This window comes from Siphateles boraxobius, unplaced genomic scaffold, assembly GCF_051911475.1.
Source record: "Siphateles boraxobius isolate OS27281-9 unplaced genomic scaffold, OSU_SipBor_1 33, whole genome shotgun sequence".
Lineage (NCBI taxonomy): Eukaryota > Metazoa > Chordata > Actinopteri > Cypriniformes > Leuciscidae > Siphateles > Siphateles boraxobius.
Genome location: NW_027508953.1, coordinates 6,677,162 through 6,921,198, shown reverse-complemented (window position 1 = coordinate 6,921,198; position 244,037 = coordinate 6,677,162). Strand labels below are relative to the sequence as shown.

Here is a 244,037-nt window from a genome sequence, read left to right as displayed (position 1 = left end):
CATGTGTACGCGAGCGACCGCATGAGGAGGTGGGAGGGGAGAGAATGACAGAGAGGGAACGATAGATAGAAAAGCGAGGCTAAGGGGTTCACAGGAGGGAGGGAAGAAGGAGGAGTGAGCCATAGCCGAGAGTTCAGGGGAGGGGGCCGGAATACATTTTCTTGTCCTCCGCTCTCGTCTCCTGGCGTTCGATTTTCTTTCATTTGTTCTTGTGTGTTCTTTTTTTTTTCCAATCTCACCTTCTTGGTTCCAGGGCAAATATCTGTGCCTATAAAAGAAGGGGATATTCCCGTCTGTGCTTTCCCGTTCCGCTCTCCGTTTCACTGTCTTCCAGGTCATTTTCTCCACATGCACTTGAACTCCAAATCCTGTCTGCCGGCCCCTCCCCCCGACCTCTGTGACTCGCTCTCCTTCGCTCCTTCTGATGGAGGCCTGAAATAGTGCTCGCAGGCTGTAAGTGAGAGTGAGAGCGAGGGGAGGACGAGGGGGATAGAAAGGGAGAGAGACGTGGGGGGAAGGGGAGAAGGTTTACACGAACAAACTCTGTGCCTAGATTGAGTGTGTGCGTGTGTGTCAGGCGGAGAGAAAATGAGAGGAAAGAAACCCTGTGCACATACATGTGTTCAGAGATTTGGTTCTCAGAAATTACAGTGAACTGCACAAAACATTAATTCTTGGAAACAGTTTTAAACAGGGGCATCTATTGTCTTTGAGGGGCCATGGCTCACTTGATACCCTAGGCGAGATACGATATGAGCCAAAAAAAAAATCTCTTTTTAACTACTTAGTAACTCTTTACATATGTGCTAAACTTCTTCTAATTTCTAAATGAACTGAAACTGAACGTGATCATCATGGATTTTCGTAGTATGGAAAAGACATGAGATTTCTAGAATAGCCTAATTCCACAGGATAAAGTCATATAAGTTTTGAAAAAGAGTAGATGATTGTCAGTTTAAAGCAAATTAACTTATTGGACTTTACCACATTTAGACATATTAATGGGAGGTTATGTCATTAGCCCTATTCGGACAGGATTAACTTTACAAGGGTAGATAGAGTGTACTTTTACCACAGGACGTCTGTAATAATAATGGTTATTAATAACAATTCGCACAGGATAAGATATCTCAGTAAAACTAGCTTAAGTGGGAGGGGTAACTCGATTTGCGCATCTCCGTCACCCTCCTGTTATCATGTGAGTATTACGTTGCTTCCTGAAATCACGTGCGCAAACACATATAACCTATATTTTATTTATATATATAAAACAGTTATGTCTGGTCGAACGATGTATTAATTAACTCACACTTACATAACGCTAAAAGATGTTTTGTGCCTCTAACAAGTGCTTTCGATCTTATTTCTGATCTGAATGGTATGTGGAAAACACTTGAGTTTTGCCACAAACTTGTCCCAGCGTTCAGAACACAACTGAATGCTTTTTCAAGTGCCTCCATACTTGAAAAAACGCAGAAAACTATTTTTAAACACGAAATGACGAAATATTTACGTACATATTTACATAGGGTCTATTCGGACGGGATTAGTATTACCTGAGGTAATTTTTCCAGACCTTTTTACTAGTAGGGCTGTCACTTTTTATTCGATATTCGAATATGCATTCGAACATGACGTGAAATATCCGTATTCGAACTATAAATAAACTATTCGGTTTTTAAAGTGCCATGTTTAGCGCATTTTTTACAGTCTATGATTAGACCGTTTTTTGTTTTTTTATTATTGTTTGCCATCTCATCCAGGAGCGGTCGCTCTAAACGTATTGTAGCCTAAAGCTTAGTTCACACTACATGATTTTAAAACGTCAGGCTGAACTGTGCGGCTCACACTACATGACTGTCACGAATCTGGTCCATGCACTTCCGGTCAATCACCACCAGAGGTCACCAAATCACAGCATGGACTCTTGCACTTCACTACAATCCCCATCATTCATTGCATTGACGACTCACACAGCTGATTCCACTAATCACGCTCACACCTGAGAACTATCACACACTATCTCACACTCTTCATAAGCCTTGGACTTTCTCTCCCTGATGCCGAGTATTGTATTGCGTTTAGCGCTCCCCTAGTGTTAGCTACTCTACTGAGCCCATCCAGTGTTCATTGCCTTGCCTGTTTCCCTGTGTTCTGATTCTAGCCTGTGTTTCCTGGATTTACCCCTAGCCTAGCCCTTTGGACTCTGTTAGCGCCTTGTTTGGATTTTGCTGATTACCTGGATTATCTCTCTTTGCCTTGCCCCTGTTGGATGTTGTTTGCCGATCGTTGACCCCCGCTTTCCCTAAGGATAACTCTGTGTCATGCCTCTGCAATTCCTGTTTGCTGTTTGTTGACCTTGCCTGTATACGACCATGTTTTGGAATAAAGCCCTGCAAATGGATCCGCACGTCTCTCGTCTTGTTCGCCGCGTCACAGAATACTCGGCCCTACAAGGATCCAGCTGCTTTTCCTGTGGAGATTGGCCAGGTATGGGCACAGCACGAATGTTATTAAGACTCAAGCAGGGCTCGCGATCGCTCGAGGAGTATATACAAGAGTATTTGGATCTCGCCTATTCTTCTGATCTGCCGGATTGTGTGCTCATTGATTTCTTTTGTGAGGGCATTAATCAACCGCTCAGATCACGTTTAGTCTGTGAGGGTCCCTATTCATCTCTCAGTCAGTTTATGGATTATGCCTTGGTGTCTGTTGGTTCAGCTTTCACTGTGGGTGTCGCAGAGGAATGCGACTCCGCACTCACTCATATAATGTCGACCGTACCAGAGCACGCTCACAAGGTGGCGGACACAACAACATCCCGTTCCGTCATAGCTACCAATCATGAGTCAAGCCAAGCCACCGTTGATCGTCATGAGTCAGGCCAAGTCACCGTTGATCGTCATTAGTCAAGCCAAGTCACCGTTGATCGTCATGAGTCAAGCCAAGTCACCGTTGATCGTCATGAGTCAAGCCAAGTCACCGTTGTTCGTCATGAGTCAAGCCAAGTCACCGTTGTTCGTCATGAGTCAAGCCAAGTCACCGTTGATAGTCATGAGTCAAGCCAAGTCACCGTTGATGGTCAGGAGTCAAGCCAAGTCACCGTTGATCGTCACGAGTCAAGCCAAGTCACAGTTAATCATCACAAGTCAAGTCATGTCTCAACTGATCGTCACAAGTCCCTTCACATCTCAGCGGATTTTCCAGAGTCTCGTCAGGGCACCGCTGACCACACAAAGTCTTCTCACGTCCTGTCTGCCAAACCCAGAGATTCAAGGTCAGTCCTTCGATTTCCTAGTCTGGTTTCCAGTGTGAGGGATGCCCAGCTGGGGTCTGCACGCGCAGCTGGTATCCCCAAACCTATTCGCTTTCATCCTTCTGTTCCTGCACTAATTACCCTGTCAGAAACGCTTCCCATGATGGGGATCGCTCTATGTTGCATTTGGGCTGCATATACCACCTCAGAACTGCCCCAGGTGATGGCACCCGCTGCAGTTTCTCTAGAGGTGGCGGCACGCGCTGCAGAACCTCCCGAAGCAGCAGTGCTCGCTTCCGCCCCTTGTATGGTGGTAGCGCCCAGCAATGTCCTCTCAGCCTGTCATGTCACGGTCAAGGGAACCGTAGAGGAGAACTGTACCTGTCATGTTAATGAACTTTACCTGATTCTTAATGCTACCACTGTAGAACCTCCAGAGGTGGCGGCGTCTGCTGCAGAACCTTCGGAGGTGTCAGAGGTAACCGTTGATGAATTCCTGTCCTATCCTGTCACGGCTCTGGAAGCCGTCTGTAAATCCTCGTCTTGCCCTGTTACCAATCCAGAGACTCCTCATGTCATGGCCACCGAACCAGGGACTGTACATGTCGTGCCCACCGCACAAAGCCCAGAGGCTTCACCGCTGGTCCCGTCCAGCCCAGAGGCTTCACCGCTGGTCCCGTCCAGCCCAGAGGCTTCACCGCTGGTCCCGTCCAGCCCAGCGGCTTCACCGCTGGTCCCGTCCAGCCCAGAGCAGGGTCCGAAATTAACTTTTTGGCTCACCTGCCACGGGGACTGGTAGATGAAAAAATCCACCAGCCAAGCATATTTTTTACCGGCCAAAATAATAAACAGCCTTTTTGTGTCACATATACATTCATTTCAGTACATTTAATTGAGATAAGTATTATGTTGAATGAATAAGAGTACATAGAAGTCAAATCAGAGCAACAAATATAAGACATGGAAGATGTGAGCATGGAACTAGTGCTCATAACAGTACATTTGAAGGTTTTGTAAAACTATCAGATACTTTACCGAAAGTAAACATAAAATTATGTTTTAAAATTATATATATACACACACACACACATTTAGCTTTTTTGTTTGTTTGCTGCATGGTAAAAAAAACCCAGTATATATACCCTGTATTTGTTAAATCATGGGGTGCGTCGACACGCGCAACCACACGCGCCTAAAGACATATTTCGCTGAGCAAGCACAATGAAGCAAGGCAAGCGAAAAGAAGTAGCTACTGTGTGGGACCATTTTTACAGAAAGGGCAACGAAGTTACTTGCAAAATATGCTACGTGGTATTAAAATAGCAGTAGGCCTAGTGCAAGTACAATGCAATATCACTGGCGAAGCAAACATCCACAAGCAAACGAAAGGCGCTTTCCGAAATTGGCCACTCTAGCGAGACGTCATCTCTGTATTCCCGGGACATCTGTGCCATCGGAGATCCAGACTCACCCCACATCATGTAGACATATTACTTTTTTAAGTAAAAACTAGACAAGCTGTGGATTGAGGTAGGCTTGCTATTTTTATTTGACGAAAAAACGTAGTCTGATGAAAAAAAGGGTTTTTTTCAAAGCTTCAAACTGATTCAGTGTTTTCTTTTTGTCATCTTAATTTGTTAATTCTTTAAGTTAAAATAATATATTTAGTGTTGGTCTATTTTGGGTGTGGAGAAGGTTCACACACGCTTCTTGAGGCACACACACACAAGGTCTCTCGCTCTCTGCAGTGCGCGCGCTACACGGTTTGGATCACAGTATGAGCGCGCTCTTTCTTTCTCGCTCGCTCTAGATTCCTGGAGATTTGAACTAATTTGCGGGCATCAGGCAGCCGCTATCAATATGCGGGAGACTCCCGAAACTTCCGCAAGACTTTGGGTGTCTGGAACATCCACCCGCCAGTGTGGCGGATAGCCTTTTGAGATTTACTCGCCAAACGGAAAATCTACCCGCATTTGGCGCTTGGCGGGTGCTAATTTCGGACCCTGGCCCAGAGGCTTCAACGCTGGTCCCGTCCAGCCCAGAGCCTTCACCGCTGGTCCTGTCCAGCCCTGAACCTTCACCGTTGGTCCCGTCCAGTCCAGAACCTTCACCGCTGGTCCCGTCCAGTCCAGAGCCAGAGACAGTTCACGTCACGTCTGCCGAGCCAGAGACTGCTCACGTTATGTCTTCCTGTCCAGTTCCAATCCATGCCGAACTATCATTGTGTTCTGAACTAGCCAAGGTGGCTGATTTTGAACTATCTGTCCTGCCTGATTCCATCAAGGAATCTAAACTGGAGTTATCTGTCTGTCCTAGTACTGCTGTTGAGTCTGAATATAAACTATCTGTCAGTTCTGATTTAAGCATTGTATTTGTCGAACCATGTGTTTGTCCCATTTCAATCTTTGAACCTGTCTCGTGCCCCACTAGTTCAGTCACGACCCCAGAAACCTTACCCGAGCTCTCTTTGGGCTCTAGTAGCCCTGTCACAGCCCAAAGACCTGCCGTTGAACTCTTAACCCTTTCTGTCATGAACTCAGAAACCATGAATGCACTCTATGTCTGTCCTGTTCCTACCACAGAGTCTGATTTTGGAATGTCTGTCAGTCTAGTTACAGTCAATAAGCATGCTCATGAACTGTTGGCCAGCTCAATTGTCAACAGGGAAAGTACTGACAAACTTGTGTTCCCTGCCTTGGTCCTTGGGACCATAGATACTCTGTCGGTTTTGTGTGTTTCTGTGTTCCCTAGGTCCCAGTTCTTGTCATGGTCCTCAGTCTCTTCTGCACAGCCTGCTCCGCCCTGGGTTCCTGTCCCAACTGCACGGCCTGCTCCGCCCTGGTCGACTGCACGGCCTGCTCCGCCCTGGTCGACTGCACGGCCTGCTCCGCCCTGGTCGACTGCACGGCCTGCTCCGCCCTGGTCGACTGCACGGCCTGCTCCGCCCTGGTCGACTGCACGGCCTCCTCCGCCCTGGTCGACTGCACGGCCTCCTCCGCCCTGGTCGACTGCACGGCCTGCTCCGTCCTGGTCGACTGCACGGCCTGCTCCGCCCTGGTCGACTCTACGGCCTGCTCCGCCCTGGTTGACTGCACAACCTGCTCCACCCTGGGTTCCTGAACCGACTGCACGGCCGGCTCCACCCTGGTCACCTGCACAGCCTGCTCCACCCTTGGTTCCTGAACCGACTGCACGGCCGGCTCCGCCCTGGTCGACTGCACGGCCGGCTCCGCCCTGGTCGACTGCACAGCCTGCTCCGCCCTGGTCGACTGCACAGCCTGCTCCGCCCTGGTCGACTGCACAGCCTGCTCCGCCCTGGTCGCCTGCACAGGCTGCTCCGCCGTGGTGGTGCTCTGCTCTGCCGTGGAGGCCTTTTGTTTCGTCTGCTCTACTGTGGTGGTATTCTGCTCCTGTCTGGGGGTCTTCTGCTTTGCCGCAGAGATCTTTGTCTCCGTCCCGACCCCTGTTCCGCCTCTGCTCCATCGCCATCGTGGATTGTGGAAGAGCGTCTGGAAGCCGCTCCTTGGAGGGGGGCTATGTCACGAATCTGGTCCATGCACTTCCGGTCAATCACCACCAGAGGTCACCAAATCACAGCATGGACTCTTGCACTTCACTACAATCCCCATCATTCATTGCATTGACGACTCACACAGCTGATTCCACTAATCACGCTCACACCTGAGGACTATCACACACTATCTCACACTCTTCATAAGCCTTGGACTTTCTCTCCCTGATGCCGAGTATTGTATTGCGTTTAGCGCTCCCCTAGTGTTAGCTACTCTACTGAGCCCATCCAGTGTTCATTGCCTTGCCTGTTTCCCTGTGTTCTGATTCTAGCCTGTGTTTCCTGGATTTACCCCTAGCCTAGCCCTTTGGACTCTGTTAGCGCCTTGTTTGGATTTTGCTGGTTACCTGGATTATCTCTCTTTGCCTTGCCCCTGTTGGATGTTGTTTGCCGATCGTCGACCCACGCTTTCCCTAAGGATAACTCTGTGTCATGCCTCTGCAATTCCTGTTTGCTGTTTGTTGACCTTGCCTGTATACGACCATGTTTTGGAATAAAGCCCTGCAAATGGATCCGCACGTCTCTCGTCTTGTTCGCCGCGTCACAATGACTTGGTCTCTGAGAAATCAGGAGTGTTCAAGTTGTTGAGCTGTTCACACCACACGACACAGCGTGATTGATCCGCAACAGGAGGTAACGCACTACACGAGTTGACAACATCTCTGTCACCCAACGATTCTATCTTGTCTACAAATCTATCTGTCTAATGTCTATATTGACTCGAAACAGCATGCGCGCCAATACACAGCGAAGAACAACACAACACGCGAATATGGACGTCAGACAGAAACTAGTACTGCAAACTGTTTGCGCGATGATTTGTTCTGATAAAAAACGCAAAAAAAGAAAAAATAAGAGAGTAAGGGCGAAAGAGTGGATCTGCATACGCGAAGAGCAGGTCTGTGCTACAGAGAGAGTTGGAGGTGAGTACAGCATGTTTATATCGGAGATGTAGCTGCATGTTTATGTTTAGCTGACGGCAAAAATCACGTATTTACCCAGTCCCCTCAACTCATGCCTTGCTGTGATTGGCTGTTGCTCATGACATCATTGAGATTGAGTCGTGTGACAGCTCTGGATATCTAGCATGCTAGATATTTTTCTAGGCTCGGCGACGCATCTGCGAGGCGTCTGCGAGGGTCTTTGATGTGTTGTTGGCTCTTTCATACTAAAAGATTGGCGAGCGTTCATCGCCCACTAATCCCCCGCGATTTGCACACGATAACACCCTGACCTGTCGGCGAGCTAAACGATTTGCAAATCGGGCTTAAAATCATGTAGTGTGAACCAAGGTTAAGCCCATGACCAAATCAAGCGAATAATAGCCTCCCTGTTTTGAAAATGGAAGATAACACACAGAACGACGGCCCGAGCGGAGAATTACGACCTCAACTCATCTAAAAAGTCGAGTCTGGAAATATTTTGGGTTCTACAGCTACACCGTATACCACTTCTCTCAACATTGACGGGCAAATCTGTGTGTGCCAGGCACGTGTGCGCGCACTGAGCGCGTGTTCTCCACCGCGGGGAACATCGCCAATAAAAAGAGAGCCGCACTTGACCCAGATCAAGTTGATAAATTGGTGTTTCTAGCAAACAATATTAAGAAATGAATTGAAATAAGAAATGAGGCTAGGCTATAGGCCTTACTCCTGCTGTTTAAGCAGTCACGTTATTGTTTGTGCCGTGCTGTTCCGATGCAGTTTTTTTCCATGTAGCTTAGTGGCACTTTATATAGATTAAATTGATAACCTGCTGTTTAAAACATTAAGTCAAAAAAAATGTTTTCAGACAGGCCTGAGTCCTGTTTATGACTGTCAGACTGTTAATAAATGTGTGATTGAATCTCCGTTACGGTATATTTTTTTTTGGGGGGGGGGGGGGGTCTCGTAGAAATTTGAATATATTCGAATACATTACTTGATATTCAATAACCGTTCGAATTTGATTTTTCTCAAAAGTGACAGCCCTAAGTTTTTACTGAAGGTAAAAATCACCATAATCTTTACTGACATTGTCCGCAATGATTACTGAGATGGAACATTCGGACGGGACTAAAATCACAGAGAGGCTCTGGTAATTATTACTTTACCCCACCTCTCCATGTTAAAGTCCCGTCCGAATAGGGTTATAGAATTGTAGACAACTAGTATTTTAGCCTGCGATAACCCATATATATATATATATATAAAAAAAAATTATTTTTTTTATAGATGCCTCATTTACGGCTGTTTCTATGGGTCGCTATACATAATCCATCCACCATATTGTAGCGGTCAAAGCCAGTCCATGAACTTTCAATAGCAAGTTGACTGAGTGTCTGCAACCATAGTTTGACGCATATATGAATATGTATATCTGCAATAAACTTCAGCAGATGATTTTGTGTCTGGAGCAGTCGAATCTATGAAGATGTTCATGCAAGTAATTATTAAGTAGTCTTTTTTCTGTAAGTTGAAAATCTGGTGAGTCTAAAATAAATACAGTGAAATCAGTAGTAGTATATTTTGGGTGCTGCAACAACACAACTACTTTAAGTGTTGGATATTAAGTTTTTGGAATGAAAATAGTGATTTCACATTAGGCAAAGTAACCACAAAACAGTTTAGTGAAATTAAAAATACAATGTCACAAGAGAGTCCATCTATGAGACATCAAATATTGATTCAAAAAGACAAACCATCTTGGGTATTAAAATACATATAAAAGAAAACACACTTTCACTTAATAATATATGCTAGTATAATGGGTCAGAGAAATTTTTGTTGGGAACTACAAATTTACAAAGTTAAATAATAAAAACTTGCATTTTGAAAATGATCTTATTAGGGCTACCTGTAGAAATATAAATATCAAAATTTCAAGACACAGTGACTCACTCATAAATTGGCTGTGTTCACAGAGGAGCAGAAATCGGTTGTCAGTCCTGTATTTGAGTCCTTAACAGTTAGGTTCACACACAGTCCAGTAATTTACAGTAGTGACGACTGTCGTGTATCATGTTTGAGCAAAGACACAACCGCATTCTATGACTGAATTCACACACCTGTACATTTTCAGAACTCACAACTGCATTCTCAGAAAAAAACTCTTTGTAAAATGTTACCATTTCATATATATATATCCAAACAGTCATACTTAGATGACCATCTTTAATATACACAAAAGTCACTGCATTGAATTTAGATAGGCTTATGTAGCCTATACCCAGCAAAAACATTTAGGTTGTGGCAACATCTGTGGCACGTTGCATTTCTACTATGGGAACGTCGCTGTCTATGTGCACAACATTATAACAACGTATAATTGTAAGAGTAGACGCGACAGGGTTGTCGTTGCGTGACATTCAGAAACTGCAAGACGACGTTCTGACAAAACAAAATGTACGCTAGATATAGATATCCCCCATTTAGCATGTTATTTTTTGTGGTTAATTTTTTATTAGCCAGATGTTAGATAATGATATACTTTTTAAATATTGTTTATCCTAATTATCATTTAATGTGCCTAACGGTAAATTCATTATAATCAACACCTGCAAGTGTACACTTTGAAGAGTAAAATTACATAAGGTTAAGTTACGTTAATTCAACTTTATTTAAACCAAATATGTTAATCAAATTGCACTTCCAAAAGTCATACATTTGTGGGGAAAACAGAAAAAAACTAAATAAACGAATATACAATTTTCTTTTAAGTAGAATAAATAAAACATAAAAAGCAAGGCAGATTTAATGAACAAAACCGGGTTCTGTTTATGGCAGACATGAGAGCATAGTCGAAAGCCGGAGATAAAGGTCAGTAGCCAGAATCATTCCAGAAAACAACAACAAATCCAGAAGAGCAAAGAAAGAATGAGACTAAATAGCAGAGAAATCAAAGGAAAAAATCCACAGGTGTACGAGCGGTTACAAACATTTTTTTCTCTCTGTGCGTTTCCAAAAAAAGAAAAAGAAAAACTTAACGTGCAACAAGTGACGTTACACGCTCTAACTGTCTGTTCAATGAGTGCTGAAATGTCAATTAGGCTACTCATCATTAAAGTAATTCTGGCTTCATTGTGGCTAATAACTTTTGCCATAAAGTTAAAATATTTGTCATACCTGACCAGAAGATGTTCAACACCTTTACTAACGGTAAGGATTAAAGGATATCTGAATACCAAAATATACCTAACGTTAACATAGCCTACACTAGTATTGTAATTTACACAAGATCGCAAACTCCATGAATTATCAGCTAACGTTATTCTGTCCCTTCAGTTAGACAGAACAAATAAATGTTGAATTTGACAAGGAAGTTGTAAGTTGTGTTTGAATCAATACTTATCTTATTTAGCTGAGGTAAATTAAACGCAATTCTCTCGTATCCTTGCTCGATGAAGAATGAAACAACAATGAGCCCAACGGTCGCTTGAAATTTGAAAGGCTGGCTCGCGCTTCAGGGCAGTGACGAGCACATGTCGTCCAGTGGTTGTCCAGACGGTTCAATGTCAACATTGTGACAACGCCATAACAACCTTCACCGTATAGCAATAGAAACATAGAAATAATACATGTCTATGTATAGCAACCCTTCGGCCATGTTGTTAAAACGTTAAGGTTGGGTATGTTGTAGTAGGCCCTACCAACGTTCTGTGTTTGCCCTTTATTTGCTTCTATTTTAGAACACTTAATGATTATCTAATCAAAATAACAAATATGTTACAGTGACGATAAAAAAAGAACTGACATCGGATGCATTTCTGATTTGTTTCTGTTAGCTGCATGAACATATCAATTTGCTTTCTCAGGTCAACTTTGCTTGCAAAAGAATGCATAAAATTGCAAACAGATGGTACAAATCGTGACATTAAACATTTGGGTCGGACTTGCCTGTATTTTTCACATAGTTTTAACCGTTTGAGGTAATAGCGTCCTCTCAGCATCGATGGCAGTGATATTTTTATTTCGCCTCTTGGCCGCTCTCGTAATCGTTTGATTGAATGATTCAAAGTCTCGCTCATAAACACAGTAACTTGTCGCCACCTACAGTTAAAGAAAGGGTCAGCACAACTGAAGCACAGATTGACCCAAAATGTCAATAATTAACCAACTGCAGAACCACATGTCCTCACTGCAGTCTGCACCACAATGACGTAGGCCTACTGCATTAAATCCAATAGTGGACACTTGACTTTTTCCCAAAACAGATTACGGTTCGGGTGTTGCCAGGTTTAAGGGTTAGAATTTGTTGTAGTGCTATGTAGGCAATCAGCACTGTCACTGATATCAGTAATAAAATCTTTAGAACAATGCTGCAGGGAAGAGTTTTTGCACTGAACTGTTTTGGGAGAAAAAAAATCCAGATGAGCAAGTGGGACAAGTGAGAAGATAAAAACAGATACAAAAAATCTGACTCGCTAATTAGCTCAGTAACCATTATAATATCAAGACAATTGTGTTTTTAACAATGTAAATGAATACAATTTCTTAAGGTCTCATATTTTATAAAGGCCACAGTGGATACTAATTGAAGTCTAGAGCAGCATAATGTTTAAAGGCCTGATAAGCCAGTAAGAAAATGTTAGTGAGATAACAACCCTGCATTAACACCACTGTGCTGTGCCCTTCAATAAGACACTCAACCTCAAGCTGCTCCAGGGGAATCATCCCTGCAATTAGTGTACTCTAATTCACCATAGATGAAATAGGACTGCTAAATCTCGCTTAAGTCCTGTTGTGTTTAAACTGCAGTAATGTGTGTAATCCTTTTCATTATTGGTGCTTGCTAAGGCTAATATTGTTATTTCGCATATACTTAACTCCTCCTACCTTCTTTGATGTGTGCATTTTGGCCTCTAAATGATCAACAAACATGATAAATATTAATCTATAAATGCCGTATGTGGTCTGATTGACAATTTATACTTTTTTTAGTACATAAAATAACTTTATAGTATAATTCTAAAAATATCTACCTTATGGTAATCGCCTTTTTGCTGTGAAATCTGGAATGCTTTTTTATAAAGTAAATGTAAGAATAACTTTTATTGTAAATTGCAAGTATTAAATACGATAGAACGGGCTTTTGAGGAGCATTTATTTGTACATGTCTCAATCATCACTGGATTGCATTGTATGTTTTGAATGAAAACTACAGAGCTTAAATCATAGAAGTAAGCATTTAAATATCATCTTGCTATATTATAGAGTCAAAAATATATTTATTTTATGCAATTAGCCTGCTATACTGTTAAGAAGATATCGTTGATTTGCATTACAATCTATCACATTTCATCATATTTTTTTGGCCCTCTAAATAACAAATTCACCACATTGCATATTTTTGGTCAGTTTAATTCTGAATAAAACTGGTGTTTTTTCATCCTCGAGTATGAGCTCTATTATATTCTTCTATTTGAGCCTTAAAAGCCTGATTTTTCAAATATGATACAAATCATTAAACACATATGCACACTTTTTATATTTTGTAAAAAGGTTTAATAAACTGTTCCAATAAACTATTATTTCATGTATCAGGTTTTACAGGGTTAAGATGAAAACCAATCCCCTAATCGTAGGTATTACACCTTTGGTACTTAACTAGTACTGCACTGGTTGTGGTACTGACATACCACAATTCATGTGGGAACATTTTTAAACAAAGACATTATTTACATTTTTATTATATTTAAAATGTTAAATATTTTATTATTTCGGATATGCTTTTTTTCTGAATCAGGCAAGTAAACAACCACCTAACAATATACAATGCAAAATATCTAGCATAATAAACCACCTTAGCAAGCAAACCCTAGTAACACCCTGGCAACCATCAACAACACACTAAGGTTATCCCAAAGTTACCGTAGACAGCCGAATCCGGTCCATATCCATATCCAGACCAGTTGGTAGACACGTACCTAGAGATGACCACAACAGATCCAAAATAATATCAATCCTCAATCTGACTTGTGATGTTTGTTCGTCTGGCCTGAGAGGGCTGGGCTCCTGAAGGTTTTTTTTATATTTTTTATCACCTTTGGCTTGCTTAGTTGCAGGGGACACTCAATATTCAGCAATTTTATTGATTTGACTGCACTGAAACTATCGGATGAGAACTGAACTGAGCTGCCTTATAGCTGAATTGAACTCAGTTCATAATTGATTAACTTTACAGTTATTAAACTGAACTGAATCAGTGCTGAAATGACTTAAGCTGAACAATGACACTATTGTCCTTTTAGAGCTGCTTTACAGCAGAACTGAATTCTTTTGCCATTATTTAATTCATTATAGAATTTCATTTAGCATTATTTTGATATTTATTACTGTAAAACTGCTTTGAAACACTCTGTTTTGTATGAAGCTGTATATACACTCACCTAAAGGATTATTAGGAACACCTGTTCAATTTCTAACTTAATTTTCTAATTAATGCAATTATCTAATCAACCAATCACATGGCAGTTGCTTCAATGCATTTAGGGGTGTGGTCCTGGTCAAGACAATCTCCTGAACTCCAAACTGAATGTCAGAATGGGAAAGAAAGGTGATTTAAGCAATTTCGAGCGTGGCATGGTTGTTGGTGCCAGACAGGCCGGTCTGAGTATTTCACAATCTGCTCAGTTACTGGGATTTTTCACGCACAACCATTTCTAGGGTTTACAAAGAATGATGTGAAAGGGAAAAACATCCAGTATGCGGCAGTCCTGTGGGCGAAAATGCCTTGTTGATGCTAGAGGTCAGAGGAGAATGGGCCGACTGATTCAAGCTGATAGAAGAGCAACTTTGACTGAAATAACCACTCGTTACAACCGAGGTATGCAGCAAAGCATTTCTGAAGCCACAACACGCACAACCTTGAGGCGGATGGGCTACAACAGCAGAAGACCCCACGGGGTACCACTCATCTCCACTACAAATAGGAAAAAGAGGCTACAATTTGCAAAAGCTCACCAAAATTGGACTGTTGAAAAATGTTGCCTGGTCTGATGAGTCTCGATTTCTGTTGAGACATTCAGATGGTAGAGTCAGAATTTGGCGTAAACAGAATGAGAACATGGATCCATCATGCCTTGTTACCACTGTGCAGGCTGGTGGTGTTGGTGTAATGGTGTGGGGGATGTTTTCTTGGCACACTTTAGGCCCCTTAGTGCCAATTGGGCATCGTTCAAATGCCACGGCCTACCTGAGCATTGTTTCTGACCATGTCCATTCCTTTATGGCCACCATGTACCCATCCTCTGATGGCTACTTCCAGCAGGATAATGCACCATGTCACAAAGCTTGAATCATTTCGAATTGGTTTCTTGAACATGACAATGAGTTCACTGTACTAAAATGGCCCCCACAGTCACCAGATCTCAACCCAATAGAGCATCTTTGGGATGTGGTGGAATGGGAGCTTCGTGCCCTGGATGTGCATCCCACAAATCTCCATCAACTGCAAGATGCTATCCTATCAATATGGGCCAACATTTCTAAAGAATGCTTTCAGCACCTTGTTGAATCAATGCCACATAGAATTAAGGCAGTTCTAAAGGCGAAAAAAAAATCCCGACACAAACTTCGAGACCTCTACGCCTTACTAGGTCTGTCTCGCAGGCACTCATTCCAGTTCCACAGTACAAAAATAACTATGGTCAGAAATCGTTTTTCTATACTTACACTAAAATCTGGAATGACACTCCTTATCATATTCGAATATTATCGTCCTTCACTTATTTCAAAAAGTCATATAAACAGTTTCTTCTTAGTAGTCAAACTTGTACACACTGACTGCTCATGTACAGTTTTTTGGCTTGTTTTTTTTTTTTTTTTTTTATTATTTAATGTCTTGTTTGTATCTACCTAATCAATTACAATGTCTTGTATACATGTTCTGAATTTCTGTGTATTGTTTTTCTGTTGCTGCAGAACAGGAACCTGCTGTAAACCAGTTTTTAAACTGAGCCAGGCCCGTTTTTACTGTAACTATACTGTTGCTGTTGAATTTTCCTGTATAATAAATGAAATGAAATGAAATGAAAGGGGGACAAACACAGTATTAGTATGGCGTTCCTAATAATCCTTTAGGTAAGTGTAAATAGTAATGCTTACTGAATTTTCATTGGCTTAGGCCTTGTGACGATCAAACCAGTAACCTTTTAACTTGTTCATTAAGTATTAAACACCACAACATAATATAGCAACAAAGCTATCATTGACAATAACAATATATTATAAATTCGACAAAAGTACTGTATTCAAACTCTTTTGGTTCCTCCACCAGCAGCCAGGTTCACACATGCATCACCCTAATGCTGATAAAGCTTTATTTTATTCATTTCAAAATGCCTGTACATCTATCTTTTGATGCCTTAATGCTTTTTTTCTCGCCATTTTTACTTCCCCCTTGGTCTCCAAACAAATCAGTCACTGTGACAGCACTGCAAACAGAGGTGAGCTGATGCAATAGAAAGACCCTGCTCCAGATTGAATGCTTCTGCTGCTTAAACACTTCAAGTGTCTGTAATTATACTCAGAAATACAGCCACACAGATCTAAAGCCGACATCAAAATATGACATTATTATAAATAGTATCCTCTAACTACAGAAGATAAGGTCGGATGGTATCATTTTTTATTTGCGTCTATATTGGCGGTAAAAGAAAGTGGTTCTGGTTGATGTCCACATTATAGTGCAGGTTGTGGAAGCAGATTGTCAGCGTCCTCTGCTGGTTGATGGAGGCTTATGAAATAAGATGAAGGTGAAATGAAGTAGCTGAATGCCCCCACCATTTATATAAGCAAAATTTATATATGTCAATGTCAATATATATGTATGTATGTATGTGTATATATATATATATATATATATATATATATATATATATATATATATATATATATATATATATATGATTTGTCTAGGAAATGACACCAAAGACAATAATTTAAAAAAATCTGGTTAGCAAACAGACAGTATATTATCTGAACTATATAATACACCAGTCATAAATCGGTTAAAATCTTGTCAGCACATTTGAGAAACAGCATCAGATGCATCCTCACCATGAAAGAAAATCTCTCAAGTCAGAGTTCATCAGGGCCGATTTCAGCAAAATGACAGAAAGCATCAGAAAACTCCTGTATAGGTTTATTAAAGGGTGGGGAAGAGTGTCTCCACTCTCTAGCATTCCAGTCAACAACTACAGGTATTGAGCACTGGCAAAAATACTAGAAATAGAAGAGGGAAAGTTACTAGGATTAATCATAGGACACGGGATGGCAGAAGCATTTAGAACATAATTTACTTCTTGCCTTGTGAGAGATTAATCAGACAGCAGAAAAACCAGAGTATTAACCAGGACAGTATTTGTGGCAGAAAAAGCCTTCAGCATCAATTTGCCAAGAGTTCTGCAATTGCAAAATGGAAAAGTTAGCCATTTAAATTTTAAGATTTTATGGTATTTTATAGTATATTTTTGTAACTGTTTTTGGAATTAAATATTTCAGAACTTTTTAAATGAAGCATAAGTTCTTACTCAGTGGAAGCACTGATCCTTTCCTCCAGACCATCGACCATTTTTACATATTTGTCGAAGACAATTTGTGTGACACTATTAAAGACTCTTTATTACCGTGAAGAAAACAGAAAAAGTGTTATTTAGTTAATTATCAGCATAATTGTAATAGTAATATAATACAATTTTCAGACATGTGTAGCAGACATGTGACATTTCTTACTTTTGTGCTTCATCAAGCTTCTGTTGAGTTATTTCTCCACTGTCAGTTAATTCTTTAATGAAAATGCTCTTTACTTCATTCCATTGCCTATTTAAAAAAATCATAACTTGCTGCACTGTCATAACGTGCTGTCTGGAAATGTCAGGATTTTCTTTCAGGTTGTTTGAGCACAAAAATATTTCTGTTTCGCTTTACCTTGCTGATTCCTTAAGTCCATAATTATTATTATTTCTGTTGATCTCGATGAGAACTCTGTCCCAGATGTCAAAGCACGTTGCTTTTATTTTGCTGTTGCGAATAAAAAGAAAGTGGTTGGGATCCGTTTAATGCTTACACTTCATTTCAAGGGTCCACCTTAGACCAGAATTAGTTGATAGGTAGTTGTAAAGTTACTTGTAGTTAGTAGAATAGTTAATTAACCCTTAAACCCATACATCAATTGCTTTAAGTGACCCGGGACTACCCTCACTGCCCTCTCCTCCTCATTCATTTTTTAAAGTTGAACCTTTTTAGTATTCCTCAATCAATTCATAATAAACAATATAAAATAAAATAAACTATAAAGTTATAAAATAATGCCTTTTTTTCTCATTCATTTTTTGTAGAAATTGTATTAGATCACTAACGGCCCGAGGTGTGGAACAACAGTGTAAGTATATTTTTCTGCACAACAATAATTGAATCTTTAATGACTGAATAAGTGCAATTCACCTTTATTCCACAAGCTGACAATGTCTGATACACAATGATAAACTGACGTTTCACTTATAGTTACCGCAGGCAAAAAACAAAAGAATAGGAAGTATCATCAGCAAAACTTGAAATTGCTCAGTGATTTAATGCAGAGCAAGTACTGAACGCAATCAAATATTAGTGTCACTGTCACTTGATGGTGTATCTGGTGAAGAAGCTGTCAGCAATCAAAATATTGATTTTGTGTCATGATTCTGCCATCATGTCTTTTGATTTCTCTGGTCTTGTGGCAGAATCATGACAGACCCATGTTTTGTGTACAAGCACATGGCCTTTTGCTTGGGCCATGTGCTTGTGTTGTCTCATTACATAACCCCGCCCCCAGGTTATCCTCGTCTTGTCATTATTGTCTAGTCAGTTTCACCTGTCCTCGTCATTAGTGTTCCCTATTTAATCCCCTTGTGTTTGCTGTCCTGGGTTGGTTCATTGTGTCAAACAATGTGTGTATCATTCTCCGTGCTTATCTTACCTGTGTGTACTTTGTGGAAGGTCGTGTCGTTGTGAACATTTTATTAGTAGTATTGTTTGTTTTTTGTATAGTCATAGTCTAGTCTTGTCAGTCTAAGTTTCCCTGCCCTGTCCGTATTTTGCCCCCTCGTGTGTTTAGTTTCCCTTTGAGGAGTATCTGGTAGCCGCTCCTTAAGGTGGGGGTTCTGTCATGATTCTGCCATCATGTCTTTTGATTTCTCTGGTCTTGTGGCAGAATCATGACAGACCCATGTTTTGTGTACAAGAACATGGCCTTTTGCTTGGGCCATGTGCTTGTGTTGTCTCGTTACGTAACCCCGCCCCCTTGTTATCCTCATCTTGTCATTATAGTCTAGTCAGTTTCACCTGTCCTTGTCATTAGTGTTCCCTATTTAATCCCCTTGTGTTTGCTGCCCTGGGTCGGTTCATTGTGTCAAACAATGTGTGTATCATTCTCTGTGCTTATCTTACCTGTGAGTACTTTGTGGAAGGTCGTGTCGTTGTGAACATTTTATTAGTAGTATTGTTTGTTTTCGTATAGTCTAGTCTTGTCAGTCAAAGTTTCCCTGCCCTGTCCGTATTTTGCCCCCTCGTGGGTTTTGTTTTCTTGTTTGTTACCAATAAACCTTGTGTTCATCGCACTCTGTCTGCATTTGGGTTCATCTCCTGCATCCACATAACAGAATGAACCGACCAAAACCGAACCCTGCAGACCGTTTGCCCGTCCCTGCCAAGCGTTATCCGGACCCCCTTAAAGAAGTCTGGTTGTCTTCTCCCCTCAACAAGAGGAGTGTCACCCTTCCATACTCACCCGAGGGTGAGTGGATCTTGTCGAACTTCTCTCGTCTGTATGACCACTTCTCCCGGGAGGAGTCCGAGGCGGCATCCTCGAGGTCTTCACCTTCTGCCCGCCTACCTATCATTCCCGAGGGTCGAATGATAGGCGTCGCGACGCTTGGGGACCCGGCTGGTTCGCCCCTGACTCCAGAGTTGTCTTCCACACTCGCTGACCTCCGTGGGAAACGAGGGAGACGGGTTTCTTGGGATTCCCCAACAGAGTCATCGTCATCTGACCTCACCCAACCAGAAGTGGCCTTCCCTGTTCCCGTTTCGTCTTCCGTTGAGCCCGGCCAGCCGATCGCGAGCCCTGCTGTGACCATTGCCCCGCAGCCAAAGAGAAAGAGGAAAAAGAAGGGAGCTTCCCGTTTTCCATCGCCATCTTCTCCTGAGTCTGCTGCCACGAGTGCTGTTAATGAAGCTGCAACTGTAAGCGCTGTTCCTGAATCTGCAGCCGCGACCGTTGTTCCTGAGGATGCAACAGTAAGCGCTGTTCAAGAGTCGGCAGCTGTGACCGCTGTTCCTGAGGCGGAATCTGTGATCGCTTGTCCTGAATCTGCTGCTGGAAGCGCGATTCCTGAGCCTGCGGATCTGATGCAGTGAAGCCTGCCGTGAGAGCCGCGGCCGATCGAGCGGCCGATGCAGTTTTGCAGTCTGTTTCGTCTCAACATGAAATGCCTGTCATCATAGCTGCCAGGACACTGTCTGATTATTTGTCGTGTCTAGTCAAGATCCTCGAAGTCCCTGTCCGTCCTGTCTTGCCCTCAGTCCCCGAGCCTGCCGCAGAGAGCGCTGCACCCGAGCCTGCCACCGAGAGCACCGCACCCGAGCCTGCCGCCGAGAGCGCTGCAGTTTCAGAGCCTATGGCGGTCACCGAATCGGAGTTCTGGAGCGTTGATTCTGGGTCTACCTCTGGGAGCTCTGTTCTTGTTCCCGCCCCCCTACCGCCTGATAATCCCCTTGTCTCCGTTCCACTACCTGCTGCGGCAGTCCCCGCTGTCTCCGGTCACCTGTTTGTTTCCCCTGTCTCCTCTGTCATGTCTCATCCCCGGACTGTTTCCCCGTTCGTCCCTGTCGCCACTAGTCCCCGTACTGTTTCCCCTGTCGCCACTAGTCCCCGGACTATTCCCCCTGTCACCACGAAACCCCGGACTGTTTTGCCCAAGTCTCGTCCTCGTGTGTCTCCCTCCAAGCCTGCCCGGATTCTTCGTCCCCCGCCCTCATCCCGTGGACCTAAGACCCCCAGCACACCCATCCACCCTGGACCAACCCCCATGAACTCTGTTATTCCTCCACCTCCCCTGCCATGTTTGATGTTTCTTTTGTTCCATCCCAACCCTGTTATTATTTTTTCTTGTATGCCTTTATTAGTGTTTTCCATGTTTTGTTGGTTTTTTTCCATGTCACGGCCTGTCTTGTCTTGTGTTTAGTTTCCCTTTGAGGAGCGTCTGGTAGCCGCTCCTTAGGTGGGGGTTCTGTCATGATTCTGCCATCATGTCTTTTGATTTCTCTGGTCTTGTGGCAAAATCATGACAGACCCATGTTTTGTGTACAAGCACATGGCCTTTTGCTTGGGCCATGTGCTTGTGTTGTCTCGTTACGTAACCCCGCCCCCTTGTTATCCTCGTCTTGTCATTAGTGTTCCCTATTTTATCCCCTTGTGTTTGCTGTCCTTTGTCTGTTCATTGTGTCAAACAATGTGTATATCATTCTCCGTGCTTATCTTACCTGTGAGTACTTTGTGGAAGGTCGTGTCATTGTGAACATTTTATTAGTAGTATAGTTTGTTTTCGTACAGTCATAGTCTAGTCTTGTCAGTCTAAGTTTCCCTGTTCTGTCTGTATTTTGCCCCCTCGTGGGTTTTATTTTCTTGTTTGTTACCAATAAACCTTGTGTTCATCGCACTCTGTCTGCATTTGGGTTCACCTCCTGTATCCACATAACATTTTGAAGATGTTTTGAATGATAGTTTTGAGAACATGTTTGAGATTGTGAATATAAGCCAGATGCAGAATGTACTGGGAGCTCTGACGAAGACCGTGATGAGAAAACATCTGTTCAAACTGAACCCTTCCAAGCTCAAAAAGGTAACAAAATATGATTTATTTTATTCCTCTATAATTGTTACTCTAAAATCAGGAGAGTTTTATATTATCACATCAGGTAGAGATCCATCAGTGTTAGATATAGATCCTTAACGCTAAAGACCCAAATATGTTATAATGTTTGTGAAACATTCATGCTTTTAAGGGTTAACAGAATGTCTAAAGTGGACCATCGAAATGTGTTATCAAACAAATTCTTCATAAATTGTTTGGAGAAACCGACTATACAGTTACATGTATATAATTACAAATATCAGGACTTTACGTATATCTTACCGTAAATGTTGCAGTGGGTTCTCACTTTCCACATCTGATGTTATTTGTTTTTTCTTGTTTATGGAAATATGCAAAATTTCATTACTTATAATATTCCATAATTCATTAAGCATACCCCTGGAACAAGACAGAAGGGGGAATTATTGTATTTATTTATGATCAAATGATAATGATGAATCAGAAGAAGCCAGACAGCAACATAGTGTGTCGGCCCGGATCCGGCAGTGTGGAATCCATGTATACCAGATGTGGGGCGTATCTGGGCCGACAATATGTTGCTGTCTGGGATATATTCATAAGTTTAGTTTATCTCTACATTATTGTCTTTGTACAGGTGAAATTGATTGAACAGTTCAAACAAGTGCGTTCTTACTTCAAATTGTACAAGATGTCCTCGCCTACTACTTCAGTGAGTGTGTCATCAGTGCCGATAAAAAAATCATTGCCTTCAGACATTCCAAGGCCACTTTCAGACAATCTTTCAAAAATCGGAAGAGGATATACTGTCGCCATCTTCATAATGGCCCTGTGTAATAAAAGAACAGACTGAATAGGCATACATAAATGCATCTATATAATCAAAGAATGTTCGAACAGACTAATAAACTGTAATGCAACACATTCATAACCACACAATAAGCGTAACAGCATTATGAATGATTCATGGATTTTTGTCCATGCATATTTAGTTGAATCATGCCGTCTGTGGTCTCAGTTAGTTATTAGTCATTCATTCACGGTCATTTATTATGTACAGTGTGCATTGAATGAAACGTACTGTCGTACTCACCAATTGGATTGATTGAATCTGTCATCTCCAAAAATCCCATTACCAAATCGATCATATTCAAGGGCAGCATTGTCAAAAAGATCACTAAAACGCTCATCTGCCCAGCTGGATAAAGAGGAGGAGTTAGTCATAGGTATTACAACAGCAGTCACAAAAACATTGCCATTGCTCTGATACAGTTCTCATGCTATATACACAGAGAGAAAAGCTCATAACCCAAATTCCCCTCCTGAAATCTTGAGAACTCTCATGTGTTTTTCAATAGCAGGCAGCAAACAGCTGTATAAGGCAGCAAACAGCTGTATAATGGTATTACAACTGAATTGAAATAACAAAAATTATAAATGTGATATTGTCTTACGTCCAGACTTGATGCCCTGTCGCTGGGTTAGTAATCATGTGATATTTTTCAGTGTCTTTCAACATGTTTAACTCCTTCCATTTTCTGCAACACAAACGACTCAAAACTCGGTTTATTAAACAATTTCGTTTGTATATTTATCATTTCACATTTTGCTTTATTTAAGACTACCACCCGTATCAAATATACTAATATGATGATAATCTTACCGTACAGCAGCTAAATACTTGTTATGGAATGGCTGGCTCTCAGATATTCCAAAAGTTTATCCCAGTAAAATGCAAGAACTCCAGAGGCAGTTCTATGAAACACACAGTCCGTGAATTACTGAATAACTATTATTAAAAAACATATAGCTTAACAGCTGAACATTTTCAAAGATGAATACGAGAAAATGAGAGATGTAAATAAATAATTTTCTATCTAAATAAAACACACACAAAGATGTTGGGTTTCCATGTTTTATTGGGACTTCATATTCATAATAACATACAGTAGTAAATACAAAATTACAATCCTTGTTGGGAAATTTTACCCCCATAACATAGGATATACCTATCAGTAATATCATCATCACCACACACACACACACACACACACAGTCTTGCTGTATGCCCTTACCTTAATGTTATCAGAAACTCATCCTTCTCTGTCTGTCACTCTAAGGTGGAAATTTCCATGGCCTTCTCTTTGACCAGATGTATAGCCATTTGTGCTCTAAAAAGTATTACTGAGTATTAAATGATGACCTACAAAAATCTATATTTGTCATCTGAGTGTATTTGTATGTTTTACTCTACAGGAAAAAGGCATGAAAGAAACAACTTAAATGCCAGAAGTATCACTGATTTTGTATGCTTTGACCCATCAATGCATGACAAAACACGTCTTAGTCATCAAAAAGTTGATTGATGTCTATTTTCCCAACTTCCGAAGCAACTTTTAGGATTTCAACCACATGAGGCTGCGCCGTCCTGTTAAAACAAAGAAAACAATGTCCTGTCAACATGAAAAATAACCTGTTGGTAACGCTTTACAATAAGGTCTGATTAGTTAACGTTAGTTAACAATGAGCAATTCCTTACAGTATTTATTAATCTGTCAACAATAGTTAATAACACAATTGTTCATTGTTAGTACATGTCCATTAAATATTAAAAGATACAACTTTTGAAATTAATAATGTATTAGAAAATGTTCCACGTTAGTAAAAAAAAAATGTGTACATTTAAAGTTCAGGTGAAGACATTTCAATATAGAATGTTTTTAAAACACAACACAAATATAATTTATAATTACATCTCACTTTAATTTAGCATGTTTTTAAGATATTTATGTCATATACACTGTATATTATTTTATTGTTTTACAAGCTTGAGGTCATACTTCTTGGACAGAAGGTAGCGTGACTCCACATATCTGCATTATACAAAACTGAGCTATGATTGCGTTATCAATGGTTGAAAATAAATCTTGAGAAGGTTGATCTACATGTTGAGGTGGTGGATTTGAACTGTTCAATGGATGCATTTTATACTAGCTATTTCAAATCAAATATTTTCAATCATCTTTCAGGCAAACCCCCCCCCCCCCCCCCCCCCAAAAAATGCTTACTTCCAGAGGTCCACCATTGTGTCGTTTTTGATGATCCCTTTAAACATGCCAAATTCTCTGTAGAAGAAGAGTCATCAGTCTTTTGTGACATGAGACCAGTCAAATAATCAATATTTTTCAATAAATTAATCAGCTGAATGGCCTGACATACCCAATCTCATAAGGAAATTCTCTCGACAGGCGAAACATACCGTCTACATAAAGATCACCCAGTCTTTGAAAAATGCTGTTAAACACACACATAAGCAAATAAACTGATGTTATCATTTGAAATAGTTCAGAAGTAGAAAATATAACAAGAGTTCCTTAAATCTATCATGTTCAGCCTTAGCAATCAGTATTTCAATGTTCAAGATCACTATATAATTATAAAGTACAAAACTTATTGTATCAAGTGGATAAAGTTCTACTTACACCAGCGCCACAATGAAATCGTCATGTCCTTTAACTCTTTCCTTAGCACTGATCCTCTTGATCAGCTTCTTCACTGAAATCCACAAGTCTTGCATGTCAGTGCTTTACAACACAGGAAACAAGGGTTGCGTTAGGAGGGACTGAATTTACACTCCAGGCTCAGAGAAAAATCTGTAAAAACATGGTCCAATTATAGTGTTAATGTGAAGATATATTCTGTATTAAATTTTTCACAAGCGGTTTTCTGGTGTTTTAAATTACGTTTAAATTGCAACATTGTGTTGTTTTAGTGTTGAAGAAAATATCCGTAAACTTTTTTTATTCTTACATATTTAACTGTATATCATCCCATTATTTTAGTTTTATTAATATTTAAAATTTTAATATTTGTTTTATTTTTAGTAATTTCGAGATTTGCTTCTGTCATTTTATTAGTTTATTTAAAAAAATGTAGGCTTCATTTTTTTTAATCTCTTTTTAGTTTCATCTATTTATAGTTAATTATTTTAGTGCAGCGGTGCAAATAAGTGCAATTAGCAATAGATGATAATTACACTGTAAGTATATCAACAAAAATAATTTTCTTTACAATAAGTGCAAATAGCAATACATGTTAAATGCTATTTATACTAAGTTTTATTTTTTGTTTATTATTTAAATATTGCTATAGGGGTACATTTTTTAATTCATTTTATTTTTTATTTATTTCTGGTTAATAATTTTAGTGCTTTAACTTTACAAACATTGCAACATTTCAAATTTTTCTCATATGTATAAATTAGTTTATTCCAACTTTATTTCAAATAACAGAAATGTTTCAATAGTTTTATTTTTAGTTAACAACAATAATAACTGTATCTTACATTTCTGGTTTTTACCCTGTTTTGTTGATCTCATTTCTTTCCACAACCACCTCTGCTGCCGTCTTTAAATTGTCCAAGTATTTCAAAAACCCTTCAGCTCCCATTGTGAAAAGTTTGTCTGCCATTTCATAGTCTTCATCTGTTAGGCTCACACTCTCCACACCTGTATAAGATATCAAATCAGAATCAACTAAATTATAATAAGCAATAGTAACATTCAATGACTGGATATGACCGCAGTACATGTTTAAAAAAAAACATTGAGAGATTAAGATTATCACTCTTTTAAGAGAGCTGCTGTGTCTAATAAGAGATCAAATACCACCGGATTACAACAAATTAAAAAATATAAAAAAAGAAACATTAGCTTACCTTTAGAGAGAAGTTAGAGAGAACAGTTAAGATTAAGATGGCCAGTGACTTATTCATATTGCTTCTTTCTCAGAACAAAAAACTAAGAATCCGATCACAACATGTCCACTGTGGAATGTCCGTTAACGCCAAGAGTCAAAACTGAACTTTATCTCCATTGATATGAACTTTCATCTGTGCAAACATCAACTTCATTGCAATCATGGGAATCGGTTCAATGTAAACTCTTCTTAAGGTCACAGTAGCAGACAGGGCATGTTAAAATGCCTCTTTTCATTTGAGTGTTTAACATCAGGTTTGGGTCAGGTTGATATTTTGTTAACTTTATTTCGATACTCCACTTTAGACACTCTAAATAAGTAACTCTGCAACTACATGTCAACTACCAGACATTAGAGTATTAGTAGACTGTCTGCAAAACCCCAACAGACATTCTACTGACTATATATAACTTTGCAAGTACATGTCAACTTATTCTACCAACCCAAACAGTTTACTAATACTCTAATGAGAGAAATAAAAGTTACTCATAGTTATAGAATGTATAAAGTGAAGAATTGAAATAAAGTGTAACAATATAGTAAATAGTAAACTGTATGAATATTTTACAGTAAATGTCAGATTGCAAGGGCTTATGCATTTTTTGCGCAAGAAATGCAACCTGTCAATATTAAATTAAATGTAAGCCATGAGTTCATGCACTTTGCCAATAATGAAAGTCCATGGTTTTGTGTGCTTCTCAATTATCTTCAGTCAACACCAGTTTTTAGGGTCAGTAAAAGGCAGCCAATCAGGATGCTCTTTCTCTTTTCCACTAGTGTTAATGTTGTTTATTTGTACATACTGATGTAAGACTGGAGAAACTGGAAGAACTGGAAGAGAGGGCTACTCTCTGAGAAAACAAAGGAAATAAACATTTGAACTCTCTTGCTATATTACCATTCCCATTCGAGACACGATGACACTTGAGTTGATCACCTCCTAATTTACACATCATTCCCTTCACCCATCCCTACCTGAATTCACCCAAATATCCATATATGGTTTAATATGAACAATTATCATATAGTATTATACATGTTTGGTATCATTTGAAATGTCTCAGTGCGACTGGTACAAAGGTCTCATTCCCACAGAATTAAAAACCCAAAAGGTAAAACGGTGGAGAGCTTCGAGATATCTTGTTAACTGCTTGTTAACTGCCATGTAAATCAACTTCTGTCCCCAGTAAGTCTGGGATGGTGATTAATGCAAATTCCCACCGTGAACTCATGGTTACATTTGAAAAGAGGTTTCTGCCTTGGTCTGAGTATTTAGGGAGATTCTGAAGACGACTTTGTGATCGATTTGTAACTCAAATTAGTCTGCATCATGTATTTTTTAAATAAAAAATGATCTAACCTAAATGATGCGGAGTGCCTGCATCATACACTCCACATCATGTATTTTATAATGTCAGATAACCAATTATCTAACCTAAATTCGAGGCCGTGATAAAATGGAGTCGGATATAAAATGGAGTCAGATAGAAGCTTAAATGGAATTAAATTACTTTGCCACGCTGAGAGACAGTAACGCACAGAGACCTTCACCCGTTCCATTGGGCCGATCCAGACGGGCTTACACTGATAAAATAGAACTGCTTATCTTGCATAATTTTCAAGATCAATTTGTGTTAAATTTACATAAAATGATGTCACATAAAAGTAATTTTGATGTGGTCAGTGTAACTAAAAAAGTATTCACCAATATATGCCAGTATAAAATCAATTTTGTAGTTTTGTTATTGTTGCCATTTCATACTGCAGGGACACATTTTTAATGAGTATTTATGATTTTGATTTAATTTGCACTTGTGTATCGGAGACCAGCTAGTATAATAAGTGCACTGTATCAAATTATTCATTTAAATGTTAGTACATGGTAGTTAAAGACACTTAATATTAAGTGGGACAGTTACACTGTGTGTATTTACTTTAAGTGAAAATGAACACATGAAAATAGATCCAGATGTTGTTGATTAATGTGTTCAGATGCTGGAAGATGTATAACAAATCTAAGTAAACAGTTTTTATCATGTAAAAACAAAATAAATCCTTTTTTTACTCTGTATTTAATTATGGAATTTTTTATTTTATTTTATTTTATTTCAATTACAGCCTGTTAAGTACTGTTAATAATACATTGCTTGTTTAATCCTACTTATTGACAGCAGCTGCAATCATGTGAAAGAATAAAAAAGGGTAATTGTGAGATGACTTTTCATCTCACAATTCTGACTTTTCTTTTTTCAATTTCAGGATATAAATTCAGAATTGTTGGACATATACATGCAATTGCGAGAAAATGTCAGAATAGTGAGCTGACTTTTATTCTTGGGGACTTTTATTCTCTCGAGTTCATATCTCACAATTCTGACTTTATTTATTAGAAATTTGAGTTAATATCTTGTAAATTCTGATTTTATAACTCACAATTGTGAGTTTAAGCTATATATCACAATTCGGACTTGCAATTCTGGGGGGAAAAAAGTCAGAATTGTGAGATTAAAAGTTGCAATTACCTTTTCTTTTTTCCTTTTTCTTTCTGTGGTGGAAACAAGCCTCTATACAATCCTGACATTTTATTCATAGAGAGATTTTACTCCACTAGCATATCCCAGACTTCATGAATCTTTATGTTTGTGCGATGCATTGACCTCTCGAAGGCACTGTGGGGGGAAAAAAATTGTGAAGATTGAATAAAAATGTATATTTATCTATATGGCTTCTGTTCAAATGCAAATATGGTATGAAAATTATAAATCTTACGTAGCAGTTGGATCAATAATTTCATCAAAGCCATCAACCAGATCAGTATACTGCTTCAGTTTCTCTAAGATCCGATGAATGGCTTGAACAAAGTTCCTTTATGATTAAAAAAAAAACTAGTCACATAAACTGATTTCAAAAAGATCAAACAAAGCTGAAATCATTCAATCAAAAAGGGGAGTGAAGAGATTACATGTCTCAACATATTTAGAGCAAAGTATTCATAAAGAAATAATTGTTCCTAAAATAACACTTGATCTGTCTTGTTCCTCTTACTTTGGTGCTTCTTCAAGCTGCTTTCGGGTAAATGCTTCACTTTTCAACAGTTCATTAATGACGACGCTCATCACTTGATTCCATTCACTGTAAAATATAAATTATACCATTTCTGATTGATTATTTGATTGCAAAAATCATACGCAAGAACATGCTAAATTTCCAACAAAGTGTCTCAGAATTAGGCGATGTTTTAACCAGATTTCCAACCTCCCCATACTGGACATATGAAGAATAAAAAGGATAAAAGTAACATTTCTTACTTCACTGATTGCTGGAGTTCAGTCTTATCAAAGCTGAAGAAATTTTCAATCCAGAGAAAATCGTTCCAAATTTTGAGGAACACTGTCCTAATTACGCTATAGCAAACAAAAGAAGATTATGAAGAGGAATATATTATATATGCATTACATACAGAGCACGAAGCATTAGTCTTCTAGATTAATAAGATCATACAACTTGTCTTTACTGAAAGGTGATCATATAACAAGATAATTTATTCACTGTTTGATTGTTGTTGTTTTTTACTTTCTCTTACCGCAAAGGCAGTAGTAGTTGATTATCTTCGCTCTTGGCTTTCTCATGTTTAATAACTCGATTAAGCAGATACAAAGTGTCCCTAATGCTGCCATACAAAAACGCCTGTCTGCAAGACAGAGAAAAACAAATAAAAACAATGTCTTACTATTTTAAGATTTACATATTAATTCAATAATATATAATTAAACATGAGCCATGCTTAATGTTCCTTACCTGAAAGTGGATCCCCTTCAAGAATAAGGGTTATGTGATTTACTTTGTGCAGAAACCTGTTGATCTCAGTAATCCCAAAGCCGACTTCAGAAAGTTTTCCATAAACAGGAAGAGAGTATACAACAGCGCTTTTGCCAGTAGCCCTGAACAAAATGGAGGGATCATCTTTGTTTTACCTTTGATGAGTCATTATTATCGACTAAATTCTCACAGAAGTTTATGAAGTATATCTACATGTTTACGTGTCATTAATAACTGAAACAACAGATGAACAACTTTTGAATCACAAACTGTTATTTCCTTAAGCTACTCACAAATCAAATCAAAAGTATCAGATACATGGTTACATATTCATTAATCACAAATCATGTTTAATTTCATGCAGTATAGATGTCCACTTGCCAGTTAGACTGATTGAATCTGTCCAAACCAAGAGCTTCATTTCCACGACTGTAATATTCCAGGGCCAAGGCATCAAAGAATTTATCAAAATGAAGTTTAGTCCAACTAGAAAAGAAAATTGGAATCAGTTACAGTAAAAAGACAAAGACAAATAAAAATTCCAGCCCTTGATTCTGATTGGTGGAGAACACATTCGATGCACATTCGAGTGTACACGTGACCTCATTAATGTTTAAATACATTTTTTTTATGGACTAACCGTTTTATAAAATCAAGAACTGTAAACCACTGTTGACTTATTTACAACAGCGACATCTTTTTAATGGGAATGAAAGCGGGGCTGTGAGGGATAGACATTCATCTCTTCAGTGGGTTGTACTGTTATTTAATGTGTTTTTGGATTGTTCTGCTGATGAAAAACTCTGCAAAAATATCTTTCCAAGAAATTTCAGTAGATGAGAAAAACTCTAGATAACATGAGCACTGGAAAATTATAAGTGATCTGGGAGCTTTATACAGCGGATGCCATTGATAACACAGTAAGCCAATCCCTTACAGCCTCGCTTTCATACCTGTCATGGTGCTGCTCTGAATAAGGTCTATTGCTTTATTTAACAACATTCAACAGAAGCCCTGAATCACATGTATCGAACTGTCCTGTAGAGCGTATCTTCAACCAGCTCCAGAACACATGGCTGGATTAGCTTGATTCGCTGGTTCAGGTGTGCTTAATTAAGGTTGGAGCAAAACCCCAATTAAATACAAAGGACCGTGGCACTCCAGGACGGATAAATGGACATGGTAATGGTTTAAAAAATATATTTAAATCCTTTTGTGTTCGCTTGCAAAACTTTTGCTTCTCTCTCAACAGTATTGCATTCCTCCAAAAAAAAAACTTGACTTTCACTCACAAAACTTTGGCATCCCCCCAGAGAAACTTTGCGTTCACTCGTAAAACTTTTGTGATGGAAGGTGGGAGGAAAAACTATATTTCTCGGGGGAACACAATAGAAGGATCATGATAGTTTTAATGATAATTATGAAATAGTTTTAGTTGCCTGAAAGGATGAGAAATGCCAAGGTATAACTATTAATTATGTAGTGGTTTAAATGACATTTGTAATATTCAACATGTCTTCCTTACTTCAAAAGACCATGCCTTGTATCCGGGTCTAAAAGCACATGATACTTTTCACTTGTGTTTCTCAACTCAATCAGCTCTGCCCATTGCCTGTAACATACAAAATTCAGGCATTTTTTTAATGCTCATTTTACTTTATATTTATCAACCTGTCAATCAGTAGCATAGTCTTACTTCATAATCCAAGTATTGCGCATGGAACGACGGCTTTGCAGTGTGTTTCAAAACTTCATCCCAGTAAAAAACAATCAGTCCAGATGCGGTTCTAGGAAACACAGAAGACAATTTTTTTTATTTAAAGATGTCATTAAGTAAAATATTGAAGTTTGGAATTAATATTAACAAAGGTTCTTACCTTAATGATGTAAGGAAATCATTCTTCTCTTTTTGCCTTTCCAAAACTGAAATTTCAAAGGCTTTCTTTCTAATCTGATCCATAACTATCTGCACTCCTCGGAAGAGACAACAAGTGGTTAAAATTACACTTTATGAAATGTAATAATTTTTTGTCATGGGCTTATGTATGCATTTTAGCCCAACACTTAATTTTGGAGGACAATAATATAAAATGCATTTTATTGCATCATTAATCCATAGTTGCTATTTGCTTTAACAGCATGGCTTTAAAACAGCTCTTACTCCTCATGAAGTTGGTTAAAATCTATTTTTCCGATGTCCAAAACAGTATCCACCCCAGCTTCGAGCATGTTCACCAGCCGGGATCTCAACCACCCTTTTAAATCAGTCAAAATACAGAATGTCACCTTTTAATATGCTATACTTAAAAACTATAAGTAAAATTACTTTGTAGTACAATGCATGTTTTACTAACACCGTGTCTACACTAGATGTGAACGGTGCAATGCGAAGCGCCAAACGATAATAGAAACCATTAAAATCAGTGATGTTGTCTACACTCAGCACAGCGTGACAGAACAAATTCCCAACAGTAAACTGATGCCTCGTTCAATTTATGACATACTCCATCCACCCACGATATTTCTAATAGGAATGACAAATGGATTTGTAACGGTAACTTTTTCGAGATGCGACACGTCAACGGTTGTGTCCGGTGTTGACACGGTGTAATCATCACAGAATCTCATGGAGCCCCTAAAAAGACATGGTGATGGGAAAAAATTTGAGATGGGAGAAAAAAATATATGTCAATGCTTTAGCGTTCCCTGGTGTAAGCCTGTTTATTGGTCCAATGAGGGTTTCCAATAATACAGGTGAAGGTCTCTGCGTGTTACTGTCTTTTCTCGCGGCAAAGTATTTTTGGTTAAATGCAATACATTTTCTCATATGTATTTTCTCGTTATTTCATCTGACTCCATAAATGAAAAAGGTTTAAATGATATCGGTGTATCATTAAATGTGAGTGAATGTTTTACTATTCTTTTAACTCTTGAATGAAAATAATGTCAATTAGAATAATCAAATATCACAATTTAATATGTCAGGTAAATGTATCATTACAATTTCATAATCAATTCAAAGATAGTCAATGCAAAACATCAAATGCTCTAGAACAAAGAGGAAAAATGTTTACCCGACAAAGACATACATGAATGCTGAGTCTCGGCGTCCCTCAGCATTCACGAGCTGATCTGAGATACAGAAAAGGCCCCGAGCTCTCGCTACGTTTCATTATATACCCAGACCTCATTTCAGATCTAAATATCATCCACAGTGGAAATTTACCTGTAAATCACCATTTGCTAGCAGTGGAAAATTAGCATTCAATCAAATGGTCAGAAGGTGTTAACTCAAAGACACACCCTCCAGCGTGGAAGATATTTCTAAACTTCTTAAGAACTTTATTACCTTTTGTTTTACTTCTTTGGTAATTAGACATTTGTACTAGTCGCACCGAGACATTTAAAATAATATCAAACATGTATAAAACTCTATGATAATCATTCACATTAAACCATTTAGATTCTTGTGTGAGTTTGGGAGATCTCTGCCAGGATGAAGAATGGGGGAAAGAAATGTAGATTAGGATGAGGGAGGTGAGATCTTCGTCTCAATAGTGCATGAGGGGGAGTTCCAATGTTAACTTCCTTTGTTTTCTCAGAGAGTGGCCCTCTCTTAAAGTCCTTCCAGTTTTTCCAGTCTTACACTGGCAAAACTTTTGCGTTTCCTGAGAAACTTACTGTTCGCTCACAAAACCTTAGTGTTCCCTCGCGAAGTTTTGCGTTTCCTGAGAAACTTAGCGTTCACTCGCAAAACCTTTGCGTTCCCTCGAGAAACTTTTGCGTTCTCCCATAAGAAATGTTGCTTACACTCGCAAAAAGTTTGCGTTCCCCTGAGAAACTCAGTATTCGCTCGCAACACTTTTGAGTTTCCCAAAGAAACTTGCTTTCACTCGCAAAACCGCCGAATTCCCTCGCAAAACCTTTGCGTTCCCTTCGAGAAACTTTTGCGTTCTCCCATAAGAAACTTTGCGTTCCCTCACAAAGGTTTTGCTTCCCCCCCCCGAGAAACTCAGTATTTGCTCGCAAAACCTTTGCATTCCCTTGAAAAACTTTTGCGTTCCCCCAAAAATGTGTTGCTTTTGCTCGTAAAACCTTTGTGTTCCCTCTCAAAAGTTTTGCGTTCCCCCGAGAAACTCAGTATTTGCTCACAAAATCTTTGCGTTCCCTCAAAAGTTTTGCGTTCCCCCGAGAAACTCCGTATTCGCTCGCATAACCTTTGCATTCCCTCGCAAAACTTTTGCGTTCCCCCAAGAAACTTTGCTTTCGCTTGCAAAACTGTTGCATTCCCTCGCAAAAGCTTTGCGTTGCCCCGAGAAACGTTGTGTTCCTTCAAGACACGTTGCTTTCGCTCGCAAAACCTCTGGAAGAGAACGCAAAAGCATTGACATTATTTTTCCTCCCATCTCATAGGTTTTCCTTCACCATGTCCCTTTAGAGGCTCCGTAGAATCTGCGCATAGCTTATTGCTGATAATATTTTAAATACAACATTAAACAAGTTTAAATTAAATTATAGAGAGGTCCTACGCCTTGGCCAGAAGGTAACTGAAGAACTCCATGGGTTTACTGTAGATTGGAGGGGCTCCTGGAAATAGTATGACTACACTTCTCTGTAATAAACAAGTCAGATGAATAAATTAAGTTATGAGCAAAACAAAAGGTACATGGTGTGGATGGTGGATTTGTAAGGCCAGTGCACAATCACATCTTGGATAAGCACTTTGACAAAGGAACACTGGATCTTGTGTTCTCCACTCTCAAAGAACACATGCTTACTTCCAGATCTCCACCATCGTCTCGTTTTTAAAGCTCTGGCGGTAGATGTTTAAATACCTGTAGAGCACATTCATAGGTATTATATTGGGATTCCGAGAACTTGTCAGAAGTAAACGAGATCCTTTAGTGTTTTAAGAATGTGTAAATATGATAAAGCTCTTACGGAAAGAACATTTTGTCAACAATCTCCTTGATCGATGCCGCAAATGTACCAGCAGCCATGAACTGAAAAAATCTCCTGTAAAATAAAGAACAGGTAATATAAATATTTTTTTTAAATCACTAAAAATCAAAATAAGACAAATTTGTTCTTTATCTAATAATTGTGACCAGTTCTAACTATAACCATGAGGTTCTAGAAATCCGTCTATCTCATTATAATTGTTCTAAGTGAATAGCAGAGTAAGTCCACACCACAACTATAACAATAGCGGAAGCAGAGGAAAGATATTGGTCTAAATTATTCTTATTTTGTCTTCTGGAATCAGGGTTTAAACAACAATTAATATTCAGGGACATTATCGATTTAACTGCCCTGACACTATCGGTGGAGAACAAAATTTGAACTGAATTGAGCTGGATAATGACACTAATTGAGCTAAATAATGAAACCATTGTCTTCCATAGAGATGATTATAGCTGAATTTAAATGGTTTCATATATGATGAACTTTGCAACATTGACACTGTTATTGAATTGTCTTGAGGAGAACAATAACACTAATTTCTGAAGATCTGCTTTACAGCTGAAATTTAATTGGTTTCATAATTGATTAACTTTACGTTAACGCTCTTATTTTCCTGTTTATTAAAAGTAAAGGTGCTTTGAGACGATATTTAAAGTGCTGTATATAAATAAATGTGTCTTAAATAAATGTGAGACAAGTAAATATCTTCTGAAGCTTCTTAAGTGCAGTACTAAACAAAACAAATAAAGATCTTTAAACAAAACACAAACAGTTCACACCAATCATTCTGTTCAAAAGTTTACACCCCTGTTTTGCCTTTTTGAACATCAATGAACGCTTGCACCTTTTGTAATAGTTAAGTATGAGTCCTCAGTGTGAAAAGATGGATCCCAAAATCATACAGTTACTGTTGGAAGGGGTTCAAGAAGGTGCAGGACCTTTTCTGTACAACAGTTTCACTGCTCAGGACAAAGAACTCATTAACATCTATCATAAAACATCCAGGTAACGACACAGTATTATGAATCATGCTAACTTTTCAACTGGTTCATTTGAGATTTATATTCATGACTTGTGCTTAGAATAAACATAACATTACTATCATTGCACAGTATTTGAGACTGTTGGACCGACTTACTGTGTTAATATATCTGACTTATCCTGGCTCCCGCTAGCACTCTCTGTATTTTTCATTGGTTTTGCAAACTCTCTTAACGATTTCACCAATCTTTGGACAGTGATCCTGTTAAAATAGAAAAAGTTTATGATCAGGAAGCTGTTGAACCTACATATCAGTAGCAGACACTTTAAGGTACATTATCCACTGCTCGTCTCACCTAGATTTCCTGAACTGATCATCTCTCACTATTTTCTCGGTAACGTTTCTGACTTTGTCCAGGAAGTCTAAAAAGCCTACAGTCCCAGAGTTGAGGATTTGTTCTCTTAAATCACGATGTGATAGATTAGCACTCTGCACACCTTCAAAACAAAGACAGAATCATTAAAAAAAACTACAAGAAGAATTACTATCACAAAAGACAATGTCAACAATTTTCAATATGTCCAGAACATTATTGTTAGAGCTATCACAGGAATGCTGCTTTTGTCTATTAAAGTTTAAAGGTTGATTTTAATTCTTCAACCACAATAAGAGGGAAAACAACGTACCGTAGCAGCAGAGAAATGCAGTTAAACTTACAACAGCCAAAACCTTAATCATGTTTCCGTCTTATGCTGAAAGAGAGAAAAATAGAGTTAAGTAGGCTACTAAACATGCCAGAAAAGAATGAAAACCAATGGATGTGTACTTTTTACTGAATATTATTGACGACATAAGAGACAGACACTTATGTTTTGATCTGTGAGTCTGTGCACACTAAAATATCCTTTACTGTCTGAATCTTGGCTTACATGGGTCATTACATGACCAACCATCCACAGCAGAGCAAATGTGTGTACTTGTCAGCTCCAAGCAAGGCAAAAGGGTAGATGGGTAGCAAAATGGGTCTAAACAAACATTTAACTCTTAATATTTGAGTTAAGAATACCATCTTACTGTTGGTGTTATTTCAGGTTAAATTTCCAAATTGGAAAAAAAAAAATTGTACCTTGGATTAGTTTAGCAGGGACAAAATTGTTTTATTCAGTGGTATTTTAGAATCACTGACATACTATAATAGCTTTTTTTAATATTTTGAATTTGTATTTGGTTGTGTTTATGTCATTATTAGTAAGCACACTGACGAAGGCAAAGAGCCGAAACGTTTGTTAACTTTATCTCCTGTTTATAATAAAGGTTTTTTAGAGTGCAGACCTTTTTTGCATTTTTGGATTGATACATAGGTGTCAGCACCTAATTAGCTGGGAGAGCGCGGTGAGCCACCGTGAGCGTGTTGATTGGATTATTAGTAAAAAAAAAAAAATGTCTGTAGTTTTATATTTAAAAATTGTAGTTTATTTGTTCATTGTTTTAATTATTGTAGTACTTCAACTAAACAAAAATATGAATCGTCTTGGCAACCAGCTGACTTTTTTTAGTTTTTTTATGGTTTTAGTTATAGTTAATAATGAATCTGGTTGTGCCATCTGTTATATTATTAGTAGAAATAAACTGAACCATGGGAAAATGTTATAAAAAATTGCATTTCAAAATTGAAATATAAAATCAGATTGAATGATTCTGGTCAATTATCATACAGGTTTATGCTGAATGATAAATAATTGAAATGTAAATGTAATTAAATGAAATTACTATTATCTATATATATTAAATAACTATTAAATTATTATAATGAATTCTAATAAATATTTCAACTTTATAATAAATGTAATACTTTTTGACTTTCCCCCCCAAATTTAAAATGACCTTGCCCACTAATCCACCATTACTAAATAATAAATCTTATAAATGTTCTGATGAAAGTCAAAATAAATGGTTAATAAATCCAAATTAACTATTTGCAAGATTTTTAATGGGTCAAATCAAGTTAAAGTTAAAGGCAGAACGGAAGCCATTTTTTATTTAGTATAACATTCTGTAATACAGTAAACAGGATCAATTTAGTTTTCATGCCAACTTAAAATATTTAGAACAAAAAAAAATTCAAGAATGTACTTTGTTCAAATATCTTTGTATCTTTATTACATACAGAACATCATAAATAAAAAAAAGTGCGTAGAAAAATTTAACAGATTTAGAAATTCTTGTATACAACTATACACAAAGTTTCACTTTGAGTTGGATCACGTTCAGTGATGGAATCAAGCCTCAGTCTTCATTTTTAATAAGCACACTTCAATTCTGTACAAAAGCATGAGGGAAGAGGGATCCGGGAATTCCCTGGAAAAACAAACAAATTAAACAAACAACCCCTACAGTCACGTTGCATAAAATCAAAGCTATATGGGGATTATCCCAGCATAATTTTTACTATTGTTTGCACACTAACTTCACTAGCTGTCACTGGTTTACTGAGCTACTGAGGTAGTCAAACAAAATGGACATGAGAGTCGGCCTAAACGTGCTGCATGAGGAAAGGAACAAACGCATGGCTATTAGAAGCAAGTCGACTGTTTCAAGCTAAACCCGCCATTCATGAGTATGGGTTTGTATATTTCTATTTCATGTGCATGTTTTGATCAGGATGGGAGTTTTTTGAACATTTAACACTGCACAAGTAATCCTAATATGGAGAATATTACAATAGACCCCTCCAAAGTATAAAAGCACATAAAAACAGTGGGTTCTTAAAATCTATTTGTCAAAAAATTGGGCTTTGAGTGAAGTCTTATTTAGAAAGGTAATCTGTACATGACCCAGAATGCTGCAAAACTGTCTGTACATGCATTCAGAGCAAAGGTACTCGATCTTAAATTAACGTGGCAGGCAAGGGAATTTGTTTAGTTAGAATGTTGTTTTTAAAAGCATGTTCTAAGTGATGCATTCATTAGCACCCATGTAAAAAAAAACCACACTGTGAAATATACAAATGTAAATGTTCTGGAAGCATACAGGCTTCTGTTTATAAACTATGTTGCGTGGCAAGATTGTTCATAGTTCACCAAAATGTACATCTGTTCAGGAGAATATGTACAGTGCCAACATTTCTGATGGGGGAAAAATAGAGCAAAGATTATTAAGGTGCTATTGAGGACGACCCATCACAGGAACTCCTCCGATTCAGTAGCAAAAATAATCACACCCTTTGAAACTTCAGGGTATCTTCCACTATGAAAACCTCTGTACATTAGTTCTGACAGCTAAAGGATTCTTCCAGAAAAGATCTACTGTATTACCAGTGGCAAGATTTGAAAGGTATGCTGGGGAAAAGTAGCATAAGGACAGGTGAAGTAGTTAAGTAAAGGGTATTCGTTTGAGGTCACAATTTTTAATTGTTAAATCAAAGCAATCATCTGGCTCATCCAGTCCAGGACTTTCCAGGTTGTCGAATGTTAGGGTAGGAAATATAGCTCATACGAGGTAACAAATCAAGACGTGAGTGGTGGTCTAAAAACGCTACACACCTGGCCAATCAATATCAATATGGTGTATCCTTCATCTCCATACCCTCAAGCACCTGTAATGAGTGTCTTCCTTCAAAAATAGCCACCCATACCAAAATATCCCCTCCCAAACCTCCTATTTCCACCCATGTGCCAGAGTAAACCACGGTGACTTTAGTTCAGGTAGCGTCGGCAGCGCCGGGCCCCGCAATTACAGTGCAATTTGTTGTTTGCATCTTCAATGGGGAACTTGTAGTCATAGGTGAGCTCCTCTCCACGGTAAATCTTCCGCAGGGCGAAAATAACGATGTGCTTCTGACTCTCCACGTTGATGACTCTCGAATAACAGTTAGGGTCACAGGAGTGATTGATAAACCGCGCCGCGTTTCCATGCATGGTGGCATCCACCACATCGAAGTCGTCAATGCGAAACATGTAGCAGCCGATACCCTTTGAAGAGACAGAGGGAGGAAATAGACGTTAGAGGGTTAGGAAAGAAACAATTATATGAGATAAGCCTGGAGAAAACTGCAAAAGGATAAATTGATATTTTAAATCACATGTACCTTGCCATCATAGTATTTCTCCCTTTTGTCTGTGAGAACTGAGCGGATGACATTCCCAGCATACTCGATCACCATCTCCCCAGCCTCAATGTTCCTCTTGCAGAAAAGACCACGACCATGTATATCAGATCTATCATGGAGACAAGGAAATGTGGTTACTTTTCATCTAGTGTTAATTACGTTAACAAAATCTATGATGTTCATCGACGTCCTTTTTTCCATGACTAAAACGAGACGACACCAACGCCATTAAACAATAACTGTGAATATATTAACATGCAATATTGTTGACGAAAAGAGACGACACTAAAATGTAGTAAAGCCCCCAATTAGAGCCTTTCTCTTAAAAGGGTACATTTTCTACCTGGTGTTTTCCTTAATCTTCTCAATCTGGCAACCAAGCACACAATAATCTTTCTACACTGAGAATAAAGTGCGATCTTTGTTGAAATATTGTGCTTAAATGAAAAAAAAATCTCAAATGACCACAATCACTGTGATTATAATTTTGAGCAAAATAACCAGGATTATCAATTTAATGACGAAATTGTGACAAAGTTTTCATTGACTACACTTATGTGTCAAGACATTTAGTCGACTAAAACTTGGCAAAACAAAAACAGGACAAGGTTGACTTAATATGATAAAAAAATGTACATTTGACACAGGACTAAGACTAAAAGATTAAATTAAAAAACAGCTGACAAAATGAACACCATTTTCATCTTTAGAGATTGTTATGGGATTGGTTATTAGAAATTTTATGCAGCTAATTTTTGTCCTGTATCACTCTGGAAGGAATTACCTGTAAACTCCCACAGCTTCTTTGGAGGTTCTTTCCAAGTGTCTGAACCTCATAGCCACTGGCAACTCCGTACTAGTGGCTCTTCTAAAGGGAATTTGAAATGCCTGAATGAATACGTTATATATATACACTCTTGAGATTTATACATGCATACACACACACACTACCCTTCAAAAGTTTGGGTCAGAACGATTTTTGTTTAAGTTTCTGAAAAAAGTCTCTTATGAAGTAAAAAGTGTATTATATTCACGTTACTGTTCACATTCACATGTTTTATTCACATGTTGCTGAGTGTCTAACCTGCTGGATTTGAGCATAACATCATCCTCTTCATCATCACATGGCCTAGACTCAGGAAGCTGGCGATGTTGCGACGCCAGGAAATTAAACATATCAAAGGTAGATTTTCTGGAGAGTGAAAAAGGTAATTTTTGATTTCCAAACTTGAAAACTAACAAATCAAGTAACTCAGTCAATATGTGACAAAGGCTACATGAGTTCAGATAGTCTTTACTGATACTTACCGCACATAGACCTCTGCGCGGGCACAGCCACTGGGGTTGATAGGAAGCACCTCTTCTGGTACTTCATGCTGGTGGAAACGGAAACAGTGTTTCTGGCAGAGGGAAGCACCCTGCAACTGCTCCAGCAGGAAAAGCACAGCATCGTGGAGGACACCCAAAACCCTAGCACCGCTGACCCTGCTGATGGGCAACTGCTCCAGTCGACAGCCTATCCGTGCCTCCTGGACACCATCCATTACTGCCTTCCACGCCACTGAAGAAACACAGCGGAGGAAACTTAGTATAATGTGCCCAAGTATTATAGGAAGAAACCCAATTGCTTTTATTTTTCATGGTACCAGTACAAGATTTCTCGAAACTGACCATCCATGCTGTCGGCTTCTACGCTAAAACCATCCTCACTGGTAATTTGGAAACGCAAGTGGGGCTGATACAGACTGGCACATTTATCCTGCTTGCCAGGTGATGGGGAGTCTTCATCTGAACTCCAACCTGAAACAATTACAGATGCAGTAAACTTTTCATTGAAACTATTCATCGAATTAGTGTGACCAACTACAACAAATGTGTCTAAGGTCAAAGCCATATTTCATATTAACCTGCATAAGGGGCCCAGTCAGAAGAATCACTATGTTTTGAGCTCATACTTTGAGATTTACCACCATCTCGGGTGTCATTTTCCTGCGCCGCAGTGGGCTCCAAATTATTTGGAGTAATTCTAAAAAGAAGAAAAAGAAAATATTGTGATATTCTCTGGTAAAACATGACTAAATGTGATTTTAAATTCTCATTACTGACCTCTCTAGTTCAGCAACCTTGGATTCATCAATCTTCTGCTGGTCAAGAGACCCAGCATCAGGTTCGTCAAAGTCGAGCACATCCTTTACACTAGGGGCCTTTATTCTAACCCGATTTGATCTAAAAATTTGAAAATTAACGATTATTATTACATGATGAAAATAATTAACAAGAACATCCAGTTGAGATGTTCAATATGACATTTTTATCTGTCTTGATGAATTAAGATTTGGTTTATTATCAGGTCCACTGGTTTTTGTTCATGATTAGTCACTTTTGTGCATTGATAGATGTTATTCAGTGTAATGCATGTCTATGCAGAAAAACAGAAAATCTAACTTTCACAGTATTTACTATAACCTTTTATGGCACAAAAGGATAGCGTTACATCTGATGGACTGTTTACATGCTAAAAAACAGGAATTCCCCCTTCCAGATGATGGGTCTCTAAAATAATCTAAACCTAGACCAACGATTAGATCATCCTGACAGATTTGACTAAATATTCGTCCCTACCTGCTGTGGTCATCCAGGGAACAAGGATCTACTTGATCCAAGAAGTCAGTCCTGCATCTTTTCACACCAATTCGATCAGTTAATGAAGACACTCTCTTGATCTTGACTGGAGGTCTGGAGTGGGACAAGATGTTGGGTTGAGTTCGAAGACGACACACAGTAGATGATTCCTTCGATTCAGGAGAAAGGCGTTTATCAAGGTGGAGCTGAGAAGGGTTTGTGCCGATGGGACTTGCCATTTCGCGGTGACTTGCCATTGCTTTGTCGATTATGGCCTGGGCCATTTCCTTCCGCCCACCTTCAGAAATCAAGTCAGCTCTTTCTATCGTTGGACTGATACCGTGCAACTGGCTTCCAGGATAACTCTGAGGAATCCTCCTGATAAGCACCTGGGTTGACGGTGTTGCTCGATTGCTGCTGCTGCTATATGATATGATACGCGTTGGTGTGGTTTTGCCCAGACTAGTGTGAAGCTGCGGCACTGGTATCACCGTAACCTTAGGGACGGGTCGCTGGAGAACATTACTACTGTGGATTATCTTCGCAATCTGGCTGATTTGGGTATACGAGGGGGAATTAGCACTAGGTACTTGGTAGGTATTAGTCTGTGGGTTTTTCACTAGAATCTGTCCAGCACGGTTGACCAGAAGAACCTGAGGTGTAGAGGGTGTACCGGGCAAACACTGGAGCAGAGACTGTCCAGTCACTTGTTTTGGGGTGGCAATGCGTATGGCTATCGCACGACCCTTTGTGGATTCCTTCGGCAGAGCTCCGAAACCATTTATTACAGACGGTGCAGGAGTAAGCAGAGTTCCTTGCTGTGCAATGGAAAAGGTGGGAGAAGATGAGACAACACTGACGGGCATGGAGAGTGGCAGAGAGGTGGCAGTAGGTATGGCCATCTGGAGAGTTTTTGGTTGGGATCCAGGTTGTATAGTCACATAACGTCTTTTTGTCTGCATAGGTGGTGCAACAACATGAATTTTTCTAGTACCACTCATTGGCATGGCTGCTGCCAGATTCTCAACAGGCAACAAACCTCTCATTAAAACAGATTCATCCTTGTTTATTGGTAAGGAATCACTTGCCGCCTCAAGACGAGCAGCATTTTCTGTCAAGTCCAAAACTCTGCCGTCAACAGCGGATATAAAATTCCCACTGGCGTCGTCCAAGAACACCTCTTGCGAGCTCTCTGTTGATTCATTCTCCATCAAGACTACTTCTTGGCTCATCACAAGATCACCACCTTTGTAAATGATGGGGGTTGTTGCTTTCAATCCTTCTGTGAAGGGTGCTTCCTGTTGGTTGGATATGTCAGCGCTACGGTCAACAAGCGACTTTCCGCTCTCTTGTAAAGGACTTATTTCTTTTTTTTCACAAACCTGGTGAATGTTTTGAGTCTCTGGTTGAGCATTCTGATCAACAGAATCTGCTGTATGTGGATTTGCAATCGATTTTTGTGTGCAAACTAGCTGCCCGTCGCCAAGGGTTCTGCCCTTGTTTGGACTAGTGAGTTTTAATGGCTCAGTATCCTGACTACAAAAACTACTCCCTACTTCCTGAGTATCATCATCTGTGTTGGCTTCACCTGTATCGCTCTCCGAATCATTGTCAGCTCCATCCAGCTGCGAGATGGACCCTGAGTTAGAAAGGACAGCAAGACCTGCCTGCGTAGAGTCTTTGGCAGGCTCACGAACCACAACTGTGCGAGAGAAATTCAGATAATGGTCAGCAACATCATCATCTGTTTCCATCTGCATCTCTGAAGTCACAGGAGATGACAGATCATTCCTGCCCGTGATGTATTTGCAGGCTCCATCTTCCACATCTGCCTCACTACCTTGAGGGTCACAATCCAGAGCCACATTTTCATTGAGCAAAGCCTCATCAAATTCAAGCTTTGCGTTCAATACTGAGGCCAAAGCCACATCTGTGTCTGGATCAAAGTGCGCAGAAAGCAGTTCTTGATCCGACTTGTCAGATGTGGTGAGAATTCTGTGGCTTGGCGCACCTGCAGCCTCCTCTGGCTCTGACAAGGCAAAGAACTCCTGATCCACCTCGTCAGTTTTATGTGTTGTAGTTGTGAAAGGCTGTTGAAGTCGTGAGGAGTGGCGGACAGATGAAGGTGCAATCGAAGAGGGACTTTGGAGAGCTGCTTGTGGTGGAGAGGGTCCTGAGGTCATGCTAGATGGAGATAATGAAGGCCTCCCTCTTCGTCGAGGTGAAGTGGTGCTCATGAGGTTCTCGGTTGCACCAAGTGGTGAGACAGGGGGGCTGAATGAAAGTGACCTAGGGTGAATCGAGCTCCCTGATCGCAGAGCCATTGGGCCCGAAAGTACCACAGGGGGAGGAGAGGCATTTCGGCTACGTGTGGAAAGTCTCCTTGTTGCACGCCGTGTCTCATCAAGGTCACTGATGGTCAAAATGTGATGGGATGTGGAAACAGCATTTCCTGAGATGTTAATAGAACAACAGAAGATAAAGAGAAAATCAATCACTGCTCTTTAGTAGATTTAGAAGGATTAATCTATATTTATACAGTGTGAAGACTATGCAGGGTTGTTTACATTTGATAACTTTGTTGATAAAGACTTTGTTACATTTTTTTCTCAGTTATTATTTATTTCACAGGAATGCGTTATTTGTTAAGCTCTAAGGTGTTCCTTAACACCTCTAAAGGTGATGATACACAGGGCAACTTTTTGAGCAATGTTGCTTGGCAATCTTGCCGAGCGATTGTTGCTTGGGCACTTTCCCATTGAAAATGGGCAATAAAATTTCTATCTGTATAATTTAGATCGGTCGTGGGCCCTGTCTCTCATCTGGTTGTCCGTTGACGGCCACATTGCGCAGCAACATCGCCCAAAAAGTTGCCCTGTATATCATCACCTTAAGAGAGGGAATGGAATATGTTGCACATGTCGCATGCCACTAAATCACTGTCAGTTCATACTTTGTCATCTCTTAAATTTGAATTAGAGCTGCACGATTATCACAAAAATCATAATTGCCGATTATTCCCTTGAAATTGTAATTGCGATTATTAATTACGATTATCACAATTTACATTGAATATATATAGGCGTATTATAATACGTTTACACAAAAATTGTTAACACACACACAAGTAGGCTACTGTCCCCATTTACTTAACATACACATCAATTGTAAGAATGACTAGTAAAGACTACTAATAGATAAAAATTAGGACTATGCTAAAGCAATTAAATAGCAGTCCCAAACTAGTTTTTGTTAAAACAATGTTGATATGAGCCACCACAGTCATTTAAAAATATAAAAAATAAAACAAAGTGAAAATAAAGTGGCATTTTGGAGTTATGGAAATGACAGTTACCATGGTGAATACACAATACTAACAAGAACTGTTAATGAAACAGCTCCTGGTGAATAGAATGAAAATCATACCTGCATGCAAATCCTTCTTAGCTAACACGTGATTTATTGGTATTTTACTTTTATTTCGTGAGTTACTAATTTACATTGTAACGACGTTGCATGATCGTAGTTTCTTTTGCACTTTATACAGTGAAGCGATACACAGCACACGCCGTTGCATTTGCGCGTGCAATTGAAGAGTGCGATACGAGCACAGTATAACGGGACAGGACAGTAAAGTCCGTTTTTCTGAGGTGAAAGTCTTTTTATTTCAGCGTACACTTACGTCACTGCCTGGTATGTCATATTGTGCTGGGTTTTCTGAAGTAGTCGTGATTCGCCTCTCATAACATACTTAAGCTCTAAACACACACGCAGAGTGGATTTTCTTTTGTAATCGCGGCTTTGAACAATTATCTAATCATGGCATCCGTAATCGTAATCGCGGTTAGAAATTCTATTAATAGTGCAGCCCTAATTTGAATACTTATAATTTATAATCATTCGATTCACATGGATTTGTGATGGGTATGGAATGACATGAGGGTGAGTAAATGACAGATTTTTCTTTCTTTTTTTCATCATATTGAAATTTGATGTAACTTGATTTATTTGTATAATAAATGAATGGAGAACTTAAAAAATGATGGAAGAATCTTACCTGGGGAAGGTAATGGTCTGGACATTCCTCCTGCTGGTCTCCTATTGTGTGGATACCCAGGAGTCTTGCCTGCGACCCCTGAGTCCTGTTTAGACTTGGAGGGGGTATTGGGAGGAAGCTCAGGTGAAAAAGACTCGCTGTCTGTGCCATCCTCATCTACGAGATAGAAATGTGATTTTGAAAAATTAACACAAAGTACAAAGATTTTACACCATCCTGGCCAAAAACTGTACAGGCTATAAATTAAATGCTTAAATGTAAAAAACAACAACAATATGCATGTAGATAGATATACTTAAACACACACCATTGTGAACTTTTGGGCTGTGTACAATAGTGTGATTTTCTCCCTGGTCCACCAAGAAACAAGGAGTTTTGCACCGTGTTGAAGGTCGCACCTCTGTCACTTTACAAGTGTACCGACATCGCCTGCGAGGGTCAACAGTGCTCCAATACCATCTAGAACATCTGAGACCAGATCAAATTATGAGTACAGATTACTATGGAAAAATATCATCAAGCTGGAACAACTATTGCCTCTTAAAATAAACATTCATAGAGGGCTGAATGTGCAATCTGAACCTGATACTAGTTAACTGTTAACAATCAAAGTTCTGCTAAACTCTTTAATGTTTTTTTAATACCTTTTTGGACAATAATTGTACTACAAAAGGAATTATGTGACTAATGCTTTGATAACTGATCATCACCCGTATCAAATGAAAAGAATAATCATATGAAAGATTGAAAGTGATTTTAAACTTTGTTACTTACTGGTAACCAACTGGATACAATTTTCCAGAATTTGCAGACAGCTCCGTCAGAACACCGAGTTTTTGAATGTGTAGAGACCCTGCAAGGGTACATCATGAAAAATGTTGAATTCTCTCTTATTTTTAAACACCAAAAAAAAGGACCCGCTTACTCACCAATCATCACATTTACAGACTCTGGCTCTAATCCTGTTAGAAACTTCCTACGCAGACTGATTCCATCAAAATCAACATAGACCCTTCTGAGAACTTCAAACCCATTGCCTTGTTCAATCTACAAAAAGAAAAGCTTGTTTACATTCTTCTCACTACAATTATACAGTAACTGTAAAACATTAACAGTTTTGCTAAACATGCAAACCTTGTTGTCTATGAGATCACGGTGTTTGTAACAGTAGACTTTCTTATCACACTGGAAGACACAGTTGCTGGCACGAGCACACATGAAGTGGTAGTTACTCTGACACGAGGTGAGACAACAACCCACAGTCGCCCCTGTTTGGCCACAACTTTCACAGCGCTGGAAAAAAAAGGTACATTTAATAATATTTCCATTTTTTTCTACATATACACTATTCTTTATCAGTTGATGCTTACCATGAAGCGACCCCTGGCGACGGCACTGTGAACATGCAGCAAAGCCCCTTTGACGTCCTGCACTTCTGCCGACCACATGCAGCAGTTCACATGAGCCCATTCATTCTGTCCAATATTCAGCAGCCTACCAGCATCCTACACATATAATACAACTCAACTTAGTCCAACAGAATACTCATCCCAGAACACAGAACTGCTCAAGGTTTCACCTACATTCGGTTTGGCATCTCCATGTTGCTGACAGAGGGAGCACTGTCTTTCATCCATGAAAGACTGAGAGTTCACATCCTGCGGATCTGACGTTCATGGACAAAAATTAACAAAACAAGATACAAACAAGATTAAAGCATGCGCCATAAAGATAAAAACAATGTGCTTACCTTGAGATTTTGAGTGAGAGTTTTCTGGGTTCTGCTCTTTGAGCCATTGTGCATAACTGTGTTCATTGCTGGGGGGAATTACAGCTTCAGGAAGCATACCACTATGAAACAAAAGGGGCAAAATGAACCTTCACTTAAAAACATCACCAATAGAAAAACCTGAATACATGCAGCAGAGTGGTTCTCAACCAAGGGGGCCTCAAGAAGACTTAAAAGAAGATAAAACAAGCATGAAAATGAGCTAAAACAACTAAAAATTAAGACTTTTCTTATTATTCGGTAAGGGCTGTAATCAACCAAAGAAAAAATATTGGTCAAGTGAAGTCCTGTAATTTCGACTAAAAATCGACCTCGGTTTGGGGGGGAGAGATTAAAAATCGTTAGATTAATTAGCTGCACAGTACTTGGTATCCTTGTCCACCTAAAGTAATTAGAAATAAACATAAAAAACTAGTAGGCTATTTTCAGTATATTAAATCGTTTACCTAATTATTTGATTTCTATGATTTCCGAAAATAGTACTGTCAACTAGTGATATCAGCAACATAATTTAGACAATTGTTTAGACAATCATATGTTATATAATAACTGACAGACACTATCATTTCAGCCACTCTGTACATGTCCTCGCACAGAGCGAGGCTGTTTGGTTTTGGTTGTTTTAAGTCAAAAAGGTTGAGATCCACTGATTCCTAATTTAATTACACTCAAAGTTTTATACTGACTTTAAGGAATATGAATCATTAATAGATCTGTAGATAGTGCATAAAAGTGCTGTAGCAAATATACAAGCTTAACATTTCGGTTTGCAAACCCAACAGAACAACTGTCTTATAAACTCAGACTTGTAAACACATTTTTGTTGGTTACAATCAGAATGATGACTCATAGTTATTTTCGATGGTAATCGACAGTCTACAGTGCAACAAGTTGTTTAACCCGGAATACTTTATTGCTTTAAAAATAAGAAAAATTTGGTTCATACCGTGGAAATTCTTGCATATGAGAGTTCCATGTTCTGGGGTCCTGACTGTTAAACCAGCTAAATACTTGTTCTACTAGCTGCAAAGACAGAACAAAGACAAAATATGCACCAAAATGAACTACAGTCTGCAAATATCACTCATAAAATACCCATTGCTTTAAAATGTCCAATAACAGCTGAACTGAACACCAGCAGCTATTGTAGACCTACAGAAAGAAAAAAAATATTACCTTTATGTAATACAACTTGGCTTGGCTTGTGGGCCTTTGCTCCACTGGAAGATATTCTTCTTTTCTCAGCCTTTCCACTAACACCATCACCACATCCTCATGAAATGCTTTCTGAAAGGACAGAGTAAACAACATTTAGTTATTGTTTTATACCCATTTAACTGACACCAAATCTCTAAACTGATTTCCAACTTAAATATATTGATAGACTGACTAATTCAATGGTTCTTCTGCAAATGCATAGGAAAGACTTAGATTGAACATAAATTATACATATTGGATTATTAAGGATATAGAAAGTTAGTTACCACACAATTCTTCTTGAAAAACCCATTTATGTTGTCAACTTGTTTCACATGTATAAAAGATCTCACCAGTGAAGTGTACAGGTCATTCTCCAGCTTCTTCTCTATAGGATGTAAACAACAGCCTGACTGTTTCTTTACAACCTCAAAATCTGGACAGGCCTCACACTGTTCAGATACACACATAAAACACATTTGTTTCACCTTGACACTACAGAAGGGTGAACAGATAAATCATTCAAACGAAATTTTAAAGGGGACATTTTCTCACTACATACTCCACAGACCACTGAAAACCTCACCTGCGCACATACAAGGAGATGACACATGTTCGGAGAGCTCCTCAATCCATCCATGATCTTCTCTAGACCGTTCCTCAAAACAACCTGGACGACATCCTGCCAGCCACTGCGGAATTTCTTACTGCAGGGAGCACAGGAAAACACCAGGCTCTTCCCCCGCAGACGACAAAGGATCTCATGCAGATCATCTGAAGATGAAAAAGACAGGAAGGAAATACAGGACAGAGTGTACTGTGTGTAGGATCAGCAAGGCATTGAAAATGGATCTTACCTGTGAGCCCCTCACATTTGGGATGGACCCAGTGCGCACATCGGGCACACTGCATCATGCTGCTGTCAAACTCATGTTCCTCAAAGCACTTCAGACACACAGTGCAGAAGTTCCCTGAGAAATTACAATGCAAAATTCTTAGACATAAATCACACAAAACCATGAGTTAAACAAACTTTACATTTTAATATAAACAATTCGCAATAATAATATTAATGTTATTATTATTAAATTAACTGAATGAATATAATTAAATGAAAATAACCAATACAATCACATTTAAAGGTGCAGAAACTTTAGTATAGTTTGCTGAAAGGATGACTTGGCAAAAAAAAATACAGGGATGGAGGGATTAGATCTAATATTCATCCCTATATAGTCTGAATCTTCATACTGAACTATAATCTGAAAAGACTTTTGCATTGTCAAACCTTTGCTATGGAGTTTGCTACAGTCAGGGCAGAGGTCCAGCTCACTGTTCCAGGACAAGTCTGAGGACTTCCCAGGAGTCACACCGCAGCTCTTACACCTGATACACAGCATACAAATCTGCAAAGAAACAAAGAAAACTTTATCACTGTATGAATAATTAAAACGCAATGTCTGACAAACTAGGCGGAAATTAGAATGATGATTTTAGGACATTACCCTATGGCAGGGAGATAACTCACCCAAGAGGTGTTCATTTGTACAGATTTGGGATATGTGGGTCCTAAACAGGATGGATGGTAGCAGTACATGCATCTCTTGCACTGCAAAACTGGCTAAATGAGGAAGAACAGAATTTGATTTGTTGTGAAATATATGTACTTGCATGGCTCCTTTAATGTACGTTTACAATATTTTTCTCTTCTGCAATGTGAAAACTGTAGGTCTGATTAATTAGAAAAGTAATAACACACCTCCCTGACTATTCTTTATTAGTACAAAATGAAAAGCGTAATGCACCTTTGCTTGCTTGCTCTTGCGGCCACAAACATGGCAGAACTTGCAGCGTCTGCAACACCAGTTCTCCTTGTTCTCCTCCTTTGGGCAGTCGTCTGATGACAGGCAGAAACGGTGAAAAGGCTCACAGCACATCTGACAGTAGATCATCTGGTAAAAAGATCAATTAAACTCAAAATTAGATTTTAAAGGGCCATCTTTATTCTTCTGCAAATAATGAAATTTTGCTGTAGTACTGAGTTATGATAGAATATGAGGAATATGGATGATGATTCTATGGTATTTAGTGATGTATTGAGAGCTGGATCTTACATCATGTTGGCCTTTGCTGGCACAAAGCAGACACACAGACTGGGGCATGATGGGAACTGAAGTGAGAATACTTAATCCTCCCATCAACCACACATTCTGGATGTTACAGTCTTCCTGCATAAATTAACATTAAAATGTTGTTAATAAATTAAAGAGGCAGGAGAATAAAAACATTTGAGATCCACTTTTGGGAATTAAAAACAGCCTTAAAAACAGATCACCTAACAGCTTTTTAAATTTTTTTTATCAAATAAAAGAAGTGGGTAAAAGGGGTTATTGTCACAAAAACCATCAAGAACATTTCAGGCTCTAAGTCCACGTGATCCAGAAGTTGCAACCGACTTTAGTGTTGACGCATTTCCAAGTGAAACGGAATATTAAATAGAGGCGGGGTTTCACTTTAGCGCACCTACTCTCCATCCCTCGCTCAAAGCAGACTGACGGTTGGAGGGGAGTTCAACCCAAGCCGTCAAACTGACGTCATCAGAGAAGGAACGCCATTTTTTTCTGATTTTGATTAAAGATTACCACGACAAACATTTTTTCCTGTGTATTATCTTGCACAAATGAATTGTTCACCACACGACTAGTAAATGTGCGCCAATAAAAGCAAATAGGGTCAATTTTAATTTCATGATGACTTTAAATATCACCCCAAAACAAATTTAAATTAATTAATAAAATTAATTTAAATTTGACATAATTTACCAATATTTTAAATAAACTTATTCACCATTAGTTTTTTTTTACATAATTTAAAACATTTAAAAAGTACATACAACAAAAACAGATTTAATATATATTTTTTTCTATCCCGGTGGCGACTTCAACCTGAATGCATAGTGACTCATGGGGACCTCAATTTAGGTCCCCGTGAGGAAACAAGCTTATAAATCATACAGAGTGTGCGTTTTTTTTTTGTTTTCATGTAAAAATGCAGCAAGTTTTCTGTGATGGTAGGTTTAGGGGTAGGGTTAGTGTAAGGGAATAGAATATACAGTTTGTACAGAGAATAAAAACCATTACATCTATGGAGAGTCCCCACAAAGATAGCGAACCAGACATGAGTGTGTGTTTATAAAAGTTTGTTTAAAACTTTTATTATTTTTTTGTTTTATTTTTGGTGTTTTGAATGAACAATCTATTTTTTTAATCAATATTCATCTAAAACACTCCCCAAAAAACAGAGCTTTTGGTTTCATAGAAAACTCATAGAAATCTCAGCTCTGACCTTGAAGTCCACGCGAATCTTGTTCATCGTCCGCTGTGACAACTTGCCTCTCTGGGTGCAGCCATTGGCCAGTGGAGTCAGGACACTAGAAGGCGTGTGCTCCGCCGAACTCTGAGAATGAGTAAGAGAGGAGCAATGAAAAAAAGCTTGCTCCTCTTCCACCACCTCGCACATCACTTTCTGAGACTTTGTGGTGTCCGGGACTGCTACGCCCAACAAGGCCGCTTGCACAACACTGGCCGGTAGCCTTTCCAGCCGCAATAGCGGCTTGCGCTCAGGCTTGAGGGAGGGACTTCCTGTGGGGGTGAAGGGATGGTGGGGTGGTGCTCGAGGGTCCGATGATGATGATGATGATGAAGATGGTTCAAGTGGCTTCTGTATAAATGTCAAAAACACCAAGAGAATTGGGGGAATACGAGGGGACCAGTGTTATAGTAGATACAAGCCGGAAAAAGAATCGGGGAAGAGGACTGTCGCCAAACAGAGCATGAGAGGAAACAGAGGAAAGTACCCATTTCCATCACCATCAGATGTAGATGTTTAGAACAAAGGCAAGAGTACTACTAGTCAAACAGTGTCCTAGCCAGACAGAACATTATAAATGGTTATGATTATTTTGAGTTGAGATGAGGCAACCACAAAAAGCAATGTGCAACAAGACATTTATGTCACACGTTTGGGTTTTAATTTATCTCGCTGAGAAGGCGAGGACAGAAAAATTACTTGATGGCAGAATCTTGTCATGTAACACCTGGTTAGGACACACTGTTATGCTGTAGCTGCAGAGAGACGGGAAGAATTCATTCAAGAAAAGGGCAAGACCAGTTTTATTTTAAGGAGAGAAAGCCATTAGATAATTCCCGAATGCATTAAATTAGACAGAGGATAACAGGTGATTCAGGAATTGGATTGAGCTATAAGTGGTAGAACAAATTAAGGCTACACAAATAATCTAAACAAAACCAAAATCGCAATATGGCTAAGTGTGATTATGCAATGGCAAGGGCTGTGCTTTAATTAAATAAATATTTGTGTGGTTCAGTAAATTTTGCTTCACACAAACACATCTCCGCATAAGAGTTTGGGTCACTTATAATGTGCATTTGGTAATGCAATGTCCCAACCAATAAAATTAAATCTAGATGCACCTAAATGTTTTTTTAACCAAGATAGTTTAACATTAGAAAATGAAAAAATTAAGTTAAAATTAAAAATGTAAAAAATTTAACAATTTTAAAGTAAAATTATTATTATTGTTTTTTTTAAATACTTAATTTGTTTTATTTTAAAAAGAAATATAACCATATAAGTTAATATTTTCATTAAGTAGAAGAAATAATAATATTAGTTATTATTATTATTATTTTATAATTATATTGACATAAAAATCAAATTTTTGGCCAACTTGTGCAGCCCTGCAAACAGCCACAACAAGCTTGGAGCATGTTGACAATGAAAATAAAAAAAAGGATTCCCATAAAATTGTGTAGCCCTATACCAAAATATATCTTCCAGGGCTGTGTTTCTCAAAAGCATTGTGAGCCAAGTCTATTGTAGAGTCCATTGGTGGCAGTGGTTTTACGATCTACTTAGGCCTACAATGCTTTTGGGAAACTAACCCCAGGTTGATTAATTATACATTGTGGGATCATCAAAATGACAATGAGTTACTGTACCTTATCAATTCTGCGTTGGGCCCAAAATGCTCTGTAAAGCCCTTGCCTTTTCTGCTTTGTTGCTTCTTCTGGAGCAGTTACAGAGGTAGCCATGTCTAGAAAGAAGTTCAAAGTATTGGTTAAGTCTCAGGGACACTGGTTTCACAGAATTTCATTTTGGGCGGGTCCCATCTTAAAATGAAGGGGCTGCAATACATATAGGCTAGGGATGATAGCATAAACAACAGATCATTAAGATTCATACATTGTCATATCACGCACATGCAACGCTTCTGTGAAAGGAGAAAAATAGAAATACATACACGCATATGTAAAAGGAATAAATATAAACAAAATATATTTAATTTAAATACAGATTAACGAAAGAAAAAACTGCAACAGAAGTAGCCTATATGCGGAGTTTCGATTCATTTTTGTGACACGCACAGCTTCACGGAAAGGAAACCGAGATGGCAGACAGCGCACCCTGTTTTTCTTTATTTTACAAAAGCACAATGTTTTGTTTTTATTGTGAGTGTACAGTACAGTTTCGAATTATGTCTTACTCTTATCTGTATGACCATAACGGACTGAGTATTTTAAGGTTTATTCGCTGTTATAATGAGACAAAATCATTTGGCATTGTGTAGATTTGTGTCGTGGAAGTCTCACTACTACAGTCCAGTGATGAAATATGCATGTCCTGGAAATGGGAAGCCTCAGGCAGAGATGTATAGTGACGAAGTAGAACTACTTCACTACTGTGCTTAAGTACTAAAAGGTATCTGTACTCTACTAGAGTATTATTTTTTTCTCCTACTTCCACTTTTACTTCAGTACATATTTTCGATGAGTTTAATACTTTTACTCTGATACATTTTTTTTTGTGCTGCATCGTTACTCGTTACAATTATAAAAATGTTACGAATCATTACAAACCCAAATAATCACTGCCAGAGCAGTAGCTTTGATAAAGCTTGGTCATCATTGAGCGAATCAAGCGATCAAGAAGACCGCATATGGAAGTAAAATAATGCCAAATGTTTTTGAAACAAAAAGCCTCTTGAATTGTACTACTTGAAAAAAATATGCATTGCATTAACCCTGCTTGTATTTTAATCCATTGTATTTTTAGGGTTTGCATTTTAATGGGCTGAAATTCAGCATGGTTTAATATTTAAGCTGAGAATATTTAAATTCAAAACATTTCAAACACATTTTCATTAATAAAATTTCAATAATCCATATTCACCTTTCATATTTCACTTCCAAAATATTCAAACTGATTAAAAATACACATTTAATATTCAACAGGTCCATTTTTATTTCACTTTGCAAATTCACTTCCACAAATTCAGTGGTTCAAATTCGACAGTAAATTCAATGTTGACATCCAAGAACTGCAGGAAAAGCAGTAGATTACCGACCATAATCTCCATCTGCTGTTAGTCGACCTCACCAGCAGGGGGTGCAAGCGCGTGTTGTTGAAGAAGACCGAGCAACAGTTAGAGGAAGCCATTCATTCATAAAAACTAATTTACAACTATGTAAGTGTACCCCCCCCATCCCCCCCATCCCCCGCTTGCTTTGAGGAATGATCATAGCGCAAATTTGAACTATATCGATATATGCGATATGGTCTAACACCATATCACATTTAAGAATATCGATATTTTTTTATATCGATGCTACGTTACTGATCTTAAGACAAACAAAGAGCTGTTCCTGCGTATATTGGCGGAAGGGTTGACATGAAAATCATACCACTGGATTGAGTCTTTTGGGTCCCGCTGGCCTTTGTCTTCTCTGAGCTGACACTCTGTGTCTCTGTGTCAGAGTCGTCATACCCCAGCAGTTTTCTGTAGGACCGAGGAGTGACCTGTCGTCTGGGTTGCCTCCTGGTGGGGCTGAACTGGGCTTGTCCTCCTCCATCATCTCCCCCTTCCTCCTCGTTTTCTTCTTCGCTGCTGTTCATGCCAGAGGCCGCTGATGGCCGCCGCCGCCGCCGCTTCATCTGGACTGCGCCAAAGAGAGGTGGTCAAATAAAATGATCAAATCTGTACGAATAACCAACAGGCCAAGGCTGAGTTTCCCAAAAAGTCCATTGCCATTGCCACCAATGGTCTCTACGATGAACCCAGCTCACAAATCTTTTGGGAAACACAGCCCAGAGCTTTAATCCCAAATTTGTCTGCTAAAGTTGTAGGGTACCAGTATTTTTAACTGTAATATTTGAAACGCATACTTTTTATTCATTATTATTATATTTGCATTGGCAAGTGGCAATTGACTGTAAATACCAGGTCATTAAAAGGATTTTAATTTAAAAGAGGCAAGTAGTGTACCTTTGTTAAATCGTCTCGTTTTGTTCTGCTCAATCAGCGAACACTTCTTTAAGCTGTTGAAAAATTACAAAAACAAGTCCACAAATAGGATCAAAAAAGAAGAAATGTATGATATAACTTCTTTAAACCCTGGGAAAGGTTTGCCGCCATGTAATACCTTGTAATTAACACTATTTGGACACTTACACACAGCTCTGCCGTTTCTTGTTGGGTCCTCCAAATTTGGGCTTGTCCAGACAGAACACGCACCTCCCGCAGTCCTCCAGCCGATTGCAGCCCTTGCAGCGCAAGCAGCGCTTTAGCCGATAGCCAAAAGCAGTGCTTTCATACTTGCGTCTAAATGTCGGCTTTGGCTCAACAGATTCTTCACTCTCTGGTTCTGAGTGAGATGCAACATCTTGAAGAGCCAGAAGGGGCCGGAGCAAAAGGGAGACAGAGGCAAAAGAAAGCATCTAACATAAGAATAAGGGCATTTTGGGAATGTCAAGGTTTGGTTTTCTAAGAAACGAAAGGAACACCATCTAGATATAATGGTGAACTGCCGCCACAAGTAGGCATTACAATTATTTCAGACATTGCAATGATGAAGCACTTTAGATTGCAATCACATTTTAGCATTCAAATACGAGCATTTCAAACAAATAAAGAAATACCATAATGCAAATTTTTGTGTTTCTATATTTATGTTGTTGTTTTTTTGTGCAGAAGTGCATTATGTGAGTTTTTCAAATGACCTCAGGCCATCTCATGTGGTGTTTTGAATACAATCCACGACTCAGTTTGCATATGTTGTGCATTATGAATGCAACACACTCTAGGATCATTTTATTTTCACATTCACGTAATTACAAAACTTCTAGCCATTACATGTTCCCATATGAGAATGAGGATGGGAATATTCAGCTAAACAGAGCTAAAATAGAGTTTAATGCAAAATTACACTATTATTACTACACGTAATTATACTAAATTAAATTAATAAAAATAATAATAAACATTCTAATATCCTGGTGGGCTGGGTTTCAAAAATAATAGTGTAAATGTAAAGTAGTTCAAATAGAGAGACACTTTTAGGAATTATACATTAAATCTAAAATAAATATTTTTTTTTATATTTTAGAATATTTATTATAGAATACCTATATTTACATTTCCTTATTATATTAATCATATTTAAAATCATTCTACATTATATACAACTTGTTTACAAAGCCTTAAAGGAAATCATACATTTTATGCATGCAAGCCCACAAATTACGAGCTAAACTTGTATTACAATTACACTGCAACTAATATGACATAATACACAATTTACAGGCCAAAAGAGCCCATTTATCTCCATGATATTAGCAAATGTCACTTATAACGGATGTGGACAGAATGAGCAAAGGAGAGGTGTGTACCCTCTTCGGCAGGTGAAGCAGTGATCCCCTCTCTCTCATGCAGAGGAAGGGCGCTGAGCCTGGGAATGTCATCTGGAACCATGGCACGTGGCTGTCCCAGTGCAACCGCTGCTGCTCGACACACATGCTTTATCCGTGGACCCCCGATCACTTGCTCCTACAGAGTTAAAAAAGCACAGCGTTAAACTCACAATCCGATGAAAAATCTGCAAAGCAATATTTTTCAGTGAAACATACTTGTGGAGCCCCCTCTGGGTTAGCTGGGACTACTCTCTTGCCCCTCTTTCTTCCTCTCTGCTTGCCTGTGGCTGATCCATCTCTTACTCTCACAGAGCCAGACAGAAGCTGCAGAGCATAAACATCACTGTTTGTATAATTACACAGATTTAAAAGATATTACAGACTTGTATGTTGTTTTATCAAAATATAATTTGCCACTCAAAAACTTTGTTCACACTAAGGTCTCCAAAGGTGACAAAAAATATTAATACTCTACCGTTCAAAAGTTTTGGGTGTAAGTTTTTAGATTTTTTTTAAGAAATCTCTTTTGGTCACCAAGGCTGCATTTACAGTAAAATATAGTAGAAACAGCATTGTTGTGAAATAGTACAATTTAAAATAACTTTTAATACAATTTTAATACATTTTAAAATGTTACTTATTCCTGTTATTCCAGCTATGTTTCTATCTGCCTATTTTTAGGCATATTGCATTTAAAAAGGCTGGATGGAAATACCAATATGCGTATAAATTCTAAAAACATATGTGCTCAATTGAGGCGGACACATTTATCCAATAAGACGACAAGCGAATAAAAGCGCACATTTACATAGCGTCACATAATCCTTTAAAAATCATTTTAATGCTGATTAGGTGCTCATTTCTTATTATTATCAATGTTGAAAACAATTTTGCTGCTTAATATTTGTAGGAAAACAAATTCAGGATTCTTTGATAAATAGAGCATTAATAGATTAATAGTACCATTAATAGAAATAGAAATCTCTTGTAACATTAAAAATGTCTTTACGGTCACTTTATCAATTTAATGTGTCTGAAAAAAAGTATACATTTCTTTAGAAAAAAAGAAAGAAAATTTTCCCAAACTTTTGAACGATACAGTGAACCTCCAAATGATTCTTCGTAATTGAACACATTGCGTTTACTCAGCTTATGAATAGTCAGAACTTGTCAGACACAGTGCCTTATAAAAATGCAACATAGTACTGTTTGCTGTCATTAAATGGTTAAACATTCTGACCTGAGCTGATTTGAGCTGTTTCTGCTGGTCGATTTTAATCAGTTGGACTCTGGCTCTCTTCAGCAGGTGGAACATCCTCTTATTGGCACCCGAAAGACTCATTCTATGGGTGTTAACACCATGCTCCAACATCATCTGGGTATTTTGTGCACTCATTTCAGTGGTTCCCTCAAGGTTAGAAGTCTCTACTGAAGGAATAAAGGAATTTGCCTCAAGGTTAATGGGAGAACAAAAGAACAGACCAACACACTTGGAAAGGTGGAAAAACCAATCATTTTCATTAATTTTATTAGCATTACAAAAGTGGGTGTCGAATAAGGTTTATTAATACAAATAAGGTTTATTATTCTTATTATGTGTTTATGTGTATGTGTATTATGTGTATTATGTGTTATTCTTAATAATACTTGACAGCAAAAACCCTACCGTTCTCCTTAGCAGGTACTTCTTCCAAAGGTGTCTGATCCGAATGTTCCCCAACACGTATAGCTACTTTTGGCACCACTCCTGGAGAATACATGTCCTGCAATTTGAGATCAGACTTCCTTTCCTGAACATCATGGGTCTCTCCCGCAGCACCTTCCTCTGCTAGCCTTGAGCTCGAACTGGCAATCCGCTGCATCTTTCGTTTTGCCAGACATGCTGTGAGCTTCTTCAACTTCCAGTATATCTTATACTGGTCCATGGATTTGCCGGGTCTCCCACCCCTCCCACGAGGACCACCAGAAAGCCTTGAGGAACTCAAAACAGGCTTAACTCCTTGAGATTGTCCCTTTTCTGAAACACTTTTTTCATCAGTGTTTGGGATCAGCGGTTCTTGTGCGGTCTTCAGTCTGCTTCCAGAATTGAGGGTTTGGAGATCTATATTCGGTTTGCCGAAATCCATTGGGATTTCAGAAAGAGCTGGTTTCTTTGGGGAACCTCGTTCTGGGAGAGCAGACATGCGCTCATCATCCATGAACCTCTTTGGGATCTTGATGACGCGGGAAGAACGAGCGCTAACAACTGGTCTGGCGGAGTGTTTAGCTTGTACAGCTTGGACTCCAGATTTGGACCTCTCCATCTCTCCAAGTGGCTGTTCATGTTCCTGTCCCTCCACCCGTTGCAGCACATGTGTAGAGCCTGTATCTGCGCAAACAAGTCGCTGTCTCTTTCTAGGCATGCTAGAGGTCTGCCCTCGACTGTCAGGTACTTGGCGGGGCACTTCCTTTTGCAGTAAAGTTCGACGGCCAAATATACTCTTTCGTCGCCTTACAAAAGGCTTATTTTTGGAAGAACTTAATGAACTGTCACTTAAAGATGCTCCAGCACCTCCGCCAAGGGATTCAAGAGGCTCCTCATCTCCTTCTGTCCTTCTGCCCCTTCTCTGTTTGCCCATTGGTTTTGAGGAAACAGCACCTGCCTGATCAATACCAGCAATTCTTTTTGTCCTGTTCCTGTGGGTTTTAGCATATTCTGCTGAAGCTCTTTGGCCTTTGGTGTCTTTTACTCTGGAGGCTCGCTCTTTACCTTTAACCAGTGTTAAAGTCCACACTAATTTGTCCTGCCTTCTCCTGCTTTGTGCTGCACTGGAACCACGTCTTTGTGACCTTCCAGTGATTTCCTCCTCTTCACACACGCCATTTTCATCATTTTCAGTCTGCAAGGAGGCCAATGGTGCCTCTCTCTGGTTTCTGAGTACCCTGCCATTTCTCTTACTTGAGCTGCCCTGTTTCAGATGTCCATCTTCATTCACAGATGGCCTTTTTGCTTGTGTCGTTTCTTTTTTGGTCCTCTTTTTGGCTGCTATTTTGATTACCAATTTGGGCCTCACAGATTTTTGGTCAGTTCTGGATAACCTTCTGCCTTTCAAGTTAGGTTTGTCCAATAATGTTGATTTTATATCTAATGCAAGAAAAATATTTAACATTTTATCATACATTAAAAAAAAATAGAAATACAGGCACAATTTCAATATTAACATTATACACCTTTTGTCTAGAAAGTATTTTATTGAATAAGTATTTATTATTTAATTATATTTTAAATAAACACACTAAAATAAAATGCTAGAAAAAACTATTGAATGTATGAAAAAATTTAAATTCAAGATACTTAAAAATGAGCATAGGTAATCCAAATGTAAAAATATGTAGAAATGAATGCACATTTAAATACAAATAAAATATATATTTTTTAAATCACTTATAACTGATTAGACGTGCCGATACACCGCAATACGATATATCAAGATATTGAATGTGCACAGTATGGTTATCATGAGCACTTTAAGATACCATGAAAAAGTATTTATTACTAATTATTCTGATTTTTAGAATGGATTCTAAGAATACTTTACCATCAACTGGTTAAAATTTACAACACTGCCTTATGCTGCATCAAAGAGGCATGTGCACTCTGATGTAAACAATCGAGCCGCTACACCGGTAAAAAACGCAGCTGCGCTACTTTCAGTTATTTAAAGTTTTTAAACAAACATTTAGATTATTTATTTTTCGCAATGGTGTTCATCACAGCACCAAAAACTTAAATAAGACTTAACAGGCTATTTATTTTCAAAAAACAACATTTGTACTGGACTACAACATGCCCTAGATATTGATTAAAAATGTTCTGATGCTGTATTATTGACAGGTAACACTTTACAATAAGGTTCTATTAGTTAATTCATTGGTTAATATGAACTAACAATAAAAAAAAATCTTCTAAAGCATTTATTAAACCTGTTATCCACCTTATTCCTGACGACCTTACTGCGTTTTGAATAATGGGTGGCACTTCCGGTTTGGGAAACTTCCATTCAAAAAGGCTGAAACGAATCATTTCAAATCATAAGGTTGTTCTACAAATAAAGCTGATCCGTCAGTTTGACTGGATGAGCTTTCAATTTTCCTTCATGATTTATTTTCAGACATCATGAGAATAACGTTATACTTGTTATTTTAACGTGACATGTTATAACAAGAACATCTAAGGCAAGAGCTCTTTTCAGTCACTGCTTTCTTTTCCTCATGATTATTTTGTTTTCCCTTTGCAATCCGCAGTAAAAGTTTGAAAAACGACAACATATATAGGCTACTACACATTTGTGGTCTGTTCTCACGAATTTAATTTATGATATATTCCATTAATAATTCCCTGGAATGCATGAAGAATCTCTCGTTATTCTCCTCAGATCCTCACGTCTCTTTCCAGGTTTGTTTTCACAGGTAAATGCAATTTATAATCTGTCAAAATGACGGAAATTACTTTGAAATAGTAGGCTATCACGCAATGCTGACGTTAATGAACATTTTTGATTAAGGCAGCATAAGTTACATACATATATATATATATATATATATCAGCCTTCTACAGTGATATTTAACCAAAGACTCACGCTTATGGGGTTATTTGGTCTGTTGAAAGTACCTTGTTGATGCTTTTACACTTTTAAATTTCCTTTTAATGTTCGATTGTTGAAGGGTGAGTAGATTAATGTCATCTCGTTGTCACACTTTTTTAACCCATTGCGTTCATAGAGCGAGCCTTTCACTGATTGTTTACAGCATAACGGAAGTTACACCCATAATTCGCGCAAAGAGTCATGGGGCGCAGGAATACTGTGGATAGTATGACAAAGCCTTTTTTTTTTTTGCAAATTATTTCAATATCGTTTGATATGAAAATTTGATATGATCACACAGGAAGTTACAGGCTTAAATAATACATCCTCTAAATATTCACATCCTATTCTCTTAAAGAGACACCATGTTAAGTACCAAATACATAGCTCAGAAAATTTACATAGGAAACAATATATAAACACACTTTTCTGTAGTAGATAAATATAAAATCTAGCACGTGCAAAAGCGAAGCCCAAACTAATGTTAGAGTTAACATCATCAAATTGCTTAGACATAAAAAACAGCTGAAACACTCACTGGATGAACCTTGACCTGAACGCAAGGACGACTGACCGTCCACTTTAAAGCCTGTGAAGTCTCCTTCCTGAGAAAGAAAGATGGATAAAATATCAACACAAAACTACATGTAGTTTTATATTTTTAATCATTTAGCATCAAATTCATTTAAAATATTAGGCTATCTGTAGGAATAGACAATTTAGCACTACAGAATCCCTGATGGATTGATAACAGTGTTATACATAACAAATATTCAACAAACAACAGTTTCCATGAAAACTAAGGCCAGGCTTCAAACAGAACAATCATTTTTTCAATGCTTAACATGGGATAGGCTACCTGCTCCATCACTTTAATATAGTGAGCAGTGAGAAATGCTGACACAGAAGAGAACTCATCACAATACTGAAATAGGTTATAGTTAGGTTAATAAATATGACAGAGTCTGAAAGCTGAGACTTTGTTTCATATCAAAAGTAACAAAGCACAAAGCTTATTGCGATTTATTAGATGAGAGGTACGTTACAAAGTTTTATTTCTTCATCAACCGAATACAGTGAAATGAACTATGCTGGTCAGTCAGAAATGATCATGGACAGTGATACTAATAAACGTCAGTATCTTATTTCTAAAACCAGGACTATTCAGAAACACACAGAGCAGTAGGTGCTATTCTCAGTCAGGAATCATAACAAAAATAGGCATCATTCCTGTAAAATTGTTTACATTTATTCACAAGATGTTAATAAGCTATTCTTTCCAATAAGATTTCTAATAAGAAATATAATACGAATTAAAATAAAAAACACTAAACAACTCCTTTCTAGACCAAAAATGTACCAATAATTACAATAGATTTAACCACGGCAGCCAAGTGCAACTAACAGAGCATCAACTTCACATAAGTGGTAACAAGATCATTCATCAGGCTACATCAGAAAACTTGATGTAAAGGAAAAGGAAGGATATTTCCATAAAACTTATATGCATACACAAAATAAAATCTTTAAATTGTCAATCTAACCTAATTATACATTTCGAATACATTAGGGGAATATGTCTACAGAGAGAAACATTGATGCATGTAGGCTAAGCCTCCCTTGACATAAACCATTCAATGATACAAATACTCATGAGTCATAAGGATTCAGACTGAAGAAATCAAATTAAGTTTTTCTTATCCCCATAAAGTGCAACTGTCCTCTCATGATGACCGACTGATTTCAGATACCTCAGAATTTCAAAGCACAGAATCGGATTGCATCAGTCTACAATGTGTGATATGAAAGCTCAACATGAGTTCTCTATCTGTACTGGCTCAGCTTTGAATCAGACTGCATTATGGGAAGTTCTGAAAAAGTCCCCATAATTAAAGGGATACTCCACCAGTTTTTCTTATTAAACTATGTTATTCCCTTAACTAAGACGAGTTGATACATACCTCTCTCGTCTCATTTCGTGCACTATATCGCTCTGTATTGCCGCAAAACTATGTTAGCACTTAGCTTAGCCCATGCACTAAACATGGGCCAAGCAGAGAAGCGACCAAACACTTCCACGTTTTCCCTATGTAAACACAGTTACTCGAGTAGTGTAACTTGACCTGGGCTGGTGACACAAAATAAACCGTTGCGCTTTTCTAAGCGTTTACAATTGATGACTATATTGTATGGCGGAATACCATAACAAGTGCTTTTGAGCACTTCGACTTGGCGCAATAATATCTTCACTCGTGAAAAGTCCTCTTACCGGCTCCCGCTTCCTCTCCCTCTGACATTTCCGTCAATACAACGAGAGGAAGCGGGAGCCGGTAAGAGGACTTTTCACGAGTGAAGATATTATTGCGCCAAGTCGAAGTGCTCAAAAGCACTTGTTATGGTATTCCGCCATACAATATAGTCATCAATTGTAAACGCTTAGAAAAGCGCAACGGTTTATTTTGTGTCACCAGCCCAGGTCAAGTTACACTACTCGAGTAACTGTGTTTACATAGGGAAAACGTGGAAGTGTTTGGTCGCTTCTCTGCTTGGCCCATATTTAATGCATGGGCTAAGCTAAGTGCTAACATAGTTTTGCGGCAATACAGAGCGATATAGTGCACGAAATGAGACGAGAGAGGTATGTATCAAATCGTCTTAGTTAAGGGAATAACATAGTTTAATAAGAAAAACTGGTGGAGTATCCCTTTAAAGGAAAACCCAGTAAGGCTGGTGCTCATTACCATAAAACTAAATGTTGATAAGGGACTGAAACATTGACTGTGTTTACATGCGCACCATTAAATTGTTTAAATGTGATTATTTAATCAGAGTAAGGTCTTAATCACAGTAAGATGTTTACATGACACGAGCAGAGCTCTTCACTCCAGTTTACAAGCAATTTTCATTATTCGGATTATTCGCTAATAAGTATGGTTACACCACACTCAGATAGGCATACAGTATGCATGTTACTGGCCATTGTTTTAATCTACTCACATCAAGTTCCAAATAATTTTTTATGGACGTACTGGATATTACGCCTCTGTCATCTGCTCTCGGTGTCTGAGGTACAGACACCCGGTATTAAACGGGCCCGAAAGCTAAATTATGAAAGACCTCAGTATCGATAAGCTCTGACGTTTCCGGTTCCACTGTCAGCACAACAGAAATTAAGAAAATACACATACTATTTATTATTGCAATATAGACGTTGTCTGCACGAAAGCACCCTGTAGTTTCACTCCAAATCTAAAAAATTGTGGATTACTCAGTAAATATATTCATCAATGACATTTAATATTTTGGCTTTCACCACTATTTCGTTTTTCAGAAAAAAAAAACATTAAAGTCCTAAGCCTGCAAGGTACCAACACAAACACACAGAAAAATATTGTCTAATGTCCGTTAGCGATAAAATCCCAGAAAATATTGAGATTGACTTTTTTGTCAATATCACACACCCATAGTTAAAAGTTAAATTGATTTCGACGTCTTGCTTCATACATGCATGAATCAGCGTTAAGCGTATTCATTTAATGAACTCACGTAATGACTCACACATAGTTAGATACAGTCCCTTGTTACAATGTAACTGCACTGACTGACAGCCAGCAATTATTTTCCGTTTTAGTCAAGCTCTTTAATAAGCCGAAGCATCCTAAAATGTATAGTTTTGCCCAAGCTCTGTTTTTAAAGACCTATTAAAATTGTAAAATTAATATTTGTTGTGCTTTTTTGGGGGATTCTCAATTAAAACAAAAATGACAACATTACTATAAATAATATAACCTAGGCAACATCTGTGGTATTACTTTATTTGAAAGAAAAAAAGTTATCAATGATCTTACATATCAAGCTTGAATGATCAGGATCGGTATTGGCCGATCATGATAAGAAATCAGTAGTATCCCTAAAAGAAATACAGCGACTATAATAAACATAACCTAAGAACAACTAAAGTCAAATTAGAGATCTCTCAATCATCATGGTATTACATTGTAATAAAAACTGGAGAGCTTTGATCATAAAACGATTTAAATATCACCTTACTAATATATTATTATTAAGGGAAACAAAAATGACAACTAACATTTATGCATTTTTGTAGTAGTGTGCTATACCGTAATAAAAACAAATCCTTGATTTACATTACAACAAGCCATCAGATTATTATCTTTTCTGTATATTAATTACAAAATCTGCACCGATTAAACTATTTTGTTCAGTTTGGGCCTCTGAACAAAAGTGTTGTTTTTTTTCTCCTCGAGTGAACGACCCATATTTTATTCTATCTAGCTCATACTACTAATACTTCATAAGTTTTAAATATTTTGTCTAAAGTTAATACAAATGGTTTAATTAATAAAAATCATTTTTATGACTATTGTTTCATATGCCTGGCTTTGCAGGATTAATCAAACCAACTTGGTCAAATTAAAATTGGATATAGAAAACTGAAATAAAGCTGCTCTAATTTTACTTAGGAAATTTTACAGAATGAAAATGAACTTGCACTGCACTTTTAACACGTAGTGTCTGATTAACAAGATTACTATGATATGAAGCAATGGTAACACTTAACAATAAGGTTCATCAGTTACCATTAGTTAATGCATTAACTAACATAAACTAACAATGAGAAATACATTTGTTGCAGCAATTATTAATCTTTGTTAATGTTAGGTCATAAAATACAGCTGTTCATTTTCAGTTCACAGTGCATTAACTAGTGTTAACAAATCAACCTTTGATTTTAATAGTGTATTAGTAAATGTTATAATATTTACTAAGATTAACTAAGATTAATAAATGCTGAAGATAAGTAATGTACATTCTTAGTTCATGTAACTAATTAACCTTATTGTAAAGTGTTACCGAAGCAATTCACTTGTTTGTAAACAATGCTATCTGACGTTCTTGTACAAATGGATCTGGGATTTTAATTTTTTTTTACAAACATGCAATACTATATTTACTCATCCAATGGCGATTCCTGACAGAATACATAATTAGTTACGTTACTGTACCTTATTTCTGAAGCACATCACGCCTACTTAAACAGAAATAACGTTAACCAATATGAACTATTAGACGAACAGGCCCGTCAGCAGCACTGACATTAAGTCTTAAAGCTGATAACTGTACACAAACTCCCTCATAACTAATTAGCGGACACCACACATTCACTGACCCGCACACAATCCCCGTAGTCACGGCAACAAAGTCAACCACAGTGAAACACCCGCCATGCAAGCTCCACAGCCCGGCAAAAGACAATCATATGACGGGCGTCCCTTTAAATACTTTTCATCTCTGTAATCTGTAAAACTCACGACTGTGCAACTGTAATCAGGTGGATGCATTTATGCAGGAACTGACATCAGCCACTCAGCGACATGCTGATGATGCACTTGCTGTGAATTATTAGCACGGTATTACTAGGCGAATCGCTCACCTCATCGCTCCCGCTCGTGCAGAATCCCGCCTCGCGCTGGAGCCTGTGTTTCTCCGCCAGCCCGAGCAAACACGACAGTGACGGATCCTCTCTCAGCGTAGCTCCAACGTCGACGGGCCTCGGCCCTTTTCTGTCTTCATCCCTCACCCGACCGATATGAGAGCGTTTCTCCGTCCTCAAAAGGCTCCGAGACGTCCATGGCCGACCTGGGAAACGGCAGCGAACGGTGGCGGAGGTGTTTATGGTTGCTACTACAGCCGAGGCTGGTAATCCGCCTCCTGCTGCCGCCATTTTTACATACCACAACAACAACTACGGCGCTTGAGCTCTCGAGAGGAACAAGATGGAAAGGCGCGAGATAGCGGAGGAAACGAACGGCATTATGGGAGATGAAGTTTTTCTCTTTTTTTGTTTTTGTTTGGCAGTTTGCCATTGAATATGAAGCGTCATTTTGTAAACACTTTATAAATAATGTATATTCCACAGTTTAATCATGTAAAGCATTTGATTGAACCTTTAGACAAAATATTAAAAAGTCAATGCCTAAATAATATTTTGCGTGTGTGTTTTATGTTTATATCATATTTGATACATCAGACCTTCATGGTACATACAGTAGGCTACTGTATACTGAGAGTATGGAGCTCACACTCAAGGAGGGAAAAAAACCGGAACTTTATTCAGAAGCCTAAACTGAGCAAATGCAATATGTAATTTGGTGCAGTTACTGTTATTTATATGGTCAAAAATGCTGATACCTTGTGATGTAAATCCATCAGATCCTATAACAATAGCAAGACTACTTACAAAAAAAATGCATATCAGTCTTCGCCCTGTATGTACCAATAACATATCTTGCTAAGATGATATAGCTTATAAATAGTAGATTGTGCAACAGGTTTTGCAGCAAAGTCGATCATTTAGACTTTTAGAGCCCTTAGAATTTAAAGTATCAAATATGAGCCAGTAGGCTTTATAGAGTTAATGGTTTTTTAGTTTGTTTAGTTGTTCTTTGACTAATTGCGTGATGTTGTTATTGAATTCTAGTCTCTGAAGTCATTTAATTTTCTTGTTTTTGGAACCCCATTATTATTTGTGAATGTGAATAATTTAAAGCCTAAGGAAATATTTTGTCATTTGCCCTAGCAGAACTTTTTTGGGTTTGGGAAAAGTAAAATATGAACAATATTTAATAAAAAAATACACACAAATAGGGCCTACACCAATTTTAAAAAAATGAGCCAACTCTCTCCCCATCGGTCTCTCTCTCTCTCTCTCTCTCTCTCTCTCTCTCTCTCTCTCTCTCTCTCTCTCTCTCTCTCTCTCTCTCTCTCTCTCTCTCTCTCTCTCGGCCTTTCCCCTTAGGGGTCGCCACAGCGTAAACATCCGCAGTTATCCCAACTTGATCTTCTTACCAATCACTATTTCAACAAAAGCACATTTTTTCCCTCAAATAAATACATACATAAATAAATAAAAGTCATCAAAGTCATCGGGGGGCAGGGGGGGCCAGTTCCCCTGTGACAACAAGCTTGGCCCCCCTTATGGGCCCCCCTAAATGTGGAGTTTGAAATAATTTTTACAAAACTGTTTTTTGCTATCGTTTTATGCGTATTATTTTTTATTACTCTATCTTTGTGGATTTGCTTGTTCACGTGACAATTCGCATCACATTCGCGGGAATCGCGGCAGAATAACGTCTGTCTCCTGCACGCGAGAGGAGAGAAGAAGAAGAAAGCTGGTAATTGTCAGTTCAGTTGTAAGTTCATTCTTTATGTGCGTATGGGTATGCGATGTCTTTTGTCTATTATGATATTGTAAGCATTGTTTTAACTATGTACGAGGCACTGTGAGCTGACATCGCGTTTGTCTATCCTTTCACTGTTGTGTGCAGTTCATCACTGCCTCTCCCTTATTAAGACATTGATTTGCCGCCGCCTACCTGCGGTTTTAGTTTTATATTTAAAGTACCCTTAAATTAAAACGTTAAAATTAGAAATAAATTCATATTTAAATATTGATTTAAAAAAAAAATCTCATAGCTTTATTTATGCAATTATAAATTGTATCTAAAGAAGTTCATTTTGAGTCCTGCTCATTTTAAGGTGTAAATCAATGCGCGTGTCACCTCTGTACTGCAAAGATGGATTTTTATGAATTAATTAATTTGACTGGTAACAGTGGTACTGTATAATTAAGTATTATTGTATAAATAAGTATAATTACTTTATAATTTCTTCAGGTCTTAAAAAGCCTTACATTTTAAAAAGTGTGTAGGAACCCTCTAAACAGTTACACATAGTTACCTAGCAAGTCAGTTATTTTCAGTAAATTAATTAATAAGCTTCTTGGTCCCCATTGCTTTTGCTCTAGTTCTCAGCAAAATGAAGAGAAAGAAGGACATCATGTCAATTACAGTTACTGTGACTAATACTGAATATGTAATGCAAATGTAAAAATATAATGGAAATGCATATACATTGTTGAATGATTATAAACATGGTATTTTGCCTGTTAATGCCTGCAGTGCAGTGCAGAAAATGATATGACAACAATAAGGTCTAAATGTAACTGGCCCCTCTAACAGTACAACTGGCCCCAGCTTGGCCCCCCCAGTTGAAATGGGCTAGAACCGCCAATGGTGAGGGTGATATATGACCCGTGGAGAAATATGATTCTGTGAGAGCAAGGTTTGATTTGAAGAAAATATTAAAATAGCTTTATCGATTGCTCCTGTCTGCCTTGCTGCTGGTCTTCGTCTGTAAGCTCTGTATTGTTTTTTGTTTGAATCTCTATTTACTATCATTCCTTGCTGTTCTTATATGCTAAATGTAATGTATTCATCAACATAAATATTGTCTAATATTGCCTATCACGTTAATCTGACATCACTGGTTTTTATCTATATTTGTCGCTAGGGAGCAAATGTCCATAGACCCCCATGTTAAAATGTCTGTTTTCACAGCATAAATTCATGTTTTTACAGGTTGGTCCCATGGACTTTTATTGTATTTTTCGATAGGTTCCGAGTGCCTGACAACTGTGAGGGGGGTGAATTTTTTTCTAACTCGTTAGTTTAGATCGTATTTAGATATAACATTTTTGACAAATAAGGGCATGGTTAACTTTGATTGACAGCGTGATTGACAGCTGATAGCGGGCTGCGCCGAGTGGAATTCCTGAAATTTGACGTCTCGGCCATGATCTGACACAACACATCAGACCAACTCTGTATGATTTCTGAAAAGATATTCCGAGATGGCGCCGCCGATACCCCCATAAACGGCCTCAAAACCGCCCTTCTTCAGAAAGTCTATGGGTGACGTCACAGACGCTTTGTCCATATTTTTTACAGTCTATAGTCAGGACCTACTCATGGTCGTAATCATACTCTAGATTTAATATTATCGCATGGAATCAATGTTGATGCTGTTGAAATTCAACAGCAGAGCGATGACATCTCAGATCATTATCTAGTCTCGTGTATACTTCATTTTGCAAAGGCTGCAAAGTCGACTCCATGTTACAAATATGTTAGACCTATCACTTCTGCCACTAAAGATCGCTTTATTAATAGTATTCCAGATCAGTTTCATCTCCTCAGCATCCCAGATAGCTTAGAAGAACTCGATATTGCGACAGAAACTTTTGACTCCCTCTTTTCCAGCACTTTAGACACAGTTGCTCCGTTGCGCTAAAAAAAAATAGTCCAACGCTGTGGTACAACAAGCACACTCAGGCCCTTAAGAGAACAGACAGAAAAATGGAGCGTTTCATTTCATTCAAAGTTTTTTGCATTTCATGGAAAGAGAGCACGATTGCATACAGAGAGGCCTTAAAAGCTGCTAGATCTGCTTATTTTTCAACCTTATTAGAAAAAAATAAACAAAACCCTAGGTATTTAATTGAAACAGTGGCTAAATTAACGAAAAATAAAGCTTCAACCCCAGACGTTTAAGCAGCCGAGTAGTAATAACTTTATGAACTTCTTTACTTACAAGATTGATAATTTCAGGGAGAAAATTGTAACTATGCAGCCATCTACTACAGTTTCCAGGCAGTGCATTGTAGTCTCCCTGAGGAAAATTTTGATTAATTCATTGCTATAGGTGAGGAAAAATTTTCTAAACTCGTTAATCATCTGAATCGACAACATGTATGTTAGACCCTATAATGACAAAGCTATTGAAAGAGATGCTTCCAGAGGTCATAGATCCTCTTCTTAATATAGCTAATTAATCTTTTTCATTAGGATACGTTCCAAAAAATTTTAGGATGGCTATGATTAAACAGCTTGTAAAAAAAATTTAACTTGATCCTACAGAATTAGTCAATTACAAGGCTGATCTCGAATCTACCTTTTCTCATACAAGATACAAGAAAAGGCAGTATCCTCACAACTATGTTCCTTTTTAGAAAGAAATGGTATCTGCGAGGATTTTCAGTCAGGATTTAGACTGTACCATAGTACAGAGATAGCTCTCATCAGTCTCACAAATGATTTGCTCTTATCATTCGATCGTGGTTGTATCTCTCTATTCATTCGGTTCACATGACGTCTCTGTAGCTCTGTGCCGCCATCTTGACGACCGACGGTCTCAGTAATGCCTGCAATATGTTGTGCAGTTGGCTGAAACAACAGCCAAAAGAGGAACCCCGAACTGGTATTTTATTCTATACCCAAAGAAAAGGATAGAAGAATTCTCTCATATTGTATCAATTTCTTATATTGTATCATATCTCATCTTTCTGTGCGCACACAACCGAACCGAAGCGTGCAGCCATAGAGCCCTACAGCGCGCGAGTAATGAATTAAGCTCTGTTTCGTGTCTGAATGGACAAATACATACAACATTATGTTTAAATGTCCGTTTTGGAGAGTATTCACGTAAAATATGTCGGTTATGTCTTAAACAGAGTTTTCATCCAGTCTCTTTGGTAGAGAGAGAGAGAGAGAGAGAGAGAGAGAGAGAGAGAGAGAGAGAGAGAGAGAGAGAGAGAGAGAGAGAGACGAGGAGAACAATGCATGCAAATGGAAATTATCGCGGCACTGTGCTGGAAAATTATTTCTCCTGACAATACCAGTTAAAATACAGCAGATGAGTTGACGTTATCCTCTCTTTATTGCACTGGATATATCGTCGTACAATCTTCCTGGTATAACTGCCACCTTTTTCCTTGACCGGGTTTCTCTTCCAGTAGTATTGTGTGGTAAAAGGAACCGAATGGCACCTCGCAAGGTGGTGGTGCATCAATCTTTTGTGTGGAAGGTCTTAAAACCACCATCATTTGTTTTGACAGAGAAGGACCAGAAAGTAGGAGGGGCAAAGGCAAGGTCGAAACTGACTGGGTTTCAGCTGGAGCAGGTTGTAGTGGTGAGACTTTTTCTTGAGTTGTGTTGTTAGGGGGGTAACAGTTTATGACCCCCGGGATCAGATATGATGAAAGAATACCAGGAGTCGAGAAGTTCAATCAAAGAATCAAAAATTTACTTAAGAATAGTTTGCAGTAAAATTGGCAGAGCCAGCGGCAAAGTCTCACGAGGAGATCGAAAGCCAACTCGTACCTTACACAAAATCTTACATCAATTATACAATTTTGCAAGGGAATGCATTACATCATTCTACTTCTGATTGGCTAAAATAACATAAAGTCACAACATATAGATAGGTATAGGGCCTATCAACATTTATCAACGCAGTTGCCGTCCAAGCCCGAGATTTACATCCGAAGTGACCTCGCAGATGTACGTGAGGCTTCTTCGAGTCTGCCTGGTGTTCATCCCTGGGTTCAAAACCTGGGTAGAAGGTCAAACGCTCACACAAAACACTAACGAATGACACCTCTCTTCTTGGCAAAAGAGAGCCGGAGCAAAACATTATCAGGCCAGTCAACCAAAGCAGAGTGATAAAATATTCACTCCTCAGGAAGAGGAGAGTGTGAAGATATTATACATCTTTTCCCTAGAGAAATAACAAGAGAAAATCACATTCCTACTATTCAGGTAGCATTATATATGACTTGAAACCTTATAATTAGTCATAGAGAGGCAACAAGCAAAACAGTATACATCTGGAACATATGCTTAAGCATTCCCCCTGCCCACTCATAAGAGTCTCACAAGATAAGCTTAACCTCAAAGGACCTTCATCCTACTGAGCTGGTTCAGATGCTGGTGGAACGATTCAACAGAGGTGGAACCTCTGACACATTTGTAGGTTGGCAGAATGTGGTCTCCCACCACGATTGTTCCAGTCTGCTCGTAGAGTTGTACACCAATAGGATCCACTATACACGGCACATGTTTCTTCTGCAAATCCCATATGTTAGCCAATCTATTGGAACTAAAGAGCGGCACTACCGACGAATCCCATCCCGACTCGCCATCATAGAGCTGAATGAGCGTTGTGATGCGTTCTTCGATGTCCCTTGCATCGCCTACAGTGGAGGGCCATCTTGCTTCTGCTGAGGTGATGCATTAGTTCATCATCAGAAGGCTGCAGTATATCGAATTTGAACACGGTACGTTTGGCCTCCTTCAGCTGCTTCAGGTCCTCCTCATCCCATTGGAAAATACAATGGCTTAGGCGGTCCATGAAAGTGGCGCATATCTGATCCCATGACTTCAGAGATATCCAACCTGACCTCCATGTCCTTCCACTCTTTGAACGTTGTCCATTGAAAGTTGGACTCGCAGCAGTCTCTGTTGGCGTACAAAATCTCAGGAGGAGCCACAGCAGCTTCCTTGTACCTATGTATGACACCTGAGATCATCGCTTCAAGAACGGAGTCTTTGTTTTCTGCTTTGTTAAGCACCGACATAATAACCTGCCCTTGTTCGTTGGTGACACTGGTCGCCAAAGTTCCTGAGAAACTTCTTGGTGGAACTCATCTTTAGCACGCGGCGAAACTGTGAGGTTATGCTGGTCTTTATCTCATTCATTCGGTGAAGTACATCCAGAGCAAACACTTGCCTCTACTAACAGTGTTTAGGAAGAGGAAGCATGGCAGGTGGACTTTGAAACATCACAGGATGGGTAAAGCCTTTGCAATCTGTCAGATACTGTAGAGTCTTTTGCAGCCATATCTCAGTGTGATGTTCCTCAAGTTTCTTCTGGATTTGGCTGAGGCTGAGGCTGAGGCGAACGACCATCATGTCGCATGCCACCTGTGATGCAAGAATGCAAGGGTACTGAACTCTGTCCAATTTCAAGTTGTGACACTACATCGTAAGTAACTCCAGCTAATCACTTCCCGCTTGCATTTCCCACAAACCAGACACTCGGATGCCATGAAGTATGACCTTTCTATGTCACTACCTGTCTGAGCTCCTTCTCGCAATCTGAACGTGGACAGCTATGCTCGACGTTCCACAGTTTTTGTGGCATCCAGAGAAACAATACATGACCAAAGTAGCGTCCCATCTCAGGCTCCTCGGTTAAGGTAAGAGGCAGAGGCGAGAAGGGCGGGTACCACCACAACCTATCTATCCTAGCATAGACCATTTCTGGCTGCTTTTCTGGAGACCACCTAAACAGGGCCTTTGGCATTCAAGTGTGATTGGCAGGGGGCAAAGTGCGAATCCAGCCCAGAGAAAGACAAATTATTTTACCTGAAACAATAAATGAGAATAACTATAGGCAAATTCAGTTGGAAGTGAGCATCCCAATGCTTTTCTCACTCCATAGGGTAGAGCTCTTGAGGGGAAGCCTTTGGAGGGAGGAAGGCACATGTGTCACTATGAAGCCTTTTGGAACCCAGATGGCAAAAGGAGAAATAAAAGACAACATTAATTATTCTATACATAAGTTAAAGGGATAGTTCACCCAAAAATGAAAATTCTGTCATTAATATCTGACCCTCATGTCGTTCCAGACCCCGTAAGACTTTCGTTCATCTTCGGAACACAAATAAGGATTTTTTTAAATGAAATCTGCATTAAATATACAAGATATTTGTGAGAAAATATTCTACAAGTGTGCAACTCCCATTGGATGGATTCACGTAACTTACTGATTTGTGGATGAGCAAAATTTCTCAGTGACTTCACATTTTTAACGCAGGTGTGTAAATGCGTTTTGCACCACATTCACTGCAGCAAAAATGTGAGCGTACTAGTTTCTTAATTTGTGATTTGTAGAATAGGATTTGTCCACCTGCAATGAAGAATTTGAGAAGGTCTAACTGTTGTGTTTGTGGAAGAGAAAAAAGTCTAACTTACAAGTTTGCAACTCTTAAAACATTTCTCTCTGTGACTTCAAATTTACTGATACACATGTGTGGCTATTCTCTACAACTACAAATTTCACTGTTGTTCAGGCGTTCAGTTGATTTGCACCAAAAATACCTTCATAGACCTGAAGCAGCACGGACAGAACAAAAAAGCAAAGTTTGTGGGAAAAGTTTAACTAATAAATTATTTTTTAAATTTGAACCGTATCATACTTCATTCATATACATATATATACATATATATATATATATATATATATATATATATATATATAGGCCTACCCTAACCCGACCATAATTTACAGCTGCAGGATTGAGCAACTGCGTTTGGAAACTCACTGAACTGAGGCTACTTCAAAACTTCAACTACAGGCATGTCCATAAAAACAATCCCAGTAACTCAGTTAGTACTGAGAAACAGATTATTTTACCTTTGACAACGCGACAAAAAGGCACAAATGTAAAATCGAGGATGTCCAAAAGCTGAAGAGTTTCTCTGATAGATCAACGTTAAAACACGAGGTTGGTTCGAGAACAAACCATTGATTGGCTGATTCTTGGTTGGTATAATTATAAAAGTTTTGTGATTGGTTCATAAATTCTATTTGTGGTAGTTGACTACAACTAAGAAAATAAAGGAAAAATCAGAAAATCCCAGTGAGTCACGGAAAACGTATTTATTTTTAAATTAATTAAATGTTCTATAGTGAATGTACATTTTTCTGATTATGCTGTGTATTGAGACTCAAAATTGACATCTTTTGGAGCCTTTTTAAAGTCTATTAATTTCATGAATTTCAATGAAAATCCTCCATTGCAATCTTACTAAAATTGTTTTTAAAATTCTAATTAAAAACAATCTGTAGTATTTCTGAACTTGAAAAGTCATACAAATGTATTAGTAAAAAAAGGGTGGGAACACTATATATGGAGCAAGACTATATAAAGAATGATTACATTATTATTACAATGGGATTAAACAGTGAGAAAACTGATCTTTATGTTTCCTTTCCCCATTTATTTTTTCTGAATACCAAGAAGCACTAAGACTTAATCTCTGTTCATGACCAATCCAAAATACACTCCAAAAACAGTTTTAAGTTTTAGGCTCTTTATTTCCACGAATAAGTGTTTATACAGTGCAAGATTTTCTTATCAAGAAAACAGCCTTAACCACATAATAGGATTTAACATAATTTCATCAACCATAACCATTTACTCAGTATTGAGTGATGTTTTCTGCTCAAACAGTTTCCACTCTATAATGTGTCATAAGTCATCCAAAATCACGAGTATGCTGTTGAGTCCATCACCATAATGGGATAAGCTCTGCTAAAACTATTTAAAGATTTTCATTCAATCCCACTGATATATGTAAAATGGATGCCAGCAGTTCACACATCAGTGAGCGATAGAAAATTTAGGTTTTGCTTAAATAAGTGATGGGATGAGTGAAAACGGACACAGATATGGGGCCTTCAAGCGCGCGCCTGCTGTTTCTGTTTGAAGTCTGCGATTCTGTTCTCCATTATAGGGCGGAAGTGACGGATCAATCCCTAAAAACAACAAAATATAAATAAACAGATTAATCATGGAGATATATTTTAAAATTATTTATATATTTACATCAAATAAAAAAACAAAACAAAAATAAAATACTCTGCCTTTACCTGAACTGGCCATGCGGCTCCATCTCCCAAAGCACAGATGGTGTGGCCCTCAATCTGCTTGCTGATCTCCCAGATCATGTCAATCTCTGCTGTCTTTGCATCGCCTTTCACAAAGCGCCACATCATCTTATTCATCCAGTCCACTCCTGAGAGGCACAGAAAAGAAAGACTTGTAAATATTCACTGTAATAAAACGTATTGTACAGGTAAAAAAATAATAATAATTAGATCATACCCTCTCTGCAAGGGGTGCACTGCCCACAGCTCTCATGCTTGTAGAATTCAATCAAGCGGGCAATAGCTCGTATAACATCAGTCTGTGGAGGGGCAAAACTTTAATTATAAAAAGTAGACATGCACCAATACTAAATTCCACTGCCAATACGGAAATGACATCTGCCAATGCTGATAGTTTGATGGTAATGTCTAGAGCTTTTGTGCTGTATGATTTAAATTTTCTTAGACTGCTGCTGAATGCTTAAGCTACTGTATAGACAGTACAATGACAGATCATTAAAAGAATAAGGTATCAAGCCTATTGTGTTTCACTAATTTAGAAATACTCCCATCGTAAAAAAATGCTAATAGGAATTTGCAGGGAAGAAAAGAGGAGAAAATAAAGATTCAAATTGGTCCGTGTCCACAGAAACAAAACCATGTGTGTTTTTTAACAAATGGACTCACTGATTTATCCATGACAATAAGGGCTGCTGTGCCGAGACCGGTCTGAGCCTGAACGAGCGCATCAAAATCCATGAGAACGGTGTCGCACACATTACGTGGGATTAGTGGCGTGGAAGAACCACCAGGAATAACGCACAGGAGATTATCCCAACCACCCCGGACGCCACCTGCAGGGATCGTATGAATTATGGATCAATAATCCTCAGGAGCGGATATGATTCGACAATGAACAAAAATGTCTATGTACAGATAGTATGAGGTATACCTGCATGCCTTTCAATGAGCTCTTTCAGGGGAATGGACATCTCTTCTTCCACCGTGCATGGATTGTTGACATGGCCCGAAATGTTGAAGAGCTTTGTGCCAGAGTTTCTCTCTCGGCCGAAACTCAGAAACCACGTGCCGCCACGACGGCAGATGGTCGGTGCCACAGCTACGGTCTCAACGTTGGCAACGGTTGTTGGACAGCCAAACACGCCTGCAACAAGAACATGTTACATTTATAACTGCTCATATAGCATGACATTTCTCTGAGGTCATGTAGATAAAAAAATAAATGATAGCAATATTCGACTTACCCACATCAGCAGGGAAAGGGGGTTTCAGACGAGGTTTTCCCTGCTTTCCCTCGATGGACTCAATCAGAGCCGTCTCCTCTCCGCAGATGTACGCTCCCGCACCGCGCATCACAAACACGTCAAAGTCAAAACCTGAGCCGCACGAGTTCCTGCCAATCAGCCCTGCTGCATAAGCCTCATTAATGGCCACCTGAAACCACACACAAATACACGAGGTTAATACATCACTTCCCTCAACTACCGTGTAGTGCATTTTATCACATTTACTGAAATGAACCACTTTGCACGGGAAATTTGACTGACATTTCATTTTGATAACGTCTGACAACGCTAACAACAATAATAAGCAAAAAAAAACAGCACATAAAGATATTAAGTAGTAATCTACATTTTTAAATACATCTTTTTGTTTATCAATTCTATTCTTAACTGAACTTAAAGTAGATTTAATATTAATGTTATATTTATCAACTAATTTATTAAATCAAAATATATAGTGTAATATTATTAATATACACTACCTTTCAAAAGTTTGGGGAGGGTAAGATTTGTTTTATATTTTTTCCGATATTTTTGCGTAATATTTAAACGAAACCTCTTAGGTTGCATTTATATGATCTAAATAAAGTAAAAACAGAAATACTGAGAAATATTATTACAACAAGTAATTTATTCCTGTGATGAAAAGCTGAATTTTCTTCAGTGTCACTTGATCCTTCAGAAACCATTAGAATATGCTGATTTGCTGTTCAAGAAATATTTCTTATTAATAATATTGATTTTTTTTTCAGGATTCTTTGATGAATTATAGAAAGTTTTTTTTATTTTAAAAACAGCATTTATTTGAAATATAAATCTTTTGTAACATTATAAATGTCTTTACTGTCACTTTTGACCAGTTTAATACATCCTTGCTGTGTTTCTTTAAATTGATTTCTTAAAATATTTTATTGACCCCAAACTTTAGTAGTGTAGTGCAATATAAAATCATAATATTAGTATTTATTTACTAATTTCAGTACTACATCTTGGATTTATTTCACCATTTTTATCAATAACATGCAATGTTTGTCTTAGGTTTTGGCCATTTGAAACAGAAGTGTGACTATGATGCCTTAAAATGCTGCCTGCTTAGGGAGCTCATTTTTTGGAACTGAGCTTAGCAATAAAGAGTTTTTTCCCCCCTTTGTCTCTTTAAAAAATGAGCGATATTACACAGATATATACACGAGGATACACAGATATTTGTTTTTCACCTGCAGGTTGGACGACTCATTGTAGAACTCTCCACGGATGTAGATGTATGCAGCACGTGCTCCCATGGCTCGGCCAGCAACCAGACAGCCCTCTATCAGCTTATGGGGATCATTACGCATGATCTCTCTGTCCTTACAGGTACCGGGCTCTCCTTCATCAGCATTCACCACCAGATATTTAGGCCTGAGCGGAAAAAGAGAATGACCTGATTTGATCCAAATAACAAAAGCTAGATGTGGATCCATCCGCAGCAACCCCTGACTCGATCTTAGTTGTTGAGACGTAATCCCACCTGCCATCACTGGGCTTGTTCATGAAGCTCCACTTCATCCCTGTTGGGAAGCCGGCACCTCCTCGGCCTCGCAGCCCTGAGACCTTAATCTCATTCAGGATCCAGTCCACTCCTTTATCCAGAATCTCCTTGGTCTTGTACCAGTCACCTCTCTTCTGGGCACCTTTCAGCCTGAGAAACATGGGGACCACATACACTGACAATAATATAATAATAATAATAATACTTTATATTATGCACTATACTTTAAATGTATATACACACTGTGTATTATACACACAATACCAGTCAAACGATTTTTAGAACTTTTTTTAAAATTAAAATAAATGTAAAAACAAAAGTCTCTAAGGCTGCTATTTTTTAATCAAAAATACAGCAATAACTATTATTGTTACATTAATTTCATATATTATTATATATATTCCTGTGATGGCAAAACAGATTTTTTTTAATTGATAATAAAAAACACCCTTATTAATAATTGAGCAACAATAATTGAACACCAAATCAGCATATCAGAATGATTTCTGAAGGGTCATGTGACACTGAAGACTGGAATTTATAGTGGAATCTTATTTTAAATTGTTAGACCATTTCACAATATTACTGCTTTTACTGTATTTTTTTAACAAATAAATGCATCATTGTTGAGCAGAAGAGACTGTGTGTGTGTGTGTGTACGTGTGTGTGTATATATATATATATATATATATATATATATATATATAATTGTTATTATTATTTCCTTTTTTAGTTGACCGAAAAAAGTAACAAGACATAAGACCCAACGTACAGTACTTAGTTTTCTCATACATTGAGAGGATGTGGAACCCCTTTAAACCATTTGTCTTGAATGTGTACTATTTTTTATTAAGTTCTGTAATTGTTGTTAAAATTTGTTAAATTGCAATAAAAACACACGCTATGGAAACGTACTATAAAAAAAATAGTCCTCTTGATACTCACAGCTGTCACAGCAAAAACTAAAATAATGGCTATAATGAATACTAAAATGAGAAAATACCCATTTTATTTATATATATATATATTCATAAGTTTTTACCTCCAGTCATGTCGTCCATACAGGTTAGTGAATATTCTGTCCTGGTCAGCTAGAGGTCCAAATTTGGTCTTCTTTGGTGTTTCCTGGGTGACACACACTGGTTATAGCCCATTTTCATTGATCATCAGTTATACACACAGTAGATTTGCTGTATACAAATAGTCACCTGTTGAGCTGTGCTGTTGTACCGCACCAGTGTCATGGAGTTTGGGGGAGGCGGAGAGGTAGTGGTGGTCGCGGCTACAGAAGTGCGAGATGCACCAGCAGCTGCAACCACGACCGGGGCACGTGAAGCCCCAGTGGTCAGCACTCGGCTAAGAACGGGACAGCCGAGACAGGACAACATCCTTTTCTGAAAGAGATTGATGAAAAAACAATGAGAATGGGAGGTTCCCTCATAACGTAGTGGAACTCGGTTTATACTAAATATTATATAATATTATAAAATGGTTTTCATAATTGAAATAAAGCTGATATAAAATATAAATATTAGATGAAAAACTTAAACTTATTAAAACTTACATGACGTGAATGATTTGAAGTACTAAAATTAAATAAAAATAAAGATAAATAAAAAATAAATAAATATAAAAAATATAAAAAATAATCACAATAACAAAAGCACAAACCAAAATTAAAAGAAAAAAACGAAAATATAAAAATAAAAGCTCAATTAAATAATAATAAATACTTTATGTATTTATACATTATTCACATATATGTATAGTTATATTGTCAATAAAAGGATTTCCATTGCTATGCTTGCATAAGTTTTTAGTGTTGCATTACATAATTACAAAAATATTTGACAACAAGCACTAAACACCCCGAAATAATAATAGCATATATAAAAGTTATTCACAACTCAAACTTTAGATGTTCAACACTATAACATAATTCATATATGAACTAAAAATATCAGACAAATTTAATGAAAGGGACAGTTACTCAAGACAACTAGTTCAGCAGCGGCCACAAACACACATTTAGATCAAAGACAACCACCAAAATGATACATTAGTGCATAAACACACAAGTCAAACTCATTTAGACATGGTACAGTAAGTTAACTTATTGGAAATATACTCGTCCCGCAATGACCTCCATATTTACGCTCATGACATTTAAGGGGCTACGGCAGTGCATAACATTTACGTTCCGATTTATTTACGTTACAGAAAGTATATGGGTCGAGGATTTATTAACATCAATTTTTAGGAACAAAATTTCTAACCCTCAATCAGTAAACAGATGATTCAAGCGAAAGAGCAGAACCGCTGCTTACCTTCGTGATCTCCCTGGATCAGCGTTATGAAATTTAGACAGAGCGGAAGAAATACGGCGACCGACCCGGATGTAATAACGGCTTCGGCGTGTTATGTGTGGAGGCGCTGTTACGTATATGTTTACATATCTTACACAGGGTTACACAACACACTGTTTTAGAGACATTAGTAAGAACAAGATAGATATCATTATTCCAAGTATCAAGGTAATTTAAATCAGGAATTTTGAGATAATCGTGAGAGAAAAATAAGTATAATCTTATTCCATTCTTATAAAATATGTTCTCATTTTATTGCAAAATGCATTGGTTCCACCTGTTGGGTCAATTTACTATCTAAAATGTAGGCTGTTTATGTAAAGATAAAAAAAACTGAGTTTCTATTTGCTATTTAATTTAATTGATATATAAAAGGCAAGCAGTCTCCAGTATAACTGTGATGTGCAAATGAATATCATACAAATTCGCATTACATTACAGTCATTGCAATTACTATACACTGATCACTGGTTCAAGTATATCTGGTCCTACATGAGCACAGATGAGGGAGTTTCTGCACGGCCCCTGTGTCTTTCTGGTGTGCTGTGCCTTTGCATGTCTCGTGGGCTCCCTCAGGACCAGATAAATCAACAGTCATTCACTGTAGTTCCCAGTGGGTCTGGTGATCCTTTCTGTGCAGCAAGCCTGTCATTGAGATAGATATATGATCTTGAATACTAATGCTCAGTTGCCTACTACTTATGGAAGACCAGGAGTGCCACTTAAAAATAAAATGAAGATTCAATATATCAATTTAATAATTCAAACATAAAAATGTATATAAATAAATCATTTTTAAATGCACAAATTAATAGACATTTTTAAAGTTGTTTATTTAATTCGTGTTTTTAAATGCATTGCAATAAAACCATAAAACAATAAATAAATAAAAACATTTTAAATGTATAAATAAATAGACACATTTAACTACTCATACTAAAAATGATAATACTTATATTTAATCCTAGTTTGTCATAATGTTTTGTTACCCGGATATTTAATCTCAAAATTGCATTCTAATGAGGCTGGCGCTGTCGACGTGTTTTGGTCGATCGGGTCACAATTGGACGACGCTAAATACAGGTGTAAATAGGGTCTAAAACTTTTGAGCTTGTCCCCTTTCGAGCACTTCCAGATGTAACGTTAGTTAAAAACACATTCGACCAGGGGCCTGTACCATGATGGTAGTTGAACAAACTCAGGGTTACAGGATTAGTTTTGAGTTGACAAAACCAAACCAATCCAACCAGGCTTTGTTGGTACCATGATACTGATCATCAACTTTCTCTGTCAACTCAGGCTTTGATCCTGAGTTTAGGAGTTTAAGTGTGACATCAGTAGCGAACAGCCAATCACATGTTGAGAAAGAGTGAAACTGAGATTAATTTCTCGCGAGAGAAGCAACGCAATTCACTTATTAAATAAAAGTATTAAAATATTAAGAATTTAAACAAATTTACACAGCAAGAAGAAAATAGCTATCTATGAAAGAGGACAACTAAAAGAAAAAGTCTCGCTACTGTATATCAGTGCAAGTAAAAGTTGTGAAGTTATTTTATACAGCTGATAAAGGTATAGAGAGAATTGAACATTTAAGCTCACATGTAGTCATTTTATAGCTTCATCTATTGATGCTAAAGCGAATTTATATTACCTTTATATATGTATTCATTTAAACTGCGTAATAATAATTAACTGAAATTGTACATGTGTGATTAAGGGTGTAATAATTACATAAATAATATCTAAATCATACAAATTTATTATTCTAAATATGCATCACTAAAAACCAGACAATTTTGTCTTTAAAAATCATTTGCTATGTAGTGACCTTTAATTTGGAGTAGAAACAGGTGGAGTGACTTTATCGCATCAGTCATGTGACACTTTGCTCACAGCTGATTGGTCCAAGTTCGGTTTGCAACCTCTTACCTGGAACATAACCTGCCCCGGACCAGGTTAGCCGTGGAGCGTAAGTTACTATGGCGATGAACACTGCTAAAAGCCAAACCACTTTCATGGTCCCTAAAACCCAGGGTTGACGCAAACTAAACTGAAACATAGCTGGCTAGCCACCTAAACCGGCTTCATGGTATAGGCCCCAGCTTGCTTTCGTAATGTAAACACTCGTGGTCTAATGTGTTCGAACAGCCACAAAAGAATGCCTACTCTCCATCTCCTGGTAGATACCACACATTTGTGCTGTACATGTTTGCCTACACACACACACACACAAATAAATACTGTATAAATGGATGACATATTTGTTACAATAAAATATGACAGCTTTAAGACAACAATATAATAACAAAGAGAAGTCGTACTTACAAATTGGAAACTCGGAATTCAGATGAGGTGTAAAGTTGGAAGGGGCGTGTCTATAGACAAGTGACACTTAAAGGCATAGTTCACCTAAAACTGAAAATTATGTCATTTACTCACCCTCAAGTTGTTCCAAACCTGTATGAATTTCTTTCTTCTCCTGAACTCAAGGGAAGATATTTTGAAGAATGTCGTAATGTCGAAAGTCAATGTTCAAAATATCTTCTTTTGTGTTCAGCAGAAAAAAGAAATTAATACAGGTTTGAAACAACTTGAGGGTGCATGAGTAAACGATGACAGAATTTTCATTTTTAACTGAACTTTAAAAGCTGCCTTTTAACATTAAAAAAATCTTACTGACTCCAAACTTTTGAACGGTAGTGTATGAAAGTTTTTTGCATTAAAAAAAATCAGATAGCCTACTAACAAAAAATAGATGACAAAATATCAAACCAAGTGTCATATATTTTAAAAGTAATGATCTACACATTTTGTTGCATTTGTGTAAACTTGAGGGAAACTGATGACACTTGGTTTGATATTGTATTATCTATGCAATGAAATCATTTTTACAATTTAAAAATCAAAACAATTTTAACTGTGGCTTATTTGTCCAAATCACTTTAGTAGACAACCTTTGTTGTATCATTTCACCCCGAGTATTAATTGCACAAACATTAAGTGTAGTTTTATTTAGTTTGAAAGCAATTAAATGAAGGAAACTAATACCTTGAAAATATTAAACCAGGCAGATGACATGACACATATATTCTACCAAACTGTATGCAGACTCATATACAGAGTAACTGTCGTTTACAGCTCATATTATGATGTCCTTTAATGTGAATTTTAGTAAAAAGTGATGTAAAAATCTTTATTGTAACAATCTTCACTGCATCTCACTATTAGTGTATTGTTGCAATCAAAATAAATTCCCACAATTGTTCCCAAAAACAATCTCTATAGCGACATGGAAACATCAAATTAACTTGTATACTCAAAATCACAATTGTTTTTCCATAATACTCATCATTCATCTCTATAATATCAAACATTACGTGGGACAAAATATATATTTTTATTTACAACCACAGAGAAGAGTAGAAATGTTACAAACATAATATTTAATTTAAAATTAATATTTGCTCCTGGGTAAAAAATTTCCTCAAAAGCACATCTCAAGGACTCATCAGGCCAAACGGAAATGAGTTTAATCAGCGATTATGTGACTAATATTGTTTAATACTTTAATATGACGCTAAGAAGACAGTGGACAGGATGTCCCAGCTTATAGCCAAGTCTTTCAGATGACATCTTTTGTTACAGTCCATGATTCTTAAGTGCTCAATGTTGATCCGGAATGCAGATAGAATTCATTTTAATCTGAGTTAATATTGTATTGTTGAACATCTAATCGAAAAAAAAATATTTTCAACTTTGTTTTGATTAGTTTAACTTGATACATGGGGTCACTGTGATTTTGCCAAGATAGACATGTTCCTGGATCAACACCATTTGTTGATCCTGGAACAACATTCCTGTCTGAAAATGTAATCCTAACCCTATCCCTAACCTAAACGTTAACTCTTTCTATAACTTATCCCTAAAATCATAGAGAAATTATAGGTGATTAACACTGATGTAGAAGCAAAAACCCTGATATTTGGAATGTTGATCCAGGAACATGTTGTATTTGGTGAAATCACGCTCACTGAAACCAATGTCAAAGACAACAAGATTAAGGAGTAAAACATATACTGAGTAAACATATGCAAAACCACCTTGGAGATGTTTTGCAAAATACAAATTTTACATGGAGCAATTCCCTGACTAAAGGCTACTATTACTTGAAACTACACTCTCAGAAGAAAAGGTTCTCTACAGAACCTAACAAGGGTTATGTCGGGCACTTCATAAATAGAACCTTTTTGGGGTTCCCATTATTTTATGGATTTTGTTTTAGTTCATTCATTTTTACATTACATTTTTATTTTGATAAAATTTGATGAATTAAACAGCTTGTAAACATACTTCATTACAAGAAAATGTGAAATAACCCATTAAATATGAAAGTATTATGCAATCATTTAAGACTTTTCTCCTTATACTGAACATTTTTGGTATAAAGTGCTCTTTAAAATTGAGTCAGGATCCCTAGGGTTTTATATAAGGACACTTTTTTCTAAGAGTGTAAAAAATAAATAAACTGTTGTAATGTTAGATTATGTTTTATGCTATGCTCATTTCATTGTATTGTTAATTCAATCGTAGTATAATATATTGTTGCATATTGATTTGTTATCACATTGATCAAGGTCCCTGCTAAACTAATCGTTTCTGACTGAAATTAATTACATAGATCCAGTATATCAATAGTCAGCTAAACATTATCAGAATTACAGGACTGATATTGCTCATTTTTACATTGCTATACATTGCATTGTCAAAGTAGGAATAGGAAATAACTATTTTAAGGAATAAATCACACGTCTCTGCAACTGTGCATTGTCATTAATGTCAATCATGTGGACACTGTAACACTTTCCTCCATGTTTTTTTCTACATTCATCCATCTTCAGTGAGTCTTCGGTCAGTCAAAATTCATCAAGAGAGAGTTCACGCAAAGAATCCGTCAGTCCCCAACATTCTCCATGCTCTTTTGTGAACACAAAATGCGGTTTCCCTCACGGTCCAGTCGGTCCACTGCCACGCTCTCAAACGCCCTCCTCATTAATGGGTTCTCCTCTAAAACCTCATTAAAGCTGTCCACACTGAGCGAGTAAAGTCTGCAGTATGTTTCGGCTCTGACACTGGCTGTACGACGGCCACGGGTCAGTAGACATATCTCTAAAAAAGAAGAGGAACAGAACAAATTTAGATTTAGCTTTATAATAGCATATTGCGCTATTATCTGACTAAGGAACTGAACAAAATTATAAACACTTTTGTTTTTGCCCCCATTTTTCACAAGCTAAACTCAAAGATTTTTTCTACGTACACAAAAGGCCTATTTCTCTATATTGTTCACAAATCTGTGTTAGTGAGCACTTCTCCTTTGCCGAGATAATCCATCCACCTCACATGTGTGGCATATCAAGATGCTGATTAGACAGCATGATTATTGCACAGGTGTGCCTTAGGCTGGCCACAATAAAAGGCCACTCTAAAATGTGCAGTTTTATCACACAGCACAGTGCCACAGATGTCGCAAGTTTTGAGGGAGCCTGCAACTGGCATGCTGACTAAAGGAATGTCCACCAGAGCTGTTGCCTGTGAATCTGCCTCATAACCGCAGACCACATGTAACCACACCAGCCCAGGACCTCCACATCCAGCATCTTCACCTCCAAGATCGTCTGAGACCAGCCACCCGGACAGCTGCTGCAACAATCGGTTTGCATAACCAAAGAATTTCTGCACAAACTGTCAGAAACCGTCTCAGGGAAGCTCATCTGCATGCTTGTCGTCCTCATCGGGGTCTCGACCTGACTGCAGTTCGTAGTCGTAACCGTCTTGAGTGGGCAAATGCTCACATTCAATGGGGTCTGGTACTTTGGAGAGGTGTTCTCTTCACGGATGAATCCCGGTTTTCGCTATACAGGGCAGATGGCAGAAAGCGTGTATGGCGTCGTGTGGATGAGCGGTGAACAGTATTTGAGAGAAAAAGCCCTTTTGTGTCCATAGAAAGTCCTAGCTCTTTGAGTTCAGCTCATGAAAAATGGAGGCAAAAACAAAAGTGTTGCGTTTATAATTTTGTTCAGTGTATATAGCATGGTCTGTCTGAATACTCGATTCTGATTTGCTGGAAGGTGTGCAATAAAACCAAACTCAGTTCCAAGTTAGTTGAATCACCGTATTAATGTGCTGTTTTCATTGAAGTGCACACACACATATGTCACTCACACACAGAGAGCAGATCGCACTGCACACACAGAGAAGCATTCAGGAGCACAAATAGCTTTGATACAAAATAGCTTCGCTACTGAATCGCTACATTATATTTCTCAGCAAGGGGGGGCATACATTGCATTTTTTGTCATAATTCAGGTCATAGTTTTGTTGTTAATGGAGAGAGAGGTGGTGAACAGACGCAGGCATGCATCTATCTCACTCTCTTTCTCAATTATTAAAGCGGCACTATGCAGTTTTTTTAGCTTAACTGGACAGCTTCGGAGTTATGGGAATGGTTATATGACTCTTTTCGGGCTGATTGGTGGCCGTCTCCATGAACGTCTCATAAGCCGGCATATAAGAAGCAGAGAGCTAGGGAAGCATTGTCGGAGGAACAGAGAAAGAGGAAACGGCAGACTGACCGATGCAAGGAGTCAGACACGAGTAAACATCGGACCTGCGTTTCCAGAATGGCAAAAAAAACCGAAGAAAGCGCGGTCGGAAGAGTCTAGAAAAAGGAAACGAGAATCGGACAGCGCGAGGAACTGAACAAGAGTCCAACTCGCTCAGGCTTTCACTGTTAAAGTTGATTCCTGTGATTATCATGAGAACAGTTGTCAATATCTCACATAATCATCAGGACATAAATAAGCCTACACGTTGTAAATAGTGTAAATGAGCGCAATTTGAAAACTATAATGATAAATTGCAATAATCATGTCTAACAACATCATAACGGACATTGTTATGAAATAATGCAATGTACATGTAACTTTATTAATAATGTAATCTGGCATTTAGGCTCAGGTAAGCCTAACGCGGTAGGCTACTTTATTATTATAAAGTGCAGAGGTCGTGAGTGCAGATACGCTCTGCGTGAGTGGTATTTACGACAGTAAAGTTAAATACAAGTACTCTACAGCGACTCTAGCGGTCACTGTTTGACAAAAGCGGAAATCCTGCATAGTGCCGCTTTAATTCAAATAAATGCTATAATTCATTCATTCAAATAAATGTAATCTTACGCACTACTTTATCTCTGTGTCAGATTCAAAGCCGGCAGAGTGATAGATCTAATGAACCGTAACTGACGAAAATAACCATCAGTTTTACCCGCGGCTTCTGGTAAAATATTGCACTGCAAACATCAATAACAGCTTTAAGTTGTCAATGCTGGCAAATGACCATGGTATAAGCGGGATAATCCACGGCTAGCAGTGCATTAAATGATTTGAATGCACTTCGTGGAGGCAATCGTTTAATGCACAGCTTGCCGTGGATTATCCCTTACATATCCATATACTGTATATATATATATATATGTATATATATATTTTTTTTACAATACAATACATACTAATATATACTATATAGCAAATCTGAACTGCCTGATTTTTTTTTATTTTGTCTCAAAATGTAACTATATTGTCGTACAGCTCCATATATAAAGTTGAATATATAAGCATGTCCAGCTTTATCTGCATACATATAGTATATATCAAATCTCAACTTCTTGAATTCTTACATTTTCACAAAGCGTAAACTATATTATAGGCCATCTAATCTATGGAAGTCAAAATTGTGAGTTATAAAATCAGAATTGTAAGTAATTAAGTCGAATTGCGAGATATATTGTAAACTCGCAATTACCTTATTTATTAATTTTTCCATAGCAGAAAACTGCTATCTGTTTAATGTGTTTAATGTGATTATAAGGCATGAAGATATTGAGATATTGTAAACATTAACATCATGATTCTCTGTAAAGCATTGCTTTGAAACAATGTGTATTGTGAAACAAATAATGTACGCTAAACAAATACATTTTACTTGACTTAAAAGCATCTAAGGAAAAATCAAACTCACCACCAAAGTAGCAGCCATCATTCAGTTTCTTCTCTTTATTGTCATGAGTGATTACACTGACACAGCCATGCTGGATGAAGTACATTTTCCGACCGAGCGTCCCTTCACGGATGACCATATCGCCCGGCTGAAAGACCTCGAAGCGTAACTTAGTGAGGAGCACTGTGACAAAGTGAGGATCTGCATTTGCGAACAGTGGCATGTTAGCTACCAGCCCACGGCAGTTAAAGTTCACTATCTCCTGCAGGTAGAACACACAATACAAGATGGATTAGGCATATAATCCATCCCAATTAACACATATCAGCACATAAGCAGTACATGGATTTGTCCTATTTAATTGACACATGCTAGGAGATGATAAAAGGGATTATGTTTGAGAAACAAAATAGACAATAATGGGAGATAATGTGACATTTCAAAGTGAAACAGGACATTCAGCTCGCAACCATTATTACATTAAGCAACATGATTTTTTCTATTATAATTTTGGTAAGATTTTAGAAAGGCTACCCAATATATATATACAGTGTATATATATATATATATATATTTTTTTTATATATATATATTTTTTTTAAAACTGACTTAAATTATATTTTTCTAAGGCCACTGTATGTAGTTTTTCTGTATGTCTAGTTGCAGTTGGTTCTAAATTTTAACATAAATTTAGAACTAATCTCAGTGATAAATCATCATTTGCATATGAAAATATGCGTATGAAAAACATAAGCACGTAAACACCGTTAATGAATGAGACACAATGTCTAAATAGTTACATTGGCTATTAGTAAACAATAGCCCACACAGCCTTGGAGATGTCAACCAAAAAGGAAAAAAGAAAAAGCATAAGAAAAACCTCTTTTAGCGGGTCACTGAGTTCTCCGAGGATATTTTCCTCATCAAACATCTTGCCCTGGAAGCGGTGCTCATAATAATCATGGATCCTCTGCCTCATGTCAGCTGGGAGCTTGTGGAAGGACATGTACTGTTCCACCTGCTTATACTGTAGCAAACCAGACAACCAAATTGTAAAAAAAAAAAGTTTGTCTCAAAAATGTTTTTAAATAATTACTGAGCAACTACTACCTTCTCTTGATACTGACGATGGGAAGCATCTAAGGACTGGACCAGGTTGGTGGCATTGCCCAAGAACATGGCGTAGCAGGTGGCGCCAATAATCATGCTGATCATCGTGAGCCAGACGTCAGTTGGTCCATCAGGAGCCTGAGCACCATACCCAATACACAGCATGTGGCTCATGGACATAAAAAGGGCATAAGAGTATTGGACGTCCCAAGTGGAATTCTGACAGAGAAAGATATATTCATAGTACGTAAATTTGAAGCAAAATTTTCTGTTCACACAGTTGTGGTTCGATTAAAATGAACGAAGTGTGTGAACGCTGGTTGCACCAAACAAGCGGATGGACACCTTTTCAGTGGGTCTCGATAGCTTCCAAATGAACTCCGAATTCTTTTGACTGAAATGTAAACGCATCACGGACCAAAGACATCTTGTCATAGGAGCTACGTTGCCTTTTACAGTTCGGTACTTGGAGCAGATCTTCATTTGTGGGTAAACAATGGAATTGTTGGCACTATTTTGTACACTTTATTTGTGATTTGGTAAAAATACCAGCATACAGTAGTGGCCAAAAGTGATGTCCAGGTATGGGATCTTTGTTTTTAATGACCCTACATGTTGAATTACACCATCAAAATATGAGGAAAATATTTTATATTTTTAAAATATTTTAAATATTGGGGAAGAACAAAACTATGGAAACAAAATTTAAAAAAGTAATTGTGACTTTTTGACTCACAATTCTGACTTTTTTTCTTGCCATTGCATGTTTACATCTTACAATTCAGAGTTGTGATTGCGAGTTATAAAGTCAGAATTGTGTGATATAAACTAGCAATTACCTTTATTTTTTATTCAGTGGTGGAAACAAGCTTCCATGCAAAAAATCTGACAAAATTATTTGGAAAAAAAGGCAAACTACAGTTACAGGTTTTATTTTACTATAAAAAATAAAAAAAGCTCACAGGGAAAAGCATGCATTAACTTCAACATAATCAAGTATTAATATTTCATTGATTCTCTCTTGTTTTTGCTTGTGTTCATAATTTCTTTGTTTGACAGCTTGGCCAAAAATTATGTTGGTACAATATGGCATGTGTCATTGAGTTATCACACACAAAAAAATACTGATTCCTAGAACAACTATGTAATATGGTTACAAAATCACAAATTTTTTATAATATTTGGAAGAAAAAAAATGTATATTTGAATAAAGAGTGATGTCAATTTTCCTATGCCGGACATCACTTTTGGCCACTACTGTATATACGCACATACAGAGAGTTCATTTAGCCATTTTGTTTTGGATCTTCAGTAATTCCATCGCAAAATATACGTGGCATTAAAGCTGTTTTATTTTGTATCTTTAGGTTCCATCTTAAAAATGACAGTATGAATGCTTAGCGAACCAGAACTAAATGCATCATTTTCCTTTTTGGTTCGGACCGAAAGAACTGAACTACAAGTGTGAAAACACCCTTAACTCTTTAGGACTTTAGGGAGTGGATGTGCATTTTCTGAATTTCCTAACAAACTAGCACAATTCTCCAACAACCTCAAACATACCTAAACCTAAAACCTAAAACAACCTCATACCACCATGTTGTTTTTGGAGACCCAGCAGTTTGCAGGGAAGTCTTGCAACATGGGCACCATGAACTGCATGCAGCCGTCCCAGTGACACAGCAGCAGCATCATTCCAATCAGATTCACTATGCGAACCACTGCGCTTGCAAGGTCATAGGTCATATGGAAGATCTGTATTAAAAAAACAAAAACAAAGGGTGAGAGATAGTACAAGTGAGTTCAAGTTGGTCACACAAATTTGCCCAAAAAGCTGCTTGGTTTAAAAAAGTGACTTTTGTGTGATCTGTGCTTCATACATCGCTTGACTACAGACCTTTACTCCTAATTATTTCCATGCTATGGCTGATAAATGGCAGGTTTTAATATAAATAATAAAGCACTAAAGACAAAAATCAAGTAGAAACACGCCGGAAACTTAAGCGGAATTTTTATCATTACAACATTATGATATACAGTTAAAAAACGGGTATTAATCTTGAGATAATACATTTAGCAGTTATTAAATTATTAAACAAAAGTGTTATTAAACTATTGGCAAGAATTCAGAAAGGCTACATTACCTACCTTTTTGCCATGTCAATTTATTTAATTTGTATACATTTTATAAACTTTTCTCTCTATATATATATATATATATATATATACTGTATACTTAAAAAACAGACTTCAATTATTTGTTTCTAATGCCACTGGAAGCATTTGATTTTTTCTGTATTCGGTTTTTCGTGACTTCTGTATGAAAACGCAGGTTTTAAGCATACATTACGTAGTCCGCCTTGTTGATTTCAACCAAAATGAAAAGCCATTTCTGAAATGGAGCAAGTTATTACATAAAAGATGATCATCTGACCAAAACTATTTCTTTCTTTTCCATCCTTGTCTTGATTTCCTCTATCTGTTTCTCTTCCTGCTCCTTCACTCACCTCTTCCCACTGATGAATGTAACGTATTAATCTGGACAAGCGCAACAATCTGAGCAGGCTGAGGATCTTGGTGAAGCGGACGATACGCAGTGCCCTGGCGGTGCGGTACACCTCTGCTGACTCAAGCCGGGACTCTATATCCACGATCAGGAAGATGTAGTCCACCGGAATAGAGGAGATGAAGTCTATCGTAAACCAGCCTCGCAGGTAACGGCGACTGATCACTTGCGGGTCCAGGATGATTTGGGAGTTTTCTTCTTCCATAATGCCGGTACGAAAGTTGAAGATGAGGTCAGCCAGGAAGAGGGTGTCAGAGGCCACGTTGAAGGTGATCCACGGTAGCGTGTTCTGATCCTCAAAGAAGGTGATACCCCATGGAAGAATGATGAGGTTGCCCATCATCAGGCAAAGCATAACCAAGTCCCAATAGAACCTGTGTGTGAAGATGCATGATGTAAGGAACAAAGGATGGATTCTGCCTGGAGTATGTATATTAAAATGCATAACTACGACCAAATGTGATTCAAATTAAAGGATGCACTAATAAAACAACAATTGATAAGCTGACAATTTTTTGTAAAAACTCATACACAGCCAATATTAAAAGTCTGCAATATTTTATCTAAATAAATTGAAAAATGAAACACTAAAAACTAAAATGAGTGTTACTAAATGATTAGTGCTTTTAGAGATTGACTTAAATGAGCATTAGATGACAGTAATGGTAATCTAAATGTAAAAATAGGGGAAAAGAGCAAACAATTAAGTATCTTTTATCATTATGAATATCATTTTACCATAATAACTAAATATTTAATATCAGTCACTGTCAGACTATATATATATATATATATAGTCTGACTGATATTAAATATTTAATTATTAATTAATTAATATATATATTTATGAGTAATATATCATACATTCCTAATCTAAACGCTAATAATTGTGCTTTTTTTGTAAGAACTTTGAAGCCTTTTAGCAGCTAATTTTGCCTCTAAACTGAACAAATCTGGGTTTCTAAAATTATATCAAAAAATAAAGTGGAGACAAATTCAGAGCAGTATATCCCTGTGGTTTAGAGGTCTAGGCTGGAAACCTGAAGGTTACTAGAGCGGTCCTTCAGGGTGCTATACGGTGACTGTCTCTGTAACTTAATAATAAGACGCCGTCCTATAGCGACGTCCCATGTTTCGTGGAAAAAAATTCAACCAGCCCCAGACATTTGCAGATAAATAAAAGATTATTTTCTAAGAAACAAATATGTGACTCTGTAAAGCACACCTGGTAATCTATTATGGACAAAAAGTTTAAAATTACAAGTACTTTTAAAAGTTTTATATCCAAGCGCAGGAAGAGACGCAACCGGGTCATGTACCAATGTAACTCCCTATCACTTTCATTTCCATCTTTTCTTTTCTACCTTTCTCTTCTTTCTATCCCCATCTATATCTCTTCTCCTCTGTATATGTCTTTTATTTTTTTATTTACTTTTATTATTATTATTTTTTACAATAGATAATAAATGATAGCAATTTGCTACTTTACAGTACTACACATTGTGGATGGGGAGATATACAATGTATATGTATGTATGTATATATAGGTGTGTGTGTGTGCGTGTGCGTGCGTGCGTGTGTGTGTGCTTGTGTGTGTGTGTGTGTGTGTGTGTGTGTGTAGAGATATGTATGTTCATCCATATTGCTTTCTGTTTTATGTTGTTTATATGTTAATTTATATATTTGCTCATAAGTTTCCTCTCGTATTATGCATTCTTTTCTTGTTTGTCGTCAACAAGCTTATTTGTCTGATACATGCTTTTTCAATATCTATATGTGTCTATATTTGTTTTTTGCTGTTGTTTTCTTTATGTACTTATCTGTATTGCATTGTTTGCTTAATAAAAAAAGAAATAAAAATAAAATAAAATAAAATGACAAGTACAAAATAACCCATTCATTCGAATAAGTATCTACACACTTAGATAAAATGTTCAGTGGGGTTTTACCTAGAACCCTGGGGTTCTTGACTCAGTTTTAAAGAATGATTAATGCCAAAAAGATTCTATATACGGAGAAATGTCTTAAATGATTGCATAATACTTTCAGTTTTAACAGGTTATTTCAATTATTCTAGGGATAAAGTATGTATACGAGCTGTTTAACTCATTAAATGTCATAAAAATTAAAAATGAATTGAAACTAAATTGATTTGATTTGAATTGAAGGGAACCCCTAAATAGTTCTATACATGCCTAACAGAGCCCTTCTAGGTTCTATATAGAACCTTTACTTCTAAGAGTGAAGTTCCTCTCCATGTTAATTACTAAAGAGGTAAAGGAGAGTTGTGAACATACTGTACAGTGACTGTTTAAACTGGATATGCAGTCTTTTGCGCACTACCGTACATATGCTCAGTGGTTTGAAGTTTCCACATGTGGTCATATTTTCCAAAGCACCGTCAGTCACCTGGAATGAGCGGGTACTTGAAAACTGTTTTTAAAAGTTAAATATATTTTTATATCTTATGGTTGTCAACTGTCATTTTGGTTTTTTTATCAGGATCAGACAACTCTGATGATGAAAACTATTGACATGAGCTATGGGTTTGCACTAAAAACATAGCACTAAAAGGAACAGCAGATTTGATCAAAAGGCATCCAGTATATGACATTTCGGTAACACTTTACAATAAGATTTCATTAGTTAACATGAGTTAATGTATTAACTAACATGAGCTAACAATGAACAAAACATTTGTTACAGTATTACTATTTATTATTTTTTGTTAATGTTAGTTTAAAAAATACAGCTGTTCGTTGTTTGTTCAAGTTAGTTCAAAGTGCATTAACTAATGTTAACAAATACAACTTTTGATTTTAATAATGTATTAGTACATGTTGAAATTAACATTCATTTAGATTAATAAATGCTGTAGAATTATTGTTCATTCTTAATTAAGTTTAACTAAAGTAGTTACATAATGTTATGAAACCTTATTGCAAAGTGTTACGAATATGTCTTGTGTAAAATGAGGAAGGGGAAATAAAACATGACAAATCTGCTAAACAAAAAAATTAATTGAATGAGTATAATTTTAGTCATCCAATTTACTATTAAATTCTATTATACTATATATATATATAAATATCAATACTGCCTCAACCTGAAAAACCCAAAACAAAAAGTCTTGTAGTTTTGTAGGTGATTCAAGTTGTGATACTTATGACCTTTTAACCTTTAACATTTTTTAAAATTTTTACCATGTTTAAGTGTCCCAGTTTAAAAAATGAATGTTGAATGTTATCAGTAAGTATGGAGTTGAAGTAATTAACAACAATGTTAACAGTAACTGGGCCAGAATGCATTAAAAATGCATTTGATCTATGTTGATAAAACAGGAGTAATTCAAGGGTTTGTTTTACTGTAGCTAAAAGGAATATCTTGGCACATTAAACAAATTAAAGTAAAAAAAAACAGTAATGTAACTGGTGATTCTAGTGTATCATTAAATTGTATTAATGATTCAAAATGTTGGTTTTGATCTCCTACTTGCGCACCCAAAATTTCCGCTTTGGACTGTGTATGAAACAGGAGTGGAGATTGAGTTCCTATTACCGATCATGTCTTGCTTTTTGAAAACACAATCCGTTTATCCTTTGACATCTTGCTGCTTTCTCTGCGTACGTGTTTCAGACAAAGAACATTAACCTGACACTGTAACCGAGTGGGACCTTCCAGGCCATCCTTAAACGATGATAGCATTTCTGGCTAATGGTAACTCTATAAGAGAAAGCACTGTATCTGACCTGTGTAGCATTGTGCTTTACTGTGGTGATTGAAATGTATGTGCTTTTAGGACCTGATTTGTGGCATAAGTGCTTGTTAACATTGTATGATTATTGATAGCAATGAAAGTTAAGTTGAGTTGTTAGGTGTTTTCTCACATCACAGCCATTCACTATAGTTATAGACCAATGAGCCAAAAAAAAAAAAAAGACCACCTGCCTAATGTACTGTTGGTCCACCTCGTGCTGCCAAACAATCGTCCACCCGTTGAGGCATGGACTCTACAACAGCCATGAAGGAGTCCTGTGGTTTCTAGTCCCAAGACATTAGCAGCAGATCCTTTAAGTCCTGCGAGGTGGAGTGAAATTATTGGCCCAGCACATCCCACGTGCTGCTCAGTTTGATTGAGATCTGGGGATTTTGGAGGCCAGTACAACACCATGAACTCTTCATTCTGTTCCTCAAACCTGTCCTGAACAATGTGTGGCAGAGTGCTTTATCACGCTAAAAGAGCAGGGTGTTCTACGAGGGAACACCATTGTCATGAAGGCATGTACCTGGTCTGCAACAATGTTTAGGTAGGTGGCACGTGTCAAATTGACGTGCACATGTATGGCCGGACCCAGGGTTTCCCAGCAATTCATTGCCGAGAGCATCACACTCCCTCCACCGCCTTGTCGTCTTCCCGCAGTGCATCCTTGTGCTATCACTTCCCCAGGTAAACATTGCACACGTACACGGCTTTCCATATTATGGACCAGGCAACCTTCTTCCACTGCTCCAAGTTCCAGGTCCAACAGTGCCCTGTTGGTGGACAGGGGTCATCATATGCACGGTGTTGTGGCACATTTCTCCCATAACAATCATTAAAATTTCTGCGTGACTTGTGCCACCGTAGACCATCTGTTGGCTCAGACCAGACGGCATAGACTTCGTTGCCCTCCTGCATCAATTGACCCTTCGCAAAGACCCGCCCCCCTTAGTTACTGTCGCTATGTCCGACAAGCTACGTCGCTCTCACGCACACACCATGTTCTCACGCAGTGAAAAATACATCGCGGATCAGAGAGGAGACTGACAATACGCTGACAGACAGGACAGACCAGGTTACTTTTCGGTTACTTTTGATATTAAACATATTAAACAAAGTCTTACCTTTCAAATTTGGTCATTTTTAAAAAGAAGTTTAAACAATAAATACGGTTTTGTGGCTCTTTAATGTGACGTGACAGATCGCTGTAGAGCCTCAGTTAAAGCTGCTCGTGAACCGATCATCTCTTCCTTCTAGTTATTTATAGCATCAAATAAACATGAATGAACATAAGAAGGAATGTTGTTTAACCGCGTAAAGGCGTCAGTATATTCAGTTTTTCAAGTTCAAATCCTCCCATGTTAATCTACTAACTCTCCTGACTGCTTTGTCGGACAAAATGTCGGATGGCGAAGTATGATTGGTCAGATCACCTGTCAATCAAGCTCCCTGCGAAGGGTCAATTAGGCTTGGGCGCCCAACACCCTTTCACCGGATTGTGGTTTGTCCCTCCTCGTTGGTAAATTCACACCACTGTTGTCCAGAAGCGACCCACAAGCCTTGCCATTTCAGAGGAACTCTGACCCAGTCGCCTTGCCATAACAATCTTGCCCTTGCTAAAGTCACTCAGATCTTTATTCTTGTCCATTTCTCCTGCATCCAACACGTTGATTATGAGAACTGATTGTTTGTTTACCATCTAATCTACCCAGACCTTAATATGTGGTCTTGTTAAGAGATGATCAAGGATATCCGCTTCACCTGTAAGTGGTCATAATGTTTTGGCTCATCAGTGTATATTAACCATGCTAATGAAAATAAATTGTATGATTTTTTTTTTTACACTATCTAAAGAAAATGTGAGTGGTGTTTGGTTTTGAAAAAGTTATTCAGATGGTGCTAGGGTGGTTGCCAGAGCTCACTGTCTGCTTGCTCTGTTCTGAGTTTTTGACCAAGTCAAAAAAGTCCACCCTCAACTGTACCAGTAACAATAACTAGTTTATACCAGTTTATATTAACTAAAGATTTCATGCACTGTATTAAGTTCCGAAACATTCAGTGCAAATCATTCTTTATTCTTAAGGCCTGTTCACACCAAGAACGATACTACATAAGCTTCCACCCAACCGGGCGCTATCGTTCTAGGCTGCGTTTCTCAAAAGCATTGTGAATTAAGTTGATTCAAGATACCATTGGTGGCAATGGTTCTACGATCTACTTAAGCCTACGATGCTTTTGGGAAACGCAGCCCTGTTTATTCTAAGCACGCAGAATGGATTCTGATTGGCTGTAAATTATTTCATCATCGGCTGGAGAAAAAACCTTCTGCAAGTAATTCCAACTATATAATTTCTCTGTGTCATCATTATAGTTGTGGTGTGGACTCTGCAATTCTTTAATATTTAAAAAAAAAATTAGAACTATATCTTTATTGTTATTGTTATAGGCCTATATTGTCCTTGGTGCAAAAATATTCACAATTATGTGGTTCATCTCGTTTTCTATGAGAAATGTACATGGAGAATTATTGTTATCATTAACAAAAACTCAAAATATAATAAAAAACATTAACGTTAACTGAAATAAAATAAAAAATCCATAAAAATATATATTATATCAGCTGGTAGCCAAGAAAGCATTTCTACTTTTCACTTGTTTTAAATTGAACTAAAATGGCTAAAACTAAAATAAATATTACTAAAACCTAAATATAAATATTTTAAAAAAACAAATAAAGCACAAATAAAAACACAATACAATTAAAATTTGACTTAAATCAAAATGAAAACAGAAAGTATATTAAAAAAAAATGATTCCAAATATAAATTAGTACTATAATATTATATTAATGATACTAAAATAACACTTTTATTTTAAAACTGAACAAAACTTGAACAAAACTGACTATATCTGTACTCAGAATGAAAAAACACTCATGAAATACCTTAAATGCCACAAACCTCAACAGTTGGTACATGAAAATTGACACGCGATTATTTTAACTACAGGAACAAGCTTACACTGACATCACATGATAAAAAGCAACAAAAAGTAACAGCAAAATCAACAGCAGCTGTAAAATAAAACTAGCAAAATTACTCAAGCCCCAGTGAATGCTGGGGAGAGAACAAACGGGTCAGAACCACTAGGCAATTTTTAAGAGTAAGCATATTTGAACTGGGGAAAAAATGACTTGTTTTAAAGTCAAACCAACATCTTTTTTTAAAAATTGGAAAAGATTTGTCTTGAGAATATTAAGTGAACTTAAGCTACTAAAATCAAGAAAACTTAGCCATTTACTTAATCTAAGAACCATTTCACAGTCACAACAACACCCACTTGTTTGACGTTCTGCCAAGTCATATTTTCCCTTTCCCCTGCGTCACTCACCTGAAGTCACTATATGGATGTATAATCCACACCCCAAACGCCTTGATCCTTTCTTGCTCGGCAGCGACACCCTTTGCACTCCCAAACATCCGCAGCGAGAACTTGTTGACCCCTGGCTGCAGTATGCCTCTGAACTGTCTCTGGAGAAATGTGGATTGGTCATCGAAGACCCTTTCCTCTGATTCGGATGGAAGAGGGGCTTCCGAAGGCCCCGTTGACTCTGCCATGGCTTTGTCGGAGCGAGGTGGAGTGGATGGGGTCACGGTGGTCGTTGCTGTCGTGCCATCTAACCCTGCAGTCACCTCAAGGGACTTTGAGGAGGGACTGGCCCCCGAGTCTGTCTGTTCTTGTTGGTAGTTCGCAATGGACAGCAGTCTTCTGCTCACATCCTCTCCTCCTCGCAATAAAGTCCTTGAAGAGGAACGCAAGCTGGTTAGGGAGAAGGCACCTCTGGAGCGGAGCTTCGAGTCACCATTTGAAGCCGGAGGCTGTCCGTGTTCACCATCCATAATTCAGATCTGATCTTAATGCAGGTTCAGGTTGATGACTAATTTGGCAGATAAATCGAGCAGAATCTCAAGAACAGAATGAAGACATCACACTTTCCCAAATACAGAATCCTTTTGTACTTTCAAAGCATGTAAGGTTTACTTACAAAACAAAACAAGTTTTCAATATGAAAAGGTCTAGATGTGATTTTAACACTTCTAAATACTCATACTCATAATGCAAAATCATCTTAATTAAAAGTGTTTGTTGTTTCTCAATTAATATATGTTTAGACAAAGCAATAATCAACTAGCACTTTCAAACATTACTGTATTTACTGCAAGTTTACCAGTATACAATCGGACTCTCGCGTGATCCAAAAACTTCCAAGGGGAATCCAGACGTTCCTCACTGCGTAATGCATCCGCCCTTGGAAAGCTCTTCTGGGAATAAGTGCAATTATTGTCAATATTATTCCCCTGTATCAACTTTCCATACATATAACATCTCGCTCGCTGGCGAAACCTCCTCAGAATGAACGCGCGGGTTGTCTTGTCATCAAATCACGCGTTACTTCTTACATAAAGAACGGGATGAAACCCGCAGATGTTTGAGTATATAATCGGCTTCTTGATACCAGGCGCGGTCTTTATCTCCCTCTCTGCTGACACCTGCGTGTTATCTGTTCAACAAGCTGTCTGGGTGAACAGGTAGGGGACAGAGCGTCACTCCTCAGCGGCCCAGCCGGGGAGGAAATAGGCGGGGCCAACCTGTGCTAGAGGACACGGAATACGCTGGAGGCTCACAGATGTATTAACCTGAGGCTGATGGTAACTTTAGAAATACATTCTTGTGTGCAGAAATGTACTGTATTTTTAAGGGATAAACTAATTTAAAGGGTTAGTTCACCCAAAAAAATTACATTTCTGTCATTATTTCTCACCCTCTTGTCGTTTTAGATGAAATCCGAGAGCTTTCTGACTCTCCATGTGACTACAGTGGTTCAACCTTCATGTTATGAAGCGACGAGGATACTTTTTGTGCACGCTTTTTTTTTTACTTTACTCAACAATTTCTTCTCTTTTATGTCAGTCTCCGACATTGTTCAGGTGAGTATCTCGACGCATGCGTGTGGTGCTGATGCAGGAGTCGGTGTGGTGAAGAGAAGAATCCCACTGTAGCCTACTGCAACTCATCTCTTCAACACACCGGCCTGGCGTTCTGACATACCCAGAAGCGCTCCACTGTGTTTACAAAGTGAACAACGTCGTTGACTGACATGAAAGAGAAGAAATTGTTGAATAAAGTCGTTATTTTTGTTTTTGCGCATACAAAGTATTCTCATCGCTTCATGACATTAAGGTTGAACCACTGTAGTCACACAGACTAGACGATGTCTTTACTAAATTTCTGGGCTTTGGAAGTCGTCTTGCTTAGCTATGGAGGGGTCAGAAAGCTCGGATTTCATTAAAAATATCTTCTTTTGTATCTGAAGATGAACAAAAGGTCTTACGGGTTTGGAACGACATGAGGGGGAGTTGCCTATGACATAAATTTCATTTTTGGGTGAACTATCCCTTTAAGATGTAGTATGTTTGTATTTGTTTATTTGTTAATTCATTATTTAAAACATTATATATATATATATATATATATATATATATATTTTTTTTTTTTTTTTTAAGTTTTCATCAGCAGTAAATAACTTTATTTATTTAAAATATATGATAATTTTTGTGTAATTTTTATAGCCTATATTTATTTAAGATACAGTTAAAAAAATGTTAAAGTTAAAAAGTGGTTTTGTTTGTGGGTTTCAAACCCACCTAAATTAGAACAATTTTGTGAATTTTATCCTCCAAACTGTATTTTAATATCAAAATATATATATATTTTTAAATTACAGAAGCAATATATTCAGACAAGTAGGTATTTTACCATGAATGCCATCACATTTTATTGGGGTAACTTGTCATGTGGTAACTTTCTAAATCATTTAATTGGTCTTTTTAGCCCAAACAATGGTTGGATATTTTTGCATGTCACCTTTTCCATTCTTGAAATTTCATTGATTTTATTTACCGTTTAAGTTTTGTTGAAGTTTCATTGATTGTTTTAGGCTAGTGTTTGAATTTGGCTGAAACCCATATAGCCTTTATATTTAAAATAATATTTCATATTTCAAATCAGTGTGAAACTGCAGCAGATTTCCATGTGACAACTTACCCCATACTGTGTTACAGCATATATGGGTTACACAAAAGGTGAATTTATGGACTGTTGCATTGTATTATGCCTCCAGGGTGAAAAACAATGGAAATATATGTGCTTAGTAACTGACATGTTCTTGCACAATGTCATGCAGTGGCTTATTGCTCACATCAGTCCTTCAGTAAAGTCAGTGTCTCCTATGGTATCATGTTTCGACTACTGTCAATCCTGTAAAGTGCAGAGTATCGTGTTCCTGAGCCCAAGCTTAAGTGAAATGCTTTACCTTTGGCGAGCAAGAGGAGGACGAAGAAAATAATTAAAGACAGACCTTTGCTGTACAGTCTTTCAACAAACAGGTGGGGAACATGGCCAAATGAGCTGGATCCAGTCCTTCAAAGCTCTGTGCGTACTGGGATAATGTTGTGCTGTAGCTACTTATTACATTTTCTTGCGTAAATATAACACCATTTTGTTCCTTGTGTTCACACGCGTGAACTGAAAATGTTGCAAAATCCAGGTAAATTTGATCAAATGATGAACAAATGTGGATCATCTTTATTGTAAAAATGTAAGTAAAGAAACATAATCTGTCATAAACCGGTTTAGTTGTTTAGAAACAAAATGAGTTCAGTTGTTTTGAAATTACTGTATGACTGAAGTTTAGCATTGAGAAGGACTAGAAAAATGGATAAAATACATGAGTGCACATACATGAGTCTGAGACCACCAGTGAAAATTAATCAGATTTACAAATTAATTTTTTTCCCCGATTTTATTAAGTGACTTAAAGTTAAGAATGTTTAAAATATATTAGGTATCATTTTATCCTTTTTTTCTTTCTTTAAAAAAAAAGACTAATAGGCCTAAAGTGTTTATTATAACCTATTTAGATTTTTATATTATATTTTTGTATCTTTAGTTAGTTTTTAAATCCTGATTTTCAATGAGGTTTCATCATGACCTATAATAATCATGATATATTATAATCAGATTATATTCCTGGAATGCAGCATCTGGTCATAATTCACCTCAAATAGCCTATTTGAATTGTTATTATTCCCAGCATTTTCCAGTAGGCTACATTCTTCTTAATAACCAGGAATAAACTGGATAAGGATAGTAAGATGTAACACCATCAAGAGTCATTTGAAATGTTTTTCTTCTCTGTCTTCACATGACTTTACATGGATCTGCACTCGATGATGTTTGTGCTCCATTCATGCTGAGACTGAGCCCTTGGAAGGCACCAAAAAGAGAGTTGTCATTTTTGGTGGCGGTCTTGCTTTTTAGGTTTGCCCTCTGAACCGGTGCCTGAAAAATATACATATACTAAAGGTAAGCCACTATATCCCGCTATTCCGGCAAATATATGTTTAAAGTGGCGGCAGACATAACAATACCTTTGTGAAGCGGTGTGGATTTCTGTGATGTGTCCTCATTGCGGCTCTTTCTGCGTTCTTCTGCGCAAACTTGACTTGCCTTAATTTCCTGTTTAAACAGAATATAAACAATTAAATTGTAAAGCTATTGGAATTTTAAGTGTCTAATAATCGTATAGGCTTATTTTTGTACCTTTCCCTGTGCAGTTCTGCCTGGTAAGTCCTTAACCAGGACGAGTCATGTGTAGTCTGACCGTAGCAGCAGGGGGCGCTCTTCCGGCGCACGCTCTTGCCTTTCCGGCTAAATCCATCCTGGCTCCCGGTAAAGCAGCTGGTCAGCTGTCGGAGAGGAGCACCCAGAGACTTCTTCACCACGGCGTCCATCTCTTCTTAAGCGTGGTAATGAACGTGAATATCTTTGAGTCTTTATCAAACTCGGTGATATCGAAGTTCAAGAGTTAAAATTACGGATATTTCAGTAAGGAAGTGTATTCCAGATATTCCAGTTTCATATGACCCAGTCTAATGAATAAATGAAAGTACAGGCTGGATTAACACCTAGAAAAAAATCACATAGACCAGTCAGTTTTATAGAAAACAACACTACAAAATTACAACAACACCAGCACTAGAAATATTTCTAAAATGTTTGCATTTTTTGATTGCCTTTATTTATATAAACATTAATACATTAAAATGTATTTACATAGGCTAGAAAACAGGAATTTTATATTCACAATATTTTAAATCAGCTTTTGGTGACCAAAACAAAACATTTACATATAGGCTACATGTAATAATGACTTATTGTACTATTTACAATACACAAATATGAATTTTATTCAAAATCCTTCCTTAGGTCAAATGCATGGAATTTATAAACGAACAATGTAATAAATAATAGCAATTACTGTATTTTAATTTTGGTGATCATTGGAGACTTCTTTTAAAAACAAAAAAATCTTTGAACATTTACATATACATGTAATAATCACTCATTCTACTATATTTACAATACACAAATATGCATTTTATTCAAAATCCTTCTTTAGGTCAAATGCACAGAATTTATAAATGAACAATCTAATAAATAATAGCCTAAAAATAATAAATTAAAATTCTACAATAAACTCTTAAATTCTTCTTGTAGAACATAATGACAAAAAAAAAACATTTAGCAAAAAGGTCCAACATACCTAATGTCCGGTGAAACTCTTCAGATGCACATCATTTGATGTCCAAACTCATCTGCGTAGCTTTTCTTGTTAAGCTACATGTTTTTAAACCCAGCTCCCTCCCTGCATTTCTCCCCAGCTAATTCTCAAATGACGTAATTGTTTATAATCACATTAGTGATGGCAGGAGTATCACAGCCACGTGAGAGAGAAGAAACCACTAATATTTTGCTGCTAATATCAGTTCGGCTCATATGTGTAAGCATCAATATAGTGAAGCTGACCAACTATTGTTTTATATAAACTTACAGAAAAAAGATACCTGTTATATGATGTTTACTTATCTTAAAAGATTAAGGGTAAGATCCTTCCCTTCAACAGATTGGAAGGTAGGAGGGAAAACAGATCGAGGAGGTATACAGACCACAAACATGTGAATGAAGCCAGTGTTGAAAGAATGATGTGACGAAAAGCCATTTTTAACATCAACAGCTGATATACTATCCAGCCTCAAACAACCTGTTTCTAGATCAGTCACAATTTGACACTACATTAAAGTAATTCTTCAGTAATTCAAAATGATTCATGCTTCTCATTATATTATATTATATTATATTATATTATATTATATTATATTATATTATATTATATTATATTATATTATATTATATTATATTATATTATATTATGTTATAATGTTTACCTATTAAGTACAACATTATTGTTGCTGATCATAGGTGGAATTGCTAAGTTCACTTTTTTGCACACTCTTAAACAGATACTGTATTACGGCTGAATTTTAGGTACATTATAGTCTGTTTCTCATTTGACAATAGGTCTGAAATCACTATATCACTCTTATCAGATTATGTCTGCTAGAGTGGTGCGTTCTAAATAAAGCTTGTTGGCTGGTCAGAGAAAAGGTGTTTGTAAAAGAGCTTTCCTGTGATTGTCTACACAATTAGCTGTGATCTTTAAATCTTTTGGCAATGAATGAGGAAAGGCCAAGGAGGGCTAAAGAAAAACATTCTCTGAAATACTCAATTTATATCAATTATGTCTGTGCACTTGACCCTTTTTTCATGCTCTACTTTTGCATATACAGTATATTTTTAGAATCAGTGACATTGTTACATTATTGCAATGATGACTTTCCATTTAGTTTAAAACGCTGGAGCTGACTTTAGCAAAAACTGTTTCAAAGGCACACTAATCAGGTTGAACCTCTCTTGATTTACATCTTAGAATTGGTTTTATGATAGTATTAATTGCCTAAAAACATTGGATGGCATGTGTCCAGAATACACTGTTCGGTGTTTTTTTTTCCCTAGGGTTCTTGACTTAACCAATTACAGTTGTTATAAAAATTATTCAAGCCCCATTGCAAATCAGGTTTGTTGACAAATTTACAGACTTTTAGCTGTTTGCATTGGATAAATCAAAAAAACGTAATTGAAATAGCTCAACAAAACAAATTTCAATTTGGGTTTGCCCAAACTCAACTGAAAAGGTAAAAGAATGGTCCAGAAAGTTAAGAGAAGATATCATCGCCCTTCACAAACAAGGAACAGGATACAAAAAGATAGAGAAGGCACTAAATGTTCCTAGAGAAACCGTTGGAAGCATAGTTCACAAGTTCAAAGTTAAAGACACAGTAGTTACACTACCTGGATGGGGCTATCCACGGCTATCAAAAAACTAAGCAATCAATGGCTGCAACCAGATTTCTGAGAAGGCAGGTTCAGAAAAACCCTCGAGTCACTGCAAAAGAACTGCAGCAAGACTTGGATGCAACAGACACTAAGGTTTCAGCTTGCACAGTAAGACGCGGACTAAACACATGCAGTTTCCATGCAGAACTCCAAGACGCACACCACTACTGACCCAAAAGCACAGGAAAAGTTGTCTCCTATTCTGTTCTGTGGAGCGATGAAAGGAAACTTTTCGGCCCTGTGGATCAGCAGTAATGACAACATCAGCAGAATCAAGCAAATGCTGAAAAGAACACTCTGCCTACAGTTAAGCATGGTGGGGCTCAGGGATGCTCTGGGGCTGCTTTGGATCCTCTGGCACTGGAAACCTGTAGCGTGTGGAAGGCAAGATGGATTTATTGTAGTATCAGGAAATCCGATGACAATTAACCTGGCAAATCTCCGCTCTCTAACAAATAAAACAGACAAACTATTACTCCTCACCTGCACAAACAATGACTTTTCAAACTCGGCTGCTCTTTGCTTCACAGAAACATGGATGAACGGTGCCATTCAGGACAGTGCGCTACATCTAACGGGTTTAAAGCTGTTCAGAGCGGATCGTGTCGCTGAGTTATCCAGGAAAACGAGAGGCGGTGGATTATGTTTTTATATCAACGAAGGCTGGTGTTCAGATGTGACAGTATTAAAGAAGATGTGCTGCCCTAATTTGGAAGCTCTCTTCATTAACTGTAAGCCTTTTTGTTCACCGCGGGAATTTTCCTCGTTTATTCTGGTGAGTGTGTAGGCTACATCCCTCCTGGCGCGTACGTAAGCGTGGCATTTCAACAGCTGGCTGATCAGATCTCACACACAGAGCAAAGTTACCTGGTCTCTTTCACTATCATTCTCTGTGATTTTAACAAAGCTAATCTCACACGCAAACTGCCTAAATTCAGACAGCACATCACCTGCCCCACCAGGGACAATAATATACTGGACCATTTCTACACTGCTATAAAGGATGCATACTAATCTGTCCCCAGAGCAGCTTTGGGACTCTCTGATAACTATCTTCTTCCTGCGTACAAGTAGAAACATAAATCTGCTAAGCCTGTAGTAAAAACTTTAAAGAGATGGACCAGCGAAACAGAGCGGGTTTTACAAGCCTGTTTCGACTGGACTGATTGGAGTGTTTTTGAGGCTGCAGCCACTGATCTGAATGAGCTGACTGACACTGTAACATCCTATATCAGCTTCTGTGAGGACATGTGTGTTCCCACCAGGACTTATTTAACATATAACAATGATAAGCCGTGGTTGACTTCACTGCAAAATTCAAACAGCTTCGCCAGGCCAAAGAGGATGCCTACAGGAGTGGGGACAAAACCTTGTACAAACAGACCAAAAACACACTGACAAAGGAGATCAGAGTAGCTAAGAGGAGCTGCTCTGAAAAGCTGAAAAAACAATTTTCAGGTAACGACCCTGCATCAGTGTGGAAGGGCCTGAAAGCCATCACCCGCTACAAGACACCATCCCCCAACACTGTGGAGAATCTTCGACTGGCCGACGATCTGAATGTATTTTACTGCAGATTTGAAAAGCCTGGTCTCACACCCCACACCTGCTCTGACCGTCTCTCCACACAACCATCAACACCCCCTACTCCCTCCCTCTCCCTACTGCTTCTCAGCCTGCACTTCAGATCTGTGAGGAGGATGTCCGACAGGTCTTCAGGAAACAGGAGACCAGAAAAGCCAAAGGCCCAGACGGAGTCTCTCCAGTCTGTCTCAAAGCCTGTGCTGTCCAGCTGTCATCTATCTTCACACTGATCTTCAACAGACCACTGGAGCTGTGTGTAGTCCCCTCCTACTAGTCAAACCCTCCACCATCATCCCTGTACCCAAGAAACATAAAATCACTAGACTAAATAACTACAGACCTGTTGCTTTGACGTCTGTGGTCATGAAGTCATTTGAGAGACAGGTGCTGGCACACCTGAAGGACATCACTGGACCCTTGCTGGACCCCCTGCAGTTTGATTATCGAGCAAACAGGTCTGTGGATGATGCAGTCAACATGGGACTGCACTACATCCTCCAACATCTGGACAAACCAGGGACTTATGCAAGGATCCTGTTTGTGGACTTCAGCTCAAATTTCAACACCATTATCCCGAATACCCTCCTGAAAAAACTGACCCAGCTGTCTGTACCCACCTCCATCTGTCAGTGGATTATCAACTTCCTGACAGACAGGCAGTAGCTAGTGAGGCTGGGAAAACTCGCATCTCGGCCCCTCACCATCAGCATTGGCGTGCCCCAGGGGTCCGTCCTCTCCCCATTGCTCTTCTCCCTCTACACAAATGACTGCACCTACAAAGACTCCTGTGTCAAGCTCCTGCAGTTTGCAGACGAAACCACTGTCATCGGACTCATCCAGGATGGTGACGAGTCTGCTTACAGACTGGAGGTTGAGCAGCTGGCTGTCTGGTGCAGTCATAACAACTTGGAGCTTAACACACTCAAAACAATAGAGATGATCGTCGACTTCAGGAGAAAACCCCCAGCACTCCCCCCACTCGCCATCATGAACAGCACTGTGGAAGCATAGGAGTCATTCAGGTTCCTGGGCACCACCATCTCTCAGGACCTGAAGTGGGACAACACATTGACTCCATTGTCAAAAAGGCGCAGAGGTTGTACTTCCTTCGTCAACTAAAAAAGTCCAAACTGCCACAGGCACAGATGACTCAGTTTTATTCAGCTGTTATTGAGTCGGTTCTCTGCACTTCTGTAACTGTCTGGTTTGGGTCAGCCAGCCAATCAGATATAAGAAGACTGCAACGGACTGTTAGGACAGCTGAAAAGATAATTGGTGTTCACCTGCCCAACCTTCAGGACTTGTACAATGCCAGAGTGAAGAAACGGGCAGGTAACATCATCACAGACCCCTCTCATCCATGCCACAACCTGTTTGCACTTCTGCCGTCAGGCAAACGTTACAGATCGCTGTGCAATAGAACATCTAGGCACAAAAACAGTTTTCCCCCCATGCTATCGCCGGCTTAAATAGCTAACTCAGAATTGACCACCTGTTTTTATAATTCATTCTCAGTACTTGAGAGAGAAGCAATATTTAGAGATTGTAAATACATATAAAATTTGTATTTATTTATAGAGATGTAAATACAGTACATAATGCACAAATCTGTGCATGTCTTCTGTTTCAGATGTATACCACATTATTATTATTACTATTATTGTTTATTTAATTTATTTATGTTTTTTCCTTAGTCTCATTTAAATGTCTGTTCTCATGTCATATATGGATGTATAAATGTATGTATGCATTTAGCAAGAGCTCCTGTAAAAACCACAACAAATTCCTTGCGTATTTGCGCACTCTTGGTGAATAAAGCTCATTCTGATTCTGATTTTGTTTCTGAAAAACGCCAAGCCATCAGTGAGGAAGCTGAAGCTTGGGCGTAAAATCCCCAGTGTTGAATGAATTCTCCTGGTGTACATATAGATCCACGTGGATCTATATGTACACCAGGAGAGTTCATTTAACACTGGGGATTTTGCTTGGACCTTCCAACAGGACAATGATCCCAAGCTACCTCAAATTCCACCAAGGCTTGGTTGCAGAAGAAGTCCCGAAAGATTCTACAGTGGCCATCATAGTCACCTGACTTAAACCCCATAGAATACATCTGGTGGGATTAGAAGGCGGCGGTTGCAGCACGCAAACCCAAGAATATTACTGAACTGGAGGCCATTGCTCATGAGGAATGGGTTAAGATTCCTCAGAAACGCTGCCAGAAGCTTGTGTCTGGTTATACATCTTGTTTGCAGCAGGTCATAACAGCAAAAGGGTGCTCTACTAAGTACTGAAAATGCTTGCCATGAAGGGGTTGAATAATTTTGATACTGCAGAAATCATTAAAAGTTGCATTTTTAGTTGAATTTGGGGAAACCACTTGACATATTTGTGTTGAGCCATTTCAATTACTTTTAACTTATTGATTGTCTTTTTTGACAAATGTTGCCAATAAACCTGATTTTCAATCAGGGTTGAATAATTTTTATTACAACTGGATGCCAAAAAGGTTCTTTAAAATTAAGAGAAATGTCCTAAATGATAGCATTATACTACTTTCATGTTTAACAGGTTATTTCAATTGTTTACAAGCTGTTTAATTCATAAAATTGAAATTCTGTATATGAATGGCTTGGCTGAACCGTTGTAAGGTTCTATATAGAACCTTCTCTTGTACGCGTGTAGAACTACTAACTCAATTTAGTTGAACAAAGATGCAAAATTGGAAGAGTGAAGGCTCTATTTAAGGAATTAAAAGATGTGTTTCACTGCTAAATGACTAGGCAGGTAAAATATTACATATTCCAAATATTATTCTCAAAAATAAGAGGCATTCTGGAATATATGTTAGTCTTACAAGTTAAAAGAGTTAAATGTATGCCTCATATCCATTGTTAAAAAAATTGTTTAAGACTTAAAACTCAGAAAGCTTCAAAGATTTCTGAGAAATGTGATTATTAAAAACCACAGAGGGCTGTAGATTCCATGTTTCCTGTCTTTCCTGAGCTGTAACGCCAAAGGATGATTATAGCAGAAGACCGTACATAAAACAGTATTTCTTATAGCATTAAACTAATTAAAGCACTGCACTTATGCCCAATTAAGTGCCAAACATTTAATTCATATCAGCATAGAACATCATATGCACACATACATTCAATATAGAAAATGACTTGACAAGAACTTGATTGTAAAAACATTTTGCCTGGAGACCTCACTGTGAAAACATTCACAGCAAGCAAACATACAGGCTCTTTATTCTAGTCACAACATGTTTATTTGTATTTACACATTTATACAGTCAAATCCATACAAACACACAAAAGGAGACATCCGGTTAGCTAAATAAATACTGTAAACGTGTTGAGGGACACAAATCACCAGAACACTGCAGCTCTGTTACTTGGTTTGAATTTAAGTGAATACAAACAGTGTCGCGATGCATTTGCGATTATCAGCTAAGGGCTAAAATGCACAAAACGTATTAGCCCGATAAATAATCATATTGTAACAGTGATGCTTGTTTTGTCAGTTATTTTCTGAAATGGAGTGTTACATTAATGCTTTTCCCCCCCCATCAAACAACTTTCCCTCCACTTATGACTGTCATTAGCCACAATTGGCTGGAAGAACTGAACTTGGGAGGGTAGATTCAATCAACAACTCTCTGAAAGTCCAACATGTACAAGCATGTCAGTTGACTGGGAACTTCTAGATGCGCCAAGTTCCTCACATTCTCCTGCTGGAGCTGTTCTCACATTATGGGAAGATGATTGAGAAATCATATGCTGTGCAACGGCTTCATTCCTCTTGCACTATAAAACTTATATCAACGTCAGTTCAGCTCCATGTTAACTCTCTTGGTATGAGAGTCCTCGAGTTTCTTTTTGGCATAAGACAGTGACGTTGGTTGAAGATGAATATTGTCACCGACTGATGTCGCGGTTTCCCTCCCAGCTCTTTCCGGCATTCTGGTCAGCGCTGTTGACGGTGCTCTGAAAGAAAGGATGCCTCAGGGCTGCAGCGAGAGAAAGACGCTTCGTCGGCTCATACTCCAGCATGGCCTCGATCAGATCGAACAGCTGGTGATGCTCTTCAGCTTCAGATAGAACATATCTCTGAGAGGGAGAAAGAGGAAGGGAGGATGAAGATGATTGTAAGTACATTAACATATGACCACCCATATTTACATAAACATTCAAAAATAAATGTATCCACTATATTCATTTTGCATGCACAAAATATGAAGCCTATAAAACAGTGTTGCTTACCCGTAAAGGTTTGCAGTTTTCTCTGACGTATCTTCCCGCTGAAGAGTTCTCGTCCCAGTCCAGGCGCCCACGATAGAAGTATTTCTGTTTCCTGTACGGTGAAGAAATGATAATTTCACTTGCACAACCTGCTGCGCATACAAGCATGAGTGACATGGAAACTATTCAAAGACTTAAGAAAATCCCAGTTAAGAGTGTTAAAAACTTACCTAGTCTTACGAATCATACGGGAAGGAACAGGGCCCAAAATTCTCTCCATCATGGCTAAATGCTCCCGGTTATCATGAGTCTGAGAGTCAGATTTAAAAAAACGTTTTTTTTATTAATAAAATTAGAATTGATGAACATTACTTGGTTGATGATAAACATTAGACACTTTAGCAACATGTTTTTGCCGAGTTTTTACAAAGCAGGTCAACATATGTTCCTATACAGTGAGCTGTGTGTGCATGGGAAAGAGAGAGCATTAGTGAGCACATCTGAGGTCAAAGGGTAAACAGCAGGTGTTTGGCTACAGTGTGCGTGCATGGACACCTGTGACCCTTTGGTCAGATTCTACCTGATCTTAAGCTGCTTAATGAAGACATACAAAAACAAGAGTGGCTGTGTAGACCTGCTGTCGAAAAGTAGCGGAGATAGACTTTGTACCTGGAAGAGAGTAAAGCCGAGGTAGTACTCGAAGAGGATACAGCCTATACTCCACACGTCACACGGCTGACTCCAGCCTAATTCTGCAAGGCAAAACAATTTGGTACACTATTTTTAGCAATAGTCAACTAGTGATGACATCATGTTACTGCATCATAACCTTGCAGGACAATGTACAGTATCAGTCAGAAGCATGTGTGCAAATCGTTTAGGTCAGTGGTTCTCAAACAAGGGGCCTCATTAAACTTTTAAGGGGGCCTCAAGATTACTTAAAATTATTTAACAATTGCCACAAGCATCAAATTCAAAGCACTGGCTCCGCACCCCAATACCTAAACTCACTACTTCAGACTTCTGTCTGAAGAGACTTCCTAATACATTTAAAAATCTTACAAACCCCAAACCTTTGAACAGTAGTGCACGTATAAATAACAGTACCCGTTTACTCTTTAATATTAACAGCAAAGCAACGTGCAGGATATTTCATAACAGATTAAGGTTGGGTATCAGCTTTCATGGCAACCAATCTTAGGTTGGACGATTCCCTGCAGTCCGCTGAATGAAGTCACTGACTAATTAAATCCCTTTTGGTGGAAAAGAAGCTAATCTGCTGTTGCTGCAGCGATTAACCCATTCTAGTCCTGTGCCTTCACTGGTCTCGCTCAAGTTCAAATTCAGGATAATGTGTACTGCTTAAAATACATGCTGTTTGGTCAGTCATAAACGAGGCATGATTGTCCTTACCTAGAATAACTTCAGGTGCTCTGTAATGCCTGGTAGAAACGATGGTGCTGTGGTGCTCGTGGTCAAATGTAGCGCTGCCGAAATCCACCACCCTCACTGCTGTGCTCTTCACAGTACGCTCGTCTCGCTTCTGCCTCAGAGAGAAGAGGGTTAATTAATATGCATTTCCTTTAATGGCCCACTAATGGGGTTTTCAATAGCTGACGCTGATATGTTAACATACACACAAAAAATATTGGTTAGGTTAAAAGCGAATGACAAACTCTTCATTACCTTCTCCACATTGTATGTGATTGTGAAGTCCGAGTTGACAAAGAGAATGTTCTCTGGTTTCAGATCTGTGTGGGTCAGTTTGTTTTCATGCAAATCTGCAGAGGAGGAGAAACAGAGCACAATACTATGAACTGCAGAACTGGCCATTTAATTCAAGGCAAATGGAGTCCAACCATAGTTTGTGAAAAACCACTGATCCTAACTTGAATGTCTACTTACATTTGACAGCCAAGCAGACCTGGAAAGCCATATCACGCACTTGGCTGATGGAGTATGGCAGGTAATTGTTTTCTTTGAGAAAATCAAAAGTACTGAGAGCCAAGAGCTCAAAACTGATACACATATGGCCATGATAGTCGAACCAGTCAAACATCTGCACACACAAACTAAGGAATTGAGAAAGAGAAAAGTAGACAGGTTAAAAAGTGTAATTTTGTAAGCGAGTGATCCAAATTGTCTTTGGTCTATTTTAAGATGAATTTGCACAGATACTTCATACACAATTCCTCAAATTGTGCAAATTTTGTAAAGATTCTCTTGTCAACTCACTTCTTATTCTCAGGATCCTTTTCATTGATTCTTTCCAGGACGTTGATCTCCAGCCGGGCGGCCTCTTTGTATTTTTCCACATTTTTGATGATTTTCAGAGCAACATGTGCTCCACCCCTTAACCAAGCAAAAGAGCATTAGTTTAAACATTGCAAAGTTCTCTTATCTTATCTGTCAGATAGCTCTCTAACTGCATACATGTTTTCAACCCTGCAATCAAAGGAATTAACTATATTGATGGGTCTATCCACGTTAGTAAGCACAGCCATTTTAACCTTGAATGTGCAAGGCTTCCGGTGTCAGCCGCACGAAAACAGTCCGTTATGCTGCTTGATACTGCAAACTGGTATTCATATTATTTCAACTGATCATAATCAAATGGTTTGTAGAGCAAATAGTTTTACCATTTACTGCACTTTATTATTCCTAATCTGAAGTCACAAGAAATAGCTTACTTCTGCATTGAAAAATAAGATGGATAATATTTAGATTTCTTGTCTGTTGTAGGGAGCAAACCAGAATAACTGATAAATTGCACAAACGCTGATTATAGATCAACACAAGCCATAGACCACTGGTGAGAGCTGGGGTGGTCCTTATTTCGCTGAATATGTCAGGGTTCCTTTATATTGTCCAATTTTAAAAATGTCATACTTTTCTAGACTCAAATTTCCAAGACCATATTTACCATAAATGGTTCAAACGGCATTATTTTCAGCTTTATATTTGGTATATAGTAGCAAAGTCCTTTTAGGCAAGTCATGCCACTCGGCCGCCATCTTGGCAACGCCTCCGGGCAGCTATTTCGGACTAACAAGACCAGGCTCCTATCTAAATGAATGGGCAGAGAGTCAGAACTGCACATTCACTGGTCACCGGGACATAAAAACTGCATGTATAGAAACAGCAGTAAAATATGATAAAGATCGCTGAAAAAGTTTGATGACTTTGCCCCAAAATAAGGTTTAAAACGCCTTTTTCCCCACAGGTTATACTTTACTACGCATGTGCAAGGGTTCTCTCCCTCTCTGACGTGCGCGCGCTACACGGTTTGAAGCACAGTATGGGTGCTTCTCAATATCCCTCCTCGTCTCCTCGCTCCTCTGTCCTCCATCCTATGACCCGGAAACCAATCAAGCACAGCCATCTTGAAGGATATCTCAATTCTCTAATTGCACCGCGAGGAGTCGAGGAACGAGGAGTGAGGAGGCTTTCAGAGGAGTCATGAGCGAGGATACACAGGTGTATCCTATGCGGAACTGTTCCATTGACTAAACGTGACGCACGTATACATTCTCCTCCCCCTTCACATCGGTCACAATCTTTTTAAATTATAGTTTACCTATGCAGTTTATATAAACCACACATCTCACATATTTCAACAGGGTATCTTGCTTTATTATTATTCATTATGAATTTCTTAAATAAACAAACTTCAACAACATAAGGGCAGATGCTTTGAGCGCTGCTGATGACGCTGTGAAGTGACGCTCGAATGATCAAGTATTCCAATGTATAAAAAAAGCTTTCATTCGACGCCTCCATCTCCATTTTCTTTCCTTGCGTCCTTCCCTCACAACCTACAGGGGGAGTAGCTGAGGCGCTAGGAAAGGAAGCGAGGAAAGGAAACGAGGATGCACAAATAAGAAATGAGAAGCACCCTATGTGTGAGCTCTCGCTCGCTCGCTATAGATTCTGGGAGATTTGAACTAATTTGCATGCATCAGGGAGCCGCTATAAATATGCGGTAGACACTTGGGATGTCTGATATTTACACAACGCACACATACACTGCATATCAAATCTGCCGCCTTTTCAAACAGTAACGTATTTTCCACTGTCGCAAACCTCAACTGTGCGCATGCGTCAGTGGAACCAGACGATAGGCTTAAATGTTTCCTGGCTTGACTGTTAAAGGCAGACGATTGGCTTTCCAGTGGGAGGGGCGGGACATGTTCATACAACCGCCATCTTTGGCGTTACGGGTTTTCCCTATATAGTTGTATTGAGGATTGAGTAAGTGGCATGTCTCTATAAATAGTCTCAGATAGTAGTCATCTGTAAATATTTTGACTTTCTCAGGGATTTTTTCATTGATTTTTTCTAAGTGGCAAAATACAGAGCACCTAAAATAATAAAAATATACAGACTTTTGCAATTGCATGCACACAAGAAATGTTTTTTTGTGCCCTTGAGAAACTATTCACATGCGCACTGAAAATTTGTGTGCTTACACAATACAATTTCTAATTTTATATATACTATAAGCTATTTCCTTTCTGCGTCACTGCCATCTTACTATGAAAAAAATAAGAGCATGGATGCACATGAATTACTTGATCTATTTGCTCAAAATTTGACTTTCCTTAGGGTAGTGACTCTAATAATCAAGGCCTAATGTCCAATTTAAGGCATTCTCTGTGGCGGCGGAGAAACCATGACGTAAAATGGGCTGATGGCACAATATGGCTGTGCGCATTGTCCTATTTGCCAAGTTCAAGGGTCTATAAAATATAGTACTATAATTTTTTTTTTAAAGTGTTCAAAAAATCCATATTTCAAGGCCTTAGGTCTGCTTTAACGCATACTCTGTGGCGGCCGAGAAACCACAAAGCGAAATGGGCTGATGGCACAATAGGTGGCTCAGTGTGCATTGTCCTATCACACTTATAACCTGCATTTTTATTCAGTCGTGTTTGAACTTCACTAAAGAATCACTAAACATCTGCCATAATAAAAAAATTCTCATTAAATAATTCTTAATTTTCTATCATGGAAAACTAAAAGGGGCAAATGTCTGGAAATGCCCATATTCTTTCTTCAAAATGCCTTTCTATTTTTCCGTACTTTTCCAAAACGGCATATAGGAACCAAGATGTTTTCTTACAGGACGCATAAACCTATAAGCCCTTGGCTTTTCTTACTGTCTGGAATAATCACACAGTGCATTTTTACCTACCAGAGCAGATATTTTTCAGCCCAACAACTAGACAGACAAAGAAACACATTTTGTTTGAAGTTCACACTATGTTGGTTTTGCAATATAGCAGCTGATTGGTCGCCAAGCGACGAGGCTCACCTGCGATGATCAATACATTGCATCACCCTCCCGAAGGTGCCCTCGCCCAAAGTGCTGACAATCTCATCTAAGAGACAAATAGAGGGAAAAAAACGTAGAGAAAAGGGGAGGGGGAGATGTAAAGAGCTTAATTAGACAGCGCATTTAAAGAGAAAATCCTAAACAAGATTCCTAGAATCACATTTTTAATCTTAACTGTGACTATCTATTCAGGTTAACCAAAAAAAATACGGCAAGCATCACTACGCACACTCTCGATGAAAGTAATAAAGCATGTTTTTTCAACAACAAAAATAGTCTGCATTTGTTTAAAAAAGAAAAAACGCAAAGAAACAGACTTTGCGTAGGTCCGACGCAGAAGGACCCCTAATAAATAGATACGTTTAACTGAGGGATTTTAAAACAACGGTACTGCTTTAAGCTAATTCGAAAACTAAAACGACTATTTACTATAAAAAAATAACATGCATACTAATACCTATGGAAATAGTGCATGTCACAGCAATCAAATCTTTAAATCGAAATGATTGACAGCATACGATGTAGGGGTAAGTGTGAATCTTGATGTAGCCAAATGCTTCAACAAGACCAGAATAATATGGGACTAGGAAAAAAAAAAGAAGCTAAATCTGGGAACCTGGCAGTCAAGAATTAAAAAGGATCATAATACTTCTACACAGCAATACAAACACCCCATCCCCACTGAAAAGAATAAAAAAAGGAGATACTAAAGACATGTTCGACATGCCTTCCCCCTTGCCTGTTCTGGCAAAAGGGGAGAACATTCTATGACAGCATCATCATCACCACCAATCATGTTCATGATCATGACTTCCTGCCCTCCCCTGTGTGTGTGCTGGTACTGATAGGGAGAAAGGTTACGATATAGGAGTAGAGGAGTAGTAGTAGTGGCAGTGTGTACATCTCTCTTGCAGGACGTCGCCACTCCGACAGATCAGGTGACCCTCCTCGTCGTCCCTCACACACAGTGCCCGTGTCCCGCTGTCACTCCGCTGCTTCGGCCCCGGCCAGGGTCACAGGTCAGAGATCACGCCACAACCGCAGAGGGAAGAGGGGAGGTGGGCGGAGCGGGGAGAGTGGAGGGGGGCAGCCGTAGCCACGGCGACGAAGATGAGCAGTGTTGCAGTTGTTGTAGGTAGGTTTGGTGGTCATGGGGCGAATCGTATGACACCACGTGAGGAGATATATATAACGATAGGGATATAGTGCAAGGGATCAAGTCAAAGATAACATTTTACCCCTCCCTTCTTGCTTGCTTTCAAACTCCCCCTCATCCCTCTGCCTAGCAACCCTGACAAAAAGTCACAAAAAAGCAACCTACATCAACATTTACTCATAGAAGAGCACATGAGTGAAGGCATTGCTAATTCACAACATGACAAAAGAGACAGGTTGCTCGACTGGGAGACTGGAAATAAAATTAAAAAGAGCTGAAGTTATGGAGCAACTTTATATGTTTCATAAAAAACAGTGTGAGTTATATAGGCGTGTAGATAGAGCAAGATAAAGAATGGATGAGATTTATGAGATATTACAGAGGCTTTCCCAACAAACACATTTACTACTTAATGTTTACATTAATGACTACTGTATTGAGTCTCACTATAATGTTACAGTTGGGCCAATTCGATTATAAACACTGAAAGCCAAGACTTAGGCTATCACTATTAAAAAGACAAAATGTCAACAAAAAGAACATAAAACAAAAGAGTTCATACTTACCAAATCCTGGGGCTGTGGAAAAGAAAAGCATTATGGAGAAAGAGAGACAGGAGCGTGTAGAGGTAGAGGTAGAGAGAGAAGAAGGGATTTGGGGGTGGGAAAGAGCAGGCTCGGGTATTGAAGTACTCACCGAGGAGGATGGGCTATAGGACCTGGTTCTACGCCGCCTTCGTTTGTGCTTACGCCTGCTGCCTTTCCTCCGGTACGAGTCCTCGCGGTCCCGATCACGGCCCCGTCGGTAGTCGTAGCTGGGCGAGGTGTCGCGGGAGAAGTAGTTGCTCGGCGTCCCGTGTTCCCTGTCCCGTTCCCGGCTGTGGTCCAGGCGCCGATGGCTCTCGCCGTAGTGTCTGTCGTATGGCCTGCGGTCTGAAGAACGGTTGTCGTAGCTGGGAAGAAGACGAGCGCGTTATACCATACAATCACTAACAGAAATAATGATTCTTATAAAGTTAGAATCTCTTACTTCCTGGTATTGAATAAATATTCATTAAAATATTATAATAAAACATTAAAGCTGACACTCCAAATATCATTAAAGGTTTAAACATTTAAGTGCCCCTATTTTTTGAAAATTGCCTTTGATGCAGTGTGTAATATAGCTGTTTGTGAAGGTAAAAGATCTGCAAAGCTTTAAAGATCAGTGCATGACAAATGAAGTTTTTGTCTTCTAAAAGAAAGAATCGATTCTGAACTGCTGAAGCAAGTGAGTCGTCAGCAATTCCAGTCTTCCTGTTACATACCAATGTAACACATTTGTGCAGATGTTTATTATGCATTATAACAAGAAAATAACAACATATTTGCAGCAATGTATAGATAGGCTAACCAACTAGCTAAAGTTATTTTAATTCCCATTTCTTTTGTAGCGTGACGACAAGGCAGTCAATTATTAATCATCTCTATTAACTAAAATCTGTGCGGTAAATACCAAAGATACCATATAGCTACATTTTACCATGGTACTGAGATCCTATATGCGTGATTTTAACTGGCCATCATGATCTAAATGTACGCTACTATGGAGGACCAATGGTTATTTTTAATAAAACTCAAAAGTCAGAATATTTAAATTTTACCATATAAAAATGAGGTTGTTACAATTTCTACAGATGTTACTGTTTTTGTTAATGAGCATAAATTTACATTAGCATCCCAACTCAAGCTATCACTACCGTCAACTCAAGCTACTGTCAAATATGCATTTCTCAGAGACAAAACATGTAATATTAATATTGCAGCCTGCACTGCAAACTGTGCTGAAGATATGTGCCATCAAAGTCAGGCAACACAAACCGGGTTTCATGATTTGAAACAATATCACCTATTAAAACCCCTGAACACCTATTTTTTCTATTGAGAAATGTGTTTTGTTGACGAAAAAAGACTGGAAAAGTGTAAAGAATTCAAAAACATTTGTTTGTGATGTTCTGACAATAAAAAGTAGTTTAAAACCACACTAAACAGCCTGGTCACGAAAGTGCAGACTTGAAGGAAGACCGCGAGTGTATAGGGTGCCATTTCAGACAGAGTCTATATATTGACATTTATAAAAGGAAATATTAAATATTACTATTATTATATATTTCACAGAATTTATTTTGTTGCAATTTCAGTACTACACAACGATCAGACCTCCTGGATCGGGCATAGCCGGCCTCCTGCCTGTGTCCTCTCCCTCTCCTCTCACGGTCACTGCTGGAGGAGAATGTCGGTGAGCGTCGATGACGAGGTTTTCTCCCTCGCTCTCGGTCTCTGTCCCGATAACGATCTTGGTAGCTGCTGTGGCTGGCCCTCTCCGAGGACGGGTACCGTCTGGAGTGCGGCATCTGCTCAAGATATAACATAACATTTATTAAGATAAAAAAGAAAGTAAAATGTAAGTGCTTTACTAATCTTGTGATTTTGGGAGTCAACTGACAAGTCAAATGACTGTCCATATGTTGGCAGTTTAGAGAGGCTAGTCTAGAATTGGTGTTAAAACATTTAGAGAACAGACAAACAATTATTTTAAAACATTAAGGCGGCTGATTTAAATTTTAATTGATAAAACATTGCCACATTATTTTCTTTTATATGGTTGTTGACACACATGTTGATACTGTCATACAGTAATGAACACTAACGACCAATAAGGTCTGCATTGAAAACACAAAAATATATACATTTAAATATTGTACATCAAGGATAACATACAGGGCTGGGTTTTTTTTATATTTATCCTAGTATTTTGCATAAAACCTATTATGGAAAAAATCACATGAGGCTTTAGAAAATTAATTAAGCAAAGAAATAATAATTAAATTAATTTTTTTCGAGGGAATTTATAATCTGGAAAAAAGTAAACTGACATTTGAATACATTCTTAGAGAAATTCGTCGAGAGTTATTCGAGCCAATGTCTATATTTAGCAGAGAAGCCGCAGACCAAGGTTTAACAAACAACATATAAGGAAAATACGCATTTACTCGAAATAAACTATATTATAAGGATAAATGTGATCAGAAGTGTATAATGCATGATAACAATAAAAACGACATATTTGCACCAACGTATAACGTTAGATAGGCTAACCAACTAGCTAAAGTTATTTTAATTCCCATTTCTTTTGTAGCGTAACGGTAAGGAAGACAATTAATAATTGTCTCTAATGTTAAACTAAAATTCGTGCGGTAAGGTCGATACATGACATGGTGTTGTAACTTTTGAAAACGGAAGATAAATATTGTTGTTGTTTTTTCTAGCCGACTAGCAGCTAGCTTCTTTGGCTTCTTTACGCGTCGACGGCCATTTTGAGATCTTCTTATCTTCAACTAACCATTTCTCAAATACTCGTTCTTGTTCTTTTCGGCTGAGATAGGGGCAAAAAGTGGCAGCCAGTAATATTATGTTTTGTACTCACCGTTTTAGCAGCCAACCCTGTGCGTTTATCCCAAAGAAAATCCGTGTTGACGCTTCGGATAAATTTTCTCACTCAAGACCAAATAAACATTGTAGAAAAAAAACCTACTTCCGGTCCCTCCTCCAAAAGCTTCTTGTTTATATACAAATTGTCTCTGTTTATACCACGCGCGCGGGCCATTTGCACATTCAATATGAGCATAGCGCTATTTGTTCCCTAATTATAACCCCCCAAAAATGTGCCATGTTACCCAAAGTTTATTTACCCAAACATAGTTACTACAATAGCCACTAGTGTCTTCACAAAAAAAATATATGTATTTATATACAGAAGGAATCTACGGTACGAGTAAAGCAGTAGTTAACTTTTTTTTTAATAAAAATAGCGAGTTATCTTAAAGGTTTACCGATAGATTTACTTTATACTTGCTCATTTTAATGGTATTGTTCATATTCAGCTTTATTTTCCAAAGCATACTTGCATATTTGACTGAAAAAAAAAACATACAAGACAAATTTACAATTAAAGTAGTTTTTGATACTTGCAAATTTTATTTACACACAAATACATGACTATTCACATTTTTTGAAGTTAAAAACAATAAAAAAACAAACAAAGCACACTTTAATATATTGTATTACACTTTTCATATTCAATGGGTCACATTTATGGAATACTTTTCCGGAACAGTGACACACCTACATTTCTGACATGTTAATGAAAGTCAACAACACAATGAAAGCTTTAGTGTTTTATGTTGAAAGGGGCGGATCAGAGCAGTCTTCCAGTGCACCGCAGTGAGCCACAGCAGCAGAGCAGAACCTTCCCCTCCACACTGCCCACCTCATAGTTATAATCCCACGTCAACTCCGTACCTGCCTTGATGCGCCTGATAAAGACAGAAGAAAGGAAAAAACGCATACAAACACATTCAGAATCTTGTCTACAAGGCCATTAAAATACAGCTAAGGGACTGTTCACACAGAATGCGTTTTACCATTCCACTGCTTTACTTTTTCCTAGTTTACGGATGCGTTGCGCACGAGCCTTGCGTCTTTTGCAGCGTCTCACACAGAATGCATTTTTCCACTCCACTGTGCAACGTTTTCATTGGTTTTTTTTTATCTCAACATTTTGCAACGTGACAGCGTTTGTTTGTTTGTTAACTTTATTGTCCTTTTTCAGGAAATTTGTCTTGGGCTCAAAGCTACATTAATACACCACATACATACAGCAAATGGATGCGTTAATACACAGTATACATATAACAAATGCACACACAGAAACTAAAGACCTACATTACTGCATCTTGCTATTTAACATGTTAATTGATAGAGGAATAAAGGATTTTTTATAACGGTTACTCTTACACAATGGTACTTTGAGTGTTCTAAAAACACATCTGAAGACCTTGCGTTTTTTATGTTCCACTTCCATGCGTCTTGTGTTTTTAACTGCAAAAATGCACTCTGTGTGACAGAGTCCTTCACGGGTCCTGTTTGGTAAACCCAGAGTACTTAACAGAACAGAATACATGAACAGAACAGAACAGCCGAACCATTATCCGAAAGCAGCAGCACTAATTTAATTATTTACCCGACCCATATTAAATAAAGACTGCGACCCGAACCTGCATTAAATCTAATACATCAGATGGACAAATTATTTATTTGCTCATGTAACAAGAAATAATGTGAGTGAGTGTGTGTGTGTTTGTGAACCAACATTATGCTTTCTCAGTTGATGCATTTATGAAAAAAGACATTCAGCATCCATGTGCATCCATCATGTAAACAAAACAAAACAAAACAAAACTTATGCCTACATCATGTGAACAATCTGCCCATTCAGGCTATTTTCAACAAATGTGCATAAATCACACCATTGGCTATAGTTGGCGATAATTTGTCTGTCCATTTTGAGTGCGATATGTGTCAAAATCAATCAAAACCCACAGCCAGTCAGAACAGCGTGTGGGTGGGCTCTCGCGGCAAGTGCACCAGAGAGTAATCTTGATTGCACTCGCAAGAGAATGGATAAGTATGCTACATAATCAAATTCACAAATATTTCACCAAAACATTATTAAAGGTGTATTGTGTAATATTTCTGAGGATCTATTGACAGAAATGCTTTCTGTGGTGTATAAAGACCTTGCATAAAGAACCGTTATGTTTTTATAACTTTAGAATGAGACATTTATATCTCCATAAGCACGGGCGCCCCCTTCTATGGAGGTCGACATATTGTGTCGTCATGTTTCTACCGTAGCCGGCAGCGAACAAACAGCCCTACAGAGCGCGTTTCGTCACTACCTTGAAAAAGTTTTCAGTGGTGTATAAAGACTTTACTTAATTAACTGTTATATTTGTATTACCTTAGAACGAGCAGTTTCTATCTACATACACCGCGGGTCCCCTTACATTAAAATGCGCAGACATGTTTCTACGGTGGACCCTAAACGGACAAACGCGTTTCGTTACTATGTTACTCTTCCTGCAAGGAAGCAAGCTTAGTTCAGTGAATAAAACAGACACAATGAAGAACAAGTAACAATAATATTCGCAAATAACATATAGTTTTACTGAATAATTAAGTAAACATAATTGCTTAATTTATCCTTGTAAAGAAACCTCATTGCTGAACTGGCTACTCTCTGCTGTCTCAGACGATGACATATTTTCCTGTTGGCCACCGTAACTTTTGTTGGTTGCAATTCGTAACCTCACCACTAGATGCCGCTAAAAATGACATACTGCACCTTTAAAAATACATAGGCTACTGAATTACTAAAACATTCTTTGTCAAAGAATACACTTGTTTGTTCACATTTTAACATTTGTTTAATTTCGAGATCTGAGGTGAATTATGCACTGTTGCTTTTACAGCTACAAAGCTGGGCTTTGAGTACTAAATGATATTCAAAGTCAGATTACACGCTTTTAACATTAAATAAAGCACATAAACAGTACCTGAGATTATCATTGCCCCACTTTGTGTTTTTTGTTCCAGCTGCGATTTCTAAAATAGAATCGTCCAGCTGGTTAGGACAAAAACTCTGATTAACATGGAAAAGATACCTTTTATCGCGTCGCGTGTAGTTAGGTGACAGTGTTAGAGGTCTCCATAAAATAAAAGAACATATAGCCAAATATGAGCTATTACTGTCATTTCTTATCAGAATATTTTCGAGGATTCACTCTGCATCTAAATGCGGTCGTTTCTCCTGAAACTGAAAGATAAAACTTTTATTCAAATTGCGAATAGATTTTATACAGAAAGCAACCAAAGATGACAGGAACTCTTAATGACTGAAGCTGTCAATCACGCAAACGCTGTACTCAATTGCTGCAAATCGCATTTTAATTAGAAACCTTTGTTGTTCTTCAGACTACAGAGCGTGAAAACAAATAAGCACGGGACAGTTTGAAAGCAGCTGCCTATCAGAGGGCACCAAATTGTGTCGAAACAGTTTTGGCTATAGGACCCACAGTCTGCCCGTGCCAACACCACAAATGACAACGTAAATATTCCACCGGTTACATCGAATATTAGCGGTTCACCTATCCGTCCCCGCGTGCAGGACTCTGTTCCCTGACACGGCATTCTAAAAACACAACACTCAAGTCAAAAGTTGAACATTTAAAAAAATGCATCTCTAGACATGCTAGGTGGACGTTACATGTTCTGTGTGAACCAGCCCTGAGGGACCAATCCACTGCACTGCTTTTCCATGCAAGCATGCACTAGACGGATGTGTTTGACTCTTTGAAGTTAAAAGATCAAGTTTAAAAAAGAAAACGAGCCTCTTTTTCAGTTCACTGACCTGCGTCTTACGTTTTTAACTGCAAAAACATCCATCTAGCGTTTTTGAAATTGAAAATTTGTGCAGTTGAATAGAAAACACACACTGTGTGAATGGCCCCTAAGAATTTAGTTAATTTATGACCATGAATTAGGAAACACTAATGAAATCCATAGTCAGAGTTCCCAATCAAAATCTGTGTAAAAATCACTCATTTTGAAGTATATCAACACAATTCAATAAATAATCATGCTATAAAAAAACTGACTTGCTGGCAAAGAATCCCACCCATGGGAACCGGAGGTCATGAGTATCCACGAAGACGTTCTGGACAAACAAATTTGGACTGCAGCTATGCTGTTGAGAAAGGCAGGATTAACGGTAAAACAAAAATCTGAAAGTGCATAATTTTTTTACAAATTCGTACTATTGTTGGCACATTTACAATGACAAAAGGTTCAGGTTTAGCTTACATTGATGTAGCGGCCGAGGTTTCCCTCTTGTCTCGCGTCAATAATGTAACAGGTCTCCTCGCCATTGAACAGTCTGCGGGTGTTGTTTGCAGACAGAGCTGTCTTCGTTTTCTCCTTTTGTGTGTCAGTGGTTTCTAATGGTTTCACTCTTCTCTGGGAGGACTTTATGGCAAAGCAACGCTTTGGACCTGAGGTCTCTTGACCTAGAAACACAAATTATAGACTCAGCAAATTCAATGAAACGCTAATTTTTCATCAAAGCATAAAATGATGAAAAATGATACTGACCGTCCTCTCTTATTTGTTTGGTCACTTTCTTCTGAGCATCTTTAGATGCTTCATGTGGCTTATGGGATAGTAGTGTCGCGCCTAATGACTCACAGACTGAACAGGTAGAAAGGACAGACCAAGAAAAACATCAGACAAGTTTGCTACATAATAGAGGTTACATAAAAAAAAGTTGCTAGATTTCAACCTATACACCTTATTGTCCATGGCTGCATCCTAATTTGCATGCTATGCATCCAAAACTGGATTTAGGATTAGTCTGTTTTATATCAAAGATAAAGCAACTACACAAGCATTTAAATGTTGTCGAACATAAAGTAATCATAAAAGTATAGGGGAAAATCCAAGGGAATACATGAGCTTATAAAATGTACAACTTGAATGCAACTTGAATTGGAGAAAAGTATCTGTCGAATGCATAAATGAAAATTATATGTAAGTTTTAAAGGGTTAGTTCACCCAAAAATGAAAATTAAGTCATTAATTACTCATCCCCATGTTGTACCAACCCCGTAAGACCTTCGTTCATCTTCGGAACACAAATTAAGATATTTTTGATTAAATCTGAGAGGTGGATCACTGCTACATAGGCTGCCTAAGGGAATGAAACTTGACGGCCCAGAAAGTCATTAAAGAACATGTTTAAATATTCCATGTGCCTACAGTGGCTCAACTATAAGTGTATCAAGCGATTCCTTGTGGGCCTGAGACGAGAGTTCAAGAGATTTCCACGACGCATGCGCGAGAACTGAACAAGAAGTATTAGAAGAAGAACGTCCTCTTCTCAGTTATCGCGCATGCGTCGTGGAAATCTCTTGAACTCTCGTCTCAGGCCCACAAGGAATCGCTTGATACACTTATAGTTGAGCCACTGTAGGCACATGGAATATTTAAACATGTTCTTTAATGACTTTCTGGGCCGTCAAGTTTCATTCCCTTAGGCAGCCTATGTAGCAGTGATCCACCTCTCAGATTTAATCAAAAATATCTTCATTTGTTCAAGTTATACAAAATGGGATTATTAAAGTCACGATTTTCTCTCCATCTAACTAGGATTATTATTGTTAACTAAACCAATATATTATTGAAATAATATAAAATGAAACAAAAATATTAGATGAAAAACATAACCTAAACGAAAATTAGAAAACTTTAGGTAAAAAAATAAGATAACTAACTAAAAAGTTCAAGCACTAAAATGTATTAAACAGGAAATAAATAAAACTAAAAAGTAACTAAAATACTTAAAATATAAATCAAACCTAAATTGGCAAAAAAAATTGCTAAACATTTAAATGAAAACTGAACCTATAAAAATAAAGGCTAATTTAAAATATTAATAAAAACAAAAACATAATATAATTATAATAAACGAAGCAATTCCAATAGGGTCTTCTCACCATCGGTGCTCGGGCCCTAAATAACACTCACATCACACTGCATCTTACCTTCCATGTCCTCTTGATCTGTGACCAGCTCCATAGGTTCTTCTCTTTCTATGAAAAAGATGAAAACATTCTCAGTTACACATACAAGTAAAACGACACACATCTGCTAGGTTATATGGTGAATATTTACACACAACACACCTTCGCTACTGCTAGAGTCTTCTTGGTAGAGAGTATTTTTCCACAACGGCCCTGTTTTCATGGTTATGGTCTTCTTGTTGCTTTCGACCTCTGTGTCCGAGCAGTACGCCTCGCTCTCATAACCCTCTTTCAGTTTCTCCACCCCCTCAATGAAGTCAAGGTTGGCCAAATAGTCATTGCCAGACACTGTCTCATCTTCATTCACTTTGTCTTCGTTCACTATTTTACCTATGAGGTGATAGAAGGAGGTGGTAAGGAAGTGATTGTTTGGATCTAAAAGGTTTTCGGTACAAGTGCATGATTGGTTACCAGTGAAAACGCAGACGAATGTGCCCTTGGCCACATCATCTCTGCAGCGGATGCCCCATCCCTTGTGCTGTGTCATGAAGAGCTCCAGCCGCAGCTGCAGACCGTGCTGAACCAGCCTGTTGCTGCACATTCTCGGGTCACAGCGGCACAGAGGGTTACACTCGTACACCCTACAGAGATGGAATGAGAGTTAGAGAAGAGTGAGGGTGTTTGAAAACATAAATGTAATGTCATTTTCAGTGTTGGATTGTCATGCATTACATATAAACAGGAGTTACGTAATCAGACAACTTTTTTCAAGTGATGAGTAAAGTAGCCCATTACCTTTTACCATTTACTTTTTTCAAATAAGCAATACAAGTTACGTTGTTTTCCCATGTGTTGACTGACACCTCTGTTCCCATGTTGAGAGAAATCGGGAATAAACGCAGAGGTTTTTTTGTGTGCTGTGTGAACATGAGGTTATTGTGGTTCTAGACTAAATGTGAGCAGGCATTTACTCGTACAAAAACAGATTCACTATTCCTCAAAATGAATAAAAACAGTGAAATGCAAACTCAGAATATTACACTAACCTACAATAATTAAATATGTTAACACTAATATATTTAATGTACTATTATCCAATGTCTTTGCTGGTGACCTTTGATGATTAAACCATACTAAAAGACTTAAGATAAACATCACATCTGTTTAATTTCTTTGTTTTTATTGTAGGCTTAGTATTGAACTTCTACTGCGACCTATTCTTCTGCAATCCAGCAGAAGGCGTATTCATTTCACTTTTGGTGTGAAAGATTATACATTTTGTTTATTTATTATTAAAAATCAAATAGGCAAGTCTAAAAAGTAACAAAAATAACGTAACTTTCCATTAAATGTAACTACGTAACATGTTTAATTACTTTTTTTAGGGAGCCATAAAAATATTAGGCAGCACAACTTTCCAACATAATACTTCTTGAGCAGCAAATCAGCATATTAGAATAATTTCTGAAGGATCATGTGACACTGAAGACTGGAAAAATGATGCTGAAAATTCAGCTTTGCCATCACAGGAAAAAGTACATTGCATTTTATAATATATTATTAAAATAGAAAACCGTTACTTTAAATTGTAATAATATTGCACAATAGTGACCCTGGATCACAAAACCAGTCTTAAGTAGCACGGGTATATTTGTGGGAATAGCCAACAATACATTGTATGTGTCAAAATTATAAATATTTATTTTATGCCAAAAATCATTAGGATATTAAGTAAAGATCATGTTCCATGAAGATATTTTGTAAATTTCCTACCGTAAATGTATAAAACATTTATTTTTGTGAGTGAATGCAGCACAATCGTGAACATAAACGGAAAACTTTAAAGGCGATTTTCTCAATGTTTCGATTTTTTTGCACCCTCAGATTCCAGATTTCCAAATATTGTATCTCGGCCAAATATTGTCCTATCCTAACAAACCATACATCAATGGAAAGCTTATTTATTCAGCTTTCATGTGATGTTATGCACTGATCTGGAGCAGATCATGATTATGTTTTTTTTTTTTTTCAATAAAATGGACACCGTAACAATGATGCAATACATCTGATTTTAGTGAGGCAGTTCCGTTGTAATCAAACAAGAATCAGACAGAGGTTGTGTCTTACCCTGTTGGCAAGCTTGTTGGCAACCTCTTATGTGTGTATCCAGCACTAACATCTACTGGACCGCCACTGCATAAGGACGTGGCCCCAATGGTCAGCTGGTGGCATGCACACTTTGACCTGTCACACATACAAATAAAATGTGTTTAATAATATCATCCATAGATTAAAATTCAAGCCAATTTATGTAGTCAAGTACCTGTCCCGACAGCCGTCTGTGCAGTCACAGCCGATCAAGAAGTCCAAGCTTGTATTGACGGAAACACCTGGAGCTGGAATTCTGTCTTTTGTGTAAGTGACATTAGGAGCAAGAGTATTGTCCACTTCATTAATACAGGGCACCGGCAACACCTCCCTACCCACTGAGATGTCCGGCAGGTAGAGGTGAGGCTGGCCGGTTGATGTGGAAGGGGGTCGGGCGCGATTCACAAGCACAAATGGGTCCATACAGAACATTTCCAGGAAGAGGAAGTCACAACGCGTTTCAATCAAGTATTCTTGCACTTCCTGCATGTCACACAGGCTCCGCCCACACGGAGAACGATAGAAAATGTGGAAAAACAACTAAAGAGAGCAAAGAGACATTACGATAATAAAATCAATGCGCAGCTGCTATACAGAGAAACAGCTCCTTTCAAAAGTTTGGGGTCAGTAAGATTTTTAAAATAATTAATACTTTTATTAAACAAGGATGCATTAAATTGATCAAACGAGATAGTAAAGTCATTTATAATGTTACAAAACATTTCTAATTCAAATTTTTAAACTTTTTAACTCTTTTTGAACTTTCTATTCATTAAAGAATTCTGGGAAAAGTATCATGGTTTTCACAAAATATCAAGCAGCACAACTTTTCCAACATTGATTATTATTTTTCATGAAAATGTTTCTTGAGCCGCAAATCAGAATGATTTCTGAAGGATCGTGTTACACTAAAGACTTGAGTAATGGCTGCTGAAAATTATTGTATTTTAAAATTATATTTTAAAATATTTTACAATAGAAAACAGTTATTTTGAGTTAAAAAAGTATTTCACAATATTCCTATATATATATATATATATTTTTTTTTTTTCCTTTTATTTTTTTTTTTAATACAGCCTTGCTCAACATAAGACACTTCTTTCAAAAGCATTAAAACAATCTTACCGGCCCAAACTTATGAATGGTAGCATACATTCAATGTAGTTGAATGATTTTATAGAATGCCAAATGGATCAACTTCCTCAAACACCACCCACCTTTCCATCGATGCGCCTCCGAGCAGTCATTCGCCGAAACTTAAAAAGCAATGGGATGAGAAGCGGATTTTGACCATGATGCATGTCGACCTGAGATGGTCTTACCCCATCCAGACATGCTGGACAACAGCGATGATACAAGTACATGGACTTGTACTGGTCTTGCTCTGAGACGTACTCCCCTTCCTCAGAAAGATACTCTTCTTCCTCATCAGGGGCGGGTCGTTTTGCACTTCTGGAAATGTAGTGTGAGGTGGTTGGTGGTTAGTATTCCATACCATCCCATATTTAACTAGTACAAGCCCATTACTCACCTTAAATGTGAGGTACTGATTGCCATAGCAGATTTCGCTGTTCGCATACTACCCTTCGACACACCGACAGCTTGTAAGATGGGCGAGAGCCTTGACAACTTCTGGAGGATGACCTTCGGCTGGAAAGCTGCCGACATGATATTTTGAGGGGAGATAGATGGTATTTTGGTGACTGTGGTATCAGATTGTCGGGTCACGCGTGCGGGAGTGTCAGTTGCTGAGGTAACAGTCGTTGAAGTAACTGTCGGTGAAGCCTCTTTTGTCGAGGAGGACGTTTTGTTGTGCTGAGGCACGGCATTTCCTGCTAAACAAGAAACAGAATTGGAGATAAATACTAATACAATAAAATAATACATAATAAAAATGTATAAAGTAAACCATTTTCGCAAAAGAATACAACTATAAAGAATCAGAACAATATGTAGATATCTTTTCTGGGCTGGCATGATAAAATGTATATGTAAACAAATGTTTGAAAATAAAATATTAAGTCTAAGTATTTATGTATTTGATGTCACCATATTGTAGACAAAAATCAGAATGGCTGTCTTAAAATAGTTAAAACGTTCTGAGACAAATGAGTGTCAGAAACAAAGTTGAGCAGCGCTACTTTGTGTACAGGGGTAACCACTGTATTTGCTTTTCTCCATAAGCTTCACCTACTGACAGAGTGAATCTGTATTTTCAGCCAGCCTGTCTGTCGTTCGTGTTCAGACCAAAGCAAAACCGGACCAAGTTTTTATACGCCATACTCTATTGTAAAATTGAACCGGTTGTTGGAAAAGAAAATCGAACTCAGATTATAATGTATGTAGAATTAGTCACTGTTTTTTTTTAAGTGCCCAAGATAACAATACCATGCACGATAATTATTGCAATATATACTATATTGCTGAATGCACAGGTCTAGTCGTAAATGTGCATCCAAGAGACAGGAAAAGTGAAAGAATACCAAACACAAAAAAGCTACCGGGTTTATCAGGTTGTTGAGTTTTCTGTTGAGGTGATTGTTGTGTTCTCTGTGGAATGGTTTGTTGTGGTTTGTCTTTAGCAAGACGGTTCTTGATATTTACAATGTGCTCCAACTTGTCTGAGCCTTTATAAATCCACTCTTTTTGCTTGTCTTTCTGAAAAAATAACAACAACAACACATTTATCAGCATCAAAATCCAGCATAAAAGGTCAGAATCTCCTTAAATCTGTCTCTGGGGCTTGTCAAGTGAGTTTAGAATATAAAATATGCAGTAACATTCTCATGAAGTACCCACTGACTTTCATGTACCTTTATATAAGGGCACTAAATTATAAGATTCAAGTGAAAGGTTAGAATCATGTTCACAGAATAAAACTAGTAGACCACAATGGACTCAGTTTCACCTTGTAGCAGATCTGGATCAGGCTGCCATCCAACTGAAGTACCGTGCAGGCCTCAAACTTGCCATTTCGCACCGCCTTGGTGTCTTGCCCTATGCGAAGCACCACAGCAATGGGGTTGGGAAAGACACGAATATATTCCTTCACCTGTGCCCGACATGTCTCATTCTCTATGTCCCTCCACACCTTTTTCGCTGCAAAGAAAAATTCACTTTTAGAAGTCAAGCGTTTTCAGGGGATTTATAAAAACTAAGACTGAAATGGAGAATGAAAGAGAATCTCTTACATTGTTTGCAGACAACATGAAAGTCTGGCAGTGCCAGATACGCTGTCTGGCCATCATCATAAAACACCAAGAACCTGACAGAAACATTTATTAAAATTGTATAAAATATTAATTTTTTTTGAGAAGCAAATACTCTCTACATGTATACTGCAGTCATAAATTCACCTCATGCGATTCTTGCGCTCAGGAAGCTCAACCAGCACGCCAGCATTAAACAAGGTCTTTCCTTTATCATTTATGTAGCTTGCCACGACACGACAGCCAACAAACAAATCCTTGAGCACAGGACGAGTTGCAGGGGCCACAAGATGAGCAGACAGCAGAATCTGTTTACCATGTTTAAACTCCACCTTATATTTGATGCCTTTCTCTAAAAAAAAAAAAAAAAAAAAGATGAGACAGGTCAGATGATATCATAACCAATGATTACCACAATGAATAAGAAAAAATGCTTGCTTAGTACAAAAACAAAACCAAAACAGAATATATCATTCTTACCCAACGTTTGGACTTCTTGTACTGTTCCTTTACACCACAAGTCGGGTTTCCTTCTCCCCAAAACTTCCGTGCTGACCTTGAGTTTTATCTCTGGAATTTTATGTCCTTTAGAAAACCCAGAGGAATCATTTGATGAATGCTTGGAACCTAAGAAAAACAGTGACAGAGGAAAAATACTGTTACTGACTGGATGGATGGATGGGAGCGTTGACGAAAACCATGTTATTTTATACACACTTATTTTTATTTTTGACTGGACATTCAACCCCACAATGTTCTAAACATATTAACCATGTTATAATGTCTTTTTTTTCATCTTTGCTGGATAAAGAATAAATATTTGGAAATATTTGAACTAAAATCTGTGATAGAAATCAATATGTAAGATTATTCATAACAGACTAGGTACATCTGTAACACAATATGCAATGCTTAAGTTAATATACCAAGTTCTAAACTGTATAAATAAAAAATAAAGCTTACTTTTTGCAGCTTTGGAAGGTTCCGCAGAAGCATCATTGCGGGAGGCATTATCAGTGTTTTTGGTCGATGCCTTGGGGGGGGATTCAGGGGGATCATCACTGGGTATAGGACTAGCAGGCGGCAGGTAGTCTGGGTCATCTGTGTCAGACGGTTCCTCAAAACTATCTGCGGGTGATGGTGCTCTTGTTGTTTCATTTTGCAGGCTGGAAGTGCTGGTGACGGACGTAGAGTTTTTTGATCTCAGATTGGTTGATGGACTTGTCTTGGGCACAGAAGTTTTAGCAGATTTGCTCCTTGTTGTTGGCTTTTCCGTCTTGTCAGTGGATTCCGAATCACAACTGGCAATATTCTCAGGTTCTTCTGAATTTCTCGGCAACGATGACACTTCAGGAGAAGTCTCTGTGGTTGATTCAGGCTCAGTCTGGTTTGTTTCAATGAAAGCTGTATCATCACTGGGAACAGTTTCAGGTTCTTCAGAATTGCAAGGCAACGGTGACACTTCAGGAGAAGTCGCTGAGGTCGACTCAGGCTCAGTCTGGTTCGTTTCAATTAATGCTGTATCATCACTGGCAAAAGTGTCCATTTGTTCCGTACTGTGTAAAGGCGAAGACACTTCTGAAGGGGTCACTGGTGTCACTTGTGGACCAGTCTCATTTGATGCTATGGATGCTGAATTATGACCGGCACTATCTTTTAATTGTTTTGAATCACCTGAAAGTGAAGGAATTTCAGGAGAAGTCATTGCTGATAATTTAAGCTCAGTTTTAATTGTTGCACTGCGATCTGAATTAAAACACTCGGACTGTTCTGAATCGCTTTCAAGCAAATGTATTTCAGGAGTTAATGCTTTCAGCTGAGGTTCAGTCTTCATTTCTGCAATGGATTCTGAATTATGACTGGAATGCATTGTGAATAGATTTGAATTGCTAGGAGGCGAAGACATTTCTGACTTTATGACTGTTAATTGAGGCTCAGATTTTATTTTTGCAATGGATCCAGAATTAGCACTGATAATAGTTTCTGGTTGTTTGCTTGGAATCAAAGACATTTCTGAAGGTGTCACTGGTGTCAATTGAGGTTCTGTCTTGATTAATTTCATGGATGTATAGTTTTGACTAGGAACGGTTTCGTGTTGTTTTGAAATGTTCATTTCACAAGCTGTTAATGCTGTCAGTTCAGGTTCAGTCTTAATTAGTCTAGAATCTGAATTATGCCCGGAAATAGATTTGATTTGTTCTGAACTGCTGAGAAGTGAGGACATTTCAGGTACTTTCAAAAGAGATTCGGTCTTAACTATTGCAATCGAGTTGTCCGTTAGTTTCAGTTTTGGTGTGACAGATTCAGAACGGCTGTTCTCGGGGGTCGAGGTCGATGAGGGTCTGTTGGTGAGGTCGGATGATGATGATGGTGGTGCAGTGCTAGCGGAGGTTTTGTTCACCATCTGGACTAAATCCTGAACGAGTCTGGATGACTTCTGAATGGCCATAGTCACCTTTTCAAGCTGAAAGAAAGAAAAATAATTCATAAAATGGAATAATCAGTGAAAAATGAATAAAAACAATGAAAAGAGCAAAATTAACAGAAGAAAAGACAATGAAAAATGATAAGCGCAAAATAATATCAGCATGTGTAAACCATTTTTTTAAGTTAACATCCTCACCATTGGTTCCAAGGTTTCTTTGGTGGCTGCAAAAGAAAAACCAAAGTCATGAGCCCAAAATGGTTTTAGTTTTTTAATTAAAATGCCATCATTTAAAAGTATTATTATTTCAAGCACTTTCCATTACAATGTTTGTCTCTTACCTCCCAGATCTATGACAACAAGATCATCATCATCATCATCTCCATTACAGACACTAATTTCCGGTCTATGCTCCTCATGATCATCTGCGATATGAATGACGTCCTGTGGTCCTCCTCCTCCTCCTTCCTCTTCTGAGTCCTCGTCTTGGTACTCCAATCCCAGCATTCCATAAAGACCCTTCATCACCGACTCACACTCAAGGACTGATCTGATATAAACACAGTCAAAGGGTCACCCAGACTTCAAGATATTGGCATTAGCCACTGAAAAACACAACTTACTCGCTGGCATTGCTGTACAGAAGGCGGGTGTAGGTTGAGTCTCTCTCCTTCAGCTTCACCCACTCCTCCACCTGTGTAAGCTGTTCACGTCTCTGCATCAGATGAGGGTTTCGGTCCACCTCTTCCTGGATCCAGCGCTGCAGGTCGTCCTTCGTCATCCTCAGGAGGTTCTCATCTCTTCCGCTACTCATGGCTTTGCTGTTGGAGCAATATAATGAAAAAGGTCAAACATTCTGTATTATTTTTGTACACTGTTTAACATATGACATTAGTGCTGCATGTTGTATTGTGATTTTGATAAATTTGGCAATAAAGCTATTTTCTCCTGCAGAAGTATTTGAACAATATGTGTAAGTTACACAATAAATGGCTTCCAGGAGACATCAGAACTCTTGTAAAGGCATATAATGAGAATCAGGGGATGCAAATGTCCATCACTCTTTATTGACAGTTTTAACAGCATGGTTGAAGATCAAGAACTACAAAGATAATATATACATAAACACAACTTCAATAACGTCCTTCCTTTTACATTCAGCAAATGTAAGGACTAATAAAACCAAATGTTGCTACTCTTTGGTATGGCAATATGCCCATTACATAAAGCAAGGTAATTTTATAAGGTGGAATACATACTGTCTAGTTTCTCCAACTTGCTGCCGCGGTATTTTGGAATCCTGAGGACACTTGATTATATGGCGTAAACTATTCCGTCGTTAATGCACAAAGTCTGCCACTGCTGCAAGGACGAGTCTTTATGGATATCCTACAGCCTCCGAAATTACATTAAACACTAAAAAGTGGGCAATAAAAGAACTAAAAACACATGGAAAGTAATAATATACCCAGTATGTCGTGTGCCTGTATGATAGCGGATGTAGAATCTGCAAGAGACATTCTGATTGGACCAGTGCACGTTGACGCGGGAGGATTAGCCACGCCCACAAACCTTCAATCACTTCAAACACAACGAAGACAAAAATATATTTAACGGAGGTAGTTAGACGTAATTTGTTGAGTGTGGTTGGTCTAAATGATAATTATTGTTGTTTAAAGCTGCATCGTGTGCTTTCTATCAAATGGCACTTATAGATGATCGTATGTTCGTCAAGTTCACTCATGGGTGCCGCATTGTCACGTGCCATCTCAGGGATGTGACCAATCACAGTGGTTTTGTTAGTGATTTAATAGGAAAAGTATGCAGTTCTCCAGATGAATGAAAAATGGAGTAACATACTTATTTGGACTTGCTTTATTTTCATAAAAATATAACACAATGACAATTGCATAAATAATTATTCAGCTAAAATTTGCTGAAATATAGCAGAAAAGAAATACAGAGTTTTTTACTGTTTTTCTGTAAGCCTTTGAATATTTTCCACATTTTAGAATGCTAGAAAAGGTATCAAAACAAAGACATAACACGTAGTGACCAAAATGTTAAACAAACTAATAGCACTGTGTCTAGAGCTCTTACGGTCTGTGTCTGTGTATTAAAATAACAATTTAACAAAGATTTCAGAACAAAATCAGAAGACTGAGAAGTTTCACATTATGGAACCATGAGATAATGATATGCTATATTCTTATGTTAACGCTTATTTTCTTGTTCACCATGTTCATCCTCCACCTGATAATTGTTGTTTTTGTTTAGAGGGTCCTTGAAAGCCATAATTTCCTGTATCTTCAGGAAGATGTCACAATCGGATGGAAACCGATTTCTCTGAAAAACATAGCTGAAATTAAAAAAGCTCTTAATCCCTGTATGGGACTCGTTAGGAAATCACAACTAGAAAAAATAAATGACTTTATATTTTACATATATTTAAGTTTTCTTCATCTGACCTTTGCCTTTTTTAGGGTGCTGTCCTTTATGACTAAATGTGTCACATTAAAATCCATTTTCACTATCTGAAAACTACTGAAAAGGTCTTAGTGTTTCAAAACACTTTTGAGTTATTGATTTTACAAAATGTGCATTAAAAATGACAACATTGGATGTACAATGATATTTAAAAAAGAAAAAATTTATATGTATTTCCCAGTCTAAAATGAACTCACAATGGAGCCTAGACAGCATGTGACCAAACAAGGATTTTAATTTTATTGGCTGAATGGGATTTCATATGATAATACTAAAATGTAATTTTTTTTTGGTTGAATGTTATTACTGTATTTTAAATGAAATTTGCTCTGTCATTTATAATGACGATACACCATAGAGGGTTTTAAAAAGGTTTAAGACTGATGAGGCTCACATTGAGAGAAAGACGCAGAAGTCCACCTTCACCCTGGCTTTCCAAAGATGAGAGGAACAGCTTGAGGGATTGCTCAGTCAGTTTATTTCCTGAATTATCAGAAAAGAAAATGTTACAGCCATAACATACTAGTATGTTTTACTCTAATACTGAAATAAAATCAAGTCTGAAATGAAATTACCCGACAGATTCAGAGAAGTAAGGCATGTGTTTCCTGGATGAATGACTTTCCCTCCAGTGTGCACAATTCCAGGGTCCAACAGAGGAATCACCGTCTCAACCACCTCCACTGTCTGACATACAAATGTTCCCATGCTTAATGTGAAGGATGGTTAATTTTCAAAGCTCTTATTATAGTGAATAGTGATAGTGATATATACAGTTGTGATCAAAATAATTTAACTCCCATTGCAAATCTGTTTTATTGGCAAAATTGACAGACTTTCAGCTGTTTGCAATGAACAAATCAAACCAAAGTAATTGAAAGAGCTCAACACAACAAATGTTTCAAGTGGTTTCCCCAAAATCAACTGAAAATGCAACTTTTAATGACTTCCGCAGTCTCAAAATTATTCAACCCCCTGAGTAGAATCCCTCACAATAGCACAAATCTGCAAAACAAGTGTTGCCTCAAGGACACCTGATGCAACTAATCAAGCAAAGGGCTTCATTAGTTGCACCAGGTGTGCTTGAGCTAGAACACATGAAATATCTGAACTGGCTAGGTTTGTTAAGTGTCACGTTTTACTACATTTTCTAAGTTTCCATGCCAGAACTCCAAGACGTACACCCCTAACCCAAAAGCACAAGAAAAGTCTAATCCAATTTGTTCAAAATCATATAAATAATCACAAAGTAGTCAATGAGGACCATCAACTGTCTAGTTGCCGACATTCTTCAAAAATATATTCTTTTGTGTTCAGCAGAAGAAAGAAATTCATACAGGATTAACAACTTGAGAGTGAGTAAATGATCACAGAATTTTCATTTTGAAATAAACTAATCCTTTAATTCTCAGTCTCCAGTGCAATCTTTTTACAGAACTATAATCTACCAAGTCTCCAGAAGTGCAAGGTGTCAGGTTCTCAGAGACTTAGCTAGGGCAAGGAATCCTGAAACGTGACCCTTCATAATCATAAGCTGAAGTGTCACGAAATAGATGAAGACTGATTTTTTAAAAAGTTTTATGGGTTGAGAGTGACTCATGACTTAGCGGCCGTGGTGAGGGAATCATGGTGTGAGCTGCTACTAACAATGAGCAAGTTGGACCTTTCAGGGTGGGAGATGGACAGGAAATGATCTCCCAAAACCTACTTAAATATTATATACTAGAAATATAAATTCTTCAAACAGTGGTACAAGAGGAAGTGGTGCTGGTCCCATAAGAGTCACTCTCAACCTAGTCTCAACATTTCAGCTTGAGATTCTTAAGTGGGGGTCACGTTTCAGGATTCTTTGCATAGCAAAGAGAACCTGACACCTTGTACTTCTGGAGGCTCTGAGTAAGTTGAAGTTCTGGTGGCACTGGAGACTAAAGGGTTCCGGATGGTTCCACACCTAATTTTTCACATTAAATCCTAAGACTTTTGCAGTTAATAACTTTTCTTCTGTGGTGAACAGTACATTACAGTTTATGGCCAGGTCCCTCTCTCCCTCCCAACGTTTTGCTACATTTTGATTTGATCCTGGTGGACTATCACAAACAAACTGTCCAACAGCATCAGATAAAGATGCTAGGACAACATCCAAACACCTCTTAGAGCGCAAGAAGAAGACCTCTGGTACCAAGCCTGGGAAGGACAGGACTTCTGATGCAGTTCAAATTCAAATGCAGTTTCTGCCCTGCACCCAGAGGATAAATATTATTGAACATCGATCAGGAGACGTTTAGGGGCTTCGATTAGGTGACGACGCGGGTTTAACTTAAGTCAGGTGCGTAGGGGAAAATATACCACAGTACAAATGAATGAATGCAGGTCAGTTCCATCTTTTTCCATCTTGTTTGGATTCTATTTGTTTAGAATATTGCCAAATGCATTCTGGTGGTGGTTTGAAAAGTGAGAAATGCATTGGTAAAACTTTAAAGACACTTTTAAGACTTCTAACTGTGTGCTTTATGGAAATGAGTTTCACAGGGGAAAGATGGGTGGCCCAGACTGTCCCCTCCGATGCCAGCAGCCAATCACAGCACTGGAATGGAGAAGCACCAAATTACAATCTCCTTCTCATCGAAAAGGGATAAAGGTACCCTTTCGAAAGACACTCCTTGTTCTGACTTTCACTCCTCACTCCTGCAGCCTGTTACAGGGAAGCCAGCAACAGATACAAGTTCTGAGTCTCCAGCATGTTCCTGAGACAGAAACAGGTTCCATGCTCTGATTCTACAGCTTGTGAGGCAGTAACAGATATGACCTCATTCTGAGTCTCCAGTCTGTGAGGAAAGAGACATTAACAAACTTTACGTTCAGAGTCTTTGCCCAGCGAGACCATAACAGATGCAGCACGTTCCATGTCTCCATGCCAGAGAGACAATGCGGATTGACCAAGTTCTGAGTGTCTGTCCCAGAGAACAGAAGACAAATGGACATTTGCAACAAGGTTAAGCTCCAGAGAGTTTCTTCGTCTGCGTGTTCCAGATAGTTAAGGACCTTCTGCACCTACTTCAGGGGGCCTCATCTGGTGTTCCAGATTTAGCACCTTTTAGTGCTCCTGGAGATCAGCAGATCACAGATCTTTGTGTTGTTGAAAAAGATACCGGCTCCTTTCTCCACTGCATTGTCACCCAGCACTTCCATCGGACTGCTCACTCAACCACGTGGAGCGTAAATATCCCTTTACCAAACCTCTTTCCAGAGACCTTGGCATTGTTGTATTTTATGTATATGATTTTCTAATTTTCATTAGAGGTAATATATGATGCTAGTTAATAACAAATAATCTTTCATTTATTTGTTTGATGCATAATAAAGTTCTTCACCTTATTAGTTTCAGAAAAATAAGTTCTTTACATTATCTTTACATAAGATAACGTAACTCTTCCATAGCCACACTCAACTTAATCACTTGTATTGTACGCCTCTCATGCATTTTATTCCTTTATCATTCATGGTTTTCATTTAGTAGTTGTGTTAGTTATTCTTCTTTATCTGTTGTTAATACAATTTATCTTATTACACTTGTGTCTTCCTTGTGTTGATGATGCAGAAGAGGCTCTACAATTTAACAATATCTCATCAATCTTTCAGATAAATCAGCTGACCAACTCCCTCCCTCTGTTGTGAGTGTTCTCATACTGCCAAGGTAAAAGTCCTTGACTTTTTGAATTAAGAAAGGAGGAAGTGGTCATCTGATGTACACATAAATACTCCTTAAGTAAGGTGTGATCCAAAACTCACGTCAGAGGTGACCTGAGTACCAATCACCACATAATTGGCATCCCTGGGTAGGCGAAAGTATAATTACTACACTTCTCAACCAGTTTTTTTTTGTGTGAGCATTTCTTGTCCAATGGTCACCTTTATTTTGTGATTTTCTATAGTATTGCATCCTTATCATGGGCTTTTAATAATTTTTGACTTTTCAGTGTGAGTTACAGTTTTTTTTATTCGCTTTGGTAACATTTTCACAAGTAAGGTGTACATTTTCAAAACTCTTAGTACAAAAATCCAAACTGATTACACTTGTAACACAGCTGATCATTCTTTCAAAACCTGATCTCATGCTTTCGTTACAGTTATACACATTTTACATAATCATTGTTTCAAACACAAGATTATTGTAATATGTAATGAGAACATTTGGTTTAATCACTGAAACACAACAGTATGATCTTCTTTGAATTAAACAATCAAAATAGAAAATACACTTACATTACATTACAGTATCACATGATGACATACTGTAATGTACTATATTTAATGCCATCTGTCTCCCTTCTTCTGATGCATCTCTGATCAATCTGATGTTATACACTCATTGCCTGTTTCCCCTCCTTTGTACTCTATACTGCTTTATGTTTACAAATGTTGTTTTTCATGTTTTATGGGGACTTTCCATAGACATAATGATTTTTATTCTGTAGAAACTGTATAGGCCTATTCCATCCCTTACCCCTAAATATACTCATCACAGAAAACTTTCTGACATTTTCAACAAACATCACTTGTGATATATATATCTAAGTGTGATATATAAGCTGTTTTCCTCATGGCGACTAGTATACAGGTCCTTCTCAAAAAATTAGCATATTGTGATAAAGTTAATTATTTTCCATAATGTAATGATAAAAATTAAACTTTCATATATTTTAGATTCATTGCACACCAACTGAAATATTTCAGGTCTTTTATTGTTTTAATACTGATGATTTTGGCATACAGCTCATGAAAACCCAAAATTCCTGTCTCAAAAAATTAGCATATCATGAAAAGGGTCTCTAAACAAGCTATTAACCTAATCATCTGAATCAACTAATTCATTATAAACACCTGCAAAAGATTCCTGAGGCTTTTAAAAACTCCCAGCCTGTTTCATTACTCAAAACCGCAATCATGGGTAAGACTGCCGACCTGACTGCTGTCCAGAAGGCCATCATTGACACCCTCAAGCAAGAGGGTAAGACAGAAAGAAATTTCTGAACAAATAGGCTGTTCCCAGAGTGCTGTATCAAGGCACCTCAGTGGGAAGTCTGTGGGAAGGAAAAAGTGTGGCAAAAAACGCTGCACAACGAGAAGAGGTGACCGGACCCTGAGGAAGATTGTGGAGAAGGACCGATTCCAGACCTTGGGGGACCTGCGGAAGCAGTGGACTGAGTCTGGAGTAGAAACATCCAGAGCCACCGTGCACAGGCGTGAGCAGGAAATGGGCTACAGGTGCCGCATTCCCCAGGTCAAGCCACTTTTGAACTAGAAGCAGCGGCAGAAGCGCCTGACCTGGGCTACAGAGAAGCAGCACTGGACTGTTGCTCAGTTTTGCATGTCATTCGGAAATCAAGGTGCCAGAGTCTGGAGGAAGACTGGGGAGAAGGAAATGCCAAAATGCCTGAAGTCCAGTGTCAAGTACCCACAGTCAGTGATGGTCTGGCGTGCCATGTCAGCTGCTGGTGTTAGTGCACTGTGTTTTATCAAGGGCAGGGTCAATGCAGCTAGCTATTAGGAGATTTTGGAGCACTTCATGCTTCCATCTGCTGAAAAGCTTTATGGAGATGAAGATTTCATTTTTCAGCACGACCTGGCACCTGCTCACAGTGCCAAAACCACTGGTAAATGGTTTACTGACCATGGTATTACTGTGCTCAATTGGCCTGCCAACTCTCCTGACCTGAACCCCATAGAGAATCTGTGGGATATTGTGAAGAGAAAGTTGAGAGACGCAAGACCCAACACTCTGGATGAGCTTAAGGGCGCTATCGAAGCATCCTGGGCCGCCATAACACCTCAGCAGTGCCACAGGCTGATTGCCTCCATGCCACGCCGCATTGAAGCAGTCATTTCTGCAAAAGGATTCCCGACCAATTATTGACTATTGTGTGCATAACTGAACATAATTATTTGAAGGTTGACTTTTTTTTTTATTTATTAAAAACACTTCTTTTATTGGTCGGATGAAATATGCTAATTTTTTGAGACAGGAATTTTGGGTTTTCATGAGCTGTATGCCAAAATCATCAGTATTAAAACAATAAAAGACCTGAAATATTTCAGTTGGTGTGCAATGAATCTAAAATATATGAAAGTTTAATTTTTATCATTACATTATGGAAAATAATGAACTTTATCACAATATGCTAATTTTTTGAGAAGGACCTGTATGTCCCCACAAGGACAATGATTTCGGATAGTGCCATCTTTGTAGACATTTTGTCCCCATAATGTAGAGTTTATCAGGACACAAACACACTTCTCTAAGATTGTTATTCACGTCGGCACTAATGATGTTTGACTCCGCCAGTCGGAGATCACCAAAATTATTATTAAAGAGGTGTTCGAACTCACAAGTACGATGTCAGGCACTGTAATTTGCTCTGGCCCCCTTCCTGTTCGAAGGAGTGATGAGATAGTTAGTAGATTGTGTTCACTCAATGGCTGGCTGTCTAAGTGGTGTCCGCAAAATAATATAGAATTCATAGACAATTGGAAAAGTTTTTGGGGCAAACCTGACCTGTTGAAAAGAGATGGTATTCATCCCTCCTGGGATGGTGCTGCTCTTCTCTCTAGTAATCTGGCTCATAGTCTTAGAGATAAAACATGACAATCTGGGGCTCAGGTCAGGAAGCAGACAAACTGGCTAAACCGACCGTCTGGTAGCGGCCACGTGTCACCAAGGTCAGATAAATCCCATCACATAGAGCCTCTTTCACCTATATATCATCATATAGAGACTGTGTCTGTTCCCCGAATTTGGAAATCCAAAAAACTTCCAAACCCATCTAAGGTTAAAAATGTAATTGATGTTCAACAAATAAAATCAAAAAATAGATATAATACAGATGAGCAAACGATAAAGCTTGGGTTGCTGAATATTCGATCCCTCACTTCAACAGCACTTATTGTTAATGATATGATTTCAGATTATAACCTACACTGTAATAAAAAAAGAAAAGTTGAGAAATCTTAAAAGTTTAAGGCAACCAGCTGCAGGACATTTTTGAGTTTTCTCAACTTAGGGCCATTAGTTGTACAAACTTTTTAATGTTAAATAGTTGAATAAACTTTAAAAACAGGATTTGTCAAACAAAATGTAAGTTGGATTTTTTACAGTGTAGATGTGCTGTGTTTGACAGAAACCTGGCTAAAACCAAACGATTACATTACTTTAAATGAGTGCACACCGCAAGATTACTGTTATAAACATGAACCTCGTCTGAAAGGCAAAGGGGGAGGTGTTGCTGTAATTTATAGTAATATTTTCAAAACCACTAAGAAATCTACTTTTAAATATACTTCTTTTGTAGTGTTGGTCCTTAATGTAAAAATATATAATGTAAATGATAAATCACGTTTGAGAATTCTGCTGGCTATTGTATACAGGCCACCAGGGCACCATACAGACTTTATCAAAGAATTTGCCGACTTTCTATCAGAATTAGTATTGACTGCAGATAAAGTACTAATTGTTGGTGATTTTAATATACATGTAGATAATGGAAAAGATGCATTGGGATTGGTATTTAAAGACATTCTTAACTCTATTGGAGTTAAGACACCACGTGTCAAGACCTACTCATTGTCGTAATCATACTCTAGATCTAATATTATAACACGGAATCAATGTTGATGCCATTGAAATTCTGCAGCAGAGCTACCACATCTCAGATCATTGTCTAGTCTCATGTAAATTACATTTAGCCAAGGCTCCAAAGCTGACTCCGTGTTACAAATATGTTAGACCTATCACTTCTGCCACTAAAGATTGCTTTATCAATAATCTTCCTGTTGTGATATTAACAGTGAGAGTTTTGAAAATGTACACCTTACTTGTGAAAATAGTACCAAATAGAATTAAAAACGCTTAATGTCTTATTTGGCCTATTTTACATGTAAAAGAAAACATGCTTAACAATTATGGACATTTATATAAGGCGTGTTTGATTTCCAGCCATTGTTAATAATTATATATCACTTATAAATGATTATATACAAAATTAATAGAAGACATTAAGATTGATGTGGTTTGGAATTGGTAAAATGAGCTTGGAAAAAAATATGATTAGAATATCGACTTGCCTAATAATTATGAAAGCACTGTATTCTCTGGCTAAAATGTGTTCAAAATGTTTGACAGATTATATTATTGGTTACAATATATGTCAGATCATATAATAATGGGTCAAGAATAATTTCATGAAGTATCTCACAGTATCTTAAATATTTTTTCACCCTTATACATTTTTTTAATGGGATGAGTTGTTAAATTAATTCTTACTTCTTGTTCAGACACTGGCAGATTCTTTTCTTTGGGTCCTATCTTTCCAGCCTGACTACGGGGAACTTTATCATCTGAGTGAAAAACAAGAAGAGAAATATTCACTCTACATGTAAACCATCAAATATAAAGTGCACTTCTGAATCTCAAACAAATAGGAGTCAAATTAGTTAAATTACCTTTCTTGGCCACTTTTGGCTCCTCTTTCCTGGCTACCTGAGCTGGCGCTGGTTTCTCCTCTTTTTTAGGGTTGTCCTACACATAAACATTCTTAAAAATCTGTAAACCATTGTATTTATCTATTCTAAATCATAAGAAACATACTCTTTTCATGTGTGTGTGTGTGTGTGTGTGTGTGTGTGTGTGTGTGTGTGTGTGTGTGTGTGTGTGTGTGTGTGTGTGTGTGTGTGTGTGTGTGTGTGTGTGTGTGTGTGTGTGTGTGTGTGTGTGTGTGTGTGTGTGTGTTTGGAATGCTTCTGTCGCAAGCGACAATGCAGGTGACAATAAGATACAGAAATATAGTGGCTAGCATATTTCATGATTGTTGGTTGGATCCGGCGACGTTCCTTTAGCTGCTGGAGGTTGTTGGCAAAGTCATGAGCCTTTCCAAAAATGCTTTACCTTCTTTTTGGTGGTGTTCTTTGCAATCTTGTTGAGGCGATCCAGCGAAGAGCTGCTGCGGACGGAAAGAGGCTGCTCCTGTGAGTCAGCAAGACTAACCAGAGACGGCTGGATCACTGCTGGTTCAACTTTAATTAACAGCTTCCTCCTCTCGACTATCTCCTCATGTGTCAGAGCAAAGGGGCCAAGCACCTAAAGAAAGAAATGAGAAAGAGTTTAATAGAAATATGCATGTTTCACAGTCTAATGTCTCAAGTTAGGCAACGTAAGGCAAATGAGATGTAGTTGTTAATAGAAGTTCATACTGTATGTGTACCTCAGCCAAACGAGCTGCTCCTTCATCTCCTATTTGATTGTGGGATAAGGACAGACATAGCAAGGAACGGTTGAGACGAAGACCCTTTATAAAGAGGGATGGGGGATAATAAAAACTCAATTTTAAGTGTATACAGTCTTGACATCATTAGAAATTGTCCGAACACCTTTAGACGGACATATTTAAATTCTACACACCTGAGCAATGTGATTTGCACCTGCATCCCCAATGCTATTAAAGGCCAGGTTGAGTGACACAAGGTTTTTGTTGGCAGTGGGTACAGTGGACAGAGACAAGCCAATCAGACGAGCTCCTTCCTCTCCTATATGACTGTTGCGTAGTGATAAGTCTGTCAGCCTAGCATAGACATTATTTAAAAAGAGCTGTAAGAGTTTAAAAACTACAAAAAATGCAATTTGATAACATTATAACACATTTAAGTTATATACTGCAAGCAGCAAATGTATATGTGTACCTACATAAACATATTTTGGGGACAAATCTGTAACCAGAAGTTAGCTAAATCTGACAGAACCTAATTTGTAAAAATGGTGTCTATAAATTTCATTGCAAAAATACAGAAAGTGTTCTTTTAGGGTGTAAGGTTGAAAATCAACAGACTTGCTTTCCTGTTCCAGCCCCCTCCAAGGGCCATTTGGAAATGGAATTGTCACACCTTTAGTACGGTGGGGGAAGTTGTAATCGTCTGATTGGTCAGTTTGAATGTCTCTGATTTATGTTTTAGTCACATGGTGAAAGAAGGAATAAAAGAATGACCCTAACCCAAACTGTTGCTTTCTCTCTTCTTTTTCTCTTTCTCTAGCTCTAGTCGTGAGACCAAGACTGGCTCTTTCTCTCTTTTCTTTTCTAGAGCAAATCTCTCTCTCTCTCTCTCTCTGGCAACATTTTACATACATGCTGGGTACAATTAATGGTATAAGATTTTATCATCTCATACATCTATTTTGTAACTATTTTGAGTATAACTAACTAGATATTGTCATTAAACCTTTTCACTTACAAAAGATGTTTACAAAACTAGTTTTGATTCAATAACTTTGAAGTGCTACCTATTGCAATACAATATCGTCACACTATAGCAGTGCTCTCCCAAATATTTTGCTGTTATAACTGCGCTTATTTCCATTGTTAGTATAAGTAGCAGTGGGTGCAAAGACAAGAAATGCACAGTTTTCTACAATCTTGAAGATAACGTTTTTTTGGTCATTTGGCAATCCTGTAGCATGATCCACTGTAGGCAAACCAAGCTTTACAAGGGTTAGGATTAGGTTAAAGTATTTATAACTATCTGTATATATACTTCCGTTCAAAGGTTTGGGGTCATATTTTTTTAATGTTTTGAAAGAGGTCAAGGCTGCATTTGTTTAATGAAAAATATAGTAAAAACTGTAATATTGTGGAATATTATCAAAATTTAAAATAACTTTTGTATTTTAAAATATAATTTATTCCTGTGATGGTAAAGCTGAATTTTCAGCATCATTACTCCAGTCTTCAGTGTCACATGATCCTTCAGAAATCATTGTGTGTGTGTTTGTTTGTTTGTTTGTTTGTGTGTGTGTGTGTGTGTGTGTGTGTGTGTGTGTGTGTGTGTGTGTGTGTGTGTGTGTGTGTGTGTGTGTGTGTGTGTGTGTGTGTGTGTGTGTGTGTGTGTTTAAAATGAAAGAATGACTCACATGCTGTCCTCCCCTATAAGTAAGTGGTAGCTCTGCTCAGGGAGTGGATTGCCATCCAAGACCACTTTCCTAGCAAGATATAAGTTGGAGATGATGTCATCAGATTTTCCAGTATCTACTATCACATTATCATAATCTATTTTCCAAATACATAATTTGGGTAAGATTTACCAACAGTTTGCGGCAGCGCAAACCCTCTTTTGGCATTAAAACACTTCTGTCAGGATTTACTAAAGACACACTTTATTTTTCACACGAATGAAAAATTCGTACTGAAAAGGGGTGGACAGGGTTATTTTTGCAGCTGACCTTATAATAATTGCATATCCATTTGTAGTAGAAAAAGGAGCAAAATTTATGGGAGGAGACAATTTAAATGAATAATGCAAAGTGATTAACTAAGGTTAACGCCATTATTTACCGCCCCAAAAAGCACACCTTAAACCAGGCGCTAACAGGTAGTTTGCGTTGGTCATTCTGGAAATGATCCGGCTGTGTCTGTGTCCTTTAATTTGCACGTCGTCAGTAGATCACGCACAGTTCGATTAAAGATTCAGTCTCTCTAAACCTCAGACAACAACATAGTGTCGGCCCAAATCCGGGCCACATCTGGTACATGTGGATTCCACCCGTACCAGATGTGGGCCGGATCTGGGCCTACACTATGTTGCTGTCTGGGCTACCCATCCTTTCCAAGAGCCTACTCTCCTCTGATTGGTCAGATGGCCCAGTCTGTTGTGATTGGTCTACTGTTTACAGCGTGTGTTGGAAACGAAAAGATACCATATCTGAATTTTGTACACGCAAGGAATAAGGCTGGAATTACTGAGGACCTGTTGCAGGCAGTTTAGTATCGGTTCTTTCTTTTGAGAGACAGGGGTTCGCATCCAAACGTGAAGCGAATCTTTTCGAATCTAAGTTCGCAAAAAATCAAAAAAACACATCAAACAAATTTGAATTAGGTACGTTTATATTAAGTTGCTCGAGCAGATGACGGTGGTGTTGGTAACCTAGTAACCAACAATAAATAAAACACCATCGGTGGAAACAGCCGATTAGTCACGTGGGTTTAATGTTCGCTACGTCAGAATATATTCGGCAAATGCGTTTCCATCTGCCATTATTTGCATTAACTCTTTTTCGCACAAGTCAAAAACCACCTCAAGCGAGAGTAAAAACTTTTTTGAAACATAGCTAATAACTCCGTTTAGTGTGCATGCACTTAAATATTTAAAACTTTGCAGACCTTTTACATTCACAAACAGCTAAAGAAGCAAAATGGGCCACTTTAAAAACCATATGAAACACACTGAATGTTGGTCTTATTGGCACTAAAAAGGATTAATGATGGGAATTTTAGACATTCTTGACTGTTCTCACCTGAGATTTGAGCACAGAGACACTGTGTTTCTCAAGGAGGCGAAAGTGAAATCCGTCAGGCCTACACGCCACATGCTGCAAAGCATCACCGTTATTGGGAAATTGACATAACATATTGTTTATTTGCAACACTAACACCCATAAACACACACACACACACACACACACACACACACACACACACACACACACACACACACACACACAAAAGCTCACTGTAAGCACTGGAAATTACTGAGGGACGGCAATGTTCTGCTCAGCACCTGAAGCATCATATCATCCACCTTCCATCCTATCAAAAAAATAATAATAAAATACATTTTGATATGAAATATTTCTTAGGAGTTTGAACAACTGCATCTAATAGTTCACAAAGAAGCAACGGCCTTACCAGATATCTTGACTGTCTTTGACTGGTCTTCATTCTCCAGCTCTATCTCAAGGCAGGGCTCAGAGGACCATGTTGTCATTTGACTTTCTAAGGATTTCTGAGAGTGATTGTGTTCTTCAGTCCAGGTTAGGATTTTTATTAGGAAAAATTATAGTTTCATGGTGTTAAAAAGCATCTTTAATAGGGGAGCAGAACACAATTGTCTTATGTAACTTTACAAAATATTTACCCATCACAGATTTTGACTGCTTCAGCTTGACAGAAGGGATCTTTTTCACGCCCATGAGTTTACACAGTTCTGTGAAGTCCAACTCCAGATTTCCTGAACACTGGTAATCATCTAGTGTGAGTGATTCCACAAAACATTGACATTCAGTTGACTTTAATTGCCATCTTGGGACATGGCATATATTTTGGTTTTAATAAATATCACATTATCAAAAACCAGTCTGTCTTTACAGTCGAATACCTGCGGTTTTAGTTGTTTCCTCCTCAATCCCATAATCCACCTTGTCCACTTTCTCTTTGGAGGATTTCTCAACTCGTTTTCTCATCTTTTCAGTAGGAAACTATTTCAATGTTTTAAAACCCAAAACAAAACCAAATAATGAATTTAAATGATTAATTATTTAAAATCAATATATAGTAAACTAACGTTGCTCATACAGCACTAGTGTTGTAGTTGGCTCAGGTTGTATTCCGTTACCATGCCAACTCTTGAAATTCAACTGTTACTTTTGAAGCCACCTAGTGGATGGCGGCAAACAGGAAGCTCTTAACATAGATACATATATTCCTCGTTAGAGCTGTCGTTCGCCATATTGGAACGGGCAAATTTGACTGCGTCTGCAACAGTACTTGGACGCATGTATAAATCCGTATGAATATTTATATCTGCAACAGACTTCAGCCGATTATTTTGCTAAACTTACACAATACAACAAGAAGGCGTCAGATAACACGACACTAAAAATGTACCATAGTTTAAAATCCTGTAATATTGAATTAATACATAAGAACCCAAACCAACACATTCTCACCTGTGAAAGGTTATCCCATCTCTTCGGGAATTGAAATCTTGGTGAAATCTTCTTAAAGCAACCAGAAGCTGCGCAGAGTTGTGTGGAATCATTGATTCTTAATGTGAGTGACGACATGCTGACTGTTCCAAGATGGCGGACGCGGCGACGTGTGTGGAGCGGTCGAGTATGTCGTCTCATCTCAATGTTACGTACGGTATGTATCTATGACTATGAAGACCAAAAATAAATTGCTTTGTGTTTTTTTCCCCCAAAGCCAACTATGGTCGCAAGTTTTGTCGTTACCAACAGAGTTCAATGGAAATTACGAACATAGGTGGCCAACGATGCTTCTGGGAAACGCTCCCCTGATAGATAAACCCCAGATATCATAATGTGTCAAGTAATTACTTTAAATATTAACACATTTATTTAAAAGAGACCGCAGGATAGTTTAAAAACAAACGAAATAATTTTGAATTTTGACTATTGAATTAAATAAAAATTATAGTTTGCGAATTGTATGTCACATGTATTAAGGAATATTTTTTTCTGGAGGTAAAGATGACCTACAGACTAAATTGAATTAATAAATGTTTTCATAAATTCATGACAGCTATGAAGCCTTACAAAAAAGGTATATTTTTCAAATGAAGTTTTCTTCTGTCAGGACATAGTTGTAATATTTCCTAATAATGTCTGTTGTAATTTTTAAATTACTTAGTCCAAAGTTTTGATAAAAAAAAGAGAAAATCAAATTACAAGGCACACATTATAGTAATGATTTAAAGAATCAAGAATCAGTAACAACATGTAAAAACATCAGCTATGTCTGGCATTAATTAAATTAGACAGCATTAAAATACAAGGTATTTATTAATTTAGTGTTTTCTTTGCAAATGTATTTGGCAGTTCAAATGATGGTACACAATGTCAATGTGCTACGCAATAGTTAAAATTCACTTTATTTGAAGATTTATTGACTGTCCATACAATTAAAATACGATTTGTCTGTATACCTGGAGTAATAATGGTTATGACCTGGTAAAGAACTTCATCACAGATTCTCTGCTAAATGTATGAGCAACAGGCAAGTATATTCACAATAATGTAGTGCTTTTTATTAAAAAACAAACAAACAAACAAAACAAATAGAATATAAAACAAAACAAAAAAAGTAAAAACCAACAGCATCTTCATGACTTTATAATTACAAACTTTGAACCAGAGTGGAAGAAGTTTCGACAAACTGTACACAACATCACAAAATGCCTGCCAGTCTGTCCATATACAATGCTTGCATCTTATTTTGTGATTGTCTAAAAATAACTAAACAAATCACACAAAAACACACAAATACAAGAAATACAAGCATTATATTTATGACCGCTATCACAAAAAACAGAACAATCTTTTCTCATTTGAAGAACAAAAAATTAAAAAGGAGATTAAGAACATGATATCGAGTTGACAGCTTTTTTTCCCGCCAAGATATCATTTTACATTTTTATGTTGGTTTGTTTTTTTAGTGTTCAACACTTTGCAGCAAAAAAAAGAGGAACATAACATCTTTTTCTCCTCAAAAAGTCATAATAATAATAATAATAATTATCATAATGTTCATATGAATTATTACAGTGACGGGTGCCAGGTCTGGGGTCACTGCAGTGTCCCCTTCCACAAAGTTCATCAGACAATCCTCCCTCTCGAAATGTGCTAAATTCATGTTTTTGGGTAACAAGGATTCAGTCGTTTATGGAAATTTGTAGCGATTATTAATTATAATGTCTGCCACTTTCTCCTCCACTTCTCGTACAGTTACAAGTGACAGTTCTGTCAATACAAATCGTTTAAGAATGGTAATAATAACAATAATAATAATAATAATAATACATATAGGGCTGAATCCTGTACAATACAATACACAAAATCCATTATCAAGATATTGCTTTTGGAGACATTTCTCACATTTCCTGTCTGTATATATACATAGCTTGGCACTATACAACTTTCCTTTTGTTTGTCAGTTTTCATTTTTGTTTTTTTCAGTGTCGGTCCATCTAAGGGGTTTGGAATACTTATCTGTCATAGGTGAAGCTTTAAGGGCAAACAAAAAAATCTCATCATGATTTTGTATATAAACATTCTCCATGGCAACCTGAAAGGCCATTAAAAAAATTAAAAAGAAAATTAAACGAAAATGACAATACTAAAACCTTGACCCAACCCCATCCCACCCGCCCTACAAACCACAAAAAATATGACATCACATGATTCATTAAGTTCTTTTGAATTCATGAATTTAACTGTTTATTAACTGCTGTCAAGCCCTTAGTTGTTTCCTTTTTCGTATTTATATTATCAGAATGGGCTCACACACGCACATACATACATACACACACACACACACACACACACACACACACACACACACACACACACACACACACAACCATAGACAAAAAAACGCTCATGGCATTCTAAGGCGTTATATATATTTAAAGCCAGCGCGCCTCCACTGCTAGATTTTGTTTTGTTGTTTTTTTAAGCTGGTGAATTAAATACTTTTTTAGAAAAGGGGGCGGGGCTGGCACCCAGTCTAACCAATCACAATGCCCACGATAACAGAAGCGAAACATTCCAGCCCAGTCCCGAAGTCACAAATATGGATACCCTCGTCGTGCTCCATTCCTAATGTAATTGCAGTATAACAAACAAAAAACAAAAAAAGAAGGTAATATACTTATTTGTTTTGCTTTATCATACAGCATTCATCAATACTGTGTGAATGTTAGTGTGTCTTATCCGTACATCTCCGGGGAGCGAATGATGTCCGTGTTGTTAAAAGTGCAGTTAGCCAACGTTCTTTCTCTGCTCTCTCCTTTCTCTCTCTCTCTCTTCTCAGTCTACGGGCAGTGTGTGTGCGCTACACTGCACCTCCTATGTCGCTCCTATTTCTGTTTTATCTTTTGCCTCGTTCTGCTCTTTCTTGGTCGTTTTCAAGTCATTGCCACTTTAGGCCACAAGGTGGCACCGGTCTCCCATTTTTCTACTTGCAGCCGAAACGAAGGCCAAATTTAGTACCACGCGCTTCCATAACAACGTAGTCATTGGAGACGCTTGACCGGTAAAGTCGTAGTTAATCCATGGCAACTGGGTTTGAATTTCAAGGCGCTTTTCTTTAGTTTCAACTTTCCTATGTGTGACACTTGCACTTTTGAAACGCATCAAGGTTGACGACTCGCAGCAAATTGCGTGTCCTCAGTGCACGAAGCTCGGGCTGGTCTCTCTTGTAGTTTCTTTAGAAAGAAACTGCAAGATATAAATATCCTCCCACCTCCATTTTCCCTCTTTTTTTCAGGTGTAGTCCACCTCTGCTCCTCGATATCCATTATTCTCTTGCTGCTCTACAAGCGTGCTCAGCAGAGAGTGCTGTCTGTCAGCATTACTTCCTGCAAATAAATTCGCTCAGTCCAAGCGTCCGTCTGCGGAGGCGGCGACCAGAGCCTTCCTCGAGGAGATACGTCACATCTATCGCTGGAAAGGAGACATAAAGAAATTCGTTGATCAAACTTGCATTACATTAGTTGCAGTGTTGTGTTAAAAGAGCAGCTTATGAATACACATGATGTTTAAAAAAAAAAAAAAATGAAATGTACATAAACAAGTCTCAGTTCTTGCGAATTGTTTTTTTTATGAATCAAAACAAAATATAGTTATATTAAGTATTAAAACAAAGTATTATTAGTATAGTATTATATACATTATTGACCATAACATTTATGGCTGAATCTGAATCAGCCAGGTCACATTTCAACCTAAAATAAATAAATAAAAGTAAGAGTATATATTTTGTAGTAAATGTAATACATTAAATTTGAAACAACGTAATAATATTATTAATATGAATATCATTTTCAATCTAAAACTTTATTTATAAATATAAATTTATAAAAAATTGCCCATAATAACATTTCATGGGTGAATCTCACAGAAAAAAAATTCTGGTCAAATTTCACCCCTAAAAAAAATGTAAACAAGTCCTTTTCAAAGAAATCTCTCTCTCCTTTCAAAAGAAATGTAATTTATGGTACTGAATGACAAAAATAGAGTCAACAATAAAAATGCTATTATATTATTTTACAACATACGGTAATCAAAAAGAATGAACAGATTTGTGAAAGCAAGATTGGAATTAGGTTGCAAAATACTGATGTGATGAAACTAAAGCCTAATATTCTCAGTCTTACCATTCTTGCTGGGCGCCCGATGCAGCAGATCGAGCAGAATCTTGTTCAATCGCTCTCTCTGCGCTTCCCTCCGTCCCAGGATTGATGGATGAAGAGGTGAAGAGGAGAGCGAGGCTGAGCATGGGGCGTCCAAGACGTCCCGCCCTCCTCCTCCCCTTTCCTGAGAGCCCTCGTCCATGTCTCTCCTCTCTCCCCTCTCCTCCCCCTCCTCCGCTTCCTCCAAGTCTTCCTCCTCTCCACCTGTCCTCCTTTCCTGTGATGTGGATTGTTGGGGATCAGGGGTGCTGGAGTCTTCTTGAGAGGTCTCCACGTCTCCCTCCGCTCCCCTTCCTCCGCCCTCGTCCCCATCTCTCGAGTAGCCGGCAGACAGCTGGTCACATGATGCACTGGGGGAGGGGTCTTCATCGCAGTTTGTTGCACCTTTGGGCCGCTCAGTCTTCCAGGCAGAACGGCCACCGTTCCTCTTGTAGTTATCCGGCACATAGTGAGGCTGTAGAACGAGAGATAAATTCATGAAAATGTAATGGAAGCACCTCGCCTACTTAAACTAGTTTAGATTTCAAACTGTCATGAGATAAGTGGGGAAAATACAGTTACATGGTAATCAAATTAAACGACTCCATACTGCCACTTCTGATCTAAAACAGTAAAAATATGAACAAAATATTATATTTACTACAGGGCTGTCAACGTTAACACATGCGCTTAATTTTTTGTCCAGTTTAACGTGTTAAAAATATTTAGCGCAATTAGCACAGCATCCGTTAATTTCTGTTATGTTTTGGCCAGCTTTACATTATGATCCCGCTCTTGTTCATGCAAATGCTTTTAAACCATTCAAGCGCGACAAGACAAAAGAGAACATGCTGCCTGTGAATGTCCTGTCCAAGTAACACATAAACACACACACGACACGCGCCAGAATACTGTTCAATAACACACACAATTATGCCAAAATGTCCATTTTGTCGAATATCTTCATAACTTAAGAGCAGTCTTAAATGAGTTAAATAACGTAAAGAATAGTGAGAAAATGAGACGCTGGTTTTAAAGTGACAGCAGCCAAACCAGATTAATAACAGAAAATATTTGGGATTAATCGAATGACAGCACTAATTTACTATAATATTATACTATAATAACATTTACAGGTTAATCTCAGAAAAAAATGTCAAGCTCAAATTGCATCCTAAAATAAAAAATATATTTTTGTAATATAATGTAACAATTATATTACACATTAAAGCTCAAAACATTATTATTATTAATATTAATAATGTTTATTAATAATATAATTTCCCATGTAAAAGTATTAAATATAAATTAAACAAATTATTGGACAAAATAACATTTATTGAAAAATCTCAAAGAAGTCCAGGTCAAATATCAGCACCCTATAACACAATAATAATATTATTAACATTAATAATGTTACTTCTCATCTACTGTCAAACTGTAAAAACAAAAAACAAAAAAAACATTTGATATAAGTAATTTAGAGGTGACAAAAAAGTAATAGATGTTATTAATATTAGAAATAAGTATTAATACTCTTTACATAATTTCCCATCTAAAAATGTAAAAATATGAATAAAATAAGTTAGTGACCATAACAACATTTATGGGTAAAACTCAGAAAGAAATGCCATTATCAAATTTCACCCCACACAAACATATTAATTAAAAAAGATAATAAATATATTTTGTAATATAATGTGATATAATTATATTGATAAAATGTCTAATGTTACACATAATAATAATATTATTAATGCTGTCATGCAAAAAATGTTTAAGGTGCCCCGTCTCTCTAAACCCCTCCTTTGTGAGAGCTTCCTCTGCTCTGATTGGTCAGACGGCACAGTCTGTTGTGATTGGTCTACTGCTTACAGCACGTATCGGAAATGAAACTTCCATTACAATACCTGATCTTCAGCTCCGGAAGCTTCCTATGCGCTTGATACACAGTGATACGAACAGTTACGCTGGCGTCGGTTTTACCGTATCAATTCCAGTGTTAGTCCTCATCCTTTGGAAGTGCATGCAAAGTGGATTCACAGCACAGAAAACAGCGTCTTCTTGACATGTTGCTTCTCAGCTACAACTACAGTGTTTGAGGGTGGGTCAAAGTAACTAAAACCATAGGCTGGCATTATGCAAATTTTTTACAAACCTACATAGATATGTTATGAAAGTGAGACTGGAATTCCTGACTAATCGTTTCTTTCTTTCAGAAGACATTAACTTTATTTGTCATGCACTTTGATCTTTAAAACTCTGCAGACCTTTTACATTAATAAACAGTTATTTTACACACTGCATTAAAAGTAATATTCGAAAAAGTATAAAGGTCTTTAATGGTCCTAAAACATCCGTCTTTATTTTTTTCTTAAACATTTCTTCCCTCTCCACTACTCACAGAGAAGTCTCTCTTCGGCGCCAGTCTTTTGGGGAAGTGGTTGAAAGCGTAGGGCTTGGTGCACACCGGGTATCGGTTGCGGTGGATCTTGTAGAACAGGTGTGCCGATTTATCCAGCCGGTAGTCGCAAATGTAAACGTCCTGTTCCTTTACCCCTTTCGGACGACCTGAATCCATTAGCAAGATAAGCGGTCATTAGCATGCAAAGAGTGTGGTGTTTTCAGCATGGAACATCTGGTTCAGTACATTTCTTGGATCTTACAGTTGATTTATTTAAAACGGTTGTATGTGTGAACATCTCACCCTTGCAGTAAGTATACAGGTCCAACACACAGCACATCCCCACCACTGCCTCCAGCGGTATGATTTCATAGAGAGGCACTCGGAACAACTCGTTATGATAGAAGCGGCGGGAAGGAGAGTGGTGTGTTTCATGGGGGCGGAAATAGTGATGACCAAAGGCAAACCTTTCACCTCTACAGAAAGAGAAAGAGAGTCCAGATCACATTTAAAGATATAGTTCCCCAAAAAATGAAAATTCATTCCAAACCCGTGAGACTTTGGTTCGTCTTCGGAACACAAATGAAGATCTTTTTAATGAAATCGTAGAGCTTTCTGTCCCTCCATTGACAGCTAAGCAACTACCAATTGCGCTTCGAAAGTTTATTAAGACATCGTAAAACAAACCCATATGAATTGATCGCTTTAGTCCAAATTTTCTGAAGAGACTCGATCACTCGATATCAGTTGTGGTAAACAGAAGCTCAAGCATGTTTGCTTGAAGTGCAAGAACCAATGAGGTCGATTCTCGTATTACACAGCACGTTTGAGCTTCCACAAGAACCAATGAGGTTTCAAGTCTCTTCAGAAAATTTGGACTAAACCTCTCAATTCATATGGATTAGTTTTACCATCTTTTTCTGAACTTTTTGAAGCGTCAAAGTGGTAGTTGCATAGATGGTTAATGGAGAGAGTAATCTCTCAGATTTCATTTTTTAAATAACTTCATTTGTGTTTAAGGTGTCCAAATAAAGAACTGAATCAGAAAGTTTGCAATAGTGGAAAATCTCACTTTTCATTTTTCCAGAGTTTCTCGATACGGAAGATGTCCAGTTTGTCTCTGTTGATATGAGACAGGAGACGGTATGATTGACGCACCGGCTGGCCTTCTTGTGTGCGTCTGCTGTCCCGCATGAGGTACACACAGTCACCTACGACAGCCACATGCAAACATAAATACATATTTGTATGCTTACAAATATAAAATCCAAACAGAACATCATTTCAACACATTTGAACAAAAATACCATTAAAAACAGAAAGATTTAAGTCGGTCAGATCTAAATGTTTTTAAAATAAAGTCTCTTATGCTCACCAAGGCTGCATTTATTTGATCAAAAATACATTAAAAACAGAAATAAAATGACAATTTAAAAGAACTGTTCTCTATTTGAATATATTTCTAAATGTAATTTAATCCTGTGATGGCAAAGCTGCCATGATCCCATGTTCCACGTGGAAACCCTGATATATTTTTTCAGGATTCTCTGATGAATAGAAAGTTCAAAAGGGAACAGCTTTATTTGAAATAAAAATCTTTTGCAACACAATAAATGTCTTTACTGTCACTTTCGATCAATTTAATGTGTCCTTGCTGAATAAAAGTATTAAATTCTTTTTTTTAAGAATATTGTTCAATCTTTTGAACGGTAGAGTGGATTTCATTTCACAAACACACACACATACACATACCCTGATGCAATAGTAAGTCATCACGCAGCAGGCATATATAATAGATGGATCCTGATTGGGCATAGCTGGGTTGGGGCACCATTGGGACTTCCTGTTGCAGCAATGAAAGGAAATGCATAAAAGACTAAATAAAATCCCTTTCAAAAGTTCAGAACTTCCTGAATGACAGAAGAGATCTTAATCTTTAAGTGACCTTTAAAATGTTGTGATACGAGACCATATGGCTGTTCTAAACACAGTCAGAGGAAGAATGAATTGAAAGGTCACATACCCTGTCCACTGGACGAGGGTCACACAGCTCACAGAGATAATGCTCCACTTCTGCCTCCAAACGCATGCAATCACAATGCTGCCACACCTGACATACAGAAACACAGAACATATATTATAGATTATTTAAATTCCATACCCAACACATTACATGAACAGTATGAATAATGAATAGTGAAATAGATTGCAGTTGTTATTGTTAATTAAAACTACTAAAAGTATTTTTTTGTAATACAATAAAATGAAAAATAGATTAAAAAATTTTATGTTTCCAAACTTTTGACATGCACTGTACTTACAAGTTTGTTTTTGAAAGAAATCTTTTGTAACATTATAAATGTCTTCCCTATCACTTTTGATCAATTTAATGCATCCTTGATGAGTAAGCCGTATCAATCTTGTAGCATAAATGGCGTGGGATGAGTTGCACACTAAATTTTAAAACTTATGTTTAGGGGTTTGTTGAAAAACATGAGCACATACCATGCACTTCTCACACTGGATCATGAGCCCTTCGTCCTTGTACATGCCACAGATGCAGCGGATCACATCATCATCTTTGTCGTGGCTGCCCCCTCCGTCATGGTGATTGTGGGCGTGGTCTCTCTCCAGCGAATCAGAGCTGTCGGCCTCACTGGCCGTCTCGCCCACAATCTCATCAATCTGGACAGCAGCTTCATGACGCGCGCCATAGTACGCCTTCCGCAGCCGGCACACGTCACGACCCACAGCAGACTTCCGGCCATAATACTTCTGTTGAGAAGAAGAAGAGATTAAGGAAAGTCTAATGAGGACAAAATTACTGAGTGTATCTTATAACTCTTTTATCCAAATAACTTATTCATAATACTTGAGTACTTATATTAATTACAATAATTTTTATTCATTATAATTATCTGGTTATCACTCATTATAATTATATCACAATGATTTACATTATAGTCTACAGTAATCATATTTGAGAGTAAGAAAAGAGCCTGAGAAGTGTAACTCACCTCCGCATTGCGAAACACTTTGAGCATGTCCGCATCAAATGCCTCGACGGTTTTGTAGTGTCCAGTGAGGATCTGCTTCTCTATGGTACTGAGATCTAGTGGATCGGTGACCTTCTCATAGTACTGTATGTTTCTGTAGACACACATGAACACAGTACAAAAAGTATTGCCATGAAGGATTGATGACATATTGACCCGTAAGAATGTTCTCACTGCAGTCATTAATCATCAGACTTTTATAAGAACCATATCTGCAGGTCTCTGACAACTTAGGCAATGTTCAGACTGTCAGTCCAAAAACAATTTTTGTGCATAACTGATTGGAATCTGATCATACTTAGCAAGTGTGAATGGCAAAAAAAAGAGAACTATATATCACATGAAATGTGAGTTTTACAAATCCGAGTTTTGAAATGTGAGTTTTGAGCTACATTCATATGTGGTTTGAAATCCCATTTCTGTAAATCCGTTTCAGTCTGATCCTCTTATCGGATTTCGCATGTTTACGTAAAACGTAAACATGTCAGACGTTGTTATAGGAAACATGCTGAAAGTCGCTGCAGAAACAAGGTTGTGTTGATGCCAAGTGCCGGTCGAGTACAAAAGTTGCAATATAACGGAGACATGTTTTGAGACCGACGGAGACTATATACAGCTGCACATATCAGTCTCCTACTATTCTGCCGCTGGCTCATAAGACATAGTAGCCCAGCACGGCGGCTACATATTGTCATATTGTAAATAAGACAACATTTGTATTGCAAACCCTTCCACGTTGCCATTTTTGTTTTTGGTGTATCCCGATCAACTCAACATCATTAGCATTGAAACCAATGCAGATATTCAGGAAAAAGAAAGAGCGCCACGGGACACACAAATCAGATCTGAACAGTTAATAATTTAGATCAGATTCCAGTCGGATGCACAAATAATCGGATTTGGACTGAAAGTGTGAACATAGCCAAAAGGCCCTGATATACTCATGGTGAAGTTCATTTTCGTTCTTGGCTCAGGGGTAAAAAGAAGTTTGAAATGCACAAGCTGTGGTATACTGTTAGCAAACATCCCGCTGCCACCCACACTGCTGAGAGCGTTGAATAACAAATAAATAGCACCAAATAACTACAAAGTACATATTCATATTGTAAATAATCTGTATTAAGAACATAATATTGTTCTCACCTCTTCCTAGAAGGCAGGTTAAGCAGCGGAGCAGCAAGAGTCTGACCAGATGAATCTTCAAAGTACAAGAACCAATTGATAATGTGAGTGTGTAAGTGCGAACAAGTCTCATGACACTGAAGCAATAAAACAAAAATGCACTAAGATTAAATTGAAATTAGACTCAACATTCTAGATGAATCAAAAGTAAAGCCTTTTACAAAATCTAATCTAATTGAATTTTGCCTAACTAAATAATTTAAAATGATATTTCCATCAGAACAAATAACTAACGAGTATCAGCGTTTAGTAATAAATTCATAACTGATTACAGTCCAGTCAACCAAACTGAGAAACTACAGATCTGAAATGCATGTCAAACTCAGTGCAATTCCATTTTGCCACGATTACGACTTTGGTTCTTGCTTTGCATAATGAAAATGATTATGCAGCAATTAAAGCGACTGCCAACAATAAGATCAATAGCATAAAGTGCAGGTTTTTATGGGTTTATGTGTGATGGTGTGTCTGAATTAATTAGTGTCTGTTTACCCTTGTAGCTTGTGATCATGTCACAGATCTCTTTGAAGATGTGTGCTAGGCGTGCAGTGCGTGTAACTTCCGTGTTCTCCTCGGCTGCCGCAAGTCTGCGTGTGCGAACAGAGCGTGACGTCTGCAGCGCTGAGAACTGAGTCAGAAATACATCTGGAAAAAAGAAACAAAATGCTAATCATGATTTACTAACTATCTGAATAATCAAAGCATTAAATGGCAAACTTGCATGCAATATTAGTCAGCTGACATGAATATTATTCACACACCTGACTTGATGTTGCCGTCATCGCGGATGACTCCTCCCCAACGTGTGTAAATAGACAGGCTGCTGTTCTCCCTCTCTCGCTCTCTCTCTCCCTCTCGCTTCAGAAGTTCCTGTTTCTCCCGCATCTTCTCCCAATTCCGCAGCAGGAACACTCGATGTTTCAGCACAAAGTTCCTGAATTAAACAAGAAATCAGTCTGGGCCTTTACTAATGAGAGATTAGGCATTTATAACAGGTAATTTACAAGTTGAAGTACGAAATTACTGAAATAAAAATAAAGATAAATAGAAATATATAAAAAAACTAAATTAGAAAATTTAGTTGGTACAAAAATGTCAAAGCATTAGACTTGTGTGATGGGATCCTACCTCTCTCTGTTTGACATGGGCTTCATTAAAAGGTGTTGATAAAACTTGCTGCTGTCACTGGACTCTTCCTCCTTAGGTCAAACAGAAGAAAAGAGTTTTGCCTTAGGACTATGCTGTACTAGTAGCTACTGTAGCCAATAGAACTGCATCATTATTGAATTAACTGTCTCATACCCGCTTCTTCAATGAGTGTTTGGACTTGCGTTTCTCTTTCAGTCTCCCAGGCCTTCGGGCTCCGCCCCCTGATCCGCCCCCTTTCCCAGGCAGCCCATTGATTCGCTGGCTCTTCCCGCCAATGATGCCACGGCAACCCTCTGAGCCACACTTGCAGGCTTGCTGCATAGCAACAAGAGCAGAGAAACATTATCATTTGGCAAGCAAGAAAAAAATGTGAGATTAAAATGTTAAAATAAACATAAAAAATGTGAGATTTAAATAAAGAAAGAAAAGTAAGATTCCGCTAAAAAGTAAATAAATGTAAACTGTCTGAAGCTACATGTTCACAACATGTTTTCAACCTTATTAATGTGAAATACATAATAAATGAATACAAATAATAGAAGTTTACGAAAAATTAAAGGCAACTCCTTAAATACTTAATATATAATACATTATAAAAGTATTTTTTATACATTAATTATGCCTTGTAATGCCAATTGTATGGTCTTGTTGTGAATAATTGTAACTATATTTATAATATATTATAATATTTTTTCGCCTTTAGAAATATAATGCATTAAAACTCATGACCAATGACCAATTCAGATGCAAAAGAAATCTTCAAATATTATAATGCACTTTGACTTAGGTTACAATTATAAATGAAAAGATATAATGAATTATAACATACAATATGAATACCTTCGCAATTCATTACATTTAAAGGCTTTAAGTAAAGTAAAAATATATAATCAGGGCTTGACATTAACACCCCGCAAACGCGCCAAATTCAATGGTGTGTAACACAGTCACTCCTACTTGCCACTTTGGCGAGTTGAATTTTATATATAATATATACATTTTTCAATTGTAGTCTTTTAAAAAGGCATCTGAAATAATAAACTAAGTGCAATGTAGCGTTGTCAAAAATACAGATTTTTCTATACATATCAAATACAGAAATATCTGAAATGCTTCCAATACTCATTTTCCACATAATAGAATTGCGATACCACCTGTGCTTTCTTGCTCTCTCATCTCTACGACAGCAAATTGACAGACAAACCCACTTCCCCTCACTCATTTTTATTTGCTCCGGATAAATATTATTGGTGTTACAGGCCTTGAATTTGGTCGTGGGATTGGGCTTATTGCTGTTCTTGGAGAGTATTCACGTAACCACAGTTAGTTATGTTTTAAGTGAACGTAAACAACAATTGAGAAAGAAAACATGTGTAACAGTATAATGCATCTGTGTGTCAGGTCTAAAAGTGACATCTGCTTAATATACCTGCTGCCAAATTATGAGATAATATAAAACATATCTATATGGCATTTTCCCCCCATGGTATCCAGTGCTTTAAGTGGGCCGGTACGCGCCGGTACTCAGTACCGCCACTTCCAAATATAGCTCTTGAGCGTACCGCCACCTCTCCGTGCGCCCAGAACGTGCTTTTAGCGTACCGGTACGCTCTTTTGCACATCTGTTTTAATTATTTAGCTGCGCTGCCGCTTTTCAGAGCGCCCTTCACAATGCACGGCCCGCTTCCCAATTCGTCCCACCGAGAGCAGAGACTACATTACCCATACACACTTGAGTTTAAGAGCATGCGTCGCTTTTGCCGCTGTCAGTTGCTACGTTTACATGGACACAATCGGAAGGAAATCAATATGATTGAGGAATCCGAAAAAGGTGTTTACAGGAATGATAAATAAAGTAATCGGGTTGATGTGCGCGTTTATCTGTCACAAGTTTCAAATCGGATCTGATTTTTTGACATGCACAAACTGCACGAATATACAGAGTTTCCCGCTGTTCGCGCATAAATATTCTCCTCTATTGGTTCTTTATTTGTTTTAAACAGCAGATGTAATATTAATTCGTCTCTGGTCATAATTTAGAGCATATTAACCGTTTTGCCGTGCTGATCACGCAGTAAAAATGCCCCTCCCCGCGGCCAAAACCAGGCGTCTGTGGATGAGAATCCACAACAAGGACTGGTGGGACGTTGTCCTGCTTCACTTCACATACGCGCGAGTAAAATGAGAATTTTAGAATGACGGGAAACTTATTAATATGACACTTTATTCAACAGGAAAAACAGCTCGTTCCGCGCGTTATACGTCATTACGTTTATTTAACGTCATTGCACATGCGCAGTCCTTTCAGTTTCGGTTTTCAATCCGATCAAGTATTTACATGTTCTCTCGATCGGATTACATAAGGGATAAACCAACCCTTTCAATCCGATCGAAATGTCATCCGGATCGAGCTCAATCGGATCGATTAAGGTGTTTACATGAGGGTTTTTTAGTCCGATCGAGCCGTAAATCCCATTATAAGTGTACATGTGTCAACCATGGTGTCAACTCAACGTGGTCCGGAGAGGGTGTGTGAAACGGGTAAAGAAATTAACCATAGCAAGACTCATGTTTATGTTCTACTGTTCTATAGTTATTATGTTATATAATTTATTTTATGTACATTTTGTTCAAAATGTTTTAAATACCCTTTTGCACATTTTATTTATGTTCAGTAGCTCTTTCTAGCTCAAGCAAATCCACAATTAAATTATTTTTTATAAGGTCATCTGTTGACTGCTGTATTTAAACCCCTTCAATATAGTTGTTGTTACCCCAGGGGAGGAGGGGGGGTCAGCAAAAAAATAAAAAAATAAAATAATAATAGAGTACCGGCACCTCTTTTGGGTCACTTAAAGCACTGATGGTATCGATGTCAAAATTGTGGCCAGTGAAAATGCTGAGTAGCAAGTAACTTTGGAAAACCACTAGCCACAGTGGCTGGTGAGCAAAAAAGTTAAATGTCAACCCCTGTATATAATGTATTATTATTATATTTAATTTTAGAGTCCAAACCCTTCTAGATTCTGTGGCTGGAAGAATCAGGTGGCTATTAGTGAGTGAATCAGCACCAGCGATCTGGACGAGTTAAGTACAAGCATACGCAACAAAACACAGCTGCGTGTTCATGTGTATGTACATGCTTCAGACAGGCATGTTCCTGACATGCAGGACACAGGTGACTGCAACTCTTTTAACATACCTGTTCTTCCATGTTGAAGGAGTGGAAGTTGTAGTCATACGTCAGTTCTATTCCGCTGTTGATGTCTTTCAGAGCAAACAGACCAATACGGTACACTCCATTCACCGACCTGAGAGAAAGAGACAGATTCATGACTTAAACTCAACATTCAACCTCAGTCAGGATTCTATAGCAATTATGAAACAAATTGTTACGGCTCTAATAATCTGATCAGACAAGCAATGTTCAACGTTTTATGAGACTTTCTTCTGAGATTAATAAAAATAATATTTTTATATATCGTTAACAATTCAAAAATTTGGGGTGAGCAAGTTTTTTAAAAATGTTTTTTTTTTTAAGTCTCATATGCTCATCAAGGCAGCATTTATTTGATTAAAAATACAGTAAAAACTGTAATATTGTGGAATATAATTTAATATATTGTACCTACATTGAGTCTTAGTGTCGATTTTTTACATTAAATGAACTCAAGCCATCAGCATGTCAAGCAACATCAAGCATTGTGGATTTGATATTGAAAAACTAGGCTGAGTTGTACAATATGTAATAAGGTAGAATGAGGCCATTTTGGCACAGATGTGGGTATGTGTGCACTCTAACAGCTACACACTGGGCAGCACAGCTGTGTCCCCCACCCTAAAACACAAGCTTCAGATAATCGCTCTTGTGTGAAAAGATGGATGATCTGCCACCATTCAGCCTACAAGCACAGTTTTTAATGTGTGTATGTGTGCGTGAAAGAGAAAAAAAAACATAGACAGAGCAAGAGATGGAAGAGATAACATTTTTCTGTAGACTGTGTGTGTACACAAAAGCCCGACGTGTCTGTAATTGTGTTACGGTACCAAGCAGATGTTGGCTACTGACCTGGATCTTTAGTTCACGATCCAGTTGCTAATATATAATCTTTATGTTTCGACTAATTACACTAATTTATTATGAAACAAGTTTCAACACCTTGTGTAAAAAAGAAAAACGTGACCTTCCTCTTAAATTTTTCAACATGACCATGGCTTGCTCATAATACAACAATTTCTAGAGGATAAAGTCATTGCTTACACAGTACTCGTGGTTGTCCACGTCCCCACTGACTCACCATTAAAAATGACCTTTCTGTTTCTGAATTCATCAGAAGCTGATGGGATTTTATTGCCATACTTCAACAGTGACTAATCAACGGCCTCGTTTCACTCACCATTTCTGCATCTCACAGTTGGGCTCGCAGCTGTGGTTGACAAAGCGAGCTTCGTTGCCCATGCGGTAGCTGTCGATGACCATGCCACTGTCCAGGTTCAGACAGTAGTTGCCGCTGTGGGAGAAGTACTGCTCCATCATGCGACTCCTAAACATAAAAGAAAATAAATAATAATAATGAATAATATAATTAAAATAATACACACCATTTCATCAAGGTTAAGGTATTGTGTTTATTTTACATTTATATTAATATGAATTAATTCTAAAAATAATGTATTATATAAAAAAATATAAATGAATGAATGTAAAAACCTGTTTAATAAATAATTTATATTTAAAATTAAATCAATAAGAGCAGAGTGTGCACAGCAATAGCACAGATGTACATAAAATATTGCAATCCACAAAACATAATGGGAGAAATATTAGAGTTCAAAAGAGGACAAATTGTTAGTGCATGTCTCGCTGGCTCATCTGTGACCAGTACAGCAAGTCTTATGGTGTATGGAGAGCTATGGTATGGCTCATCTGTGACCAGTACAGCAAGTCTTATGGTGTATGGAGAGCTATGGTATTCAGGGTAATGTCGGCATACCTACACGTAGGACGAACCCCATGCATAATTATTCATGCAAGAGGAAGCTGTCTGAAAAGGCTGACCAGGTACTAACCCGGATTGTGTCCAAAAAACATAAAACTACAGCTGCCCAACACTCTACAGAATTAAATCTCCTGTTTCCACCAAAACTGTTTGTCGGGAGCACCACAGGGTCAAGATCACTCGTGCCAACGGCAAATGTTGGTTTCATTGGTGCCAACAGTGTAAATCTTGGGCTGTGGACAATGTGAAACATGTATTGTTCTGTAATGAGTCCACCTTCACTCTTTCCCACATTCGTGGGAGTTACGGTGTGGAGAAACCCCAAAGAGGCTTATCATCCGCACTGTGTAAAGCACAGGGTTGGATCAGTGATGGTTTGGGCTGCAATATCACAGCATTCCATAATGTGTTCGATGGGCACTTTGACAAGGACTACCAAACCATTCAGGAGGACCATGTGCACCTAATGGTTCAAACATTGTACCCTGAAGGGGGTGCAGTGTATCAGCATGATAATACACCAATACACACAATAAAATGGCTCAAAATCCCTCTGGCCACAGTGCAGGACTTGCATCTGTCATTCCCAAGACAAATTGATGCTGCATTGGCTAGAAAAGGAAATTATGGTGGTCTAAATATAGGTTGGACAATACCAAATTGTAGCATGTTCAAACTAGTTGAGGTCTGTGTCTCATTTTTGTTGTTTACAGCCAAAACGCAGCTAACCTGAATTCATGTTCGCTGACCACCTCTCCCAAGTACTCAATGATGAATTGGCCGGAACGTAGAGGCTGCTTGGTGCGGATCCCCCAGCCCTTCCCCTCAGCTCGGAAACGCTCAAGGCACTGCACCCACTCATGCTTCTGGATATGCTGGTTATCACACTGATCACCACTCGGACATGTACTTGGAGAACACTCAGCAAAGATCATCCTGAGACAGAGAGAGATGAGAAACCAATGGGATCCACATTATGAACTACAACTGTACTAATGAGTGAGCATAGATGATGATGTAAGCCTCTTGAGACTTGTCCAAAAATGAAGTATTTAATTGCCCGTTACCTGTTTAGACAGTCATCCTGACAGCCCTTCTCGCTGTGGTCTTCAGGCGCCCTGCAGTTACAAGTAGTGGCTTCATAGCCAGAAAGAGGCTTCACATCCACATAGACATCTAATTGAAAAAAGATTTATGCGTTACTCTTAATCATCTGCAAGCATGCACACAAAACACAATACAAAAATGAGAGCAGACCTGAAAATCAACAACTTCCAGTCCTTTCAAATCACTATATTTATGGAAACAGATGCATGTTCTGGGCAGTGATCAAAACAATAAAAATGTGCTTACTGGATCTGATCTTCTTGTAGAGAGGCACATCAGGTCTCTTGTGGAGCTACAAAGAATCATCTTTTATTAGAAAGATTTTTGCAAGCATTCAGACATTAAACTGCTAAAAATCTTTTTAAATATTAAAACTTGTTTTTAGAAAATATATCCTGAATTAAGTTTATTTTTATAACCCCTTTGGCAAATTATTTTTTCATAAACCTCACAAATTATTGTTAGATTCATGCTTATATGATATATTCTTTGAAAAGAAGTCTTATCTTACAAGTCAATGTATCTTGTTTTAAGGATGTTTATTAGAAAACAAGAACAAAATACTGATTAATAAAATGATTTTTGCAGCAAAAAACATAAATGACAAATGCAGCTGTCAACTCAGGGAAAGATGTGGTTTTAAGGAGCTACCTGATCATGTTTCCAAAGCCACAGGATGTCATAAGGCAGCTGGAAATCAATGCGTTTCTGTCTCAAGTATTTCCCTGGACAAACACCAAAGACAAATTGCAGTTATTAGTTCAGTTGCTTTGTCCTTTAAATTGAGGCTGCCTCACTCCAATATTGAATCAACGAATCACCTCATAACTCATAAACCATAACTACCAGCCTGATTGCCCATGAGGCCATACATAATAAACTGGTTAATTAAATAATAGTTCTTTAAAAATGTTATGTTGAAAATCCTACTGTCGACTAAACAGCAATTAGACATTGTGCTAAACTAAGTGATGCATGTCAAAATCTGTAGACTAAAAGGTTACAACTGCAAGTTAAGCATAAAGGAAAAACTCACCAACATGAATGGGAGCAGGTAGAAGGCCATACTCATGTTCACCTGGAGTGTATTCTAACTTCTCCTTTTTTAGCTGTAGCAGCTGACTGCGAGGACTGATGGGGAAATGCAGAAAGGTTACGCTTATTTACCTGGGATATGAATGTTAGATGATAAAACGGGCTTGCAGAACATGTTCACCCTTACTCATCAGTCTTGTACACGTCAGAGTAAAGCCCCGCCTTTTGAAATTTCTTTTTGGGTGGTCTAGCAACTCTCTTCTCCCGTTGAGTGGTCACTGATGGGGTTGGGGCTTGTTCCACGGTAGTAGGGACTGTGCACTCTGGGGAGGACTGGCTATCAGGTTTTCCCTCCAGTGCACTGCAAATAAAAAAACAATTATTTATAATAAGATTAAGAAAAAAATCATCTGCATTTTTGGGGAGCTTTTTGACCATGACATGGAACCAGAAAGTAGATTGGCCAATTTTTTTATATTTCATGTTGATATTAAACAGATTTTAAAGTAACACCAAGGAACTTTTCCTCTGCGGTCACCCTACAGGTTGGAAGCGGAATTGTCCATTACCGCTGTCGTAAATAATTTAGACTACAGCAGCCTACTGTCGCACGCGCACGCTCGCTGTTTATCCAGCACCGGCTTTGGAATCAACAATGACCACAGACAAGGTAGAGTATGATGCATGATTTTATGAAAGAAAAATTATGTATGCCGTAAAGCAGTCGAATTTTGTAGTTCTTTTTGTGCTTCGGTTACTACCCGAAACCCGAAGTTACATAGTGCTGCCAGTAAAACCGATACAGACCACGTCAGGCTATGGCAGACGTGTCATTTAACCTAAGTCGATGTACCATCACAAGGGTCTTGGAAATATATTATGAAGGTTGAAAAACTACATAGTGTTACTTTAAACTAAAATTCAGATATGCTAATGGCCGTTTCACATCCGACCTGTGCTGCAAGCGGTAAACCAACAATAACAGACGAGGCCATCTGATCGATCAGAGCAGAGGAAGCTCTTGGAAAGGAGGGATTTAGCAAAACTGAATATTTTATCGAGTCATTTAAGACACTGTGAGAAAAGAGTCGATGTGCTTATCAATATTAAAAACAATTGTTCTACTTAAAATTTTTGTGGAAACTGTGATCCATTTTTTTTCAAGATTCTTTGATGAATAGAAATTTCAAAAGAACGGCATCTATTTTAAAAAGAAATCATTAGTACCATTAAATGTCTTTACTGTCACTTTTGATCAATGTAATGCATCCTTGCTAAAAAAAGTATTAATTTCTTTCAAATGTACTGACCCCACACATTTGAATGGTGTATTTTGTATTGCATACCTGCGAAAACAATGCATTTCTTCCTGCGTCAACCATTCCCTCCCTCCTTCTGTTCTAACTCTCGGCATCACATCCTCCTCTCTAGCAGCTGACAGTTCTTCTTCTTCTTCTTCCGCCTCTCTTTCCTCCTCCAGTTCCTCTTCTTCCTCATCGCCTCCTTCGGTCTCCCTCTCCCAGTGTTTCCGCTTGCGTCCCTTTCTACGCTGGCTCTGCACTACAGACTCAATGACATCAACCACGGTGTCTTCCTCCCAGAGCACACTTCCTCTGTGCCTTTCAGGTAATGGGTGGTTCTCCTGTTCAGATGCCTGTGGTGATGGTGATGGGGGAGGAGAGGGCAACGGGTACTTACGGGGACGCCCCGGACCCCGTTTTTTCACTACGTTGTTTCCTGTGCGTGCTTGCCTCTGGAGCTTCTTTGCACGGAGGATCTTGTTGACATGGTGCAGGTTGTTTTTGGGAGGGGGCCGATGGGAGTGATGCGAAGGGGGGGAGTCAAGGCCGCATACAGGCTGGGAGGAGCATGTGGAGGGACTAGCCTGGCGACTGGTGGGCCGGAGAGCTGCGGCACTTCCAGGCTGGTCAAGAGTGCAATGAGAAAGGCAAGAGGAAGAGTGGGAGAGGGATAAAGGAGGGTGGTGGTGCCGATGATGGGGACCCTCAGAGACCTCAGGAACACTGGATTGACTACCTCGGTTCTGCATGCCAGACACATTCCCTATGAGATTAAACCAAAAAGAGTTGAGTGGCTGAAATTATTCAAATAATCAAACAAGAACTGAACAAGTCACAGAACTCAATCTATCATCCAAGGTCCCACAGCATGTAGCCTATGTCAAGTAATCGAGCAGTTAAAATGACTAAATGCAAATCCCTATTTCATAGTTAACAAAGACAATTATAATTTAAACAAAGGATAAAATAAATTAAATTTAAATAAAAAAAGCACACACAAATATATACCAAATGACTGTTACTGACTGGCTAATTTAGTATCCTTTGAACGCTGAGCAAAATCCAACACAGAAAACAGCATCCTGGCACTGACTAAGCTAAACTCTGAAATTCGTGATTAGATTATTATCTTTATTTAGAACAAGTTTATTAACAGGCAAATAACAGAATGGGGACATGATAATCGTTTCTACACCATCTGTAATCCAATTTATCTCCTCATCTCCCAATGGCCAAATTCTGATGTAGAAGAAAAGAATCATCTCACAGATTCAGCAAAAAAGCATCATCATATATTCATGTGTGCAGGGCCTCATTAACTGTGTTTCCTCTATCCTCCATTATCCCTTTAATTAACTTAATCTCAGTCTGACTCACTTTCAACACAGTCTAGTCTATTATGTTCTATTCATCTTATCGTTCCATCAGTCAATGTTTTTTCCACAATTCCTGTGTGAGACGAGTTACAAGTCAGTTTAATACTTATGGTTAGCTCTTTGCACAAATCACATATTAATGACTGCCTTAGCAAGCACCACTAACTTTATATGGGCACCAATTCATCAACTAACTCTTCCTTCCAATCACATCTTATTCACAGCCTTAGTCTTTTTTTTAATCAGTCCTATTTTCCTCTAGCCTTTAATCCTCCTCTTTTACTCTTTCTCATCAGTTTCTTGCTCTCACTGCTACCGTGAATAAATGGTGCAGTCAATGACCGGTGGATGACCTCATGTCCTGAGCTCTAATCCTGGATTACATACTACACTTTGCTGTCTCATTAGGGACCCTCTATGCATTCACTTACACAAACACACTGCCCATCCATCCCAGCATGACTGAGAAGCCACATTGTTATGAAAACAGCTCTGTTTTACCTGGTTCAGAACTATAACATTTGAGCAGGTGTTTATATGTGAGTGTGAAGAAATTTAGCCCCGGGTCTGTATATGCAAGTAGCGTATTTGGAATCCCACTGCTATTGGAGTGCAGAACAAATGATGTTGCAACAAGCCATTCTGTGTATATACTCGGTAGTGTGTATTGTAGGACCTTTAACTACAAGCTGCAGCTTTGACTATTTTTGTATTAACCACTTTTAACAGGTCATGCAAAATGCTTTTGATGTGATGACCAGGCCTTGAAATCAATACAGACCACTGACAGGAAGTACTGAAGACTAATCATAAATTTGCAGCATGCACTGAAGCAAGTGACGTCCAATAAAATTTTAGCACAGAAATATGGAGGACGCCGAGGTAAAGCTATATTTGGAGAGTGACAACATTTCACTGCATTAGTTCTGCAACCTTGACAATGTCAAACTAAATTTGGGTCACATCAGGAGGCTCATTGCATTCAGTCGGTTGAAAACAACATGTAAAAAAATGCAAGGACATTACTGAACTGAACATGGATGTAATATAATACTTTTGCGCTGTGATTATGGTTTATAAGTTTAATAGGCTCAGCATCAATATCAGCATAAGATTTTTCACTTACCCATCTCTCTCCTCTCTGCAGATGTGGAACGATCCCTTCTCACTGTCCGGTCCAAACGTGAAATGCTGGGGCTCTCTGACGTTCCACCTTTTTTGCTCCGACTCCCCTTGAGCGAAGTTCTAGATAGTGCAGATGCAAACAAGTTGGTGTGGTGGCTGGTTTCTGCCTCCTCAATGGGGGAAGCCGCATCTTCCTCGTCACTCTCTGAGCACTCCACTGTATTTTGCGCATGTCCTTCAGAGAATGCACCAGACCCAGAAAGGGACTGGTTTCTACAGAGTTTGGAATAATCAGTATCAGAACTTCCCATTCTAAACCAGGAGTCAACAGGATGATGTCCCCGGCTCGTGCTGCCCAAAGACAGTCGTGAAGGCCCAAGACAAGACAAAGAGGCCTCTTTACGCTTGTACCGTTCTGCAGAAGATGAGGAGGAAGAGGAAGGAGAGTTGGCAGAAGCTGCCTGTTTGTTAGCACTGGAGTCAGCAGAGCCATCTCGCCCAAACCGGCAGCGCTGAAGGGACTCTACACTCCCTCGCTCCCCTCTTCCGACTCCCAACCCCTCACCTCCTCCACTTCTGCCACCTATGCTACCTACAACTCCACCACCATCATCACCCTCCTCTTCTCCACAGCGATCACGGTGCTTGTGTCTATGCTTGTGTTTGTGGTGCCAGCCAAATGACAGCTCAGACGACATGGCAGGATAGAGTACTGACGAACGACCACCACCTAGATATTCCTGCCTAAGCAGCTTATGTTTCTTCTTGTGAAATTTGGAGGGGTTAAGAAGCAGGTGGGATGGGTGATGATGATGGACATAAGAAGGGGGCGGAGGTGGAGGAAAAGAGGGGGAATGAACATGGTGGGATGGGCCAGAGTGGGGAGTCTGGTGATGGGGGTGGGGGTACAGGGCACTTGCTGGGGTATAACCCCGATAGTAGCCAAGTCCCAGTGGGGCAGAAGAGTATGGGACACCATAAGAAGGGTGATAGAAACCACCGCTAGACAGCGGAAAGCCTAACCCAGGTACAAACGGTACTTCTGATATAGATTCTCTGAGCTTAGGTGGTCGCCCTCTTTTCTTTTTAAGATCTGGCTTACGGACATAATGAAGGGAATCACATGGGTAGGCTGGGTGAGGTGAATAATATCCACTAAAATTTATCCTGAAGATGGTGGGCAAGAGGTCTCTATGTAGATAGTGATGGGGTGGTGGGTTGGTTCCACCTCCAAGACTGCTGCTGGCTCTGGCACTTCCCAAGCCAGACCCACGGGCCGGTCCTGCTGCCCCAGCACCCAGACCCAAGCTGCTACCCAAACGAAGTGTAGGTGTTCGATGAGCAATTCGTATATCACTGAGCTGAACACAGATCTCATCCAAATCAGCCAAAAAGTCTGGGTCTTGTCGGCGTGTCCGTAGCTGCAGGTACTTCTTCTTGCGTTTGCGCTTTTGCCTTTTTATTTTGTCATAGCTAGGGCAGCCATGTGCACGACGCTTGCACTTATGCTTGTGCTTCTCTTTATGTCCAACCAAAGCAGATGATGGGGCAGCTGGGTGCGGTCTTCTTGGGTCAGGTGATGTCCTCGCTCCAAGTGGAGAGGGTGTAGGTGACGGACGTTCCAAAAGAACTGAAGATGAGTGCCGCCTCCTTCCTCTTGAAGAAAGTCCCATTCCCGCTCCCATGGCTGGACCTATGACACCAGGCATTAATAGTCCACTTGCCATGCCCTGTGAGACCCCTACACCAGCTAAGCCACTTGCACAACCAGTCTTTTCCCCACGGTCCGAGGTGCTGTTGTTGTCTGTTCCAATGCCACTGTCACTGGGTACAGTCTCTTCGCTGTGCGATTCACTGACTGGGGAAGGTGTGGCCTCCTTCAGCTCACTCAGAGGAGCAGGAGACGTGGGCAATAGCGGCCTTGGAGGAGAAAACTTTCGATAATGGTAGTGTTGCCGGTAGTGGTGGTGGTGATGGTGGTAACCCCGGCAAGAAGACTTCTTCTGAGATGGGTGTGCTGTGGATGATGTGGAGCTCCCTACAGTGCGAGCAGACGGGGCTGAAAAAGTAGGTGGGGGAAAGGAGAATGAGTGGTGGCCCTGATGGGAATGGCTGCAGTGTGGGTGGGATGAGAAATGCACTGAGCCAGGCTCAACAAAGCTAGCATCGCTAATGGGACTTTGACCTCCACTTGACTGTGAGAGTGATGGGGAAGGGAACACCTCAGACGGAGGCAACTGGTGTTGCTGGTTTTGCAAGGCCTGCGACTGGTGATGATGGAGTGGGGAAGAAGTGTTTGGCGACAAGAACGGTTCTGGAGGGGGTGTGGGGGCACCTGGGGAGAGATTAGCTGATGATTTTGGCTTACGACCCCTCCTTTTACCCATATATATTGTCCCCTTTTTGCTAACATTGATCTGCGGCCCTAATTTGCCCCCAAATGTAGCAGCAAGTGATGACAGAGACTGTGGTTTTGTAGCAGCTGGAGCTCCTGGTGGCCCACTGTTTCTGGAGCCTTCCTGTTCAGTCCCTGGTTTCGGCCCAAGCAGTATTTGGCTGAGGAGCCTCTTACGTTTTACTGTCTTCATTTTATTGATTTTGCCTATGATCGTCTTCATGATGAGCTGCCCATTGCCTTTATTACGAAAAGGTTTTTCACCTACTGAAGCATCCCCTGACTCAGGAGCAAGTGTTGGGGGCTGGGTTTCTTGTGGAAGGGTAGGAGGTAAGCGCTTGGGGCGCCCTCGCTTTCTTGCCATGGGTTTAGGTGGATTAAAGTCCACTTCAGGGTGCAAAACAGGGGGATCCTGTTCTTCTTTAGATTTGAGCAGACTGGAGTAAACTTTTGAGGGTGCCAGTTTGTTTGGGGTGCGGCCACGTGCTGGTGCATCTAACCGAGGCATTTTGTTCTTGGGCCGTCCCCTCTTCTTGGGTGAAGATTCAAAAAGTTCTGAAACAACAGGGGGCATGAGATTAGAATTGGGAGGCCGTCCCACAGGACGCCGAGCAGGGGACAGGGATGAAAGCCCTAAGGGCATTGGTGTGGCGAGATTCTGATGGTTAGAAGCAGCCTCAAGTAAAGACTTGTGGGTTCGATTCACTGCCTTCGTCCAGCGAGGTCGCCGTCCCCGCCGCTTCTTAAGAGGCTTTGAATCCTGCTCAGTTGGTGATGCAGGAGATGCAGCCCCAATGTCATCGCATAGTGGTGTTGGGCTCCTGCTGGAACCAGAAGGGTATGAAGGTGAAATAGTGCATTTGGTGGACTCAGCAGGACTTGGTACCCCACTAACGCGACTTTCCTGATTGGGACTACGTTTGACTGGGCTTGAGCTCTCACTGTGTTTACCCCTCTCACTTCGAGAAGCTGACAAAGGACACCTTTCTTTAGCATCTTGCTTCCCTGCCATGGCTGGAGTGGAGCCCTTACTTAAATCCCTGGGATTGTCCGTGTCTTTGTCTCGGTCACGCTCTTTGTCTTTCTCAGTAAAATCCTCTATTCGGGAGGGGCTTGCTCTAGGGCATGAGGCTAGGGAGCCTGGCAAACCTATGTGACATCCTGTACTTCCTATTCTCTCTATCGAGGAGGATGAGGAACAGGAAAATATTGGTGAAGAAAGAGAAGCCGTGGAGGAAGAATGAGATGTGCAATGCCCAAGACGAGATTTTAATCCATTGGTGGTACTGTTGTCAGTGCTATCATTTGTGGATGTCGTTGTCAAACGACTATTGTTTTGAGACAGAACAGTACTAGTGGTGGTGGTGGTTGTGCTGCTGTTGCTATTGGTGACACCTTTTGAAAGTCCATCTGATTCCTCTTTTCTAGAAGTGCCAGAAAATTTTTCCAGGATACTGTCTTTGTTTTTGGAACCATATGGGCGACCTGGGGGCCGTGAAACAGGTGGTGGTGGGGCAAGGTGCACAGCCCTGGAATAGGTGTTCCTATTTGCCATAGCCCGTTCAGGGCGCTGCAGATTAGAAATTAAGGGAGGTGAGCTACTGTGTGCTGGAGCTGGAGACACCTTCCGGGCTTTCGGCTTTGGGCACTTTGAAGGTGGGCATGTAGCAATGAGCTGAGCAAGCTTCTCTGTCACAGTAGGGGCACCCCAGGCAGAAATTCCTCTTTCTTGTTCCTTTTGCCCGTCAGAAAAATTGTACTGAGAAGATTTTAAGATCCCATCTGTTTTGGGTTCCTGTTGCGATGTGGCAACTGGGGGCATTGTTGGTGGCGATGGGGCGGGGGAGTTGGTTTGAGGAACATGGTTTTTCTTTCCAGAGGAGTGCGATTTGCTTTCTGTCATGGGGCGATGAAGGTTAAGGGGTCTCTCTGAAGCAGCAACAGATTTTACATCAGCTTTTCCCTCAGACTTACAGGCAAGTTTTGGAGGACCCTATATGTATATAAAGAAGAAAAAACTGAGTCACGGAAACACTGTTACATACATTTAATTCAATGTAATATGGAAAATCATGGAACACAAAGAAATTATGCATTATTAACTGTGCTGGATTTCTCCAAGCTATTAAAAAAAAGACCTCATTTTATGTCATTTTTTTATTTTATGCTACTAAAATTTCTGTTCATTAATTGAATATTTGACAATTTTTACTTGTTTATTTTCTTCTTTCAAATCAATAATACAGCACTAGGACAACAGAGAGAGAGAGACGGGAGAAGGAAGAAGTGTGCGAAATTTAGAAATATAAGTAGGGTTAAAAAGACATTAGGACAGAGTTGAGACAAAGATGAAGAAACAAAATCTAAGAGTGAACAACAAAGTACTCTGAGTCAAACAGAAAAGCATAGAGAAATGAGGAAAAGGAAAAAAACAGAAAGTTTAAGTGTATGGGTGACTGAAAGAGAGAAGAGTGAGCAAAGCTTATTTATCTGATGAAACCACAGTTTAGTGAATGGGAAGTGTAGTGAGAGGGATATTACTTTGAGAGGGTACTTTGAGTTAGTCTATCCCTTATCCCTGTTGGTTTGTTGTACTGGATGCTTGTTATGTAATTTCAGCTAGTCTCTTTCATTGTTTACAATTTCTTAGACATCTAAGAAATGCTGCATGAGAAGTTAAACAACCTTACCCTTTTTGCTGGAGCACTTCCATTCACAGGAGTGACTTGGCTGGTTGAAACAGGCGGAAGAGGAAGAGAAGGCGAGGGAGACGTAGCAGCAGGAGCAGTAGATGATAGAGGTGCTCCTCGATTGACAGAGGGGCTTTTTTCTCCTTCTTTTCCATGACTTGGGCTAGAAGTGTGGCTGCTCCCATCAATGGCTCCAGCCCCACGATTACCACGCCCTCCGCCCCTGCCTCCACTATGTCTTACAGTGGCTCGGAAGGCTGGCCGACAGACATAGTTCTCAAGGATCTTAGGTGGCTTCTTCATGCGTTTAGCCTGCAGGCCTATTTTGAGTTTGACATTGCCCTCAGAGTAACTGGTTTCTTTGACTGAGAACTGTGTGGGTTGCTGCTGTTGTTGTTGCTGGTCACTAGTCCCACTTTCAGCACCACAAGTTTCACTCTGTGCTCCATCTCTTGGTTTCTCTCGTTTCTTCTTCTCCTCTTCATCATCCTTCTTCCCTCCTACTCCTTCTTTCTCACGTTCTGTTGGGGGGGCATTGGAAGGGAGCGGAGGTGGCGTAGAGGGCCCCCCCTGTGTCCTCTGATCCATTGGTGATTTGGGGAACAAGGGGGGCTTAAGGGGGACAGGATGTTCTTACTCGCAGGTATAGGTACAGGAGAACTTTCCAGATGTCAGGTAGGAGGAAGGAAGTTGAATGGAGGGAAAGGGGAAGGGGGGTGTAGCAGAGGTGGGAAATAAATCCTTGTTGGGTTGAATCAATGTTGTCCCTTGCCAAGTGCCCAGCTCTCTCACCTTCAAACTGTGGAGATAAAAACAAAGGGGGTGTTATGACCAAAAGACAAATAAGCCAAACTTCTAAGACAGCGTTAACCTTTAATTTAATTATTAACACAGAATGGCTTTGCAAACATGGATCACTACCACCACAAATACGACTTCAAATGATCAAACTAAGGGCACAGAAAGCCTAGACAGCTGCAATTCACTAATATCCAAAATCTGACTCAGACTTTTGATAATTGGTGGCTCTGAATGATAACCTATGTTGCCAGACATAAAGCTGACACAAATTTACTTTATAAACTAAACACATTTCAGTAATATTTTTATGAATCATTGAGGCTTTTGAAGAAAACCTTTTTACAACTGCTTCATATTCTAATACATTAGTTTTATCAAGCACAATTTTACATGGATAATATAAAACTTTTTTTGGAATGCACAAAAAAAGTACTGGGGGCTTGACAAAAGTAACCTTTTGCCCCTAACATACCTCCAAAACAAAGGGCCACTGAGTAATTTAGTACCGCGCCAGCCACAGGTGCTTTCTGAGGGTCAAGTCATTCGGAGGCGAGACCGAGCGGTGACCTCAGCATAAAAGGGTCCTCTGGGAGACAGAGGATCCAGTCACCTTTCCGAGCCCTTTTTATGACATCTAGTCAGAAAAGCACAGAGAGTGAATGAAAGGCCAAGAAAGAAAAGGAAAAACTGAGGGCAGAGCAACAGAAGTGGACAGTTTCTTTATGCCCCACTGAGAGTGATGGTTTAAATATTACACAAGTCTATTAAGAACGCCTAGGTCATTGGAACACTACAAGTACGGTTACGGCCGTTTAGAGCTCGGCACGAGAATAAGCTCAGAGAGCCGTTTTACAGAGTGTTGTTTCATTAGTGGTGGTCTTTATATTGAGAGAGTTGTTTTCTGTGAAATCACCACAACTATAATCTGGCAACAGAACTTGGAGTCATGCCTTCCTTCTCTCTACTCCGACTTCTCTATGTTAACTATAATTACTCACCCCATTTCACTTAAACACTCTTCCATTCGCTCTTTCTTGTTTCACACATGGTGCTCCAAAAATCACACCTCGCTTGTTCTGTGTTGGACCTACCCTTTCACCCCATTCTGTCACTCTCTTCATCCTCTCACTCATTCCGTCTCCCTCTAACACTCACTTGGAAATCTAACAGTACAGCGGTCAAACTAGAGCTGTTGTGCTTCTGCTAATCGAAAACACATTTCCCTAGCACTCCCTCCCTCCGTCTTTTTTCCCCTGGTCCGTCCCTCCCTTAGTGACAATCATTCCCCTATTTCCTCAGCGCTCTGGGTCGTACTCCGCTTCTTGGTACTGTGCTCGCTCTCTTGTCCCTCCTCTCTTTGCGGAGAAGATGCCAAAAATAAATGCTACCTTGTATTGTAAAATGGCTGCGGGAAAAGTCTTGGGGGAAAGCTGGACAGAATTGCAGCAAGCTATCGTTTGCTAATAATCCAACACTTTTACTTTTATGTATCTGATGCTATAGGAATCTCATGCTCTTGCCGTTGCAAGTGTCATACTCTACCAGTTCAGCTACCAGAACAAAATAAATAAAACAAACCAACTAAAACACTTTATTTTAAACTAGTTGTGTTACAAATATTACATATTAATATAGTTAATTACTATACTAATAACAATGTGAACTATGTATAATTGCACTAATAAAAATGGGTTAGCCTAAACTTTATTTTAAGGCGTCTTTGTTACACTGTAATTATACATTTAGCCTAAGTACTGACTGAGTAATATTAAGTTACTAACTACATGTATTTACTATAGGGTTAGGATTAAAATAACTTCATGTAACATATGTATTGACACTGTAAAATAAAGTGTTACCCAAATATGACACACCAAGCATATAGAAAATTACAGCTACTTTTCAGTTATTTATGGAGGTACATGGAAACATGAACGCTAAAATAAAGTGTGGCCAGATAAAGCAATTTGTCTCAGTGTAACAAAGTGAATTTATCAACAGACAAAAATTTAACTCTGAATTCATCGATTCTTTTGCTTCCTCCATCCACGCTCTTTCACCATCTGTCATTCATGACTCTTTAATCTGTGCTTGTTTTGGCAGCATAGATATAATATACTAACTCAGTGTGTTTAGACAGCCTTTCTTCAACTATGAAATTAGGTGCCCTCTTTTATTCTATGAGTACTGAAAGCCACAACCTCCAGTCAGCCAAAAAAACACTGCAGGGCAAATTGGGAGACGGTGGAGCAGTTGAAGTTTGAGAGATTTAGTGAGCCTTAGGGTGAATAGATGGCAAGGAGAAAAACCTCAAATTGCATCTAAAAGCTATTAAAAATATGGTGTAGATGACTTACAGCAAACAATCAGTAGGCTATCTCCTCTCATTTCCCACTCTTCCCTTTACATGCAGTTATGTCTTCTTTTATTCAAAACCATCTTTTAATCTACTATTTGCATAGTGAAGTTGAAATGCAACCAGAGTAGCAACATGTTTTTTTTCGTATTGTGAGGTACATATGAGGTAAACATTACCAGAAAATAAAAAAGGGCGGGGACTGAGTTCTATTCATCAGTTACAGATTAGATGGAACTGATTGGTTGCAAGCTTATAGAGGATTATATAAAAGGGGCGGGGTTTAAGTGAATGACATCATTATAGAAGTCTGGCATACGTCACCAGAAAGACGTCTGTCATTTCACTGGAAAATCTAGTTATGACATTGATTAAAAATTACAAGCTTAAAAACCATTTAAAAAAATGAAACATACATGGATGAATCCGTCACAATAAGATCAATAACATGCATTTAGAAAATAGAGTGAATTTTGTTTCACGCCGACCCAAAATGTCATGCATTTAGACACTCAATGGGATAGTTCACCCAAGAATGAAAATTCTGACATTCTGGTTTCCAACATTCTTCAAAATATCATATTTTGTGTTCAACAGAAGACAGAAACTCGTATAGGTTTGGGGCAACTTGAGGGTGAGTAAATGATGACAGAATTTTCATTTTAGGGTGAACTATCCACACTTGAATGTCATTGTATTAGAAAACAATATCCAGTCAAGTGGCATCTGCAAACAAATTATATCTATACTTTTCCTTAGCACTAAGTTAACTTCACTTATTTAGACATCTTCGTGATTATTTTTAACCAACTGGACTCAAAAGTGATCTTTTTTTAGAGTAGTTTAGTGTAGTTCAGCACATCAACTACGAATGTTAACGTTCAACAACAAGAAAGTGTCTACATAATTTTAATCTTAATTTTGAACAGCATATTAAAAGCAGACTTATGCATGTGCATCTGTTGTTGTTTTTTAAATGCTACTTCTTTTTTTACTTTATATCTAATAAAATGATATTCATTCATTTTTAAGTGTCGATTATTTTGGAGCAACTGTTAGATTTATTTATCTACTAACTCGCAACTTCGCATCAGATGCAGTAGGAAAGGACCACAAAACGAAACTAAACTTCTCTACAACAGGCTAAGCATTTGGATCTACTATTAATCTGCCTCATATTTCAAACATAATGCGTCTTAGCGCAATCTTTTCCGATCACAAACTAAATGCCTGAAATCACGGCTATCCACTCAAACAGCACTCAGTCAGCGGGAAGCTTAGTTCTGGTTTCCTTGACAGCGGAGTCAGAGGTCAAAGGTGGTTCAGAGGCTCCAGACACCACTTTCTACACTTTCCTACGCTAGTCAAGACATCTGCTCCAAAGGGAAAAATATAACCAAGTAAAGGCGCGCGCAATTTGCATGTGCAATGAACCCTATTGTGAGTGGGGTTAACTGAGGATGATCTACTCGCAGGTGCTACTGGAGGTTCATTTCTATGAAACTGGTATTTTATTATGAACACGTAAAACCAGAACTCCTTCATGAATACCGCAACACTTACTAAACACCATACGTTCTGGCAACAACAAACAAAGCTCGCGAGTTACGGATCAAAATACTGCATTTTCCTTACTTGTTTTGACAGCTGATGCCCTAATAAACAAACCACCTGGATTAAACAATGTATTGAGTATTTGCAGTTTAAATACAGAAAAGAATAACAAGCTACTCACCTTGATAGCGGTCCAAAACGGCGTTCACATAATTTGCGATCAAAATCCTTCCTTCGTGCGCAACAGCATGGTCGCTTGGATATTTATCTTGAAATTGCTGATATGGCCCCAAAAAAAAAACAAAAGGGAAAACGGTCACATTTCTCGGGAGAACATTCTTACCAATGCGTGGCATAACTAAATATTCGTCTAGTCTGTAGATCTAGTCACCCCGCAAAAATTACGATATTTATATACGTGAGGCGTACTGGTCACGGTTTATGATCCTAATATAGCTAGCATAGCTAGTTAGCAAAAAGCATATCTTGAGCTTAACCTTACATTACTGTATATGTCAAAAACTGGACTGTATGAAACAATATTAGCAAGTTATTAGACTCGGACTCTTCCTACAACGGGATGTCAAAATACATTGCTGCCATTGCAATTTTTTAAGACACATGTCAGAGCAATGTAAGTTCATCGCGGCTATAACCCCACGTATACAACGTCAACGGTCATTCAATTCACGTCTATGTGTTGTTTACTACCTCTCAAATGAGTGAATTCACACCAGGTAATTGGTACCACTAAACCCACATTCTAATGAAACGGCTGATCTGTCCTGTCAGGCACATTTACTGGTATGGCTGGCTAAAACCCCCGCGATCCGTCCACACGACTAGTAATGTAACGAAGCAGCCGCTGTTGGTGTTTCAGATTAGTAAAGTGTTCCCTTATCGCTCCGGTCGTCAATAAAAATCCAACAATAGCGTACAAACATCCTTGGGAGGACCAAAAGAAGCAGAATACAAAAACCTAACCCTCTTCGGGATGAGCCTTGCACGGGTTATTAAAAACACGAACTGTCAACAAAATGGCGGCTGCTGCGTTGAATCAACAGAGGACCCGAAATGGATCTCTCCCTCAAATTATTCCCCCTCTCCTCCGTTTATGTGCGGCGCTTGTTACCCGTGATAATCTGATGTGTCGCACGAATCCCTCTCCAGGTCAGCGTTAGTCGAGCTCAGACGCGTCGGAATGAGCCTCTCTCGTTAATCGGGCCTCCATGTCTGCTAAGCCCGTATCGTTACTGTCAGTACACCACGGGCATTCTCACAGTCAGAGCGGGGCGGGAGGGGAGGTGAGGAAAGGAGGGGGACGGGTAGAAGGGAGGGGAGTCGAGGGCAGTTGTCGAAGAAGGCTGTTCGACACTTTCTCCCTGCTAAATTGTACGGGGCATATTCAATTACAGACATTTGAACAACATACGGGCTATAATTGTTTTCTTCAGATGAAATGTAGAGCAGTTACACGTTTGATGAATCACAAAACGATTGACTCCTGAAAAAGTGTCGTGACTCGTGTGTTGTCGTACGCTCGTGGCAGTGTTTACCCACAGTGAAATATCGAGACTCCTGTGGGAATCTTAGCCGTGGGGCGGGTTGTGTAATAGTAAGTGAGCAGAATCCATCGGGTTGTGTAATAGTATAAGTGAGCAGAATCCATCATTAGGAGACCAGACACTAATAGTTGTTTGTTTTCAACGAATCTTTTAAGTGGTATGAATTGTTCTTGTTCACATGAAGAACAAAACAAAGTTTTAAGGGGTTTTTTGAATGGCTGTCATTGTTAGATTGTTTATCACCTGAAAGTGATTCAAGTGCATGTTTAAAGACGGTCGGCAACGCGTCATAGTTTGGGGGCGTGGTCGGCGTTGGGGAAAACACCGCGAACATCATGTGTAGCCTATTTTAATGACAAAAATGTCTTATTGCGAAGCATTGACGCCTGCCGACCGGCAACGATATATTGCTAAATTAACTGCAATAGGGTACGATTGCCCATATTTAATTAAAAACTGGGCCAATGACCCGTCCATAAATGGCCGGAGGTGTCGTTTCCAGACATATTTTGCTGTTGAATCTCCAGGTAAGACATCGCGGTAGCTAACGTTACCGGTAACATTAGCCTATAACTCAATCATATGTTGAGACATCCCTTATGAACAACAACTATAAGAATCTTGTAGTATTTTAGGACAAAATATTATAGTAATCTTATAGGAATACTATAGTATTTTATGACATAGGCCTACTATAGAAGTACTATAGAGGTATTACAGAACATCAGTATTACACTACTATTTATTGCTTGTAGCCATTTTGTCCTCCTTTCCCGTTCTTTGAGTTTATTAGGAAGGATGTAGAACTTCAATTCATAATTTGTCTGTTTATTGGCGGTACAGAAAATGACACCATGATAGTCTATTTCAATGAGCGCCAAGGCAATGTTTTCCCCCAATTGCGTACATTCACATCACGTGACGGGGCGTTCCCAGACAACCGACTGTATCTATAAGACTTTCAGTTAAACGCTTTTTTAACAAGTCAGTTCAGTAAATTATTCAATGACTCACAAAACACTCACGGACGCCACCTACGGGTGTAAGGAGGTACTACAGAAAGGTCTACTGAACAAATCTTTTTAGATGACAAATTCAAGAGAGTCTTGGGCTGCGTTCAAAATCACATACTTTCTTGTTAGGTACATATTTTGAACAAGTTATAACTTTACAACCTCTAAAAAAGTATGTTTTATATAGTATGAATATTTGTAGTTTGAGTAATCTGAGAATGTAGCTACTACACCATTTGTCATTATCATGTGACCTACCATCATCAGTTATGTCGCTTCACTACCATTCATAAATCCTCTTCCGTGTCCTCATGGGATAGAAAAGTGTCCATTGTATGCACACTTCAGAATCTAGCTGGAAGTAGTATGTCATCCGGGTACATTTTGCCTACTCTTTTATGAGTACTGTGAATTCAGACTTTTTACTTTCGTCATGTACTGTTTATGCAATTTCAGATGAAGCCAGTGAGATTATTCGAAATCCCAACCACTATTGCTGACACTAAGGTCATCAATTATTGTAATTTCTGTATCCTGTTGTGTCATGTCATGTCAGTGTTTAACAAACAGAATTGAGACTTTCGTGAGTATTAGCTGTGGAATGTTGTGTAACAGCATAAGTGGGCATAATTCGCAATAATTAGAGCAACAATATGATAACTGAAACCTGCTTTTTTATTTGACCTTTTCCTCCATCCACACAAACTCCCTTTGAACTTTTTAATCAAGCTTGGAGGAGGTGGAATATTCAGTTGCGCAAAACATATGGTTATTTTTTTTACATTGATCAAAGTAACTGGTCAATTCTGCATTTATACAAGTGCTGAGTGTCTTACTATTATGTCAAGGGATTATCATTGTAGGGACTGCTCTATGAATAAATATGAATACTCACGTGTCTCATTTACCTCTCTACCAATCATGCTGAAATGGCCTTGCTAAAATAAATGGAAATCAAAATTCATAGTTCATATAGTGAAACTGTTGCTGTTTTGTAACTAATTTGATGTGGGATTTTTCAAGCTGCAAATGAGATAATTAATCTGACTGACTGCATGAGGACGTGTCAAATATTACATGAATTAATTAGGAAGCTACGTTCAGAAGCTTTCTCTTCATACAAAATCTAAATGACAGATAAATTTTGAAAAGCATATCTGCCTCTCAAAGCACGCAAACACACCATAGGGTCTTTGAAGGAAGTCTCTTACGCTCACCAAGGCTGCATTTATTTGATAAAAAATACAGTTAAAACAGTAATGTTGTGAAATACTATTACAATTTAAAATGTCATTTCTTTCCTTGGATGGCAAAGCTGAATTTTCAGCATCATTACTCCAGTCTTCAGTGTCACATGATCCTTCAGAAATCATTCTAATATGCTGATTTGCTGCTCAAGAAACATTCCTTTTTTTCCCCAGTGTTGATTCATAGAATGGTCAAAAGAACAGCATTTATTTGAAATATAAATCTTTTATAACATTATAAATGCCTTTACTGTCCCTTTCAATCAATTTAATGCATCCTTGCTGGAGAAAAAGTATTTAAAAAAAAATCTTACTGACCCAAACCCTTAGAAAGGTGTATGTAAAACTTAACACAACAAAACTCTATTATGATTAAATTATGGAATTATTATTGGTTTATTAATCACAGTCTTCAATCCAATACTAGGCTTAAATATTTGAGATTATTAAATTCTAGTGCAATGCCCGTATTTCTAGTAATTGTTGGTTTGGTATGTTTCCGTTGCTGGCCTAAACTCTGAGAAAACGATAACGTTAAGCGCACCAGAATAAAATATGATATTCAGAATTAAACAGTGTAGCTGACTTAAAGATTCAGTTAACATCCACAAATGAATAAGCGCGACGATTCAGGGGAGGTTCAGACCTTGGCTGGAGCAGCTACACAGTGAACTCAGAGAAAACGCTACGCTTGAGCAGACAGTTTGTGAATAGGCTAGCTACTACAAATGATGGCCGTGAATAAAATATAATATTCAGATATTTTTAAACCACAACCCTCTAATGTTAGAATGTTTATTTTGTGGAGTGGGCACTGGGTGTGCAGTGTGAGCCAGCTAGAGCGGCAAAAGCCAATGTGTGCTTCTTTTACCGATATATTTAACAATATCTTTTGCATTTCTAATCCAAACAACGTCAAACTTGGCACTGCACTTACTCGTGCCCGTAGCAAGACACCCGTCAAGTTTGAAATCCATCGGACTAACGGTTCGAGAGATATGCGAATAACATATGCACGTTCAAAATCATTTTTTGTGTGTGTTTTTAGTAATTGTTGATTTGTGTTTGAGTGCTTATTGTTACAATTACACAGCAAAAGTTCAGTGACAATTTTATTTGTGCATGGTAGAAAGCAAATACTAGCTACTGACATAATGACATACAATAAATATGGAAAATTTTACTACATGGTTGCAAAACAATTTATAATGGTGATATTAGGTGACATGTAGGCTATTTGGGTATCTGTGTACAGGTAGCAGGAGTTTATATTAGATTAGATTTACATTGGTGTCAATATATTTGTTGTCATTGTGCAGATTACAGTTGTAGAGACAAAGGCAGTAAGTGTCTTTTATGTTTAGTTTAGCATAGGCTACTATTATACAGTAACGATAATGTTAAGCGCACAAGAATAAAATATAATATTCAGAAGTGAACAGTGTAGCTGACTTACAGATTCAGTTAACATCCACAAATGAATAAGCGAGACGATTCAGGGAGCAGCGACACGGTGAACTCCGAGAAAACGCTACGCTTGAGCAAACAGTTTGTGATTACTACAAATGATGGCCGTGAATAAAATATAAGATTCAGATATTTTTAAACCACAACCCTCTAATGTCAGAATGTTTATTTTTAAACCACAACCTTCTAAACATCATCTAAACATCTTCAATGTGTGCTTCTTTTACTGAGATATGCGAATGACAGACACCCAGACAGACGTTTCTGTAATTTATAGATAGATGTGTGTATATAGGCTATTATAAGTATATATACTGTACATTATATATGTGTGTGTGTGTACTGTATATTTTTTTAATCGCGATTAATCGATTTGACTATGTATGTGCAAAATCAGTTTTTGTGTGTTTTTAGTAATTGTTGGTTTGGTGTGTTTGAGTGCTCATTGTTATAATTACACAGGTGAAGTTCAGTGACATTTTTATTTGTGCATGGTTGAAAGGGAATACTGATACTGACATAATGACATACAATAAATATGGAAAATTGAACTACATATAAAACTAACTACTGACACTAACTACTTCTGAATAACTACAATATTCAGAAGTAAACAGTGTAGCTGACTTAATGTTTAGCTGACAATGGGCCGGTTTCCCGTTAAGGGCTTAAAATAAATCAGGGGCCTATACCATGAAGCCGGTTTAGGTGGCTAACCAGCTATGTTTCAGTTTAGTTTGCGACAACCCTGGGTTTTAGGGACCATGAGAGTGGTTTGGCTTTAAGCAGTGTTCATCGCCATAGTAACTTACGCTCCACGGCTAACCTGGTTTGGGGCAGGTTATGTTCCAGGTAAGAGGTTGCAAACCGAACTTGGACCAATCAGCTGTGAGCAAAGTGACACATGCCTGATGCGATAAAGTCACTCCACCTGTTTCTACTCCAAATTAAAGGTCACTACATAGCAAATGATTTTTAAAGACAAAATCGTCTGGTTTTTAGTGATGCTTATTAAGAATAATAAATTTGTATGATTTAGATATTATTTAGACCTATGTAATTATTATACCCTTAAACAATCACAGATGTACAATTTTAGTTCATCAAATATTATTACGCAGTTTAAATGAATAAATATATAAAGGTAATATAAATACACTTTAGAATCAATAGATGAAGCTATAAATAACTACATGTGAGCTTAAATGTTCAATTCTCTCTATACCTTTATCAGCTGTATAAAATAACTTCACAACTTTTACTTGCACTGATATGCAGTAGCGAGACTTTTTCTTTTAGTTGTCTCTTTCATAGACAGCTGTTTTTTTCTTGCGGTGTAAATTTGTTTAAATTCTTCCTATTTTAATACTTTTATTTAATAAGTGAATTGCACTGCTTCTCTCGCGTGAAATTAATCTCAGGTTCACTCTTTTTCAACGTGTGATTGGCTGTTCGCTACTGATGTCACACCTAAAAACTCCTAAACTCAGGATCAAAGCTGAGTTGACATAGAAAGTTGATGATCAGCATCATGGTACCAACAAAGCCTGGTTGGATTGGTTTGGTTTTGTCAACTCAAAACTAATCCTGTAACCCTGAGTTTGTTCAACTACCATCATGGTACAGGCCCCAGGACTAGGCTAATTCTACTTAAATTAATCCACACTAAACAACTGACTTTCTGAGATGTTGCTTAAGTTTGGATTAACTTTCTAGACTAAAGAGTCTCAGATTAAGGTAATCAAGGACAAGTGAGATCATCTTTTGGGAACCCGATTAGATTAATGGCATGCACATGTGGCTAAGGAGAGGTTGCTATAAAAACCTGTTATTGAATACTTTTAATTCATTAGTCTTAAGGAGTGTGTGGAACAGGAGTCAAAAAATTTATAAACGCAGAAGAAAACGCTCAAAAAACTTCATTGAATTTGAGAAGACCCTTTTTAAACAAATTGTATCAAATTATCCTGTAATTGGAAACAAACAGCATGATTCAGGTACAGAAAACAAGAAGAAGAAGGCATGGATTTCCATATTGAATGAATTCAACTCAAATGAAAAAGTAACCAAACGGACACTCCAACAAGTTCAGGTAAGATTTATTGTTGCCCCATTCTTACAAATCAGTCAATTATAAATGTTTTCATTAATGAAATGTAAAAAGAAAACAATATTATATAGAACTGCTACTTCAGAGTATATATTATCTTGTAAAGGTCCTGTGGAAAAATATAAAAATAAACCTGAAAAAAACAATTGCTGCTACGCGTCAAGAGCGTTTTAAGACAGGTGGGGGACTCCCAGTTCCACCAGACACAGAGTAGTTGGGGGACTTGTTGGGATTATTGAAAGTCAGCAACCCCTGGAAGGTATTCCAGATGATGACCATTTGGACAGTTCAGGTGAGGAATCTTTCAAAGACTCATTTTATAGGACACGTTTCATTTACAGTAACATGTGCTATCCCATCCAACATAATTAAATGCAAGTCATGTCTTGTAACAAAAATTAGGTAATGACCTTTATTGTTGAAGTCAAATGTAATGCTAATTTTTTTTTCCATACAAAGATGACCTGATCTTGACACAGGACTTGGGGGGCGCAGGGAACAGTCAAGATGCTCAAATGAATCCAGCAGCAGCCAGCACCAACATGCAGCAGCATGTTGCAACAACCTCAAACTCGGCACTGCACTTACTCGTGCCCGTAGCAAGACACCTGTCAAGTTTGAAATCCATCGGACTAACGGTTCGAGAGATATGCGATTAACAGACACACAGACAGACGTTCCTGTAATTTATAGATGGATAATGTAAAATAAATGTTAACATTGTTTTTGTGTCATTAGGTTGAATTATTAATTTTATATCAGCCATCAACCACCCTGAACGCTAGTTACGGATGTAACTGTGGTTCTGTGAATTCCGGATGACCGCCAGAGGCAGTGCAAAGCACTAGTGGATAATCGCTGCGCCAGCTAGATAGATCGAGGAGAATATAACAACAAAGTCACGTCATGACGCAGACCGAGACGCGAGTATATAACCCACAGCGACTCTGTGCCCAGCCTCAGAATGCTTTCTCGCGCATTCCGAGTGACGAGGGACTCTGGCGGTCATCCGGAATTCACAGAACCAGAGTTACATACGTAACTAGCGTTCTGTTTCATTCCTACTGACCGCCAGAGGCAGTGCAAAGCACTAGTGGATGACGCATATCAACACGGTCATGAGGAATGCCACCCACCTGCAAACATCAGGGTTTCTCCAGAAGGACTGCAGAGCTCACATCATGGGAAGCAGCCATGTTTACCTTGTAGAACCGCGCAAAGGTACATGGAGAAGACCAGGTAGCAGCTTTGCAGACATCCGCCAAGGAAACTCCCCGTAAAGTGGCCCAAGACGAAGACACGGCCCTAGTGGAGTGACAAGTAACACCCCCTGGTAAGGGCTGATGAGATTTATTATACGCCAACTTTATCGTCTCAACAATCCAGCGTGATAATCTCTGTTTGGACAAAGGTGCACCCTTGCGTACCTCACCATAACAGACAAATAACTGATCCGTCTGTCTAAAAGAAGCGGTAGACTTAACATGACACTTTAAAGCTCGTACAGGACACAGAAGATGAGACCTCCCCCCATCTGTATCTAAGTGATTGAAAGGCGGCTGAAAAGCAGCCAGATGAATAGACTGATTCACAAATTGTGGTAACAAAACTTTAGGGAGAAAGGCTGGATTAGGCCGAATAATGACCCCAGACTCCTCTGGTAACCAGCGTAAACACAATTAACTCACTGACAAGGCATGAAGTTCACCGACGCGTTTAGTGGAAGCAACGGCCAACAAAAAAGACACTTTTAAGGACAACCACTTAATATCTGCAACAGCTAACGGCTCAAAAATGGTGGTGCACAAAGGGACTATAGAACAAGCAGTAAGTCCCACACAGGAAAGGGAGTAGAATGAACAGGCTTTAAACGCCTCGCTCCCTTCAGAAAACTACAAACAAGGTTATGAGACCCAAGGGAAGCACCAGCAACCGGGTCATGATAAGCAGATATGGCAGCAACATAAACTTTTAAAGTGGAGGCCGCCCTGTTGTCATCTAATAGATGCTGCAAGAAACTCAAAACTATCGGCACAGTACAGTGAACTGGGTCAATTCCTTGATCCCCACACCAAGAAGAAAATATCCTCCAACGAGCAGCATAAAGTTGTCGTGTCGAAGAGCCCTAGCGTTGCCCATAGTGTTCACTACTGCTGGTTCACAATCCATTAACTGTGATCTGAACCCGAGGGCCAAACCCAGAGCTGAAGACGAGTTGGATCTGGGTGCCAAACACGGCCGTGCATCTGAGAAAGAAGGTCCCATCTGGTGGGAAGCTGCCATGGTTCACCTTGTAACAGACTCAGAAGGAGAGGAAACCATAGCCTGGATGGCCATCGAGGTGCCACTAAAAGCACCCTGTGCTTGTATAGGAATATACAATGTAACTTTCCCACAGAAGTGGAAATTGAGGGAACGCATACAACAGGCAACTCGGCCACTTGTGGGCTAATGCATCCTGTCCCAATGGGCTGTACGTCTCGGTTCTCGCGAACCACCAGCGGTTATGAGTGGTCATTTCCGATGTAATCAGGTCGACCTCTGCCTTGCCAAACCGACGCCAAATCAACTGTACTACATCCGGGTGAAGTCTCCATTCCCCCGGGAGCAGCAGATCCCTGGACAGAGCATCCGCCACTTGATTGTCCAATCCCGGAAGATGAACTGCCCTTAATGAGGCCAGCCGGCCCTGAGACCATGTGAGAATCTTGCGAGTTAGCAGTAAAGACGCAAGAGACCTGGTGCCACCCTGATGATTCAAATGAAAGACCGTCAACGTGTTGTCGGACCGGACAAGCACATGACGACCCATCAGGTTTGGTAAGAAGTGTTGTAGAGCTAAGTACACAGTCTCATTTCGTCACAGATCGAAGAACGTCGACTGTGCGTAACATTCGGAAAGGAAGAGACTTCAAGAACATGTTTAGGCGTCTCAGGTCCAGAACTGGACGAAAACGCCATCTTTCTTTGGAACAAGGAAGTACGTGGAGTAAAACCCGTCCCTCTGACTGAGGGGAAGAACTTTTTCTATGGCTCCTTTCAGTAACAGTAAATGAATTTCTAAGGAAAGGGCCATTGAACTGGTTACATCTTTGACGACTGTCGGAAAGATTCCTGAAAACTTGGGAGGCCAGCGTCGGAATTGCAGAGTGTATCCCCTGCTCAAAGTCACCAGAACCCAGGCGTCGGACACCGAATTTTCCCAGTAATGGAGATGCTGCACAGTGAAACGACCGACCGCCGGCCCCATAGCTTCAGGGTTTTTGGCCTCAGCCTTTAGGACCTGAGGGGGGGGCGCTGACGTGGTCTCCCCTGCTGGTGACGGTGAAAAGGGCGGCGTCCCTGAGCCTCCTCGGCCCCTCTATGTCGGTGTGGAGCTTGAAGTTGAGAAATGTTCTGCTGTCGCACTCGATGCTCTGAGCCCAGGTAGCGTGGGTGAGCCGGAGTCAGAGGCATTCTAAAAGGTGGTGCTCGTGAAACCTGAGTCAGTTGTCGTGTGCCTTCTGACAACTTCATTCTCTTCTCCAATATCTCAGAAACATTGGGGCCAAAAAGATGTCCTGGTACAATTGGCAGTTCTCTCAGTGTCTTCTTACAATCTTCAGGTAACCTTGCCTGAGCAAGCCATACCTGACGCCGGGCTGTTAGAAGGGTCGCTGAAAGTTTCCCAAGTTCCCGAGTCACATGACCCATAGTCAACAGAGCTGTCTGTAAGAACTGAAATGTAGAATCGTCAACGCTCGCTGACTCTAATGTGTTATTGCAGGCAAGAAGCAGCTGGCAGATAGTATTCTCAGCTCGAGTTATATAGGCTACCGACTCGTATGCCTTCTTAATAAAGTGTCAGTACGTCCACATTGTGCACTCGGGCAGCGTACATTGCCTCTTAGAGCCTCATCTGGTGATACCACCAAAGCTGCAACCGGCTGTTCAATTTCAGGTGCCCGTCCTACCCCAATGGATTCAGCCTCAGCCATTGCGACAAGAGTGCGGGCTGTCTTTGACCTCCTCCTAGGCACATTGGGACTGTTAAGTGCACTAGAGAATTCTGTCAAAAAATCCTTACCTGGGGGCATCGTGAACACATTACTATCAGCAGCTTGTCTGAAGAACACATTGGTTTGAATGGGTTGGACAGGTGATTTGTCAAGACCCAAACGAGCCACCGCCATCTGCAGAACAGATAATACATCGTCTGGAGCAGATGGGCCTGCGCCCGATGAATGTACAGACCCACCGCTCGAACCACCTGTAGCATATAGGTTAGAAAAAACATCGTTTGGGAGGGTGGGTTGTACGGCAGGTTCCACCGATTCTCCATCAAGAAAATGTGAATTAGACGCGCTCATGGAGAGAGCGTCAAAATCTATAGCATGTGGGGGTTGGAAATCACTCTCATCCACTGGTGTGTTCTCAGTATGTGGGGCTGACACTGGAGGTTGAAAAGACTGAAGAAGACGTTTCATCTCCATCATTTCTGAAGAGAGAGAAGCTACAGTCTTCGATAACAAGTGTTCTGAAGTGTCTTTCTGTAGTTCAGATTTCTCCTTGCTCGGCGGAGCGCCAGCAGCTGCTGACGCGCGACGATTTTGAGCGCGTCGCGGCTGTTGTGCGAGGCTAACAGGTGAGTTAATGTCTAACTCAGCGAGGCGAAGCTGTCTCTCTGACATCGGTAGCATACTACAATGCAAACACGGATCAGTCAGGGCCTCCTTCAGATGTTGAGCACCTAAACATGAAGGGCATCGATCGTGTCGATCGTCGGGAAGAAGCGAATTCGGACACAACTTGCAACTTGAAACGGAGATGAGCGAGCTATGATCCATGACTCCGTCAATAACACGTCCTCGGTTAGCACCGTAGGCACTTAAAACTGTAATAACACCCACTGAGCAGTTCGGATTTTTTTTTTCGGATAGAACCGAAAATTCTAAAACATGAAACGCTGACAAGTAACTTAAGTCAAATGTGCCTTCGGAAGACCGCGAGGCATTCAATGACTAGCACAATGGCGAGTAACGCTATGCAATCAATCTAAGATATATTTATATATATATTATATAAAACAGATATAACGTAATAGGTTTGCAGTGAACGCAACCTAACCGCGGTCGAAACCAGCCACCGGATAGTACCGTGAAGCAAAGAGTATCGCCGACACAACAACACAATCGTATGTACTACTACTCACGTAGTGAAGAAAAATAATTCAAGATATCCGTCCTGATGACAGTGTAGAGCGCGCTGTAACAACTTGGGAGGGCGAATCCTTGCAACTCAGGTAAGCTGCACGGGACAGCGTGAAAAACAAACGACCTATCAAAAGCGAGAAAGCGAAAGAGGCTGGGCACCGAGTCGCTGTGGGTTATATCCTCGCGTCTCGGTCTGCGTCATGACGTGACTTTGTTGTTATATTCTTCTCGATCTATCTAGCTGGCGCAGCGATTATCCACTAGTGCTTTGCACTGCCTCTGGCGATCAGTAGGAATGAAACAGAACTCAAGCTATCAACAGTTGAAAACCCCATATAGTTCATACACTGTCTAAAACACAAAACTCGTTGTAATAAATTATTTTATTTATTTGCTTTGAGAGTGCAATATGTAATAGGTTGGCTTATAAAAGTTATTTGCCTTTTTCCAATTATTTATTACATTATTTTTCCAGTAAACATTTTACATTCACATTTGAGATTGAATGACATTCAAAATGTTCAAGGGCCATATTGTGAAGTGAATATTCTTATAAATGGGACTGTATCTCAATATCAAAATATGGACAAGAAAACCCTGAGAATGAGGACAAAAGCACCCAAATGAACATCAAACAGCTTAAAGATATCATACGCCAAGTACTTATTTTTACAAAAAAAAAAAAAAAACTAGCAATGTAAATCAAACAGCAACCAAAAACCAGAAGTGTAAACTATCAAACCAAAACATGTAAAGCAGACTAAACGTTTGACAGTGCAAAACTTCAGCAGGTACCTAAATCTTTGTGTTTCTATGATACCTTCAAAAGAGTGAAGGCATGTGTGAAGCAGATGTCATCCATTGACAGGTAAGGGAAAGTGAACTGTGCGCTGACTTCTTTGTGAGTTATTGAAATGAGAGCTCTGAAGAAGCTATAGGCTAAACGTGTGCCATGCCATTAAATATGCATATGCAACTTGAACCGTATCCCCAGAGACATCTGTTTCATCTATCTCAGCGGTTGTGAGCTCCAGTCCAAAGAGACTGTTTATTCCAACCTGGAATTATCAAAACTGAAGTCAAAGTTGAAATGCGTTTGCTCAGGTTTGACTGTAAACATCCTTCGTGGGATTTTACTTCACAAACATTATACAAACAAAATTAACAGAAATAGATACTTATCAAACAGATACAGGGTTGTCTGAATTAAAATGTCTCTCGAAATAGAAGGCACTTGACTGGAAGATCTTTTTAGGGGCTATGGTGCTTCTCTTTGTCCTGGATTGATCAAACTAATCAAGGAAGGAAAAGGAGGCTAAATAGTCTCAAAGGTGCTACGTTCCTCTACATTCGTCGGTGAGGGGATTGCCCTAGGAGGTCCTGTCTGTGGCTGGAAACTCCAGTCTTCACCATCCAGACTTTTCCGGCAGACAGGGCAGGTGTCGTGCTATTAACACAAAACAGCACAAAATGAGGACAGAAGAGTAGTTTCTTTTTCGTTTAATTTTTTTCATACGCTACATATCAAAAGATTGGGGTCACTATGATTTTTCTTTGTGAGAAAATTTTACTTTTATTCAGCAAGGACACATTAAATTGATCAAAAATGCCTCTAAAGACAATGTTACTAAAAATTCTCAAAAATTAAATGCAGTTCAATCATGATAACTCTCGGAATATAGATAAACAGCATTTATTGAAATGGAATGTAAATAGGCTTAGTCTTGGAGGGTTAGATCTGCTACGATGTTGCGTGAGTAAAGGCTACTGCTGAAACATGCACATAAATACAGTGAATAGAATGCAAGCTGCTATAAAGGTAAGTAGGGAGAAGCCCTGACAGATCTAATCAGGTGGTGCTGGGGAAGGTGGAGGTCTAGAAAAAAATCCCATGGCACGGTACACTGACTCAGTCAGCTTTAAAGGGTTTCAGAAGCAGCCATTCTCACTACTGTTTTGAAAAATGCTACAAAAGTGGGCTTGATTGAGTGCTGAGTGGAGATGGAAGAGGGAAGACTGACAACACAGCAATGCTCTCATGAAAAGCATCAAAGCTTCCCACAAATGCACGCTTCAATTTACCATTACACGCAACACAATATACATATGGTTTTGTAAACTCACCGTAAATTACACAAATACATACATCCTGTGACAGCTATAATTTAATGCACAAATAAATGCACATGAATAATTAAGAGACAAAGATGAGTCATCGATCTACATTAGTACAAGAACACATTTAAACCCGGAAGTAAAAAATTCCGCAAAAAAGTTTCGATCCTACAATCAAAACTAACGGATGGTAACATTGACTTCTATGATGTTCAACACACATAACTCTGTTCAAATCCCAGAAAACTTGGTTAACCTGACCCTTTTTTGAGAACCAATCAGCTGCTCAGAAGTTTCATGACTGAATTATGTATTTCAATGAATCCTGTTTTTAACATAATAATGAGGAATGTTTCTTGGGCAACAAATCAGCATATTAGAATGATTTCTGAAGGATCATGTGACACAAAAGATTGGAGTAATGATGCTGATAATTTAGATTTGCCATTACAGAAATAAACTACATTTTAAAAATTCATTAAAATAGAAAACATTTATTTTAAATTGTAATAATATTTTACAATAGTGAAAAAATATTAAAAATAAAAGCCTTAGTGAGCATTAGAGACTTCTTTCAAAATCAACCCCAAACTTTTAAACGGTAGCATAGGTTATTTTTTAGCACATACTTTAGTATTCCATGACCTCCAGTTTTCAAATATCATTAACGTCTGAGCACATTTCAAACCTGTCACCTCAAAAATTCATGTTTGTGGTATGACTGGGTGAAATGTTGTAGAGAAAAAAATGTGAAAGTCTCTTCAAGTAATGTTAACCACAATGTTTATTGTGCTCATAAATTCGAAAACTGACATTTTAAAAACCCCAGTGGAAATTCCCGAGGGTGAATTAGACTTCGGGTTGGTCTACAAATTGACGTCATGACAGACCACCTCTACAGGCTTTGATTATTAGTCCATTAGAGTAAGGTTGTTTTTCCTATGGCCACCACAAGAGGTCCTTCCAAACATTTTTGCTTGTTAGTCAAATATAACCAACGATTACACATGGCCACCACAATTTACGACAAGCAGCACTAAATAAAGCATATGTTTCGGTTTCATAAACTTGAGTCTGATGACAGAAGATCCACCACTAAGGTCGTTTTATGACTCTCTTACCAGTTGAAGCCATGGCACAATACAGTTGCTGTGAAAGTAGTGCAGACAGGGCAGCTGTCGGACAGATTCCCCTACAGAGTATTCCTCTCGACACACAGGGCATTCCAGCCGGCATGCTGTGAGAGAGACGGGGGAAAATATGCATGGATGAACACACAAGAAAAACCGAGAAAGCAATTGTGAAGTGCTGCATCCCAGTTTACAAAAAAATATAGTACGTTCCCATTAAAGTGCCCCATTATGATTTTTCAAATATTACCTTTCATGCAGTGTGAAATATAGTTGTTTGCAATTGTAAAATGTCTGCAAAGTTTCAAAGATCAAAGTGCACGACAAATAAAATTATTGTCTCCTAAAATAAAAGAATAAATTCTGAACTGTCGAAATGAGTCGCCAGCTGGTAGACCAATAACAAAACACTGGGTCATCTGACCAATCAGAGCAGAGTAGCCTTGTGGTAAAACGGGGTTTAGAGACTCAATCTTCAAATGAACCGTTTTCAGCACGAACCTTTGAGAAATTAGGTGATGTGGAATGTATATTATGAGAAAATGTGATTGTTTTTCGACCTTGGATAGAAGTAAACCTATTGTAGATTGTACTTGTTCAAGTGTAAACCTCCAAAACAAAGTTAGGAACCTTTAAAATAGCATAATAAGGGCACTTTAAGTAATGAAAACGTTCTTTCTGAATTTTCTCTGAATGTTCAAAATGTTATTTTTTTGTATGTTTTAAAAAAGTTTTTTCTTGGTTATTCAAACGTAAAGGGAACATTCCATTTTATAAGTATGTAAACATTAAGAGAACCATTACTTTTGTTGCCATTAAGTTAAGAAAATGTTATTTCTGAATGTTCTCTGAACATTCTGAAACAAGTAGCAACATTTAAAACATGTTAGACAAAGTAAAACATTTCAGAAAAAAGTTCGATGAACAATGTTTAAATAACGTTTTTGTGCTAAAATTTTGAGAACGTTATTAAAGACTAGATAACTTTGAACAAACATTGTATTAATGTTACTGGAAGAGTGTTTGTTTATAATCTTGAATGAACTAGCCAGAAAATGCCAAAGTTCTGAGAACGTTACCCGTTATCTGGGACGTTTTAAAAATTTGTGACTGAATGAACAAACGGATTTGTAGCTCAGCAATAAATAATTTGAGGGAAGAAATGTGAGTCTCTGGAAACATTTGACATGAATATGGCAAATACACAATGCACTGCTGTCAGAATCATAGAGATTCTAAAACAAGAGGTTTTAACACTTTCCAATGCACCCTCTTAAATTTATCATACTCAATACAATAGACTGCCAGGAAAAGCAAGAAAAACGCTTCCTGGAGGTGACCAGAAGTATGTGAACAGCCCTGTTGTGCTTTACAGCACTTAAAATGAAGTGTGCGTGGTGACTCAGAGGATTATGGGAACTTACCAGCCTGTTCGGAGGAGATGCAAACAGTGGGGAGAGATGAGATCATCTCCATCTCGGCAGGAGGGGGGCCGGTATTTTCAGACTGACCAAGCAACTGAAAGAGAACAGAAAAAAACATGATATTTCTAATGCTTCTTTAATTTTGGTAAAATTAAAATAAAAAGTCTTCTTGACTTTAGCTTGGGGACAAATTTAAGTGGCAACAGGCAAAATACTGCGAAGACTGATGAGGCTAAGTGCAAAAAGGTTGAGGACATGATGATTCATATCATCAGATGATGTCACCCATGACAGTGTGACTAACCTGTGTGATGACCACATCTAAACCTCCTTGTCCCCAAGCATAATCTTCAGGGTTAGAGTGTAGCATGCTAGTCCTGAGAAACAGGTTATTGATAAAACATTGGATAGATTTGTCGACTATTCAACAGAATCACAGTTAACCACAAAAACATACCATGAGGAGGGTTGAGAACCTGCACTGTCAGAACTGGAAAACAGACCAGCCAAAAACTGCTGGACAATCCTTAAAGAGACAAAGACAGTTTTGTTGCATATAAAAAAGAAAGAGTTAAAGTCTGTAATATCAGAATATAAGTCTTAATGATATATTTTTTTAAAAGAACAATAAATAGAAAAAGAGTGTGAGAGAGAGAAGGTAGGGGGGGGGGGGGAGAGGTAGGGGTAGAGAGAGGGAGAGAGAGAGAGAGAGGGAGGTAGGGGTAGAGAGAGAGAGGGAGGTAGGGGTAGAGAGAGGGAGAGAGAGAGGGAGGTAGGGGTAGAGAGAGGGAGAGAGAAAGGTAGTGGTAGAGAGAGAGGGAGGTAGGGGTAGAGAGAGGGAGAGAGAGAGGGAGGTAGGGGTAGGGGTAGAGAGAGGGAGGTAGGGGTAGAGAGAGGGAGAGAGAGAGGTAGGGGTAGAGAGAGAGGGAGGTAGGGGTAGAGAGAGGGAGAGAGAGAGGGAGGTAGGGGTAGAGAGAGGGAGAGAGAGAGGGAGGTAGGGGTAGAGAGAGGGAGAGAGAGAGGGAGGTAGGGGTAGAGAGAGGGAGAGAGAAAGGTAGGGGTTGAGAGAGGGAGAGGGAGGACGAGAGAGTGTGTGTGAGAGAGAGAGAGAGAGAGAGAGAGAGAGAGAGAGAGAGTGTATGTGTGTTACACACACTGTTACGTTGCCTTTGCTACTTTTGGAGTATCCTATTTACGGTTGTTTCTTTCCTGTTATAATTTCCAATTATCAATGTTGAGACCATGACCTATCTTTTGGATCAGGTAAATGACTAATGGTGAATTATTTAAAAAAAATATGCTGGAATATTTGAGATTCATTTTGCATCCAATAGGTGTTAAAAATAGCCAAGGTACTTAAAAACTAAAAAACTAGATTGATTTTAAAATATTTTTTGTATTTGCAGGTTAAAACAGATTAGTCAAGCCGAATCCCAGAGCCAAGTAAAAGAAACATGGATATACTAAATATATTATGAATATCGCAACTCTGCAAATCAACAGATCCTCTCTGTGCAAAAGAAAAAAAAACTATTATATTTATGTATAAAACATACATGTACATACAACATTTATGTACAACAAACACATTTTCATGTTCAAACTGAATGTTAAATTTTGACCTAATACAGATCATTTTATATTCTGTCTTGTAGAACTCCTAGAAGACAGCAGCTGTAACAAGTGTCACTACACACCCCTCCACAGCCTGTCCCTGATCCAGTCTAGAGTTTCGCTCCTGGCTGTTTTGCTGAGGGTGGAGCGCAGGCTCTGTGCAGTCTGACAAAGACTCCTCTAAAGCTACAGGTCCCGCAGTCCCAGAGGCAGGATCACCAACTGCTGCCTCGACCCCAGAGCGGCTGCGGGACGCGTCTGTGACCGTGGGGTCGGATAGGAGCGCAGAACGTTCCATGAAGAGCAGCTGCCAAAGCTAATCAAAGGAAAAGACAAAAGACTGATAGAGAAACAAAACTATGACCAACCCCCTAAGGAATAAGGAATATCATCTTATAGTATTATACCTCCGCAAACTGTGAGGCCATATCATCACTGCCATCACGACTCTGAAGAAGACTAATAAAACAAGTTTTACTCATTAAAAATGACAAACATCATAATTAAAAGACGAATCATTCATAGACGTAAACAGGATATTTTAAGTATAATAAACAGAGACACAAGCAATAACAGTAATGAAAAACGATTTAATCTTGATTATTACCACAGAATTTCTAATGGAAGAGAATTGGCACTGTCTGGTTACTTCCGGTTTCTGGGCTGGCTGCAGTAACACGTCTCTGTCCATGCGGCGGTGCTCACAGGCGAGTGCAGAATGAATGGGAATATATGGGGTTTCACCCCCAGAAATCCACTTTTCTCAGGATGTAATTTTTTGTCAAGTAATTTGAAAGTTGCATTCAAAAGGGGGGGCTGAGATAATGCACTCAGCTGAAAAATGCATTTTTAAGTTCAATAATAATCTGTTCTAAAAATCCGTTCAAAATGTGATGATGTCACATAATAGCAGAATGCTAGCGTGTTCCGGCCAACAACGACCAAACCTGTAAGAAATCGAAAGGACATAATTACTCGTTCATTCGACTTTTGGACTATAATCTATATTGAACTTGCTGAATCAACAATAAAATCTATGTTGATATAACGACAAGTAGGAGAAAGGGATACATTTAGCCGTCTAGCTCCATAGACTCCCATTCATTCTGCACTCGCCCGCGATCACCTTCAGTGGAATTCTAATGGAACTGCAACCAAGATGATATACAATGGGGCTAATAGGAAGTGCCAAGGCTCTCCGTTAGACGGGCTCTGTTATTACATAATGGCATAAATGCAAAATTCACCTGGAGTTCTCGGACACCTCTTCAATGAAGCCAGATTCACATCTGGGACAAACATATTCCTTTTAAAAAGATTAATAAACACAGGTAATGTATTATGTACATTAGTTCCAAACAAATTGCCTCTGAATTCGGATGTTGACTTTTAGGTTACTAAACAGGGCAAATTAGCGTGAAAGTGCAATCCCATAAAAGCGCAGATGGAAGAGGAAAGTTCTGCGGGTGATTTACTGACAATGCGCACATTAAAGAACACAAACACAGCCAGATCATTTCCATAATGCCCAATGCAATCTACCAAGAGCAGCGCAAATTAGTAGACATGTTTTTTTTGGAGTGTTAAGTAATAGTGCATATACCAATAAACTGACTAGCGCAATCCTAAGTAAATCATGTTGCGTGATTCATTTAAACACTCTCCACCCATAAATTTTGCGTCTGACAAGGAAACTCCTACAAATGCAAATGCAAAAAGGTCAGCTGCAAAAATAACTGTCCACAATCTTTTCGGTGCAAATTTTTCACTGCACGTCTTTAGTAAATCCTGACAGTAGTTTTTTAACGCCAAAAGAGTGTTTGCGCTGGCGCAAACTGTTAGTAAATCTGGCCCATAGAGGTTTGCATACAAAGTATGGGTTATCCAATGTTTGAAAGTGTAATAATACATGTAAAAACTAATGCTAGCAACATTAGTTCATGCTGGCAAAATGCTAGGATCATGTTAGCAACGTGCTAAATTATCCTAGTAACAGGTTAAAACATGCTAAGATCATGCTAGCAAAATGTAAAATTATGTTAAAACATATTAGCAACATGTTAAATCATGTTAGAAAAATGCTAAAACATTCTAGAAACATGTTAGCAAAGTCCTAAAACATGCTAGGATCATGCTAGCAACGTGTTAAATAATTCTAGCAATGCGCTAAAACCATAGACTGTAAAAAAAAAAAAAATAAGGACCTAGTGTCCATGTCATCACCCGTAGGTGTCTGGGGCCTCATTTATAACCGTTGAGTACGCACAAAACAGGCCCTGAAAGAGGCGTACGCCACTTCCTACGCACAAGTTGCGATTTATAAAAACAAACTTGACGGCAAAATTTGCGCACCTGCACGCAAACTCTGACCCATGCGTACGAACGTTTTGGAGATGGAGCAGTTTGGTGACACCGATGGTGAGCTGGAGTTACATGTCTTTTTGGTCACTTTTAGACAGAAAATCAAAAAAAAATTATACATATACAGAAAGATAATACAAATAAAATTTTACTCACCAAGCCTATCACATGAAGCAAACATCCATCCCTTCTTAAAAGCGCGTTGGGCCGTTTAGTGGAACTGAGGCATATACAGCATCTAACACTTCTAAAACCGTAAATCTTAATTATAAGTCCTAATCATAAATACAGTTCATGTTCACAATAACAGTTTAAATAAATAAAATAATGATTTAAACTTTGTTTTACTTCTGTTGTAAATATTTAGATTAAATATGCCATTCTGATTAATGGAGTTAAACACTTAAATTACATGAAATCATTACTGAAAAGTTACATTTTTTATAGGCTATTCAATAAATAGAAATATTTGTTGTGGATGCAATGCTTTTGAACACTTTTCCTCTGGCATCCTGTGTTTTAATGTTTTAACTACAGAGATAATTGCTTATCATGATAATAGCAGATTGTCTGAGAAAATAGTTTCGTGCAAATAATGCACAACAAGGTCAATCTGTTTCCATTAAAAACATAAATCAATTAAAAATACTCTTTGGCCAGTGGAAAAGATTGAGAAAAACTTTCTCCGAAATGTATTTTACACTATTTAATTTATTTATTCAAAAACAGGGCAAGGATAGGCTGCTAAATGATCAAATAATGTGACATCACATCCGCATTTCATATTTTCCTAATGTCTTGTACCTAAACATGTTATCACGTGGATGAATAATCATATGCAAATGATATGCAGATGAGGATATGCATAGTAAAACTAGGCGTTGTAAGCTCCATATATTGTTGTTTCGGGGAGGAGACGCATGTGCGCACAATCTTCCGCTGACTGGGATTTATAAAGTGAATTCTGCGCAGATTCCGTCGTACAAACGGTTTTATAATTCTGAATATTTTTTTGCGTACGACATTTTTGGCTTTCTGGCGCACGTACACTTTAAGTAAGGATCCTACGCACAGTTTTATAAATGAGGCCCCTGAAGAGCATTTTTGAAGCACAAAGTGGGCGGAGCCGGCTAGTAGTGACAACAGTGGCAATCCACCTGTCACTCAAGTGGCCACGCCCTTAATTATGCAGAATTTAATATAATTAAGAGGCTTAATGTAATTTAAACGGGTGAGTTATAAAATAAATCCACCCCCCTCAGGTGTCATGAAGGGGAAAATTAGCTATATAGACCAAAAACACTTTGACCCAGGCTGTAAACATTTTTTTCTGCTGTAAAGTTGGGCACATTAACATGAGGGGTCTATAGCATTGACTCTCTTTTGGAGCCTGTCTCTAGCGGCCAGTCGATGAATTGCAGTTTAAGTCACTTCAGTGTTGGATTCAAGGTATTACATATATCAACCTTCCTGAGAGACTGGAAGGTTGCCGCTTGGCTAAAACATGTTAGGAATAGGATCACGCTAGCAAATTGTAAAATAATGTTAAAACATGCTGATAACAAGTTAAATCATGTATCATCAGAATCATAGAAATGTTAGCAAAATGCAAAATCATGCTAGCAACTAAATAAAAAATGTTAACAATGAGCTAAATCGTGCAACATGATAAAACTTGCTAGCAACATACTTTCACACTTTCAAACAAGGCTTTGTCAAGCAAACATAAACGTTTGTCCCAACAAACTTTACTTTCTAGTTTATTTTACTGTAGTTTTTACTACAAAAAGCTATTGAACATTCCCATTGTTGTTGCCCATGAAAAAAATACAATAAATTTGAACACATATTTACCTTTTGTGACAACATACCCCAATAGTTGACAGTGCTCTATTAGACAAGTTGCTTCAATGGAACTTGCATTAAACAGCCTGTTACAGGAGTTACAAGTTTTGCAGGGTCAGCAAATGCTGTATTGTATTAAAACACTGGACAGCTATTCCCAATCTAATATTTAGTGTAAAATAAAATGTAAAAATAAAATAGTTGTCACACTTTTTTACTGTAGTGAATAATTCTCAGAATGGATTTTTATTTTATTTTACCATGGTATTGAATTCAAAAAGCTATTGACCATTTATTGAACAGCTAATTGAACACACATTAACATTTTGTCTAACATACCCCAATACTGACAATAATGACTATGAGGCAAGTTGTCATAATGAAATTTGCCATTAAAAAGGCTTTCATCTAAATTAAAACAGTACAAATATATTAAGAAGAAAAAAATAAAGACCACGCTGAGCTGAAATACAAAACATGTGTTGTGGTCAACAAAACTGTATTGTTTTAAAAGACGTGGGTGACAACCATAGACTTTAAAAAATATGACAACTTGCCACAATCTTTTACTCATGAAAATACCTTTGTCCTGAGAACACAGTGGAACTTTTCAGTTTTATTCTACCTTCACTATATAGTTGACCCTTGTATGAATGTATGCCAGGGTAATTTTATAGCGTCTCCACTTGTTTACCCAAAAGATATATTACATACACATCATGCCAATAAATGCACTGCATGTGTTTCTGCTTGATTGCAGACGATGGAGTCTGTGCTAAATTTGGCATCAGTGTGACTCCCAAACTTGGATACCGAATCCCTTGCAACCATGGCACTCATCACAAATTCCATATATCGTTTAGTCCGCAGTAAACATGAAAGACATTCCCCCAGTATATAACGTTACTAATGCGCGTGAACTCATACAAACACGGCATGTATAAAACAGTACTGTATGTTAACTTAGAGCTTATAAGTTATAAATGCAAGAAGGAAAACTTCGATTGTGTTGAGGCTAATGGGGTGAGCAAACCACAAACGCAGATAAATGCTCGTTAATGAAGTGTTGCTGGGTACTCACCGGTAGTCTGGGGTCGAAATTTTCACCTTTACAGAAATGACAGAAGAACCGGTGTCGTGGGGTAGCAGAAGCCTCCGCCATCTTTACTCAATATAGCTTATAGACCTATGACGTTACGTACCACATTTGGAAAGGAGCGTCGGTTGTCAAGGAGACGCGTCAGACCAATCAATGGAATATTACGAGTTTCCGAATAATAATAGGGTCAGGGATAGTTTACCCAAAAATGAAAAAATTGTCATTACTTACTCACCCTCAAGTTGTTCCAAACCTGTATGAGTTTCTGTCTTCACACAAAAGAAGATATTTTATAAAATTTTGGCAACCAGACAGTAAAATTCAAATCCAAGTATAAGATGCATTTTCATGACCTTTAATAAAACATAACACAGTGACATACAGCACCAGCAGCAGCAACACAATAACAGTAAAAAACAATACTTTCATTTAGGCATACAATTGTGTTAGACAAAACATTAGATTGAAATTACAAAAAGAGGAGGTTACAAATCACAAAAGCAACACAACAATTTTGGCCACAGATAACCACACCAATCTCTGCTACCACATTTTTGATAAGAACATTTAAGTTTTATGTCAAGGTATCAAGTTCGATTCTGTATTCCAAAGCACAAATCACCTGCCTTGACCCATGACAATAAAGCATTAATCATGTATCAATGCAAAGAGTACATACAGTAGTGTAAGCTGCATCAAAACATGCTTTTTCATAAATAATAGTCAAAGCAAGAAATCCATCCACCTACAGACTAATAAAGTGAATAATAAATCTCTAAAATAAAATGTGAGAATCCACGGATTCGTTTAAAAAAAACTTTTGGCAAGGAAAACTTCACAGGTTTACAAGTAACCTCAATTCTAGAGCAATGAAATGATCCCTTTCCTGGACATGTACAGCTATTTACACAGAAAGGAAGAAGTCAAGGATAAAGCAAAGGCAGAATGTGGCACATCTTTTGTGAATCTGCAAGGCAGCTGTACCTTACACTTTGCAAGCTTTAGAGATGTACTGTATATATGCAAGAACTGTAAGCCAAAACCTGGGGTCTTGGGTATTGTTATGGTCTTTACAAATGATTATAGTGACTTTTCTAGCATAATAAATGGAAATAAGACAATTGTATTAGTTGATCATACTGTAGTTGATCATACTGTAGATCCTCATAGAGAGCATTCATATAAACCATAATTTCACATCAACACCTAGATCCTTTTTGCATGTCTGAACAAATGGCCTGATGCTCAGCAAGACCGACAAAGAGAAAAAGATATCCAATGTAGCATTACTATCATTATGACATGCATGCAAGAGGGGTCTAGGGTAACTGTGTTGGTTTGCAATTCAGCAATGTCTATGGGTGCTAGAATAAGTCACTTTGTCTCAGGGCAGAGTAACAAATCAGGTTCATCAACCTTATCTCTTTTTTCATCCAGGTCTCTACCGAGGTGCAGTGAAGGCGCCCTGTGCGGCAGAAACGGTGGCATTGGTGGCTGCCTGGCGCACTGCCTGATTGGAAAGCACACCGGTAGCAAACTCGGCCTGGGCCTTTTCAAAGCTCGCTTCAGTCTGCCTGTACATAGAATGAACCTGACGGAAGAATATGCAAGAAATCATCATTAAACAGATCAATATGTATTATGAATTAAAATTCAGAATTTTGCATTGGTCTCTTATGCCCACAAAGGCTGCATTTATTTAATCAAAATTACAGTAAAAACAGTAATATTGCGAAATAAGGTTTTTTTCTATTTTAATGTATTTCGAAATGTAATTTATTCCTGTGAAGGCAAGCTGCATTTTCACCATCATTACTCCAGTCTTCAGTGTCACATGATCCTTCAGAAATCATTAAACACTATTTTTCTCATTACACCCTGGAATAACTATGGAAAAGCTGCCGTAGAGGGAAAGACAGCTTCACCATAGGATGAATTTGAATATTTAGTATGGTTTTCAATTTACATTTAGGATTATATCCCTAATTTGACTGCCAATGGATGTGTAAAGGTTCATTTGCTGCTGTTAGTGGAGATGTGATTTACCCTCTTGAGCAAAATGACTCCCATGGCCGCCTGAGCGGTTAAGAGCACAGAACTGATCAGCATGATCGCACCCACTGCCTTGCCATTTTTGTTGCTGTTGTCACTAAGAGCGGCTAAACTCACGATCCACCCACTGAAACAAACGGGAGAGAAAGAGAGAAGCTTAAAGAGTAACAAGCCATTGGCCAAATTTCAGAATGGAATAACACAATTAACTGAAAAGTCAATAAGTAGGTTGGGAATTTTTTCCCCCCGTCACACTCACCTGAAGCCCCAGCCAGGGATACCGATAGCCATGATAACATAAAGCACCAGTTGGGAGAAGAAGACAAAGAAAAAGGCAAAGAAGTTGAAGGAACTGTCACTCCTGTAAAGAAAGAGAACAGAAGTGCACAATGACTGATCCATGATGTTTGGATGAGACATCAATTCTAAACGCTGAATCTGTGTTCGTACCTGAAGGCTTTGTACACAGGCCTGTACCAACAGACGAAGGAGCAGGGGGTGAAGAGGAGAAACCAAAGGATGGCAAAACCAAAGCCAACCGGTGACGAAGCACTACTGGGTTGGCCACAGAACATAGCCAAACAGGAGATGAGGTTAAAGAGCAAAGTGCATGCTGTGACTAAAAGAAGAGAAAGATAAGTACAAAGTAAGTAAAGTAACACACTGGAGTAGCGTTCGAACAATATTCCTAGGGATGACTAAAGAGCAACTGCTGGTATGTGATACATAACACTATTTAATTAATAGTTACAAAAATGCTGAAACTACAGGCATAGTTCAACCAAAATTGAATCACCCATATGACTTCAGAAATCATAGAGATCTGGAACAGTATGAGGATATGCATGTATGTATTTATTTTATTTGTTTGTTTGTTTGCCATATCAGCATTATCTTAATATTAAAAATAAACTTTATTTACACATAGCACCTTTAAAAGTAGCTTCCAAAAATATTATCAAGTACAAGTCATAAAATAAAATATGGGCATACATATCAAAAACAATGAAATTCAGTCAGACAACAGATTTTTTTGTTGTTGTTTTTTTTGGAGTGATGAATATAGCATTAAAGGCTATATTCATGGCAAAAGTAATAATGATACAATAACACAATATGCAATTAAACCTCACATTACAACAACAATTATATAAATATAGAAATTGTAAAGATTTTTCCAGGGAAAAAAATTCTATGAATGATATTCATTAAAAAAACTGTAGACTAGTAACATTACAAACAGTAAAATATGTTTCAAGTAAAATGTTTCTTACAAAATCTTCATACTGGTGACTCTTTACATGTTAAAAGTCCCCCTGTAGTCAATCATTTTATTCCTTAAAACTCATCTTTGATCACCAAAATTACATATTTAAATGTTTTATCCTTGAAAAAAATTGTCTTGCATTGCTTGAATGCAACTCTACACCCTTGCCTCATTTAAAATACGCAGTTCTATGAATATGCAAACTAGCCCCGCCTCCACTCACTCACACCAGCTCAGAGATCCACTTGTTGACGATCACACGTTAACGTGATTGGTTACAAGGTAGTTTGTGACGTCAGAAACGCCAGCGATTTCAAACCACGTTTTTGAGACTGTCTTTGCTTCACTGCAGTTTTAAGGAGAAAATACTCAGCAAATGTGTTGACATGAATTTGCACATGATTTGTCTTAAAGCATATTAAAAATACCACATAGACATATAAACAACATTAAAAACTTGATTTTCACCTCAGGGGGACTTTAAGTTTAATAAACTTTAGGTTATGAGGGAGTTACTGAGTTAATAAAATGCATTTTGGGTGAACTATCCCTTTAAATAAACATTTATTTTACCCAATATATTTACTAAAAAGTATTTTAAAACAGAAAATGGCCAAATACCAGGCGAATTATCAGCCGGCCCAATATATAGGTCAATCACTACCACTAAATTCATAACTAACTGAATTATTTACTAAGGATGATGATACAAACCAGAACCATCCGCACACTTCTAAAGACAAGGCATACTAAACCGAGCAAACTTACACATCCAGTAGTAGTACAAGGTGGTGACAGTGCGCTGAAACCTTTGGCTGATCTCCAGATTAATGTCCTGATAGAAACACGGTTTCACCGGGCAGAAGGAGGGCAATGGGGGCCAATTATTCAGACGAGCTGATGGAGAAGAACACAGAAAGAGATTCATTTCCCCATTCATCAATCACATCCGCTAGCTAGCATCACTCCATTAATGTCTTGTTCATTACTGCCAAGGTCTAAATCTCACTCCTTTGAAAATACCATCCATCCATCACTGTCATCTTTTTAACCGTTTCCTTTCCTGTCCCCTCCTCATTCGTTCAGGTCTCAGCCATCTCTGCACCTTCATCATAACCCTCACTAACAATTTCAGAAGTCCATCTAAATAATCACTTCAGTTCTTAAAATACACTGGTTCAAAAGAGGTGTAAATGCGGTGACTACCTGTAGTGACAAAGCAGTAATGAGATCAGAGCTTTAGTATTATTGAAATGCTTCGCTTTGCCTGTTCTGCTCATCTTGACTGCTCAAGCCTCTCATTCTTAACAAATAAATACACACACTGATTGCTTGTCCCATTTACAGCGCTGATTGTGGGTAAAAATCTGCAAAATTGTGAGAAATTGTTCATTTAAATGTGGATTTTAATATGGTAAAATATGCAAATGTACTTCACTCTATTTGGTAGCTGAATTACTTTTATTCAAAACTCTTTCATAATGCATCTAGATAAGTACATTTTCTAAAACCACCCAGTTGTGGATGGTTGTCAGGTCATTCCTATGTGGTTGCTTAGGTGTTATGATTCCTTTTTTAGCATTAATATTTTATGAATGTCAAAACTATTCGCAAATTGCCACCAAAACCTTTTATACGCGTGATGCCAGCAGCAAAATTGAAGCGTCGAGGGGGAGGGAGTAATTTCACTGTTTTTTCAAGATGTTTCTTTTAAATTGAATTCCCCTGGCAAAAGCATAAACTAAGATATTTTCCCTTCATCCTTCACTCACAGGCTCCAGACCCAAGTGCATGGGCATCCAGCTCTCTCTCTCTTCTCTCCAGCTCCTTTGCTTTTCTTTCTAGTTCCTCCTGCTTCCTCAACAGATCTGCTGTGGTGGCGTTTACTGCAGACTGAGAGAGAGAGAGAGAGAGAAAGAGAGAGAGAGAGAGCGAGAGAGCGAGAGAGAGAGAGAGAGAGAGAGAGAGAGAGAGAGAGAGATTAAGTTAATTGAATTATGAAATGCGTTGTGTTTTCTGTCAAGTGTTTTCTGTCACTACCGCAATTATAACCATTTCAGCACAGTATTATGGTATATATGCACAGTATAGATATATACAGGTGCTGGTCATATAATTAGAATATCATCAAAAAGTTGATTTATTTCAAGAATTCAACTTAACAGGTGAAACTAATATATTATATAGACTCATTACATGCAAAGTAATTACACAGGAATACCATGGTCATTGAACCAGGTTTTGGTTATTTTGGCAGTGTGGGCAGGTGCAAATCCTGCTGGAAAATGAAGGAAGCATCTCCATAAAGATGCTGAAGGAAGCAGGAAGTGCTCTGAAAATGTTCTGGTAGACTGCTGCGTTGAGTGGACAGCACAGTGGACCAACTCCAGCCGATGACATGGCTCCCCAAACCACCACAGACTGTGGAAACTTCACACTGGACCTCAAGCATCTTGGATTGTGTGCCTCTCCATTCTTCCTCCAGACTCTGGGACCTTGGTTTCCTAATGAGATCTCATCAGAAAAGAGGACTTTGGTCCACTGTGCTTTATTAAATCCAGAGTCAACGCAGCCGTCAACCAGGACATTTTCAGAGCACTTCAAGCTTCCTTCATTTTCCAGCAGGATTTGCACCTGTCCACACTATTACTGCAATTACTGTGTGATTTCATGTAATATTCTAATTTTCTGGGATTTTGATTTTGTGGGTTTCATAAGCTGTAACCCATAATCATCAAAATTATAACAAATAAAGTCTTGAAATATCTCACTTTGCATGTAATGAGTCTATATAATATATTAGTTTCACCTGTTAAGTTGAATTCTTGAAATTAATCAACTCTTTGATGATATTCTAATTATATGACCAGCACCTGGGGTCATATATATATATATATATATATATATATATATATATATATATATATGGGGTCATCTGTTTTCCTTAGGAAACATCTGAAATTAAACTGAAATTTGGTCATATGCAAATTATACTTACTATTCCACAGCAGTATGAACTTTTAGTCAGTTAATCAGTAAAATACACACTACAATTCAAAAGTTCGGGGTAGCCAAAGCTGCATATACTTGCTCAAAAATACAGGGATATATCATTAAATATTATTACAATTTTTTTCAAATACTGTACCCTATTTGAATAGATTTTCATATGTAATATATTATGTGATGGCAAAGATGAATTTTCAGCATCATTACTTAGTCTTCAGTGTCACATGATCCTACAGAAATCATTCTAACATGTTGATTTGGTGCTCAAGAAACATTTCGTATTATTATCAATGTTGAAAACTGTAGTTGCTCCTTTATATTTTCAGTGGAAACTGAGATGCATTTCTTTTCGGGATTTTTTGTGAATATAAAAATTCACAAGACTAGCTTTTATTTGAAATAGTAAAGACTAAAGTTTAGCGTCACTTTTATCAATTTAAGGCATCCTTGTTGAATAAAAGTATTAATTTCTTTTAAAAAAATTCTTAGTCTATTTTTTATTAATATCTTGCTATTGCCACTATAACAGTCAGCAGTCTTAAACTCATTCATGCAAATCAATTTAATCATTTAATAGTTTGTAGTGAAAAAGTCCAAAAATGGGATTTTAATTATTTAAAGAACAAATTATACAACCATCATGCAATATACAGCTTGATTGCTCAATAACCACTAGAATTGCATCATAGCAATAACAGATGTAGGACTAACAAAATGATACTAAAATATTGCTTTATACGTGAAATAAGAAGCATACACTGGCTTGTCGAGCGAGCAACCATGTGTTGAAGGTGATGCAGTAAATGTATTTATTAGTAAATGTGCCGATATGCGATAATAAGCTCTATCACAACTTTGATTTTAAGACTGCATTTTAAGAATAATTTTCAATCAACGTGTAAAAACCATATACAGTGTTAAAAGCTTCAGCAATAGAATACTGCAGGAATGATGTCAAAACCCAAGATTTTCCTATCAAGGGTTTTCAATTAATGAGTTAAATAAGGTCTGCGGCAAACATAACTTGACGATGCTTTAACGTTTTGCTCTACAATGAAAACTGCACACATCCCAGACATGCTTATCTAGTTACTTATAAGAAAGAAATATAAAAAAAAAAAAAAACAGCTTAAAAATTTGCATTTTGGATATGTGTAATTTACGTTGTAGAGCAAAATGTTCAAGTATCGTCACGTTATGTTTACCACAGACCCTATTTTAGTCGTAATTTAAAATTAAAATAAAACCATTATAGGAAACCAACAGGAATATCTCAAGGGAACAAGTGGCGAATTAGTCTTACGGGTTTTGTCGTCATCCCTGCACCACTCTATTATCATGATATAAAAATTGTATACCGTCACATCTCAGGCAATCATAGTAAATCCAGTTTATACACCTTTGTGAACAAATATGGCTAATTTAGTAGAAATTCTGTGTTGAGTAGCAAGTAACAGACTACCGTATTCTAAAAGGAATCAGCACCTGCGTTCCATTGGATCCATAATTCCTGGGCTCGGTGGGTGTGGTCCTGCTGGGAGGCGTTTGGGCAGGAGGTGCAGCTGGAGATGTGGCTTCATAGGGAGGTGGAGGCTTCATTACCCAAAACAAAAAATGCAAAAATTAATATCAGCTTAATAAAAATCGAACTAAAATAAGCTATCATGACAATGCAGGCAAAAGGTTCTGACACTAGAGAATTTTCTCTTGCAGGTAACCAAAGTTGAAAAGAAACGTTGTTTTTTAATCCATTGTACTCGCATCATGTGATGTATTAATAATTAAAGGGCTATGTTAGTTATGTAGCACAGCCTGCTCATCACCTGTCAGGACGAACATATTTACCGCTGTTGTGTTGTTGTCAAATGGGTTGTAGAGGTCCAGCGTGGCATAGCCAGTGTTGCTGCTGTGCTGCGTCACTGATGGATCCTGCAAACACAGAAAAAACAAACCTTTTAATTCATTGAGAGAAGGTGGTAGATACTAGATAGTGATTAAATATTTAGGCAGATGCAACAAAAATGTACAATTTTTAAAACAAGCTCAAGGTGACCTAGGAACTGGCTCTGTAAGCTCACAATCTTGCACTTATATCACTTCATCTGCTAGGGAACTGATCTTCAAAACACAAAAAGACATGAAATCCTTCTGATAAACAGCAAGTAACGAATCAGCAATAACTTAGACTGCCATTAAATAATTATGACACACATGGTTAAATTAGTTTCTCTTGATCTTTAAACCTTTTGACCTAAAGGACTTATGCTTAAATTTAGATACAAATATAAACTGTACCTATTCACAGACTAAAAATGTATTATTTATATTTGCATTTGGGTAATTTCATATTCATAAACGTTTGAAGGTCTTTATGGATGATTTTCATTTGCATATCGAGTCTCACCAATGTATTGATAATTTTTTTTTAAAGATACAGTTTTATTTCCTAAAGAGGTGAAGTTCCTTGGAAATTTTACTTTATATGCTGCGTTCTTTCCTTAAATATTACTTATTGGCATTTTTTCTCTTCTTCTTTTCTATTTTCTCTTATATTGTAAATTAAATCTTTTTTAGTTGTTATCTTTTTGGATCTCTTGTTATAGCTGTAAATATTTTATGTTATGTCTTTCATGTCTAAAAAAAAAAAGCGTCTATAGGTTTGTAACGTTAGTGTTTATTTACAAAGTGACATCGCTAACTACTGGCCTGGTAGAATAATACATTGTTTTAGTCATCATTGTCGTGTAAACGTACCCTTAATTTATCTATACTTAAAGCAACAAGTTCTCCACTCTAACATAGCAGGTCAAATTAAGACCAGAATGCAACGATACAAATCGTGGACCAGTGGAAGGACCCACCATACAATAACATTATCATGTAGGTTAATCTAATATGAACGGTCGGATGACCGTTAAGTCTTACGACAGCATCACACAAATAAAGGCCACGAATGAGAATAACAACACCATCGGTTTTCTAATGTACAGTTCCAAAAACTAGAACAATATATTACCTGAAATGGATTATGATCATCGGCTGAATCAGGAAAAGTGGTGTATTTTGACATCCTGGTGCTGATTTGGCAAATTATATCTAGCCAAGATGTGAAAAGAGGCTAAACTTAACGTAACCGTGATGACCAAGTACAGATCAGAACACTGTTGTGTAACGGATAGTTACAGGAATATGTAAATATAGTTTAGTAAACAGCGGATTATTATAACGCAATTTAACTTAACCAAAACAAATCACGGTTAACACTAACGTTAACCAGCTAACGTTAACCAACAGACATTACAAAGAGGCGTCAGGCGTCCGTTTCAAATCAACATATCTTGTCCTTCTTTGAAATGGTTTATGGTCTTCTTCTTTGGTATTTTTATTTATTTACTTATTTTCTTTTGTTCGATTTTATGAGCGACACGATTAGTTTCAATTTCACTCTGGCATCACTGGTGCATTAGCGCTAGTGTACAGGAAATGCGTCCATCACATGACAGGAGTGTTGCCAGGTTGCACAAGAAAAATAAGCCGTTCAATCTGAAAAACAAAGCAAAAAAAAAAAGCGATCCTTTTCCATTCCGGAGGAGTAAACTGCTAAGTAATGTATTTTTGAAAACCACTTAAATTTACAACAACAACAAAAAGTTAATTAAAACATTTCACATAACTACTGAAAATAAACCAGTCATTACGGCCTTTTTTCAGTCTCAGTAGGAAGAGTCACTTATAATAAGCGGACATGGCAACACGGCAGAGAGGCAAGGAAGTAGCTGCGTGACATGAGAAAAGGTAATTATGTCACATGATGAGGTAGGATCTTTGGGGAAAGATTAGCAAAGGGGCGCGATTCGCTATCTATCTATCTATCTATCTATCTATCTATCTATCTATCTATCTATCTATCTATCTATCTATCTGTCTGTCTGTCTGTCTATCAATCAATCAATCAATCAATCAATCAATCAATCAATCAATCAATCAATCAATCTATCTATCTATCTATCTATCTATCTATCTATCTATCTATCTATCTATCTATCTATCTATCTATCTATCTATCTATCATTTGAAATCTCATGTGTTTCCAGTTCCCGTTTCAACCACTGGGCGTCACTGTTTCTTCGAAAATTGAGTCAGAAATCAAATTTTCCCTCTGTAAAATATTGGTAGCGGCACCGGGGCAAGTTGTCTCACGGGGAAGATTGCTGATGGCTTGCTATTCTCAAGTCATGTGAATTCACATGAGTGACAGTAGGGCAGAAAGTCAGTCATATGATAGCCTACCTCAAACACAAACAACCTCAAACACTGCATGCGCATGTCATACACACACACACACACACACACACACACACACACACACACACACACACACACACACACACACACACATGTCCCCTACAATAACCCTAAACCTACCCGCAATAACAGAAAACTTTCTGCATTCTTACATTACAAAAAAAAAAAATCTGTATGATTTATAAGCTTTTTTCCGCATGGGGACCTCAATTGACTCGAGTCCCAAGATGTGCATTCAGGTTGAAGTCCCCACCGGAATAGAAAAACAACCACACAAACACACACATACAATCACTCTTTTTTGTGCTCTCTCATAACTGTTTGTTCAATTCCATTTTCTTACATGTATATATTAACTTTTAAAAATTTGACCTTACTACAGGACTGTTTCTGTTGCAGCTTAAATATATAAAGTTTTCCAAAAACATACATGCATATTGAATGGAAACCAAACACTTCACCAATTGGCTTTGAGACCGCATGGCTCCTGGATCACATTATTTTTATGCTCTGATCCTAGTGTGCAAGCTTCCAGTGAAGTTCCAATGCAATACATTAATCAATGAGCTTGACAGAGCAATGGTAAACAGGAATGGGACCTTAAATGAACCATTCATGGAGAAACAATATGCTTTTTATCTTTGAGTTCAGAGGAAGTTTATACTAAAGTGACAAAGATTTGTCACTATTAATTCCCCAAACCATCTTTCTTTAACAACCTAAATGGGTGTGTCCATGCTTCCCTTTGCTTTCCTTTGAAACCGCAACATTCCTCAGCCAATCAAGCGATGCATGGCCCCATGACATCACCGCCTGTGGAATGAGCTGACATGAAGCCTGTACTGGTGAGTTGCCAAGGCAACCAGCAGGGATGGAAGGAGCTTCAGTGGACCATGTGGGCTTGTGGGTTTTGCCACTGATTCCCAGCAGTATGGTGTCAATTAAAGAAGGGTAGAAATCATGATCTGGGACTAATTTAGTGCATACCACCACAATGGGCTTAAACCGCACAAGGCCAGAGTTAAATACACCGCAAACTTGACGACCTTGTTCTAGAATCTAGATTAATGTAAAATGAATCTGGTTAACGAGGTGCGCAGTGGACATGCCAGGAGTTGCAGCGGATTTGGATCCGTGTCTGAAAGCATTTTGGCATTCTCTTGAAATCTTAAACTGAGTCAAGAACTCCAGACAGACAGATGGAACCAATAGAAGTTAATGCTGAATTCTGAAGAAAATGTTAGGGTCGTTTGGAAAAAACTTTCTGCCACAATGATAGGGTGCTGTGGGTGGTCACTAGGGTGTTGCTAGGTGGTTGTGAGGGTGCTCTGGGTGGTAGCAAGGGCATTGCTAGGTGGTTACTGGGGAGTTCTAGGTGGTTGCTAAGGGTATGGTTTTGGGGTTTCTGAAAGGTTGCTATGGCATTGCTAGGTGGCTAGTGAGAGTTCTGGGTGGTCGCTAGGGAATTGCTAGGTGGTTGTTAGGACGTTCACGATGGTTGCAGGGTTGTTGCTAGTGTATTTTTAAGTGGTTGCTGGGTTGTTGCTAGTGTATTGTTAGGTGGTTGCAGGGTTGTTGCTAGTGTATTTTTAAGTGGTTGCTGGGTTGTTGCTAGTGTATTGTTAGGTGGTTGCAGGGTTGTTGCTAGTGTATTTTTAAGTGGTTCCTGGGCCATTTCTAAATGGCTGTTAGGTGGTTGCTATATGGTTGTTAGGTGGTTGCAGGGTTGTTGCTAGTGTATATTTAAGTGGTTGCTGGGTTGTTGCTAGTGTATTGCTAGGTGGTTGCAGGGTTGTTGCTAGTGTATTTTTAAGTGGTTCCTGGGCCATTTCTAAATGGCTGTTAGGTGGTTTCTATATGGTTGTTACATGGTTGCAGGGTTGTTGCTAGTGTATATTTAAGTGGTTGCTGGGTTGTTGCTAGTGTATTGTTAGGTGGTTGCAGGGTTGTTGCTAGTGTATTTTTAAGTGGTTCCTGGGCCATTTCTAAATGGCTGTTATTTGGTTGCTACATGGTTGTTAGGTGGTTGCGGGGTTGTTGCTAGTGTATATTTAAGTGGTTGCTGGGCCATTGCTATATGGTTGTTAGGTGGTTGCTGGGTTGTTGCTATGTATTCTGGGCGTACACTTAAACCTCTGTACAGATAAAAAGTTGTCGGGATAATTCCGGTTCGCGTGGCTATGCAGACGCAATAAAAAATTCTGTATTATAAATTTTTAAGCCAGAAGTAGTTTGTTGAGGGTTGATTTGTGAAGAAGGACTACACGCCTGCGCACATTTTCAAACGTACCTACAGACTGAACATGTGATGCGCATGTGCGCGCCGTACGCGTTTTCACAGGTTTGCCTTTTTGAGGTTTGCGCAGAGATAAAAGATAATCATTTGCACTTTCTAACCTATTTCAGAGAGGGCGTTCTTGAGACACCAGGCACTGTTATATGTGGATGGGCGGCCGGAGCGCGTTAAGGGTTTTTATACTAGAACGGCGTCGTGTTAGCAGCCCCTAAGTTAAAGTAACACTATGTAGTTTTTCAACCGTCATAATATATTCCCAAGACCCTTGTGATGGAACATCGACTTACAATAGGTTAAATGACACGTCTGCCATAGCCTGACAGTATCTGTATCGCTTTTAATGGCACTATGTAACTTCGGGTTACGGGTAGTAACCAGAGCACAAAAAGAACTACAAAATTCGACTGCTTTACGGCATACATAGTTTTTCTTCCTTTGTGATGTCTTTTATAATATCATGCATCATACTCTACCTTGTCTGTTTCCATTGTTGATTCCAAAGCCGGTGCTGGATAAACAGCGAGCGTGCGCGTGCGACACTAGGCTGCGGTAGGCTAAATTATTTACGACAGCGGTATTGGACAATTTCGCTTCCAACCTGTAGGGTGACCGCAGAGGAAAAGTTCCTTGGTGTTGCTTTAATAACTAATCATTTTCGCAACGGAAGTGAATCAATCAAAACTAATTTCAGTTGAACAATAACTTTATCCTAGAGCTGTGGTGAAGCCTAAACAATCTGTCACGGTAATTTCTATTATCACTGTAAAGCTGCTTTGAAACAATCCATACTGTTAAAAGCGCTTTATAAATAAAGTTGACCTGACCTGTATTGTTAGGTGGTTGCTGGGCCATTATTGTTGTTAGGGGGATGCTGGGTTGTTGCTAGTGTATTGTTTGGTGCTTGTTGGGCCATTGCTATATGGTTGTGGGTTCTTGGTTGTTGCAAGGCCTAGGTGGTTGTTGGGATTTTCTGAGTGGTTGCTGTAGGCCATTTTTAGATGGTTGTTAGGGAGTTCTGGGTGGTTGCTAGATGGCTGTTGGGTGGTTGCTGGAGTTAGGTGGTTGCTAAGCCCTTTGCTAGGTAGTTGTTAGGGTGTTTTGGATGGTTGCTAGAGGGTCCAAAGTGGTTGCTATGTGGTAAGTATAAAAACTAGTAATAGATTCACTATTACTAGATTTCATTCGTACCACTAGAAAACGCCACAAAGATATAGTCACTGCATCTGATTTTGTTTTAAAGAAGACCTTATGAACTTTCTCAACCTCTTCCAGAGAGTGTGTAAACTTAATGGCAACCTCTTCACACTGCAACATGCATAAACTTAGTGGGTTATATGAGCTTAAAACTCTTAACAGGACCACTGAGAATCGTAGAACACACATACTCAATACAGCGTACTTAAATTATGTGCAATCTTGAATAAGTCCACTGTGAGCTCTGTTGTCTGGGAACCTGGAAAATTCATCATCGGCAGCCGACCGGAAAAACACAGCAGTCTTTGAACTGCTGAATAAATGTGTGTCTGTGGCAGAATGGAATAAAGAGTTTAAAGTACATCCGCAACTTTTTGCATCATTTATTCATACATATTATTTTTTATTAAACTTCCAGATGCATGTGCCCCAGATTTAAAATAAAGCAACAGTTTGGATCATGGATCTGGCTGCAGAAAGACAAAAAAAAAGAGAGGAATGAGAGCCATTCTCACTGACCTCATGCAGTAACTAGCTGCAGATGGGAGAGAGAGCAGAGGGAATATAACCTTCAAAATATGAAATCATTTTTCTTCTCTTACGTTTATTCACTCTTTCCGTACCTCTCCCTCATTCCCCCTTTACTCTTTGCCAGGAAATAAATCAACAGTTGATGTACACTTGTGAAATACAAATTTATAATGTTGTTCAAAGCAGCGAGTGGTTGGATCAGGAGACAGAAAGAGAGAACAGACACAAAGGGCACTTTGAAGAGAAGGAATGAGGCAGGAAATAAGTGGGAAAGTGCAACCAAGGTCAGTGTCGAAGAGATTTATATATCCAGGCAAGATGATAACAGTAGTCATGGGATTTTTGGGGGTTTATTTGTAAAAAGGTTTTTTTTTTGCCAAAAACAGTTTTGATTGATAAGCCACATTTTGGCTTATACATGAAACTGCAACATAAAATGCACAAACAACAACAATAAATACACTTTTCAGATAATACATAAAAAAGAACAATGCAAACTCACGACTATCTTTATACAAGTACTGCCTCACCCTTCAAACATCTCTCCTTTTCTGATACACAAACTTAGCACATGTCAAACATATAAAAAGTGGAAGGAACAGGCTATTTTTAGAATGATAACTAGTATTTTAGCACACTGTGGACATAGTTGAGATGGAATGAACCGAGGTCTAAGTATCCTTCAGTCTCGTTCATACACGCGGGTGCAGACAACATCTCCGGCTCTCATGGTCTGCGAAATAAACATCAGAAACCACCATCCAACTGTTTAAACAATTTAAGATTCATATCCGATGGGCTTAAACATATCAACACATGTTAAATATTCACATATCGAATCAGATGTTGTTCTCTAAATTCAAAGCATTGAGGGGGCTGTTTACTGTAAGCGGCCTTAATAGGAGCTGTGTGACTTCTAATAATGTGAACATCTACTCATCAATAACAAGAATGAATGAACAACATCTATCACTGTAAGGTGTTGAGCATTTTATGATGCTCATTAGGGTGGTTGTAATCTATATTATATGCTACTGGCATATTTCAGTTGAATATATTCAAATAGCCTAAGTGTACTTACGAGAATCATCTGGCCATCATTGGTCAGTTCACGTGTCCATGATGTTTCAGGCCCCTCCCCCTTCTGCAGTGTCTGCTCACAAGTGATTTTACTGTCTGTCTCCCATTTGGGGAAACTCTTGAGGGGAAATTGCAATAGTTAGAAAACAACAAAGAGCTGGGATATTCATTTATAATGTCTTTATAGTCACATTAAAGGATTGTTTGCTGAAAACATGCATCAAAGTTTTTGTGTGTATAGATAAAAGTGAACGTTCACCGTCAAATAAAGTTAGCATATATATTAGTGTTAGTGTTATTTAGTGAGTTTAGTGTTAGAAAATAAAATTAATAATATAGTTTATAATATGTAATGATATTGTTTTCTAATAGTAAACTTTACATATGATAATAAATATTATAATACATTGCTGTCTTATGTAACATGCTTGTGTCTAGCAAATTACAGAGAGAAAAATATGATGTGCTGAGATGTATGGAATGATGGATTGATAGAGAGATGATGGATGTATGGGTGGTATTACTGTGCATGGGCGTCCATCCACCGTAGCCTCGTTGAAGGACTCGCCCACAGTGAAGGACACATGAGTGGTCCGCACGCTAGTGGAAGTCTGAATGGAGAGGCTTTTCCCTTGCTGTGTAATCTCAACAGCAGGTTTGGAGGCTGCCGCAACTGCAATCTTCCTCAGAAAGACATTTACGCCTGTAGAACACACCCACAAATGTGCTAAGAAATTAAAAGGCCATTTATCAGAAATCAAAGACATTTTTCCTACGCCCAATTTCCTGTGTTTAATGAGCATGTCCAATTTCCACGGGAATGTTTTACAATTTAAACAGCGGTTGCATATCTGTGCAATTAAAATTTGGTGCCCCAATCTTAATGTTTACACCAAGGAAATATTTTTTTTAAATATTTAGGGGCAACAGCATACTCAGTCTGATTGAACTTCCTCTGGCGTGAATAATTGGGGTCGAGGGACGGTGTGTCTACAGAGCCAAACGGCTGGCCGAGGGGCCCCGTGTCAGGGTTTGTGAGGCTAATCACAATCCCATGAGGAAGTGAAGCATAACATTGCTCCATGCAGATTTCCATTGATTGTGCTTATGGACAAACTAAGTCAGCAGTATATATACTTTGTTTTGTTTTTTGGTAACACTTCGACGGTCCACTTTAAACATTCTATTTTCTATAAGTAACTTTGCAACTTTATTTTGATGGTCCCCAACTGACATTTTACCGACTATAAGTAACTTTGTAAGTACATGTCAGCTTATTCTACTAATCTGAACCTCTAACACCTAACAGTCTACTACAGTCTACTAAGACTCTAATGAGGGTTAGTTGACATGCAGTTGCAAACTTATAACATTTCTAAAGTTCGAAATAACTTTTTTTGGTTCGATTTATAGCAAACAACAAAATTATAACAAAATGGCTAATTTTATATTGTAATTTTTTTAAGTAATAATAGGTTTTTTTAAAGTAAGTAATAACAAATATATACGGCTATCCCAGCACTTTTTCTGACTTTAAATTAGACTTTTTTTTCTTTTTTACAAGGCAGTAACAACATAGATTTTACTTTTAAGCCTCACAACGTATATCAAATAAAAAAAAAAAAACCCGGCACGAATACAGAATCTTTAAAAACTCACCGAGAGCTTTCAATAGCTCCTCGAAGTTTTCTGAACTTTTCATTTTCCAGGATCCAGAAAAGTCAGCAAATGTTCGCTCCACGTTTGATTCCATGTTTCTCCTGATCTTTTCTTTCAAACAGTTGTTTTGGATGGCTCTTCTCCTCTCATCTGCCGGCGTTCAGCAGTCTTTCTCTCTCTCAGATCAGCCTGTAAATGTGCGCTGAGTTCTCGACCAATCCGGAGCGTTTGCGCCTTGCGGCGTTTCATTGGACGGCCACTGCTCGCGCACAGCGTGCTTCCAGTAAAGATCCAACTAGACCCCTGTTTGCCCCACCATTTCCCTTGAGCGATCGGGTCATACTGCTAATTCCTTCAATTACATCCTAATACGTGTTATTTGTCATTAGCAGGCGCTTTTATCCAAAGCAACTTGCAGCATGCTTACAAGCCAAGACTCTTCCTTTGTCATGGATCATTCACATCTCCTCCAAATTTGGAGTTCTGCAACTTGTTTTAAATAATATATTATATTTAATTCAACTGTAGTAACATTTAGTTATCATCTACTGAATTAGAAGGCATTCCATTATGTTTACGAGTTTTTATCATGGACTTAAAAAAAATGAAACGGTGTAAAATACATGGAAACCCCCATATTCAGATCCATTTCCCTCATATAAACGTGCTAACAAAGACATCTCATGCTGATCTTTGTTAGTATTCAAACCACAACAGTCAGCCATTGTTAGTCAATCATATCACAGCTTCAAATCTGGGCTCTCTTCTGTTCTGTCTCTTGCTCAGCGCTTCTGTAGACTCCTCTGTGTCTGTGGCCTAACAAGACTCTGGCTTTGAATTTGCATTTAGACTTCCTTTAAAGATTTGAGGGAATTTGTATTCCTAAATAAATGTCAATAAACCACTACGTGTTGAGACTATAACAATATTCATTCAAATAATAGTAGTAAATTATAAAGTAACCTTTCTGTGTGATTACATTAAATGTGTCCTTTGAGGTGAATTTGTAGCCTATAAGAAACCATGTGATTGTATGACAGGCATGCACTATAAAATGAATAAATATATAAAGTTCTTCTGTTGACTATTGCCTGGTTTCACAGACAAGGGTTTAAAGTCCCAGACTAAAGTGCCTGTTTGAGCTGTTTCAACTCAAAAAACTCTTCAAAGGCACATGTATGAAAGGTACTTAAATAGCCTAATTTAACCAGGCCTAATCCTAGCTTAATCTAAGCCCTGTCTGTGGAACAGGCCTATATCTGGCAATCTGGAAGTAAAAAACTGAAGATATAGTTTTTAGGCCATGTTACAGACCCTGATTTCTGATTATTTCATTCAGAGCTTTATTTATTTCGAATTTGTAATGGACAATGACAAGAGTTAGAAAGTGCTGTAACTATTGTCAGTTAATTTGTGTTATTCTTATCACTTTGATGTGTTTATTTGATTTTCATTTTCTTGTTGGATGTTCTTTTTTTACATAAATTCGAAATAAATTAATTTAAAAAAAAAAAACATGAATTTTGCGAACGGCTCAGTATGACCTTAATAAATGATGAAGTACCATCATTAGTTTTCTTTAATCAGTTCCATTCACTCTCTCTTTCACTCGCTTTGCTCTAATCTGCTTCACTTCATTTCGTTCTGTTCCTTTTGTGCACGTCTCCACATTCCTCATACAAATGCCGTGAAAGAAGCAGCGAGGAGACGAGAAGCAAATGGAGTGTCTGAGTGGCCAAAAGGGAGCCAGGGAGGAGAGAAAGAATGAGGCCATGTAAACTGAAACCACATCCTCTTCTCCAAATGCTCGGAGGTAATTACCAGTCGATTCCTTAGTTTCTCCCCACCCGTCACTTTTCTCTCCCTTTTACCCCCTGATTTCCCCCCCACCAAGAACATTTCAACAAGTCTGGATAAGAAATGATATCCCTGGAAATGGAACAGAGGAAAAGCGGAGGGAGAAAACGAGTGAGAGAGAACGAAGGAGACTGTATATTTTCAGCCAAAATGGAGACAGTGGCAAAAGTTCAAGCTGTTTTCTTGCTCTCACTTTGAATGCTTCCCCTAAACGCGCATCAGCAAGTCTTTCTTTGAAGTGGTCGAGTCAATAAAGCTACTTGAATTTGAATGAGAAAACAATCCTGATTCAACCCTCCCCTACCACTGACCCCATTATTCGGGAGACGGCGAGGAATTCATGTATGAAAGAGAAAGACAGCGAAAGGAGGGGGAATTTTTCTACATAAAAAGTCAATTATTGGGAGACTATAGTGAGCAGTTTGTGATAACAATCACTGATGACCTAAGTCCATATGCCATGTGAAGAGCCTTTCGTTTCACAAAACATAATAAGAGCTCAATGGGCCTAATGAATACGGTAGAGCAGACTTATTCTGCACGCTATGTCTTTAATGGTACTATACATCTAACTTCTAAAATGAAGGGGAAAAAACAGCATTTAATTATTATTAATATTCCAGGTTTATCTTAATTTTTCCTCTAATCAACAAAAATGCATTCCTGAGAATATTGTTGTAAAAGGTAAGCTAATCATTTAATAGTTTTTTGTGTTCACTAATTTAAATATTCATCCTAGTCATCCTCCAGGTGAAATTTTACATAAAGTGTTATAAAACTTAAAACAGATGCTTAAAAATATCAAAATTAACATCAAGTTTGACCCTCATGTAATCTCTCAATGAGGAATGGTTAACTTTAGCTCTAAATGAAGCTATAATCAATGAAGTTGTAAATTAATCAAATTAATTATATTTACCTATACCAGCTACCAGTTCATTCTAGGGTTCAGTATAAGATTCTGATATGTCTTTAAAGCACTTCACGGAATGGCGCCAGAAAATTTAGCTGAGTTTATTACAGTGCGGGTGTAAGATTAAGATCAGCAAACAAATTTCTTTTAACTGTTCCCCGTGTAGCCTACGTCTCAAAATGAAAGGTGAACGTGCTTTCTCTGTCGCGGGTCCTAGATTGTGGAATAATTTACCGTTGGATATTAGATCCTCCATACATTTAAATGTTTTTAAGGACCGTTTAAAATCGAATCTGTATTCTTTGGCTTTTGAATAGCTACAGTAGCCTAGTACGTGGATGTTTTTTTTGTGTTTTCTTTTTTTGTCTACATGTCGGTTGGTTTCTTTTTATTGCAATGTACAGCACTTTGGAACTACTGTGGTAGTCTGTAAGGTGCTATAAATAAATAAACGAACGAACCTGAATTAATTTATCTTTTTTTGTGACTGAGCCATTGAGACACAGTCTCTAGTTCATGAATCGCAACTGTTGATTTTTTAAAACTCCATTTGGCGCCACCTAGAGTTCGCGCAATCACGTCCAGGAACTGTCTGCTCAAAAGATCGCATTTCCACACGAGAACAATTGACAGTAACACGGAGGAAACATGGCGAACCACCTTCGCTTCATCTCTCGGACTGTTATGGTACAGAACGGCAATGTCGATGCTGCATATGGCGCTCTGAGCAGGTATTTATCGGATGTCGAGAGATTTTGAGATCTACATATTTAAGAAATGTCGTTATAAATATATGAACTGATGTAACCCTATCATAATAACACGATAACGTTACATGTCAAGTGATGTAAACCTACCGCTACTGATCTGTTCTCAGCACGGTAACGTTACAGATCAGAACACTGTTGTGTAACGTTAGCTCATTTAGTTTATGCAAGTATGAATGCACTGCTGAAACTTGAGCCCTCACTCAAGACTTTGAACGAACCAATATATAAAAAATAGTTTTAGTAGATTTTACTGGGAATGGATAATAACATGATTAGAGAAAAATTGGTATGTTAATAATGATTGAAAGGTAATTAGTTAGAGGGTTCATCGTACATTAGGTTAATTAAAATTCTATACGCTGTAACTTATTTCTAAACCTTGTTGACTGCGGTGTTATTTTAGTATTTTCTTTGTGTTATTATTGTTTGTATTAATATTTTAAGTTAGCTTTAATTTTATATATTTTTTGTTTATATTTTTAGTAATTTTATGTGCTTTTTTTCTTTTTTATATATTTTTGAGTTTTACTAATACTATTTGTATTAAGGCTTAATTTATTTTTATTTCAATTTTAGTTCGTTTATATCTATTTTTTAATTATTTCCAGTTTGTAATATTCACGCTTCAACTTAGTTATTTCAGTTTTACCAAAGTGAGATTTCTAATATTTGATCTATATATCTTTTTTTTTCACATCAATATTTGGTTTATCTTTTCGGCTTTTTCAGTTAACAAAATTAATAGTTTTAAATAGTTTCAGTTAACAGTAATAACCCTGGTTGCCTGACCTTGTAATTAACTAAAAAAATCATTCGGAATAATGTCTTAGCCTAAATAATCTCAATTTCAATTTCTTTATTACCATGAAAAAACTGCATTTGTATTGCCAAAGTGTTTGCAGTGTACCATGTGCTCAGATTCGAAATTATACATTATCAAATATATATAAAATATACATAGTATATAAAATAAAAAAATAGTAATATTAGAATATCTGTAATGCACAAATGAGGTGAAACAAAATGAATGATATATTGTCAGTAGATTAAATGAAATAAAGAAGTAGCGTCAATGAAAAATTGTAAGTTAGATACATCATTGCAGAAGTTTCTTTAGGGGGTGCAGTTGAGTTGTAGTCATGCAATCTGGGCTTGAACATATCAAAACACTGATTATATCAAAACTCTTATCGTTTTTATAATCTTACTTTCGAAACGCTTAAGCTTGGATTTGGGTTGAAGGGTTGCTTTGTTTTCAGCCATTTAACCAAATAATTCATTAGGCTATTTCATTTGTACAAATATTGTAGTTGTTATGTGCTCTTTTTCTCTGCAGAGTGCTGTCCTCAGACGGAATAATTGAATCTGTGAAACGTAGAAGATACTATGAGAAACCTTGTCGTGAGCGACAGAGAAAGAGCTATGACAACTGTAAGAGAATCTACAACGCTGAGATGGCCCGCAAGATATCTTTCGTAGCAAGGTCACAAAGACAAGATCCATGGCTTGGATGTTAAGTCTTGAACTGACTGTTCATGTTGACCACCAAATGAGTCATGCATTGTGATCTGCCTCAGAAGCACCTTTGGTTTTTTACAAAGATGAAGATCCATGGGAACATTTTAACACGTAGATCAATCAAAGGTCATTGCAGGACTGTGTTCTAGCATCACCTTATTTCCATCCTGTGTTGTGATATAAGGCAATAAACCATTGTATGTTTTTGTTAATAATAAAAAGTTCTTAAATCATACAAACTTGTCATTTTTATTAAACATCATTAACAATAAATGCATTGAACATAAATATGAATTGTTTTATTGAATGTAAAAAAGTTTATTTTCAATGCTAGCAATTAAAATGTGCACATTGCGCAATGTTTAAAGTAGCAAACCAATTCAAACAAATACTAAATGAAGTGGGAACAGTGTAGTCACTCATTAATCTTATCTTTTCTCCATGCTAGCAATTTGAAAATGCTAAAGTTCTGGAAAATCAGTGATTCTTTTAAGTCTACCTACAAATTGTGTTTATGTAGTCCGTCTATATTTTTAAATGACTGGTTAAATATTGGGGAAGTATTGCTAAACTCTATTGTCTGGTAAAGTGGAATAACCAGTGGCTTTAAAAAAGAGACTAAACCAGACTTTGTAAAAAAACAACAAAAAAAACTATGTGACACATGAATGACAAGCCCTTGAGCAAACATCATGCGACAGAGGGTTGATTGGTACCATTTTGAGGGATTAAACCGCATGGTGATTTTTGTGTAGGTATATGACCCTGTATTTGAAAAATGTGTGATAGCATTAGATTCAAGGTAGTTTTTGGTTACGGAGGACGATTTGATAATGTCTGTCTAATGCCAGAGATTTGCCACATTTTTGCTTTATTAATGAGGTATTGAGGAAACAGAGTTAAAGGTTTCCAACCCAACATATATGCCTTTGAGAACAAGTAAGCGGTAGGGTCCGTGCATACCATATTAGATCATAGCTTTGTGAGAAGATTAACTGTTTAGTCTGGTATTGAAAAGGTTTTGGAACATGAGCAAAATAATTTATTTACAACAAATTTAACAGGAATTAAATGAACTATACCTTTTACACAAAGAATGCAATAAATGCTACTTAACCTCTTACCAAAAGATGCATTGTTTTAACCCACTGTACTACTTTACTCTTTGATTTGTGGCATAGTAAACATTATACATTTGTCATATCTAGTAAGAATGACTCTCCATGTCCACTTCATCACCATTGTCATCATGACTTTCATCAGTGTCTGAAACACATGCTTGATTCTCACAATCTGGCTGCCTACACATATCCATGCACTTGAGTCCATTTGCAACACAAACACATTCAGGAGTGGACACACAGTGCTTTGGACAGTTGCAGGCCAATAAATCTGTTATATTTTATCTTGTAATAGTCACAGCAGAACAGACGAGAACCACACGCTAGTATCAACTTCACTTGTTGTCTTTTTATTTTCTTCTCTTTTGCGTATCATACAGTTCCATGAGAGCTACGTCGCCCTCTACAGGTTACAACCGTAACTCAATACACAACATATTTCCCCTCTTGTTTAGGAAGCTTACCAGTAGAAATCAAGATGACTACGCCGTCTCTTAAATCACTTAGACCTCGGCTGTAATATAATACCAACTTAAATGTTTTTTTTTTTTTTTAACATTAGCCTTTTTTTTTCTTTTCGGTAGTTGTAACCATTTAACAGTAGGCTATAACCTGCAACCTTATGATGATCACACTTCTAACAGAAGCGTTAAACTTAAGTGAATTTAAAACAAACAAATTCACAAGCAAAAAACAGCATTCAAATTATTGTTTTTACTTCCAAGTTATTCCCTCTTAGATTCCCCCCCAAAGGCCATGAGAAAGATTACTGTACGTAATCATTAAGCCATGCAGGCTTTTTTCTGACCCTGGCAGGCATCCGCACATCACCGGAGGGTTGTACATGTCCCGACTCAGGTACTGGAACATCCAGCATTTGTGCAGGTCCCAGCACAGGTACCGGAACAGAACTGTCAATGGTATCTTTTACCCTGTCAGGAACCAGTGAGATATGAGTAGCGTTCCAAGTGCGTCCATCTTCCAGCACATACGCATTTGCACCAGCTCTCCGTACCACCCTGGCAGGTCTATGGAACTTTGACAGTCCTTTCTTGACATGGAAGGGTTTCCGCACTCTTACTAGGCTTCCCTTTTTTATCTTTGGTACTTGTGCACCTCTCCTCGCATCTGTGTAAACTTTTGATGCATTTTGTTTAGAGATGACACGATTGCGCAGTTGCTTTTCTGTCAGCAGAGTAGCTTTGCTTGCTGGACCGATGTTCACCTTTGTGCGCATTTTCCTGTTGAACATGAGTTCATATGGTGACACTCCTGTTGTACTGTGTGGAGTTGCACGGTATGTAAGCAAGAAGTCCTGTATGAATGATTTCCACGGTTTCCTCTCCTGCTCAGCAGTAAGAATAGTTTCTTTGAGAACGCGGTTCCAGCGTTCAATAGCTCCGTTTGCTTGTGGGTAATACAAAGACACTTTCCTGTGTGTAATATCTCTCACTGCCAGAAATTCTGTGAACTCGCTTGAGGTAAACTGCGTCCCATTGTCACTAATGAGCTCTGTGGGGTTGCCGAAGCGGGCAAACACAGCAGACAGGAAGGTAGTGACCGCCGTAGTTGTGATTGAATGTGTAAAAGCCACCTCCGGCCACTTTGTATAATAATCAATCAGAGTCACTGCATAGCGGCAGTCCCAGTTCGCTGACTCAAACGGCCCGACTATGTCAATTCCTACTTTCTGCCATGGACCGTCTGGCAGTGAAACTGGCTGAAGTGGAGCAGCATGCGTCTTAGCGCTTTTATCATTCATCTGGCAGGTCACACATGCACTAATGCTGTCCTGCACCAACATGTCCATGCCGGGCCACCAGTATAAGTCACGCAGCCTCTGCTTGGTGCGCACAACACCCTGGTGAGTTTCATGTGCCAGGTCCACCAGCTGTTTTCTCAGGGCCACAGGCACTAGCCGTCGGTGAGGGCCCCTGTATATTGTCACATCTTGAACTGAGAGTTCATCTCTGGTAGCGAAGTAGGGTTTGAGCACTGCAGGTAGAGACTTTGCTGTTTTAGGCCACCCCTTTTTCATCTGTGCCCTGATGGCAGTAAGCTCTGGGCATGCTTCACATGCCACAGCGAAGTCCTTCACTGAGAGAGCTTTCAGTTCTGTGTCCAGCAGAGCTACAAGTTCGGGTTCAGTCACTGGCTCTGCATTCTCTTCTGATGGTAGAGGCAAACGGGAGAGACAGTCAGCAGCATAGTTTTGTGCTCCTGCACGATACACCACGTCGTACGTGAAGCAAAGGAGTCTGGCTGACCACCGGGCAATACGCATTCCTGCGCGCCCAAGTCCTTTTGTGTGTAGCAGTGTAGTCAGAGCCTGGTGGTCTGTACGCAGTGTGAATCTTGTCCCCCATAAAAACGTCCTCCACTTTTCCACAGCCCACACACAGGCTAACGCCTCCTTTTCCACAATGGAGTATTTTCGTTCGGCAGGGGTAAGTGAACGTGAGGCAAAAGCAACTGTGCGCTCCGTGTTATCAGCATGCATTTGTGTCAGTATGGCCCCCAACCCATAATCCGAAGCGTCTGTAGACACGATCGTAGTAAGGCTGGGGTCAAAGACGGATAGCGCTGAACTGGTTACAATGCGAGTCTTGACCGTGTCAAAGCTTGACTGTGCTGCTGCCGTCCACTGAAATGTGTCGTCACGCAGGCAGTCTCGCATGGGCTCCACCAGAGATGCATAGTTTTGCACAAATTTTGCGTACCAGGCTGTGAGCCCCAGGAATGAGCGCAGTGTGGTGGCGTCGCTAGGCGCTGGAGCAGCTGTAATAGCCTTGAGGTGATCTTTGTCTGGCAGCAAACCCTGAGCTGAGATGGTGTGTCCAAGGAACCGTAAGCTTGTCTGGTTGAAGTGACATTTTTCATTGTTGAGCTGGAGACCAGCTTCCTTTAGCGCAGCAAGCACCATCTGCAGGTTACGATCATGCTCCTCCTTTCCTGTGCCATAGACTATTACATCATCCAGATAATTCTGGACCCCCTTGAGGTCTTTCAGGACCAGAGACATCATTTTGGAGAACGCACTTGGAGCTGAACACAATCCATATGGAACCCGACGAAACCTGAACAGCCCTTCGTGCGTTATAAATGCAGTCATATCTCTGCTTTCCTCTGCCAGTAACACCTGATGATAAGCATTTGCTAAATCAATGGTGGAAAACACAGTCGCTCCACGCATTTCAGAGAAGAGATCATCCATATGTGGAAGTGGGTGACTGTCCATCAGTACCGCCTTGTTTGGTTCACGTAAGTCCACGCACATTCTCACTGCACCATTCTTTCTTCGTGTGACAACGATGGGTGATACCCATGGAGATGCGTCAATCCTCTCTATCACATCCATTTCTAACAATCTCTCCAATTCAGCAGAGACAGCTTGTTTAACAGAAAGTGGAAGTCTCCGCAGCTTTTGTTGAACAGGTTGGACGTCTTCCCTGACTTTTACACGGTGAACGAAACCTTTAGCAAGTCCTAGCTTCTCCCCAGTCACAGATCCGGCTTTGATCTCTCTGATCTCTGTTACTGGACCCGCAGGTGAGAGCACGCTGTTGATGTCAATAGAAAGTCTCAGTGCTCTGAATAAGTCCATTCCAAGCAGAGCCGTGCCTGTCTTCACGATGTACAGTGTAGCTGGTACTGTAATGGTCGCATACTGCACTGTAGTTAACATGCAACCTAGCACTGGAACGTCAGCTTTGGTGTAAGTCACTAACCTTTTTTCTGGCTCAGAAAGCGGAACACCACTGAAGTGCGTTCTGTAGAGGTGCTCAGGAATGATTGACACCGCCGATCCAGTATCCACCACTAACTCCACAGTACGGGAAGTTGCTTTTGCTTTTATGGCTACTGTGCATGTAATTTTGTCATCTCGTTGTCCATTCTCTATCATTCGCACCGTATTCATTTCCAGAATAACCACTTCTCCTACTTTGGTTGTGTTTTGTTTGGACTTACATACACGGGCAAAATGTCCAACCTTATTGCAATTTCGGCATGTCACTTTCCTTGCAGGGCAGTCCTGAGCATTTGCCATGTGAGCAGCTGATCCACATCTAAAACAGCTTTGATCCTGTCTCAGTGCTGCTGCAGGCTCTGCGGAGTAACTGCTCTTTGCTCTGGTTCTGAATGGACGTTTCGGTCTTGCCTTCACCACGTGCACTGGAGCATGCGGCTCCGAAGCTAGAGTTTGAGCATGTCCGATAGCTGCTTCCACTTGACACGCCAACTTTACTGCTGTATCCAGAGTGAGGTCTGCCTCAGTTTGTACTAACAGTCTCTCACGTATTTTTACACAGCTAGCGTGCTCAATAAGTTGGTCCCGTATCATTTCATCTGTATTACCAGCAAACCCGCACGTAGTAGCTAACTCACGTAGCGCGCCCACATACTCAGCTACAGTCTCATGTGGTCTCTGTACTCTTTGCCTGAACTTGTGTCGTTCCACCACGACATTTATTGCTGGACTGAAATGTGCACGCAGTGCAGCCACTGCTGAATCATAGGTTGTACCTACGTTCGTGAGTGTATAAAATACACGTTGGCCTTCGGTGCCCAAGCAGTGTAGGAGGATTGCACGCTTCCTCGTATCGGGCCAGTCATCCCCCTCCGCGTGAATCGCGAGCAGGTAATTCCCGAACATTTTCATCCACATATCAAACGGGATAGTGGGTTGTCCACTGCATGGCAGGAACAACGCAGGGAGAGGCACACCGGCAGTCGCCATCCTCGTCGCCAATTTGTTATATTTTATCTTGTAATAGTCACAGCAGAACAGACGAGAACCACACGCTAGTATCAACTTCACTTGTTGTCTTTTTATTTTCTTCTCTTTTGCGTATCATACAGTTCCATGAGAGCTACATCGCCCTCTACAGGTTACAACCGTAACTCAATACACAACAAAATCTAATAGAGCTTCAGGTGCTGGTTGGCCATCCATCCACTGAACTACCAACTGGTCAACTCCTCCCACATACTCGATCTTCCATCCATGACCAACAGGGCTAGCTGCTTTTGGGTCCCTTTCCAAGCATCTCCTCCATAATGCAGCCTGGTAGTTAGCTCTTTGGGCATGCTTCACTAAGCAGTCTCGGCATGGTGGAAACTGATGACTTTCTATCTCACCCCTCTTAGCGCAAAAGAGACGGTATCTCAGGTCATTGACTTTTGTCATTGCTGCTTTTGGGGGGTAGATTTGGCATGTGAAAGTTTCCAGTTTGTCCATTAATTCAGATGGGAGGTCCCAGTTCTGGCAAAGCTCATGGAATATGTTTTGGACACTCTTGTCTGTGATCAGGTACTTTAAAGCACTAGCTTTACCTCTCCCAGCAAAAGCACTGACAGTGTCGCATCCTGTATATGCATGCATTCCATTAAGAACTTTGCAGACTTCTGTACCAACTGAGGTTGCCACTCTCCTGATGTCAATCAGCTTTATCCTTGCCCTTGCTCCACATTTTTGGTACAAAGGTGCCCCAATTGTGTCATGGAAAGCAAGGCACATGATGGAAACATCTGTGTCCTCTGTGCAGATAACAACAGCTTTATACCTCTCTTCAACTGCATGGGCAGCATGGAGAAGAAGGCGACAATCAGCTTCTTCTTGTTGACACTGGAGAGTTGGGAATAACTCACTGCCCTGAGCCGTGATTTTAAAGCACTCATCACCGACAGTTGCAAAAAGAGTTTTATGTTTGAGTAGTTCCCTGTATTTGGACTTGCTCCACTCCTTCACTAAGAATGAAATTAGGTTAGTTTTGTTACTGACTTGTGCCAGAAAACGCCTCCACTGTCTCACTAGCTGTGTATCAGTGATACTCATCAAATGGTGTCCTGTCTCTTCACCTCTCAGTGATCTCTCACTATTCTTGATGGATTTCTCTTTATATGTATCAAAAACAACATCTATTCTGCTGCTCTGTCTACCCTCACTCAGTGCCATGGAAAAGACTGTCTTGGCAACATCTCCGCTGGTGGCTTCATCACCTTTGACTCTTTGTACCAAGTTCATGCCATCTATCACTGTAGCAGAGTTTTCCGGGACTTGTTCTGCCACTGACACATTTTTCTGCAGTGAAGTGGCTAGAGCAGGTTTGTTTGTCTTTCGCAGTAGCCCATCAGGTGTGGAAAGGGCCCAAGGCAATGGCCCAAGAGGATGAGAGAAAACATCCTCCATCTGGAGGCTGCGACTCTGACCCATAACAATGATTCGTCCAAAGAGAGATCTGTCTGCTTTAAGGACAATTGTTCTCCCACTCGACTTGACTGCTTTCTTTTTGCACATGGTGCTGAAAGTTTTCAACTTGATGGCTTTTATTGGATCATGGAAATTCTTCATTGGTGGATCTGCTTCAAGTCTTTCTTCTTTGAAAGCAGCATATCTTTTCTCCCCTACTTCAGATGCCATCATGAGGTCAGCTGCTATGTCCTTAGGAGCACTCTTGGTTGCCAGCAAAGGGGTTTACCCATCCCTGAATGAGACTAACAATTGCTGACACTGCTTCCTCATCCTTTTTTATTCTTGATTGCTGCAGCTCTGCATGCTGAAGTTGAGATCTGTTGCCTTGGATCATGTCTCTCAAGTGACCAAGGAACGCACTACGGTGTTCGTAGTTATTGACAGCCTGAAATGCCTGGTAGACTTCAGGATTTCTCTCTGGGAGATTGGTCATCTCAGCATAATATGAAGACAGATATCGAGCGTAGTTCACCTTATCATAGGCGAAACACCATGGTAGGAGTACTCTAATTGCATGAAGATGCAAAGTCCAATTTCCTTCACGTGAGGATCGTAAAAGACCAAGGACTACATCCTCCACAAAATCCACATATGACATCCAGTAAGCTGAGAGTTCTCCATTGCTGTGGCAGAGGTGTTCTAGGAAATCCTGCCACATGGTTAGTAGCTCAGATAAATGTGGACTGTTCAAAACACTACTGAATGTCTCCTGATTCAAACCACTGGCCAAAGCAACTGCCTGCTCTAAAACCGAGTTGACCACATCATTTTTTCCCCAATTGTTGGTCTCTAACTGATTAGTGAATTCTGACCATGCCAGTCTCATCATGGCTTCATAAATGCACTTGTGTACTCTGATTGCACGGTTGTAGTGTTTCCCATCCATCACCCCACTTATGGATCCCTCAGCAACTATGCCGGCTTCAATGCAAATATCCCTCAGGCCACCATCCTGAAATCTCTTCCCAAGAATAGTCAATGCATTAAAGATAATGTGAAATGTCCCCATTCTCAAGATGATACCACAGAATTGTTCTTTACGCTTCCAAGCAATTTCGGCGGCTTTTGCATAAAGGGCTTTGTCTAGAACAACTACCACTGAATCCAAATGCAACTCCTCACGAATGAGGTCAGACTGCTTAAGGATCTCGTACACAGTGCTCATTTCAGTAGCTGGTGCATTTATAGTGGGAAAGTATGCTACAACACATAAAACAAAACAGCCATATCACCATAAACTGTTGTTCAATAGAACGATTTTTTAAACGATTTTCAACTCAAAGTTTCTCAGCGGCACAGAGGCCTAGAAAGGTGGATGACACATAATTTTAAAGCCCCAACCTGCCTCTTCCAATGCAAAAAAACACAAGTCTCTATCACATCTGGTTCCAGAAAAATACAACCATTCACCTAATCGATCTGGTAGAGCTCTTTTTTTTTAAGAATACACAGCTAATTATAATGATGGACAGGTGATTACCTACTCAATTTCTGAAAAGCCACTGAATTTTGGTTCTGTTATTGATGGTCTTCAAGATCCACTCTGCAAAAGAAGAGAACAACCGTTTGGATTATAGAAGCATTTTTCTCTCTTTTGGTCACTGAACACCTTACCTTGAGGTAGGATATTACAAGTGTTGATTTCTAATGAAAGCTACCATGGATCGGATG

General features: G+C 38.6%; 13 protein-coding genes, 1 long non-coding RNA gene and 1 pseudogene across 24 annotated transcripts; 1 reads left to right on the top strand and 14 right to left on the bottom strand.

Annotated features, from left to right (window-relative positions):
• Positions 1–16,932: 16,932 nt before the first annotated feature.
• Positions 16,933–23,872, bottom strand: LOC143701727 (uncharacterized). Its single transcript, XM_077195284.1, has 10 exons — positions 23,751–23,872; positions 23,339–23,430; positions 23,130–23,213; positions 22,769–22,873; positions 22,352–22,504; positions 21,979–22,095; positions 17,735–17,827; positions 17,540–17,626; positions 17,338–17,424; positions 16,933–17,209 (listed from the first exon to the last, which is right to left on the bottom strand). Exons 3-10 carry the CDS (start codon positions 23,192–23,194, stop codon positions 17,125–17,127), a joined length of 792 nt encoding a protein of 263 aa, XP_077051399.1. The 5' UTR covers positions 23,195–23,213; positions 23,339–23,430; positions 23,751–23,872; the 3' UTR covers positions 16,933–17,124.
• A 1,026-nt stretch (positions 23,873–24,898) lies between these two features.
• On the bottom strand, positions 24,899–26,168 carry LOC143701730 (uncharacterized). Its single transcript, XR_013190159.1, has 3 exons — positions 26,036–26,168; positions 25,158–25,259; positions 24,899–24,969 (listed from the first exon to the last, which is right to left on the bottom strand). It is a non-coding gene; the product is annotated as an uncharacterized LOC143701730 (long non-coding RNA).
• A 2,801-nt stretch (positions 26,169–28,969) lies between these two features.
• Positions 28,970–37,195, bottom strand: LOC143701472 (uncharacterized; annotated as a pseudogene). The gene is made up of 18 exons (XR_013190116.1): positions 37,063–37,195; positions 36,886–36,945; positions 36,555–36,696; positions 36,356–36,460; positions 35,194–35,268; positions 35,031–35,087; positions 34,782–34,886; positions 32,412–32,497; positions 32,130–32,223; positions 31,955–32,039; positions 31,778–31,872; positions 30,634–30,738; positions 30,207–30,374; positions 30,017–30,103; positions 29,742–29,837; positions 29,479–29,565; positions 29,203–29,298; positions 28,970–29,102 (listed from the first exon to the last, which is right to left on the bottom strand). The product of XR_013190116.1 is annotated as an uncharacterized LOC143701472 (transcript).
• Positions 37,196–38,332: 1,137 nt separating this feature from the next.
• Positions 38,333–69,180, bottom strand: kmt2ba (lysine (K)-specific methyltransferase 2Ba). 4 transcript variants are annotated; one of them, XM_077195252.1, is made up of 37 exons: positions 68,822–69,180; positions 63,905–63,971; positions 60,408–61,865; positions 59,982–60,169; positions 58,958–59,065; positions 58,721–58,877; positions 57,504–57,714; positions 57,318–57,370; positions 56,737–56,991; positions 54,994–55,088; positions 53,318–53,692; positions 52,087–52,200; positions 51,778–51,924; positions 51,501–51,593; positions 51,261–51,378; positions 50,830–50,943; positions 50,559–50,746; positions 50,326–50,424; positions 49,952–50,062; positions 49,722–49,798; positions 48,737–48,837; positions 48,570–48,652; positions 48,357–48,491; positions 48,121–48,279; positions 47,916–48,033; positions 47,761–47,839; positions 47,294–47,454; positions 46,987–47,142; positions 42,930–45,381; positions 42,414–42,533; positions 42,215–42,333; positions 41,979–42,107; positions 41,616–41,868; positions 41,392–41,499; positions 41,092–41,175; positions 40,287–40,416; positions 38,333–40,170 (listed from the first exon to the last, which is right to left on the bottom strand). In XM_077195252.1, the coding sequence occupies exons 1-37, from the start codon at positions 69,110–69,112 to the stop codon at positions 39,895–39,897; spliced, it is 8,982 nt and encodes a 2,993-aa protein (XP_077051367.1). In that variant the 5' UTR covers positions 69,113–69,180; the 3' UTR covers positions 38,333–39,894. The 4 variants fall into 4 exon arrangements, with proteins under 4 accessions (XP_077051367.1, XP_077051370.1, XP_077051369.1 ...); XM_077195255.1 differs by having other exon boundaries at positions 53,318–53,428; XM_077195254.1 differs by having other exon boundaries at positions 59,982–60,166.
• Positions 69,181–78,147: 8,967 nt separating this feature from the next.
• On the bottom strand, positions 78,148–83,981 carry ndufv1 (NADH:ubiquinone oxidoreductase core subunit V1). Its single transcript, XM_077195263.1, has 11 exons — positions 83,883–83,981; positions 82,764–82,949; positions 82,598–82,680; positions 81,535–81,705; positions 81,242–81,425; positions 79,986–80,175; positions 79,673–79,885; positions 79,408–79,574; positions 78,959–79,040; positions 78,724–78,869; positions 78,148–78,609 (listed from the first exon to the last, which is right to left on the bottom strand). The coding sequence occupies exons 2-11, from the start codon at positions 82,941–82,943 to the stop codon at positions 78,532–78,534; spliced, it is 1,494 nt and encodes a 497-aa protein (XP_077051378.1). The 5' UTR covers positions 82,944–82,949; positions 83,883–83,981; the 3' UTR covers positions 78,148–78,531.
• A 3,321-nt stretch (positions 83,982–87,302) lies between these two features.
• Positions 87,303–104,040, bottom strand: hcn3 (hyperpolarization activated cyclic nucleotide-gated potassium channel 3). Of its 2 annotated transcripts, XM_077195258.1 has the most exons (8): positions 103,644–104,040; positions 102,806–103,352; positions 95,597–96,029; positions 94,683–94,844; positions 93,090–93,308; positions 92,860–93,006; positions 92,001–92,241; positions 87,303–89,090 (listed from the first exon to the last, which is right to left on the bottom strand). In XM_077195258.1, the coding sequence occupies exons 2-8, from the start codon at positions 103,312–103,314 to the stop codon at positions 88,876–88,878; spliced, it is 1,926 nt and encodes a 641-aa protein (XP_077051373.1). In that variant the 5' UTR covers positions 103,315–103,352; positions 103,644–104,040; the 3' UTR covers positions 87,303–88,875. The 2 variants fall into 2 exon arrangements, with proteins under 2 accessions (XP_077051373.1, XP_077051374.1); XM_077195259.1 differs by lacking the exon at positions 103,644–104,040 and having other exon boundaries at positions 102,806–103,449.
• Positions 104,041–106,032: 1,992 nt separating this feature from the next.
• On the bottom strand, positions 106,033–108,186 carry LOC143701920 (uncharacterized). Its single transcript, XM_077195609.1, has 4 exons — positions 108,081–108,186; positions 107,078–107,442; positions 106,906–106,993; positions 106,033–106,816 (listed from the first exon to the last, which is right to left on the bottom strand). The coding sequence occupies exons 2-4, from the start codon at positions 107,266–107,268 to the stop codon at positions 106,676–106,678; spliced, it is 420 nt and encodes a 139-aa protein (XP_077051724.1). The 5' UTR covers positions 107,269–107,442; positions 108,081–108,186; the 3' UTR covers positions 106,033–106,675.
• A 6,353-nt stretch (positions 108,187–114,539) lies between these two features.
• Positions 114,540–125,685, bottom strand: clk2a (CDC-like kinase 2a). Of its 2 annotated transcripts, XM_077195229.1 has the most exons (13): positions 125,562–125,685; positions 124,295–124,488; positions 122,793–123,048; positions 121,842–121,932; positions 120,920–120,986; positions 117,841–117,957; positions 117,511–117,677; positions 117,292–117,386; positions 117,019–117,148; positions 116,275–116,357; positions 115,836–115,915; positions 115,627–115,717; positions 114,540–115,473 (listed from the first exon to the last, which is right to left on the bottom strand). In XM_077195229.1, the coding sequence occupies exons 2-13, from the start codon at positions 124,486–124,488 to the stop codon at positions 115,282–115,284; spliced, it is 1,563 nt and encodes a 520-aa protein (XP_077051344.1). In that variant the 5' UTR covers positions 125,562–125,685; the 3' UTR covers positions 114,540–115,281. The 2 variants fall into 2 exon arrangements, with proteins under 2 accessions (XP_077051344.1, XP_077051345.1); XM_077195230.1 differs by lacking the exon at positions 121,842–121,932 and having other exon boundaries at positions 125,562–125,681.
• A 391-nt stretch (positions 125,686–126,076) lies between these two features.
• On the bottom strand, positions 126,077–140,862 carry setdb1a (SET domain bifurcated histone lysine methyltransferase 1a). Of its 2 annotated transcripts, none has more exons than XM_077195228.1 (21): positions 140,595–140,862; positions 139,959–140,156; positions 139,677–139,885; positions 139,534–139,559; positions 137,874–139,374; positions 137,391–137,537; positions 137,058–137,262; positions 136,893–136,966; positions 136,610–136,800; positions 136,203–136,359; positions 135,233–135,533; positions 134,919–135,153; positions 133,877–134,241; positions 133,681–133,797; positions 132,025–132,194; positions 131,716–131,943; positions 131,575–131,622; positions 130,127–130,222; positions 129,839–130,041; positions 129,634–129,722; positions 126,077–126,450 (listed from the first exon to the last, which is right to left on the bottom strand). In XM_077195228.1, the coding sequence occupies exons 2-21, from the start codon at positions 140,147–140,149 to the stop codon at positions 126,333–126,335; spliced, it is 4,671 nt and encodes a 1,556-aa protein (XP_077051343.1). In that variant the 5' UTR covers positions 140,150–140,156; positions 140,595–140,862; the 3' UTR covers positions 126,077–126,332. The 2 variants fall into 2 exon arrangements, with proteins under 2 accessions (XP_077051343.1, XP_077051342.1); XM_077195227.1 differs by having other exon boundaries at positions 135,233–135,536; positions 140,595–140,855.
• Positions 140,863–141,418: 556 nt separating this feature from the next.
• On the bottom strand, positions 141,419–155,270 carry lrrc71 (leucine rich repeat containing 71). 2 transcript variants are annotated; one of them, XM_077195225.1, is made up of 14 exons: positions 155,014–155,270; positions 154,774–154,884; positions 154,545–154,658; positions 154,370–154,445; positions 154,154–154,228; positions 152,774–152,842; positions 151,274–151,433; positions 151,077–151,160; positions 150,761–150,952; positions 150,319–150,394; positions 150,140–150,213; positions 142,398–142,509; positions 142,217–142,305; positions 141,419–141,681 (listed from the first exon to the last, which is right to left on the bottom strand). In XM_077195225.1, the coding sequence occupies exons 1-14, from the start codon at positions 155,096–155,098 to the stop codon at positions 141,550–141,552; spliced, it is 1,449 nt and encodes a 482-aa protein (XP_077051340.1). In that variant the 5' UTR covers positions 155,099–155,270; the 3' UTR covers positions 141,419–141,549. The 2 variants fall into 2 exon arrangements, with proteins under 2 accessions (XP_077051340.1, XP_077051341.1); XM_077195226.1 differs by lacking the exon at positions 141,419–141,681 and having other exon boundaries at positions 142,257–142,305; positions 142,403–142,509; positions 155,014–155,220.
• Positions 155,271–156,496: 1,226 nt separating this feature from the next.
• ash1l (ash1 (absent, small, or homeotic)-like (Drosophila)) lies at positions 156,497–189,653 on the bottom strand. 2 transcript variants are annotated; one of them, XM_077195224.1, is made up of 28 exons: positions 189,492–189,643; positions 188,541–188,637; positions 184,922–185,083; positions 183,649–184,447; positions 178,565–182,951; positions 176,108–176,825; positions 174,949–175,122; positions 174,763–174,857; positions 174,378–174,451; positions 173,973–174,018; positions 173,687–173,795; positions 173,349–173,555; positions 172,017–172,163; positions 170,822–170,930; positions 167,773–167,934; positions 167,599–167,669; positions 167,232–167,404; positions 166,963–167,115; positions 166,432–166,486; positions 165,250–165,382; positions 164,738–165,007; positions 164,256–164,342; positions 163,985–164,075; positions 163,305–163,443; positions 162,536–162,708; positions 162,233–162,399; positions 159,814–160,303; positions 156,497–159,100 (listed from the first exon to the last, which is right to left on the bottom strand). In XM_077195224.1, the coding sequence occupies exons 4-28, from the start codon at positions 184,234–184,236 to the stop codon at positions 159,009–159,011; spliced, it is 8,910 nt and encodes a 2,969-aa protein (XP_077051339.1). In that variant the 5' UTR covers positions 184,237–184,447; positions 184,922–185,083; positions 188,541–188,637; positions 189,492–189,643; the 3' UTR covers positions 156,497–159,008. The 2 variants fall into 2 exon arrangements, with proteins under 2 accessions (XP_077051339.1, XP_077051338.1); XM_077195223.1 differs by lacking the exon at positions 184,922–185,083 and having other exon boundaries at positions 189,492–189,653.
• An 11,665-nt stretch (positions 189,654–201,318) lies between these two features.
• rnf115b (ring finger protein 115b) lies at positions 201,319–212,626 on the bottom strand. 2 transcript variants are annotated; one of them, XM_077195221.1, is made up of 9 exons: positions 212,524–212,626; positions 208,484–208,542; positions 207,644–207,695; positions 207,320–207,552; positions 206,080–206,148; positions 205,927–205,999; positions 205,623–205,716; positions 204,190–204,305; positions 201,319–202,400 (listed from the first exon to the last, which is right to left on the bottom strand). In XM_077195221.1, the coding sequence occupies exons 1-9, from the start codon at positions 212,602–212,604 to the stop codon at positions 202,269–202,271; spliced, it is 909 nt and encodes a 302-aa protein (XP_077051336.1). In that variant the 5' UTR covers positions 212,605–212,626; the 3' UTR covers positions 201,319–202,268. The 2 variants fall into 2 exon arrangements, with proteins under 2 accessions (XP_077051336.1, XP_077051337.1); XM_077195222.1 differs by lacking the exon at positions 212,524–212,626 and adding an exon at positions 211,452–211,528.
• Positions 212,627–212,875: 249 nt separating this feature from the next.
• scamp3 (secretory carrier membrane protein 3) lies at positions 212,876–222,627 on the bottom strand. Its single transcript, XM_077195220.1, has 9 exons — positions 221,886–222,627; positions 220,715–220,798; positions 220,355–220,462; positions 217,633–217,753; positions 216,629–216,757; positions 215,044–215,212; positions 214,853–214,954; positions 214,588–214,720; positions 212,876–214,132 (listed from the first exon to the last, which is right to left on the bottom strand). Exons 1-9 carry the CDS (start codon positions 221,937–221,939, stop codon positions 213,983–213,985), a joined length of 1,050 nt encoding a protein of 349 aa, XP_077051335.1. The 5' UTR covers positions 221,940–222,627; the 3' UTR covers positions 212,876–213,982.
• A 4,405-nt stretch (positions 222,628–227,032) lies between these two features.
• On the bottom strand, positions 227,033–230,160 carry crabp2b (cellular retinoic acid binding protein 2, b). Its single transcript, XM_077195218.1, has 4 exons — positions 229,935–230,160; positions 228,800–228,978; positions 228,277–228,393; positions 227,033–227,928 (listed from the first exon to the last, which is right to left on the bottom strand). The coding sequence occupies exons 1-4, from the start codon at positions 230,026–230,028 to the stop codon at positions 227,878–227,880; spliced, it is 441 nt and encodes a 146-aa protein (XP_077051333.1). The 5' UTR covers positions 230,029–230,160; the 3' UTR covers positions 227,033–227,877.
• Positions 230,161–233,280: 3,120 nt separating this feature from the next.
• mrps21 (mitochondrial ribosomal protein S21) lies at positions 233,281–235,231 on the top strand. Its single transcript, XM_077195608.1, has 2 exons — positions 233,281–233,435; positions 234,811–235,231. Exons 1-2 carry the CDS (start codon positions 233,353–233,355, stop codon positions 234,989–234,991), a joined length of 264 nt encoding a protein of 87 aa, XP_077051723.1. The 5' UTR covers positions 233,281–233,352; the 3' UTR covers positions 234,992–235,231.
• Positions 235,232–244,037: the final 8,806 nt, after the last annotated feature.

What these genes read in the sequence shown, in the direction of transcription:
- crabp2b (XM_077195218.1), bottom strand. Translation starts at nt 230,028, where the DNA reads ATGGAATCAAACGTGGAGCGAACATTTGCTGACTTTTCTGGATCCTGG. An exon ending in GGAGCTATTGAAAGCTCTCG is followed by an intron (nt 228,979 to 229,934) that starts GTGAGTTTTTAA and finishes TGTGTTCTACAG; the next exon opens with GCGTAAATGTCTTTCTGAGG. An exon ending in ATGATGGCCAGATGATTCTC is followed by an intron (nt 227,929 to 228,276) that starts GTAAGTACACTT and finishes TTTATTTCGCAG; the next exon opens with ACCATGAGAGCCGGAGATGT.
- clk2a (XM_077195229.1), bottom strand. Translation starts at nt 124,488, where the DNA reads ATGCCGCACTCCAGACGGTACCCGTCCTCGGAGAGGGCCAGCCACAGC. An exon ending in TCGGCTTTACTCTCTTCCAG is followed by an intron (nt 115,916 to 116,274) that starts GTACAAAGTCTA and finishes TCTGACTCTCAG; the next exon opens with ACTCATGATAACCGGGAGCA. An exon ending in AAAACTGCAAACCTTTACGG is followed by an intron (nt 115,474 to 115,626) that starts GTAAGCAACACT and finishes TCTCCCTCTCAG; the next exon opens with AGATATGTTCTATCTGAAGC.
- setdb1a (XM_077195227.1), bottom strand. Translation starts at nt 140,149, where the DNA reads ATGAGTAGCGGAAGAGATGAGAACCTCCTGAGGATGACGAAGGACGAC. An exon ending in GGAGGCGCATCGATGGAAAG is followed by an intron (nt 134,242 to 134,918) that starts GTGGGTGGTGTT and finishes TGCTCTCTTTAG; the next exon opens with TTGTTTTTCCACATTTTCTA. An exon ending in GTGGGATTCTTTGCCAGCAA is followed by an intron (nt 126,451 to 129,633) that starts GTCAGTTTTTTT and finishes TGTCTTTATCAG; the next exon opens with GCGCATCAAGGCAGGTACGG.
- rnf115b (XM_077195221.1), bottom strand. Translation starts at nt 212,604, where the DNA reads ATGGCGGAGGCTTCTGCTACCCCACGACACCGGTTCTTCTGTCATTTC. An exon ending in CAGGGACAGGCTGTGGAGGG is followed by an intron (nt 206,149 to 207,319) that starts GTGTGTAGTGAC and finishes TGTCTCTTTAAG; the next exon opens with GATTGTCCAGCAGTTTTTGG. An exon ending in GGTTCTCAACCCTCCTCATG is followed by an intron (nt 206,000 to 206,079) that starts GTATGTTTTTGT and finishes CCTGTTTCTCAG; the next exon opens with GACTAGCATGCTACACTCTA.
- hcn3 (XM_077195258.1), bottom strand. Translation starts at nt 103,314, where the DNA reads ATGGATGGTGAACACGGACAGCCTCCGGCTTCAAATGGTGACTCGAAG. An exon ending in ACATTCATCAGTGGGAAGAG is followed by an intron (nt 94,845 to 95,596) that starts GTGAGTGAAGGA and finishes TTTTTAATACAG; the next exon opens with ATCTTCCATATGACCTATGA. An exon ending in TCAGTGACCCGCTAAAAGAG is followed by an intron (nt 92,242 to 92,859) that starts GTTTTTCTTATG and finishes TTCTACCTGCAG; the next exon opens with GAGATAGTGAACTTTAACTG.
- LOC143701727 (XM_077195284.1), bottom strand. Translation starts at nt 23,194, where the DNA reads ATGTTGAAAGACACTGAAAAATATCACATGATTACTAACCCAGCGACA. An exon ending in ACAGGGCATCAAGTCTGGAC is followed by an intron (nt 22,874 to 23,129) that starts GTAAGACAATAT and finishes CTCTTTATCCAG; the next exon opens with CTGGGCAGATGAGCGTTTTA. An exon ending in AGATTCAATCAATCCAATTG is followed by an intron (nt 22,505 to 22,768) that starts GTGAGTACGACA and finishes TTTATTACACAG; the next exon opens with GGCCATTATGAAGATGGCGA.
- lrrc71 (XM_077195225.1), bottom strand. Translation starts at nt 155,098, where the DNA reads ATGAGAAAACGAGTTGAGAAATCCTCCAAAGAGAAAGTGGACAAGGTG. An exon ending in GGAAACAACTAAAACCGCAG is followed by an intron (nt 154,885 to 155,013) that starts GTATTCGACTGT and finishes CACTCACACTAG; the next exon opens with ATGATTACCAGTGTTCAGGA. An exon ending in TTCTGCGTCTTTCTCTCAAT is followed by an intron (nt 141,682 to 142,216) that starts GTGAGCCTCATC and finishes TATGTTTTTCAG; the next exon opens with AGAAATCGGTTTCCATCCGA.
- mrps21 (XM_077195608.1), top strand. Translation starts at nt 233,353, where the DNA reads ATGGCGAACCACCTTCGCTTCATCTCTCGGACTGTTATGGTACAGAAC. An exon ending in GCATATGGCGCTCTGAGCAG is followed by an intron (nt 233,436 to 234,810) that starts GTATTTATCGGA and finishes TTTTCTCTGCAG; the next exon opens with AGTGCTGTCCTCAGACGGAA.
- scamp3 (XM_077195220.1), bottom strand. Translation starts at nt 221,939, where the DNA reads ATGTCAAAATACACCACTTTTCCTGATTCAGCCGATGATCATAATCCA. An exon ending in CCTGTGTACAAAGCCTTCAG is followed by an intron (nt 214,955 to 215,043) that starts GTACGAACACAG and finishes CTTTCTTTACAG; the next exon opens with GAGTGACAGTTCCTTCAACT. An exon ending in ATCCCTGGCTGGGGCTTCAG is followed by an intron (nt 214,721 to 214,852) that starts GTGAGTGTGACG and finishes CGTTTGTTTCAG; the next exon opens with TGGGTGGATCGTGAGTTTAG.
- LOC143701920 (XM_077195609.1), bottom strand. Translation starts at nt 107,268, where the DNA reads ATGGACGCCGTGGTGAAGAAGTCTCTGGGTGCTCCTCTCCGACAGCTG. An exon ending in GCAGAACTGCACAGGGAAAG is followed by an intron (nt 106,994 to 107,077) that starts GTACAAAAATAA and finishes CTGTTTAAACAG; the next exon opens with GAAATTAAGGCAAGTCAAGT. An exon ending in ATCCACACCGCTTCACAAAG is followed by an intron (nt 106,817 to 106,905) that starts GTATTGTTATGT and finishes TATATTTTTCAG; the next exon opens with GCACCGGTTCAGAGGGCAAA.
- ash1l (XM_077195223.1), bottom strand. Translation starts at nt 184,236, where the DNA reads ATGGATCAGAGGACACAGGGGGGGCCCTCTACGCCACCTCCGCTCCCT. An exon ending in TGCAGAGAGGAGAGAGATGG is followed by an intron (nt 176,826 to 178,564) that starts GTAAGTGAAAAA and finishes TTAATCTCATAG; the next exon opens with GGAATGTGTCTGGCATGCAG. An exon ending in AACCTGCCTTCTAGGAAGAG is followed by an intron (nt 165,383 to 166,431) that starts GTGAGAACAATA and finishes GTGTGTCTACAG; the next exon opens with AAACATACAGTACTATGAGA.
- ndufv1 (XM_077195263.1), bottom strand. Translation starts at nt 82,943, where the DNA reads ATGTTGTCCTGTCTCGGCTGTCCCGTTCTTAGCCGAGTGCTGACCACT. An exon ending in CCCTTTCCCTGCTGATGTGG is followed by an intron (nt 79,886 to 79,985) that starts GTAAGTCGAATA and finishes TTCTTGTTGCAG; the next exon opens with GCGTGTTTGGCTGTCCAACA. An exon ending in TTATTGTCATGGATAAATCA is followed by an intron (nt 79,041 to 79,407) that starts GTGAGTCCATTT and finishes GCCCCTCCACAG; the next exon opens with ACTGATGTTATACGAGCTAT.
- kmt2ba (XM_077195252.1), bottom strand. Translation starts at nt 69,112, where the DNA reads ATGGCGGCAGCAGGAGGCGGATTACCAGCCTCGGCTGTAGTAGCAACC. An exon ending in CAGACCATTACCTTCCCCAG is followed by an intron (nt 45,382 to 46,986) that starts GTAAGATTCTTC and finishes TTAACATCTCAG; the next exon opens with GAAATGCTGTTTCCACATCC. An exon ending in GAAGCTGTGGGAGTTTACAG is followed by an intron (nt 40,417 to 41,091) that starts GTAATTCCTTCC and finishes TCTCCATGATAG; the next exon opens with ATCTGATATACATGGTCGTG.